Source organism: Mustelus asterias, chromosome 5, assembly GCF_964213995.1.
Source record: "Mustelus asterias chromosome 5, sMusAst1.hap1.1, whole genome shotgun sequence".
NCBI classification, from domain to species: domain Eukaryota; kingdom Metazoa; phylum Chordata; class Chondrichthyes; order Carcharhiniformes; family Triakidae; genus Mustelus; species Mustelus asterias.
In genome coordinates this window covers 99,117,308-99,405,665 of record NC_135805.1, presented here as the reverse complement: position 1 = coordinate 99,405,665, position 288,358 = coordinate 99,117,308, and the positions used below count along the sequence as shown (strand labels likewise).

General features: G+C 42.5%; 1 protein-coding gene across 1 annotated transcript; it reads left to right on the top strand.

Annotated features, from left to right (window-relative positions):
- Positions 1-102,722: 102,722 nt before the first annotated feature.
- LOC144494148 (visinin-like protein 1) lies at positions 102,723-223,785 on the top strand. The gene is made up of 4 exons (XM_078213747.1): positions 102,723-102,924; positions 142,587-142,753; positions 219,161-219,376; positions 222,887-223,785. The coding sequence occupies exons 2-4, from the start codon at positions 142,592-142,594 to the stop codon at positions 223,082-223,084; spliced, it is 576 nt and encodes a 191-aa protein (XP_078069873.1). The 5' UTR covers positions 102,723-102,924; positions 142,587-142,591; the 3' UTR covers positions 223,085-223,785.
- Positions 223,786-288,358: the final 64,573 nt, after the last annotated feature.

The window sequence follows — 288,358 nt, the reverse complement described above, 5'->3', positions numbered from 1 at the left end:
CTGAAGTGTTCCCTGACAGGAAGGGAGCCCGACGATTTAAATGCATTAGCATGCATTTAAATCGACTTAATGAACCGTGCACCCAACTCTACCGCCAAATCCCACTTTACCGTCTTCTGGCCCGTTCCAAATCCGCGCTTTTAGCGACCTGCAGAATAAAAGTCCGAAGCGGATTTCTATTCTGCAGGGGAACCTCCGAAGCCCTCTCTGCCTTTGTGAAGTCACCATCCTCCTCGACCATCCTTCGCCGACCCCCCCGCCAACCGCCCCAGCAGACCCCCCCCCCGGGATCGGACCCCCTTTCTGAGGGCATATCTTAAACTACTGTAAATCATCATCACCTCAACATCACCTGACCATGACTGGTCAGTCTGCAAGCAGCAGTGGTTGAGGTGAGATATGTGTCTCATAGCCTCTCAGTGAATATATCTTCAAATAAAGGATTCAAATTCTTGTTTCACTCATCCTTGTGTATGATTGGTATCTTTGCATCGAACAGAAGATGGACGTAACTGTAATCATTCGGAAGATTTACTGCTGTGCTCATCATAAATTTCAAGCCCGTTTACATCTATTATCATTTCTTACCTCTTGCTGTTGTGGCATTGAAATATAATTTACTATTATACTTAACCCTTTTCCAAATCTTTCTTTGAATGTTTGGTCACCATGGACAGGATCTTGAGCCCACGTTAACAGTCAGCAAGATCAGTGACATGGGTGCAAAATTCCACGAGAATTGGGAAACACGATTGTCACTGGTAAGATCACATTTTCCAATTTTCCACATCTCTCATGCCAGCCAACTCAAGAGCTCGTTCCTCGACTGGGATTAGGATCTTGAGCTCCATCATCACCCCTGCTGTGTCCATTTACATCTGTTGTGTTCGAGTTTGTCCTGCAATGAAACAGATGGGGAGAGTGTAAGCGGGAATCATGCCAGGTCAGATAGTAGTGTTGTGTGGCATGCATGGGGTGGCAGTGAGGATGTGAAGAGCAGAGGCAGTACCGGGGGGATTGGGAGGAAGGGGGTTCGGCAGGGCAAATGTTTAGGCCATGGGTGGTGGGTGGGAGTGAGATGTCCATGGAGGTGTGAAGTGCATTAGGGGTGCTACGAGACACAAAAGAAGGTAGAGGCTGGCTGCATGATGACAATCATTTCGCTCTCTTATAAAGCAAACTGGCTCCCATAGTTGTGACAACTGCCTCCCAGGCAAGGTTGGTGATTTTTCTACTAGACGTCTGCCCAGTTGAGGGCAGAGGGTTTCCAGTCTCTGCTGAACCCCATCCAGAAGCTTGCTGAGGGCTCCCTCCGTGAAGCATGGTACAGTCTTTCTGGCAGCCATACCCCTGAATGGACTATCTGTGTGGAGTTTGCACATTCCCACCATGTCTGCATGAGTTTCCTCCGGGTGCTCCAATTTCCTCCCACAGTCCAAAGATGTGCAGGTTAGGTAGATGGTCATGCTAAATTGTCCCTTGGTGTTCAAAGATGTGTATGTTAGGGGGATTACAGGGTAAATATGTGGGGTTACAGAGATAAGGCAGGAGAGTGGGCCTGGATAAGATGCTTTGTCAGAGAGTTGGTGCAGAATCGATGGGCTGGATGGCCTCATTCTCCACTGTAGAGATTGTATTGTATGACTTGGAACAAGTGCTGGGGAGGCATTTAAATGGTGAGCCTCACTAATTGCAGCCATTAAGTCGTGAGTAGGCGAGTGAATCAAAGGCTGGACACCATAGGCACAACATAAAATTCTTGGACCATAGAATCCCTACAGTGCAGAAGGAGGCCAATCGGCCCATCGAGTCTGCACCGACCACAATCCCACCCAGGCCCTAGCCCCATAACACTATTTATTTACCCTACTAACCCCTGACACTGAAGGGCAATTTAACATGGCCACTCAACCTAACCTACACATCTTTGGACTGTGGGAGGAATCCAGAGCACCCGGAGGAAACCCACGCAGACATGGGGAGAACGTGCAAACTCCATATAGACAGTGACCCGAGGCCGGGAATCGAACTCAGGTCCCAGGCACTGTAAGGCAGCAGTGTTAACCACTGTGCCCACCGTGCTGCCCAGTGGGAAAAAAATGGTTAAAGGGGGTGAATATATGGCAACAGTTCCTGTCGACAGCGTCGGTGGGATTCTCTCTGGTTTTCATGTTGAGACCGACACTTTGAAAAAATATTGGAAAATTCCACCGACAAATTCCATTTGTTCCTTCTTTTTGCCTTTCTGCCTTTGTGTTGGCTCATTCTCACTTTAATTTGTTTATTAATCAATTGTCCTTTGCTGCAAAGAGGGTCAGAAGTTCAGTCATGTTCAATTTCTGATTTATTCTGAATTATGTTGGTTTAGTCTAAACTTTTTTGTTTGGAAATATATTAATTCTGAATCTCAGCATTTAACCTTTCATTTCTTCCACTTGATTTAGTTGATCCCTCACAGTGCCAGGGATACAAGTTCAATTCCAAACTTGGGTGACTATGTGGAATTTGCACGTTCTCCCCGTGTCTGCGTGGGTTTCCTCCGGGTGCTCTGGTTTCCTCCCACTGTCCAAGGATGTGCGGGTTAGGTTAATTGGCTATGCTAAATTGACCCCTAGTGTCAGGGGGATTAGCAGGGTAAATATGTGGGGTTACGGGAATAGAGCCTGGGTGAGATTGTTGTTAGTGTAGACTCAATGGACTGAATGGCCTCCTTCTGTACTGTAGGGTTCTATGATTTTTATTGAGATGGTGCTACAAAGACTGATTCGGGATATTTGGTTTGGCTGTTCCCTCACTTCACTGAAATCGGTCTTTGTAAATTTAAATCCTTGCCTCTTGATCTGAGTTATACATTTAAACTTTAGCAAACTGTGGTTGTTGGTCCGAGGGACTTCTATGCTGTGCTGGGTCTTTTATGAATAACAGATCTGTGAGTGCAGTACTCTTGATTCATTAGATCAAGAGGCGCTCAGGCATTATATCGACCAACTTTAAACCATTCACCCAGTTTATATGGGTTGTTTGAAGTGTCTCATTAAAACAACTTTCCTGTTCTTGCATCCCTTTCCTTGTTCTTCATGATTGAATTCTTGTCCCCTTAAGTTGGCTTGGTGATCTGTAGCATACCGCCAGTGTTAGCTTTGATTTTGTTGTATTATAGATGTGTAATAATTTGAGAAGTGCATTTACCAGTTGGATAACTGGCAGAATAGGCTTAGCCCTGCAAGTAATATTCCAGGGCATTATGCCACAGATGACAAAACGCCATATCTGGTAGAAAAGGAAGATCAGAGTTAATACCCTTGTATTAACATTGGGGATGTGGAGATGCCGGCGTTGGACTGGGGTAAGCACAGTAAGAAGTCTCACAACACCAGGTTAAAGTCCAACAGGTTTATTCGGTAGCGGCTTTTGCTACCAAATAAACCTGTTGGACTTTAACCTGGCGTTGTGAGACTTCTTACTGTGTTTAACATTTGGGAACAGAAGGAGAGAAAACACAATATATATTAAGGATCTTGGTAATCTAAAATGTGGAGAATATTTTCGAAATCGTTGTTTTTATTCTCCATTTTGAATTGCTCTGACAAATTGGTGATGTTATAGTCAACGGTGGAGGCATGGTGGTTAGCACTGCTGCCTCACAGCTCCAGGGACCCGAGTTCAATTCCGGCCTCGGGTGACTGTCCGTGTGGAATTTGCCCGTTCTCCCAGTGTCTGCATGCATTTCCTCCAGGTGTCCCGGTTTCCTCCCATAGAACAAAGATATGCAAATTAGGTAGGTTGGACATGCTAAATTGCCCCTTGATATAGGTTACATGGGATTAATCATGGGAAATGTGTGGGATCACAGGGAGAAGGTCTGGGTAAGATACTCTGTCAGAGAGTTGGTGCAGACTCGATGGGCTGAATGGCCTCTCCTGCACTGTAGGGATTCTATGATTCTATATTCTGATGGGGCTTTCACAAGACATTATGCACATAATTACAAGACTTTGACCCAACACCACTGAAGGAAAGGCCACATATGTCCAATTTTAAATATTGTGCATATTAAGAGTGGATGGTTTTCTCATGATCTTAGTATTCTTGTCTTTCTTGATCGAAGGAGTTACGGCTCATGGAACTTGATCTTGCAAAACCTTGTCAGTGCATTCCTATAAATAGTCTGCAGCTCAGTCACATTTCCCATTGGTGGAAAGGACAGATATTGAAACCAGTGGTGAGGCACCAATCAAGTGGACAGTTTTGACTCTGCCCGATATGGTGTGAGATCGTTGAATGTTATTGCAACTGCACTAATTCAGGCATAGAGTGAGCACATCAAACTCTTAGCTTGAGCCTTGCAAATATTGGGATTTTTTGAGGATTCACGAGGGAATCACTCATTGAACAGTACCCAGCATGTTAGTATGATTGTGCAGGATGTAACGGTCCAGGGCCACTCAAATCCTGACCTCATCGCCGTCTTGGTCCAAAAGAGCTGAACTTGAAAGGTGAGGTGAAAATGACTGCCCTTGACATCAAGGCGGCATTTGATGAGTGTAGCATCAATGAACCCTGGAAAAATTAAAGTCAATGGAAATCTGGAGGGAAATTACCCACTGTTTGGAGCCATACTTAGCACAAAGGAAGATGGTTGTGGTTTTTGGAGGCCTATCATCTTAGTCTCAGGACAATAATTCCTCAGGATAGTGTCTGAGGTCCAACCATCTACAGCTGTTTCATTAATGACCTTCTTTCCATCAAAAGGTCGGGAATGGGGATGTTCACTGATGACTGCGTTCAGGTACCAGATCAGAAACCCCAAGTATATTGTGAAGTCAGAATAGACCCCAACAATTTTCTATTTTGGCATTAGTGTGAGGATAAGATGTTTCACTCCAGGCACAATTCTACTGCCACACTGGGAAGCTTTTACAAAAACAAACTTTATTTAACAACACAGTTTAATTATATCAAATGAATTAGCTTAACCTTTAACAATTGTACACTACATAAACATGACAAGATATAGTTATTAACTGCTAACCTATTACTGAGTTCCAATCAAGTAAAATGTTTCTTATAGACTTAAACCTCTATTTAAGACACACTTGCTTTAACTTAGGTTATCAGGCTTGAAGCTTTCAGAAAACCTTCTGGAGAGAGAGAGAGAGAGACAGAGAGACACTGCTTTCTTCTAGCAGCCCAGGCAGCAACTACTTGTATTTTAAAAATGAAAATGAAACTGGCATTTTCTTGTAAGCTTAACTCCTCTCATTAATCACATGACTTGGCCCCTGTAATTCAACCTAATTGAAAACTCCTAAGACTCTGCATACTCTAAAATCCCAGGAGAACCTAAATAAACAAAAGGTAATTAACTCTGCAAAGTAACATATACCAAGGTAAAATCAGTTATTTGCCTGCATTCTTAGCGTCTGCTGCACGTTTACCCGACAAATCGACTCCTGTAACAAAACACTTCTTCTTAAAGCATTCCCACCTTAAACACAACTTTCTATTGTAGAAAGGATATTATTAGACTAGAAAGAATGCAGAAACGATTTACTAGGATGCTACCTGGACTTGATAGTTTGAGTTTTAAGGAGAGGCTGGATAGACTGGGACTTTTTCCCCCGGAGCATAGAAGACTTAGGGGTGATCTTATAGAGATCTATAAAATAATGAGGGGCATAGATAAGGTAGATAGTCAACATCTTTTCCCAAAGATAGAGGAGCCTAAAACTAGATGGCATAGGTTTAAGGTGAGAGGGGAGAGATACAAAAGGGTCCAGAGGGGCAATTTTTTCACACAGAGGGTGGTGAGTGTCTGGAACAAGCTGCCAGAAGTAGTAGTAGAAGCAGGTACAATTTTTTCTTTTAAAAAGCATTTAGACAGTTACATGGATAAGATGGGTATCGAGGGATATGGGCCAAATGTGGGCAATTGGGACCAGCTTAGTGGTTAAAAAAAAAGAACGGCATGGACAAGTTGGGCCGAAGGGCCTGTTTCCATGCTGTGGACCTCCATGACAAAATATTGCAAAGTAGCACAGTATCACCACATTTACCTGTTCAGCATCATTCACAACTCATCAGACACAGTTTGTGCCCATATGTAGCAAGGCCAGGACAATATTTAAGTTTGGGCTGATAAGTGGCAAGTAGCATTCACACGACACAACTGTTTGGCAATGACTATCTCCAACAAGAAGGAACCTAACCACCTCCCCTTGGAATACACTGGTACCATCATAATCACTGAGCCCCAACTGGCTCTGGGTGAAGAAATTTATCCTCATCTCAGTCCTAAATGGCTTACCCTGTATCCTTAGATTGTGACCCCTGGTTCTGGACTCCCCTATCATCCTTCCTGAATCTACCGTGTCTAGTCCTATTTGAGTTTTTTGGGTTTCTATGAGATCCCCCTCAGTCTTCTAAACTCCAGCGAATATAATCCTAACCGATTTAATCTCTCCTCATACGACAGTCCTGTCATCCCAGGAATCAGTTTGATAAATCTTTGCTGCACTCCCTCTATAGCTAGAACATTCTTCCTCTGATAAGGAGACCAAAACTATATACAATATTCCAGGTATGGTCTCACCAAGGCTCTGTATAACTGCAGCAAGACATCCCTGCTCTTGTACTCAAATCCTCCTGCTATGAAGGCCAAAAAACCATTTGCCTTCTTCATTGCCCACTGCACTGGTGCATTTACTTTAAGCAACCGATGTTCAGTGACACCCAGGTCTCGTTGCATATTCCCCTCTCTCAATCTATCTCAAGCTATTCAGGTAATAATCTGCCTTCCTGTTTTGCTACCAATGTGGATAACCTCACCTTTATCCACATTATACTGTATCTGCCAAGCTTTTGCCCACTCACTCAACTTGTCCAAATCACACTGAAGCATCTGCATTCTCCTCAAATCTCACCCTCCCACCCAGCCAATGTGATGGAATACTCTCCACTTGCCTGGATGATTGCAGCTCCAACACCACTCAAGAAGCTCGACACTATCCAAGACAAAGCAGTCTGCTTGTTTGGTACCCTTTCCACTGACTTAAACATTCTCTCCCTCTCACACTGATGCACAGCAGCAGCAGTCAATATTATCTCCATGGTGCCTTGCAGCAACACACCAAGGCTCATTTGACAGCTCCTTAGCATCACAAGAGAGGCCAAGTCAGTTATTCTGCAAGCTACAATATTATCTGGAGCTAGATTCCTCCAAATGGTTCTTCCACAGCATTGTCACTGGCAAACTCTGGCCAAGGTACCAGTTTATAAGAACATAAAGATGCAGGAAATAGGGAAAGGAATTGGTCATTCAGTCTTTTGAGCCTGATCTGCCATTCAATATGGTCGGGCTGATTGTCCACTCAAACTTCACCTTACTGCACTGTCCCTTTATCCATTAGTATTCATGTCTATCAATCTCTGTCTTGGGGAATATCGTCCAGAACTGAACATCCATAGTTCTCTGAGGTAGAGAATTCCAAAGACTCACAACCCTTCGAGTAAAGAACATTTTCCTAATCTCAGTCCTAAATATCCAACACCTCATTCTGAAACTGTGAATGTATTCTAGCATTTTCCCTATTACTGGTATTAGGCTAACTTCAGGGCCTCTCATTCATTGGTTTCTCCTCCTTTCTTGAAAAGCCTAAGGAAGGAATCACCAAGGAAAATGGTTAGAGCCCAGGCATTATAACTGTCACTGATTCAGAGAACTCTAGCTACATATCTTCAAGTGACCATCCAACTGCACTTTTGGGGTAAGCTGATGTTCTAAACTTTAATTACAATTATTCTCTTTGTTTGATTGTTAAGCATGTGCAGGACTAATCAACTAATCATATCTAATGAATCTCTTGCCTGCCGTCTTGTTCCAGCAAGGCACTTGTACTCCTCCTGTCTTCCCCTTCAATCCCTCTTTATACCAGGAGTGATCTAATGTTCCACTTTCAGTCATTTTCCAATTTCATTCAGGACCACCAAGTCATCTCCTGGTTTTGAGTGGAGAAGAAAAGGAGAAAAACCCTGTTCTTTATAGGGACAGATGGAAGGAGATCTCTGTTATGGTGAGATATGCAACCGGGACTGAGAATTTGACCTCTGGTGTTAGAAATCTAGAAATCATGTGGAACCCAGGTTCTAATTTCTAACAGCCATTTTCTAACCTACAGAAATGCTCCACAACTATAACAGGGAAGATGTCTTTGAAGACGTAGCGAAAGACCTCACTGTCCCCCAAACTACATCATTGACACATTATTTCCCTGACCTTAGTATCTCATTTATTTTCTCAGCTCCCCACATCTATTGATGTGAGATTCCAGCTTTACAAACTCAACCTTATTGATCACCAGATCTGGTCTCATTCCAGAAGAAGTCAATCCTAAAAGAAATCTCCATTGAAAATAAAAATATGAGGTTGCGTAAGGTGCCATGCACATGCAAAGGTGTTTGCTGCATCACTTTGTGTGTCTCAGTACTACTCAGATTGATGTATGACATTTTTCACCCTGGAACAAAACATTTATTGAACTCAATTAAATTCTTCTTAACATTAAGTTCTTGCATCACAGCTTTTCAAAGTATTTTTGTAAAGACAATATAACAACATTCCATGGTAGTGGTTTCCGACTGAAATTTAGCCTGGAGTTCATCTATTGACACCGACTCTGACCTTGACTTGTGGATAGCATTCTCTCAGGCCCCTTTCACTGATCAGAAGTTACTCAGAGGTTAATCAGATCTGTCCACCATTTAACACACTTGGTTGGAGTTTAGACAACAGCTTTGCAAACATGTTCTGATGTGTGTGGGAAACTTGAAACACACCCATCCACACCTAGCGTATGTTTCAAACCATGGTGCATGATTTGAAAATAATTTTGAACATAATTAAATAATCAGAAACCTTACCAACACCCAAAATTTTGATCCATAGGTAATACAGTCATTCTGTGATTAACACAGGGACCAAATATTTTCACTGCGATTTTATTGGGTGGTATTTTAATCCATCAGTGAAAAATAATTCATCTGGTGTCAGCCTGTTTTATTCAACCAACTTGGGTGGTTGTAGTATAACTTTCAATCTTTAAAAGCATTTTTAACATTGTATTAAATAAATTGAGCTTGGAAAAAAAAACTGCAGATAAAATATAAAATGATTAATCGTGCATTAGGAGTTTCCTGGAAGCAATCTGTTAAAGAACTCTATTAGAATTGACAGCAATAACAAAATTTATTTGAAAAGAAAATCTGCTGTTCATTCTCCATATCGTATTTCCTATCTGAAATGTCTAATTTGGAAGTTTAAACAGTGAGGCGCGTCGCTGTTTCGAAAAAGAAACTATAAATAACTTCAGAAACATTTTCTCTCTAACATCTTTATTTTGTTTAATCATGGAGCGCTGATTTATGTCACCAGGGGAGCTTGGTGGACGTGATACTGGCAAACAATGTGTGGGAAATGGATGGAACGTCAGTGAGGGCGCTATAGTAAATCCAGAGCTAATTCATCAAACTGTCAGGGTCATCAACTGAGCCAGGTCCAGTAGTTATACCAACTCAAATAACAATATTCAAAAAAGAAATAGGAAAAATGAAGAGGCTAATTTTAACCTAACTTGCCCAGGGTTCAATACAGTGCCTGTTTAACACTCTGCCTGATTTTACCTCCCAATGAAGTGAATGGAAAGTAATGTTGGGCAGTTGTAAAAGTGATAGCCAATCTGATCTCGCTAATTTTCTGCTGGACAGGTTAAGATAGGATACAATTAAAGTGTCTGCTGTGCTTAATCATAATCATTGCAACAATTTAATGTTTTTTTTAAAGAGTCCTAAGAGCAGCGGTCTCAAAATAAAATAATGGTCAAGTTAAATTAAAATAGGAAATACTGAAATATACATTTCAGTATTTCCTGCCTTCAGACTTTTGAATGGACCTACCTCACATTAAGTTGACCTTTCTCTACACCCTAGCTATGACTGTAAACACTACATTCTGCACTCTTTCCTTTCCTTCTCTATGCTTTGTCTGTATAGCGCGCAAGAAACAATACTTTTCACTGAATGCTAATACATGTGACAATAATTAAATCAAATCAAATGCATGGTCATAAACATGAAATGTGGAGACAGCAATTCTGTGGTGCCCAAGAATACAGCTCCAAGTGACATAGACACTTTGAGGTTGAAATTGGGGCGATTAATTTGCATACCCTCTGACCCTGGGTGTGGAGATCACAATATGCGATAGTCGGTGCTCATTTGAATTAATGAAAGTAGAGCATAAAGTTCATGCCATCTGCTCATTTCTATGATTGTGATTTGCAGTCTACTGCTGAACATGTTGCTGAGTGACTGCCCCACTCAGCAGGGGCCAATCCAGGAGGAGGCTAACACCAATGGCTTGCACTAGTCAAAGCCAGTCCACAACTCTTAAGGGCAAATTGCATTTTGGTTCAGCAGGGGTTGAATCTGATTAGGCAACATTGGAAAAGCTTTCATGTGGGCCTGAAATGACACAGCAAACAAGAAGTTGTGCCCTCAGGATTTCTAATGCCATGCTGGTATTGCTGGTGCAGGAGGTGAATGGAGGAGAGAAACTCTCTTCCTTCAAGGGGCCAAAGGCTCGTCTGTCAACTGTTCAGAAGGCAATGGCAGCAGATGGGTATGGAGGTCAATGCCATTTATCTGGCACCGAGCACCGCTGAGCAAGAAGTGGGAAGACTTCACATGAGTAATCAAGGTTAGTGAATGAAAACAAAAAATTCTGGTCAACCTCAATCAGGTCTGGCAGCATCTGCGGAGAGAGAAAAAAAGTTAACATTTTGAGTTCTTATGACCCTTCCTCAGTCATACAAACGCAAAACATTAACTCTGGCTGAAAGTTTCAGGCCGTTCACACCGATGGAATGTTCCGGGCCTGCCAACGACGCACCCCCATTACAGGCACCATGGTGGTGAGGAGTGCATTAAACGGGAAACCCTGTTCACAATAGTGAGACCAGAAGATACCATAATTGGTGGTAGCAGTAGTTAACAAGCAGGGACCAGTTGCGGCTCATGTGCTGACCTCAGTGGAGGAGACAATGCTGGGAATAACTGGATCAACAAATATTGAGGCTGTGGTGATTAGTTTTAATTAAACTATCAAGGATGATGGTATATTCCCACCTAAGCCATTTTTTTAGATCCTACCTTATTCTACAATATGTTATGATGGTACATGTCGCAGATGGTGTAACCATACTTTCAACCCCATGTCATCTTACTTCATCCCAACCCTCACCGTCTGCATTTATGAACCTCAACATCTAAAAACTGCTGCCTGGCCAGCCAGTGGTTCCTCAGGAGACCTGGGTGTGAGGAAGAAACATTGGTGAGTGCTGGAGGGCTGCTTCAGATCAGTCCAGGCAGCTAAACCATTCAATACACCACACCTATAGTATGCTTGACAATGTTCCTCATTTCAGCATGGATCTCAGTGGCTATGAGCTTAACTACAAATGGCCAGATAGCCCTGGTCACCAAACAGCCATTCTCTGATTTAATATGGAGGCTTGAAGATTGCTGGAATTCTGGACCAGAATGAAAGCATCGTTACTGTTGCTAGGATAATGGGAATTTAATGATATGAATCTCATCAACTGCACATTGAATGGTACCCTTTGTGGTTTCAGTACATATATCCACTGAGATGCTATCCCGGGAAAGCCATATGCCTACTCCTTTGTTTAGTTGGAAGACTCTCACGCTCTATGCCTCCTGGATGCAGCGATAGACAATAAGCTGTGATATGCCAGCAATATCAGTTGTTCCAACCTGTAAAATCCACAGGATTAAAATTCAGGTCAATGGTTACTTTGACAGCCATTGGCAGTGCCATCCTTGCCCTGCTTTGAGATTGCAAGCCAAGTTGCGAAGGATGGTGCAGCCTGTGATCTGCTCCTTGGTGAAACACAGCTGCTGAACAGACTGTTCCTCCCTCAAGTGCAGGTAGATGATGTGCTCGCTGAAAATCCCAGGTGAGTGGGCGGTGCGATGGCACAGTGCTTAGCACTGCTACCTCATAGCGCCAGGGACCCAGGTTCGATTCCTGGCTTGGGTCACTGTCTGTGCGGAGTTTGCACATTCTCCCTGTGTCTGCATGGGTTTCCTCTAGGTGCTCCGGTTTCCTCCCACAGTCTGAAAGATGTGCTGGTTAGGTGCATTGATCTGAACAGGTGCCGGAGTATTGCGACTAGGGGAATTTCACAGTAACTTCATTGCAGTGTTAATGTAAGCCTTACTTGTAACTAATAAATAAACTTTACTTTATTTTACTTTAGAGTATTGCCTCCTGCTAAGAACATTCCTCCTCCACCCTTGTGAACATCTTGGCTTCTTTGCTACCTCTGTTCTATCTCCCTCTGATCCTGCCGTCCAAGGGGAATTGCAACCAAAGCCCTTATGACTGGGAGCAATTGGTGTACTCAAGAGACTTTAGAAACACATAACTCCTTCTCAATGCCCAGTAACACTCCTCGCTGACTTCACCAACTTTTCACAATCCTTCCAATAACACAGCACTTCTAATTCTGCAAAGTTAAGTAGAGAGTCAAAAGAAACTAGCCTGCAAGTTAGATGGTAATGCATTTAAATGTCATTGGTAGGGTGAGGGGCTTTTGTGCACTAGTTGTATACATGTTCAGCTGAGCTTGTTTATGAGAGGGTGTTAAACAGAGCTGCAAGGTCCAAGATGTCTGGTTGGGTGTTAAATCATCTTTAGGCACTAAGTGAACATCACATTTTGCCTTCCCTCCATATTTCCGACATGTGAAAGAAAGCCCCCTGCTATAGTCATCAAAACCATAATGATTGGCAGGAGCATATTGCAAGAGGTTTGGAGCTTTGCACCTCAACCTGCTCCCATAGCTCTGATTCTACTGATGGTTTGGCCCTGACCTGTTGTCCCCATTTTACAGGACTAAGAAATGGTTCGTGCAGGTTGATGTTTGGGGCCCAATATCTTATGCCCCAAAAATGCCTGAAGAACATCTGAACTGAAATTAGGTTGGACATTTTCAGGCTTCCCTGCTAAAACAGCATTTAATCCTAAACATAAGAAAATATTTAAGTTCCCCACACAGACCCTGGGCAGTGATGAATAGGCTGAATTTTACCACAGGTTTCAGGACTGTGAAGCTGGGACAAAGAGCAAATCCTTGGCCTGCCCTTGCCAGCAGTAGGACTGGCTTGGTGGTTTTTACCATAGGCAGCTTCCTAATTGGCTGCCTGCGAGCCAGTTGTCAGTGGGAGCCTGGTACTGCCGGCTCAATTAGAAGGCCTGTGTTGTTGAAGCCTCAGAAGTGCCACTGGGAGAGCTGAGTGCTGCTGGAATAGGCAGAAAACCAATTAAAAAGAAAAGAATGAAAGATTCAGGTGCTGAGGGCCAGCAGGGAAAATCCTCCAAGGAGATTGTTGGGTTTGTCGAGACTGCCTTCCCTCCCGATGGCCCCCACTTTGGGGTGTGGAATATTTGGCTCCAATCCCCTCCTCTCAACTCCCCTCTTAGGCTGCCATAGACTGATTAAGCTCCATTAAGCTGGTGGCCTCTCCATAGGTGGGTGTTACCACCAGCAAAATGCCACCAGCTTCTTTAAATGGGCCTTTAAGTCTGCAAATCAGCTATTTACTTCATTGGAGCAAGCAGCCCGTTCCACGTATAGTCCCATGCACTGCTGGGAAATTGCCTTGACAGTGGGACTGTGTCAGGAAGCCATCCCAACACAGCTTCCTGTTACTTTACTGGTCTCCCACCACCACCCCCCCCCCCCCCACCCGCCCACCCCACAACCACGTATGCCTCCGAGCCCAACACCCTGCAGCCTGTAAAATTCAACTACTCAGGATTCTTCAGAGGCTGCTCAGGCCCAAGGAGCAGTTGTTAACTGGGGGTAAGATATTTTCTAATGAATTTCTAATAACTCTTCCTGGGATGCCAAGAGGGGGCAGCAGTATCGCTCCAATGTTACCCCATTGCTTGGTTATTCATGAAGCCAACTGCTGACAATACAAATGGCCCAAAATGTATCCCACTCAAATGCTCAAGTTGTCAATGGTGGCACAACAGGTTAAAGAGACCCGAGGCCCAATTGCAGCCTCTTCCTGGGTGCACTGTTCTCAGACAATGTTGACAATCCAGGATCCACAAACTGACCCAGATAAATTTCTATCCCGCTGTTGTATGCATTATTTGCTGATCTATCTACTTGTTATAGTGAAATAATGGCCAGCTTATCCTTGACAGGCACCTGGCAAGCTATGATCCCAGCACTTACTCTTCTCCCACCTGCCTAGCAGAGCTGAAAAGTCTCTCATGGGAAGGTGCTCCGAGTTATTGACAGGTCAGTCCTGCTGTGCTGAACTTCGAATAGATTCACCTCCAAAGCAGCTTGTGAAAATGGCATTGACCTGCAATGTCACTCAATCTTTTCAAGCTTTCTGCCCCACATCAATCAGATGACTTCTTCAAATACCAACTGTAGTCCTTGTGACTTCCTATTGCACACAAATTCCTGCCTTCCCATTCATATTCCGACTAACAGCAATGCTCTCATTAGCAGGCACAATCCAGGCTGGGAATTTGCAGTAAATGCACACTAAAATCGATCTCAGGAAAACTTGTAACAATATCAACAAGCACTGAAGTTAATAGAATCACCAATTCAGCACCATGATCAGAATATTTGCACTTAAATATTAGTCAGCTTTTGTTGCGACTATAACGAACAACTGTGCTATGGCTTCTCTAATAATGGATGTATTACTGTCTCACTGAAAAATTAATACCAGCAATCTATGAAGGAAATTAAATAATCTCTAAATCTTCAAATCATGGATGTCTGTTTAAAATATTGCTGCAATTATTTAACATAAAATAACAAATTGACTGTTCATTTGTATTTGATTACAAGATACCCAAAAAGTATAAAGAATGGGTTACTCCAGATTTTATTTCTGGACTGCACTAGATTCTCAATTTCACTTCAGCATTCTTTTGTACTTAGATAATGGAAGTTTTTCACTTTTCTAAGGATCACAAACATTGCGTGCTTTTAACCTGCAATGAATAATGAGGATTAGCTGCAAAGTAATGTTCAGTTACTACAGTCAACAAGACACAGTATAAACAAAACCAGTGTCCCATTCTGTTGGAGAATCCTATCGGATGGATTGAATGATGGTGGGTAATCAAAAATGGTTTCAGAAAACAACAGATGAAAGAAGATTTTTTTTTTAATTTGGCAATTTAGCCAAAGGGTTATTATGTGATGGTAAAATCCAAAAGTTAACACTGCTCTGCCGCATTCCAGCTTGACTTTATACTCATATGGGATGAACTTAGTTTTAGTTTATTTATTTGTGTCACAAGTCCGCTTACATTAACACTGCAATGAAATTACTGTGAAAATCCCCTAGTCGCCACCCTCTGGAACCTGTTCGGACACGCTGAGGGAGAATTTAGCATGGCCAATGCACTTAACTAGCACGCCTTTCAGACTGTGGCAGGAAACCAGGGCACCCGGAGGAAACCCACGCAGACACAGGGAGAACATGCAGACTCCACACACACAGTGATCCAAGCCGGGAATCGAACCCAGGTCCCTGGTACTGTGAGGCAGCAGTGTGCTAACCACTGTGCCACTGAACTTGTCAAAGCTTGACACTCTCAGTACTATAGATTACAATCTTTTCTTGAGGGATTGGAACTTGGAGGAGCATACCTGCTCAGCAACAATGTGTCTACTCTGGTCATTCATTAGTTAGAACCTCAAATAAAAATTTATTAGCAAACTCCGAAGCAAAGCCACCTCCTTGACTGTCTTTGCAGGGAATACTGATGATCATAGCTGGAGAAGAACGAAAGAAGGTGAATAAAAACATGGGTTATTGATGTAATGTAACTGGTTGGAAAAGATGAGGTTATAACACGATATAGCTACATGGCTGTTCTGCAATTACCCCAAAAATCGGAATATAATTATAGGCTACCAAATTAATCTCTATTGTGCCACAGATGTTAGTGCCACGGAAGCCTGGAGTGATGGAAATGGTGGCCAATCTGTTTCTGGTGTGGTCCACTAGGCTAAGGGTATTGGTACCAATGTACTGCCATACATCCACCAAAAACCTGCAGATTGGACAGATTGTGGTGTCACTCAGCATCAAACACTCTTGCTCACATCTTTCAGAGTGGGACAGCACTGTCCGATCAGATGGCAGGTCTGGGTATCTGAAAGCATGAATGAAGTAAGGAACAGTTGGATTGAGGGAAAGGGTTGGAGTGGAAAGTAAGAGGTCCATGCTCACACAAAGTGCAGCTTGCCCTTCAAACCAGACAGTAGGATAAGGATGAAGCGGGATTCGCGAAAGTGAATGAAGGCTCCAAAATATCATCTCGGAGACACCCAATATAAAAACCTTTGTCATTGCTGATCCTAGCACTATCAGGCTTCAATGGATTCAGGCATGCCTGCCAATTGCCAGAAACTGCTACTTCCTTCTGTGATATGTGACCTTGTCCTGCGAGAGAGAGGGTGTGATGTCAGTGATAAATGAGTATGTTGCAGTGTGTTTGGGTGATGTACCTGTCATAACTGAATAAGCTGGAAGTGGAAGTTACGAGATGTGTGAGTGATGCTTTCAGCATAAGTGGGTGAGACTGAATTGGAGCAACTGAATATCAGATTTGATTATTCGAGATTGCTAGTGGGTGACTGATGGGGTTCTAGTACGTTCGAAAATATGAGAGGTGAGTAATGTAGTGGACATCTGCTCTTATTCCATTTGCAGGGTGTGTCTTGAGGGCCTTCTTCCCCATTGCGGAAACATAACCCCTCTCCTCCTCTCGACCTCCAGGACTGAGGCACCCAGTGCTGCATCAGAGAACCTGCACTCCCTCTCTCGGCTTGCTCTTCCAATGGTAATGTTATTGTGTCCCCACATGCATCAGGGCCTCCTGCTGAGCCTGCAACCAGTCAACAGCTTACCTCATACTGGGCTACACAATACAATCATTGCAATGAGCAGACAGAACTAAGTATAGTCTTTCTGCCAAAGTTTAATTATCCCCTCAAGATGGTAGGCTCAGTTTTAACCTACAAGCACGCTCTCCCAACCCCCTAACAACTGGAAACAGTCTGGACATGGTTAAGATGGCAGAAGAGAGGGGCATGCCATGTTCCCAGCATATAGCTGCTTCCCAACATTTTTACTTGACTGGATTTGGGGATGGGAAAGCCGAAAGTGTGGGCTTAATTTAATGATGTGGAGATGCCGGCGTTGGACTGGGGTAAGCACAATAAGAAGTCTCACAACATCAGGTTAAAGTCCAAGAGATTTATTTGGTAGCACAAGCTATAAGCTTTCGGAGAGCTGCCCCTTCATTAGGTGAGTGGGAGTTCTGTTCACAAACAGGGCATATAAACACACATACTCAATTTACAAAATAATGGTTGGAATGCGAACCTTTACAGGTAATCAAGTCTTAAAGGTAAAGACAATGTGAGTGGAGAGAGGGTTAAGCACAGGTTAAAGAGATGTGTATTGTCTCCAGCCAGGACAGTTAGTGAGATTTTGCAAGCCCAGGCAAGTCGTGGGGCTTACAGATAGTGTGACATGAACTCAAGATCCCGGTAGAGGCCGTCCTCATGTGTGCGGAACTTGGCTATCAGTTTCTGCTCAGCAATTCTGCATTGTCGTGTGTCGTGAAGGCTGAATGCCCATGACCGCTGAAGTGTTCCCCAACAGGAAGAGAACACTCTTACCTGGTGATTGTCGAGTGGTGTTCATTCATCCGTTGTCGTAGCGTCTGCATGGTCTCCCCAATGTACCATGCCTCGGGACATCCTTTCCTGCAGCGTATCAGGTAGACAATGTTGGCTGAGTTGCAAGAAAATGTACCGTGTACCTGGTGGATGGTGTTCTCACAAGAGATGATGGCATCTGTGTCGATGATCTGGCACGTCTTGCAGAGGTTGCTGTGGCAGGCTTGTGTGGTGTCGTGGTCACTGTTCTCCTGAAGGCTGGGTAGTTTGCTGCGGACAATGGTCTGTTTGAGGTTGTGCGGTTGTTTGAAGGCAAGAAGTGGGGGTCTGGGGATGGCCTTGGTGAGATATTCGTCTTCATGGATTACACGTTGAAGGCTCCGGAGAAGATGTCGTAGCTTCTCCACTGCTGGGAAGTACTGGACGACGAAGGGTACTCTGTCCACCATGTCCCGTGTTTGTCTTCTGAGGAGGTCAGTGCACTTTGTCGCTGTGGCGCGTCAGAACTGTTGATCGATGAGTCGAGCGCCATATCCTGTTCTTATGAGGGCATCTTTCAGCGTCTGGAGGTGTCTGTTGCGATCCTCCTCATCTGAGCAGATCCTGTGTATACGGAGGGCTTGTGCCTAGGGGATGGTTTCTTTAACGTATTTAGGGTGGAAGCTGGAGAAGTGATGCTCCACTTCTCTAGCTTCCACCCTAAACATGTTAAAGAAGCCATCCCCTAGGGTGCTTTTCTGGTTGGCAGTTGGTGACCAGTGGCGTGCCGCAGGGATCGGTGCTGGGGCCTCAATTGTTTACCATTTACATAGATGATCTGGAGGAGGGGACTGAATGTAGGGTATTCAAGTTTGCTGATGACACGAAGGTGAGTGGGAAAGCGAATTGCGTGGAGGACGCGGAAAGTCTGCAGAGAGATTTGGATAGGCTGAGCGAGTGGGCGAGGAACTGGCAGATGGAATATAACGTTAGCAAATGTGAGGTTATCCACTTTGGAAGAAATAATAGTAAATTGGAATATTATTTAAATGGAGAAAAATTACATCGTGCGACTGTGCAGAGGGACCTGGGGGTCCTTGTGCACGAATCGCAAAAACTCAGTCTGCAGGTGCAGCAGGTGATCAAGAAGGCGAATGGAATGTTGGCCTTTATCGCGAGGGGGATAGAATATAAAAGCAGGGAGATCTTGCTGCAACTGTACAAGGCACTGGTGAGGCCGCAACTGGAGTACTGTGTGCAGTTTTGGTCCCCTTATTTGCGAAAGGATATATTGGCCTTGGAGGGAGTGCAGAGAAGGTTCACCAGGTTGATACCGGAGATGAGGGGTGTGGCTTATGAGGAGAGATTAAACAGATTGGGTCTGTACTCGTTGGAGTTTAGAAGGATGAGGGGTGATCTTATAGAGACATATAAGATAATGAAGGGGCTGGATAGGGTAGAGGTGGAGAGATTCTTTCTACTTAGAAGGGAAACCAGAACTAGAGGGCACAGCCTCAAAATAAGGGGGGGCCGGTTCAGAACAGAGTTGAGGGGGAACTTCTCTCAGAGGGTAGTGAATCTCTGAAATTCTCTGCCCATTGAAGTGGTAGAGGCTTCCTCGTTGAATATGTTTAAATCACGGGTAGATAGTTTTCTGATCGATAAGGGAATTAGGGGTTATGGGGAGCAGGCGGGTAAGTAGAACTGATTCGCTTCAGATCAGCCATGATCTTGTTGAATGGCGGGGCAGGCTCGAAGGGCCGGATGGCCTACTCCTGTTCCTATTTCTTATGTTCTTATGTTCAACATGTAATCCATGAAGATGAACATCTCATCAAGGCCATCCCCACATCCCCACTTCTTGCCTTCAAACAACCACACAACCTCAAACAGACCATGGTCCGCAGCAAACTACCCAGCCTTCAGGAGAACAGTGACCACGCAACCCTGCCACAGCAACCTCTGCAAGATGTGTCGGATCATCGACACGGATGCCATCATCTCACGTGAGAACACCATCCACCAGGTACACGGTACATATTCTTGCAACTCAGCTGAAAAATGGCAAATGGAATTTAACGCAGACAAGTGTGAGATATTGCACTTTGGAAGGACAAACCAAAGAAGAACGTACAGGGTAAATGGTAGGACTCTGAAGAGTGCAGTTGAACAGAGGGATCTGGGAATACAGGTACAGAGTTCCCTAAAAGTGACGTCACAGGTGGATAGGGTCGTAAAGAGTGCCTTTGGTACATTGGCCTTTATAAATCGGAGTATCGAGTATAAAAGTTGGAGTGTTATGGTAAGGTTATATAAGGCATTGGTGAGGCCGAATTTGGAGTATTGTGTACAGTTTTGGTCACCTAGTTACAGGAAGGATGTAAATAAGATTGAAAGAGTGCAGAGAAGGTTCACAAGGATGTTGCCGGGACTTGAGAAGCTGAGTTACAGAGAGAGATTGAATAGGTTGGGACTTTATTCCCTGGAGCATAGAAGATTGAGGGGAGATTTGATAGAGGTGTATAAGATTTTGATGGGTATAGATAGAGTGAATGCAAGCAGGCTTTTTCCGCTGAGGCTAGGTGAGAAAAAAACCAGAGGGCATGGGTTAAGGGTGAAAGGAGAAAAGTTTAAAGGGAATAAAACTCTTCTTCACGCAGACAGTGGTGGGAGTGTGGAATGAGCTGCCGGATAAAGTGGTAAATGCGGGGTCACTTTTAACATTTAAGAAAAACTTGGACGGGTTCATGGATTGGAGGGATATGGTCCAAGTGCAGGTCAGTGGGACTAGGCATAAAATGGTTCGGCACAGACAAGAAGGGCCAAAAGGCCTGTTTCTGAGCTGTAATTTTCTATGGTTCTATGGTTCTAACGTTGTCTGCCTGATACGCTGCAGGAAAGGATGTCCCGAGGCATGGTACATTGGGGAGACCATGCAGACGCTACGACAACGGATGAATGAACACCTCTTGACAATCACCAGGCAAGAGTGTTCTCTTCCTGTTGGGGAACACTTCAGCGGTCATGGGCATTCAGCATCTGATCTTCGGGTAAGCGTTCTCCAAGGCGACCTTCACGACACATGACAATGCAGAATCGCTGAGCAGAAACTGATAGCCAAGTTCAGCACACATGAGGACGGCCTCAACAGGGATCTTGGGTTCATGTCACACTATCTGTAACCCCCATGACTTGCCTGGGCTTGCAAAATCTCACTAACTGTCCTGGCTGGAGACAATACACATCTCTTTAACCTGTGCTAACCCTCTCTCCACTCACATTGTCTGTACCTTTAAGACTTGATTACCTGTAAAGACTCGCATTCCAACCATTATCATGTAAATTGAGTTTGTGTCTTTACACGCCCTATTTGTGAACAGAACTCCCACTCACCTGATGAAGGAGCAGCGCTCTGAAAGCTTGTGGCTTGTGCTACCAAATAAACCTGTTGGACTTTAACCTGGTGTTGTGAGACTTCTTACTGTGCTTAATTTAATGAGCAGAGTTTAGAATAGAATAGAATAGAAACCCTACAGTGCAGAAGGAGGCCATTCGGCCCATCGAGTCTGCACCGACCACAATCCCACCCAGGCCCTACCCCCACATATTTTACCCGCTAATCCCTCTAACCTACACATCCCAGGACTCTAAGGGGCAATTTTTAACCTGGCCAATCAACCTATCCCGCACATCTTTGGACTGTAGGAGGAAACCGGAGCACCCGGAGGAAACCCACGCAGACACGAGGAGAATGTGCAAACTCCACACAGACAGTGACCCGAGCCGGGAATCGAACTCAGGACCCTGGAGCTGTGAAGCAGCAGTGCTAACCACTGTGCTACCGTGCCGTGATAAGTTTAGTTATCATCGAATCCTTACAGTGCAGAAGGAGGCCATTCGGCCCAACGAGTTTGTACCGGCCACAATCCCACCCAGGCTCTATCTCCATAACCCCAGGCATTTACCCTACTAGTCCCCCTGACACTAAGGGTCAATTTAGCATGGCCAATCCACCTAGCACACACATCTTTGGACTGTGGGAGGAAACCGGAGCACCCGGAGGAAACCCACGCAGACACTGGGAGAACGTGCAAACTCCATCAGTCCCACTGGTGTCCCAGTGATGTAATTGAGATTCAAATACTTAATTCTGAGCAGTGTCCAACCTGCCAGTGAAAGTTGGTGCAGCAAGGATTCTGGCCACAGGAGGCTCCAGTAAGTGATTTTCCTTTCAATTTTCAAACTGTGGTCAGAAAGAAGAGGAGCTATCTCCCAGGCTTCACACGGATACTTTAAACCTTTCCTGCACTGGGCTCTTCCCTCCTCCACCAATTGCAGTTTTGTCAAACAACACCCACCTCCCCAGATTGTTACAGTTTCCATGGTCCCTCCCACGGGCAGCCTAACCCTAACTAATTTTAACCATGGAACACATCGACTCAGCCTGCACACTAAAATCTGCTGCAGGAGACACCTTGGGCTGGATATTGTGGAGGCGACAGGAGTCCAGCCGCTGGGGCCATCAGCATTGGGAGGATCGGGGGCAATCCCCGCTTGGCCAGGGCTACATCTCAGCAGTAGTTGCTGTCCCTCTTAAGAACAGAGGCCCTTTGCCAGGAATTGCCAGCCAGTCAAAGCGCTGCCAACTCAGCAGTCTCAGCTGTGCCAGCTCAAGGGTGAGCCAATGCTTGGGCTCCACCTGGACAATGAGGGGACATCGGTGGCCACGCACCCTCCGAGATATGTAACTGGAGTCTGGGGGATGTTGGGGCCAGTCAGACAGACCCCAGTGTGTTGGGGTGGAGGTTGGGCGGGGGGATGTTACTGAGGATAGGCCCTTGCCCTGTGGGCAGCAATTGCTGTTGGGATAAAGAGAGTAGCTGGAAAAGAGGGCCCCTGTCACTGGTAAAACGTCAGCAGAGGTGGGAAGGGACCCTTAATTAGCTACTGAGGACCAAGTCTGGAGGCTTATTATCTGATTCGGCTTCAGCAGGATCATGGCCTCCAACAATCCTCTGAGTCCCAGCTATCTTGGATGTTCCTGCCTCCGCCTGCTCGGGGCCAGATTCTGTGTGTTCTCGCCAGATTGGACCCCAAGGCTACTCTAGAACTAGGTCCCACTAATTGTGTCTCTGTGAGATGGTGGAGGGGGTGTAGGTGAGTACTGTGATGGTTCTCCTATGGTGCTATAGTCTGGTTCCTCATCCAAGGTGACATCGGGGCTGGAGCTGATGCCCTGAGGTGTTTTTCAGAGATGCCTATGAAATAGAGATAATTAGTGTATGGCAGGTGCCTGGAAGACAGGACCAAGCACGCACAGTATGGTTGTCTGAGGGATGAGCTAGTGTAGGGTTCTGGGCTGGAGACCTCACCATCACCACAGGTCCTGATCCTCTTCGGTCAGTGTGATGGCATGCTCTTCATAGAGAGTGAGGGCCTTCATTTCGGTTACTCCACCCCCGGTTAGGGACCTCTCCCTCCTACTGTGTGCAAGCTTGTCCTGAATAAAGATAGATGGAGAATGTGAGCAGGAGATCTGCCAAGGCATATAATAAGGATGCCTGCCTGGTGTGGGGGATTAGTGGAGCCATGCACAGGATGAGGACGTGAACTACATAGGATGTGGCCGCAGATGGAGATGTGAGGATGTGAGAGTCAGAGATGATGTACCTTGATCTGGCAGTGTGTGAGATCCCTGTGAAGTGTTACCCTGCAAACCTTATGGGCTTGTGAACATGACAGTTGAGAGTGGTGAGATGGTTGACCTGGGTGGAACAGATGAGATCGTTCATCCTCTTTCTGCACTGGATGGCTGACCTCCTCTGTGCGGCGTTTGTGCTAAGAGCTGCTGCTACTGCCTGCCAAGCCAGAGTGGTGGCATTGGTGGATCTCCTCTGGCCATGACTGGAATAGAGGGCATTGCAGAGGGCCTCAGCGGTGACCAGCAAGTGGCTCAGTGAGGCATCACTAAATTTCTCTTCCATGGAGCAGTCCTGGGCTTCAGACATTGAGGAGGCTGTGCATGGGTGTCAATTAAATATGATGCCCAGAACAAAGATCTGCTGAGGTCTCAGTGAGGCGGGTAGATCTAAGGCCGCCCGCCCACGATCCAACGTGTTTCTTGCTGATGCATAATTAATGAGGCGGGAAGTAGACAACATGGCGTGAAAATGCCACTGTTCCCGCCCGCCACCACACTGAGTGCACAGATAGCAAAATCCCATCCTTGGTCTCTCATCTGTCTTCTGGTTTCTCTGTTACAACATTTCTATCTTTCTCTGTTTCAGTGTCACTTAAAATCAACTTCAGCCTCTCTTGCTTCCCATCAAGACCTCTCCGGTTTTTCCCTCTCTGTCTCTCTTTCTGCCTGTATGTTTTTCGCACTGTCTAAAAATAAATGCCTGAAAATAATTTTCCTGTCAAAATCCATCAGCTGGATTGCCAAGTTCATACTTAAACTTGTTTTCAAACCTTTGAGAAAAATAAAGAAGCCTGTAATTATTCCAGTGGCTTCTCCGTCCTCACTGAGTGCTGCACAAATTACTTAATCCCATTCAAATCCCACACCATCCTGACTTGGAAATATAATGCTGTTCCTTCACTGCCATTAAGATCCTGGAACTCCCTCCCCAACAGCACTGTAGGTGTACCGACACCACATGGATCAAGAAGGAGGCTCGCCACTACATTCTCACTGGAAATTAGGGATGGACAATAAATGCTGGCCTTTGCCAGCAGTGATGTGGAGATGCCGGCGTTGGACTGGGGTAAACACAGTAAGAAGTCTCACAACACCAGGTTAAAGTCCAACAGGTTTATTTGGTAGCAACCAAATAAAGACCAACCGCAACATTGTCATCAAGCCAGCAGACAAAGGAGGGGCCATCGTCATACTGAACAGAACCGATTACTGCAAAGAAGTGTACCGACAACTGAACAACGAGGAACACTACAGACAGTTACCCACAGATCCGACCAAAGAACACACCCGTCAACTCAACACTCTGATCAAAACCTTTGATCTGGACCTTCAGAGCACCCTCCGTGCTCTCATCCCACGTACTCCACGCAGTGGAGATCTCTACTGCCTCCCGAAGATACACAAGGCAAACACACCCGGCCGTCCCATCGTTTCAGGCAATGGAACCCTGTGCGAGAACCTCTCCGGCTATGTCGAGGGCATCTTGAAACCCATTGTACAAAGAACCCTCAACTTTTGTCGCGACACTACGGACTTCCTACAGAAACTCAGCACACATGGAGCAGTTGAACCAGGAGCACTCCTCGTCACAATGGATGTCTCGGCACTCTATACCAGCATCCCCCACGATGATGGCATTGCTGCAACGGCCTCAGTACTCAACGCCGTCAACTGCCAGTTTCCAGATGCAATTTTACAACTCATCCGCTTCATCCTGGACCACAATGTCTTCACCTTCAACAACCAGTTCTTCATCCAGACACACGGAACAGCCATGGGGACCAAATTCGCACCTCAATATGCCAACATCTTCATGCACAGGTTCGAACAAGACTTCTTCACCGCACAGGACCTTCAACCGATGCTATACACTAGATACATCGATGACATTTTCTTCCTTTGGAGTCATGGTGAGCAATCACTGAAACAACTATATGATGACATCAACAAGTTCCATCCCACCATCAGACTCACCATGGACTACTCTCCGGAATCGGTTGCATTCTTGGACACACGCATCTCCATTAAGGACGGTCACCTCAGCACCTCACTGTACCGCAAGCCAACGGATAACCTCATGATGCTCCACTTCTCCAGCTTCCACCCTAAACACGTTAAAGAAGCCATCCCCTATGGACAAGCCCTCCGAATACACAGGATCTGCTCGGATGAGGAGGATCGCAACAGACACCTCCAGACGCTGAAAGATGCCCTCATAAGAACAGGATATGGCGCTCGACTCATCGATCAACAGTTCCGATGTGCCACAGCGAAAAACCGCACCGACCTCCTCAGAAGACAAACACGGGACACAGTGGACAGAGTACCCTTCGTCGTCCAGTACTTCCCCGGAGCGGAGAAGCTACGGCATCTCCTCCGGAGCCTTCAACATGTCATTGATGAAGACGAACATCTCGCCAAGGCCATCCCCACACCCCCACTTCTTGCCTTCAAACAACCACGCAATCTCAAACAGACCATTGTCCGCAGCAAACTACCCAGCCTTCAGGAGAACAGTGACCAAGACACCACACAACCCTGCCACAGCAACCTCTGCAAGACGTGCCGGATCATCGACACGGATGCCATCATCTCACGTGAGAACACCATCTACCAGGTACACGGTACCTACTCTTGCAACTCGGCCAACATTGTCTACCTGATACGCAACAGGAAAGGATGTCCCGAGGCATGGTACATTGGGGAAGCCATGCAGACGCTACGACAACGGATGAATGAACACCGCTCGACAATCACCAGGCAAGACTGTTCTCTTCCTGTGGGGGAGCACTTCAGCAGTCACGGGCATTCAGCCTTGGATCTTCAGGTAAGCGTTCTCCAAGGCGGCCTTCACGACACACGACAGCGCAGAGTCGCTGAGCAGAAACTGATAGCCAAGTTACGCACGCATGAGAACGGCCTCAACCGGGATGTTGGATTTATGTCACATTATCAGTAACCCCCACAGCTTGCCTCCTGGGCTTGCAGAATCTCACTAGCTGTTCTGTCTGGAGACAATACACATTTCTTTAACCTGTGTTTAATGCTCCCTCCACCCACATTGTCTGTATCTTTAAGACCTGGCTGGCTTTAGGGATTCGCATTCTAATCAGTATTCTGTAACTTGATGTTGTGTCGCTGTGCACTGTTTGAGAGCACATTTCCACTCCATCTGACGAAGGAGCAGCGCTCCGAAAGCTTATGGTATTTGCTACCAAATAAACCTGTTGGACTTTAACCTGGTGTTGTGAGACTTCTTACTGTCTTTGCCAGCAGTGCCAACATCTCATGAACAAACTGAAAAAAAACATACTACAATACGTGGGGCAGCATGGTGGCACAATGGTTAGCACTGCTGCCTCACAGCACCAGGGACCTTGGTTCGATTCCCGGCTTGGGTCACTGTCTGTGTGGAGTTTGCATGTTCTTCTCTTGTCTGCATGGGTTTCCTTTGGGTGCTCTGGTTTCCTCCCACACTCCAAAGATGTGCAGGTTAGGTGGATTGACCATGCTAAATTGCCCATTAGTGTTAGCGGGATTAGTAGGCTAAATAAACAGGGTTACAGGGAATAGGGCCTGGGTAGGGTTATGGTCAGTGCAGACTCGATAGACCAAATGGCCTCTTTCTGCGCTATAGGGATTCCTTGATTCTATGGATGCTAAGAACTTTTCCACAGTACACAACTTACGCATCAGCCTGGTAGAATTGTGGGTGTGTGTGCCTGGAAAAATTATATTCCTTTTCAGTTACCATAACTGCGGGAGAGCACGGCTTTGGCTTCTTGGTGCCTCAAGAAATCAAGTCCATCACAATGCCTAAAGCTCGGCAATTTGCTCACATTTGGCAGCTGCTGATGCAAGATTGGGAGGGAATAAGAGATGTGGTACTAACTGTTTCTCAATAAAGCTGGCTGGACTGGCTAGAATTTAAATCAACCCTTGTTTAGGAAAGCTAAGAATTTTATGTTGCTGCCCCATGAAGTTTATCTGAAACACTATGTACATCAGCCTTAAGAACATCCTGCATGTATCTGCATCGTTCAGTTCATCGGGAACTGGTGGGTGACACAGTGGCGCAGTGGTTAGCACTGCTGCCTCACAGCGTCAGGGACCTGGGTTCAATTCTGGCCTTGGGTGACTGTCTGTCTGGAGTTTGCACGTTCTCCCCGTATCTGTGTGAGTTTTCTCCAGGTGCTCCGGTTTCCTCCCACTGTCCAAAGATGTGCTGGTTAGGTGGATTGGCCAAGCTAAATTGGCCAAGGATAGGGGGAAATTAGCGGGGTAAATATGTGGGGTTATGGGGATCGGACCTGGGTAAGATGCTCTTTTGGAAAGTCAGTGCAGATGGGCCAAATGGCCTCCTTCTTCATTCTATGATTCTATGAATGCTAGATATTGAAATAACCGGAATTCTAACAGTGCACATACCGCCTGTGCTATTACATTGTATTGCATCGTGCTGCAAAAGGGTGAATGGAACTATACACATCCTGCTCCAGCCAGGTGTAGGTGTTTTGGAACAAGGTGCCAGCCTTACCTCATTTCTCACTCCCATTGGTCCACTTTCCCAGCAAGGAAAGTGAGGTCACTTTGGAAAGGATATGAATGAATGTGTTATACTTCACTCAGACCTAAAGATACATAATGGAAAATGCTCTGCAACTTACTTAATCACAGTAAATGATACTGTATAGGTAAGTTTGATCACCTTCTTGGAAATAGTATCCATGGCCTTAGTCAGTAATGTGGTGAATCCTCATCTGCCCTTGTGCTTGATTAAATGCCTCCAAATATCCATTGGGCGGACATTGATTTCCACCCAGTGCATGTTTAAGAAGGTGGCAAACACATTTCAAAGATATTTTCAGCAATTTGAATGGCTTTCCCTCTTTTTTAATGGCACTGTATGCTACAAAGATTTTGGGTCCTGATAATATTTCCAGCAATATTCCAGAAGACATATGCTCCAGAGCTTGCCATCCCCAACTACAACAATGGCATCCACCTAGCAACATAAAAATTTGTCCAGGTACGTCTTATACACAAGAAACAGGACAAATCCAACCCAACCAATTACCGGCCCATCAGTCTACTCTCAACTATCTGTAATGTGATGAAAAGAGCCATCAACAGTGAAATCAAGTGGTACTTGTTTAGCAATAACCTTCTCACTGATGCTCAATTTGGGTTCAGCTAGGGTCACTCAGCTCCTGACCTCATTACAGCCTTGGTTCAAACATGAACAAGAGAGCTGAATTCCAGAGGTGAGGTGAGAGTGACATCAAGGCGGCAGTTTACCCAGTGTGGCATCAAGGAGCCCTAGCAAAATTGGAATCAACAAGAATCGGGGTGAAAACCCTTCGCTAGTTGGAATCATACCTGGCACAAAGGATGACGGTTATGGTAGTTGGAGGGCAATCATCTCAGTTCCAGGACATTACTGCAGGAGGCCCTCAGGGTAGTGTCCTAGGCTCAACCATCTTCAGCTGCGTCATCAATAACCTTCCATCCATCATAAGGTCAGAAGCGGGGATGTTTGTTGATGATTGCATAATGTTCAGCACTACTCCTCAGATGCTGAAGCAGTCAATGTCCAATTGCAGTAAAACCTGAGCAATATCTGGGCTTTGGCTGACAAATGGCAAGAAACATTTACGCAACACAAGTTCCAGACAGTGACCATCTCCAACAAGAGAGGATCTAACCATCGGCCCATGATATTCAATGGCATTACCATCACTGAATCCCCGACTGACAACATTCTGGGGATTACCACTGAACAGAAACTGAATTGCACTAGCCATATAAAGTCTGCAGCTATGAGAACAGTTCAGAGGCTAGGAGTCCTGCGGCAAGTAGCTCACTTCTAATTCCCCAAAGTCTATCCACCATCTACCAGGCTGTGATGGATTAATCTCTCCTTGCCTGGATGAGTGCAGCTCCAACAACACTCAAAAAAGTTTGACACTATCCAGGACAAAGCAGCCCTTCCACAAACATTCACTCCCTCCACTACTGATCAACAATGGCAGCAGTGTGTTCCATCGACAAAATGCATTGTAGGAACTCACCAAGATTCCTTAGGCAGCACCTTCCGAACACTTGACCACTACCATCCAGAAGGGCAAGGGCAGGAGAAACATGGGAACGCCACCACCTGCAAGTTCCTCTCCAAGTCATTCACCACTCTGACTAGAAATGTATTGCAATTCCTTCACTGTCACTTGGTCAAAATCCTGGAATTCCTTCCCTAACAGCACAATGGGTGTACCTACTCTGCAGGGACTGCAATGGTTCAAGAAGACAGCCTTTTGGTTCAGGCATTCACAGGATGTGGATGTCGCTGACTAGGCCAGCATTCATTGCCCATCCCTAATTGCCTTTGAGAATGTGGTGGTGAGCTGCTTTCTTGAACCACTATAATACACGTGGTGTAAGTAAGTAAATCCAGGTGATAGTGTTCCGATGTATCTGCTGCTCTTGTTTATCTGGATGTAGTGGTCTTGGGTTTAGAACGTGCTTTCTAAGGAGCCTTGGTGAGTTCCTGCAGTGTACCTTGTCGATGATACTACTGCCACTTGTGTTGGTGGTGGAGGGAATGAATTCTTGTGGAAGGGATGCCAATCAAGTGAGCTGTTTTGTCCTGGATGTTGTTGAGTTTCTTGCATGTTGTTGGAGCTGCATTCTTCCTAGCAATTAAAGAGCATTCCATCACACTTCTGACTTGCGCTCGGAAGATGGTGGACAGGCTTTGTGGAGTCAGTAGGTGATTTATTTGCTGCAGAATTCCCAGCCTCTGACCTGCTCTTGTAGCCACAGTATTTAAATGGCTGGTATAGTTGAGTTTCTGGTCAATGGTAACCCCAGGATATTGATAGTGGGGGATTCAATGATGGTAATGGCACTGAATGTCAAGGGATGATGGTTAGATTCTCTCCTGTTGGAGATGGCTATTGTTTGGCATTTGTAATGCACAACTGTTACTTGCCACTTCAAAAGGATAACAAGGGGAGGGCAATAAATGATGGTCTAGACAGCGAGGCCCACAACCCATACAAATGAATTAAGAAATGCATTAAAATCTGCCCATTTTGTTGCTGATAGTTTCTGCAATGGTAGATTTCATTGTACTTACTCCTTGCTGATTGGTAAATACATAATTTTTCAGTTCTGATTCTTTTAACTCTTTGATAATATAAAATTTGACCAAATATGTAAATACGCAGCCAAAGTGTGCCAGCAAACGTATAGAAATTCATAGAGCTTTTATTTCATGATAGCCAAAAATATGTAAGAGAACCATACAAGTTAGACAGAAAAAGAAACTAATTTGTTCCTTTTACAGATCACAGTTACAGAAGTAAATAAATCTGGGCATGTAACATATTCCCTTTGTATAAATAAACAACCCCTTGTACAAACTTAATTACATTGTTTTTCGTATCAAAGTTAATTCAGATACAGTGCATAAGTTCATATTTCACTTTGTTTTGATTATTCTAAATAAAATGCAAAAGCACAGCTAACTTTAAAGTACTTACTCATTCTAATAATGGTTTAGATAGTGTAGTGCTTTCAGGCCTTTTCCATCATTTGATAGGATGAAAGAAGCAAACAAACCTGGATGAATGGCAAATCTTATCATCAATGATTAAAAACTTGGGCAAAGCCCAAACTCAAAAATGGGGATTGTGTATTGCTAAAAAAGGACACATGTTGTCAAAATTGTTTGTCTTGCACTCATCAGGACAAATCGCAAGAATACCGCATGTAAAAGGAACAATGTATCAATGCTTGCAAGGTGAGCAAATGGCTCAGGCCCAATTTACAAAGTTGCTGACAAGGACAATTTTACAACACGTGGAACTGTAGAAATCCCAATGTATATATTGACCAGTGAAGTGAGCTTGTGGCAGATGGTGGTGGAGAACCCACTGGCAGATTTCACAAAAAGCACATCAAGGAAAAGAAACTCATTGGAAAGCTTCATTTCAAAGGTGAATTTGAGAGCAGGATGGAGCTCATTAAAGTGTGTAAAGAAATTTTTACATGCAGCTGCAGAATCAAAGATAGCAAATATATCTTTCACATATCGGAAACATGCAAGGGGAAGGAGGTTGGGTGTCATTCCACTAAAGTCGTGTTTATCATGGAACCCAACAAAGATGTTTGTGAGGCATGGACCTAGAGGGGATCCCATGGCAACACCATCTATTTGAGCAAACATGGTGTGGTTAAAACTGACACAATTGCATGAATTGCTAAGTTCATAAGTTCAATAAATACTGATTCACACAGTGGTGGTGGGTCTAGATCATCATGATGTCATGCTTCAGTACAAATGTCTATGGCTTTCTTGATACGTTGGTGAATAGGTTATCAATGTCAAATGAGCACATGGACATGACATCGCTATCGATATGCAAGTCCTGTATGTCCTTCACAAATGTAAAAGAATCCTTCACCATGTATGTGGAAAACATGCTCATTTTTGGGATGTGGACATGATGGCTGAGCCAGCATTTATTGTCCAGCCCTAATTGCCCTTGAACTGAGTAGCTTACGAGACCATTTCAGAGGACAATTAAGAGTCAACCGCATTGCTGTATATCCAGAGTCAATTACAAAGGGGTGTAAACGTAGCCCAGTCCTTCATGCAAACCAGCCTCCCATCCATTGACTCCATCTATACTTCCCACTGCTTCAGAAAAGCAGCCAGCATAGTCAAGAACCCAACACACCCCAGACATACTCTCTTCGATCTTCTTCCATTGGGAAAAAGATATAAAAGTCTGAAAACACATACCAACAGACTGAAGAACAGCTTCTTCCCTGCTGTCATCAGAATTTTGAATGGTCCTATCATATATTAAGCTGATCTTTCTCTTCACCCTATTTGTAACTGCTTTCCTCCTTCCCTATGTACTCTATGGATGGCATGCCTTGACTGTTCAGCATGCAAGAAACAATACTTTTCACTGTATCCCAATACATGTGACAATAATAAATCAAACCACATCAAATATTTACACCAGACCAGGTAAGGATAGTAGATTTCCTTCCCTAGTAGATTTCCTTCCCTGAAGGACATTAGCAAACCAGATGGGTTTTTAACAATTAACAATGATTTCATAGTCATTGTTAGACTTTTCAATTCCAGATTTTTTTATGGAATTCAAAGTTCACCATTGGTTGTGGTGGGATTTGAACCAGGGTTCCCAGAGTATTGCTCTGAGTCTCTGGATAACTAGTTCAGTCACAATACCACTATAACACCGTCTCCCCATTTGGCCAATTCATGTTGTGCAGAACCAGTCATGCATAAGACAGGGACATCATTTTTGTGTGTCTTTGGCAGCCCATACATATGCAGTAGGCTGTGAGGGCAAATCCTAGCATACATATCACCCAGTAGCTCATTGCTCTTACACCAGTCCAACAAACAATTTTTACCTTGCTTTCGAGCAAGGCTGTCTGGTCATGCTGAAAGGCAGGTCCAATGGATATGAATTTGGACCCATCATTAAGAATGGCATGCATTTTGTTGCTATTAAAAATGACTATTGAAGTCCCTTTGTCGAGCTTACAGATGTCTGTGTTGGCCTTGAGGCATCACAATGCTATCAAAAATTCATGTTGCTTGTGAATATTGGCCAAGTCATTTAGAGTCCAATAATATGTGTATGCAGGATCAGCTAAACGCACATTCAAGGATTCAGTGCCTTCACTGGATGCTGGTTTCTGGGGCAATAGCTGGGAGTACAGGAATTCGAACTTCGCAAATATTTCTTCCTATTTGATGTCAGATGAATGCACACCAAAATTGAAACCATGCACAAAAACAAACTCCTCACTTTCAGAGGGTGTTTGATCAGAGTGACTTACTATGATACAGCACAACATACATTTGTAACCCTGTTACCAATCTCTTCAATTTCATCTTGCATAAATGCTCACTCATAGAAGATCATAGAATCCCTGCAGTGCAGAAGGAGGCCATTCGGCCCATTGAGTCTGCACCAATCACAATCCCACCCAGGCCCTATTCCCGTAACCCCACATATTTACCCTGCTAATCCCCTGACACTAGGGGCAATTTACCATGGCCAATCAAACTAACCCACACATCTTTGGACTGTGGGAGGAAACCAGAGCACCCGAAGGAAACCCACGCAGACACAGGGAGAATGTGCAAACTCCACACAGACAGTGACCCAAGGCCAGAATTGAACCCAGGTGAGGCAGCAGTGCTAACCACTGTGCCACCAATTGTGTGACTCACTTTGCATTATCAATACAATTGGAAATGAAAACTGGCACCAACCTTAGGTCTAATACACTCTTAAATAAATTCAATAGACTTTGTGCATTTGCCATGACAATGCCTCTATCAATCAGAGTCCACCTACCATCTCATCATCATTCTCTTCTCATGCAGTATAAATTGCTGTTCCTTTTGTATTTGATATTCTTGCAAATTGTCCTAATGAGTACATGATGAAAAGCTTCAACAAAATATATCTTTTTCCTGAAATTCTCAAATCTGTACCACCTCACAACTATATGGGGATTGTGTTGCTTGATTATTCCATGCCTATTCCTGCAATGCAGGGACTCAAAATCTTCAAACTGCCTGTTTATTATAATGATTAAGGTGCACAGCCAGAGTTAAGGACATTTTTGAGTGTCTGCAGTAATGAATGGGGGTGCAAAAGCTAAAGAGGTTAGCATGAGTTCTAGCTAGTCTGTGTACACCTTCTTATGAAGAACTTGCAGTTGATGAAGTTCTCATTTGTCTACAGCCTTGCTCTTCCAAAGATAGAGATCACAGGTTTGGAAAGTGTTACTGAAAGAGGCATGACAAGTTGCTGCAGTGCATCTTGCAGATGATACACACTGTTGCCACTATCTGCTGCTGCTGGAAGATGTGAATGTTTAACATTGAGTGTCAATCAAGCTGTTTTGTCCTGGATGGTGTTGAGCTTTTTGAGAATTTGTTAGAGCTGCAAACACTCGGCAAAGTGGAAAGTATTTGATTACGAAACTGACTTGTGGTGGACAAGCTTTGGAGAGTCAGGAGGTAACACACTGGTATCACATTTGATCCTGTGATGAACTTCCAACCTCATATTTGTACCACTAATAAGGCTGCCTATTTCCACCTGGTCATTTCTCAGCCACCTTCAACATCCACTCTCTTTCCTATGGCACCTTTCCATGCAAGCACAGAAGATGGGAGATGTGTGCTTTTACTCCCAACCGCAACCCCCCCTCCCACATCCCTCCCCCCCGCCCCCCCCCCCCCCTTCTCACCATTCAAGGCTCAAAATATTCCTTGGAAGTGAAGCAGTGATTTTTTTTCAAGTTGGTGCACGTATTCACTACACGCAATATGGTCTCCTCTACATCGGAGAGACTAAACATAGGCTGCGTTATTGTTTGATGGAACATTTCCATTTAGTCCTCAAGCATAACACAGAACATCCAGTGCTTATCATTTCAATTTTCCACCTTGCTCCCACTCTGTTCTCTCTGTCCTTGAGCTTCAATGATGCAGTGTTCCACTGAAGCTCAATGCAAGCTCAAGGAACAGCACCTCATCTTTTGACTGGTCTCTTTACAACCTTCTGGCCTTCTAGACTTAACACTGAGTTCAACAATTGTAGATCATAACCTTTGTCTCCAATTTGTTTTGTGTTTCATTGCCTACTTTTTTTATTTTTCTCTCTTATCTCCTTTATTTTGTGTTCAGAAATGAGCCTGTAATTCACACCTCCTCTGGACACATTATTTTAGCTGCTTTGTGGTACAAAACTTGAGTATTACTGAAAAAAGAGACGGGATTGTACTGATCAGGACAGATGCAAGAATATCAAATTTCAAATGGAAAAACAATTCATACTGCATGAGACAAGGGTACTGATTGGTTGACAGGTCGGCTCAAATTGGTTGAGACATTGCCTTGGTGAATGGAGTTATTGTACACCATGCTTTTGTTTATTCAAAATAAATGCAATGTCTGGGCATATTCCTTTTGCCTACAGAGAACAGATTCCTGCATATGAATATATGTAACTTCTAGCAAGCATAAATGAGCCTGACTGATCATTTAAAATTGGTTGTCAGCGTAATTCATAGCACACTCAGGATTGTTCAGAAAGTGCAGTCCAATCACACAATCACAACTGATATTAGCCATTACTTCTTGAGTTTTGCATGCATGAGGTGGTTCTGCAGGCAAAAGGAATATGTTCAGACATTGCACCTCCTTTTGAATGAATTTAACATGAAGGACAACAGCTCCCTGGTGCATTCAATATGGCAATGTCTTGACCAATCACAGCTGACTCGCCAAGTTATCAGTGCCCCTTTCCTCACACTGTATAAATTGCTGAAATTTTAAATTTTTGTATCTGTTCTGATTACTGAAAATCCTTGACAGAATGACTCCTTTTTTCAGCAATACACATCTTTTTGTTTCTTTACTTTACCCATTACTCAAGTCCTTTGGCCTTGCACTAGGAAATTTTTCATTTAACCTCTTCTGCCCTCCAGCTTATCATAGACTTCCCCTTTTGTTCTTCTTTCCACTTCCCTCCTTTTCACTTGTTCAAAGCCTATTACTTTTACCAGATCTGATGAAAGATCACTGACCTGAAATGTTAACTCTGTTTCTCAATCCACAGAATCTGCCTGACCTGCTCCTTCAAGGATTTTCTGTTATTATTATTGATGATGAAACACCATCACTCAAAGTCACACACACAGCTATTAGTTCAGATACCCGCACAGCATGTACTTTAGAGAGTACTATAAATGTGGATCTCACCTATGGGTGAGCATGAGGCATGGAGCATGGATGGTCTGCAATCAGGGCAAGGGAAAGAGTTGCGCAGGTACCAACTCCCTAGAGGGTATAATCACATAAGAGTGCTGCTGCAGAGGACTCAGATGAGGACTTTAGGGCAGTGGTGTACAAACAAGTGCTGGTAGACATGCACGGACAGGCCTGCCAGAATGTTCGCTTTCACTGTCAAGGCTGGAGGAGTTCGGTACAAACATAACAGAGCTTTTGTCCAGAGCTTGGAGCCGATCATTTCCACTGTGCCAACTCCCTGAGAACACCTACAGACCCAGCCACAGTAGCTGATGCTGATGGCTAATGTCTCAACTACCACTGCAGCACAAGCAGAAGCCAAGCAACATTTGAGTGCTGGAGTGCAAGCTCTAACTGAGATCAGAACTTTTAGCAGCTGCCATCATAGCCGTGGTTAGAAGTGCTCAAAGGGGCAGTCCAGAAATCTGCCCTCCAGCAGGTTACTTGAGATTATTAAGACACCAATGCCCCTGCTGTACAGCCAGGCAGCCCTGACTGTTGCGTACCATGGTGAGGGGGTGCATTCTGAAGCAGGTCTTCTATGCACAGCGATGCTGAAGGTTATCCTGAAAGAAAATCTGGAATCTCCACAGTGAAAGTCAGCAACCTCTCACCAGTCAAGCTACAGCCACTGGGTAGTACAGCGTAGGAGCATCAGTTCAAGCAAGGGCACAGAGAGGCAGGCAATAATAGAGGTTGATTAGCTGATTTTTGAGATGAATTATGGGGTGGTTTGTTTGATATGGTTGCTTTGTGATGACGTTTATTTCAGCATTATAACCAAGAAGGTGCTGTGACAGAGGGATTGTAAGGAGTGGAACAGATGTTGAATGGGGACTTGGTTTGATGAAAGTCAAAGAATTCCTTCAGTGGTGGCATTAAAAGTAAAGCATCTGAGCTGCTAGGTGTTTTTGCAACAATTCTAAAATGGACTGCGCTTGAAAGCATGGACCCAACAGCACCTGTTTTCTATGGGCAGTGAACAACTGCAATGCCACGTTGGACACTTAATGAGCCTAACAACATGCCAGGTAGACAGACCCTCAATGCCATAGGCAATTCCCGGCAGCATTATGACATGCTGTGTGTACTCAGCAGGCTTCCGGCCACTGCACCTGGCAACACAGGGTGCCTATGCCAAAGTGTATCTGCATTAGAAACAAAAGGCTTGATGCTGACACAGCTGTGTGCTCAGCTCTCTAAATCAACCGAATTAAAATGCCAACTTTGAACCTTCACACATCAGTTCTTATAGAGCTTTCTCCCAGACAGCATCGTCCCTCAGAACCTCCATTTAAGTACAAAATGATGGATCATCTTTAAGAGCCTATGTTATTGGAGCATATTTTAAGAGAAAAACTACCATCTCTTGGCACCCTAGTACAATCTGAATTACTGACACCAACAATCACATTATATAGCCACATATTTTTCCCTTTCGGTCAAAAAGAAATGATTATTTTTAATCTCAAAATTAGAAGGTGCTTCCTATTTTATGTTGGATGATCTAATTCACCCATAACATCAAACTGTCTAGAACGATCAATCCATCAGAATACGTTCATCCATAATACTGATTTCATACTTCAGGAGCAGTTAAATTGGCATGTAAATAGCATAAATACTGAACGTGTTGTCAATTCAGATGTTACATGCACAATGTTTAGTTGGAAGAGCACAACAAACAATTTACAAAGTGTCTTTACAAATCACAATGTAGGGATCTTTACAAACTGAACACAAATGCACAGGACAGGAATTTCTGCTGCACTGTGCTGCTTTCTCCAGTCAATTTGCACAGAATTGGCACAATCAGCACAATTGATCACAAAATGTTGGCCTAGTTTTTCCAATTTTACAGTGGTCGAACTGGCAGTGTTTACCACTGGAGAACATAATGGCCTGTAATTTTGTTTTTGTCATGCGATGATGCGGAGCTGAGGGCAGGAGGAGTGCTTCTCCCAGCTCCACAGCAATACCGTGCATGCCACCAGAACTTAGCTAATGGCCACTGTTGACCAGTTAGTTGGCCCAAATTGGTCCTGCAGGTAGCAGCAGACTGCCTCTGAATCGCAACTGGTCCTGGCAGCTCATCATAATTAATCAGATGAAGCCTACAAACCAATTCTGGAGGCTTTCAGGCTGATCTCTTTGGGTTGGCACTGCTGTCGTGGCAGCCATTTCACACCCGTACATGAGAGGATGCAAGTCTCTACCCCTGCTTATTCCTACATACAATATTTGCTACGGTTTGTAAAAGAGGGATTCGATTAATTAATGCCATGAAATTTGACTTTGAGAAATATGACACCCTTCTGCTCTGGAAGTAACTGCTCCAGCTACCAAAGCTATTTTCCCCATTTTCCCTACCTTCTTTATGTGTCACCTTACCATCCAATGCCTTTTATGGTGTAGGCAACTTATGTTTAAACTTCGCATTTTATCAATGGTGCTTTGTTTTCTTATTTCCTCTTTTTCGCATAATACCTTTGCACAAATATTGATTCTTATTGGGTACAGTTCTAAAGACATGAAAACCTTCCCAGTCCTCCCCCCGCGGTTATTCTTCAGATATTGTCTGGAATTTGGTAGAATGTGATAACATCCAATTGAAAAATAGAAGAGTATGAAAGGTAGATACTGAGACATTGGGTGGAATTTTCCTGTCCCGCCCACCACGGGCATCGTAGCTGGCAGAACACGGACCATGCAAAAGCCCGTTGACCTCGGGTGGGATTTTCCAGACTAGTGAGCACAGCTGGAATATCCCACCCATTGTTTCACCTAGCTGGGAATCTGGAACATGGAGTACAGTGTCATGATAAGAGGCTGAATATTTAGGACTGAGATGAGGAGAAATTTCTCCACACAAAGGGTTGCGAATCTTTGGAAATCTCTACCTGAGCGGTTTGTAAATGCTCTATTGTTGAATATATTTAAGGCTGACATTTGATCTCTCAGGAAATCAAAGAATATGGAGAGCAGACGGGAAAGTAAAGTCGAAGCTGAAGATCAGTCATGACCAAATTGTGAATGGCAGAGCAGGCGGGAGGGACTATATGGTCCACTTCTGTTCCTATTTTCTATGTTCTTATGTGAGCTGAAACAGTGAGTGTCAACAGGTCATTTGATCACAATGAAGCACAATATCGATCAGCAGCTGGAATCTAGTCTGGTTTTCCTCTTGTTAGCTAAATGAATTAACTCAGTTAATACTGTCCACCCAGTTCATTTTAGCTGTAGTTTTATGAGCAAATGTCCCTTGTCAAGACCTGGCGATAAGTCTGGTGGTTTTAACAAAAAACTTCTGCTGTTTGTCTATCTGTTGAAATTTGCAATTTCCACTACCTGCATTGTATTTGGTGGCTTAAAACTGTAGCTGTTTTAAATTAGCATTTGTACCTGTAGCTTCTTGAGTCTGCTCAATCATCTTATAATTTCAGATGCAATCCCTAAAAGAACAGGAGCATGATCTTACCACCCGTTCATGCCACACTCCCACTGCAGCGAAGATGGAGGCTTTGGTGACAAGCCAAATCTCAGTTCACAGCAGCAGGATGGGAAAATCACACTGGTGTGAATGGCCAGAAAATACCAGCCCTGATTCTTATAGAACTGCTTGAGGTACTTTTGATAAGTACCATCTTGGAAATTATGGACAGGATTCTCCAAATTTATCCGCAGCTGGGATTCTCCAGTCCTGCTGCTGTGAATGGGGATTTGTCTGAAGGCCAAATTCTCCATTTTCATTGGCAGCAGTAGCAGGGCAGACAAGACCAAAGAGAATTCTGGCCTATGTTGGCCATGAAGTAGGTAAATTGATGCCTCTGTTAAAACAGTGGGCAGAAAAGTTTAAATCCCAAGTATTAAAGTGCTCTTACAGTAATATCACATGACATAATTCCTAGACTATAATCCCTCATTTCTCTTTGCCAATTAATGAATAACAAAATACCTGAACAACGAGCAATGATCAACACAATTTTGGATCCCAGTCAAAAATGAATTCTCATCCAATGGTTTATACAGTAGTGACTAGCTTTAAAAAGAAACTTTATAAGTCCCCAAGTAATATACAAAACAGGGTGATTTTAAAAGTAGCTGTATGGAACCCATTGTTCCATACATCCTTTGCTTGTCGCAATGAGGGGGAGGCAATGGTCTAGTGATATTATTGCTGGACTATTAATTCAGAAACTCAGCTAATGTTCTGGGATCCCGGGTTCGAATCCTGCCACGGCAGCTGGTAGAATTTGAAATCAATAAAGAATATCAGGAATTAATAATCTACTGATGACCATGAAACCATTGCTTATTGTCAGAAAAACCCATCTGGTTCACTAATGTCCTTAAGGGAAGGAAATCTGATGTCCTTATCTGGCCTACATGTGACTCCAGATCCACAGCAATGTGGTTGACTCTCAACTGCCCTCGGAACAAGGGCAACTAGGAATGGGCAATAAATGCTGGCCAGCCAGTGACGCCCATGTCCCATGAATGAATAAAAATTTGTTCACAATACATAATGTAAATTATTTTGTGCTTTTAAAATATGAGGAATGAAAATCACATTTTTAAATAGATGAAGTGTGAACTATAAGTGTAAATTATTGTGACATTTCTTTGTTCACAAATGCTGAATATATACCACTATTGTAATTATATATGCATGTGTCAAAAGAAAAAGCTTACATTTATTCAGTTATGCTTTTATGCTTATTTTCATTGTAAGGTGGCGCATAGGGAACTAAAGATTTGCGACTCAGTTGAGATGAGAATGAATCATCTAAATATACCCTGCCTAAAATTTTTAATTGTATTTCATATATTTCTGAAGGAGGGAAAGCTACACATGAAGAACTAGCAAGAACTTCAACATGATTTGCAGCAAGCACTGTAAAAAAACTATCAATAAATAACCAAAAAATGCAACAAATCTGTTAAAGGTATGTGATCCACACTGTCTAACTTCCCTTTGAGCGTTCCACCCTGGTGATTGTTTAAGCTCAAATGAGGAAAATCAGACACTTTAGGCACCAATTTATGTCCATGCAAGGGGATGGGTTTGGAATGGGTTAAAAACAGGCCTGATATGCCTCAAAATTATCTTTATAAGATAAAATATGCATACATGACCCATAAAATTCCTTCAGCTGTGTGAAAATTGCTCAGAAGTCATATCTGTCTAGAAACGCACTGTTTGCTGAAAGGCTCAGGTCTCAAGTTTCTGTCATTTTCTGCAGGCAGTGTCCTTCTGCTGGGTTTTCTTTCCTGTTCTTAAACCGGCCTACGTACATTGATGACATTCCAGATATGTGCAATTCAATTGTGATCCATTTTCAGTATTTGATTTTACTTCTTTAAAATGATTTTTTTAACTCTAATTTTAATGCACCTATTTCTTGGCAACTTTTCAAAAATAGGAACATGTGAAGTAAATAGGAACAGCAGTACCACATATAATCCCTCAATTAAATCATGGCTGACCTTTATCTTAACTTCATTTACCCACTTTAGTTCTATAACCCTTAATCCTTAGATATGGAATGTTATGCCAGAGGATGAAGGCTTATCATTGTGACATCTCTGTTCAAAAAAGGAAAAAGGGATATACGATGAAGCTTTATGCCAATTAATTGAATATCAGTGGTGAATAGGTTTACAGGTCATTATGTGGAATAAAATTAATAGTTAACTGGAAGGAGCTTGATGCCAAATTATTGTGCCAGGTTTATCTGATCCTGTACGTTTTTATGCTTTCCTCCCCAAGGACAGGTGGACTGTGTGGAGTTTGCACATTCTCCCCATGTCTGCGTGGGTTTCTTCCGGATGCTTCGGTTTCCTCCCACAGTCCAAAGATGTGTGGGTTAGGTTGATTAGCCATGCTAAATGGATCCTAGTGTCAGAGGATTAGCAGGGTAAGTTTGTGGGGTTACGGGAATAGGGCCTGGGTAGGATTGTGGTCGGTGCAGACTCCTTCTGCACTGCAGGGATTTATGATTCCATGGCATTGCACATTCCTTTTGTGTCTGTTCAAGACAGTTTTGCAATTTTTTTTTTCTCAGCATTCTTGAACTTCTCATGTGTAAACAGACTTTCCTCATGGTCTCCGATGCTTGAAAAAAATATCTCTCCTCTGAGTTAGAGAAACCTTGGCCAGGATTCACTCCCCAGCAAGATTACTATGGCAGAATGTGTCTTTTACCTGCCCCTCTGAGACCACCCATACCCTCGGTTAAGAAATAGCCAGGGAGATCATTTCCTCTGGAGCTAACAAATAGCTTTCATAGTGTATCTGGTATTTCTGCTGACATTATGGTGGCCTCTCGAGAGTATAGCTCTGCAGGGCAATTACTGATTTTCCAGCACCAACGTAAACAGAATCAGTTGATGCCCATACAAAAGATGAACGGTTTGCAACTATGGCTATATCAGATGGATTATGGGTTACAGCTGCGGTTTAAACCATGCCCCACTGCACCCCCTATTGTAATTACTTATTTTCACATGTCACCTATGAGGGCATTGGTTTCACCGGTCTCAGAGAAACAAATTGCATCAGAGCATGTGATCGCAAAACACTAACAAGTATCCTAACACCCAGTGCAATAAAAAACAGATTTTAACTTATTCAGATACCTTGAAGTGGTGACCTTGGCACGAGTCATGATGGAACGCTGTTTTTCAGTTGTACATTGTTTTACAATTTTTGCCAGCTTCTTTTGGCAGCTGTGTCAGCTTTTCTTTTCACCTTTTCTGAGTTTTATAGATTGGTATGTGTGTATTGACAGATTAATACTTATGTTTCTTCCTTAGTGAGGCTTCCAGTGTCAGAGGACATTCTTCAGTTCGGCATCTCGTCAGAAACCATTGCCAACCAGAAAGCAGCTGTATGCGGATGTCGGCTCTCATCAAGTTCAGCTTTGGTTCTGTCCTCAGCTCCAGCTAAAAATTCTCCAGCTGAGATGCCTTCTGATCAGTAGCTAGGCAATGGGTTTTGTTGACGTATGATATTTCCAATGAGCTGCCTCTATTTTAAAATTCGCATCCTTGTTTTCAAATCCCACCATGGCTTCATCCCTCCCTGCCTCTGAAAACTTCTCCAACCCCACAACTTTCCGAAACACCTGCACTAATATCATTCTGGCCTTTTGAGCATCCCCAATTTTAACCCTCTACCATTGTTAGCAATGTCAGTGTGTTAACTGTGGTTCAGTTGATGGAGTACTCACCTCTGGATTACAACGCTATGGGGGGAGCTTTACTATTCCACCCACCACAGGAATCATAGCAGGCGGGGGAATGTACCATGCAAAAGTTTGTTAACCTCAGGGGGGATTTTTCGGTTTTGGGACGAGCATGGCCGGAATATCCCACCCGATGGGTTGAATTGCTCCACTCAGGACTTGAGCACAAAAATCAAGACTGACATTCCAGCACAGTACTTCCTTTCAGGAGTGCTGCACAGTTCAAGGTGCTGTCTTTGGGATGAAACATTAAACCAAGGTTCCATCTGTCCTCTCAGTTGGATATAAAAGATCCCACGGCACCGTTTCAAAGAAGAGCAGGAGAGCTACCAATGGTGGTCTGGCCATTAACATTCCCTCAACCACCATCACAAAAACAGATTGTTTGGTCATTGTCACATTACTGTTTATGGGAGCTTGCTGGGTACAAATCTGCCACATTTCCTATGCTACAATGATGATTTCACTTAATTGGTTATAAAGAACTTCAAGACATCTAGTGGTTGTAAAAGATGTTGTATAAGTGTTTTTCTATTTTACTATTGGTGGCTATGCATTCAGCTAAATAGGTCCTAGGCTCTGGATTCTCATTTTAAGCCTCTCCAGCTTCTTCTCTTTCCTCCTTTAAGATGCTTCTTAAAAGCCACATTTTTGACTAAGCTTTTAACCATCTGTTCTTTTGCTAATCATCTGATATCTGTGTCCTGGTTCCTGATCTTTCTGCTCTGAGAAGCAGTCCCTGTCAAAACACTTACCATCTTTGTCAAATTCCCCTTTACCTAATCTGAAGTATTTCATTCTTCATTCCATCTAGTAAATCTCATCCACGCTTTTTCTAAGGCCTTGCCATTCTTCCTGAAATGTGTTGCCGAGAATTGGCCACAGCAATCTTCCTGGGACCTGACCAATGTTTTGCAAAGGTTTAGCGTAACATTTTGCTTTTGTACTCTGTGCCTTCCTTTATATAGAGCCAGGGATCACATGTATTTTATTCTTGTATAGGATGTGCTCCATATTGCCCATCCCTAATTGCCCTTGAGGAGGCATTTAATAGTCAACCACCTTGCTGTGGGTCTGACGTCATATGTAGACCAGACCAGGTAAGGACGGAGGATTTTCTCTCTGAAGGACGTTCATCAACCCCGGATGGATTATTTCTGACAATCAACAATGCTTTCATAGTCATAATTAGACTTTTAATTCCAGACTTTACCCAATTCAAATTTCACCATCTGCCATGATGGGATTCGAACCTGTGTCCCCAGAGCATCACCCTTGGTCGCTGGATTACTAGCCCAGCGACAATACCACTGTGCCACTTCTTCCTTATATGCCTATTCAACAACCTTCTCAGCTTGTCCTGCCAGCTCCAAAGACAAGGGGCAGAATTTTACATGCCCCCTCCCCCCTTCGGGTTGTGAGTGGTGATGCCCATAATCTTCTCCAGATGGCCTTCCACTGTCCTCCTGCCTGCCCCGACCTTTCTGTAATCTTACAGTGAGATAGACAAGACCTAGGCCATGCCAGACCAAATTGAGGCCCTTAGGTGGAAAACTAATAGCCACTTCAGGGTATTTCCTGCCCAACCTCAACTTTAGGGCCGGTAGGAGGAGTACAGAAGCAGGGTGAAAGTCCTGAAAAATCACCCCGCCCAGGGCTCAGGGAGAAAGGTGGGTTGTGAAGAGCTGGGGGGGGGGTGGGGGGGAGAGGCGGGAGAGAGTGGGGTGGGGGGGGCGGGGGGGAGGCAGGGGTGGGGGTGTCAACTCCTTCAATGGCCTCTTTTCGACATCAAAAATCCTCCCTCCCCCCCCCCCCGCCCCCCACAGCTGCTCCCTCTGGCAATCCATTAAGACCTCCACATGCCTCTCCCCACCCCCAACTCTTCCCTCTCAGTCCTTAGCTCCCCTCCTTGTCATGAGACCACTCGCATTTATTTTGTCCCGGATGTTGAGATTTTGGTTGGGATTTTCTGGCTGCACTCACCCCAAGGCCGTAAATTCCCACCTGAGATCAACGAACATTTGAATGGTCCACCGAACTTTCCGTCCTGCCCGCTACAATTTCTGTGGCGGGTGGGACGGGAAAATTCACTCCTTTGAATCTGGGGACTGTAGGTATTCCCAGTACTGACTACTGTGCCATTGGCACTGCTGGAACTACAAATCTGCCAGCACAATCAGGTTTTCTCTTGGGCAGCCTGTATTGGCTGGGATGCATTTCCCGCTGCCTCTTCAGCTGGGGAAACATGGCCATCTGAAAATCCTGCACATGTGCATGTACCCTCCAGGACTTTATGTTCCTGAACCCACTTTCGAATTATGTTTAGTTTATATAGCCTCTACTTATTCTTCCTACTAAAATGAATCACTTTACACGTCTGAACTTCTAAATACCTGATATTTATTACTAACATCAAAATTCAAGAGAACAATATAGTTTTCTTGGAAGATATGTGTGCCCAGCAATGCTCTTCCTATTTTTCCAAAACCAAAATTCTGTCAAATCATAAACATAGATTAGCTCTTAGAAAATAATACCTGGTGGGACACAAAAGCCTTCATAACTATCAAATTCTGCTCAGCACTGAACAAACAGATCATATTGGACACACATCTGAATTATATATTGCTTGGTTGCATATTAACATGTCCGTGCTACAAGCAGGCATGAAGAAAGATTTTGAAAGAGGAATCATTTTATTCCTCTTCTTACTCGATAAGGTGATTTCAGGTGAAAATTAAATCAATGAGTACATAAAGCACTTATACCAAGTTTCTTTCTGCAATGTTGATAGAAACATTACTACATTTATTATGAAGGGGAAAGTATTAATAGTTGTATAATATGAGCACCAGAGAATGCCTGTAACTGTGAGCTGCAAATGTCTGCCTCTGTGATGTTCTATTACGGCCACTAGCCTATCTGAATGATTAAATCTCTCGCTCTTACATCTTGTAAACAACCCACTATGATTATAGTCTTTGCAGTTAATTATTTCAACTACATGACTCAGATTCCTTTAGTCTATTTCTATGAACTATGGAATACACAATGAACCATAGGACGCTAGAAAGTACAGAGAACCAGAGGGACCTTGGAGTGCATGTCCAAAGATCCCTGAAGGCAGCAGGACAGGTAGGTAAGGTGGTTAAGAAGGCACATGAAATAAAAACAGAAAATGCTGGAAAATCCCAGCAGATCTGACAGCATCTGTGGGAAGAGAATAGAACCAACGTTTCGAGTCTAGATGACCCTTCATCAGAACTGAAAATGGTTTTATCCATTCAATCTTAAGATATTGTCTGCAATCCCATGTGCTTTAACTTTACATAGTAGTCTGTTTTGTGAGACCTTGTCAAAAGCCTTCTGAAAGTCTAAATAAATCACATAAACCAAAGATAGGTCTTTGATGGCTGGCACAGACACAATGGGCCAAAGGGCCTCTTTTTGCGCTGTAACTCTCTGTGACTCTATAATAAACAAACGTTAATACCAAAAGCAATGTAATAGGAGGGCTTGATTGATGTTTTTGCTGTCACCTCCCACTTCTTTTCATTATGGATTATATGTTTCCTTTCGAGTTATTTGCAATAATTTATCTTCATCAGTGCTTATAATCATGGCCGATTATTTACCTAATCAGCCATTAAAGGATAGGGTTAGGACTACAAGCAATTATCAGAGATGGCAGGAATGAGGAATCCAGCAACCCACCAATTAGCAGATTGTTCAACTCATTGCAACTCATGAACAGGCTTTTGAGCAGCAGTTTTAGATTTTCAATCAGGAAGTATGGAGAAAATAGATGGTCTCGACACATTAACGTGCAGTTGTTGTGAACACAGTGGGGAGTTACGAGTGCTAATGGATGCACTAGTCAATGTATTTAAGCAATAGAGATATACAATTAGGTGCTTAACCAGCAGCACAGTATTGCTATCGCAGGTATTGAGAGGTCTGCATTTGTGCTTAAATTTATGACAGGGATATGAAATTGCTGCCATCACTTGGCAGAGCTTGGCAGAAGAAAACAAATGAGGGAACCTGAGGGAGTTCAGATGGGAAGATGCTACGTTGACATTGAAGACAGTAGCAAGGAGGGGCTTCAGCAGATGTAATCTCAATGTTAGGAGGAGGCCCGAGGAACAAAACGAGGGCTCCAGGAGAAGAAGGCACTACCTAAGGGTGTACTACTTGTGCCAAGGGTTGCCAACTCAGACCACACATTCTCCAGGAGACATCAGCAGAAGTGACATCACAGAAAGCTGGCAGCATGGCTCAAGAATTGAATTTCTTCATTGGCCCAATTTCTAATCCATCCCACCATCTCACCCTACTTCCCTTGACAACTCACCCATATTCAGTATTTTGACATTTAATTCTCCTTTTAGTTCATCCTCCTCTTCCCTGCAACAACATCTCGGGGACTTTTAAATGTTTAATTGTGGTTTCTGACACACAAGATGTGTTCCATACCCCAGAATTAGAAGAAAATACATAAAACAATGCTTAGACTGTGCTGACTGAGTTAAATTTTGTAACAACTGCAACTGATGCGATGCTAAGCTTCATAAAAGTGCTGGATCGACCCTTCCTATTCAATGATATGAATAATTAAATCAGTGCCTGTAACTGGCATAGATCTTAGCATGCACATAGAAAGCTTTGCCTTTCTATCACGCCTCTGACATATGTTTCAAATGTCGATATTTGAGCATTTTAATTTCACGGCTATATTTATGGAGTTGCAACAAGAGCATAATTAACGTAAAGTAAACTGACATTAAAGGGTCACATAGCTGTCCTGCAAAGACAGTTTGTAAATTGACAATCATCAGAAATGGGCCAAGTTTTGTTTGCTAGGAACAAATGGGACTTTTAACTGAACTCTCAAAACAAGCTGGAAGCTGAAATGAAACTATTTGCAGAGACATAGACACAGTAAATTGACTTCATGAATATGAAGCTGGAGCAATCAGTATGTGGTTGTTTAAATTTAAGTTTATTTGCCATTGAAACCTGTGGCCAAACTATTAGCAGGACTCACAAAGTGGCAATCATGGTTCTACTGCATCTGGATCAGTCCTTACATCTCTTGGAAATGTTAATCTCAAAACTATTGCAAAAGGTAAAACTCATTCATCAATCTGATGATGCTAATAAGCCCAGAATATTCCCCCAACAAAATACCTTTGTAAATGAATGGGGTATTCACGGACTCAGTCTGTTGTAATTGATTGTCCCTCAATTCAAGGGTGACATCTATTCAGGTCACCAGTTTCTGCCATGGTCTTCAAGTGACTGAACAGGCCGATTCTCGACCCACAGTTCTTTGAGCACATGGGGCAAGATGTTCCATGAGGAAGTAGAGGGATGTGTGTTTTCTTACCCTCAGACGGATTCCAGCAGCAAGCTTTTTGTGAAATAAAGTTAGGAAGATTATTTATTATAACACATTTGCCCTGTAAGTTTAAAATCAACATCTCATTTGCTCGACTCCCCCATGCTGCCACTCACACAAAGATTAAATAGAGATGAGAGGGGCAAAATAAAATACAATTAAAATGAATGATCATCTCAGTTGCTTCTTCATAGCAGGTCGGAAGTTTCTAAGATAAGTTGATGCTTTAGTTAAAGTATAGGTCATGTACAACAGGGAATTTTCAATAAGCTGCAAAGCCTCTTGCAGTTGACTTTCCAGGAGGTTGACTCTTAGGTGAATTTGAAGTTGGAACAAGTTGGAGAGAATTTGTCTCACACCTGCAAGATATGATTACCTCGGCGACTTTACTGATGTGCAGTTGGTTCAAAAATTGAAATCCTGAGAACAGCTTCTTGCTATTTTAAAAGCAAGTAAAAATATGGCTGTCTCACCATGTGACCTATTACAAGTGTCATGTGAGGACCTTTAAGAAAGGTTTTTTAAAAAAAAATCATGCAACTTACAGCTTCAGGGATGTCATTGGGGGTGGAACTAAGCCGTGGCAGTCAAGTGATAGGGCTTTCAGTTTCATTTGTGGCAGTCAGGTGATAGGGGTTCTTTCCTTAGGGCTTTTAGTTTTGTTTTGGGCCGTGTGTTTGGAAGCTAGTTTAGCAGCAAGCTAAGAAGCAGTCTCTCTCCCTGTTCCTTCCTCTTTCTTTGGTTCAGCTTTAAAGAAGCTGTGTTTTGGGAAAACAGATTCGACTACAACCTCTTCTGAGTTTCTTCACAAGCGATTTTCAGCATTCAACCCAGAAGGCGGGATTCCTATAAGAAATGGGCATTAATCTAAGCTGTATTGTGTTTATTTGGGAGGTTTTTTGTATCAGATGTTGGGTTTTGTTACATTATTGTGGTTATTGTGTTTCTTGTTTGTAATTGTGAGAAGGTTTTGCTAATTGTCTTACTATACATGTCAACAATATTCTTAATTAAACTTTATTTTTGATAAAAGCTCCTCGTGGCTCAGTTGAATCACACCTGAAGTGAAACCTCTCATGCTCATCCCAGCCAAATTCAACATAAAACATTACAGGTCAGGTGAGCTTCATAGAAACACCTTAAAGTATCCAACCTGACCTGTAACACAACTCTGAAGTCCTTTTCCAAATAAGGTGGGTGTCTACATTGATTATACATCCTGCGTGATTTTCACATCTTGAGGTTTTTTTCAAAAACTTAATTTATGGGATGTGTGTATTGTTGGCTAGGCCAGCATTTATTACCTACCCCTAATTGTTCTTGAGAATTTGAGACACCTGTCTTTGTATCTGAATGACCCACTCAATTTGAAATTACAATTTTCAAACCGTTTTAGGAAAAGACATTAGTTTGGAAAATTCCTTTTCTTCCCTCTTGAGACAAGGGAGTGTTTCAATCCACAAGAGAATTCAGGTGATCCTTAGATGGCCATATTTTTCATAGCTGTTTGTGTTTTTTTTAATATAAAGAATTGATTGGAAGTTCATCATATACTGGAACATGACATGCCTCCACCACATAATTTTAAATAAAGGAACCTGTGATGAGTTTGTTTTACATAACTTGCTTCTTGAACTTTAACACAGTTACATTCTCTTTTCTTAAAATCCCCAGGAATGTATTATGTAATTACAAAGTTTTGGAACTGGTGACTCAACCAGACATTTGATTCCTAACACAGTAAGCAGCTAAGGAAAGTTCAAAATCAATACTGACTCCTAAGGAGAAGGCAGTTTTCACCAGAATGGACTCTGTTTTGAAGTTTGTAATGCTAAATTACTCTGATTGTTTTTGTGTTGCCTGCAAAGATCCTAACTAATCCTTTCATGGCTGCTTTTGCAATTCATGAGTCCATTAAATTCTGATCCGCTGATTATTTATATTTCTGTGGTTATAGTGTGAAGCGTATTGTTTTTTGACCTGTGAGGTATCTGGGTTCTCCCCATGCATCCTACTGTCCGTGACATTGGAAAACGAATCGATGGATTCAGTTGGATTTAAGCTTCGAGCCTAATCCTGTCATGTTTCTGGTTAATTATATGGCAGCTGCATTTGTTCTTCACTTGTGGCTTTCATAAGTGTGGTTCACCATAAGTGGTATGGCCTTCTCCTCCTTTTCTGTTACCTTGAGCGGGGTTGGTCCCCAATCTGCCCCATGTTCAATTAGTGAATTTTAAGATTGCATCACAAATGCAAGGCAGCTTGGTCAGGGTTCAGTACCTGGAACTGATGCAAATGTTGAGTTCCCAACCCCATATTCAAAATCCAGCCCTTTATCTCTCTTTCTCTCTCCATGTATGGTGCCCAACGTTTTTGAGTATTTCCAGCATTTTCTACTTATAGTTAAAGTTCATTAGTTTGTTGTTGCATCTGGAATTTGCTTGTAGAACAGTAAGACTTCAATGCAATGCTAGAAGTTTGGCCTTTTCAGCAAACATATAGAAATATTCTCACACATTGAAAAATTATGAAATCGATTGAAATAAGATACAATTTTGCGCATTTACATCTAAAGAATTTTCTAGTCATTATTTCCTGACATTTTCAAAAATTATTTTTATGTGCTGATTTAAAAATGTTTTCAGTTACTCATTACTTGCCAAAAAAATGTTTTAAACCTGAATAGATTCTGGTTTGCTTGCCAAAAACTCTGAAGCCCATCAGTAATCACTGAAAATTAATCAAGAATAAAGAAAAGTGCACCATTTTGTAAGCAAAGAACTTGGGCAGTGAGATAAGGAAGAGCTTTTGACAAAGAACCAAATGTAGTGGGAAAGCAGGGAATGAAATAATTAGAATTTGAGATTAAAAATAAATATACTAGCATAACAACAAAGTGGTGACTTGCTTTATCTTTGGCAAAAATGTAAGCCAGAGACCAGTTCATGACTGAATCTTTCTACTATGTATAAGTCAAGGTGCTTTTCCTAGAAATCTGATGGAAATTAGCTGCTGTCGCAAGCTCTAATGGCACCTATGCCCTCCTCTATCTAATAAAAAGTTTTCTATGATGTCCCTTCCAGTGGCAAAACTAGTTATAATAGACAGAAATGGCCGCTAGCACCAGTGAGCACTGTGCCCAAATTTCTGATGTGTACCCGGTGAGCAAAATTTTGTGGGGCAATTTATAAAATTATAATTTGATTCGCTTCTTAACTACTGTTCCTTCTGTTTTATTGTGGTCAAGATCAGGGATGTTCATGATGGAAAATAAATGCATTCACTTTTGGTAAGTAGTTCCACCATCAAGCACTCTGTAGCAGTTACAACAGGTTCAGGTGAAAAATAAAGCCTATCCTCACATCCACATTCTGTGTATTTAAAATCCATGATTACTTCACTTATTGCATTCCCTTAAGTTTGCACGTCATTTTTTTCTTATTGTCAGTTATTAAGTACATGACTTCGTACAGTTCTCAGATCAGCACTTCTGTAGTCCAGCTAATTATTGTCTCTTTATTTTATCCTTTATTAAAGCGATAGTGTAAGAATAAAAAAAATAATCAAAATCATAAGTCTTGGAAAAGCTGAACATATATTTAGTTAGCTGGTGAATAAGGAATATTTCAATTAATTCCAAAGCAACATTGTTTATTTCATATTTATTGAAAATCTACAATTTAGCCAGAACTGAACATTGATTGCCAAAATTAATTTTATATATATGTATATATATAAAGCATGACATACACTATTAGAACTAAATGAAACTGTCCACATTAACTTTAAAATACAACTAACTGTTCATCGCAACATTTTTTAAAATAGCAACATATTGAAAAGACAAGACCTAAATTATTGTTGTAATTACAAGTTAAAGTGAGTGAGAATCACAGGTAAGAGTGACAGTGGTGAAATTTTAGTTCACGCACTCAGAACGTTAAATTCAAATTCCAATTCTGCCTTGCACATACAGTTTCTTGAAGTGGCTTTCTTTTTGATTATATTTCTATATAAACATTTCTCCATGTGTAAACTGAATACTTTGGTTACTTTGTGGCAGAGACAAAATTCAGGATGTATAAATAATGACCTGAATTTTGTAGTCAGTGGCTAATGAATGGCAGTATTCATTCATTACTCTTAGACTTATCAGCTACCAACTGTGGGTTTTTGCACTGTGACTTGAGATAATTAGACTGTCCTCTAAAGGGGATTTGAGATCACTGTGAACAGGACAAGCAATGGCCTCTCTCAATAATTGATCAGGCTGAAAAGTCAAGACTGAAAGAATCTAAGCCAGGAAATTTAAATTAGAATATTTAATGTCAAATTATGTACTGAAAATGAAAGAGGGAAAATAGATGAATTAAAAAGAGATAAAAGAGGCAGAAAGGAAATGTGAAGAAAAAAAGTAATTTAATTTTTAAATATCCAACAATACCTAAAATCTGAAATAACACCTGCCCAGACTTTTAAAAGTTAATTTTCAGTGTGGGAATATATTTGGTAGAAACCAAAACCAATAAAAGTTCACTTGCACTTGAATGGATAAGCCTTAACCTTTTTTGGCATGCTCAGTGGGTACCCATCCCATAATTATTACAAATTCATGCACTTCTGTACATTTGAATTTCAACTTGAGATGAGTTATTGGCTTAGTGTAGCTTCTAGACGAGCAGATCATCTCTAACAGCGACTGCTTTATTTCCATGTTTAACTGCAGAAGTGCAGATGGCAGATGTATCTACACCTTAATAATGGTGAGCCTCCCCATTATATCTATTGCCAAGTCTGGGACATTACCTTTTTTCTTCAATCATGGTAGTAAGGACTCAGTTATGTGTACTGTTAAAATTGTCACTGGTACATGCATGTATTGTCACTCATTATTGCCCATCTTAAATGTATTTCTTTTATAGACTAATATAGATATTTTAACACTTTCAAACCAATTAACAGCACTGTAAAAATAATTACAAATGTCCAAACAAATTGACCTGAGAAAACAGTTTAGAGGAATGTTCCATTCTTTATTTCAGATTTTCTTCCCTTGTCTCCTAAAGGAGCTGATCTCTGCCATACAAATTCTTGACCTGGGAGAATCTAAATGCAATGGGCCACAGACTTCTCCATGAATAACATCAAAACTGGTTTGTGATTGGCTGATAAGGACTGTGGTTCTAGTTAGCCTGAAAATAATCTCTCACACTCAATCGAGACCTATGGATTGATGTAAAAATCAACCTCAAAGATTTCACCATCTTCATAGGAAGCAAATATTCTGCTGTCTGTTATATCATATTAGCATGAGGATGCAATTAGGAAAGACAATCACTTAAGTACGAGTAACACGAATTTATAAATTCTTGCATATTAACAATTTAAATATTTGCAATACTCAATGTTCAACTACACAGTTCTAAACAGCACACTTATGTCATCTTAAATATGGATGTAGATGTTTAGCTTTGATCCTTTTAGACAGACCAATCCTTATGGGACCAGAACATGTTTTAAGTGGTTCAATTCTCAGCAATCCATTTGACAAATATGGCCCTAAACAAGAAATTGGAAACAAGTAATTTAGGGTGTAAAATTCCGTACAATATACACTAAGGCCCATATTTTCTTCCATATTGGCAAAGGCTGATTTTGGGTGGGAAAAGTGGTGTTGAAGCCCCAACGCAATGACAGCTTTCTCTGCCATATGGTGTGGCATTTAGAAAATAAACTTGAAGTCACGGGTTCCACAATGTATTGCTGGTGGGATAGCCTCTGATTCGCCATCTTTGCCAGCAGTTCTGATACCCAGTGAACTGGGCTCCAATTTTAAAGGTCACCCCAGCACACAATAAGCACATTGGGGAGACTAAACGCAGAGTGGGTGATCGCTTTGCAGAATGCTTTTAATCTGTCCGCAAGTTTGACCCCAACCTTGCCATTTTAACTCAGTGGCTAGAACTCTACCACCCCACCTGCCACGGAATTGAAGGGTGAGGTTCCGACAATGGAAATCTCTGACCTCGGGCGGGAATTTCTGGTCTCACCTGAGTGAGGCCGTAAATTCCCATCTATAACCTTGCTCTCATGCGTACATGTCCATCCTTGGCCTACTGCAATGCTCCAGTGAAGCCCAGCACAGGCTGAAGGAGCAGCATCTCATCTTCTGGCTGGGCACATTGCAGCCCTCGGGACTCAAACGTTGAGTTCGGCAGCTTTCGATTGTGATCTTTCTCCTCCCATCTTAAACACCTTTTTTAAAATGACATATATGTATGTTGACCCCATTTTATCTATTTGGTTCTAAGTGCTGGGCGGACTTGAAACTGGGAGTGTTTCAGATCCGACTTTTAGACCTATTCTGAGGTGCCCCCATATGCACTCTGTCTGCAAGTCCTAATTGTGCTGCAGAAACCTGTGGGTGGGGCTTAACGCACCTGAAACCTTGCAGCTCCGATCAGAGCCTCCAACTGCGCATGCACAATGTGGTTAACCACTGTTAGTTAGTATCTGTTATTATCTGTATATGCGGCACATCCCTGCCGGCTCCGCCCAAGACTCCCCCCCCTGGTCCGGGTATAAAGGCGATGGCTCCTCCCCCTAACCTTTAGTACGGACCAGATCTCCGACAGGGATGGCTCCAAGTTCTTGTTAATAAAAGCCTATTTGTTCTTGCATACAAACTAGTCTTTGCTTGATTGATGGTGCATCACACAAATTTTAAAAAATGAATGCTGCTCCCCTGCTACATCCCTCCCGGGCTGGATAATGCCTCCCCCAGCCCTCATTGCAATACTCAATGTTCAACTACACAGTTCTAAATAGCACACTTATGCCCCACCCCATAACATGACTGACCCCCTTATCCCCCCACACCCGCTGCAGAATGGAGTGCTGTAATGATTTAAAACCCTGCCCAATCTCTGAACAGTAGGATTGGCTGGTGGGTTCCCTGAGATGAGTTCATCTGTACCTCTCAGGTAGGTGATTCCCACCTGACAGACGCTGCCAATGCCCTCCTCACCTCCCCCCCCCCCCCCCCACCCTCCTCCAGTGGGAAAGTCTTGTTTTCCCACCACATGGGCATTTAGCCTCAAAATGGGAGAATTGGGCCCACTGTATTTCAATTTAACAATCGGTTTAACAGTTTCAAACATACAAAATGCCTCACTAATGTGCAAGGACACGTATTGTAGTATTAATCACGTGAATTGTTACCTGTTTGACTATGCATACTATCACCCACAGTCTTTTCATAGATTGTTTGGAAATTAAATGCTGATGACCAGGTTTTAGCTTCTTTGCACTCATGGTTTCTGTATTCTGTGAAAATTATGAAGCATGTTTCTCATGAAGAAAACAATGAAAAAAAAATGTAGTTTCATTAAATTTTCTCTGCAACTATTCAAATTAATTGTCAATTATTACATAAGATGCATTATTAAGCTTCATTTGAGGGAAAAGTATTCAAATACTAGTTTCATAGCAGAAAATACCTTGAGGGAAACATTTGAAAATGACAAAATAAAATAGAACCGCCTCACTTATTTGGATTAGATATCAGCAGCACCAAAAAATAATTTGCTTTGGTTTTGTATTCCATTTCAACCCGATTGCAAAAGTCCACGGAGGTTGTTAATTATTGCAGCTATAAACACATTGAAAAGGCCCAGATTATTTCTTCCCAAAATATCTTCTGGGTAAACAGAATAAGAAGTTATAAATGGGTTTGAGGGATATAGATATAGTTTATAGCAGAGCAAAGAGAAGGAATACATGAGATAAATAATTCATTCAGGAGTGATACATATAAAAGGTATTTTAACCCCCAAGAATGGGTGGATTGAGAATGGAGATTAAAATTTTTGATTTTTAGAGCTGGAGCACAATTTTCATCACAATAATGTCCATATCTGGGGTTTAATGGGGCTAAATCTGGATGCCAGCATGAAACCTATTTGCCAGAATCAAGGATTTAATTATTGCATGTGGGTGGAAACTTACTTCCATAATTAATGTCCTTCGCACAGATTAATGAGATCTTTTCAAATTGTTCTTATTTCCAAATGTTCTTTAATAAGCATGGGTTCCCCATGGCTTGGGGAAACCAACCAGGGAAGCAAAGGCTAATTTGAGCAGTCGTTCAGGTGGATATTTAAACTTGTCAGTGTCCCATCTGAATAAAAGCTTACTTATTGCAGCTGGTGCCTCAGTTCCTTCTGACAAAGGTTTAACAGAGACTGCTTGTGCATCTACAGCTGTTTTCAACCTTGCAGGCTTTTAAAGTGATAGCAGGAAAGGAGGTGTCTGGATGTGTCTGACAGCACAACACAAAGACCATCACCATCTGCGCAGCATTGCGTTGTGGCGAAATCAGTACATTGCAGAAGGGAGGTGAATAGGAGAGGTGTACAGCAGGGAGGGAAGGTGAACATGAGGGAGATAAATTGGGAGCTGCACTGTGAGTAAGGGCAGCGGTCATAGGAGATACTACTCTGTTACAGTGTTTACAGATGGGGGCTGTTTCCTTCTCTGAATAGTGCTTCTGCAGGCTGAGATTCAGGTGGTGAGATATCTCTAGTCTCTGAAAGAAACATTTGCTCACTGACTAGACCTGATGGCTGCACATTACAAGTAGCAATGAAAGTGACTACTACTCAATATTTTCATTTCCACATCCTTCCGGGATGCTATTCGAGACATATTCAGGAGGTCGGTTCATTGCACATTAATGCTGAAGGTAGGTCACTAATGGATTGCTTGCCAGGGTCAACAATCATATAACTTTCCTCTGATGACTATAACCAAAATGAGTAAGCATGTACATCTGTGGCTTCATTTCTATCAGTACAAGGTGCTATCTACTACACACACATGCAATCTCAACACCACCACCACAGGAATCAGGATTTTTAAAACAAATATATATGTCTTTGTTGTCACAGCTGGTGAGTAAACATAGATGAAGGTACGTGTCAGTTTCCCTGGGAGTGGTCATGACATCTTCATTCTGAAGGAGTCCAACATTCCAGAGTATTTTCTTTGAAGAAGCAGATTTAAGGGTTGGCTCATTGGGATTGGGATACCCCTTCAAATTTGACACAGGTAAGGAACTCCGGCAATGAGGTGCAGAGGCATCACAATGAGAGCCATATGATCACCAGGTGTGGAATACTGAAGATGTGCTTCAGGTGCCTACCTTTTTCTGGAGCCGCGCTTCAGTACTCGCAAGCTAGGGTGTCCAGTATAACAGCAGTGTACTGCGCCCTGCATAATATTGCAAGTGGAAGAGGATGAAGGGTGCATCAATCATTGCTGATAAAAATCAGAAGGCGGAGCACCCAACACCAGACCAGCCACTTAGTGCTGCATTGGCTTCTAGGAATGCCCCTTATATCCCAAAAGTTCAACTTTGCTGTGTGGTAGCACTCTTATTTCAGATTTATTTAAATCACACTTCAGAGACTTAGGCATGGAATCTTAACTGACACATCAGTACAGTATTGAGGGAATGTTCCACTGCCAAAGGTGCCTTCTTTCAGATGAGATATTAAACAAAGGCCCTATCTAATTTCTAAATTGAATGCAAAGATCCCATTACACTATTTGAAAGTCCAACAGTTTTATTTGGAATCACGAGCTTTCGGAATACTGCTCCTTCATCAGGTGAGTCAAGGAGCATGAAGGAGCAACGTTCCGAAAGTTGGTGTTGAGACTTCTTACTGTGCCCACCCCAGTCCAATGCCAGCATCTTCACATCATCATTTGAAAGAACAGCAGGGGAGTTATCTCGGTATCTAGGGCAGTATTTACCCCGTATCAGTTTGACAAAAACAGATTATCTGCTCATTATTCCACTACTGTGTTTCCTACATTCGAACTGTGACTACACTTCAAAACGTGCTTTATTGGCTGTGAAGTGCATTTGGTGGCCCTGAGGTCATGAAAACTGCTATATAAATGCAAGCTTTTTTTTTATTACTGTGAAGAGAGTCATATTACCAAAGCTTTTCATCGTCCACTCACCAAGACAAAGCCAAGAATACCAATTTTAAATCACAAAAATATATGCCACAGGAGAAAAGGGATGCTGATTGGTTGCTATGTTGACTCTGATTCACCAAGGTATTGCCAAGAAGAAGAAAAGAAGGAACTATAGGCTGTCCAGGCTTCAATGTAATGCAAAAAATTCTTCAAAGTTTTGCAGAAAACAGGTCTCTGCATATGAATGCATGCCATTTACAGCAAGTGTAAATGACCCATACCAAGCTTCACTGGTTGTCTTAAATTGGTTGTCAGTTCAGCTATTAGTACACTCAGGATTGTTCAGTAAGTGCTGCCGAATTGTGAAATTATATTTAACAGCAGACCTTTTTGTGGAGTATTTTGCAAGCTTTCATTCTGGAACTGCCCTTCAGTACTTACCAAGTAGAGTATGATTCGTATTCTGCCTATTAGGAGGAATTTCTTCAGCCAGTGTGGTGAATCTGTGGAACTCTTTGCCGCAAAAGGCTGTGGAGGCCAGGCTATTGAGTGTCTTTAAAACAGATAGATAGGTTCCTGATTGATAAGGGGATCAAGAGTTATGGGATGAGAAAAAAATCAACCATGATTGAATGGTGGAGCACTCGATGGGCCGAGTGACCTCATTCTGCTTCCTATGTCTTCTGGTCTTATTACGTACAGATATATTTTATTTGATTCGATCAACCGATCACTGGGATGAAGGTCTGAGGAACTGGCTTCACAAAAACACAAATTTGTACATGATATTGCTAAACTATGTGATAGGCACAACATCTTTTTGGAATGATGGAAGCATCCTATTGGTGAAAAATACAGCTTGTATTGTCACTACATAGTAGCAGCATGAAATGGTTTGCTAAACCTGTTCAAATTTTTGAGATTTGCCTTTTCGGGGTAATCAGGCACAATCCACTACATGGCATTCCATCCAGTTGCAGAGTCCATAATGCTTTCTCTCCTTCTCCATTTCCCTCCTCACAGAGCATCCCCTCACTACTTTCATTGTTCCTTTTCACGGTCATGCTGCAGTTCAGCAGGCAATGGAAGAACTTACTCCTTACCTGAATCAGGTAATCATTATTCCTCTTTGGCTTTATCCCTAAACTGGCAGAAATACCTCCAGAAACCCCGATGAGAGCACCCACTAGCCATGCTTAAGGAAAAGCCACTGAAAATTTTCACCTATAACTTGTGCTTTATTCAATACAAGTTTGTGTCTCATCTCGCAGCTGCACACCTGAATTTTGCTGATTTATGTACAAATGCATGGGATGAATGTTCAGCAGCCAAGTTTCCAATCCTGACACTGTATCAGTTGGCTGAGATGTGTGACGCCACGATAGCGGGATAGCATTAGCTCAAGCTGATCTGGCACAAGCAGGGGGGTGGGGTGCATATGCCTATTCACTCATGCTGCATGCACCATGCAGGAAGTAGCTATTGGTGTGGTCCACACTCGGTAAGCAGTGCTATGCAAATCAAATTTGTGCCCTTTGTCTCATTCACCAATAAAGCCATGTAAATATTTGGTATAAATTCGTGGATATTACAGTGTGTAGTTTTGAATTGCATGATTAGATCAGACAAGAAGAAGACTGTAAGTCCACACACAAGTTTCTTATACTTATCATCGCCTCTGAACACAGGTAAGAACATAAGAAATAGGAGCAGGAGTAGGCCATCTAGCCCCTCGAGCCTGCCCCGCCATTCAATAAGATCATGGCTGATCTGAAGTGGATCAGTTCAACTTACCCGCCTGATCCCTATAATCCCTAATTCCCTTACCGATCAGGAATCCTTCTATCCGTGATTTAAACATATTCAACGAGGTAGCCTCCACCACTTCAGTGGGCAGAGAATTCCAGAGATTCACCACCCTCTGAGAGAAGAAGTTCCTCCTCAACTCTGTCCTAAACTGATCCCTCTTTATTTTGAGGCTGTGCCCTCTAGTTCTAGTTTCCTTTCTAAGTGGAAAGAATCTCTCCATCTCTACCCTATCCAACTTTATTTTTTCCATATCCTTAACGACAACAAGAAATCTTCGTAGTCCATCCGTCGGGATTGATTTGCTTACATACACCTGTTTTCCATCCTATGTGCTCCCTGCTGTGTTAGTGACCTCCCCTTCCTGTTGTGGTTGAGACCTTGCGTAGATCCCATGTGTTATAAAGAAAATTCCAAACTGGCCTTTAATAAGCTGACAAGGTCCTGACCTGCCTGTTTCCATCCTTGCATTTAAGTATAAAACCCACTCTATATTAAAATAGAGAAAACTTTACTATTGGTGCTAATAAGTACATTTTAATTTTCTAATCATAGTGTAGGATTTCCTTTCTTTATAGGTCATACTGAATATACAGGTATACAAACTTGCTCACCTGAGACTTTACGTGGAGTGTACATTGATTCTTCCCGTTCTGTTTCTGTTACATCAATTTCCATTGGTACCTCTTGTTCTCCTTTAATGACTGATGCCTTCTTGGCAAATACAGGAGATGTATATTGTGAAACATCTTCACCTATCAAGTGGTCATGATCTTTGTGACTTAAAGCAGTTTTCTCATGTGGAAGAATAAAATGCTGTAAGTCATCATGTATTGGACCCAAACTTAAATTGTTCATTTTATCAAGTCTACTTGGCAACTCATTTAAGTCTTTTTTATCATTGGCAATCTCAGTTACATTTTCTTCAATCACACTGTCAGGCCATTCTGATTGTCTGCTGATTTCATGAAACAGACAAAGTTCCTCCAGCACAGCATTAAACTGCTCTTTCATTTCAGAATTTGAAATATCATTTGCATGTACAAACTGTTTCTTTGATTGTCTCACATCAACATTAACTATTGTTGATCCTGTATCAGAATTAATTTCTTCAAAGTTACCATTTTCTCCATGACCAATTGTGTTGCCAGGTTTCCGCATTTGGTGATCAAAAGAGCCTTGTGAGTTTAAGCAAGTAGAGGTTTCACACACTCTGGAATCCTTCATATACGAATCATACATAGTTTCTATCTGACAAGGTAAAGGGTCTTGAGCTGCTGTTGCAATGGAAATATCTTGCTTAAATTCCTGTTTAGAAAGATTAAAATTCTGTTTCTTATCACCTTTGATATTATGTTTACAAACAGCAGGAACATCATTTGTATGGAACGATCGTTGAAAGATTCTTACTGGATCTACACTCAGGCTGACCAATGTACTGGCTTTTTCACTTGTCTTCTGCTTTTGTCCTTTTTGATCCATTTCAACTAGTACTGCATCTGCACAAGATAAACTATCTAACGATGGAATTAATTCCTCCTTCTGCCAAGATGTTGCATCATTCGGAACAATATTAACTATATCACATGGTAATTCCTTATTTTCTTCCTTGTTCTCAAGCATACTGGATTCTGTGTAGACATTCAGCAATTCATCTGCTTCATGTGCCAATTTATAATTTATAACTACAGGCTGAGAAGTTTTAGCATGATCTATATTATTTTCTTCCTTCGTCCTACTTTGTAGCATGTCAGATAATCTTAAATGACAATATTCTTTTCTATCTTTTTCACTGACAATTATACTCTTGGTTTCTTCAGAATTATTTACGTTATTCTGATAACCTTCAGCCAAACTGGATTTGAAGCTTGACCTTCGAGGAAACAAAACCTTATATGACTGACTGCTGACATCATAAATAAACTGTTTTGTTAAGCTCTCATTCTTATTATACATTTCCTTGTTTCTACAGTTAACCTCTCTATTAAGTGTAACAGTTTCTAGTTCTTCAGTTTCAGTATTGAGGGTAACTTTCTCAAAACTGTCAAAAGCAGATCCATTGGATGAAGTTATTTCAGAAAAGCTATTAATCGCTATCCCTGGATGTTTGCTTTCTTCTTTTTCTTTCACTATCATATCTGCTTTTTCACTCTCCTCAATTTCTAACACAGTAACCACAGACCTTTCTTTTACTGCAGTGTCAGTGCTAAATGTAACAGCAGCTGTTTTATTGCTAGTGCATCCTGCCAGCGTTTCTTTCAGTTCACAGTATGGTGAAATATTAATGGCCCTATTCAAGCCTGAGCAATCTTTCAGCAAATTACAAATATTGGAATAATGTACTGTTTTATCAGTACACTTAATCTGAGCCAGATGCCTATTGCCAGCCTCAGACACAGGAGCTTCATGAAATACATTGACTAAATGTATAGGCACATCATCGCTGCCATTTATAAGACAACTCGGGCCATTTGCCTGTTCATCATAATTTTCTGAAGAAGCATTTGCTGTAGTATCTTCAATCATCTCATTACAAGTGACAGATGTTTGAATATTTCCATACTTTAAAGCACAAATTGTGTTTTCTTCAATGTTATCTTCTTCATCTAATACAGTGGCACCCTCATGTACTTCCAATATTTCATTCTCATGACCAAAGGATGAAGTAGTTACAGGGTTACTCAATGGCACAGCATCTCTGCTTGAATTGCCAAAAGATGAAGATGTTGCTGGTTTATGTGAATAATCAGACTGAGGTGCATGCTCATTTTCAGTATCACAGTGAGGCAATGCAGATAAAGTATTTATTTTTGCATAAAAATCATTATCTGAGTGTCTAATATCACCGCTATTTGTACATTTCTGCAAAATCTCTATTTCCCTTTTGGAAATGTAATTTATTCCAGTCCTTATATAACTCAACAAAGATATATTTTGACTGGCTAAATTTTCTGTAAAAATAATCTTAGTCTCTTCTGAACTATTTTCAACACTAAGCACATCAGTAGGAGAGACACAAGGTTCATCCAGCAGCTTATTTTGATGATAAAGTAATATATGAGAAGTGCACATCAATGATGCATTATCTTTCATCAAATTGCAAACACTAGAGAATTGCACTGCTTCAGTCAGATGCCTAATTTCAGTTTCTTTCCCACTGTCATTCTCTAACCAACAGACTGGAGGTAATACATTAACTGGTACACTATCCATATTATTGTTCGTGATTTTGGGCTGCTCAGGGATAAATAGACATTTATTTGCTTTATTTTCTGAACAATTATTTGCTTGAGCATCCTCAGTCACATTACAAACAACTGATGTTTGAACACTTCCATTTTCTGAAACGCCAGTTGTGATCTCATCAATACTATTCTCTGTAGCAACTCTCATACTGAATATTTTATTACAGTGCTGCTCATTCAATGCTTCTTTCCACTGGTTGAAATGTGGAGCATTTTGAGGTAAATCCAATGCTGCCAGCATTTTTGTTGACACACCCAAAATGGAAGATTGTGCTAATTTACCTGACCATTCAGACTGAAATCCACTTCTATTGTCATTATCAAAATGAGGAATTCCATGTAACATACTTAGTTCTTTGTGAACTTCGCTATCTGTATGTTTCACATAGCTTGACTGACTCTCATATTTTTGCTGGCACACTCCTTCTCTTATAGAAATATTATTCATTTCAATCTTTTTGGAACCTTCCAAAGACATTTGTTTGCCTACATTCTCTGAAAACACAATGGCCTCTTCTGTACCATTCTCATTCGTGTTAGGAGTAGCTTGTTGTTCACTTAGTGCCTTGTTTTTATGACGAAGTGGCACATTGGTAGTACAATTCAATGAGTTATCATCTGTAAAACTGCAAACTTTGCTTACACATCCAGTTTCAGATCTCTGTCCTTTGTCACCCTGTAAACACAGGGCTGTTTGTAATTCATTGACTGCTACCCTGTGCATATCACTGTCAGTATCTCTGAGGTAATTAGGACTAGTTACATATTTAAGTTGATATTCTGCTTTTTGTATTGAAAAGTCATTTGCTTCAGAGTTCTTAATCAAATTACAAGCAAATGATGTTTGAATGCTTCCGTTTTCTGAAACAAATATTGTGATCTTTTCTTTACTGCTCTTCTCTGTGTCATATGTAGTCCCTGTCAATCTACTAGTATGATGTTCCCTTAATATTCCTGGTTTCTGACTAGGTAGCAAAGTATTTACATTGGTACTCGGTCCATCATCGCTCACTGAACTATTGGAAGTAGAAAACTGTCCTAATTGATTTGTACAATCACTCTGCATCCTATATGTACTGTCAGTATCCAAGTAATGGATAATATGTCCATTGTGAAAGTTGCTATCTTTTACAAAATGAGGATTGCTCTGATATTTCATCTGGCATTCTGCTTCATTTTCCGAAATATCTATTTCATTTACTGGAGGCCATGCCACACTAGAATCTGGTTGTTGTCTGCCTGTATTCTCTGAAGTTATCCTGGCTGCTCCAGAACAATTCACTATACTGTTCTTATCACCAAATGCAGAAACAGGAACTTGTGTTACATAACTGCCTTCAAGCGCCTCATTTTCATGGGAGGTTAGTGCTACATTATTGATGCCACTCAAATCCACACTATCCAGTATTGACCTGGCAAAAGTGGAAGATTGTTCTACTTTGCCTGCACATTCAATTTGCACCACACTCTCATAATGATCTGCAGAATGGGATACTGTATCATTGCTTTTCAGAAGGGTAAAATCAGGTCCAGGTAAACACATTAGTTCATGTTCTTCCTTATTTTCTGATGTGCCATTCCTTTCACTATCTACACAAAGGGCCTCCAATTTTTCAGATTGTTTATATACTGAAATTACCTCTGACTTTTTTTCAAATGCTTCACTAGGATTGATCAGGAGATACCTAGATTGACATTCATGGCTGTTTGAATATATTGCATCCTGAGAGGTCAGATCTACTCTTGGTGCTGCTGAGAAGTCATCAGTCTCAGTATTACTATGACTACACAAATTTTGTAGGATGTCACAAACTGACTCACTACCTTCAGTCAATGAAGTAGCTTCCAATATTTTTAATTTTATCTCTGCTTGAAAATTGCCATGGTTTTCATTTTCATTTGAACTGATAATCTCACAGGTCTGTCTGTTTTTACTGTTAGAAATTTCTGGTACCTTTCGAATCAATTCTGACTTTTCTTTCTCTGATAACTGCAACTGAATTATCGAAGCAGCTTTTTCAACTGACTTGTCATTTATAAATTGGCTATTTTTATGAGGACTTTTAGAAACATCTTCATAATTCAGTTGCATTAGTTCTTTAGAGGGATGTATGATGCCACAATTGACATTTAAAATTCCACTTGTTCCAATATATTTGTTGACATGCACTCGTTTGTCTAACTCCTGTATCTCAACAGCATCTATACAAGAACCTTCAATTTTATAAATTTGGTTTCCAGTGGATTCGTCATTAACAGCAATATCACTATCTCCATGGCAATACATGTTGACTGTTATAGCACTTTCATTCTTGTTTATTGCTGGAATCTTTTCAGTGAAAAGCCCAGAGCTATTTTCAGGAGGGGCATATTCCAACGGTACAACTATCATTTTCTGAGTGTCTGTTTCGTGAGCAGTTTCATTTAAGGTAGAACAATTAAGTGAACATGAACTTTGTACAACATTGACTGGTTTTATATCACGACCCAAATCAAAAACAGGTGAGTCTGCCTGATTAAACATCCTTGTGACCTTTTGTATCTCATTGTCCTTTGTTGTAAGTGGAACTCCTAAAACTGACTCTGTATGATCCGCACTTGCATTTCTAGTGGTTGTAATTGATATGGAATTAAATTGTGTTGTTTTTTGTTTGCATTCTAGCTCCTCATTGGATATGTCACTTATTTTGCTCCTTTCATCCTGTGTCTCACATGCTTTTACAGATTCAATACAGATCTCACTTGCCTCATTTTCTTCTGATTTAACAGATTCACAAGTCAGTAAATTGTTAATCTTGTATTCATGGCACACAGATTTGTTGTCAATGTCTTTTTGAATTTTCGCATCTTTGGCAGCAATAGTGTCACTTGAAATTATTATTTTATCCAAAGCCTGTTTATCTTCTATTGTTGTACTATGTAGTGTTTCAGTATCCTGGACATCAACTTTATGGCCAAGCAACAGCACGTCAGTCTTAGAAAGATTATTTTCAATACCTGGAATTAGCACACCCTGACATCTTTTATGTCTCAGATTTTCTATATGTTTTTCCATTTGTAAAAGGACAGCTATGTCTGTTATCCCTATATTCTGATCTTCACAATTTATTGAATAGTTTTCAGATCCATATTCAAAAACTCCAAATCGCTCCTGTTCGATGCCACTACTTATGATATTGTTTTTCCCATCCTGCGCCTTTATCTCTGTGTTTGACTCAATGTAACACGCTTCTTGCCGTGTAAATTCATTTCTATGCTTTAAGAAAGCCTTATTATTTGTACTAATTAGATTATTCTCAACTGGTTCTTCGACTGTATAGCACGGTTCACTAAAAAGTTTTGGTCGTTTTGAAGCTGGACGTTCCATGTCATTCTCAGAAGCTTTGTTTATAGAAAATAATTGTTCTATAATAATATTCTCCATCTGTAGACCGTTCAATAAAAATCATCTGGTTTATGGAGGAAGCTAAACCAAAAAACAGAATACAAAGTTCAGCATTATCAATTTGAACTTTTTCAGTTAAAAATAATCTATACTGGCTCTTTAAGTTATGTAAATATCAACAAAAACAACAGCATATAGTTATGTTACAAATCCAGTCCCCAACATTTACAATTCCCATTTATCCTGCACTACCTCAATAGAGCAACATTATGACTCCTGACGCTGATAAACACATACCAGGAATAATTGCGTGCACACATCTGGCTTGCAATAGTCCACAGGTTCTTGCACTCTTCCTGCCACCACTAATGTAATTTGAGTGCACTCATTAGTACTCTTCTGTGCGTGCGCAATGCTGATGTCACTTGTTCAATCGCACTCTTCACTGTGCCCTGACCGTCGCTGGCCTGCTCCCTCCAGCACCTCAAGTCCCTACTCTTCTTCTCTTGAGTACGCAGTGACCCTTTCCCAAGTCCTCACTGCACAATGTTCTGATCTGTGGCCTTTCCGAGCTGTTGTCTACCAAGCTCCATCTTGCTCCCCCAGTTGTTGCTATTTATGCCAATCTATAAGAAACTCATACATACCATCCTATTTAGTTATTATTTCTTCTGCAGACAATATTCATCATTGCTCCTGTCCTGACTGGTTTCTAATAGGGCTAACAGGGCACTCGAATCCAGAGAGTATTCCATAAATCTGCTTCAGCTGTTTGAGATTTGCTGTATTTTAATTACCACAGCTCTTCAGTCATTGGTTTTGGTGTCACAGGCAGTGCAACTACATCATGAAATTCAAGCTATAGGACCTAATTGTAGTAGGACATAGTAATTCTTCCACAATGCTGTTTGGATTTCAGCTCACAATGATTACTGCCAATAAAACACTATGAAAGCCAATTTGCAAGGTTCTGCTCTGGGAAGGACATAGGCAGAATTTTATGTAACGCATCTCACTCCACCTGCCGCTGGGTTTAAGGCAGAAAGAGCACAAAACTGCATGGAGGAGAATTGTGTCCCGACCCAGATGTGATCTTACAGAGGGATGGCAGGGCCTTGGACAAGAAGCTCACCCATGCCCCCTTTCCCAGCCTGCCTCAATTTTTGGTTTCCGGGCACCAGTAGGGTCAGAGTGCCAAACAAAACAATCTTCACCCTCGATCTTGGGCGGGAAGAGGTTGGGTAAGTGCCTCAATCCAAAGGCCCTTTCAGATTTGGGGTACCCTCCCCTTAAAGATTTTGGACCACAAGCCCTCCCTATCCTCCCCCATACCCCACTCTCACCCACCCCACCCTCAGCCTACCTCCCGAAACCAAGATCGCCTCACTCTGGGGCCCCTTGCTCTTGTCTGAAGTGTGGACCCCAGACTTCGGCTCAGGCACAGTGCTGCAATACCTCTTACAACCATTGCAATGCTGTACCTATGGCCTGGAAAGCTGTTGGTCACTTTCCAAGGCGGGACTTGCCTGCTGCAGATCAATACTTAATTGGGCATAAAATGACAAAGGGCTTGTCAAAGTTAGCAGGGATGTGTTCAGCCCATAGTCTATTTTGAGCTGCTCCAACATCCTTTTACTTGCTCACTTCCCTAATCCTCACTGCATATACCTGAAATTGATTATTCCACATTGTGCAAGCTATTAGCTCTCCTTGAAATCATTGTCTTGAAGGTGTGCAGTTAAACTTATTTTTGCCTTCCTGTAGATTCTTCCTAAAATGAGGTCTAAGCAAGTATTGCTGCAGATCGTAGTGCATCACCTATCTCCCCATCGGTGAGTTGGGATTTGCCTATCCTTGCATGCAAAGTCTTCATGTGGAACTCTTCTACTCACTCTGAAGAAGGACAACGAAGCAAAGTGCGTAGAGACCTAACAATGTAGGCAGTCAAAGTACCAAGGTCATCCACTATATTCAGAATCATCCCTAACTGCTTCAACCTTTTCCTGCTTCTGAACTGAGGTTGACACAGCATAACTCTCCCTTCACTATAATCTATTTCACATGTAAGTCATAACATCGCCCAATTCATTTATCAAGTCTTTAAGTCCTCTGGTATGGGGAGTGACAAAGCAATAGGCAACTTTTCACTGGAAACTGAAGTTTCAACCCTATACACAAGCAGTTGAGAACATGCAGTCATCTTTCACCAGACTGGAGGGGTGCTGGATTTCAGCAGCTCCCAAACGGCTGGGCAACTCTTTTCAGGACCACACTGTCCACCTACATGGCATGAGGAAAGGGCTATAAAAGGTGCAATAAATATTGTCTGCCTCACCAACCATAGTCAGTTCACTGTGACTAAGGGGGAGTGATGGCAGAGTGGTAATGTCACTGGACTAGTAACCCACAGCATTACACTGAGTTCCTGGGTTCAAATCCCACCATGGCAGATGGTGAAATTTTGAATTCAATAAAAATCTGGAATTAAAAGTCTAATGATGACCATGATGCCATTGTCAATTGTTGTAAAAACGCATCCAATGACCTTTAGGGAAAAGACTCTGCCATCCTTATCTGGTCTGGCCTACATGTGACTCCAGACCCACAGCAATGTGATTGACTCTTAAATGCCTCTGAAATAGTCTAGCAAGCTACTCAGTTCAAGGGCAATTAAGGATGGGTAATAAATGCTGGCCCAGCTAATGATGCCCACATTCCAGGAATGATTTTTTTTTTAAATTACAGTCTCAAGCAGCAAGTCTAAAGAAGACAAAGATAACACTGCTTACTATCAGCATGTGAAACTTTTGAACACTCATGGACTATAACAGAGCAGACAAACCAGAAGCAAAGAGTCCTGGTTGGGAGAGAACTTGTCAAATACAACAGATATGCAGCAGCATTAAGCAAGACTTATCTAGCAAATAAAGGGTAAATTACTGAAGCTAGAGCACACCTTATTTTGTGGTAGCCACAGTAATAAAGACCATCTTGAAGCAGGATTGGCTTAGTCTTCAAACATGTCAGCCTTCAATCAGGCACAAATGACCACCACATATTTCAATTTTCCTTCACATGGAACAATCGTGTCACCTTTGTCTCTGCTTATGCACCTAGCGTGATAATGGTAAAAAGCTTGAAGTAGTCAAAATATTTACCTACCTCGACAGAACCCTCTCCAGAGTGGAAGATGACATCAATACCAGAATAATTAAGGCCTGTGTTGTCTTTGGTAAACTACGAAAAATTGTCTGGAATTCAAGTGGAATTAGTCTCTCAACAAAAGTGAAGGCATGCAAAACAATTGTTCTTTCCTCTCTCTTGCATCCTCGTGAGATATAGACAGTTTCATCCAGGCATGCAGACAAGCTACACCACTTTCACATGACTTAAAATTCCTGTAGGGACCAATAACCTCTAATAAAAGATAAGGGGTGGGATTCTCCCAAAAAATTTCTAATTGTCGAATTTGCGTAAAAACTAGAGTAAATCACGCTGTTTCTTTTAGCGGGAGTTTAAAAATGAATCTCCCACACTGTGCACTGCTGAGTGCACTAACGGAAATCATATTAAAAATCAGTGGTTGGCGCCTATTCCCACTGGAGAGGCCGGCAGCAGAGCGCTGAGCAGCTCACAGTGCATTTGCAGATCTGTCAGAGCCGAGATCGGCGCATGCGCAGTGGCCCTTGTCTGCTGCCCACGCGATTGCTGGCCCGCTCGATCACTGGCCAGCCCCACGATTCCCACAATGCCAGTCATGCAACACCTCCCCCACCCCCATCGTCAGTCCCAAGCCCTCCCTCCATCCCGCAGTGCCAAGCCCCCCCCCAATGCAGTCCCAATCTCCTCCCCCCCAATCTGGATGGCTAGCCCCGATCGCTGGCCTCCCTCCCTCCCTCCTCACCAAGCCTCACTGCAGAGTTGCAGCAGGACCCCCCCCGCCCACCCCATCAGGCCTACTCCCATTAGGCCCCGCACCCTTAGCACTGCCCTATGCCTGGTGGGCAGTGCCAAGGTGCCCCCTGGGCATTGGCACTTTGGTCCTTGGGCAGTGACGGGGGGCCCAGGCTGGCACTGCCAATGTGGCAATGATGTGGAGGTGGCAATGCCCAGGGTGCACCCCTCCCTGACCCTCTGGGGTGTGTCGATTGCCCCCCCCGTTCACTCCAGTGGGGTCAAGCCGCCAGCTCCCACATGTGGGGAGCTTTACTAAACCCCACTGGAGTGAAATACTACTGGCATGGGGGAGGTAGAGGCCAGCGGGCCCGCTAATGAGGTGGGCGGCATGGTGGCACAGTGGTTAGCACTGCTGCCTCACAGCATCAGGTTCGATTCCCGGCTTGGCTCACTGTATGGAGTCTGCATGTTCTCCCCGTGTCTGTGTGGGTTTCCTCCGGGTGCTCTGGTTTCTTCCCACAGTCCAAAAGATGTGCTAGTTCGGTATATAGGCCATGCTTCCTCAGTGTACCTGAACAGGCACCGGAGTGTGGCAACTAGGGGATTTTCACAATAACTTCATTGCAGTGTTAATGTAAGCCTACTTGTGACACTCATAATAAATAAAATTTAAAAATTCCAATTGTAGGGAAATGAGGGCCTGCATAAATTAAGCAACTCCGTGCCGATTTCTGGTGCGGAGCTGACAACGCCAGAAATCCGGCACTGAGAAATGCGCTCAGGCCTGGGCACCCAGTGGGGAGCCCACAAAATGGCTCCTTCTGGGGTCTCCCGGCCCGCTGCACTAAAAGAACAGCACAGCGGAATGGAAGAACCGCTCCCAAGAATTTCTCAACTGATGTAATGAATCACATGCCAAAATTTTCACATTTTAAGATTTTTACTGTAACAATCTAAGATCAACATTGAATAAAGATTACCTCGTAGGCATCTAACACACTAAACTGCAGAAAATGACCTCCCCATTAACTTATAAACACAACCAAAAACCAACTCTGTTTGTACATTAAACCGCATCCACAGCAGGGATGCAGGACAGGATTTTCCGGCCCTTCCCATCAGTGGGATCTTACAGTCCCACTGAAGGCTACCCTGCGCTGAGTTCCTCGAAAGTGGGATGGGCGAGACGTAAAACACCATAAAAATCGGCGGGACCAGAATATCCCACTTGTGGCCAGTGGCAAGCCACCTCCTCTGGCAGTCAATACACCAAGGGAGTGCTAGAATATCCCATCTGCAGTCTTGTTTATAAGATCTCCAGCTTCAACAGAATCTCTTCTCCCTGATCCACCAGAGGGATCTTTCAGTATCTGTATAAAAGAAAGTCCCTTCATGAACTCAATCTTCTCAGCGTAATTAAATGTAGTTCCTGTATGAAGGCACTCTCTGGCAACTGCTTGGTCTTTAACTCTCCACAAGCCTGGGCTCTTTCAACAGGGAATTTTTCCTCACCAGCACTCTATTTTGATTTGATTTGATTTATTGTCACATATATTAGTATACAGTGAAAAGTATTGTTTCCTGCCTGCTATACAGACAAAGCATACCACTCATAAAGAATGAAATTAGAGAATGCAGAATGTAGTGTTACAGTCATAGCTAGAGTGTAGAGAAAGATCAACTTAATGCAAGGTAAGTCCATTCAAAAGTCTGACAGCAGCAGGGAAGATGCTGTTCTTGAGTCGGTTGGTACATGACCTCAGACTTTTGTATCTTTTTCCCGATGGAAGAAGATGGAAGAGAGAATGTCCAGGGTGCGTGGCGTCCTTAATTATGCTGGCTGCTTTGGCTGAGGCAGTGGGAAGTGTAGACAGAGTCAATGGATAAGAGGCTAGTTTGAGTGATGGATTGGGCTACATTCACGACCTTTTGTAGTTTCTTGCAGTCATGGGCAGAGCAGGAGCCATACCAAGCTGTGATACAACCAGAGAAAATGCTTTCTATGGTGCATCTGGTAAGAGTTGTAGCTGACATGCCAAATTTCCTTGGTCTTCTGAGATAGTAGAGGCATTGGTGGGCTTTCTTAACTATAGCGTCAGCGTGGGGACCAGGACAGGTTGTTGATGATCTGGACACCTAAAAACCTGAAGCTCTCGACCCTTTCTACTTCATCCCCATTGATGTAGACAGGGGCATGTTCTCCACCACTTCCTGAAGTCGATGACAATCTCCTTCATTTTGTTGACATTGAGGGAGAGATTATTGTCACTGCACCAGTTCACCAGATTCTCCATCTCATTCCTGTACTCTGTCTTGTCGCTATTTGAGATCCGACCCACTACGGTGGTGTCGTCAGCAAACTTGAAAATCGAGTTGGAAGAGAATTTGGCCACACAGTCATAAGTGTATAAGGAGTATAGTAGGGGGCTGAGGATACAGCATTGTGGGGCACCGGTGTTGAGGATGATCGTGGAGGCAGTGTTGTTGCCTATCCTTACTGACTGTGGTCTGTGGGTTAAGATGTTCAGGATCCAGTCGCAGAGGGAGGAGCCGAGGCCCAGGCCACGGAGTTTGGAGACGAGTTTTGGAGGAATAATGGTGTTGAAGGCTGAACTGTAGTCAATAAATAGGAGTCTGATATAGGTGTCTTTGTTATCTAGGTGTTCCAGGGTTGAGTGCACGGCCAGGGTGATGGCGTCTGCTGTGGACCTGTTGCAGTGATAGGCAAACTGTAGTGGACTCAGACAGTCTGGGAGGCTGGAATTGATTTGTGTCATGACTAACCTTTCAAAGCACTTCATAATGATGGATGTCAGAGCCACTGGACAATAGTCATTAAGTCAAGCTGCTTGGCTTTTCTTTGGTCCTAGAATGATGGTTGTCTTCTTGAAGCAGATAGGGACATCAGATTGTTGTAAAGAGAGGTTGAAGATGTCTGCGAATGCCCCCGCCAGCTGATCCGTGCAGGATCTGAGTGCTCGTCCGGGTACCTCATCCAGCCAGTCGCTTTCCATGGGTTGACCTTTAAGAAAGCTGCTCTGAATTATGCAATGGGGACCTCAGGTACAGGTTCATCCGAGGCTTCCAGGGGAAAGGGCGTGCTCTAGCTGACCTCGTGCTCAAAATGGGTGTAAAATGCATTAAGCTCATCAGGGAGGGGTGCGTTAGAGCCGGCAATTTTACCTGCCTTCATCTTGTAGCCTGTTATGTCTTGCAGACCTTACCATAGTCGGTGGGGGTCCGTGTGGCTAGCCTGGGACTCCAGCTTGGTATGGTACTGTCTTTTGGCATCTTTGATAGATCTCCTTAGATCGTATCTGGCTTTCTTGTATAGGTCAGGGCCGCCTGACTTGAACACTTCAGACCTAGACTTCAGCAAGCAGTGGATATCCCTGTTCATCCATGGTTTCGGGTTGGGAAACATGTGGATTTGCTTCTTTGGTACACGGTCTTCTACACACTTACTAATGAAATCAGTTACTGTAGTGGTGTACTCATTCAGGCTGGTCGCAGAGTTTTTAAATACTGATGAGTCCTTGACTCTAAGCAGTCCCGTAGGAGATCATCCAATTCCTCAGACCAACATTGCACGACTTTGACAGATTGTCCCGCTTCAGTTTTTGCTTGAAAGCCGGGAACAGGAGCACAGCTTTGTGATCTGAATTGCCAAAGTGTGGGCAGGCGGTCAGCACGTTTGATATTTGTGTAGCAATGGTCTAGGATGTTTGGGCCTCTGGTGGAACAGGAGACGTGTTGGTGGTATCTTGGTAGTACACTCAAGCTTAGCCTGATTGAAGTCCCCGGCCATGGTGAACAAGGCCTCCGGATGTTTCATCTCAAGGCTATTTGTAGTGGTGTATATTTTGTCTGCATGGGGTGGGATGTAAACTGCCATCAGGATAATGGAGGTGAACTCCCACAGAAGGTACGGGTGGCATTTTAGTGTCAGGTATTCTAGGTCCGGGGAGCAGAAGCTCGCCAATGTTGCTACGTCTAGGCACCACCAGGTTTTGATTAGGAAACAGACCCCACCTCCCCTGGCCTTGCCTGAGGCCACTGTACGGTCCATTTGATGGATTGAGAAGCCCTCTGGTTGTAGGGCAGTCCAGTGAAGCAGGAGTGAACCATGTCTCTGTGAAACAAACACACAGCAGTCCCTCAGTTCTCTTTGGAAAGTGAGTCTGGTTTTAAGTTCGTCTAGCTTGTTTTCCAGAGATTGGACATTTGCAAGGAACAAGATGGGGAGAAGGGCCTTGGGACCACGTTGTTTCACTCTCACCTGCATTGGTGATTATTCAAAAACAGTTCCTTTCTTCTTCAGCACCTGATGTTAGTCTTCTCCGAATCTTTCTGCTTGACTGACCCTGAGGCTGGTGCATTCCCCTCACACCAGCAGGATCTTCTCAAGCTGACGATGTGAATTATGATTTCAACAGCTTGCGGCTCCTTTGCAGGGAAATCCACCGTGGGAAGGTTGGAAAATTCCAGCCTGAGTGTCTGAGTCTGGGCACAGCAAGAATAACTGCCTCCTCCTTTGAGTCCAGATGTGAAAGTGTGCAAGTGACCTGGTTTTCTTCCTAAAGAATGGTGTTATTGGGCCAGATTCTCTGACCTTGCTTGTAGCTGGGATTCTGCAGTACCCCTGCAGTGAACGGAGATTTGGCTGAGTGATAAATTCTTCGTTTTCGCTGGCAGCGGCGGCGGGTCGTGAGTGGCCGGAGAATTCCAGCCATTGTCAGAGCTGAATGGAATTTTCCATTTATGCTTCTCGATCAAGACTAGGCAGAAGCAATCATGATTCATAAGAAGTTACTGTTGGGAGTATTGAAAAACTTTTATCTTTTTTCTAAGATGTGGTTCAAACTCTGACTCTCCATCTTTTATTTTTATGATTATTTTGCTTCCTGGAATGTGTCCCACTTACTACAAAAAATCAACAATGTTATTAAGAGGTTGGTCAATGCTCAGTTTGGGTCCCACCAAGACCATTTAGCTCTTCACCTCGTTACAGCCTTGGTCCAACCATAGATAAAAGAGCTAAATTCCAATGGTGATTACCCTTGACATTAACACAGTATTAGACTGAGTGTGATAACAAAAAGCCCTCATAAAATTGAAGTAAATAAAAATCAGAAGGAAAGCTCTCCACTGGCTGAAGTCATAGCCCACACAAAAGAAGATGGTTGTGGTTTGTTGAAGATCAAACATTTCAGCCCCACAACATGCTGTAACGGTTCCTCAGAGCAGTATTCAGCTGCTTCACCAATGACCTTCCTCCATTATAAAGTACAAAGTCAGGATGTTCACTGATGATTGCAGAGTGCTCAATCCCATTTTCAACTTCTCAGACACTGCAACAGTCCGTGCAGCAAGGCATGGCCAACATTCAAGCTTAGACTGATAAGTGCCAAGTCGCATTCATGCCACATAAATGCCAAGTAATGACCAGTTCCAACAAGAGAAAATCTAACCACTTCACTTTGAAATTCAACAGCACTATCATCACTGTATTCCCCTCCATCAGCCTCCTGGAGGCAACTATTAACCAGAGACTTAACTGAACAAGCCATTTTGTTATGTTCTGGTTAGGACCAGTGACTGTTTAGAGCAGATGAAATTTGTAATCCCAGTTAGTTACTCAGAGAATAAAGCCACGAGATTCTAAGATTTCAAACAAACATTGAAAAAATTACTAGTCAACAAAACCAATGGTCAATACCTTATACTCTAAAATCTAGAATTAACATGAGGTAAACATGACTCAATAGAGTTGAACAAATTACAAACTGCACATTAATTTGCAGACACAACCAAGATAGGTCCCTGATTTTTTTCAGCAACCCAACCAGAAGTCCATCATCACTGTGAATCACATAATTCTGTCCTCCTCACGAGAACTTTCAGTTCCTCTCCTTCAAAGAGTTAGATTGATCTCCAGCTGACAGCAGCTCTACTCCACCAGAGTCTCAGGGATACAATCCTCACCCAAAAAGCGCACTATTCACTCTCAGATCTGCTCCTAGGTCCAGCCTTCTTGGGTTTCTTTTCCAGCTGAAACGATCTGGTTACAGTACTACCATGTTAGCCAAGCTATACTTGAGTGTCTAAACACAATCACTATCAGCCATCCTGCTGCAAACAACTGTTTCTGGTCTTCCTGGAGCCCCAACTACCCCATCTACATCGAGGAATTATTGCTCCTGGAGCTCATTGAACCTCAGCTGCAAGAAGCTTATCATAACACTACAGCTGCACTGAACAGCTATTTCACCTAGGCCCCCCGAGTCCCAACCTTCAAATGCACCAAGATATCAATGGTGCCTGGGGCTTCTCTGAGCCCCAGCCCTCTCAGCAGCCCAAAGCTAGTTACCTTTTCCAACTTATACGGCTCTCCACATGCATCTAAGTTGCAGCTGCACAAAGTTAACAACAGTACTTCAGCTGTCAACTTCTGTCTCCTGGGCTAACCAAAAAACACAAATCTGTGCTTCAGTTTTCGCACCCTTTCCAAGTACGTTGTCCTTGCATATGTGCAGCCTGTCCCCCTTTGTTGCTTTCTGCGTTTACGCCAGAACTCCTGGACATATCGGTAGCTGTACTCCTACAACAACATAACGGAGAGCAGCAGGCATAAATATTGTGAGTACAAGTGAAGATCAGAAGGTGGGAATTCTGCAGAGAGTAACACACATCCTGACTCTCCAAGTTTGTCCACCATCTACAAGGTACTGGTGTTACGGAATATTCTCCAGCTGCCTGATTGAGTACAGCTCCAACACTCAAGGCCTGACACCATCCAGGACAAAAAAGCCCACTTGTTTGGCATCCCATTCATCACCTTAAACATTCACTCATTCTACCACCGATGCACTGCAGCAGCAATGTGTACCACATATAAGATGAACTGTGGCAACTCATCAAGGCTCTTTCAAAATTACCTTCCAAACCCATGACCTCCACCACCTAGAAGAATAAGGGCAGGAGGTGCATGGGAGCACCGTGAACTGCAAGTTCCCCTCTATTAAATTCCTTAATACCGAGGGATCCCCTCACGAACTACTCCACAGCCAGGCGTCAGGGAACACAGATATTTATTGCAGTCTACTAGCTCCACACTCCAAACGACAACTGCCCTCTCAGGGTGGTTTCTGGCCAGCTCACCCCACACCTCAGGTCCACAATCAGCAGCAATTTTGGTGCAAAGTGCCCTTCCTATACCGTACACAACTCTTGAAATGGCTTCTCCATTGGTTTACCGGCTGCAGTAGGCTTCTCAGGATGCCAAAAGTTTTACTTCCCATCGTGCTCAAAAAGACCGGCACAATGAGGTCATCCATCAACCTATTCGCGGTGACAAAAGTACTGAACCATTCAATGTAGGCTGTCCACGACTCAGCTTCTTCATTGAACACCCATATTGTACCAAATTTTCTCGCCATTCCTCTTTGCTGGCGGCAGAGATTTTCCTTCCCCTGAACTAGGCCCAAAGCCTGTTTCTCCTGCACTCACCTCTCCCCAAGTGCTCGGTATTGCAATCACCCGACAACTAAGTCTTCCTCCGATAGTCTGCAACCCGATGCCAGCGACGGTTGTTGGCATTTGCAACTGACTTGCAACCATTGACAGCACTCAGGTCCATCCAATTCAGTGTTTCCCATGATACCCTTTTATCCCCGTGATCCTACCTGTCCTCCGAGGGTTTCCTTTTTTTACTGTGCATTGTGGATCTCCAGACGGTCCATGTGTCCCTATCCTTTACCTTCCGAGCCGTCAAACACTCCAACCTTCATTGCCAGTGTTAAATTCCTTCGCACCAAGAGGTCCCAAACGATAACTGCCCTCTCAGGGCGATTCCCGGCCAGCTCACCCCACACCCTGGGTCACATGACCCTTAAACGGGCTATGCCCCAAAATACATACACCCTCCAAACCACACACCATCCTGACTTGTAACTGAAGCTGAACCTTCATTGTTGTTGGGCCAAAATCTTGGAAATCCCTTCCTAACAGCTCTCTAACATAAATATAGCGCATTTCCACACAGCATTGCTCGACACATGTCTGGATATGAAAGAGCTTGGTCTCCAATCCGTAGTAAATCACTGTTTCTGTCATACCATCATGCAGGAGTCACAGGAAAGTAGAATTTTTTGCTGGACATTAAAGTCTCTGGAGCAATTTCCAAAAGACTTCACAGTTGAGGCCTTTGACAGATTAAGACAAGCCATTTAAAGCTCCTTGCATTATCAAGACACTTTCTTGAATTTGTCAAGCAACAAAGATCATGTCTGTGGTTCCCTGGATGTCTGCAAACAACAATAGGTCTCTGGAAGAATGTATTGGTTGACAAGTAGGCAGTGGTTCAAGAGGATTTGTGTGATAATCCTCCTCACAGTAGACAGAAGGGATTTGACTCTATTGCTACTAAATAGTGTGATGCCAACTCTCTTCACTATCTCAGCCTGGTTATGAAACTCGTTTGTGGCCAACTTCCAACAGGGGCCATGATTGAGGTTCAACTCAAGGGGAGGCTTTTCAACCTGACCAGGCAGAGAGTGAAGACGAAGGTGGCCAACACCCGACCCCCCCCCCCAGCATATCCATGACTTTCAATATGTCGAAGACTGTGCAGTTGTGGCTCACACTTCGAGTTACACTCAGGCCACCCTCAACCTCTTCAACACTGTATACATATGGGTTGGTCGCTCACTCAACATCAGCAAAGTCAAAATCCTTCACCAGCCCTCCCACCCAACACCTCCAACGATTGTAATGATGAGACATTAGAAGTCACTGAACGCTTCCCATATCTCAGCAACAACTTTTCTCAAAAGATGAGATTATATCAGCTGTGTCAGTGCAGTCTTCCAAAAAGTGCACAACCAGGTCTTGAATAACAGACATCTCCATAACAGGACTAAAGCTTTCGTCTACAGTGCTGTTGCTGTCACCAGCGGCAGTGGGAGTTGCATCAGCTACCAAAAGCACTTCCAAGCACTGGAGAATTTCCACCAGTGATGGTTCTGCAGGATACTTGAAATCAAGTTGGAAAAAGGGAGAACAAACTCCAACATCCTCATTGAAGCTAATTCCTCCAGCCATCATGATTATTTGAAATCAAATCTGCTGGTCTGAACACTGCATCCACCTGCCAAATAATCAGCTTCTAAAACAATTCCTCTTTTCACAATTTCAGGATGGCCCCAATCTCAAGGAAGACAGAGAAAAATTTTGAAGAACACTCTAAGGCCTCATTCAAAAGGAGACAAATTGATATTGGTGCATGGAAGGAACTTGTCACAAAGCATACAATGTGACAGCACCTCATCCAACAAGTCGCAGCACAGTTGGAAACTAACCGCATAAACTCTAGTTCAGAGACGCAATGAAAGTGGAGGGAGAACACTGCCCTGGCTTGAGAATTCCCCTTCCTCAGGGCAACTCTTATGCTCAGTGTCCAAAGACCTATGGCTCCAGGATTGGCCTGCTAAGCCACCTGAGAACACACAAATTATGAAACCTGGCAAACATCATTCTTGTTTCGCAGGACTGACAAATGATGACGACCACATGGATTGCAGTGGGCCAAAAAATTGGCTCACCATCAAGGGCAATTGGTGATGGGCAATAAATGTTGCCTTGTCATCAACTCCCTCACTCCATTAGTGAATAAAGAAAGCCGAAGGTGTCCAAGGTTATGTTATTCCTTACACCTCCAAATAAGGCTGTTGGTTCTCAGTAGCATCTGAAAGTTTAAAATTTACACATGAATTGAGGTGGGATATATGTCAGATGCCTTTAGGAGTTACCATCAATTTATTTGGTTCCATTCTGATGTCATTCAAAATACAGGATTGCCCCTAAGGCTATTCACAATAGAAATCATTTTGATCTACCAAATTCCCCTTTGTACATCTGGAGGAGGAGTGACTAAAATCAAAAGTGGAAAAATTTCTTCAGGGCATCTGGAATTGACCCTTTTTAAAGCATTTGGATGATATTGCTGGTTCTATTTCAATTTCTGACATTTCTACCATACACCCACCTCTTTCAAAAAAACTGCAAAGAACCCAGGGGTGGGTGTGGTGGTAAGTAAAAAATCAATCACTCTGGATCCATCTCTTCATTCTGATTCAGTCCTTCATGTTAAATTCTTGTGCACTTTGGCTTTATCTGTTACACATTGGTGTTATAAGGCCAGATGGTTTTTAAATGCTGTGTGTTCTTTGGAAGACATCGCTTCAACTTCTCCCTTGGCAGTGGCACTTGGCTTTCCAGCAAGTGTTTTTCCGTTCTGATGAATAGTGCCTCAGCCTTTCCTTGGAGGATCTGTTAATGCGTGCTCAGTTTTGATCTTTTGTAGAAGCAATGAAACTGCATTACTCTTTTTTGACTTGTTCAGGAAAATCAACAGGGGAAGAGGTGGAGTGGTGGCTGGTCTGTGTCAAAACCTAACTGGGCATATAGGTAATGTCCAGGTGGGACAGTTGAAAATGTACCCCATTTCTTTCTGGTGGCTATTGCAGAAATATGTTTCCATATGTTTGATAGGTGCATTTTAAAAGCAAATCGCTATTCCATTTCAAATGGGATGATGTACAAGTCACCAAATGGTAAATTTTTCCCTTGCACCGGCTCCTATCTGGAAAGCAACTAATCTATTCCTGCTCCTCCCTCACCCCTGGGGAAGACAGGGACTGACCCTCACCCCTGGGGAAGACAGGGACTGACCCTCACCCCTGGGGAACACAGGGACTGACCCTCACCCCTGGGGAACACAGGGACTGACCCTCACCCCTGGAAGGCGGGAACTGACCCCCTCCTCACCCAACCATGGTGGCAGGAACTGATTTCCCCTGAACCAAGTTCCACAGCCTGGGCAGGCAGCATCTATCTCCTACAGTCCCCCCTCAGGCAGGGCCTGATCCCCAATACTTTGACCCAGGAAAGATCTTCCTTTTCACACCGGACAGCGGCAGACCCATTGCCCCCTCCCCTCCCCTCCCGCCGGGCAGACTCATTGCGCCTCCCCGGGCAGGCTCCCTCCCGGGACGCTGTGACTCACCGCCGCACCGCTCTCCTCTCCTCGTGCCCTGCCCGCGAGCGGCGGCAGTTTGTCATTTGCCTCATGTCCCACCGCGCGCGCTTCAGCCGCACGCGCTCGTCTTTCCCGCCACTTCCTAACTGCGCACAAACCCCACCCCACGCGGGACGGGGACAGTGAGGCAGCTCCTGGGGGCGGGGTCATTGAGGCAGTTCCGGGGGCGTGGCCATTTTGGTAGCTCCGGGGGGCGGGGTCATTGAGGCAACTCCTGTCTGCTGAGCACTCAGCCCTGTTGGAATTGCTGCAGACGTGGGTTGCCAAATTTCTCAACTCTACAGAGACATTCATACCTATATAAGCCAAACTTATCTAGTGCTAACAGCAGTACATATGTGTGCATGTATCCGCAAAGTTATCAGAAACCTTTTATCCAAATTGTCACTTATTGTTCAAGAGCCAGAAAAGTTGCTGAAAGCAGTAGGCTGAAGCCAGAGCATCCAAATGGTTCCACCACATCCTAGAATTGAACTTTGTTAAGCAAACTTCCATTAAATATATTGTCCATAGAATCCCTACAATACAGAAGGAGGCCATTTGGTCCATTGAGTCTCCCAAAGAGCATCTTATCCACACCCACAACCCCCACCCCACACATTTCCCATGACTAATCCACCTAACTTGCACACATGCCTGGACGCTAAGAGCCAATTTAACGTAGCAAATCCACCCAACCTACACATCTATAGACTGGGAGAGAGAAAATGGAGCACCCAGAGTAAGCCCACACAGATGTGGGAGAACTCCACAGTCACCCAAGGCTAGAATCAAACTCAGGCCTATGGCACTCTGAGGCAGCAGTGCTAACCACTGTGCCGGCCTTCCTAACAAATTATTCCCTGCTTTTTTCTTTATCGTCATGGTAAACATTCTAATTTTTCAATAGTGTGAGTTAGTAATGCTATCCCTGCCTCCCCTTCTTGTGGAGAGAGATGTTTCCCTTTTTCCTGATCTTCAGAATACAGCAGACAAATGAAGATGAATCTGGGGACCACAACCACACAAAGCATGGTTCTGCATCTCACAGTTGAGTTGTGACTTGTCAACGTTGACTGAAGGTAAGATCATCAGTCAATTTGGTCCAATCAACTCAATTGATTCACTGTTGGGAGGAGACACCATTTGGTTCTCAATATCCTTTCTTCACAAATGGCCAATCTCAGACCTATGGAAAAAATGTCAACTAATAAATTTTACAGCTTCAAATGGAAAATATTCCTTAACAGGTGTACTTGTATCAGCTGAGGCCTCTTATCTTTCAGAGATCTGAAACAATTATGCTTTCATCTTTCAATGCATTTTAATTTATAGCTGAAACACTGTATCATCTACGATGTAGCATGAGTTTTTTCAGTCTTCTCTCAACCAGCTCCTAAAGATTTTATAGCTGAACAACCCTCATTTCTTATTTTATTTCACTGCCCACCTTTGGGAGGAAGAACTATCAGCTAAGCTGGATCTCAGAGGTCAAAAAAGCTCCCAGATAACAAAGCTGTCACTGAAGTTCAGAACAGAGTCAATTTGCTTCAAAAACCTCCAGTCTAATATCTGAATCAGGCAGATCCCTAAGTACTTCAAGGCACTGGCTTTGGCTGACCAGCCAGTTGTTCTTACTAATACTTTGCTCGTTAATTAGCCTTATTTACTCTAGCATACAAACCTTCTTACAACCCTTGATTCTCTGCTGAAGATAGTTTCATGTTTTTTCTTTAATTTGAAAATCATTGCTTCCCTTTTCCGTCAACCCATAACTTTTCTTTAACTATAATCCAGAAATTACTATCCCTTTTTATCAGCTGCCTCATATATCAGAATTGCTGTATTGTACCTATTATATTAATATTCTTAAGGCTTTAGCACACCATAGTGATTATCCTCAATCTTTTTCCATTCCAGCAGTTGTTTGTTTTATATCGCCGAAAAGCTCTGTGAAACCAGCATCAAAGCAGTATCTATCCAAGTAAACATTCAATGCAAAATGCACTAATTTCTCTTTTCAGGTAGAAAAATAAATGAATTGGAAGAGATTGCTTATTGTAATATAACATTTGCTAATTATACCAAACTACAGGAATAAATAAGATGAGGGAGATAAACACCATTCAAAGAGTTTTGAACTAATAATACGGTAGGCCTAATGAATAGCAGGTGTTTGTCAATGCAAATAATTTGAAGGATATTGAATACTTGATGAAGTAACATGAAAGTGCACTTAATGAGGGGCTGTCCATTAGCAACCAAGGAGAAGATATGACTATTAATCATTGAATAAAATTTCCAGACATTGAAATGGTAACAACAAAAATATGATCAAATTAAATATGTATATAAAGGAGACTTGACTGTAAATAAAAATGAATTATTTGAACATGGTGTGTGAATCCTTGGTAAGATCGCCTTTGGAACATTGCCTGGACTTTTAGGAATTTCATTTAGGTGAGAAACAGTACCCTTAAGATTACAGGGAAGCAAAGGGACACATTCCTCAGCAATGGTACCTTTTTTCTTCTTGCGTTCTCTACCCAAATTTAGATCTGACCCACAGCACCACAACCTCCACCATGAGTAGGGCCAGAAGTTCCAAATCCACCCAGCTGGAACAGAGATTAAACTCCCCCAAAGGATTCTGAGTTGCTGTGGCAACATACACTTTTGTATGCATGTTGTAGCATGGAACTATGGACAGTGATGCCAGAGGCTCCAATTTTTTTCCATCACAAGGTTGATCAGGAATCTCATCCTGCCATTACTGCCTGCTGTTGTTGTATGTTTGAAGGATTCACAAGTTGCTGCGCAACCTCTTTGGCCATGATATAAATGCACATTCCTTGGTCATCAAGTCCTGGCCTAGAACTTCTTGCTCAGAGGCAGGAAAACAACCCACTGCACTACACAATCTCCTGCAATGGAATAGACAGGCAGAACAAATTCTATACTTCTTTAAATATTTTTAATCGTATATTTAGGTTTGACATATTTAGAAGAAATAAATAATTGATCTCTTATAATGGAGAAAATGTAAGCAAAACAGAGCACTACAGGATCTTGTGAAGAGAGATACGTAAGTCATAAGAACATAGGAAATAGAAACAAGAGTAGACCATACAGCCCAGTGAGCCTACTCCACCATTCAGTAAGGTCATGGTTGAACTTTTACATCAATTTCATTTTTCACCCCACCTGATACCCCTTGATTCCCTTAGTGTCCAAAGATCTATGATCTGTCTTGAATGTGCTAACCAACTAAGCATCCACAGGCCTCTGGGATAGCAATCTCCAAAGGTTCACCCTCTGAATTAATAAATGTCTGCTCATTTTAACGGGCAATCCTTTATCGTCAGAATATGATCCTTATAGTTCAAACTCTTCAAGCATGGGAAAGAACGTTTTTACTCAGATGGTCTGGAATACACCACCTGGAAGGGTGGTAGGGGCAGGATGCTTCACATCCTTTAAAAAGTACCTGGATGAGTACTTGGCACGCCATAACATTCAAGGCTATGGGCCAAGTGCTGGCAAGTGGGATTAGATGAGCAGGGCAGGGCATTTCATGCATTGGTGCAGACTCGATGGGCCGAAGGGCCTTTTCTGCACTGTAGTATTCTGTGAACAGCCTCTCAGCATCCACCCTGCCAAGCTCCCTAAGAATTTCATAGATTTCAATGAGAGATCATGGCCGGAAATTTCCCGTCCCACCCTTCACGGGAATCATAGTGGGTGGAACAGAAAATTTGGTGGACCATTTAAAGGTTCACCAGGAATTTCCGGAGTTGGGGTGCATGCGGCCGGAAAATCCCACCCAACATCTCAACCTAAATTCCAGTCTACTCAATCTTTCTTCACAGAACAGCCCTCTCAACTCAGGAATCAATCTTGCGAACCTTTGTTGCACTCCTTCCCTAAGAGAAATATATTCTTCCTTAGATAAGTAAAGCCAAACTGAATGCAAGTCAATAAAATAGGCGAATCCAGAGACAATTTCCTGGTTTATTGATTTGGAAATATGAACCATCCAGCTAACAAGAAGAACTGTGATTAAGAAAAAGAAAAAAAATTACATTATGAATGTAATATGACAAAGAACAAGATGTGTGCCATACATCTATCTGGCAATTATTTCCTTGTCTACCGAATTCTCCAATTTTAAATTACAGATATATGTTACCTGCCTTTTAATTCAGTCAGGATGCGAACTTAATTTGTAATTTCACATCCCTGTTTTCTAATAATTTTAAGCTTTTCTCTGAAATAACAGTTACTTTTCATGTTTTCTTTCTGAAAAGCCATACACCTTGTCTCCCTTTAGTTTTCTTCTTTCATACTTTCCCTCACATTCAGCAGTTATTACCACAAGATAAATAGAAAAGACAGAAGATCAATAATAACAGTTTGTCCTTTTATTACAGTATCTACTTTAGTTTCAATGTCAATGAGCTATGATAATTGTCCCGTCACATATATCTACATTGATCACCACCCTTCAATAAAAACCCATGTCAAAAATATAAAAAGCCTTCATATCACCATTTGCATTTTCCTTCCTGCCACCATACTGCCATTTTTATCAATTGCTACAACTCCTAAAATATTTTTTTCGAGCACCGTCTACACGACCATGGCAAATTAATGCTTTCTTTATCATAGTGATTTTTTAAAAATCACTTCATTTTTATCTAATGCATCTGTCTCCTTTCTCAATTCTTGTTTTACTTATTATAACATTTGTCATTCACTTCTCTCTTTAATCGTAACAGAGTTAGGTTCTCTGTAATTTAGCGATTAATTTAAAATGACAGTATAATTATACATTTCTCCCCTGTTACTCCGCAATTAATTACAGTTCATTCCTTTCTCAATGTTGACCTCTTCAAAATGATGGCTTACTCCTTTTTCAAAGATTCTAAATTGTAAAGGGTGTCAAATTAAAAGAAAAATTACCATATAATCTGTTGCAAAGGTACCAACTTCATGCATTTTTTGTTTCATGCAAGAAATCCAATTTAGAACTGTCACAGCTCATGCTTTGCCATCTGTCATTAATATCTTTGCTGGACAATGGCATTTTGAAATGGAAGTATCAACTGGGATCAACTGAGAAAGTGCCACATGTATGAATTTCTTGAAAGCAAATTGCCATGTAATCAGAAATAGTTAATTTGTGTACCAGCAACTTCCACCCATCCTCCACCTACTCTGAGTATAGAACTGAAAGTTGTGTTGCCATCTCTGGGTGAACTCCTAGAGCTTACATTACCTCTTCCCACCTTGTTGCTCAGTGAAATAAACCTTCCCCCTCCACTTCTCCAATATTTTTATAACTAATAAGTTGAATTGTTAAAAAAAATTATTTTAGTGACCCTATTATTTTTCTCTCGGATTTCGCACAATATTTTGAAGATGTTAATATTAATTCCTAGAGACTTAGAGAAAATCCGGAAAGGTTGATGGTATAAAATTGGAAAGGAATGCTGAACTCTACTGTTTTCCTAGCTACTTTCAGATTTCTCACCAGTATTATATTCAGTAAGAATAAATGCTACTAGTAACAACTAAATTTTATTCTAAAGACCATCGAGACTAGTGTTGGGCAACATGCAGCCCGCGGGCCACATGCGGACCATCACGGTTATGAGTGTAGTCTGCGAGACATTTTGTTGACCATTACATGAATGCAGATTTTACTGGCTTCTGCTTGTGTAGTTTTCTTCCTACCAGTATTACCAAAGTGATATGCATCTAAAGCAATTGTACGTGAAGTGAGGTATATGCTGATTGCACACCATGACTGTGAGAGCCGCGCACTCCCTCTGCATCCAATCAAAGCATTGCTATGGTTCAATCATGCCCCGCAAATTCTAGGTACGTGCAAGTGCAGTTAGCAAAATTAGCCTATCCCAGGAGGCCATCTTGGTTATGACACCTCAATGCTGAATTGCAAAGCCTCTGCACATCCCTGAGTCCTAATCTGAAAAAGCTTGTGGAAAACAGATCTGACCAAAGTCGTATTATGATGTAAGTATGGTAAGCACAATTATTTTGTTTGTTTTTTACATTTGAAGTTGATGACAGTTCTATTAATGTATGAATGATTAAGCATTTTCTATAACTCGTTATGAAATATTCAACATGTATTTAATATATTTAATGTTATCATGGGGTCATGGTTAGTGCATATACCCGATTTCAATTTTACGGCCGATTGAGGGCCCCCACTGCTCTACACCAGTCTTGTCAAAGGATAACAAAACCAATACATGAAAGTATATTTGCTGTCATTTTATTATGCCCATTAAGAGGCATCTAATGCTCAGTTAACCATGTGCAAGCACCATACAAATCACTTTCTCCCCTCAGAATTACCAGGTGGAAATAAAAATTTCTAAGAACTAGCCTGGTTATGAACTAAAATGCATTAAGAAGTTCAGGAAATTATATCTCTCAATAGTGTGATTAAATGAAAAACTTGCAGTAATATACAGAAAAGATGGGAACACAGAACCATAATGAAAACCAACACATATATATCTGACTGCAAGTCCAAATGATTTAGAGGTTTCCTGACCCATATCTACAAGTAGGCTAGATAATAGATTAATAAAAGCATTAAGGTGGTATCTTTGCAGTTTTGGTTTCAACTTCACGGTTTTCTTGAGTGACCACCCTTGGACGTTCACACAAGAATCAGGAACAGCACCCCAGAATGTTCTTGGCTTATCATGCATGAAACATTTGAAGCTTTCTGAGAAGCTGAAACAGATTTTGCCGTGGATGGAATAGACATTGGAAATAGGTCACATTATAATTAATAAAAGCAAAATATTGTGGATGCTGGAAATCTGAAATAAAAACAGAAAATGCTGCATAAACTCAACAAGTCTGACAACATCTGTGGAGAGAGAAACAGAGGTAATGTTTTAAATCCATATGACTCTTCTTCACAACTGAAGAGGGATAGAAATCAGGGGATGGAGGAAGCAACACAGAATAGAAGGTCAAGGATTGGTCAGAGTTAAGGGGAAATTGACAAAGATGTTGTCCTGACCCCGCCCACTCAGGCCCCCCTTCCATCCAAACCCCCACTCCTCCACTCAACTCTCCTTCCCCCCCCCAGACCATGAACTCAGCCCCCTTCCCCTTCAGTTCCCCACTCAGTTCCCCTTCCCCCAGACCCTCATTCAGCCCCTCTTCCCCCCAGACCACACACTCAGTCCCCTTCCCCCCCAGACTCCTATAGCTCCCCTTCCCCCAAGACCATCCCACTCAGCCCCCCCCCTCACCCCCAGAACCCACAATCAGTGGCCTTTCCGCCCAAGACCTATCATTCAGCCCTGCTTCCTCACCACATCACCGACTCAGGCCCCCTTCCCCCTCATACCCCTCACTCAGCCTCCCTTTAGGCCACACACCTTGGCAGTGCCAACAGTGCACTACCCCGACACCCTGGCACTGAGACCCTGACCGCGTGCCTTGGGCCCCAACTGGGATCAACGAGGTAGGTCCAGTGGCCGTTTGCCTCTCTGCTGATGCCAAGCTGCAGAGGACAGTTCCCTCAAGGGTCCTGGGTGTTGGCTGGGCTTGGGCTGGGGGCAAGGGGTTGACCTCGCCTCTCTCCGCCATGATGGGGGTGTCGTGGCTAGACTACCCCTTCTAGCCCTGGCAGACCTGCAGATTACCCCTGGCATGGTGATTTCAGACAGACCTTGTGATCAATAGTTGCATTCCTGCCTGTCAGCTGTGAAAATTCTGCAGTGGCCAGATCACTTTAATCTCCGTAGCCCCCCACCCACCCCGGTCATCTGGCACAAATGTAAATCATTGCAGCACTCCATTCTGCAGCAGAGATTTTCCTTTTTACCTGTCAGAAGCTGCAAGTGAGAGGAGACCTCTTTGAAGTCCACTGACAGAGAGATGTCAATTTCACCCGAGTCAGAGGGGTTTCCAGTCTGCCCGGCTGTGCACTCAGCCCCAATTTATGCACACAGCTTTGATTTGAAGTTTTTGAGGCTTCCAGCAAGATGAAATCTTTGAACCCTCTCCATTGCACTTGAAGCCTTTGATCTGTAACAAATTCATCATGCAGTGTCTTGTAAGAGATTCAACTGCCAGCTCAATGGATTTCTGTCATCCTCCAGCCACCTGTGTTTATTTTCATTTCTTTTCACGATTGAATGCACCTCCAAATGATCCTGACCGAAATGTTGACAGAATCTAAACCTGATTGCCAGTTTGTGGTTTAATTGACAAAGATGTTGTGGACATAAGACAAAGGGGATGTTAATTATAGCATTAAGGACTGAAGAAGAGCTAATAGTGGCATAAAAGGTAAGATAGCAGACCATGTTAATAGGCGAACAAAATTCATTGCTCCTGACACTGTATTTTATTATATTGGTGAGGGCCTTGGGCAGAGGACATCCACAAACATCCAAACTACCGTTCACACCTATTCAATCATCATCATAAATTCATAGTTCCACCACCAGATTTAATTACAAGCACTATAAGGTTTACCATGTCACTATGGTCCATTCCTCACATAATCTATTTCCATTGATATCCATGACAAAAATGAAAACTTGGTGGGTAGTGGCCAAACTCCAACTTCGCCATGTTGACACGTGCAAAACAATGAGACTAAGTGGTGTAAGTATACTTTAACTTCAGAACTTTTGGTCATATTCTTATGTATGCGTTTGCTATATTAAATTGTATATCAGCATTTGTAGTTGCAACATGCCTTTATAAATTGACCTCTATAAATCAATGGAGAGGTAGATTTTCAGCTGAATTAACTGTGAACAGCATGAGGGAGTTGTGATTCTCTCTACACCGGGAGTTACAGAGTAAGGCATTCAAAGAAAAATATCATCTCCGGTCTGCTGAGAAGAAGCCAGGCAATTTTTTAAGTGTTGGTACCTGCAGTTTCCAGTAAGGAAAGGTGCCTATACTCTCCCAGCATCTGCTCTACCTATCGCGTCCATCTATGAAGGAAAACCCCAACTCAAACACTGCACAAGCCATCGCAGCTGCTAACTGAGCTTCAAGTTTTAACCCCTGCACTTCAGAAAGAAGGGATTCAAGCAACCAACCCACCAAAATAACTCACAGAAACTGATTTGAAATCTCGGGTGGAATTTTGACAGGTGAGACAGAAAATTCGGTGGACCATGTAGAGGCCTGTTGACCTTGGATGGAAATTTCTGGTCGTGGGAGGCGCGCGGTTTGAAAATCCCACCCCTAATCTTTCAGTACCTTTTTCTCTTTCTGTGCATTTTAGGCCATGATTCTCCCAAATTGAGACTAGGTGCCCACACTGGCGGCAAACAGGAAGTGTTATCCACTGGTGATGGCAACACCCAACTAAAAGATGTTAATAGGCCCATTTCGAGCCACCCACCAGCTAATCCCACTGTTCAGAGATCGGACCGCCATTTCTAAAGGACGCCCTGATCTCCGCACTCAGAGAAACAAAAAGTTAAATGGTGGCCCTACACTGACTCGGGGAGCACCACCAAACCCTCACCAAAGTGGCATGGTAGCACAGTGATTAGCACTGCTGCTTCACGGCGCCAAGGACCTGGGTCCGGCTTGGCTCACTGTCTGTGTGGAGTCTGCACATTCTCCCCATGTCTGCGTGAGCTTCCTCCAGGTGCTCTGGTTTCCTCCCACAATCTGAAAGACATGCTGGTTAGGTGAATTGGCCCAAACAGGCGCCGGACTGTGGCAACTAGGGAAATATCACAGTAACTTCATTGCAGTGTTAATGTAAGCCTTACTTGTGACTAATAAATAAATTTTATATTTACTTTGCTTTACAAAGAGGAGCATCCTCTCCCACAAATAATGTTTAACCACCCTGCCACACCAGGCAGCCATGAGGGTGACCTGACCCCCTCGCCCACTCAGGCCCCCTTCCACCCAAACCCCCATTCAACTCTCCTTTAAACTAAAGAGTTTTGATACATCATAAGCGTGTGATACAACTAGGGAAATCTAACAATACGGTGAGGACTGTTGTTTTCTCTAACTTATGTGCACTATTGAACATTGAGTTGACATGTTACAACTAGGTGGAAACGTATTGCGAAATTATTTGAAATACACTCTGTGAAAAAGTCATGCATGAGTACTTTTAGTTAATATTACATCCAGTGTCCGTGTAAAATGTATAACTAAAAATATCAACTACCATTTAAAGTAAAGGCTTTCAAATTTTTTGTGTTATAATAGAGACCATTTCCTTCCCTCTCACTCACTTGAGTAAACAGACTGATTGGATGATCCATCTTTGTGGAACAACTCCTACCATTTCACTATTTATCAGCCTGGGAACTAAACTGGAGATCAAAACCCCCAATCCACCAAATTGCCAGTTATCAGTGACAGCATTATTTTCATAAATTACCTGGAAAATGCAGTCATTAATTCACACGGTTGTTCATTCAAGCATTATTTGCATCTCTTTAATTATAAGATTGTTGTAAAGTTAAAAGTAATGGGTTTGACCTGATTGATCCCAAAATTGATCATTTCTGATGAAAGCACTGGAGTGAGCCAGACCCCCATGATAACAAATTACAATGGAAACGTCTTTGGCTGGTTATATTGTAGCTATTGATCTCAGATAACATCCTTAATTGTATTGTCTGCTAAAAATCAACTCTTCTAACTAAGAGAGAATTTAATATATATATAAAAACACAAACATATATATTATCCTGGCTGAGGAGATTATAGCTTTTCATTGGTAGTTTCTATTATAAACATGGATATCGAAATTTCCACTTAAAATATAAAAATGACGGCAGAATATGTGACTATATAATAGGGACCAAATTAGATCTGCATGCCCTGGTCCAATAATTCTCAGCTGTCTAATGCCACATTGCCTGTTCTTGATTCCGTGGCTTGAACTCTATCCTCTGGACTCCCTCTCCCTTCATCATAGAATTGCATGGGCGAGGCTCCCTCCCATTGACGGACAGTAGTCCTGCCTTCTACCAATTAACATTGGTTGGACCCTGAAGTAGCATTGGAGCTGCTGGACTCAGTGGGGATGCTGAGCACCCGCCATCCTGAAAATTCTGGCCAATGTGTGCAACAATATGGGGGACTGAACCATTTCTTTAAAACTGTTCCTACAGTTTCTAAGTGAAGGGGAGGAAGTTACTTTATTCATTAAAGATACTATTACAACATTACTGAGAATGGATATAGGTAAGGGAAAGATAAGAGAACAGGGACTTGTTAGAATTGAGGAATTACAGGGACTTAAAACTGGAATGGGAGTTGTCTGTACACTTCCAGATAACAGCATTGAAATGACTCAATGTATTCATTCAGAGATTCAATAACTCATAACAAAAGGAAAGTTATTGAGAGACCACAATTTTCATATAGATTAGAAAGAGCAAAGCACCCCCAAGCCAGTGAATTTGGTGAATGCATTCAAGATAGCTTTTCCAGAGCAACGTGTTCTAGAACCAACATGAGCAGGCTTTACCAATTAGTTTTTTTATAAATCTATTGCTGTGGCTCTAGATCACATGTAGACCAGACCAGGTAAGGATAGCAGATCCATAGAAACCCTACAGTACAGAAAGAGGCCATTCGGCCCATCGAGTCTGCACCGACCACAATCCCACCCAGGCCCTACCCCCATACCACCCACTAATCCCTCTAACCTATGCATCTCAGGACACTAAGGGCAATTTTTAGCATGGCCAATCAACCTAACCCGCACATCTTTGGACTGTGGGAGGAAACCGGAGCACCCGGAGGAAACCCATGCAGACACGAGGAGAATGTGCAAACTCCACACAGATTTCCTTCATAAATGAAATTAGTGAACCAGATAGGCATTATTGCCCAAGCCATATGCAAATTGGCATTGAAACTGACAGGAGATTTAACACATGACTAAAGGGTTGATGTGTGAAGAGGGGTTCATTTTCATGGGACAGTAGTGCCAGTTCTAGAACAGAAAGGAGCTGTATCCACTGGGATGAGTCCTGTGTACCAGCAAAAAGGGCATATAGGTGGTGACAAAGGCTTTACACGAGTAAGACAGGGGATGGGTGGAGATTTTACAAGAAATGTACAAGAAATGTAAGCAAACAAAGAAGGTAGGGCAGCATAGGAAATAATAAAGTAAGGGAAAATATTGATGGCAAAGGAAGAACTAAAATTATAGAACAAAAGTCTATAAAGATCGTTAAACATAATGTGAGAGGAAATCCTATTAAAATGAGTTAAAATGTCTGGACAGCAATGCACTCGGTATCTATAATAAAATCAAAATTTTATTTGACTGTATGTCAAGTGAGCACTGAGATGAATGGGGAGTAAGATCTGCTGCAAAGTAAGACACGGGCAGTGGAGGTTTGAATAATCTCAGGTTTATGGAGGGTAGAATATGGGAAACCAGCCAAGTGTACATTGGAATGGTGGAATTTGGAGGTAATGAAGGCAAGAACGATGGAAAGATTAAAAGATAATAGGTGGAATTTTCACATAATTTGTCAGTGTAAAGTGCTGACTGAAAACCAGAGATGGCCTGCCGAGTTTTCAGACCAGATCTTGAGCCTCTCTGACAGAAATAAAATCAGGTGGCATGGTTTATGCCATCAATCTGGCAGGGCGGGGCCTGATAGAGCTGGCAAGGCCAGCTCCATAGAGATCAGGGTGCCATCTTTAAATGGCGTCCTGATCAGAATTGATGTGCCCCACTCCCCCCCACCACCGCACTCCTTCCCCCCCGCCCAGCACCATGTAGGTAACAGGAGCTCTCCGTCCTCCAATGGCACAATTATCGGGGGCTGTACCCCCCACCATACAATTACTGGGGGCTCCCCTACCCCACCACAACCAACCCAGCAGTATCACCACCATACCCCTTCAATGCAATGTCCTCCTACTCACTGCCAAGTTTCCCCCTCAATGCCCACTCCCCCCTCAGTGCAAGTTCCCTCCCCTAGTGCAAGGCCCTGCCCTCGATGCTAGGTTCCCCCCTCACTGCCCACTCCTCCGTCAATGCTAGTCCCTCCCCCACCCATCAAAGGCATCAGCGCTCTCCTTCCCCCTCCCTCCCAGTTGGGCGCCCCAGTGGGCCCACCCCGGCACTGTCCCCTGGCACAGTTGGCACATGTTGACACTGCCAGATTGGCAGCAACCTGGCAGTGCTGACCTGTGTCAGTGGGCTGTGCTCAGGTATATCCCTCTGCCCCCAGGAGCTATGCCTGCCTTGGCGCCCCTGGTGGATCCCCTCGACTGCTTCATGTTCTTAAATAGCTGTTGTGAATATCATCAACATGATGTCATGTCAGCAAGGTATGAATATATAGTGAGAAGAAAACATATGGCTTGGTACCCTTTAATCATAATTAGATTTTAGGGTGTGGACCTCATTACGTCAACAGCATGGCGAGGAAAATCAAAAAATGAGATCTCGCCGGCGAGAATCTCTTTTCCTCATTTTTGTGATAGTTTGGGCCCACATCACCATTCTCGCTGATGGCGATTGCGGGCGCAAAATCACCCCGATGAAGGCTTAATCTAAATAATAGGTGTACTTTACAGACCACCTAATGGTGGAAAGAAGATGGAGTAAAAAATATGCAGGCAAATTAGAGAATTGAGTAAAGACATAGCGCGGGATCTTTCAGTCCCGCCGCAGTCAATGGGGTTTTCTGTTGTTTGCACACTTCACTAAGGAACCAGACATGGGGGTCGCCGTCAGCAGGACCAGAAGATCCAGCCGCCTGGAACAGCCAGAGAATCCACTCATAATCATCATGCGGAATTTCAACTACCCTGACATTAACTGGACAAAGAAGATAGGTACAGTGGATAAGGGAATGCAGTCCCTTCAATGTGTAATGGACTCCTTTCTAACCCAATATGTAATAAAGCTCAACCAGGGGTGATTCGCTATTGGATGTAATAGATCAGATAAGCAAAGTAAAAGTAGGAAAACATCTAAGCAAGAGTGAACATGGTATTATATCCTTTAAAGTAATGTTGGAGAAGGGCATAAATATGATGAAAACCTGATTAATAGATTGGAAAAATGTATACTTTGGGACAAGAGCTTGAAAAAATAAAATACGCAAAACTGAAAAACAATGATGTAGAGCCACAATGGGAAACATTTAAAATGTTGTTCAGCAGGATGCAGGAAAAATATATGTAAAGTAAAGCTTATTTATTAGTCACAAGTAGGCTTACATTAACACTACAATGAAGTTACTGTGAAAATCCCCTAGTCGCCACACTCTGGTGCTTGTTCGGGTACACTGAGGGAGAATTTAGAATGGCCATTGCACCTAACCAGCATGTCTTTTGGCTTGTGGGAGAAAACCGGAGCACCCGGAGGAAAGCCACCCTGACACTGAGAGAATGTGCAGACTCCACACAGACAGTGACCCAAGCCAGGAATCAAACTTGGGTCCCTGGCGCTGTGAGGCAGCAGTGCTAACCACTATGCCACTGTGCCGCCCCACTGAAAGGGGCTGAAAGGAAAGAACAAATTAAACACTAGTAGGACTCCATGGATGAATAAAACCATAAGAAAACATGAGGGTTAGGAAAGAGGTATACTCTAAATACATAGACACAGAGGAGTGCATAATTAGAGAAAATCTGAAGAGATTAGAACAGAACATAGAACATAGAACAGTACAGCACAGAACAGGCCCTTCGGCCCACGATGTTGTGCCGAGCTTTATCTGAAACCAAGATCAAGCTATCCCACTCCCTATCATCCTGGTGTGCTCCATGTGCCTATCCAATAACCGCTTAAATGTTTCTAAAGTGTCTGACTCCACTATCACTGCAGGCAGTCCATTCCACACCCCAACCACTCTCTGCGTAAAGAACCTACCTCTGATATCCGTCCTGTATCTCCCACCACGAACCCTATAGTTATGCCCCCTTGTAATAGCTCCATCTACCCGAGGAAACAGAAGAATTTCTAGGTATTAGAAATATGAATATGAATTTAAAAAATGAATAGTATGGATTAAAAAAGGGAAAGTGTTGCTTGACCAACCTTATTATGAAAAACTCACCATATTATGAAAAAGATGGACACTGGAGAGGCACAGAGAAGATTTGGAAGGATGATACTAAAATTTGTGTCCAGAAACATGTCAGGAAATGATTGAAAGGCTGGCTCTCTTTCCCTTGAAAAAAGAAAGCTGCAGGATGATGTAATAGAGGTCTTTAAAATAATGAAAGATTTTGATGGAGTGGATGCAGAGAGAATGTTGCCTCTTGTGAGGAAAAGCATAACTAAAGTCCATCAATATTAGAGAGTCACCATAAATCCATCAATGTAAGATATCCACCAGGAGTTTCAATAGGGTATTCAGAAAAAAAAACTTCTTCACCCAAAGAGTGGTGAGAATGTAGAAATTGCTACCACAGGAAGAGGTTGAAGCAAATAGAATAGATGCATTTAAGGGAAAGTTAGACAAGCACATGATGGAGAAGGGAATAAAGGGTGATAATAGTAGATTTAGATGAGGTAAGATGGGAGGAGGCTTAAATGGAGTATAAACATACACATGGATTGCTTTGGTTGAGTGATTTGTTTCTGTGCGATTTATCTCATGTAATCCTAAGTAATCTATATATTTCCAACTCTAATAGAATGAATAGAGATCGACAACAGCAAACTGGTAAAAACTGTTATTGGCTAAAGCTACAGCTGAACAATGGGAGGTGTTTGAAAGTAATTTAATTTAGTACAGGGCCAAAAAATACTCCTAAGGGAAAAAGCTTTATTTCCCAAATAAAACAGCCATGGTTGGCAAAAAGGACGAGAGTTAACATAATAATATCATAGATCTCGGAGACCGGCAGAGATAAAAGGTTAGATTTTGTCATTGGAGATGAAACAACTGCACTTGTGATTGACTTTGAAGAAAGCTGTCTACTGAAGTTTACGGTTTCTGTGGTGAGGGATTCCCTTTTCCAATGGTAATTTAAATCTGGTGCTAGATCAAAGGGAGCTCTAGGCATCCAACAGCAGTGGTGTCAGCAAGTAGGGCAAGCTGTCAATCACATTACAGCATTTTCACAGACAGCAAACCAGGAAGTTAAAAGCACTGAATTCCTCTACTTTTAATTTAAAATTTTCAGACAGCAAAATAATTATGATTGGATTGAGATTGAAGGTAAAATAAGGATAAACAGACTTTTCAGGAACTAAAAATATATAGATTATTTTATCATAATGGAGAAACCCATAAATATAAAATTAGTATTTTAGGGCCAGTGAGGGTGCTTAGCAGTAATTATGAAGTTAGTGCACCATTAAAAACTCAGTTATAATGCAATCAACAATGGTTTTTAACGGTGAGACAAAGGCATCAAAGTGGAAGTTTCTGTCAATTCCCTATCTGGGGAGAATCTCAACAGCACATTCTCTGGAGGAGAGTAGAATCACAAACAGCAGCTTCTTAATTTCCATATTTTGTACATGTGCAAATTCCCAAAGTTGCTGTCAGTTTCAGTTGGACAATAAGAACAAACACTAACAATTTTGCCATCATTATGATTGCAAATTCTGGGCCATAAAGAGCAGCAAAGAAGACAAAAAGAAGAAAGGACTACAACAAGGAACACAATTTTTTTTTAAATTGAGAAGGATCTCAAGATTGACGCACAGGTGATTGCAATTATTTTAGAAGAAAAACGAAAGTCAAGGGTAATGTAAGCCCTTTAAAAACAGGTGGGGATAATGCTGAAAATGAAAAAAAAATGACAAACATGTTGAATAATTACTTTATGTGAGACTTCACAGTAGAAGGAGAGTAATGTATCTGGCATTCCAAGTAAATAAATAATGCATCAAGGACTGGCATTCACTGTGGTTAGCATAGCAAAAAAAATAGTATTAGAAATATTATGCCACCAGAGACTGACAAGTCCCAAGCATCTAATGGTTTCCATCCAGGGTTTGAAAGGAAGTAAGTGAGTAAATTGCAGATGTTTTTTTAAGACTAGATAATTACAATTGTAAATCTAGTACTTAAGAAAGGTGAGAGAGAAAAACCAGGAATTTATATACCTATTAGTTTCATATCGTTGTGGGGAAGTTATTGAAATTGATAATGAAAGCCACTTAAGAGAAATTTGAACTGGATTTGTCTAACCAAATGATTTTTTGATGGTGTATTTTAGATTAGGGGCGGCACGGTAGCACAGTGGTTAGCACTGCTGTTTCACAGCTCCAGGGACCTGGTTCGATTCCCGGCTTGGGTCACTGTCTGTGTGGAGTTTGCACATTCTCCTCGTGTCTGCGTGGGTTTCCTCCGGGTGCTCCGGTTTCCTCCCACAGTCCAAAGATGTGCGGGTTAGGTTGATTGGCCATGCTAAAAATTGCCCTTAGTGTCCTGGGATGCATAGGTTAGAGGGATTAGTGGGTAAATATATGGGGGTAGGGCCTGGTTGGGATTGTGGTCGGTGCAGACTCGATGGGCCGAATGGCCTCTTTCTGTACTGTAGGGTTTCTATGATTCTATGATTAGCTCCATAAAGGGTTAACTGTAATAGTCTGTGATTTTATAAAAAGGAGTGTCATATACTCATGTGCTGTGAAATGCGAAAACACCCAGAAAGATTCCACACCCATTACTGTGAAAGGTACAGAAAGAGATTGACTCAATGGTAAGACAAGGAGCCATTTCATCTGTAAAAGTGCCAACGAGTTGATGCTCAGGCATGGTTCTGGTGCCAGATACAAATGGTTCCATAAGAATGTCTATTGATCTCACACAAAATCAATATAGTTGTTAAAAAGAGCATCCAATGGTATCAGTGGATAAAAGTTTAGCAAAATTAGGGAAAAGCTCAATATTCTCTGAATGAGGTGCTAATGACAGATTCTGGCAAATATCACTAGACGAGGGGTCCATGTTTCTCACCACTTTCTTTGACTTAATTTGATTTCATAACTTAATTTGGAAGATTTTGTTTTAGCAACACCAAGGATCTTTCAATAACTATGGCAAATCTTTGAGAGGGCTCACGTGGCATTATTTGCCACAAGGATGGTGTGTTGATACATGGATCCACTTAAACTAAGCTCTGGGGTTGGGGCATTTGTGTAACACCACAAAGTGTAAACCCTCTTCTTAACTACTCAGAGGTGGGGATTCTTATTCAACTCAATGTGTTCTACGCCTGTCTGATTTGAGCATTGGCAAAACTTTGGAAGCGGGTCCTCAAGGAATAATAAAAGCAAATTACTGCGGATGCTGGAATCTGAAACCAAAAGAGAAAATGCTGGAAAATCTCAGCAGGCCTGGCAGCATCTGTAAGGAGAGAAAAGAGCTGATGTTTTAAGTCCAGATGACCCTTTGTCAAAGCTGGCCATAGAAGACAGAGGGTAGCGGTGGAAGGGTGTTTTTCTGAATGGAGGCCTGTAACTAGTGGTGTTCTGCAGGGATCAGTATTGGGACCTCTGCTGTTTGTAATATATATAAATGACTTCGAAGAAAGTATAGCTGGTCTGATTAGCAAGTTTGTGGATGATACGAAGATTGGCAGAGTTGCGAATAGTGATGAAGATTGCCATGAAAGACAGAGGATAGTAGTGGAAGGGTGTTTTTCTGAATGGAGGTCTGTAACTAGTGGTGTTCTGGGGGAATTAGTGCTGGGACTAATTTGCTTTGGCAAAGGGTTATCTGGACTCGAAATGTCAGCTCTTTTCTCTCCTTACAGATGCTGTCAGACCTGCTGAGATTTTCCAGCATTTTCTCCTCAACCAATAATGATTGATATGGACCAGAGTTAACGAGATGAAGGAAATATTAAGTGCATCCAAAGATCACATTTCCTGCGAGAACATTTGTTCTGATTGGTAAATGTGTTTTGGTTAACTTTTCATAGAAAACTGATGCTTGAAACCCTTGAGAAATGTCTTCTCAGAATGCCCTTCTAATTGCATACTAGCTTTATGTTGTCAAGGACAATAGAGTCCAACAGAAAAACACAAATGAATACGTTTTGAGGTCGCTTGTGAAGAGTCATCAGAATATATTTTTAAAGAAATTGATGAAAATACAAACAACTCAATTTTTCTCATGTTGTTTACATACAACATCCATTTTCTGCCATCTACTGTGATAGATCTGAAAAGAAAACACCACTAGCCATTCTTAATTGCAATGCGTTACTGCAAAATATATTTTAAGGGCCCCATAAACTAGCTATTGGTGCCCATATGCCGATTTGGAAACATGATGTAGAAATCGAAAGGTACAGATCAACAAACCGATGTGTCAACACCATGTGGAAGAGAATGAAGAGCTCTTTCGCTGCATTCGTGAATATTGCTGTAAACGTGATGTTGCAGATGCCTAATTTTCTAAAGAGCGATTTGAAAGCTAAATGATTTGGATTTTGGAAATTAAATACCTTAATTCCACTACCTTCGTCTTGTATTAATTTTGCGACGGTACACAGACTTGCGTTGAGGATATATATATATATAAATATATTTCTATAAACCAGAAAATTAACATGGGAGAATTTGAGTGTAATATTTTCCATTATAATAACAAAACAAACCTGCCTTACAGCATTGGCACCGAAAGCAGCAGGGTATACGTGATCAGAATATTGCATTATTATGCAACATGCCAACAGACTGGTGACTTTGAATGAACACTTTCCCATTGTGCAATTGAGCCGTGTAACCCAAAATGATTTGGACCTCTAAATTATATATAAAAGGAAAATATAGTATTTTTAGTATGGGAAAGAGAATGCCCTCTTCCAAAGTCGGTTGAAATGAAATAAAAAAAGTCATGTTTTGCTGACATTTCCCGCCTTGGCATTATTGTGAGAGCAAAAAAAAGAAATCGCCTGTAAGTGTTTTGATTTAATAGGGGGGGATACTTGGAAGCTTAAGGTCAAGAAATGAACATCGCTGTCAAAATTGAGTGCAATCGCACACGAATGGAGTGGCTCAATCCGAGATGTGGGATTTTGGAATGCATTTTTCAATAAAGGAGGCTGTTGTGATATCAGAATTGCGAACATGTTTTCTTGCAAGCTGGCAGCGAGCATTGACTGTCACACCGGCAGCACGACTCAGACTGACCATCTCCGGCAGATCCTGCACGGTAGGCGGACTGCTTCTGGCCGCGCAGACTCAGACCATATGACATCAACTAACCACGTTACTACTTCTAAAAAGAAAGCGAATATATGGAGTGTATGATGCACGGGGACTGACGCTAATACTCCTTCCTGCCTTAGCAGCACCCCACAACACTGAGCTGACGCCAGCCTTGGTGCACATCCATCCATACACACACACACACCCCGACTGGACCTGCATCAAACACTTGTGATCTACCCGCTCTCAATTGCTTTTTAACTCGAATGGTAGGACGCAGCTAATTACGGATCTAGCAAAGAAAACTAATTGCAGATTTTTTTTTAAAAAACCACAGTTTCACCTACAAAGGTAAGCGGATGATGCATTAGATATGGAGGGGGATAATATATTGCACCATGCGCATGCCGATTGAGACTGCCTGTTTAAGTTCGCGTTTTTGAAAATCTCCCTAAGCTGTGCAGTGTTGCCTAAAGCTACCATCAGTAAATCTGGCATGCTCGCGTAATATGAAATGACATTTGTGCTGGTATCGATTGAAACAGGAATCATCTGAGGTTTTCACTTTAAAATTGAGCACGATACTGGCTTCTTGGGAGTGAATGAATTAACTACAGTTCGCAGCATGGGGGAAAACCAAGTTGGATGGCATCTGCATGTTTGTTTGCCCTTTCTGGTTCTGAAGGTGCACCTTGGTGATCAGTGAGGAACGATTAGCGGGAAAGCAATTAATCGGTGCAAGGTGCATGTCATTTTCATTCAGCCGTAGATTGTGATTCGCAGTTGCGTGGCTGCAATTGTTTTTTTTAAAAAGCATGAGCAAGAACTCTGGAGTAAATAAGCAGCACTGTTTGTTAGGTTGCTAAACCCTGGGTGAAACAATTAGAAGCACGGTATCCGGGGGAGGAGAAGCTTAGCGATGCACCAGATAAGAAAGCATCGTGATGGTCAGAAATAGTTTCCTTCATCTCTTATGGCGAAAATAGCAGAGCAAAGGTTTGTGCTAACAAAGGCTGAAGTGTTCATTTAAAGGGACACCTCAAGTGGATCTCGTGGCTCAGGAGTCAAAGCGTGCTCCAATAGTATCACCCCAGCAGGTTTGCTGCATTTTTAGAAAAACATTTATTTCGTCTTTTAATTAAAACCCACAAAGATTCATTGAAAAAAGCCACACAGATTCATTGTTTCAAAGCCAAGACGTTGCAGCGGAATGCTTTTTATACAGACAAGGATGATAATGATATTGCTTAGATTTCAATTTGATGCGTGTTCATGTTTTGAATCGACACTAAAAGTCACTATTATTTCCGATGTGCACTGTGTAAGATATGAGGGATTAAAACAAACACCACTGTCTTCAAAACATGAATTGGTCAAGTCCCATAATATAAGTACTTGGGTGACAAGAAGTTAAAGCACCAGCTATTGGAGTGGGGAAAGACATGTGCAGCTGCGAACACTACACTGTAGGTGCAAGCATCTTTCCCGTTAATATTGAGAGAGGTTTGCTTTTGCAGGGCAAAGATTTAGGAGCAAATTTGAGGATGACTGTCACGTTACTGGTCTTCTGATGCTGATGCTAAACTCTCGGCAGCTTTTGCGATGATATATATTTTAAGTTATTCGAGCAATGCATGTTATGACTGGCGAGATTTGCTGTCTCACAAAACGTGAAGTTTTTCAGGTGACATTAGTGGCCCGTCACGATCGCGGAATACTTCCTGCAAATCTGATCACTGACAAGCAACCTGAAAGATGCAATTTTGTGTTTGTGCATTGATGTGTGGACATATTAATAACCGGGAACGCTCTCAGAATTCCCATGGCTTTATATTAAAGTGCAACTCCTACAACAATGCCAGGATTATTATTTTTCCTGAACTTGGTGTGAAATATAATCCAATCGTGTCCTTAAAACTGTATTGCAACATTGTTAGTATTGAAATCCAAATCAATACAGCTCTCCGAATACAACGTCAGGTATCGATGTCGCCCTAAAATTGCAACCCAGTGTGAAACAGAATAATTTGAGTGGGACTGGCTGGTCCAAACCAGACAAAATCATTGCTGTAACATTTGGTAATATCCGCAATTCTCTATTGCTCAAATGAATTAAGTGCTCTTTCCATAGATCTTTATTGATTTGGGTACAGTAATAAAGATGCCAAATGCAATAGTAGATTTGGAGTGGTAATGATATTTGCACAGTATGGCCACTGGGTATTTTACTTGCTGCATCAAACGCCCAGAGGAATTTTCAAAGTGAGGTATGAAAGCATTCACCGTGAAATTTAGAATTGACAGCACTGCGCGCAAGAGGTTGATGGTTTCCCCAATGAAGAGAATTGCGATACAAGAGAGAATTAGGGGCGCACTACAAACGGAATTTGAAGATTTAGGGGAAAAAATGCTGAACTCCGTTAGCGCTCTTTCTACCCTTTCTCTTCACACGGGGTTTTCGGTAAAATGCAAATCAACTGCTTGCAGGGAGGTTTTGGGAGAACTGATTTGCAGTTTTATCAGTGATTGCTTGAAACTTTCCAGTTGGAATGCCCACGCTGCAGGAAATGGCATCTGATGTAAATAAGGTTCACAGACAGGCTTCGGAGAAGCCTTTGTAATTTGTGTTGGAAAGGATGCTATCACTTTAGGGAATACTGACGCCTTATTTCATTCTGCTGTAAAAAAAATCATCAAATCTTTTATATTGCTGTGATGTGAGATGATGCATTTTGTGATGAAGATAATTTTTTTTCAAACTGATTAAATGGAATAATACACGCGATTTTTAAATCCTTCCCAGGTGGCGTTAAAATATTAGCTTAGCAATATTCATGCAGATTTTCTGTCCAAAATTTTTAGCAATGGTGTATTTATAACCCAGTTACTCACAATTCGAGTAATTTCAGTCCATAACAAGCAAAAAAAACTTGTTTTATAGCAGAGTAGCCATGTCGTTTTTTGATAACTTGTTTAAAGTCACATCTTGAAACATTTGTCCACGCCTGTGCGATAAACCGGTTCTTTGTTTATTATAGGATTTGTTTTGTTACGATTGTGTTTAAATATTTGGCTGTGTTCAATTTTATTGCACTCTCGACTTGTCATCTTAAAAATATCTGCCTGTACCTCGAGGAATCAACGTTAGATATTCATTGTAACAATCGACGTTAGATATTCAATTGTACCAGCAGAGCTGCTGCATTTCAGAGCCCAGCAGTTGACGTGCTCCCTGCTTGTTTGCTTTATTTTTATTGCAGCAGTGACGATTATTTCCAGAATATTCGTGTGTGTGTATATATATATAGACTAGAAATGTGAAGTGAAAATAATATGTTTGTATTATCGTCAGGTTTTAACCAGAGGGCGCTACTGGTTGTTAGAGTCAGAGAGGGAGACAGCACAGAAAAAGGCCCTTCGGCCCATCGCGTCTGTGCTGGTCACCAATGATAAGCAGTAAATGGTCAACAAGTGATTGTTGTTCTCCTCCCAAAACAATTAACCAAGTTGATGTGACATCAATTTTTTTGTTGCACTATGAATGAAGTGCAATGATAATTAGAGTTTTAAAATAATTTAATGTATCTCTCATGTAAAGTAATTTTGCACAGCCATCCCTCAACTAACTGCACAAGCATCAGTCCTCAGCAACTATTATTACTAACCTCTTATTCACGGGCCTCTCCTGAGTCTTGAGATAACACAGGAACAGGAGTAGGCCATTTAGCCCCTCGAGCTTGTTCCGCCATTCAATGAGATCATGGTTGATTAGTGGCCTAACTCCATGTACCTGTCTTAATACCTTTTGTTTAACAAGTTATCTAAAATTTTAAATTAACAACTGATCTAGCATCAATTGCCATTTGTGGAAGAGTCAAGATTCACTTCAGGCGCTAACTCGCACGGTTGTCAAAAAGACCTTCTGGCTTCCATAATTCTATTAAGGTATATATAGCACTTTTAATATCCCCACGATGTTAGTGCCTGTTGTCCAGGAGCCAAATGCTACATTTCAGGATGGAATAAGACCACTGATCATTGGCTAATGAGCTAATCTTGCCTAAAAGAGGTTTTATCCTCAATACACCTTGCCTTAGTAGGGGATGGGGGAGGAGTGGGGAGTGTAACACAGGTTGACTGGATCGAATCCTGGGAGGAGAGGATAGACCTATGAAAAGAGATTGTGTAGAATGGATACGTACTCTAGAGTTCTAGAGAATGAGTGGTGGTCCCATTGAAACATGTAGGATTCTGACAGGTCTTGACAGGGTAGGTGTCAAGAGGTTTCCCTTAGCTACTTCCCTTAGCTATTATCTCAGAATAAGGGGATTTCCATTTAGGACTGAGATGGGGAGAACTTGTTTCACTCTAAGGGTTAGGAATCTTTGGAATTCTCTACACTAGTGAGCTGTAATTGCTCAGTTGTTGAGTCTATTGAAGGTTGAAATTGATAGGTTTTTCAACTTTAAGGGAATTGGGCGATGGCAGACAAGCTTGAAGGGCTGTATTATATACTCCCGCTTCTACTTATGTTTTTAACCCAGGTGAGAAAAATAGTTTGCATTTATGTAGCACCATTCATGGCATCAGATGTCCCAAAGCATTTTACAGCCAATGAAGAACTTTTAAAATGTTTTGTTGTAGGAAACATGACAGCCATTTTATACACAAGTTCTCACAAATAGCAACAAAATACAAATACAGATACTCTGGTCATTTAAGTGTTGGTTGAGGGATAAATGTTGGTCAGAATACCAGGAGCACGAACACCCTTGTATTAAAGCAAAATTCTGCAGATGCTAGAGATCTGATTTTAAAACATAAAGGGGTTGGAAAGCGCAGGTCTGGCCTGCATCTGTAGAGCGAGAAACAGAATTTTTATTTTGAGACCAATATGACAACTTTGGTTACAAAAAAGAGTCAGATATGACTCGAGACATACTGTTTCTCTCTGCACAGAGCTGCTGAAGTTTTCCAGCACTTCCTATTTTTATTAGGAGAACACCCTTACTCTTGAAATAGTGTTGTGAGATATTTGAATCTGAGAAGCCGGACATAGCCTTGACTTAACCTCTCATGCAAATGACAGCATCATCAAAACTCCTTTGCAAAAGTTTGCCAGATTTTCTCATGATTAATCTTTAACAAGGTATTCACAGAACTTAACAAACCCTTAACAAGCAATATTTCCACTATTTCCCTTACCCCTACTTCAGGCTGCAAGCAGTACTCAGTAACAGTTGACACTTTTATTATTTTCTACTGGTGTTCTTTGCTTCTTGTTCATTTTTTGTGGAAATTAACATTGAGGGGGCAATATAATCCGAGGGTAATAAATAAAAGGGGAAACATTAGTTCTTTGCTGTAGAGGTAATGAAATTGTAAATGCACTTTAAAAAATATTTGTTATGAATTCCTTACAAATAGCACACAGGTAGAAAATGTGTTCATTGCGTATTATAGTTAGAAAACAACTGTAAAAGAAATGCTTAAAGTTAATATTGTCAAATTATATAAAGCAAATATCGACTGAAGTTTTCAGACTGTTATCCTTGAGACTACATGTAATGATTTCAGTCTTTGGATTTGGCCTATTAAAACACATATATCGTCAGTTGCTTATGTAACTTTGGCCTTTACATCAAGGCTGAGAGATATATCAGTGATAACTACCTAACACTATACTTTCTCTGCTTTTTCAGTGACAGTGTCCAGTTTGTAGATAAGCCATAAGGAATTGGAAAATAGAAGGTTTATTCTCCAGTCTGTCTTGAACTAATTGGAGACTGTATATTTGGCATCAGTGTACCTGGGATAGGAAATGGGGAAAATAGCCATTTTTCTATGCAATGATTCCCAGTTTAAATGGATAGCTGTAGACCACATAATTAGACTTGAGTCTCGCGTTTTAATCCAAGACAGGAGCCAAGAATGATGTACAGAACACCATGGCTATGAAGATAGAACAATGACTTTGTGATTTCTTTTCTAAAGAGATATGGACATTATCTTTACAGTAGAACAATCCCATTGTTTCTGAACAAACAAATTCAAATAATCTTTTGTTTTACTTGTAAGTGAAAGACTTGGAATGTTCTTTGTCAAAAGAATGAACGCAGCTTTTTTGTACAAAACCTAATGTTAATGTCAATAATTAGATTATTTCAATTAGTTTCCTGAAAACTTGATTATGAATTGTCATACATATGGTCACACAAAGTTTTATGTTTAAAACCTACATTTAAGAGGGAAAGAGTGTAATTTACAACATTTTTAGTTATACGGTTTATTCCTAATGTCATCACTTTTTGGATTTTAACACCCTCAACAGAAAAGCAAACCTTTTAACTTATCAGGAAATTGGTGACATGGTTCAAAGGTTCCCATTTAATGAAAAAAATCCCAAGACTGGTAATTTGATATTCTAATCAATGAGACCAGTCACTCAAATCAAAGATGCCAAATTCAAGGGCAGTAATCAACCATTGGTTAGTAAATGATCTGAAACAAGAACTGAGCAAATTCCCCTGTGAATTGCGCAGAGTTTTAGTCGAGGAGGGGAGACCTTGCCAAAAGGAATTACAATTTATAACCAAATCCAGAGAGAGAAAAACACACTTGTATACTTTGTACTATGCTGGTTTTTGGAATAAAAGCTTCTCATACTATCAGGTCGACTGTAAAATACACAATTAATTCTGCTCTAAAAGGGGAATATGCCACATTTAGATAGCAGACAAGAACAGTGTTTATTTCAGATACGATTGACTTTAAAGTGAACTTTCAAACAGGAAAAACAATCCGATGTGACGTTTTGGATAACAGTAGTAAATAGTTTGCTTTCTATTTTAAAGCTTTTGCACTAAATGACTTACTTAGATTATACAGTTCTTTTCTTTACCTATCTGTCTTGGTGTATTGAATTCTGACACTGCTCTTTATCAATGGAAATAGAAGAAGATATTGGCTACTAAGCTGTAATTACACAACTGAAACCATAGCAGATTTATTGCTGCAATTTTATCATGAAAAATAAAGCATTATTTTAAAAATTCCAGCACAACATAGACAATCCCTTTCCTATTGTGTCAATAGTCAGATTACAAGCACTGTGTAATCTTACTGTTTTATAGCATGCAATGTAATATTTTTTTAATAAACAAGAGAATGCGACAATTATTGGTAATGCAAAAGATAGTCACTCTTGCTTAGAACTGAATTCTATCATGATTTGTGTAGTAAAAATGGTTTTGGTGCACTTAAGCCAGAATGTCAAGTTTGTAATTTTATTTGATCAAATCTGGCAGCTGTATTGTATATTAGGCATTAAATCGTATTTTTACAGTAATTTGAGCAGGATCACCATTGTGAAATTAAATCCAGATTGCATTGTTTGTTGTTTGATTCACATTACTTTAGACTAATTCCATATTCCAGGGATACACAAAACAATTCCAAGACCATAAGACTGTGCAGCCCCTTGAGCCTGCTCCTCCATTCAATACCATCATGGCTGATCTTCTGCTTCACTCCACTTTTCTGCCCACTTCCTTAAAAGATCAAAAATCTGGTCTACTGAACTGCCATTTTGCTGAATATATCTTTAATGGCATCATAGATAACAATCCAAAATGGTTCGATACAGGAGAAGTAGCGCAAGTGCTGAATAATTTGCCACTTTGGCTACACACACTCGCAATCATCAGACAAGTTGTGAGGATTTATGTGACGGACGGTATATTCAGTGAATGAGTTTTACTTGATTGTTACGTATTCTGCCACAACTAGTGATTGTGGGGTTTTTGTTCCAAGCTCCTTTGCATTCTTCTTCAGTCATTTGGCAAGTTAGACCTTTTTCCCATTCCTTTTTAGACTTCTTTTTGGTAATTTTTGCCAATGTACAGAATCCTTACTCCATTTCAGATAAGTGAATTGGACACCTGTGGAGTGCATACGCCAGCAGAATGCGAGATGTATGAATTATGTCTCAAACAGAAAATATCTAGAAGTCTGACCTTCATTCTGAAAACAACAGATCACCCGTCACATATTTCATAAAATACGCTTGGTCCTAAGTTATAGAAGAAATGATTCAACTCAAAGCACACCAGTATTGGATTGGGTGGGATAATCTGTCTATTTGTGTTGCTGTCAACACACATACATCTTAGACCTGGACTATATTAAACCGCTGCAAGTGTGCACAACTGGACTGACAATGTGCAGTAGTGTCAATGGTCTGATAATAACATTTGCAATTACATTAAGGTGAAAATTAGTACTTTTTTCTTCTTTAAAAATTAAAATTTTACAGTTAAAGAAATAAACCTGTTAAATCCTCATTTCAGCTTGTAATCTGTTTGGATTCTTGAAGTAACATGAAGAAAAAAAGGCATTTATGTAACTAAATTCAAATTAAATAGTTTCCCTTTACTTAAGGACAGAGAAATTCAGATAGAGCAGATTAAATTTTCTCCTGCCAACTTGTACTGCTCAAATGCAGATTTTAGTTTCAAAGCAGAATGGACACTATGATGGCAATGATTTTTTTAAATATATTGCAAGTTGAAGGAATAAATTAAGTAGTTTCTATTAAACAACTGACATCTATAAGCGTGAATATTCATCACACTCGTATGTTGGATTTTTTACAATGAATATTTGGCAAAGGACAGCATTTGTTTTAACTTTACTATTCTCAAGGTCAGAAATTTAGTTGCGATAAGCAAAGCAAGTGTCTAGAATAAGTTGAAATATTTGAATTTCAGTAAATTGTAGTTTTAAGAGTGAAATCTATGAAATTCTCCCAATTCCCCCGAGATTCTAAAACAATTATATGCAATGTGAGACCCAATTTTCTGAGGCTCGGAGGCCTGCTGGGGATAAGCACAGATGGAAAATTGCATGTCTGACTTCACATAACCGATTTTAAGGGTGCTCATTTTCTTGAAGGACAAAATGGACACAAAAGGTGCAACTTTGTAGCTGGTGCATGACCTCAATTAAATTACCATTCAAAATGTACCGCACTGAATCTCCAGAGTGTAAAGGGGGATGCAGAAGAGGAATTTGTGAGGGACCAACAAATGTAAATGCAAGGACACCAGAGATGCTTCAGTTTAGTCCCACCTATTGCTGCTATAGGACCTGGATTTAGACCGCTTCACACGTAATTGGATTTGTCGGAGAAGATTGGCCCTTGGGTTCACAAGACATGTTACCACAGAGTTGTGCCACCTGCTACAAAATGACTTGAACGCAATATCCAAATAATGTTACTGGATCTGCCAAGCCAGAAAGAAGACATCTACCATTAGACAGTCTGCAGTGAACACAGAGTAAGTGATGATGCTATGTTTTCAAGGAAGCACAGACTTTTCCTTTTGGAAGGGAAATATCAGCTGGACAGACCATATCGATTTCACAGGATGGCACGTTCACTTCATTGCGAAGCATTGGGCATGTACCCAGTGTTCTTCAAATCAATCCCCGACCTTTGAGTACAGACAGACCTTTTCTGTTTATAATTACAGATATGATCTTGTCATGGAATAACATCATGCACATCAGTGATGGTTATCCAGGAAGCAGCTGTGATGTGATCATTGTTCAGTATTCCACAGTGTCTGCATTATTTGAAGAAAAACAACTGGTGGATGGCTTTTAAAAGAATTGGGATAACTTCTGCATCCATACTGCATGCAGGTTTGCTCATACATTGTAAATCTGGTGGGACTACATCAAGCACTAATTGCCCTGTTCTCCTCTTCCAAAATAATTCCCAACATTCCGCATTATCCAAGAATTCAAAGGTAACTCTGGCTTCTTTTCTCATATATTAGCCATCACCTTTCCTCAGGCCCCCTCTTCCCTCTCCTTCAACAAAGGTGGGAGGATCTTATGTAATTCTTTGTGATTAAAATTGAGACTTTAGGCAGAATTTTACACACCCCTTCTGGCGGATTTGCAAATGCGTAAAATTCTGCGGGTGTCCTTACCACCACCTCCCTGCTCACCCCCATCCTGGCAGCAATTCAATGGGGAGGTGGTAGGTGAGGCCTAGGTTGGCCCATCCATCCTCGCTCAGATTGAGGCCAAGTGGACAGATATTGACTGCTTCAGGGCCGCTTCTGACTGACTGAAATGTTTAGATTGGCGGGAGGAAGTCAGGAATGGGGCGATGCCCGACAGATCAGCCTGCTTGAGCCATGAGAGGGTGGGGGGCACTTCAGGTTCCCTTTGCCAATTGTGGCCCCCACAAGGTCTGCCCCTCCCTTTTAGCCCTCAGCCCCTTTGCCACACCCCACCCCATTCAGGGCCTTCCTCTCCTAACATGGCTGATAGAGTCCCTGAACGTATCTACATCCTGAGCTCCCCGTACTTTGTTTTGTTAGACTAAGTGTAATCCCATCATTGCCCACTGTTCACTGGGCCGCTGCTGGGGCTAGAGAGCTGCCAGTCAATCAGGTTAGCTGGCAGTTCTGTGAGACAGGATTTCCTCCCCAGATGGGGCAAAAGGGCCCACCTTCAGCCTAAAAACCCTCCATTGAGCAGAACATGGTTGTGGGACAGCTATCAGGAGTGATGGTTCCCACCATCTGAAACATTCTGCTCTATCTGCTTCTGTAGCAGCGCAGCCCACCACCCCACCATTCCACCGTAGCCACACACACATTTTATCCATCATGCCAAACTTCCACAAAGGTTTCCCCCATCCCAACCTCAAACACTCAATTTCTCTCTAGTTTCATGTCAGCTACGACTCTCACCAACCTTTACAGATGCACCATAGAAAGCATTCTTTCTGGTTGTATCACAGCTTGGTATGGCTCCTGCTCTGTCCAAGACCGCAAGGAACTATAAAAGGTCGTGAATGTAGCCCAATCCATCACGCAAACCAGCCTCCCATCCATTGACACTGTCTACACTTCCCACTGCCTCAGAAAAGCAGCCAGCATAATTAAGGACCCCACGCACTTCGGACGTTCTCTCTTCTATCTTCTTCCTGCGGGAAAAAGCCTGAGGTCACGTACCAAATGATTCAAGAACAGCTTCTTCCCTGCTGCTGTCAGACTTTTGAATGGACTTACCTTGCATTAAGTTGATCTTTCTCTACACCCTAGCTATGACTGTATAACACTTCATTCTGCACTCTCTCCTTTCTCTATGAACGGTATGCTTTGTCTGTATAGTGTGCAAGAAACAATACTTTTCACTGTTATGTTAATACATGTGACAATAATAAATCAAATCAAAATCATGCCCTCTCCATCTTCCTGCAACGGCTCCATTCCATTGTCCAGTTAAATGGAATTGCCCTCATCTGCTTCAATGTCTACTTATCTAACCATAATTGGAGAGTTTTCTACAATGATTCCTCTTCCTGGCCTTGTGTTGTTTCTCTCCCTCACCTCTGTCTCAGGTTGAACTCTCCTCTTCGTGATTTCATCTTCCTATTTCATTCTGAGCTGAGCTTGGCTTCCATCACAAAGATTTGATTTTGATTTGATTTACTATTGTCACATGTATTAGCATACAGTGAAAAGTATTGTTTCTTGTGCTATACAGACATAGCATACCGTTCATAGAGAAGATAACGAAAGAGTGCAGAATGTAGTGTTACAGTCATAGCTAGGGTGTAGAGATAGATCAATTTAATGCAAAGTAGGTCCATTCAAAAGTCTGATGGCAGCAGCGAAGAAACTGTTCTTGAGTCGGTTGGTACGTGACCTCAGACTTTTGTATCTTTTCCCAAAGGAAGAAGGTGGAAGAGAGAATGTCCGGAGTGTGTGGGATCCTTAATTTTGCTGACTGCTTTGCCAAGGCAGTGGGAAGTGTAGACAGAGTCAACGGATAGAAGTGCCTATTTTCACCTCTATAACATGACCCATCTACAGCCCCGCTTCAACTCATCTGACGCTGCGACTCTCATAAATGTTCTTATTACCTTCAGAACCAATAATTTCAGTGTTATCCTAGCCAGCCTCAAAACTTTGCTGCCTGTATCCTGACTTGCACCAAGTTCCTGTTCACCATCACCCTTGTGCTTAATAACCTCTTCCCAGACTGGCAAAGCTTAAAATTTAAATTTCTCATCTTTGTTTTCAGATCCCTCTATGACCTTACTCCTGTCTCTGAATCTTCCTCCATCCATACAACCCTCTGAGATCTCTGTACTCCTCCAGTTCAAAATGGGAATATAGTTATGGCAGTCTCAGAAGCTAGGCTGGGAAAGATGTGCAATTATGTTAAAATCATGCAACCTGTTCCTTTTTGTATCATTTAAGCTGAGGAACAATGATAAATAATGATGATTTTAAAAACCAGATTGATACATTCCACAACACACATAGGGTATACAGATTTCTGGAAAACTGTTCTAGAACTACACACAGATGAAGCAAAGAATATTTATTATCACTATGGATATATAAATACTCCCCAAAACTGCATATATAAATACTCCCAAATCTTGTAGGTATAGCTCAACTCTTTCAGCCTAATCTCTGGTTTGGCCAATCTCATTTCTCACTGTTATTTAATATTTGACCTTAGTAGTACTGGTAAGGCTATATTGTTATCTATCGCTCATTGTCCTGAGAAGATAGTAGTCTGCTTTTTCTTGAACCCTTGCCGTTGTTGTGATGACGTTTCCATGAAACTGTTCAATAGGATTTTAATGATGAAGGTTTGCTGATGAGATTATAGAGGTACCTCTCACAGCTAGTAGCATATGACATATTCCACATGACACATTTGCTGTTGCCTTTAGCTTCTTCCCAGCTATTTTTTAACAATAACATTGTCCTTTTCTCTCATTTCTGACAGCAGAACTTCAACATTAGCCTATGGGAAAAAAGTTTGTATTTTTCATCCTTTGATAATTGTCATTGAATTCGCTCTTTTAATGGCCTGTGCAGCTCCTTCAAATGAGCACTCATTTCTGAAATTTCCACTGTCCCCTCACTTAGTCTATCTGACCTGCTGCTGGTGGGACAAATGGCCTTGTCCTGTATATCTGTATTATGACATTTAACAGATGTTGGGATTTATTATCAACACCTTGAATTTAAAAGGACACAGAAATTTTGGATGACTTTGATTAATGCGATTACGGTAATAACATTAAATTACAAAAAGGCAAACCAGTGGTAAAAAACAAGAGACCAAATACATACGATTGCTAAATTTGCTGATGACACAAAGATAGGGAGGAAAGTATGTTGTGAAGTGAACATTTGGAGTTTGCAAAAAGAGACATAGGTTAAGTGAGTGGGCAAAAAACTAGCAGATGGAGTATAATGTGGGAAAATGTGAACTTGACCCCTTTGGCAGGAAGAATAGAAAAGCAGCATATTATTTAACTGGGGAGAGATTGCAAAATGCTGAGGTACAGGGAGATCTGGTGTCCTGCGACTTCAATCTGGAAAAGTTAGTATGCAGGTACAGCAACTGATTTGGAAGGCAAATGGAATGTTGTCACTTATTGCGAGGGGGAATGGAATATTAAGGTAAAGATGTTTTGCTGCAGTTGGTGAGACCACAACTGTGTACAGTACAGTTTTGTTCTCATTTAAGAAATGCATTAGAAGTATTTCAGAGACGGTTCACTTGACTCATGCCTGGGATGGAGACGTTATCTTATGTGGAAAGGTTGCACAGGATGGATCTGTATCCATTGGAGTTTAGAGCATTGAGAGGTAATCCTATTGAAACACATAATATCTTGAGTGGGATGGACGCAGAAAGGATGTTTCCCCTTGTGGGAGAGACCAGAACTGGGAAAACAGTTTCAAAAATAAGGGGTCTCCCATTTAAGATGAAGATGAGAAGAATTTTTTTCTCTCAGAAGGTTGTAAATCTTTGGAACTCTCTTCCCCAGAAGCTACTTCATATTTTTAAGGTACAAGTAGATAGATTCCTGACTAACTAGATTGTCGGAAGTCATTGTGGATAGGCAGAATGTGGAGTTGAGGCCACAATCAGCCATGATTTTATTGAATGGTGGAACAGGCTCAAGGGGCCGAATGGCCTATTTCTGCTCCTGAATCGTATGTTCGTAAATAGGTGGAGAATCTGGTAGAAAAATAACAACAATATGGACCAAAAATTATTAAATCAATTTTCATCATTAACAACTCCAGTGTTTTGGGAAAAAGGATATGCAACTAGTAATAGAATATTTTAATTCCATGCAGCAGGTTACAGAGAACACCAAGGGAGCGATTCTCCCCAAAAAATTCTAAGTGTCGAATTCACATGGAACTGGAGTAAATCACGCTGTTTTTTCTGACGGTGACGGAAATTCATCACCGTCAGAATTGGCCACCGCTAAAGTCTCCCGGCCCACTGCGCTATAAAAGCAGCGCAGCGGGATGGGAGAATCGCCCCTCCAATTGCCTACTCCAGGTGTCAGTACAGTTAATAACATTCGAAACTAGTGAAATTGATGAAGTCAGCTAACTCTGTGGTAGTTTCTCCTTTTTCTTCAATCAAAGAAATATGGTTGCTCTGTCAGTCGTGTATGAATTGTGACTGGAGCAACACTATCGTTTTATTATATGTACCAGGAATGCAAGAGCTGCTGTCACAATCTGAATCAATTCAAAAAGCCTCCACAGGCTGTCTGTGAAGCTTCAGTCTCTGCTACTGCTGCCCTTGGATATTGTGTTTTTATCTCGCTTTCTGTCCCTTGTATAGAGAAAACATTAATGCAGAGATAATCATCATTTTCTAAACGAGTTGCTGGATAAACTAGATTGGCCATTGGAATATCTGTTGCCTGTTGATAACAGGAATTGTGCTCCCAGTCACTGCAGCGTCAGTTTTGCTGATTTCCAGTGGCATTGCTCACAGTAAGTCAGAGGACATGTCACTTCATAACATGGGGCCCTTGAGCTCCAATACCGAATGTCCCTTCTAATCTCATTATAACAAGAAATGCTTTCTCTCTCTGCAATATCTCTACTCTAAAATTAAAAGGTCTTCTACTGCCAACAGCATTTTTCATATCTGTTTTCAATGAATCATAGAATCGTACAGCACAGAAATAAACTATTTGGTCCATCATGCTTGTGTTGGCTCATTTGAACCCACGCATCATTGGACTGTGGGAGGAAACCGGAGCACCCGGAGGAAACCCATGCAGACACGAGGAGAATGTGCAAACTCCACACACACAGTCACAGAAGGCCGGAGTCAAACCCAGGTCTCTGGTGCTGTGAGGCACCGTGCCGCCTTTTCAATTACACTTACTTTTTGAAAGTTCCTATGGTATCTGTGTCCAGTACATTTCAGATAGTGCATTCAAGGTATTAACAATTTTGTGTGCAAGTTTCACCTCTTGTTCCTCTGGCTCTTTTGTCAATCATTTTAAATCTGTGACTTCACCGGCCTTCTTGCCTGACAAAACAGTTTCTCCCCACTTGCTCAATCAAAACCTCTCATAATTTTGATTAGCTCCAATAGGTCGCCCCCTTAACTTTTTCTGTTCTAAGGAGAATGATCACTGCATCTCCAATCTCTCCACACAACTCTCATCACTGATAGCACTCTGTAAACCTCCTTTGGACCCCCTCCCCCACAAGGTCTTGTCATCCTTCCCAAAGTATAGTGACCAGAATTGTACTTCACACTCTAACTAAGGCCTAATTTGCAAAGCAAGTATTAAGTATTCTTAACTGCCTTATCAACTTGCCCTCTCTGTAACTTCAGCAACTTTATGGCTTCTTGCAATCTCTTTTTTGCGATCATCTCAACCAGATCCCTGAGGATTATTCTTCCACTCCCTTTGACTCCTTAACAGTGTTTATTTGCATGCCTTTTTACTCTTACCCTGCAGTTAAAATGACATTAGGGTCCTATTGACAACTTAGAACTCAAATTATCATTTATGCATGAAGTACCCCCCTGCAGGGACCTCATCCACTGAACCAAATAAAGTCAGGAGATTGCTTATCTGATAGACTTCTAAACATGGGCACATGATGGTCTTGGCTGGATTTATTTTCTGAATTTCTGTAGGCTACAGGCACCATAAATTGCAATAACTGCTCGCTTTTCTCTTAATGAAAAATACTATTAACTTGTGAAACTGGAACAACAAACTAAAACCCTCTTGTCCTTCTGTTTCTCTGTCCTTCTTGACATGTTTTTCTACAGCTGTATTTATTTCTTCACAGGCAGCAGTCTTGAGATGCTCAAGATAAATCAGAGGCCAGACATACTGCACAAAACAGAGTGGTCAATATAGTCTGCTATGTAGATGAAGTTCTGCATATAATCCAGAGTAGATTTTGGGCAGGCAATGAGTGAGGTGAATGCAAAAGGAACTCGGTGGCTTGAAATCCAGGCATTTTAAACTCCTGACCTCATTTCAAATGGCACAGGTCCTCTTTCTGCTTGATACCCACGGGAAGAGGATGCAGTGTGTCTTTCAGTGGAAGCACCTTTCAGCTCGCAAGTAGGCGGTGGAGGGGAGATTTTAAGAGGGTTCCTCTGGAGGCGGTTGTGAGACGGGTGCTCCACAACTATGGAGGCTGTGACCTCCTATGAGGACTCTGCAGATCAATCCTGCTTTCTCTAGCTCGAGAAAGAAAATGGTTTCACTTAGCTGGAGGCAAGGAGACCTCTCATTCTCCCTCACCCAGCTGCGAAGCTGCTTCAGCCTGTTGGAGAAGAGGCTGTAGTCAAAATGCCATTATGGCCGTATTGATACATTAGGACTCAAGGCTCCTGCCTTAGTTCAGCAGGACCTCATTACCCCCAAAAGCAGCAATGTTGGATATTCAGTGGGAAATAGAAACTCGTTGCTCTGTTTTTCTCCAGATTAAAATCCTCAATGTCTCATCATATCCCCTCCCAATTTCTGCAAATTGGTATATGTTATTGCATCGTACTCAGGGATTTTGTTTACTGCTCTTCCAGGGATCAAATTTAGTGACAAATTATTTTTTGTGAAAATCATAAATGAGTGCCTTTATTATAATATTTTCCCTCTTTCTTTCTATTGTAAATTTTAATTTCCTGTTTCTGCCATCCGTATTTGTTACTTAGCTAGAAATTTTCCTGCGACGTCAATCATAATAAATCAAAGTGTATTTCATGTTAATTTCTCACTTCCTTTGAGCCTGGGATTTGTTGTATGGTGGCTGACATTAGAGGAAGAATGTGATTATTTGTTTTTGTTCTTTCCTAGGATGTGAATGTCATTGGTAAGGCCAGCGTTTGTTTTCTATCCCTAATTGCCCTTGAGAAGGTGTGGGTGAGCTGCCTTCTTGAACCATTAAAGTCTATCTGCTGTAGGTAAACCCACAGCACTGTTAGGGAAGGGGGTCCAGGATTTTAACCCAGTGACAGTGAAGGAACAGTGATGTAGTTCCAAAACATGATGGTTTGTAGTTTGAAATTGCAAGTGGTTGTGTTCCCATGCGTCTGTCACCTTTGTCCTAGGTAGGAGAGGTTGTGGGTTTGGAAGGCGCTGTCAAAAGAGGGTTGCTGGTGAGTTGTAGAAATTCATCTTTATATGGTACTGTAGTACACAGTGTTGCCACTGTGCATCATTGACAGACAACGCCAATATGTGAGGTGGTAGATGGGGTGATGATCAAGCCAGCTGCTTTGACCTGAGTGTTGTCAAGCTCCTTGAGCGTTGCTGGTGTTACACTCATCTATGCAAGTGGAGAATATTTCATCACCATTCTTGGCTGTACTTTGTAGATATTGGATAGACTGTAAATTCAGGAAATAAATCACACTCTACAGAATTCTCAGTTTTTGACCTGTTCTTGTTGCCACAATCTTCTAGATTGTGCTGCTTTGCAGCAGTTTTGGGACCACTGAGCTTTGATAATTTTAGGGAGTGGGTTTAGCATGTGACAGTATAACGGTTCAGAAAAAAGGGGGTTGTTAGCATTGCAGAGTGGGATTTGATATATAGTTTAGCCATTGGTTCCCAGGGCCGGAATTTATTTATGTGGAGGCAAGTGAATTGGCAACAAAAGAGCAAACTATTCAGAAATATTGCAGCATTACTGGGGTAATCCTATTGTCTGGCAGAATTAGGGTAGTACTGGAGCTTGAAAGACCCAGGAGATAACAGGAATGGGGAGTGTGCTAAGATCTAAAGCACTAAGAGAGAATCCTGTATATTTCCAGAACTGTGGGAATCCCAGTATCTGTACATTGGTAAACCAACAGATGTCCATTTGTGTTGCTCATTGTAAATATAAGTACAGGAACATTTACCATATGATACACAATAAATAATTCTGGTCAGATGGCAGCTACTTTTAAGGTGAGTAGTCAGTTTAAGGTCACAGACTCAGTGCTGTATATCTTCGGGTGAGTCTGAGGTTAATTGCTGTTGTTGTAGGAGGTTTGAAGATTATCAACTGCTTGTAAATTTCTGGTTTCAAATCACAAGAAAACAGCACTAAATCACTGTTTTTTTCCATTCACATTTTGAAGTGACATCTGAAGTGTGACAGATCTGCAGTGCAAAATAGATTTATGACTTATCTTGTCTCTCCCATTATTTTTATCTATCTCTTGTGGTATTTAATTCTCTTGACACTTTCTCTCCCTTTTTTTTTCTGTTTGAGGCAGAGCATCTTATTGTGCGTCGGTGTTTGGATTGTCTGAACACAATGCACAGAGAAAAACATAGCAACAACTGCACGCCAGAAGGGAGTCCAACCAGTCCTCCGTGTGCTGTGTCCAGGTAATCCAACATGCTCGGGCACAACAGGAAACTCTTTCTTTCTCTCCTCCTTAGTGTTGTTTATTTTCCCATTAATATTTCTCTCCCTCTTCCCTTTGCAGATTTAATTCTGTCTCGGTATATCTTCCTCATTTCTCCATTTACCTTTTGCTGTTGCGTCAGCTTCTTCACGCCTTGAGGAAATGTTGCTGAGGGATGCTTTTATATTCCCCCTGAAACTAAATGAAATGAGTGACGTGCGCAAACTTCCCTTTCCCTCACTTCCATCCTCTGCATGCGCTGTAATTATTGATCAGCAAATAATGCATCAGTCGCAAGATTTTTGGGGAGCAGCTAGGAACTGTAGCGTTTTGCAGGGGCTCCTGTGCATGTGCATTTTATTCATTTTATGTCACTGCTTTGACATTGAGACCCAGTGGGGAGTCAGCGGGCAAGGTTATAATTGTGATATTAGCAGCTGGTGTATAGAAGACCAAATGTCGTTAGGACTGTGATTAAAGTTCTGGGGTTCCGTGATTCTGATTGGAATCTAGGTGGTGTCGTTTGGATGACCTCCAAATTCTGCCCCGTGTTTTCCATCCAATTCTTTTCCAGAGGGGGTCATGAATGAATCTCCCATCTATTCTCCTTCAGTGCCAAAGAGGTTATGTTTGGAGAGTTCTCAGGTTTCTGCAGGTATTCTGCCAGCTGAGACTCAAGGGGCACAGAGCTTTATTGGGGAAAGGTAATAATCACAGAAGGGTCAAAATTCTCCAATGGAGAATAAACAGTAGAAAAACTATTCCTTCAGAGCCTTCTGTTTGTTGTCGTACATGCAGCACTGCTCTGACATTCCACAGTGTTTAAAGTTTATTTATTATTGTCACAAGTAGGCTTACATTAACACTGCAATGAAGTTATTGTGAGAATCCCTAGGTGCCACACTCCGGCCCCTGTTCAGGTACACTGAGGAAGAATTTAGCATGGCCAGCGCACCTAACCAGCACTTCTTTCAGACTGTGGGAGGAAACCGGAGCACCCGGAGGAAATCCACACAGACACGGGGAGAACCTTCATACTCCGTGCAGTCAGTGACCCAAGCCGGGAATCGAACCTGGGTCCCTGACGCTGTGAGGCAGCGGTGGTAACCACTGTGTCATCGTGCCGCCATGTGGTTGAAGTAAACGACACTGATGTAAGTCCTTTACTTGGGCCAGAGAAGCAGATCATTCCTCCTCAACCCCCCCCCCCCCCCCCCACCACCACCACCACCCCCCACAAACAACCAGCCCCTGATGCCCCTCCTGCTGAGGAATTTCAGGGCCTGGCAATTTAAGGAGAGGGTTTACAACCAACAGTGATGCTTTTTGCTGAGGGTAGGGAAAACGTGCAACAACATTGCACTGAGAAGATCTATTTTATTCAATGTCTTGCTAAACTGAACAAAACATTAGGAACAGAATATTCCACTGTAAAATATGTATGTGGCACATTGCTGCTGTTTTGTGTCGAGAGAAATGGCATTGTTAAAATGGCCGCTCCCAGATTTCACAGCTTCTTGCAGAATAAAGCTTAAACAGCAGAAGCATCATCCCGATGGTGAACTGATAAGGACAGAGCTGTTATGTGAACTCGTGTTGTGCACTTGACAATGGCACTATTCTGTTAAATCGCAGCTGCCATAATTGAAGCAGCTTGAGTGATGTGCAGTGGCCTATATATGTGCGAAATATTTAACAAAAACATATTTTTTAAAACCTTATTTTTAACTCTCATCCCTTTAGTTCTCAGATGGAGAATGAGTCGCCCAGCTTGTTGCTTATAATTTTGCTGATGCAGTTCTACTGCCACATGAATTGGAACTTGTGAGTCAATGGCTGCTTAGCATGGAAATGCTGCAAAATAATTACTCATGTTACTTTATTTGCTTAGCATTAAATAGATACAGGACCACACACTGGCTGGGAATTTCCTCGGCACTGTGCCACACTAACCTTGCAGGATGTGGCTGAAACAACGTTTTGATTGTGATCAAGTTGAATTGTAGCTTCAATGTTTCTTCCGTTGACTACATATAGATTAATACTTAAAGGATTTTCCATACCTATCACAAATTCTCAAACAATGCATTCTGTTGACTGAGCCACTGTTTATATTGTTTTAATTGCCACTTACACGTCAAAAGCATTAAAGGTAAATGCAGTACTAGATTTTTTTTAAAAATTAGATTCAGGTAGAGTCCTAAATTAACACAAGTTAAAATTTCTGCAAAGGATTTCCTGATCTCCCTATGAAAATCTTATGATGGAGGTAAGCATAAACAACTAATTATACCATTGCTCCAGGATTTTCCACACAGTTACGGGAAAAAAACCTGCAGAAAATCCATCCTATATTTCACTCTTTCCTCAATCTCATGTTTGAGGAAGTTTCATTTTATTTAGAAGCCCAATTTCTCAGTCAATCAGGTAAAATTCCTTCTGTTTTTTAGTGGAAAACATCAGTGTGATTCACAGAAGAAATGTTGTGTTTTGTACTGATAAGCCTCACGTCATCAATAGGAAGAATGCCCTTGCCAAGAAGTTGAATGGTTACTTAATGCCAAAGGTTACCATGTAAATACCTGAAAGAAGTACAAAAGTAATGCCTGATTGCATCTGATATTTAATTGTTACCATCCAATTGAAAAAAAACCTTTAATTGATTCATTGCTCCGTACACCTCCACTCAGAATGCAGATTGACAAAATGAGAAAAAAAGGTAAAGCCCCATGTTGTATAATTCCGTGTGATAAATTATAATTGTATAATAGTTCACTGCATTACCAGGCTATGAGGATCTAATTTTTGGCACATGTAATGATGTTTACAGAAAACTGAACTCAGTTGTGCTCTTAAAAACATTAGTAACATATTGAAAAACTTCCTGTACTTTGTCCTTGGCCATTCCTACTTCTAATGGGAAACGATCTTTTGAAAATCTGGCCTAAGGGGCCTTTTAAGCACAAGGACACATTGATTGTTTTAGATTGATACCAGTATGCTACATTCGAGGTCAGTACTCATATTTTGGTTTACCCTTGTGAAAGTTTATTTGTTTGTTTGTATTATACATACACTGAATCGTCCATAACCATATCAGCTCTGATGCTCATCTATTTATTCCCAATCTCTTAACCTCTTCGTAACTTTGCAGCACTATGTTGTTGGCTATTTGCCTGCTGCTCCCCCATAGAGTTTTGTATTTGGTAAATCACATGCAGAACCCCCACATTTCACAATGTCATGATGCAGCAAAACAACATGCTTACGCACAGCATCCTCTACCTTTTTTCAAGGAAAATGAATGGAAAGGATTGTCTAAACTGGACTAAATATCGTTGCCGATTTTAATCTGAAATGATGTGGACACTGATGGCTCTGGCAACATTGGATAATGTAAACTGTGGGCTAAACCTCCCAGGACCTTGCACGACCAATAAGATTTTACATGTAACACTTGGTTTATCATTTTAACAAATGGCAAACTTTATATTCTCCATGCGCTTCTGAGGTCACCGTGTGAGCTAGCATGGCTCTTTCTGCAAAAAAATGATACTGACTGCTTAGCCCTCTGCGTTTGACAAGCCGGCTTCATCCTTGGGGAGAGAAAGAGAGAGAGAGCAAGCCCTGTGGGGAATTTGACTGAGCTTTATCTGCATCAAAACCTTTTCTTGGCCACCTCCTGCTCTCTGAACAGTTCTCTGGTCAGTTGTCTTTTTGATCTAGGCTAGGGCGAGCTCAGAATAATTGATGTGAAAGTTGAAACTACTTTGATGATAGGCATCTTTATCAGCTTAAAACATGGTGTATGATGGCAGTTTTTCATTGCTCCTACTAATTACTTAACAAAGAATATACCTTCCTGGATCTTTTCTCCAGGTCATCCAATTTCTTCTCATTCCCACAGTTACTTCTTAAGTGTCTCTTCTTCCAAATGCCACAGCTTCTTTCTGTGCCAGGCAAAGCTCGACACTATCTCATTTCATTTATTGAACCCTAGTTGTTTAAATTTTTGCTACATCGTTTCTTGATATTTATATTTAGTATCCCCGTTCACCCTAGTATATGGAGATCTGTAGACAACATACCAGAATCTTTCATTCTTTACTATTTCTTTGTTCTACCCATGTCCATTCACCCCACTGAAACCTTTTGTTTTCTACTGCTGTTTACAGTGCCCTATCAATATTACTATTCCTTCTTTCTCAACTTGCCTTGAACAAATCTGTGTTAGATACCCTTAATTGATAACATATTTTTATAAGTGAAATTACTCTTTTTTTTTCCAGGTTATGGTCTCTAAACGTTTTCCACACTGACAGTAATTGTCTAGCCATTTTGCTTCTGCAACATATTATTGCTTCTAACTTGCGTTCAAGCTGTAACTCTGAGCCAGGTGACGCAAGACATCAGCATTTTACACAGGCCTGGTCAATGACAGTCTCATTGTGTACCAATATCATTCTGCACTCCCAACACTTCTGTTATTCATTCAAGGGATATGGGCCCCCTAGTAATTGACTCTTCCACCCTGGAAAAAAGCTTCTGACTATCCACTCTGTCCATGCCCCTCATAATCTTGTAGACTTCTATCGGGTCACCCCTCAACCTCCGTCATTCCAGTGAGAACAAACCAAGTTTGTCCAATCTCTCCTCATAGCTAATGCCCTCCATGTCAGGCACCTTCCTGGTAAATCTTTTCTGTACCCTCTCCAAAGCCTCCACATCCTTTTGGTGGTGTGGTGACCAGAATTGAATACTATATTCCAAGTGCGGCCTAACTAAGGTTCTATAAAGCTGCAACATGACTTGCCAAATTTAAACTCAGTGCCTTGGCCGATGAAGGCAAGCATGCTGTATGCCTTCTTGACTACCTTCTCCACCTGCGTTGCCACTTTCAGTGACCCGTGTACCTGTACACCCAAATCCCTGTGCCTGTCAATACTCTTAAGGGTTCTGCCATTTACTGCCCATTAAACATAGAAACCCTACAGTATAGAAAGAGGCCATTCGGCCCATCAAGTCTGCACCGACCACAATCCCACCCAGGCCTTATCCCCATATCTTTGCATATTTTACCCACTAATCCCTCTAACCTACGCATCTCAGGACACTAAGGGGCAATTTTTTAGCATGGCCAATCAACCTAACCCGCACATCTTTGGACTGTGGGAGGAAACCGGAGCACCCGGAGGAAACCCACGCAGACACGAGGAGAATGTGCAAACTCCACACAGACAGTGGCCCAAGCCAGGAATCGAACCCAGGTCCCTGGAGCTGTGAAGCAGCAGTGCTAACCACTGTGCTACCGTGCTGCCCTGACTACCCTGAATTAAGCCTGCACTGACTCTCTGAAAGAGCACCTTACCCAGGTGCCCCCAACACACCCCCCTCCCCCCAGCCTAGCCCCATAACTCCATGCATTTACCATGGATAATCCACCTAACCTACACATCTTTGGACACTAAAGGGCAATTTAGCATGGCCAGTCGAGCTAACCTGCACACCTTCGGATTGTGGGAAGGTACTGGAGCACCTGGAGGAAATACATGCAGACACGGGAAGAATGTGCAAACTACCCACTGACAGTCACCTAAAGCTGGAATCGAACCTTGGTCCGTGGTGCTGTGAGACAGCAGTGCTAACCACTGTGCCACGGTGCTGCCCATGTGGTGTAGATATGCCAACTATGCTGTTAGCAAGGGAGTTCCAAGATTTTGATTCAGTGAAGGAACGGTAATCCAAGTCAGGATGGTGAGTGACATGGAGGGGAACTTCTAGTTGGTGGTGTTCCCATGTGTCCGTTACCCTTGTTGTTCTAGATTGTAGTGGTCATGTGTTTGGAAAGTGCTGTCACTATCTGTTCTGTGTCTATTTATTGTAGAGCGAGTATAAATTTATTTCCAGTGTTGGTTGATTCACCTTTTAATGTTTATTGCAGTCATCAAGGTAGATTTAATTTGAATTCATTTAGCGACTTTTATTGTTCAGTTTATTTGACCTATTTTGCCAAAGAAAGAAGAATGACTCGCATTTATTTGCGCCTTTCACAACCTCAGTCAATGAAATACTTTTGAAGTGTACTCTTTGTTGTAATACTGCAAGTGTGGCAGCCAAGCTGAACACAACAAGCTGCCGTCAACAGCAATATGATAATGAACAGATTATCTGTTTTTGTGGTATTGTTTGAGGGATAAATATTGACCAGCACACTGGGAATAACTGGCTGACTTCTCTTTGATATAGAGTGATAGGATCTTTTATGTCCATCTAAAAGACACCACCTCCAACAATGCCACGCTGCCTCAGTCCTGTACTTGAGTGTCAGCCTAGCTTTTTGCACCAGTGTCCTGTTGTGGGGCCCACAACCTTGTGACTCAGATGTGAGTGCTACCAACTGAGACATTTTTACCTCAGTTTTTGTTTAGCTACTTAAAACCTCCAGTTAGGATTTTGCTCTTCCCTGCTGCAAAATGCCTTTAAGGGAAAGCAGCATGGCATCACTGGAGGGGACACGTGTCATACGATGCAGCCTCAGTTTCACTTTGGCCTGTGAGTTGAACGTAGCAGATACAATTGTATTCAAGCTTTCGACCTTTGTATAAATGTTCTTGTGTGCATAGTCCAAATAAATGAACAAACAAGGTGTTTATCCAATCCCTTATGAGTGATTGGTGATTGTACACCATTATAAAAACACAACATGGTGTGCAGCAGTAGTGAAACGGGTACATACCGGTACAACAGTCTTAGATCATGTTACATGGCGTAAGTTGACCCTTGATGTTTTGGCCAGACCACAGCAAAGCCACAGCATTAGAAAGTGTTGAAGTCGCAGTATGGTGGCTGCACAGAAAAGCCTTGAAGACGCAGGACGGTTAGTGCTTAGACGAAGAGCTGGTAAGCAGATGGATCCTTCATTATGAGATTGCAGCACATAGTCTGTAAGTTCCGAGAGTGGGACATTGCATCGAGAGGACCAGCATAGAATTAGCTTCGTTGAGAAAGACGGATGACCAGATCAGTAACAAGTGAGGGAGAGTCAAACAAAAAGAAAAGCACACAAAACTGTCAGATGATCCAGAGCTAGAGAAGGTTGTGATTATCATGGGTGGCTTCAAGAGTTGCTGAACAATAAATTGAATCAATCAAGGTGAAAGCTCAAAGGGATATTGCCAGAGGGACGAATTTTCGCGTCCCGCCCCCCCCACGGCAGGTACATATTGTGATTTTTCAAATGCAGAGCTAGCAGACAGAGTTGTTGAGTTTGGTGATCACATCCACTTCCATGGAAACATCCCGGAAAGATTGGCTGGACAAGCCCAAAATGTATAGCATCGAAGAGCTACTCAAGAATGCACATAACTATGAAGTGAACCTTGCAAGTCAACAAAGCTTACAGGCCTTAAGTACAACCCCAATTGTTGATGCACTTACTAGAATGCCTAAACTTGGCAAGCGTTCTGCATGCTCCAAGAAATGCCCAAATTTCCAGCAATTCTATGAGGGGGAAAAAAAGCCATTGGCAGCTGTAGTGCACTGGAGCAAAGACTGATGCAGCTAGAAAGAGCTGCGCACTGATCCAAACAGATCATACACATCGTAAAGCAATAAAAATGATATTCTCGCATCCTGAAAGAAACACATATATAAGATGATTGTGCACATCATTGTCATTTTTTGGTTTATCAATGAGACAAAGAGCGGTGAACACTGGTTTCACACAACCAACCTCATGGAAAGCAAAGCTATCATCAGACCACACAAAGTATTTGCCAAGATTCAAATTCTGTCCCAAGAAAATTGGTAACTATTCATTACTGGCCGAGATTGACATGGGGACGTGCCAACATAGTACCACTGCAAATTTTAAAAGATTATCCACAGAAAGGGAAGGCAGTGGCGAAATCAACTCCTGCACAAGTTTCAGTGCACAATGGTTCACTAATTCCATGGGATGGTTTTATTGTCCTGGAGTGCAACTATAATCAATCCCCCTGGGTGTCATAGATGTTCTACATTGTGAAGACTAAAGATCCAGTGATTATTGGTGCAGCAAATCAGTTAAACCTCATATGGCAGATCAACCTCAAAAATTAGTCCTATCACTCATTTCTTTACTAACATCAAAAAAGCCCTCTTTACAACAATCTGAGGTCCCTTTCTGCTTCAAGAAGACGACTATCATCCCGGTACCTAAGAAAAACCAAGCGGCGTACCTTAATGACTATCGGCCGGTGGCTCTGACATCCATCATTATGAAGTGCTTCGAAAAGCTAGTCATGGCACAAATCAATCCCAGCCTCCCGGACTACCTGGATCCACTACAGTTTGCCTATCGCAGCAACAGATCCACAGCAGGTGCCATCTCACTGGCTCTGCACTAAACCCTGGGACACCTATGTCAGACTCCTATTTATTGACTACAGCTCAGCCTTCAACACCATTATTCCTCCAAAACGCATCTCCAAACTCCGTGGCTTGGGCCTCGACACCTCCCTCTGCGACTGGATCCTGAACTTCCTAATCCACAGACCACAATCAGTAAGGATAGGCAACAACGCCTCCTCCATGATCATCCTCAACATCAGTGCCCCACAAGGCTGTGTTCTCAGCCCCTTGCTATACTCCTTTTACACCTATGACTGTGTGGCCAAATTCCCCTCCAATTCAATTTTCAAGTTTGCTGACAACACCACCGTAGTGGGTCGGATCTCAAACAATGACGAGACAGGGTACAGGAATGAGATAGAGAATCTGGTGAACTGGTGTGGCAACAATAATCTCTCCCTCAATGTTAACAAAATGAAGGAGATTGCCATCAACCCCAGGAAGCGTAGAGGAGAACATGCCCCTGTCTACATTAATGGGGACATAGTAGAAAGAGTTGGAAGCTTCAGGTTTTTAGGTGTCCAGATCACCAGCAACCTGTCCTGTTCCCCCCATGCCGACACTATAGTTAAGAAAGCCCACCAATGCCTCTACTTTCTCAGAAATTTGGTATGTCAGCTACGACTCTCACCAACTTTTACAGATAGAAAGCATTCTTTCTGATTGTATCACAGCTTGGTATGGCTTCTGCTCTGCCCAAGACCGCAAGGAAGTACTAAAGGTCGTGAATGTAGCTCAATCCATCACGCAAACCAGCCTCCCATCCATTGACTCAGTCTACACTTCCCGCTGCCTCGGCAAAGCAGCCAGCATCATTAAGGATCCCACGCACCCCGGACATTCTCTCTTCCACCTTCTTCCGTCGGGAAAAAGATACAAAAGTCTGAGGTCACGTACCAACCGACTCAAGAACAGCTTCTTCCCTGCTGCTGTCAGACTTTTGAATGGACTTGCCTTGCATTAAGTTGATCTTTCTCTACATCCTAGCTATGACTGTAACATTACATTCTGCACTCTCATTTCCTTCTCTATGAACGGTATGTTTTGCCTGCACGCAAGAAACAATACTTTTCACTGTATGTTAATACATGTGACAATAATAAATCAAATCAAATGAGAATATTTTGACAAAATGGACAGTTCCAAGGGAGCTGCGAGGTTACACTGCAGAAGAATTTAAGTCCGTCAATTGATCTGGTATATTGTGTTCAACATGAATGCCAGTAGCTGCAAGAAGAAGTGGCAAAAAATTCTTTATAGAAACTGTGGGAAACCATAATTGAAGGGTTGCCTGATATAATTCTTCTCTTCATTAATCTAGATCTAACAGCCTAGCTAAACGAATGATTTGCATGGTGAAATCTCTAATTCTTAAATATAGACAGACCAAGCAAGATACACAAATTACAATGCTACATCTGAGAGTGACACCTTTAAATGCAACTATTCCATCATCGGCAAAGCTCATGTTTGACAGGCTAGTGCGTACCGGTTTACCTATTCTTACACATTCTTCTCTCTCAGAAGCTAGAGGGCAACTTTTAAATCTGCAAAAGAGAATGACCAAAGTGCATGCTAAAAACGTAGGTATAGAATTGCCAAGCTTAGAGTTGGGATATGCATTCAAAATCCCATAGGAGATATGTGGCAACCAGCCGAGGTGACAGGAATGATCTTGGAACCAAGGTCCTGTGATGTCATTACACACAAACGCATGGTGGTGACGTGTAACCAGGAAACATCAAATCCATTCAAGCTTTGCAAATGCCATACAGTACTATAGCACCGAGGACTAGATCCAAACTGCAACCAAGAATAGCATCCAAGACTGGCAATCCCACAAACCGCTGTGAACTATTAAAGACACCTTCAGAAAAGGTTACCATTACAAGATCTGGGCAATCTGGACAGATTACCTTCGCACTTTAGAGACTCATAGATTCATCAGTGTTTTACGCTTATGTCAGCCCTGCTGCTGATGTCTTCAAGCTTTTAGCTTTCTATAAATGTTTCTATATGTTGATTCTAAATAAACAAACCCCTAACGTGTTTACACAATAGCATATGAGCGGTGCTTTTATATTGTTCTTAAAAAAAAACCGACACTGCCAATTAATTACCTTTAAAAGCTTACCAACTTCTTAATCTGCTGTATGATTTAGTAATAAAATGTAGATTAATAACTGAACACTTAATTAGTCTTTTAATTTACCTGGCATCTACTTCCTCTACTGCACCTTCTTCCCAGTATCACCCAATCCCTATTTTAGTACCAGTCACCCTATTCCCAGCTCTTTCCACTGTTCTCTTGGTGTAAAATCATTGTGCCATGTGTGGAAAATAAACATGAAGCCCTATTACATCCTATTTAGGAATATTACAGCTTTGCAAGATTTTTCTCTGGAATGTTAAATGATAGCGCATGAGTAGTATGCTCACTAATTAAATTGTGGTAGATGTAACAATGTAATTGTTTTATGTACTGGATTGGCCACCTCAGAAGTCCTCATTGTGGTAGAGCACAAAATTGAATTGAATAACTGGGAATGTGTGGTCTTGTATAAAAATGACGATTTCTGGATTGCCATACAGGCTGAACAGGTTCAGTTTTACCAGTTCACACAATAAGGTTGACTCTAAAAACAACATAGTAACTCAATTAAACAAAATCCACAACTCAATTCAAGGCAAGTTGAGGTGGGCAATAATTGCATTGCACAAATCCTGCAAAGTAATTTTTAAAACTAAGCAGTTAAACTTCATAAAATAAATCCAATGAAAGATGAAACTTTGGATTAATTCCTTAAGTCTGAAAATATAGTGCCTACCATTTTCGATGATAATACTTTCATTTGCTCCACACTCTTCAATTTGGAGGACATTCATTTTGAATAATTCTTTAAGAAATTCACTTTTATAGCCTGTCTTTGACAATGACATTCTTCAGAAGAACCTTGCACTTAATAATCTTCTATTTTAATGTAAAGTAATCATTGGGAAAATCATTAAACTGCTCACATTTTTGGACTGTTCACAGTTGATGTCTTTTAAAATATTCAGGCATTAATTTGTACAGTTTTGACTGCAAAAATGGTAATTGCATAAAACAAATGTTATAATGTTAAAATGTAAGGTGCTTAATGTATTTTATTGTATTTACTGTAATTCTGCACCCATTTGTCAGGCAGCAATGAATAATGGTAAGCAATATTAGTTTTTTAATGCGCTTATACTCTGTTTAGTGCCTAAACCACTCCACTTATGCATTAGTCATCATGAGTAATGTTCTGATCTTTCTATTAATTATTGTCATTAATAATGCCATGGATCATTCAATGTTAGTTAATAACATTTTCTGATAATATGTCATATATAATCATTAGTGCACAAACTGCCAGGTAATTACAGTGATAATGATCACTAAAAGTACCAAATAATTTGATTTGAAATAATTCTCCAACTTCCAAAGCTCCAGAAAGGGATGTCAGTGTGACTATATTTTAGCCTCTGGCCCTGTATGTATAGGCCTGTGTTGATTTATTGGATTTCCTATCCATTCAGTCATATTATCTTCACCCTCGCAAGCTGAACTCAAAAATTAGCATTGATGAATTGTACCAAGCTTAAAATCTTCAGTCCAAGAATCTTCTGTAACAGAATTATGCTGAACTATTTCTGCAGTTAGGCACAGTGGTTAGCACAGCTGCCTCACAGCGCCAGGGACCCAGGTTCGATTCCAGCCTCGAGTGATTGGCTGTGTGCAAGAACAAAGAACAAAGAACAAAGAACAATACAGCACAGGAACAGGCCCTTCGGCCCTCCAAGCCCGCGCCGCTCCCCGGTCCAGGATTGAATCCTGAATCCAGGATCCCCACCCAATTTTCCAGCCTATCTACATACCAATATCCTATCCACCGAGCTGTCCCTCACAGCTACGATGCTTTGTTCATTACAACCTATTAACTTACCCCCACCCCCCCATTCCAGACCATGTGATCTCCAGGGAGAGGCGAAAACCCAGAGTGAAAAACCCCAGGGCCAATATGGGGAAAAAAAAATCTGGGAAATTCCTCTCCGACCCCCTGAGGCGATCGAAACGAGTCCAGGAGATCACAATGGCCCCGATCGGAAAATGCTTCCCAACCCTAGTCATTTACACATTCTCCCCATGTCTGTGTGGGTTTCCTCCGGGTGCTCCGGTTTCCTTCCATAGTCCAAACATGTGCAGGTTAGGTTGATTGGCCATGATAAATTGCCCCGTAGTGTCAGGGGGACTCGGAGGGTAAATATGTGAGGTTATGGGGATAGGACCTGGGTGGGATTGTTGTTGGTGCAGGCTCGATGGGCCAAATGGCGTCCTTCTGCACTGTAGATCCTATGATTAGCTCTCAAGTTCCAGACTGGGGAAAGGACGCTGATAACTGCTGTTACTCACCTACATGAGATACGAAACTCTCAGTTAATTTTATCCATGGGGTTGCCAACTGTCTGAACATACTGATTGGCTGGCGCGCAAATAGCTCAAATACGATAGTACGGGTACGAGACCTGGTACATTTTGAACCTTATTAATGAGCTGTTGGTGCGGTGTGAGCACTAGGCTGCTGCTCACCATCTTTGAGCTGATATAATATTGTATGTTCCAAAGGTAGGTTCAGAAGGCAGTCCCATGAGTGGTGGCTCCAGGACCAAAGCTCTTCTGCATCAAGTGGGATCAGAATGTTAAAAAGGCCAAGTTAAGGGCACTTCATCAGAATGCGCAAAGCATTTTCAACAAGGTAGATGATTTGAAGGCACAATTAGGGCTATATGGGTATGATTTATTTCTGATGTGGCGATGCCGGCGTTGGACTGGGGTAAATACAGTAAGAAGTCTCACAACACCAGGGTTAAAGTCCAACAGGTTTATTTGGTAGCAAAGGCCACTAGCTTTCGGAGCGCTGCTCCTTCGTCAGGTGAGTGGGAGTTCTATTCACAAACAGGGCATATAAAGACACAAACTCAATTTACAGAACAATGATAATAATAGTAGCTCGGATCAGGGGAATTTTCAGATTCAATAGACGAATCTTGGTTTGAATAATCCTGTCACATCAATTCTCATCTGAGGAGATGGGTGTGGGATGGTGTTGGGCCTAAATGCAATTCTTGGGAGGCCGAAGGGGCTGGAGAGCTCAGAGGTAAGCAGGTTAGAAGGCAATGATTTGGTTCTATAATACAAGTAGTTAGGCCCTTTAGCCCTCAAATCTTCTCCACGCCCCCCCCCCCATGCCACCGATATGCCAATTCAGACCCAATGTATTGCCCCCAACCACCCTCATGTCCCTTCTCTCCCTCCATGCCAAATCAATGCCGACCCACCAAATGCTCCATGTCAACTCAATGCCAGCTCACCTCGTATCCACCAAGGCAGATCTCAGGAGCCATGTGGAGACTAAATAAAATAAACTTAAATCTAAAGAGAGCTCTCACTCTGCATACATGATGGTGAAAAAACTCTCTTGTGATTCTCAAGTGGTTAATCTCTTGTCGAAACAAACAAACTTCTATTCATGCCCCACATCAAAAACAGCTCATTATTTAATACTTTCTAAGCTGCCAATCAAACCATGAACTCAGAACTCCCTTAGAGATAATTATAGGTTTTGAAACTCAGCCAAGCTTGTTTAATGACATAATAATGAACGTTATGGAAATGTCACCAAATACTGCGGGAATAGATGTTACATCAGCTGGCCTGTCAATCAAAGTAGTCCAGCATAGGCTTCTTTTAAACATTCATTGGCAAGGTCAGCCAGGTTTTTTTTTCTAAAGATTAAATGGCAGTAGATTTAAAAAAGACTTGCAATCATGACAATTAAAAAATCTTATTCACCCTTCAAAAGCATTCAAAACAACTCCTTGACTTTGTGACTCCCACATTGTGGTTAATGTCCTTGCAACACCTAAAATGGAATCTGCTTGAACTCAGCACTGAGGATAAATGGCCATGCTGAGCACAGGTTTCCCTTCTGTGTGAACAATGCCCCATGCTTTTCCTACACTGGCAAAAGTGGGATCTGTCAGAAATGGGGTAGGACTTTCACATCTGAGTCCTGTCCAGCATTTTTCAAAGAAGATTTCATGAAAATAAAACCCTAACCTTCTCTTTGAGGAAAAAAGTCCCATTGTTCACTGGAACCAACTGTGGGACTTTGTGAAATAAATATTAAACCATCCAACCGTATTTTTAATTACGGTATTGATAAATACTTCTTGTGAAGACCTGATTATAAAGCATTACATAATAGCCTATTCCAAGCTCTTTTCAGTCCAAACTTATTGACAGAACCATAAAAAGAGCAATTTACTTAATGTAGCAAGCAGTTGAAATACTGACTTCAATCAATTGAGTAAAAGTGCAATTTAGTGGTAAACAGCAACTGAGTCGTCCTGGGTTTCCCTTCATTACAGAAGATTGCTGCTTCTGTGTGTGGAGTCACCAGTTGTGCATTCCAAATTGACTGTGGAGTTTGATTCCAGACGTGCATGGGTTTCCACAGCGCTGGCAAAGCTAAACTGTCTGATTTTTTTGTTGTGAACGCAGTCTTTCTAATGTAGTTACCTACATTCTGCACTGTTTGAAGCAACCAGCTCCACTACTTTGGTTTGCTCTGCAGGCATTTCTTGTGCATTTCTCTTCCAGTCTAGGGCGGACCACAGGTTCGGCTTCATGGGGACCTTGAACGTTAAGCTCAGCCTATCCCACTGGCGGTGTCCAAATTCAAGTTGTGAATACTTGACTGCTTCATGGACTTTATTGTCAGTCATACATACTATATTTATTCTTTTTTAAATTCATTTGTGAGACATGGGCATCGCTGGCTGGCCAGCATTTATTGCCCATCCGTCGTTGTCCTTGAGAAGGTGGTGGTGAGCTGCCTTCTTGAATCACTGCAGTCCATGTGCTGTGGGTTGACCCACAATGCCATTAGGGAGGGATTTCTAGGATTTTGACCCAGCCACTGTGAAGGGAACGGCGATATATTTCCAAGTCAGGGTGGTGAGTGGCTTGGAGGGGAATTTGCAGGTGGTGGTGTTCCCATGTATCTGCTGCCTTTGTCCTTCTAGATGGAAGTGGTTGTGGGTTTGGAAGGTGCTGTCTAAGGATCTTTGGTGAATTGCTGCAGTGTATCTTGTTGATAGTACACACTGCTGCTACTGAGCGTCGGTGGTGGAGGGAGTGGATGTTTGTAGATGTGGTGCCAATTAAGCGGGCTGCTTTGCCCTGGATGGTGTCAAGTTTTTGAGTTGGAGCTGCACCCATCCAGGCAAGTGGGGAATGTTCCATCACACTCTTGACTTGTGCCTTGTGGATAGGTTTTGGGGAGTCAGAAGGTGAGTTACTCGCTACAGTATTCCTAGTCTCTGACCTGCTCTTGTAGCCACTATGTTAATGCGGTGAGTCCAGTTGAGCTTCTGGCCAATGGTAACCCCAAGGATGTTGACAGTGTGGGATTCAGTGATGGTAACACTATTGAATGTCAAGGTGCGATGGTTAGAGTGTCTCTTATTGATGATGGTCATTGCCTGGCACTTGTGTGCTGCGAATGTTACTTGCCACTTGTCAGCCCAAGCCTGAATATTGTCCAGATCTTATTTTATTTGAACATAGCTGCTTCAGTATCTGAGGAGTCGCGAATGGTGCTGAATATTCCATTATATCTCAGTTCGACAGTTCTTCAATTTCAGTTCTTTGAAATACTTCAGAATTTGACACGTTATCCTCTCGTCTGATGTTCTGAATGTGTCCCATGTTAGAATCATAGAAACCCTACAGTGCAGAAAGAGGCCATTTGGCCCATCGAGTCTGCACCGACCACAATCCCACCCAGGCCCTACCCCCATATCCCTACATATTTACCCGCTAATCCCTCTAACCTACACATCTCAGGACACTAAGGGGCAATTTTAACATAACCAATCAACCTAACCCGCACATCTTTGGACTGTGGGAGGAAACCGGAGCACCCGGAGGAAACCCACGCAGACAAGAAGAGAATGTGCAAACTCTACACAGACAGTGACCCAAGCCGGGAATCGAACCCAGGTCCTTGGAGCTGTGAAGCAGCAGTGCTAACCACTGTGCTACCGTGCCGCCCAACTTGAACTTGTCCAACTGCTTCATATGTCTGGAGTAGGTAGACCATGTCTTACAGGCAGGTAGTAGGTTAGGTATTACCCAAGCTTAAAGGTTCTTCATTCTAATTATGTTTCATTTTTTAAAAAAGTTGAATTTTGAAAGCAAAAGAGCATCCTTGAGTGAAACGTAAAAAAGCCAAGTAGGGATGGAAACGTATTGTCGATGTGTGTGCCCCTGTCTTTTCACCATCTATTTTAGAGCATGTGGGAGTATATGAAGTGGATAGAGGACTAAGGACAAGGTGATAACAGCAGAACATGGGGGAAGGGAGAACGGAGGAGTATGTGGGTGGTTCAAAGGGGAATGAATGATGGGAGTATGAGTCTCATGGCAATCAGGAAGTCTAGTGGGAAGGTGGAAAGATATGCACACAACGGGAGAGAGATCATGAAGGAAGTACATTGTTTTTCTTCCCCACAATCACAATGAGAAAGAATTTTGCAAAAGATTTTGGGCTGAATGTTCATGTCAGAAGTGGGAATCGGGAGGCGGGGCTGATCCTGCTATCACAATCCTGTTTCCACCTTCAGAATCCTAGCAGGCAAGTGCTGAAAATCTCTGTCCTTGTTCGCGGCTGGTATTTTATGGTGCTGCTGAAAGTGAATGGAGTTTTGGCTGGAACGCCAAATTTTCCATCCTAACTTTCAGAGCGGTGGCCATGGCTGAGATCGGAGTATGCCGCCCAAGATATTCCAGGAGTGTAGGCCCTTAGCATTCTGAAGGTGGGCAGGTAAAAAGACTTACCTCCCTTCCTAAAACTCCCAGCTTGGTGCTTCTGAGGAAATAAGCAGCTCACCTATATAAAGTTCTGACCATTTTAAACCTACCACTCAACCTTCTCATCCTCTCACATGCCTCATCCTCACTCCCTAATCTTCACCCATTATCCACTTTATGAACAGAACTCATAAACTCTATTGTTGGAAGCCATTGACTAAAACTCTCTGAGTAAACAAGCAGAAATTTCAAAGCAGCTGTACAAGCAATGTGAAGCATTTGTAAAAGGATTAGGCAGTTGCTTGATGGCCAGGAGTCCATAAAACACTCTGAGTAAGCAAATAGACATCAGAACAAGCGCCACAACAGAGATCTAGACTGCATACATAAAATGAATGGGAAAAGATAAAACAATTACACCTGGTCATCATACTAGATACCCTTTCAATAGTGAGAGATGTACACCACCTTTTTATCCATTAAATGAACTTTTTCAACTTATCTTTTCTAAATTTACAAGGTTGATCTTCTAATTGGCAGCTTGCCAGTTGGCAGAAGTAACAATCTCGCCAACACATTGGACAATGTAACTACCCCTTAAATAATTAAAATGTTTTCATAACTCTTTTGTCTAACACAGATACAACTCATACTACAGCATTTAATGATGAGCTGTAAAGGAAACAAAACCGCTCCATTTATCTTTCAAACTCTTTCTCCCCTCCAATCGATGGTTCACATTTCTTTACAGCTCATGTAAAAACTGACAGCTGCCAAAGATCATTTGATGAAAATTTTAAAAACTATCTCCAGGCCTTTCGGCAACCCAGCAACACTGACAGCTTCATCCTTCATAGGTACAGGCAGGTTCTTGTGCCTGCTCTCAACTCCATCTTCATGAAAATAGCCAAGGGTAGAAAGAGAGGTGGGAATTCTGACCGTCTTGCTCGGCAGCCATTTTTTTCAGACCCACATCCATCTGGCGCTGGAGCCAAGACCATGAACATCCGTCTCATGTTTTCCAGTGGAGGCATTGCAGTGTCTCCACTGTCAGGAGTGTGTCATTACAGCATAACAGGTTTCCAGCATTTTCATTATACCTATAGACAAATGATGACGATCTATAAGGTCAAATTGTATGACTTCAAAATGGAGCCTCAGTTACATCTGGCAAGTACCACATCCAGTGCTTGACATATCCTCATTTGAAAGTTGAACAAATTTTTATGTTTTAAAACTGAACCCAAAAGGCTGCAAAAGTTGGCCACACAAGGGTCAGCTGTCTTGAAACCATTCCCTTATCTCAAGGGAACACTAGGAACATTGTAGACTGTTGTTGAATCAATGCCCTTTCTTGGAACTAATCCAAAAAAGTATTATCCAATCGAAAAGCTCTTTCAAACACAAAGTCACTGGCTGTCTCAAATTCTCAACGTATCAAACAACAATGCAGAATGATTGGAATCAATCACCTCCTTTTGTTTGTAGAAAGGACCTTGAACTTTTGGCTGTCACATGATGAGAGAACCATTTTTATCTGCTTTTACATCAGCTAGAAGCTGCTTGCAGACAAAGAGTTCACTAAACTACTTCAAGTCTTCCAAACAGTCAAGGTAAGAAACAGCAATACCTCAAAAGTGTAATATCATAATAGAGAGTATAACCCTCCCCGACCTGTTGCAACTTCGAGTTCACCTGAGAACCAACCTCCTGGAAATTTGACTCCAATAAACCTCTCAGCCTCCTGAATCCTTTGCTTTACCAGACTTTCATGTCAACTGTAACGCTTCACATTCATCTAAGAAAGTGCAGGCTTGCCGTGAAAGAGACTGAGATCGTTATTAGCTGTAACCGTATATTTTTTAACCTTCATCTGTATCTAGTCTTTGTGTGTGTAAGACGAGTGAGTGAGACGTCGGGCGCACCTTACTGGTTGTAAGCGAGGACGGAGAATTTGACACCCAGAGCCAAATCTCCGTTCACTGCAGTAGGACCAGAAAATCCCGTAAGATTTCACCCGTCACATTTTAAAATCCGGGCTATGTGGGAAAATAAATAACTGTCTTTATTTATAAACAGAAAAGTCTGCTATTGGAATTATTTAATTGGGGCACTCACCCTGAGGGTAAGAAAGCACACACATCTTACATACAAACTAATTACGAGCAGTAGATAGGAACACAAAAATTCTATCCGTGACACTAGTTATCTCTTGCTTCTATGCTCTCTACAACTGAAAACTGCAGTTGATTTCTGACTACCCATGAGAGATTGGGCAGTTTTACAGACAACTTAATGTTGAAATACCATGTGCAGAGTTAGCTTAAAATACCCTAGACATTCATAGTAACTGCAATATCATTTGTCAAGCAGCCCATTTATGCCACCTGAATTATTCGAATACCATTTCTTTGCATTTGTTTCCAAATTTTGGCAACCATTTTCCTTCAAATGTTTTTGTTGCACTGTGTGGAATCATGGAATCATTGCACTGAACATAATAAAGCTTCAAGATTTACATTTCTGAATGATCATTTTTAAATTCTTACTTTGTACGTGCCCGAATAGTTATTTTTAATATAATGACTGCCAAACAATGTTATAAATGGCTAGCTTATTTTCTGAGAAAGGGGAGCATTTCACCAACCTGTTTTGCAACATGCTGGTTGACAGTGCACTGCAATGAGTAAACTACAACTGACAACAATTCGATTTTGTTCCATTAAACTGGAGTTAAGATACTCTGCAGTGAATCTAAGGCTGCTTTCAGCCAGAGTCTGTGCAACAGTAATCGAGATCAATCACAGTTATGGACGTGCAGCAGAGCATGATGCAGTTTGTTTCGCTGCCCTCTGTAATTATTGAAAATAAACTCTTGTATGGCAGTGCGAATAAGGCTAGATTCACTCGAAATTTTCTGGGAATTAAGTTGGATCAGGCACATTGGTGAAATCTGGCTATGCATTTCCCAATCTACTTTGTTGGAAATCAAAGTAGATTAAGTTAATTTAGGATCTGTTGCTCCCAAGCTCAATGGTCTCCAATGAACAGTTACAAGATGCTTCTGATTTGTGGATCATTTATATTGGTAATGTGATATCGTGTGTTGCTTTCCACATTTGCTTGTTAATAACCAGCTATTCTCTCTTAATAACCAGCTATTCTCTCTTGTGCATGCAACCTTACGGGTCAACATGTTGGTAGGGACCCTTGAGCAGTCTCCCTCAGAGCACTGCTCTCTTCCCTCTTCAGTACAAGTGAAACACGACTTGCAAAGCAGAATGTATTATATTCCCATTCAACCTATGATCTGTTATTCAACCTTTTGATGTTTAGATTTATTAAAACCAATAAAAAATATTGTTTACATTGTGTAAGCAAATACATTTTCATCAGGCTAAGGTAAAAAAAAACCTTGCATCACATTCTTATCGCATATTTTAATTTAATTTTTTGGAATAAATAATTTAATTGTTGAAATATTGCATCTTAGACGTGAACATGTAAAATAAATCATTTCATGAAATTTTTACAATCCAAGTCAATTCTGAGATAAAATCGTATACAGTGTTCAGCATACTCAGCTTGGTTTAGATACGTGTAAAGTTCTATTTTCAGAAGCTTCCCCTGGAACCCTCACCTAACCAGTAACTATCAAGGTGACTATTTATTGTCAGACACGAAGCATTAGAAAGTCAAGCCATAAATTAAATGAGTGAAAATAGCTTTTATTCTTGGTGCGCTATCATTCCTTGTATCCTGAAGATGTCAGGTATTCAATATATTTGCACATCCTTTTGTCCCCCGGTCACTTCACTCGTTATCATTTACATCATGTTAATGAACAAAATGAATCATTCGCCATTGCAAAATTGAAACTGTAAAATTAAATTGCATCTGCTACTGTGTTTTCACACTTTGAATCCGGTTCTTGAAAATCATGAATTAGAATGATGATTAATGCTCTGCCATATCTTTTTAGGGACAATGGGGAAACAGAACAGCAAACTTGCCCCTGAGGTCATGGAAGATCTGGTGAAGAACACAGAATTTAATGAACACGAACTCAAACAGTGGTACAAAGGATTTCTTAAAGACTGTCCTAGTGGCAGACTGAACCTGGATGAATTCCAGCAGCTCTATGTAAAGGTAGACGTATTTTTCACTATAAATTAATTTTGCTCAGTGACATTATTCTGAGGATTAAAACAAAGTAGCTGATTATGCATAAAATTCCAGTCAGTAGAACATGTCAGGGGAAGATTCAATATATTTGCCACTTGATAATGATTCATTAGACAGTTCTTTATTGGTTTGACACCAACAATTTTGCTACGCATTGCAAACTGTCAATCTGACCCAGGGTTGTTGTTTAAATTCATTTTTAAAATTAAGACTCGTACAAGTCAGTTTATTGGGAGGTATGAAAAGACAGGTGCGTAAACAAACATTTTGAACGACTGGGCTAAAAATTATTCTGGGATTCCAGTAATTTTTTGCTGTAATTCCACCAGTCTCCCAGTGAAGTTGGGGACTGATGGAATATCAATGCTATTAAATATTCAGTGCTTTTTTAAATCAGATATGCTATTTTTGATGGCTGCTGAATGGAGTTGTTGTGCATCATAGTTGTTGATTGAAAATTGTTATGTGTGCAACCTCTTTTCAAAGGAATATGCAAATATATTGCACTCCTGGAGCTCACGCTGAGGCTGCCCGGTTGATTTTTGTGCATAAGCATTATCCTGCTATTTCCCCAAGAAATTTGCGAAAATGCTGTGTTTCAGGGAGAATTCTCCTTTCGACGTAAGCTGCGTGCCTCAAGGTGTTACTGAATTCTACCGTAATGAACTGAATTTTGGAACAAAAATGTTTAGTCATACTTTATGTTGTAAGGCATAGAATAAAAACATAAAGAGGCACTGTTGAACATGGGCATGATCTGAGGCTGCAGTTGGAATATTGTCTGCTGGTTTGGGAATCCCATTCCAGGAAGTACTTAAAAGCAATGCAAATGTACAATGCACATTCAACATTATCTTCCCATGGATTAGGATTCAAACAGTTATGAAGAAAAGGTTTTAGCATTTTGGCTTCTCTTACTCAGGATGATAGGTTTAGAGGGTAGTTTGATAGAAACTTTGAACATTTATAGGGGGCTGTGATGTGGGATAAACCTATGGTTGGTGTGACAGTAACAAGAACCCAAATATTTAAGGCAGCCACATAAATAATAAAGGGGAATGTTAAAAATATATATCATGTACAAAGAGTGTTTCAGAATCTGGAATTTTCTGCCACAAACCGTTGTTGAAGCAGAGTTTAAAAAGCGGAATATTGACAGTATATGGGAACTAAATAGGCTTTGATTTGGTGACAAATGTAGAGAAATACACAGACACAGTCTTGATCAGGACAGTGGCCTGTTTCTATGCTGTGACGTTCTGTGATTCTATAGGGTGGGATTTCATGAGTATTTGTGCAATTAGCAACGTAAACAAATCCTCAATGTAAAACATTTTGGAAACTTGGGTGTAGGTGCGTTATGCACATACTTTTGTTATGCCCAAGTTTCATTGCTCTTTTTACTGATCTGTTAATCCCTATGCCATGGTGCATCTCAGCTCATTGTTATGGCTCCACCCCCAGGCTAAGATGCCACACAAATGAAGATCTTGCAATGATGCTGGTTCATAATGGGTGGAAATGGAGGCCAGAACTCAGGGTGCAGCAGATGTTTTATTTCTTGGTGTAGTTATATCGTGATTTGCTTGCATTTTTGAAAATATCTATGGTGCCTGAGATGTTTCTGTGCTGTATATCTCTATCTGTGCTGTGTTTTTTAAAATATATATCTGCATTTTTATGGAATTTGTTTTAATTGCTTGAAAAAATAGAAAGGTTTCATGATTGCACATTCCAAAAACTGCTAGGGTAGATCTTGACTTTGTTTCATGGTATAAAATATTTTGCATCTCTTTGAAATGTTATTTCTACTGAAGTCACTGTGAGCAGTACAATCACTGTTTGATCAGGAAGCCTGGATGGCCGTTCTGCTGCTAACTCCTCTATTTTATTACCTGTGTGTGTGTTTGGGCTTTGAAATGAAAAGGTTCAACATATCCAATCTGGCTGCAGTAGCCAAGTAAATCGGTCACGAGGGAAGCACTGAAGGCTGCAATTTCTGATCGGTTCAGTAAAGCCTCTCACTGAGACAGATATTGAAGAAGACTATTGTCCTTGCGTATGAAACAAGGAGCGGGATTTTACAGCCTCGCTCGAGCAAGACCAGAAATTCCTGCCCGACGTCAGCGGATGTTTCTGCTGTCCGCCCCTTGCTTGCTCCGATTCTGTAGTGGGCGGGGCGCCAGAATTCCAGCGATGGTGTCAGGAGTCGGGATAAAACAGACTTTTGAATCCTGAAAATGCAGCAGAGAAGACACTAAGAACCCAGGCACACAAAGGTTTGAATCTGCAAAATAGCTGCTGAAATGAAGACAAAGGAAGAGTACACAATGGCTGCAAATAAACCACCAGCTACAGAGAACTCACAGCTAAGAAACACAGAAAAGTTCAAATCTGCAGAAAGCTACAAAAAATGGACAAAGGAAAGTAAACACATCCTGAATCTGCAATACTGAGTGAGTAAAATGGCTGCAGTAAATTTTCCAATTCCAGCTCTGGTAAACATGAATGTGGAACTTGGCAAAATTGGCAGTTTTTTCACTTACAGTGGCAAAACTATGAGATTGTAACAGACTTACATTAACAAGTTTGAACCAACAAGAATAGCCACGTTTCTAACACTGCTGGGAGAGAATGCTACAAAATGAATAGCACCCTGTGCTGATGACCAAAGCACCCTAACTGATGACCAAAGAGAAATGATGACATACATTTTGAAATCCTTGAACAAATGTTTTGAACCCTGAGTGAATGTTATGTATGAACGCTATTTCTTCAACGTTAAAGCACAAAGTGCACAAGTAACCATTGAACAGTGTATGATGGCAGTAATGCAGCTTGCAGAATCATATGAATTTCTACAGCTAAAAAATGATTTGAATAAAGATAGATTAATGTCAGGTGCCCAGGAACCCTTGCTGAACGCAAGGCTACTGAACGATGAGAAACTAATGCTGAAAAAAAACAATAGATGTGTTAAAATGCGAAGGTTGTGAAATGTCAGCTCGGGCACACACATGGCAGAGCAGACCAGGAGATACATTATGCGGAGTCATCTAAGGGTGAAAGAGCAAAGCAATTGCAGCCAAAGGGCAATGCTCAAATACTGTGGAGGACAGCATACAAAGCAAATTCATTGCCTGTAATGAGGAAAGCAATGTTTTAATTGCAAAATCCTAATCGTTTGCATGTAAGTCTTTGGTAAGAGAAAAACAACATAGGCCTACACAGCTGGAGAGATTTCAGCAGCAGAGTCCAACGAAATCCTCGAAAGTGAAGTGGAGGCGACATGATGGCGCATTACTCATAACGAAGGGAAAAATATGCCTGAGAGAGCCCAATGTAAAGGCAAGAAGGACAATCTAGAGATCCAGATCGTGGATGGGACACCATGACCACTCACTAAAATCAAACAGCTAGTGACGACACTGCCAGTGTTGTGATGTCAATGATGAAATCACTTTGCACTGTGACGCCAGTGAGACTGGTCTGGGAGCAACTCTGATGCAGCAAAGCAACCATTTACATTTGCAACCAGGGCAGTAATGCAAGCAGAGCAAAGTAGGGGGCAATTCTCCCAGCCTGCTGTGCTGCTTTTGCAGCGCAACAAGCCTGGAGACTCAAGCGGAAGCCATTTTGCACGGCCTCCTCGAGTCTCCGGCTGGTTGATGTCTGGCGCCATAAATTATTTAAATCGCAATTTCAATATAATTAGTGGGGCCGGGACTGAAGTCTCTGGCACGCTAGAGCCTTCCCCCCCCCCACCCCCCCCACCCCCACCAGGAGTGTTGCACTCCAGAGGGGTTTACAATAGCTCCCCACCTGCGGGGAGCTGGAGGCTCAATCCCGCTGGAGTGAAGGGGGGCCATGGAGGCCTCCCAGGAGATCAGGGTAAGTGGGGAGGTGCTACCTGGGTATTCCCAGCTTGGCAGTGCCAGCCTGGCCCACGGCACTTCCCAAGGGGCAAATTGGCAATGCCCAAGGGAACACCTTGGCAATGCCCATGGGGCATTGGGCTGTGTTAAGGGGGTGGGGTCTGAAGGAGGCAGGACCTCTGGGGGAGATCGGTAGGGGGTCCCATTGCCACTCTGGACTCGGTAGTGACAGGGGGAGGGAGACCAGAGATCAGGGTGGGGAGGGTGGCGGCCTGCGATAGGAGGGGTTGGGACTGCGCGCAGGCTGGGGGGTCAGGAGCTTGGGGCTGTGGGGAGGGGTTGGGGGTCGAAGCTGGCCCGGACATGTCCAGAGTGTCACTCTGCACTCGGTGACAGGGAGGGAGGCTAGCATTCGGGGGGAGGGGTCCATTTTCATCAGGACCTGTTTGGGAGTGACAAAGTCACATTTTGTTTTTAGAAACTGTTGCTATCTGCTTCAAAGCATCTGCAAAGAATGTTGCTTTGTTTACAAGGATATCATCTGGACATGACCTACAAGCAAGGAAAACGTGTACAATGCAGTCATGTTGTTGAGAGCAGCACTACCCATGAGGAAAGCTGATTATGCTACAAAATGTGAAATCTTCCAAATAAATGTGACGCAGCAGTTCGACATGATCTGGACATCATCAACCTAGCAGAAATATTGAATCTGACAGACAAGCACCTTGCTCAAATTAAGCAAACTATCCAACACGATGCAACTTTACAAGTGCTGCAGAAAGCAGTGATGAAAGGATGGTCTGAGAGCATTAAGGACACATCTGTGATCACAAGAGGCTACTGAGATGAATCTTCAGCCTAAGATGGACCTTGTACAAGGGAAATAGAGTCATCATCCTGACGGAGATGAGAAGAGAGATGCTGATACTATTTGGGATTTAAATGACCAGAGCATGCGGACTAGCCAAAGACGATCTTCAAAAGCAAGTATTTATTTACTTCCCTGGGGCCGAGGAGAAGCAGGAATACTCCTTCAGGATTCACAAAAATAACTTGGGTCACTGCTGTGCTGGGTTAGTTTCAGACTGGCTGGATTTGTAATAATGGGGCAGCCAAAAGGCATTCATTGTCTGCAGCCCACCAGCCCTACTTTGATGAGGCCTAACCTCAAATGGACCAACTGCATTACCAGTTGGCCAACTACGCACTGAATTGGCCAACCGCTCAGAGGTTGTTCAAACTGTTCTGTGAGTTGGTTGATTTTAGACAGGGAAGGCAATCGGTCACTGCAATTAAAATCGGTGGCCTTGGGCTGATTGCTATCCAATGACACATGCCATATGGGGAATTGGAAACTGCCGGTGCAAATAAAACTTCCGATGCGCATTTAACAAAAAGCTATCAAGGTATATTTTAACTTGCGGTCAGTCACCCATCCACTATTTTGAACATTTCATCCACACCTGCTTAGTTGGAGAGGCTGTCTTCTTTGTCCTGTCCATAGGAGAGCTCACTCCACTGTAGCTCCTCAGATTCCACAGCAGGACCTCAAGGGAAGAGCGAGAGACCCGGGGAGCAGCAGGGGCGGCACGGTGGCTCAACGATTAGCACTGCTGCCTCAACGATCAGCACTGCTGCCTCACAATGCTAGGGACCTGGGTTCAATTCCAGCCTTGGGTGAATGTGTGGAGTTTTCATGGTCTCCCCGTGTCTGCGTGGGTTTCCTCCGGGTGCTCCGGTTTCCTCCCACAGCAGGTTCGGTGGATCGGCCATGATAAATTGCCCCTTATGTCACAACACGTGTAGGTTAGGGGGATTAGCGGGGTAAGTATGTGGGGTTATGGCAACAGGGCCTGGGTGGGATGCTCTGCCACCGAGTCAGTGCAGAATTGATGGGCCGAATGGCCTCATTCTGCATTGTAGTGATTATATGATCTCCCAGGTCTTTTCCCCATTCCCATGGTTGCTGCAGCCTCAAATAAAACTCAGGTGCCGGTGGGCTCCATGTGGGGATCCCCTTCATTGGAAATCTTTCCTTTGACAGAATGGACAGGTCATCCTTACTGCCCTCCAGGGGAATCTGGAGGCAAGACATCATTTGGGGATCACTACATAAGTGTTTTAAACAGACTGCACAATCCAGCAAGATTGCATTTGTTTTTGTATTGACACCTACCTACTTTGTAATTATTAACCTCACATAAACAGAAGTGTCTGAAAAATAAAGCTGATGTAAGATGCTTAGCAGGATAGGCATAATTAAAGAGTGATCATGAGTAGCTTTAAATAGCTCGGACTTGGTTTTCAAAGACTGGATGATGATGATAAGTGAAAACTGACTGCGTGAGGGAGCAAACAGAATCCCTTCAATCTGTTCTACAATGGAATGGAAAACTACTGTCACAATTACAGAAAGGCTGTGTTATTTAAAATGTCAGTCACTTTGTAAATGCCAGCTTAGTGATCCATCCATAATCGGAGTTAATTGAGGCCTTCATGCTTAGTACCAGCTGGCTGGTGGACTTTTGTGCTTTCCTTTGAGTGTAAACACTATTTGATGAGTATCTCTGCAAAAGCGATTGTTCTCACACATGGGTGCAATGGACACCTTCTCCTTGGAGTGAATTGAGAATGAGTAAAGGCCTCACGGAGCAAGAAAAGCTGCTGGAAACAACGGGATCTGGGTGTGGGTGGGGAGATGGATTGAGGAGGGGCAGGAGGGCTCTCAGCGGGAGGCTTCATCAATCCAGGGTATTCGGGGAGCTGTTATCTTACCTGAACCTCAGTGAGGAATAATAGGTGAGATTTGCTTCATCAAGGACATCCTCACTGAAAACAGCCACAATTCACCTGAAGATCAAGATGGTGAATACATTGCCAGTGGCTGTGAAGCTGTCGTGAGCATAGGGCTTCAATGAGTCTGGCTCCTTCCAGGCATTTCACAGTTTACCATCTACTGTTGCATAAGGAAGTCGCTGACTTCTCTATTCATAGAGAGATAAATACATTTTATTTTCCACAGTCAGAGACAAGGAGGCAGATCGAGCACTTAGCATCCCTAGGATTGCAAGATTTCCCACTGTTGACTGCAGATATTGAACTGAAAGGGATTTCATTCCTTCAGAGAGAGACTGTGTGCGTGTGCATGTCCAGTGTCTCATCATGTACAAGACCTAAGGTTATGGCAAGGGATGGGGGGTTAAGTAAAGGTGCATACTTATACTATTTTCAGCTTGTAAGTCAGAAGTGATTGCACAATGAGGAAGAATGGAAAATGAGAAGGAGGTTTAGGTACGAGGATAGTGTCATCTTCAGTCCATGGCCATTCCAGCAATGGCAAGCCAACTTAGGACATGTAGACATGGCTGCTCCTTTCTAGTTAGTTCCTACTACATACTGTTGTGCGCCACCTTCAAGACAGAGAGAAGCGTGTTGGTGAGTTCTGTACAATCTGTTTGGGTGAATTTCTGGCAGTGTGTGACAACAATGCTTGCAACAGTGCAACGTGTGTGAAGATGTGCTGATGCGCATTGAATGTCAGATACGAGTCCTGGCTAGTAGAGATTGCTGAAAGGTAAATAGTAGGGGTGCGGTGATTTGAGTGGCTGAGACAAGTGGTGTATTGGGTAGGAGATGGCATTTGAAGATTTAGTCATGGAATTTCATCACGGATGTGAAGTCATTGAACCAATTGCAACACTGCATCCAGCTTCTCAACTCATAACTTCCAGAAACTGCGACAACCACAATGTACTGACCCTTTTACAAGATAAAAGCTTGCTTTAAAGCAATTTTAAGCTGTCTGGCTCCACATGAATAATCAGCAGTGCATTTAACACAGAAGTCATTGAAATGAGGCAGCAATGTGAAGGTGGTGTACTGCCTGCATTTCAAACAACACCATAGATTCATCGCGCATTGCAGTCGACACACCCAATTTTAGTGTCCAACCAACTTCGCCCTCGGTGAGTTTAAATATCACGTGCTAGCTTGAAAATTTGAATTTGGTTTCCGAAATAAAAAGCTGGTGTCAATGAAAGTGATCATTAAGCTGTTGAATTGTCGTTAAAACCCAACTAATGCACTTGCGACCAAAAGAGAAAATGCTGGAAAATCTCAGCAGGTCTGGCAGCATCTGTAAGGAGAGAAAAGAGCTGACGTTTCGAGTCCAGATGACCCTTTGTCAAAACTATTGCACTTGGGTGTTTTTGAGGGAAAGAAATGTGACTTCCTAACTTGGTCTGGCCTGCATGTTACCTCCCAGATCAAAGTGTTTAGTTCTTAACTGGCTTAGAGAGCTACCCAGTTGTCCCAGTCACTTTATCAGGTCATTTCGGGATGGGCAAAAAATGTCAGCCTTGTAAATATGCCCACACCCCAGAATGACTAATACTGTTTTTCGAAAACCTTGCTGCCATCCACCTTGGATAGAATCATAGAATCTCTACAGTGCAGAAGGAGACCATTTGACCCATCAAGTCTGCACCAATTCTCTGTCAGAGCATCATACCCAGGCCTATCCCTGTAACCCAAGTATTTACCCCCTAACTTTGGGACACTAAGGGGCCATTTAGCATGGCCAATCCACCTAACCTGCACATCTTTACACTGTGGGAGGAATCTGGAGCACCTGGAGGAAACCCACGCAGACACGGGGAGAACATGCAAACTCCACACATAGTCACCCTGGTCCCTGACGCTGTGAGGCAGCAATGCTAACCACTGTGCCACCTGATATAAATCAATTGTCCTGAGATTCCCTCTGGAGTTCTTTTGATTGGCCAATGTGCTTTTGCCAGAAATCTCAGAGACACCATGTAAATGGGCCCAAAGTCATGGTGGTCGCTCACCCAAGGAAATTGCTCCTCGTAATCTATCTCTATGCACCATCCTTTATGTTATTTCAATATTTGATTTCCCCAGACAGAGAGAACCTCTTTTTCAAAACACAGCGAAGGTCACTTTCACTTGCAGCGTGGGAAGAAAGCTAAGGTTACATTTGGCTGCCTGTTAGACACCAAGTCCATTTTTTCCTGCCAAAACTGTTTATTACTCTCAAACTTTCTTTAAAAGGTTATCTCAATAGCTTTAAATATTGAGAAAAAGCAGTCAGATCACACGTCTCGATGCATGAATGCTGAGGTACTTAAGAATTTACTCGATAAACGCGTATCATTATCCAAGTTTCAATTTCCTTTAAGTTCAGAGATATTTAAATGAACTTCAGATAGCTCACAAATGCGATGACTCATTTTCACAGGAACATAATTTTGGCAGAGGATGTAATATATAATCTGAAATATGACGTGCAGGGATAAACATGGTAATGATGCTGCAGAAAGACTTGATATTAATTTGCCAGAAACAACATACTAATTTCTTTTGTCATAGAAGTTGGACTTGTTCATCATCCTAAATGTGACGCACAATGGTCCATGTGCAGAGACAAAGGGCTCTCTGCTTCCAAAAGGTTATTTATTTTAGTCCACGAAGGTTAAATTAGATAACATCCGAAAAGGGGCATGGAATTTGCAATACACAATAAACCCACACCAGTTTGTAATGCTGTGGATAGCAGGTTCACTTTGGGTTGCTTGCTATTTCTCATGTTTGCTGCATGCAGCCAGTGCTGCCCACACTGTGTTCAGTTACACTATACATTAGCACAGAGCCTGATATTACAGATCGCCAGATATGGATACTTAAAGATATTGCACCTTTTAAAAGGAAGATGCAAGGAATGGTGGGGAGTTCTTTGTGTGGTTAAAGTGTGCTATAAATTTTTGAAGAATGGCTGAAAATGCAAGAGAGCCAAGTATGAAAAACCTTCAAAAATCAGGCAATCACACCAGCAGCCAAATATATCATCCTTTACAGTTCACCAGCTTCAACGCAATATTGTTTGACTGTAATGACACATCAGCCCACAGGTAGGTCCTGGAAGGGGGCAGATGGTGGGGTTTCTTGTACACCCAAGCCAACAATCGTCAACAATAGTTTCGTGGAGCTATGTAAAAGGTAAAGTCGCCATAGTCCCGGACAGCCATTGGCTACTCTCCCTTTTGAGGGAAGAGAGCAGACTGATGGTGATTTAAACTGAGCATCACCACACCTCAGGCCAGGAGCAAGTCTGAGAAGGCAGGGCCTTCATGAATAACCTGAGCCAGTACAGGAATTGAACCCGCACTGTTGGTGTCACTCTGCGTCATGAACCAGGTGTCCAGCCAAGGAGCAATGAGGAGCTCGCTGGCTTCTATTGGCTCCACAAAAAGATAACTTGTGTAACAATCACTGTGGAGACCAATAGCTTTTAAAAAGATATTCACACTTCCAGTCACTAGCTGAAAGAATGACATGACAAGATTTCACATTCTAAAACATATATGATTTAATATGATTTTAAATGATTTAAAAACACACTATTGACTGAGTGCTATTTTCTTTTTATAGGCACTTTAAACTACAGAATGGAATATTCCTGTTGTATACTTGTCATGTAATACACTCCGCAGATTTATAGTCCTTATAGCAAACAGTCCACAGTCACTCAGCTTCCAGTGGATTCCCATATCGCTGTTTTGCCAAGTAGTAACTTCAAGTGACAATCTCTACATGCTATCCTCAGTTTTCGGAGAACTTCTAAAATCCATGACCAGTAGTAAAGCCCATTCTGATGATTCTTTCCCTTGTCAGGGGAAGAAGACCATGTCATGTCAGGATGAATCTCCTGGAATCATTCAGTAGGCTGCAGGATGTCCCTCTCTTTAATGAGAGGCCACCTTCCTCCCACATCCGGCCATGGTAGCTCACAAAACTATGCAACTTCTTCTGTCTGCTGACCTCACAGCATTGCTGTCTGTCTATGATATTCTGTGACTTGTACGGAAGCCTGTAACATGATCTAGGCAGGAATGTTAATTAGCTATTCTTGACCCCAAATCCCTTTCATCTTAGCAGTAAATGGACAGTTTACAGTATAACGTTTTTCAATCCGATACCTGCAACACCTGTCTGGGACTTTGGGAGACTCGAGTCTACTCATTGTAAACTCAGCTTTCTGTCATTGTCTCCAAGTGTAAATGCTTCCCACCTTATCCTTAGCGAAACAACTTAAGCCTTCCCTTGAGCTCTATTAAAGTTTAAGTTTATTTATTAGTCACAAGTAAGGCTTACATTAACACTGCAACGAAGTTACTGTGAAAATCCCCTAGTCGCCACACTATGGCACATGTTCGGGTCAATGCACCTAACCAGCATGTCTTTCAGACTGTGGGAGGAAACCGGAGCACCGGAGGAAACCCATGCAGACACGGGGAGAACGTGCAAACTCCACACAGTGACCCAAGCCGGGAATCAAACCCGGGTCCCTGGCGCTATAAGGCACTGTGCAACCATGCCACCCCAATCAAACAAATCAAACCTAACAATCAAATCTCCCGGGATTACTGTCAGCGAGATTACAGAAGAGGACACATGGCCCCGTTTGTACCCTAAATTAGAAGCTACAGTCCCAAAAATTGTAACACTTGGATAAGGATTGGAGTTTTTTTTTAAGTAGTTCTTTTAAGAACAGCAAGGTAGGCCATTCAGCACCTGGACACATGCACTGTATACAGTGGATGTTCTCTGTGTGTTTCTTGAAATTGGAATTGGGGTGTTAAATATGTGAGAGGTCATTGATTTGCACAATAAAGGGGCCAAGCACCTGAAACAAACAGGAGGTTTGGCTATAATGTGATGATTGTTAGGAAAACAAAGGTAGTTTTAAAGGATTTATATTTGTATTGATAAACAATAGAAAAAAGGTACAGTTTTAAGTGGGTTTAATTTAATGTTTCTGTGCATGGAAGGACCCAAAGTTAGATTCATGCTGGACGAAGGTGTTCGTATGTGTGGGGCTTGGTTAAGTTCCAACTGTGTGTCTGTTGTGCTCATAGAGAGTTGTGGTGTGAAGAATAAATATAGCAGATGGGGCATTGCTAAGCAACTGGAGGCCCACTTCCCAGAGGAGAGGGCTTTCCTTTGTTCTTAGTTGTAACTGGAAGACAGAGCAATTGAAGACAGGTCACTGAGGAATGAACAGCTCTCAACTCTGCCAGGATAAGCTAGACAGGACAAGGGAGTTGCAAAGATGCAAGCCTCCTAAGGAAAAGGTACATTCCAGCTAACCAGGGAATTGGAACAGAAAGACTGTTTCAAGGTATTGTCCAGAAAAATTGAGTAAATAAAGTATTCTGAGTTAAAAGACAATTGCAGTAACTAAATTTAAAGTGGGACAGCAGATTTCAGAGGTAGATGAAACATTTTGATGTCAGTTTAATAAGAGTCTGGGACTTGAGAGTTAAAGCAATGTGAACTATTTGGACAGCAGTCAAGAAATCCTCAAGGGGTAGGTGTATAATCTTGAACTGGATTTGCTGTTAGGAGTGGAGCGGAAGCTTTGCTTAAAAGTGTCATTTGAAAGTCCTGGACTGAATTTGGAAATGCAAACCGCTAAATGGGAGTATTACAGCCAACCTGGGTGTTTTTAAAAAAGGACTTTCAGTGTTGAGGAGGGGTGCAAGGAAATATTGTATTATAATCCAATTTTCCTAACAAAATAAATGTTTATTTCTTATTGCTGAAACTAATTAATGAGCTTGTGACTCTGTTCCTCCATTTTTGATTTTAAAAAAGTTAAAACTATCGTCTTTAGAACCAGGATTCCATTCTGCGATCATCCCATCCATTTATAACATCAACTGGGTTCGTAACAAGACTTGCTTAAGAATGGTGCTGGCCGTAGTGTTATTGATGCGTTAAGTCTATTGATCCCATTTTGAGGCAGTACCACCTTGTTAATGTCTATTTTGGTTAATTAAATTCACCCTCATAATGTTAATAAAATTCTAAGAGCTCAAATGAATCTTCTAAGTTATTCCCATTATACAAAATTGCACCTAGCTGAAGTTATCCTCCAATCAGCATGAGACAAGTTATAAGAGAATTTCTGTTTCTAAGGCATGAGACAAATACCTTGCTGTATTTATAATAATTCTTATTTGATACTACTTTACAATGACTGTTACCAACAGGGATGAGAGAGGATTGAAATCCCTGTTCCTTCCCCTTATTATTTGTATTCGGTGTGTGTTTTGAGAAGGAAGAGGTGTATGTTTCTTAATCCCCGAGTGTGCGGACAGTTTGAATACCCAGCGGCAAGCTTTTTGTGAATTTAAATAAAGAGGATTATTTATTCATGCGTTCACCCCAAGTACCTAAACCTAAGTCATTCACACACCCAGTCGTTCACACAGACATATATTCGAACAAAATACAGTTAAAGAGAATAGTGCACTTTTACAAGTTACAACAAAAGAATAATTCATAATTGATGTGATTGGCTCATCTTGGAAAACACACAGTGTAGGCCTGGTGAAGAAGAGATTTTTTTTCACATCCTGGGCTTCACATCCTACACTCTGGAAGTGTAGCTAAATGAATTCAGTAGCCAAAGTCGAATACCAGAGACATTGTCAGATTTGCTCAAGAGATGGACTTTATCCACTCAAAGCGATGGTCTTTCTGAAGGTCATGAAATTTATTACTTATAGTCTTGTTACCAGGAGATCGGGTTTCTGTTTTGGCGGACTTTAAAATGAATTTCCCAAGCTTGAAAACCTCACAATATTGCAGCTCCAGATCTTGAGGCATAGGCTGGAATTCTCCGGCTGTTCATGCTGCCAGAATTCTCTGGTCCCGCCTGCAGTGCAGCCCCGCCCATAGATTTCCCGCCGGCATGGGGTGGCTTCAATGGGAAATCCCATTGACAGCAGCGGGATTAGAGAATCTCACCACCACTGAACGGCACACCGCTTCCTGCTGCCGCCAAAAAACACATGGCTGGGAGGCAGGAGAATCCCGCTCCTGGATGTTGTTGTCCTCTCTGCTGCATCTGTTTCTACAATTGCTGTGTCTTGCAGATAGCACTTAAAGATTAAAAGGAAGAGTGATATGGCTGTCTCTCTTAGTTCCCATTTCCAAATATGGTGTTGTATTTCCATGGATTAACCACACAGGGTTATCATTTGCGGACATTTACCCTGAGTTTTGAGACAGTCAGCATTTTGGGTTCAGAATTATCCATTTAAGGTAGAAAATACCTTTTTGGATGGTTTCAGCTGATGAGTAATGACACTTCTTAGTCTTGAAGGCATCCTGTTGTCATATTGGAACAGTGTGGTCATTTGAATCTACCTTTGAAAGCAATGTCAGTTCCAGAAGACTCCACACTGATTAAAGTTCATGGTTGAAATTTTACGGCCTTTCATGCCAGTGGGATCTTCTGGTCCTGCCAATGGTGTACCCCCACTGTGGGTTTCCTGGCAGCGAGGAATGCACTCAATGGGAAACCCTGTTGACAGCAGTAGGCATGATGTGGATATGCCGGCGTTGGACTGGGGTAAACACAGTAAGAAGTTTAACAACACCAGGTTAAAGTCCAACAGGTTTATTTGGTAGCAAAAGCCACACAAGCTTTCGGAGCTGCAAGCCCCTTCTTCAGGTGAGTGGGAATTCTGTTCACAAACAGCATATAAAGACACAGACTTAATTTACATGAATAATGGTTAGAATGCGAATACTTACAACTAATCAAGTCTTTAAGAAACAAAACAATGTGAGTGGAGAGAGCATCAAGACAGGCTAAAAAGATGTGTATTGTCTCCAGACAAGACAGCCAGTGAAACTCTGTGGGGGTTACAAATAGTGTGACATGAACCCAATATCCCGGTTGAGGCCGTCCTCGTGTGTGCGGACCAGTGGGACCAGAAGATCCCACCGCCAGCCTATGGTGGGCCACCTCCACTACCGCGAAACACGCAGCAGGTTGCATGGAAAATCCCGTCCATGTTTTTAAAATCTATGAGTAGGACATACCTTTACTGGGCTTGAAAAAAAAATGAAAGTATGGTGGTTGGCTAATAAAGTAATGCTCAACTTAATGCATCCACAGAGTATATTGCTTTAAACTGGAGTAATACATGCTGTTTTTTCAGAACACAAGTACAATGCAACAATCTACCCTGCAGTTATTGGATTGATTTTCTATATTTTGTTATGTTTCCATAATTGAGGCTTAATATATAATTAATGGGTGATAAAGTAACAATTGAATAATGGTCAGGGTCAAAAAACAGCAAGAGTATCCCTGCGCCACTATTTATTTCAAAGCCATTTCTTTCAATAAAAATTATAAATCTTTTGTGACTTTGTAGTTTGGAAGAGAATCAAACAAACCTATCTGATCTGCAATTGTTTCCGCTGTGAAAAGCAGTTTATATCACCAAAGATCTGGAACGACAAAGTTAAAACTACAAAGCGGCTCCAAACTATGATTTTCTGGCATTACCCTAACTGGAACCATATAAGACACTCCTGGGAGCATCTTTATAACCATGGCAATAACAACTTGCATTAAGTTCATATTAACCTCCAGCTCATTGTGCTGGGGGCAATAAAGGGGAAAAACAGCCGGATCTAAACAGAAACTTGTATCTCTGGGTCAGCAGCTTCTGAAAACTCTGCAGTATTTGGATTTATTCACTGACAATGCAAACTGTTCCCCCAGCACAGAGATCCAATCAAACTCTGCAAGACATTTGTTGCTGGAGGGATTTGCTTTGTTTAAATGTTCCCACTCTCACAAGTTTTTTTTATATATGTATATATAGAGTCTTATTAGCTATTCAATTCTCATGTGTGCAATTAGGCACTACAGTTTGTTATTTCATTATTCATTCTGTGGCAGATTTACAGTACACATGATATTATGAAAAAATGAAAGAAAAACCTTAAGTCATCTTGTCATTTATACTTAGAGGCAAATGTATTCTGTAACATTGCAAAAGATAATACAAAATAGTGAAAATAAGATTGGCTAACAAAAACACACACGTACATCGAAAGCTGATGACTTGGTTGCATGGCCATAAGGTGAGTCACATTTGATTGCAGGATCCTTGCTAGCAACAAATTGCTGTTCCATCTGTGCACTGTGAAATGACAAACAGGTGAAATCGTCTGACTACCACATGGATTTTTGAATAAAAATAAATTGAATTCAGTTTGCGATAGCAAATTGAGCTTCCCCCTCACCAGAACATGTTTTTGACATGCTTCCCAAAGTTAATATTATAGAGAGGTGACATTGTTACATATGTTTTTAACGACGTGCTTTTCTAACTTTTATTCCTCAGTCTCACCCTCCGCAGATTGCATCATCCTTTTGAGGAAAGTTGTATTAGGTACTTGTGTATATTTCAAAAACTGAAGTGTTCAAACATAAAATAAATATTCTCATGTTTTCTGGATTGTCCAGATGGACTCCAATCCATCTGCCAAGATGGCTCACTCGCACTTTGATCTGGTGTGCAATTAAGAAGTTGGGGGCAACATGAAATTATGTTTAATGTGAGTGACAACACTGAATGTATTTGGCTGCAGGCCGCTGCAGCTGAAAAGACAAATGGAAATCCCTGCCAAAATTCCATGTCATCTCTTTACAGTGGATATTTTGGTTTGCAAGTTGATTTCAAAGCAGAGAAGGTGAAGTGTTCCGTAATGTAAAGAGGAATGAATATGCCAATAGGGAATATGATGAGCTTTGCACAGAGATAAACAAGACAATTAGGAAGACAAAGAGGAAATATTAAATTATAAAGTATCAAAAATATCAAATGAAATGAACTACTCTAATAGGTGCGCAAGCATCAAAAGAATTAAGATAGGGATAAGACCATAAAGAGGTTGTTGGTCTCAATGAAGAAGCTACCAAAGAAGAAATTGTAATAGTCAAGAGGGATACTACAATAGTTCAGACGGAAAGAGAGGACATACTGAACAAACTAGATAAACATAAAGACTGTTATGATGGCCATGAAGGCCACGGGGGATTGTCGAAAGATCTACTTGTGGGCTTTGTGGAGTATGAGCTCCCTTAATTGAGCAGGCAAAGGCTTGCCCAATGGGAAGCGTTTAGCAAGGACTTTTGAACCTGTTACTTCACCCGGACCAGTGTTGTAGGTCTTGAGTTGTTGCACAACGAGCTACTGGAACAGTCTCTCTCTTGGTACACAACAAAGGGTGCTTGGTGATGGGAAACTAGTGTTTAACTGAATTATTACATTGGCGACGAGGATTTTTCTTTCCCATCTCCTTCCTCCAGACAAGATCCGTAAGTCAAGAATCTACTCTGGTAAGAAAAAGCCATTATGCCTCTTTTCGGGAAACTTGAACCCTATAATTTGGGATGACTTGGCTCCGGAGACAGAACGCACACATTACTTCTTCCAGCAAATAACATTGAAGGAGACAAAAAACAAAAGGTGATATTGTTGATGGCATGCGGGGCCCCGACTTTCAGCGTTATAAAAAGTCTGATCTATTCAGATGCCCTGACTCAAAAACTTTTAATGAACTGATAGACCTAGTAAAAAACCACTACAACCCGAAGTCCTATGTAATCCTCCAGAGATACTACTTCAACATGGCTGGGAGAACTTCTGGGGAACCTGTCACTGAGTTCTTGACTAGGTTACGGAAATTGGCCGAATATTGTAAATTTGGACCACCTCTCTGTTGCAAGTCAGATTAATATGTGGCATAAATGATCTAACCATGCAAAAGAAGCTGTTGATAGAACCTGATCTGGGTTTAAAGAGAGCCATTAAAGTAGACATGTTATTTGAGAATGCAGAAAAAAGGGGCACAGGCAGCAATGTTTCCCAACTAGGGGGAGGAACGTTGTCTAAGCAGTCCTCAATGGTTTGTGCAAATCCGGTGTTAAAGGGTCCCTGTCGATATAGGAATCATAATGTCCACCTCGCCTCAGTCAAGGAAAAGCAGTGATGACCTCAAGAGTATTAAAGAACATACTCCAGAAAGCTGCAATTGCCAGCTGATGAATTATCGCACTGTCGAAGGACGCAACTGAGACCAAATTTCAGAAACAAGCAAAATACGTGCTGTCTAGGGAAAAAGCAGAGGCCAGTACCTGCCCGTATGATGCAGGTATCCCCTCCTCCAGAGACAGGGACACTACAACTGAATTGAATCATCACAACAAAGGCTGTCCCAAACAAATAAGTATCTTCAATATGGCATGCAACTCCTGAGGTTGGAAGAGACGAAGGCCAGATTAGCCATCTACGCGTGAGAACCTTTACAGATAAAAGGTATCACAGTGGCCCCAGTAACTTACAGGCACCAATCGGCTTGCCTCCCACTCATTGTTGTACGGAGCCAGGGGCCAAGCCTTATGGGAGAGATTGGCTCCAGCAGAACCGGCTGAACTGGTTGGAGATCTTCAGGCTAGGCGTGAGGGGACTGTACAAAGTTATTAGTTGATACCCAAGAGTTTTCCAAGAAGGCTTGAGGAAAATAAAAGGAGCCAAGATCAAGATCTACGTTGACCTTGACGCTGCACCTAGATATTTCAGAGCAAAACCCATACTCTAAGCTGGAGAAGGTGGAAACCGATTAGGGTACCTTGAATGTCTAGATATAATAAAGCTCATGCAATTTGCAGAATGGGTTGCCCCTGTAGTCCCTGTTCTTAAGCCCAACAAATCAGTTCCTCTCTATGGGGACTATACTAAGAGTCAATCAGACCTCCAAAACCCGATAGGTATCCCATACCCAGAATCAAAAGACTTGTATGCTAAGTTAGCAGATGGCAAGATGTTCTCCAAGTTGGACATGAGTCACACCTATTTTCAGCTTGAATTGGATGAGTCCTCCTGGAAATATGCAACGATCAATGCACATAAGGGGCTCCATGAGTATACTTGCTTGTCTTAGGGGTCTCATCAGCGTGTGCAGTTTTCCAAAGAGTTATGGAGAACATCCTCTAAGGGCTACCCAAGGTTGCAGTATACTTAGGTGACATCTCTGTCATGGTGGCTTTAGTCATGATGTGGAGATGCCGGCGTTGGACTGGGGTAAACACAGTAAGAGTTTTGACAACACCAGGTTAAAGTCCAACAGGTTTATTTGGTAGCAAATACCATTAGCTTTCGGAGCACTGCTCCTTCGTCAGATAGAGTGGAAATCTGCTCTCAAACAGGGCACAGAGACACAAAATCAAGTTACAGAATACTGATTAGAATGCAAATCTCTACAGCCAACCAGGTCTTAAAGATACAGACAATGTGAGTGGAGGGAGCATTAAGCACAAGTTAAAGAGATGTGTATTGTCTCCAGACAGGACAGCCAGCAAGTCCAGGAGGCAAGCTGTGGGGGTTACTGATAGTGTGACATAAACCCAACATCCCGGTTTAGGCCGTCCTCATGTGTGCGGAACTTGGCTATCATGTGCCAAGTTCCGCACACATGAGGACGGCCTAAACCGGGATGTTGGGTTTATGTCACACTATCAGTAACCCCCACAGCTTGCCTCCTGGACTTGCTGACTGTCCTGTCTGGAGACAATACACATCTCTTTAACCTGCGCTTAATGCTCCCTCCACTCACATTGTCTGTATCTTTAAGACCTGGTTGGTTGTAGGGATTCGCATTCTAATCAGTATTCTGTAATTTGATTTTGTGTCTCTGTGCCCTGTTTGAGAGCACATTTCCACTCCATCTGACGAAGGAGCAGCGCTCCAAAAGCTAATGGTATTTGCTACCAAATAAACCTGTTGGACTTTAACCTGGTGTTGTTAAAACCCTTACTATGGTGGCTTTAGAACAGGAACATCTGGCCAACTTCGAAGAAGTCTTCCAGAGATTTTCCAGAACAGGAGTTTGGTTGAAGAGGGAGAAATGCGTTTTACAAGCAGCTGAATTAATCTATTTAGGCTATGAGTAAATGGCAAGGGGTTACATTCAGTGGATGATAAGGTAAAGGCCATTGAGGAAGAACCAACCCACAGAAACACCATGAAGTTGAAATCCTTCTTATGGTTAGTCAACTATTATCGTGGGTGGCATGGTGGCACAGTGGTTAGCACTGCTGCCTCACAGTGCCAGGGACCCAGGTTCGATTCCCGGCTCGGGTCACTGTCTGTGTGGAGTTTGTATATTCTTCTCGTGTCTGTGTGGGTTTCCTCCGGGTGCTCCGGTTTCCTCCCACAGTCCAAAGATGTGTGGGTTAGTTGGATTGGCCATGCTAAATTGACCCTAGTGTCAGGGAAACTAGCAGGGTAAATAAGTGGGGCTACGGGGATAGGGGCTGGATGGGATTGTGGTCGGTGTAGATTTGATGGGCCGAACAGCATCCTTCTGCACTGTAGGTTTTCTATGATTTTATGATTATGGAATATTTATTCCAAACTTGGCTTCCATGCTGGCCCCCCCTGCAAGCCCTATCGTGAAAGTACCAGAGATAGTCCTGGGAAGCTGCACAAGCAAAGGCTTTTGCTAAAGTTAAACTTCAGCTGCTGTCAACTAACCTACTGGCCCATTTTAACCCTAAGAAGGGACTTGTATTGACTTGTGATGCTTTCCAATTTGGGGTTGGGCAGTGCTGTCATGTCATTGGAAAGATGGGACAGCAAAGCTCATTTCATATGCCTTCAGGACCCTTTCGAACATGGAACGATGGTATTCTCAGATTGACAACGAAGGGTTGAGTCCTATTTGGTGTGGCAAGAATTCCATCAATACGTCTATGGCAGACACTTTTTTATAGTTACTGACCATAAAAAACTTACTGGGCCTTTTTAAAGAGGACAAGGCAATCTCTCCTATCGCCTCCACTCGGATCCAGCGTTGGGCCTTATTATTGGCGGCCTATGAATATCTTCTGGAATACTGCCTTGGAACCTGGATAGCTAATGCTGATTCACTAAATCATCTTCCGTTGCCCACAAGCCTGACTCCTTTACCAGCATTGGGAAAGGTCGTGATGACCCTGAATGTTTTGGAAACGTTGCCAGTGTCAGCAAGGTAGATTTGAAGTCTGGACCCAAAAAGATCCAACCCGATCTCAAATTGTGCAAATGATCCTGCATTGGGGATTCCAAGGACAACCCTCAGAAATGAAAACCGATCTCAGTAAGAAAGATGACCTCAGTGTTGAGGACAGGATCTTTAATTGGGAGTCCCAAGTAATTGCTCCACCCCCAGGGCAACGTCCAGTATTAACGGAACTACATGCTGACCACCTGGGAGTATCAAAAATGAAGATGCTGGCTAGGAGTTACAGCCTGGTCTTGACTCTGACATCACAGACTTGGTAAAGCAGATGTGACCTATGCCAAGAAAGTCAAAAACTCCCACTCTTAGCCTCATTACACCCATGGCAGTGCAGTGGTCTGGCAGGTCTTGTGTGAATGTACACGTGGACTTTGCAGGGCTGTTTGTGGGTTCCATGTTTTTAATCATAGTGAAGAAAACAGGACCAGTATCATATAAAGTCAAAGATCAGGGTAAAACCTTGAGGACCAACTTGAGCCATCTCACATGGACCATCTCATACCCAGGGAGTCCATGCCTGAGCATACTCCACTACCAGCCAAGGAGATGGCCACTGCCAGTGCCAGTCCTCTGCTTTAAGCTGATTCTGCGTTGGCCCCTCCAGATTATAAAGGGACAGATTCAGAGATGGAAACTGAAGAAGTAGGCCCCCATGCAAATGTAAAACCTGAGGACAAACCCACTTGGTAAACCTTTGACGCTCCCTCCACAAACAAAGGTCCCCTGTCCGGTTTATGCCGCCTGACCTAGCCCCGACTTTGACAAACTTCTGACTTATCACTAAACGTTGCAAAGGACTTGCTCACAATGGGGGTGCTGGGAGAGACTTGAACCTAAGGGGGAGGAATGTTATGGAGTACAAGCTCCCTTATTGAGCAGGTGGAGGCTTGCTGGGGTTAATCTCTGGAAAATATATTGGCAGGGAAGTAATGTTAGGTTTCTATAACTCCTTGGTGAGGTCATACAAGCATTACTTGTCACTCTACTACCAACAGGATAGTAAAACACTTGAGAAAAATATTAGCAAGGATGTTACACGAGTTGAGAGGATGCAGCAATCGGAAGATGAGGAAGCTGTCTGGAAAACAACACTAAGAGGAGACCTGATAGAGCTCTGTAAAATGCTTAAGGGCCATGATAGGAGTGGAAAACGTGTTTCTGCTTGAGTTCAGAATGAAAGGACATAAACGTAAACTAGCCACTAACAGATAAAGAAATTAGGAGAACTTTTTTTACCTCGAGAATGATTGAGAATGTGGAACACACTACCACATAGAGTGGTTGAGGCAATAGCATTTAAGAGGTGGGCTCAATGTAATCATGAAGCTGGGAATAGAGGGAGATGGAAGCATGTTGGGAAGCAGTAATTAGAATGCAAGGAGGGTCGTGTGGAGTATAAACACCAACATAGATTAGTTGGGCCGCAAGGCCTGATTCTGTGCTGTTGATTCTGTGTAAGCTGGTACTGCATTGATAATGACAAACTGCCTCAATAAACCTGTAGAACCTGTTTCAGTGGACTGTGTTTTAATTTTTCTGCAGGGTTTGTGGATGCTCGTCTGTGGCAGGGGTCAAGTAACTCCTTGGGTGTTTAAATAATTGTGCAACACCAGCTCAGGAATACCCAAGACAAATCATTAAATTACTTTCTCTGCTATTATTAAGATTTTCAAGCCATTTAATTGAATTTTTTGAAATAAACAGGTGGGCACCTTGACCACGCTTCAAAAAATATGTCATTAGCTATAAAACACTGTAATGTCCTGAGGTCTTGAAAGATGCTCCATAAATGCAAGTCCATTCCTTTTCCTTTTTCTGTTAAAAACAATTCTGTATAATTACTGTTCATAAATTTTAGTGCTTCATTCTTTAATGTGTTACTAGATACCCTTATTCATTTCAACAGGTACAGTGTTGGTTTTGTATTTGATATATTCATCTTTCCAACTAAAGAAAACTTGCAGAGAAAAATGGTTCTGTAATGTCGTAGCCCTACTTCTGACAGTGACAACATCTGGGGCAGGTAGGAAAGTTAGGGTCTACCCTCTCCTATTAGTACTTGGATGTGGTTGGTGGGGAAGGTAGCCAGGTGCAGATATGGTATGGGTGACAGGAGGAAAGTTGGAAATCGAGGCTGTAGGCTCTCTTTGCCACTGTCCTACTTCTTTTAAGGTGAAACCAGGTGGAAATCCAGACCCTGAATTAAAACAATCTTAAATATCCAATAACAAGTGAAAATACTTCATTGCAAAATATAAGTAAGTTTTAAATTCTGTTAATGGGACTCCTACTCACAGATGGCCTAAGTCCAAGAGTCATGATTGGGAATCACACATTGAATTAGTTCCCCTTTGCTCGATCAGAGAAAGGTTAAATGTTCCTTCAAAAAAGGAAGGCGCAACTCAATATTTTCTCCAGTATGAAGTTGAATAAGGATTTTTGGCCACCTGTTTGTCAAAGTACAATTCTCTGAGGTTAGCCTCATCAGGATAATTTTTGATTTGATTCATTATTGTCACACAAATCCTCATACAACTTTATACTGGACAAAATATTGAGTTGCGTCTCCCTTTTTTTGAAGAAACATTTAACCATCCTCTGATCCAGCAAAGGGGAACTAATTCAATGTGTAATTTCCAACCATGACACTCTTGGACTTAGGCCATCTGTGAGAAGGAGCCCATTAACAGAATTTAAAACTTACTTATATTTTGCAATGAAGTACTTTCACTTGTTATTGGATATTTAAGATTGTTTTAATTCAGGGTCTGGATTTCTACGTGGTCTCACTTTAAAAGAGTATACAGTGAAAAGTATTGTTTCTTACACGCTATACAGACAAAGAATACCGTTCATAGAGAAGGAAAGGAGAGAGTGCAAAATGTAATTATGTTACAGTCATAGCTGGGGTATAGAGAAAGATCAACTTAGTGTGAGATAGGTTCATTCAAAAGTCTGATGGCAGCAGGGAAGAAGCTGTTCTTGAGTCGGTTGGTACATGATCTCAGACTTTTGTATCTTCTGGTGGGCTCCTAGGATGACTTCCGCCTGTATGATGAATGGATGTCAGCAGGGAAATGGAGGATAGTTTCTGCTACATTGAGGATCTGTAAGTTTGCAAGAGTAGATCATGGTCATTTGCTAGTGGAACAGCTGGAAAAAAAACCTTAAGTCATAAATTTCAAAATCCTGGGGTCAAAAGAGTGCTTTACAATTGATTATCTTCCCTTGCGTCAAGTGTTGCTATGGTAGGAATGATGAAAGTCTAAGGACATAAGAACATAGGAGTAGACCATATGGTCCCTCATGCTTGCTCTGCCTTCAATATGAATATGGCAGTTATTTGGTTTCAACTGGGCTTTCTCACTTGTTCTCCATATCCTAGATTCCCTGAGAAACCAAAAAACCTGCCTTAAATTTGTTCAATGATGAAGCACCCACAACTCCCTGGGGTAGTTGAGAATACACATCTTCCATTGTCAGCCAATTCTTTATCTACCTCAAAGCTTTACCTGTCCGAGCTTGTCCAGTAACCTCGCATGTAGAATTTTGTAGAAAACTTCCTAGAAGTCCAATGTCTTCTCATGTCCACCAGGGGTACTGCATCAAAAAAGTTCAAAAAAGTTCATTATGCAGGATTTTCCTTTTCTGATACCTTATTGAATACCATTTGTGAGGTGGTTTTCATACAGGTCATTTTCAAGTTTAAGCTAACTGGCTTCCTTTTACTTTAAAAAAATATATATAAGTACAGCCTCAGTATGTTCAAATCATGTTGTGTTAGAATTTTTAATCAATTGTGAGGTTTGCAAGATTATGATGTTTTGGGATGGTATTTTCAAAATGACGGTAAATAAAGGGGGTCATGTGACCTGTTCTGAAATCTGCATGACAGTAAGCCTGGATGGTTTGAATGTTAGAGACTAAAGGAAGGCTGAGATTGTTTTACAATCTAGGTAAAAGGTACAAGGTATTTACACTTGAGGAAATTGGCAACAGTTCTCCAAGTTTACACTGAGTATGCTCCGAGTCTCCCAAAATCCCAGAAAGATGTTGTTGGTATTACATAATAAACAGTTGTGCCATAAACTGTCCATTTACTTCTAAGATGAAAAGGAGCTGGGATCAAGAATAGCTAATTAGCATTTGTACCTAGATACAAGGTTAATGTATTTCACATGCCTTGGGGAAAAGGTTAGGAGGATCTATTTTTGAGATCGGGTTATAGGCTTCCCAACATATCAGTGATTATCACAAAGAGAGCAGAGTTCCTGTGTGTTCAGCAGAGAACACACTTGGCTTTGCAAGCTGCCATAGTCAGATGCGGGCGGGAGATGGTGTCTAGTCAAAGATATGCATCCTGCTGTCAATCTAAGAACACTAAAAGATTCATCCTGACATGACCAGGAGAAGAAGAATCTTCAGAACAGGCTTTACTACTAGCATTGGATTTAAGAAACTCTGAAAACTGAGAAAAGACACCAGGAAATGGTGACTTGAAGTTGCCACTCCGTGAAACAGAGATATGGGAACCCATTGGAAGCTAGGACTGTGGACTGGTCACAGTAAGTATTGTAATTGTGTGGGAAATGTGATGTGTTATATGAATAACAGTGGAATGTTAATTTCTGTAGTTTAAATATATGTTGCCTGCAAAAAAAATATTTAGTCAGCTGTGATTTCTTTTTAAGTCATTCGTTACAGTGAAGGTTTTAAAAATCTGTTATCTTGCTGTGTCATTTTTATGGCTAGTGAGTGGAAGTTTAAATCTCTTAGGTCTTTAGAGAGGTTGTAACAGTAGCCATTGACTCCCTCGTGATTGTCAACACTTTCTAGATTTTGTGCCTGATCTCACTTTGTATCCTTGGTAATATGCAATTTGTCTCTCAAAGTTTATAGCTTTTGTGCTTTTTGAACCTGGCCAGAAACTCCCAGAGAATGTAGCAAGACTAGTAAGTTCAGACGTTGAACCTCGGTGATGGATGGCTTACTGCTAAGGGCTAATATACAAGCATTCACTGCTAGTAATGAGATTTGTCCTCTGAAAATGGACATTAGGAACTTAAGCATGTATTCTCCATAATTTTCCATTCACTAATATTAATCAATGAAGATTGCAAAATTACCTATTGCAGTGGCTTCTCCAATTAATTCTTCCAGGAATCAGTTGTTCAGTAAGCGAACCATTTTTCACGAAGGACAGTCCTGCTTAGGTCAAACTGCAACAGTCACTTTGGCACAAATAGTATTTTGTTGTACATGTGGTACTCACAGAACATAAACGGTGACAACAGTGCAAAGTTAGGGGAAAGAGTAGAACTGGGATTTGAAAGTGTTTGTTTAAAGATAATTACAATTCGCCAAGCATTTCGCAGAAACTGCTTTCATAGAATTTGAGCTTAAACCAAGTATTGAATAATGCAGCAAAACACACGTCCAGGATTTTTACTGCAACATAACTTTGTCTGCCACAATAATGCGACCAGTATTTAAAAGCACAATAAAGTCATCAATGTTGTCTCTTTTTTATTTTGTCATGACTGCCTTATCAGTTCCAAGGTTATAACTATTTACATAATCTACATTATCACAATACTCGATGAGTCCACAGCAATTAAGTCCATTTAAGAAGTAGGTAAGATTGTACGGATTTGATATTGGATTATTCACACATCTAATCCCTGCCTGAAAGAATATCTTAATGTATCATCCACCACTGCATTTTTTAAAACTCTACAAATCATTGTCTGAAAACATCCCCAAACACAGTAATTAAGATGTTGACTAACCTAGCAACAGATAACTAGAAACAAACGTTGACATTCACGGCTTCTGGTAGACATAAAGTGCATTCGTGAGTCAATTCTTTTTCAATCTCTTTAACAAACATGTGGTTGTTGATGTTCTATCTGTAAACTGTTCCCATTGGATAATGATGTAGAATAGTCAAAGTGGCTGTAACCATACTTATACACTCATTATCATTACAGCAGCTGATGGAGTGATTTGCCCGATATAGTTGGAGGGTTTTTATGTGCTCCCACAATTAATGCCATAAAGGGATGTCATCTGCACCCACTAGACACAAGTATGTTGTTGGATGTTAACCCAGCATACAGAGCTGGAGCTCTGGAGCAGGATTTCTATCCCCATATTGTTTGACAGCAATATCCTGAACCTCAGGCTATTTTTCCAAAGGCAGGATTGGCAGCTGAGGGTCCAAGCGCTGGGTGGCCTACTAAAGATAAATTCTATTCCCAGTGCCTGTCAGGAGTGGAAGAGAGTTTGAAACTACTGGTCTCTGACCCAGAGGCAGGAATGCTATCAATAAAGGAAAAGGCTTGCTCCGTACTTGGTGAAGTAATGTGGGAGAAAATGGCTTCACTTAAATAACAACACAAGTTGTAAGTTTTACCAGCACATGGTGGGTTACATTGGTGTGCTCTAGAAACATGGCAAAGATTGAGACTACAGGTTCCTGGGAAGAATATACCAATACAAAAGGATGCAAGGGCAAGGGTCTGTTAGAATCACTATACTGAGACTGTTCATTTCCTCATGATGCATATTTTTGCTTCCTCTCTTCATACCGCTCTGGATATCCATCAGTGTATACCAGGCTGGGAGATCAACTCTGGTTCAATGTAGAATGTATAAGAGCATGCCAAGAGCAGCACGAGGTAAACCAAAAAATGAAGTGTCAATCTGGTGAAGCTACAGCACAGGATGAATTGTGTGTCAAACAGGGGATGCAGCATGAGATAGACAGAGCTAAGTAATTTCATAATAAACAGATCTATTCAAAGCTCTGCAGTCCTGTCATATTCAGTCATGAATGATGATGGATAACTTAAACAACTAAAAATTATTCCCCTCCTCAATGATTTGGGAGTCCAGTATGTCAGTACAATCGGAAGTGCCAAATTGATAAATTTGATTCACTTCAAATGATATCAAGAAATAAATGTGGATGCTGAATACTGCAAAGGCTATGGGCCCTGACAACATTTCAGCAATAGCATTGAAGATTTGTGCTCCAGAGACAGTCTTACCCCTAGCCAAGCTGTTCCAGTACAGCTACAACACTGGCATCTACCTGACAATGTGGAACATTGCCCAGGTTTGTCCTATCCACAAAATGCTGGACAAATCCAACCCAGCCAATTGTCACTCAATCAGTCTACTCCCAATCTGATGTTCAGTTTGAGTTCTGCCAGGACCACTCGGCTCCTGACCTAATTATAACCCTTATCCAAACATTGAAAAAAAAACTGAATTCAAGAGGTAAAGTGAGGAAGATTGTCCTTGACATCAAAGTAGAATTTGACTGAATGTGGTCCCAAGGATCCCTAGAAAAAGTCAGTAGGAATCAGGGGGGAAACTGTCCACTGGTTAGAGTAATTCCAAGCACAAAGAAAGGTGGATGTGTTTGTTGGAGATCAGTCACCTCAGTTCCAGGATTATTGCAGCAGTTTCCCAGGGTAGTGTCCTCGACCCAACCATCTTCAGTTACTTCATCAATGACCATCCTTTCCTCATAAGGTCAGAAGTATATATATATTGATAACACAATGTTTACTACTATTCACAACTCTTCAGATGCTGAAGCAGTCCTCATCTGTCAAGACCTGGACCACATTGGGAATGGGCTAATAAGTGACAAGTAACATTCGCACCACACAAATACTAGGCAATGACCATCTCCAACAAGAGAGAATATAACCATCACCACATGACATCCAATGGCATTACCTTCACTGAATCCCACACTATCAACATCCTGGAAGTTACCATGGACCAGAAACTGAACTGGACCAACCATATAAATACTGTGGCTATTAGAGCAGGTCAGAGGCTGGGAATACTGCGGCAAGAACTCACCTCCTGACACCCCAAAAAATGTGTACCATATGCAAGGCATAAGTCAGGAGTGTGATGGAATACGATCCACTCGCCTGGATGGGTGCAGCTCCAATAATACTCAAGAAGCTTGACACCATCAAGAACTAAGCATCCGCTTGATTGGCAACCAGTCCACCACCTTCAGCATTCACTCTCTCCACTATTGACGCACAGTGACAGCACTGTGTACAATGTGAACGATGCACTGCAGCAACTCACCAAAGCTCCTTCTCAGCACTTTCCAAACCTGTGACCTCAACTACCTAGAAGGACAAGGTCATGGGAACACCACCTGCCAGTTCCCCTCCAAGTTGCACACCATCCTGTCTTGGAAATTTATCACCATTCCTTCACTGTTGCTGGGTCAAAATTCTTGGAACTCCCTTCCTAACAGCACTGTGGGTGTACATACACCACATGGACTGCAGCAGTTCAAGAAGGCAGCTCACCACCACCTTCTCAAGGGCAATTAGGGATGGGCAATAGATGTTGGCCTAACAAGTGATACCGATATCACATAAAATAATTTTTAAAATAGTCAAGAAGATAACTGATCTTGGGTCTTTATCAATGTTCTCAGGATCCAATTGCAAATAATGTTCAGACCCATCTTGCTCAGAGATTCTTAATGAGTGGAGAGGTTCAGAATATGTTATGAAGTGTGGTCCTATCATGCATCTCTGTAATGCCTCATGAGATAACTTATAAAACTGTGATAATGATGCCAAAGATTCTTGTTAAATGCCAAAATTAGAATACAGCAGGAGCCATTTTTGCTAAAACGTAAGTTCTAAAGAACTCCCAAAGTAGCCAAGATGGGATGTTAAGCTGAAATGCAGGTTAGGTCCACATTTAATGCAATTCTGGGAGTTAAAACTAGCAGTTGGATCAATTGCCTAGAGGCTTATTAAAAAGCTGATTGTTGGTTAAAAAGCCTTTTTAATTGGCGCTAGTAGGCAATGTGACATTTGGTGGTCAGTACATCGAGGAACACCCTCATTATACAGCCAGCAGCTGTTTGGAAATAACCATTGCACTGAAGTTGATTTCACATGCTGATTAAAGGGATGCTCACCAATTCATGTTCATTGCTGCTCGAACTCTGCGCAGGATCTCGGGAATATATCGAGAGGCTCTTGGGGATACTTTGCCAAGATTTCCACAATAGTCTAACAACATTTGTTCTCGAAATTCTCTGAGGACATCACCTAAAAAGACTAAAGTGCTAGGTTACTCTATCTTATTGGACACCTTATGGGAGTCGCCGGGGAAAGGGAGTGCGTCTTGTACCCCTTGGTCTGGACAAGAAAAGGGAGGAAGACATGGGGCTTGGTGGAGCAGTACCTGCTGCTGATAGAGGTAAGGGTAGGAGGGTGAACTGGCATCCTTCCGCCCTCACCCTTTGTGGGTACAGGACACAGTCCTCCTCTCATCTCTTCCACTAGCACCTTCAGTGCTGCATCTGGAAACCGTGTGCCTTCTTTGCCAGTTAGATGTCCTGCAATGGACCACTTTATCCAGCCAGAGCAGTCCACACCTTCAGTAGATGTGAGTGTGAGAAGCCCACGTGTGCTGCTAATGAAAATTGCATCTAATTAACATGAGTACTAAACCTGAATGTTTCTCAGTTCCTGGTTTAGCACCTCCATATTCAGTTCAGATTATGATACTGAACCATTAGGACCAACATTGTGTGCTAAATCTAGGCTTTCAAACAGGCCAGTCTTATTGGTACTGATTCAGCACATGATTTCATCCTTTGGCTAAAATAACATGGCGTCTCAAAAGCAACCTCATTGTATCTGTGTCTCTAAAGGGTGGCACAGTGGTTAGCACTGCTGCCTCGCAGCGCTAGGGACCCAGGTTCAATTACAACTGTGGGTGACTGTCTGTGTGGAGTTTGCATATTCTCCCTGTGTCTGCGTGGGTTTCTTCCAGGTGCTCCGGTTTCCTTCCACAGTCCAAAGATGTGCGGGTTAGGTTGATTGGCCATGCTAAATTGACCCTAGTGTCAGGGGGATTAGCAGGGTAAATAAGTGGGTCTGTGTGGGACTGTTGTCAGTGTTGGCTCGATGGGCTGAATGGCCTCCTTCTGCACTGTAGGGATTCTATGATGATCCCTTCATGGAAATGTGCCAAATATCACCTTGCTAAATATTATCAGTGCCCACTTTCTCTTATGTAATCCCATATGGCAAGAGCTAGCTAATAATTAGATAAGGGAGATCCAGCTGCCTTTATATTTAGTACCTCATTTTTGAAAAATCATAATTTTAAATATTTTTTCCTTGCACTATTTCTTGTAGGTGGGACATAATATGCTTCAACTGCTTAAGAAATTCTCGGACTCAACCAACAGATGGTGCAGTGCTAAAGATCCCTTTGGCTTCCACTCAACCAAATGCTTGAAATTCTCTGTGTGTTTCCTTCCTCAGTGAGCTATATTAGTAGATAACCACAGGAAATATGTCCAGAGAGATTATTAGATTTTATTCCAGTACCAATTGCCAGATTGTCATGATGAGATTGCAGCCCACATGGGTATTGTTCTTCATCTGGAGTATTCTACCTCACAGAGTTCTTTTTTATCTTCATGGTGGTCGCGTTGTCAAAGCTTAAAATAAGCTTTTCATTTTTTGTGTTCAGCATGTTAGTACTGGTATCGTTAAAATGATTTGTACCATGCTGTAGACGTTTATGTCAAGAAACCTTGAGCGAACATACTGGGAGCTGAGCATTGCAAAGTTTCTTTTGATGTTTCAGTCAATGCATTTCAGGAAACACAAGGTATGATGTCTGTCACTGTTAGCTAAGTTGGTCTTCCAGTTCTGTAATAACACATTCTTTTAGAAACCCAGTAAACTCAGTCTTTCATAAACAATGTCTGCCTTTGGGAACAGCTTCTGACAGGATCTCCCTGAGTCTGTCACAAGGAATAATAGATTGCATTGAACTATGAAGTTGGGGCACAAGGGACTCACATTAATCTCTTTGATGGACTTTCTGGTGTTACAGTTAAATAAAAGTCTTAACGTCATTTTGATGTGTCTGATATCCTGGGTTTCCATAGTACAGAAGAAAATATTGTAGAGTAGAAATAAAACACAGGTACAAGTCTAGATTAAATGGAAGTCCAGAACTGAGGGATAGGAAGGCAGGAATCCATTTATGATTAGTACAAGAGGGTCTAAGTGGGTTAAATTTAAGTATTGAAGTGTCTAACATTAGTTCTCATTTTTCATTGTACACTCATTAGAGACTGAGGTTGCAGACATAACAACAGAAAGTATTTAACTGCAGAAGTAATATTGCTTAAAGTGATAAGCTTAAACTACTAAAAATTTACTAACTAGAGAGCAATATATTTGTTTTAGTTTACAACAGGTGGTTATAGCATTGGCATTAAATAGTACTATTCTTATATTATCTCTTTAGTTTTAGTGAACATGTGTAAATTTATCATGACTACATAGATGATTTGGAGCTGGGGACCAAATGTAGTGTGTCAAAGTTCGCAGATGACACTAAGATGAGTGGTAGGGCAAATTGCACAGAGGACACTGAAAGTCTGCAGAGAGATATAGATAGTTTAAGTGAGTGGGCAAGGGTCTGGCAGATGGAGTATAATGTTGGTAAATGTGAGGTCATCTATTTTAATAGGAGTAATATCAAAATGGACTGTTATTTAAATGATAAAGAATTGCAACATGCTGCTGTGCAGAGGGACCTGGGTGTCCTTGTGCATGAGTCGCAAAACATTGGTTTGCAAGTGCAGCAGGTAATTAAGAAGGCAAATGGAATTTTGTCCTTCATTGCTAGAGGGATGGAGTTTAAAAATGGAGGTTATGTTGCAGCTGTATAAGGTGCTGATGAGGCCACACCTGGAGTACTGTGTACAGTTTTGGTCTCCTTACTTGAGAGAGGATATACTGGCACTGAAGGGGGTGCAGAAGAAATTCACGAGGTTGATTCTGGAGTTGAGAGGGTTGGCTTATGAGGAGAGACTGAGTAGACTGGGACTATATTTATTGGAATTCCGAAGAATGAGGGGAGATCTTAAAGAAACATATAAAATTATGAAGGGAATAGATAAGATAGAAGCAGCGAAGTGAAACCAGAACTAGGGGGCATAGTCTCAAAATAAAGGTGAGCAGACTTAGGACGGAGTTGAGGAGGAATTTCTTCACCCAGACGGTTGTGGATTTGTGGAATTCCCTGCCCAGTGAAGCAGTTAAGGCTACCTCATTGAATGTTTTTAAGGCAAAGATAGGTAGATTTTTGAACAGTAAAGGCATTAAAGGTTATGGTGAGCGGGCGGGTAAGTGGAGCTGAGTCCACAAAAACATCAGCCATGATCTTATTGATGACAGAGCAGGTTCGGGGGGCCAGATGGCCTACTCCTAGTTCTTGTTCTAACATGATCACTTGAGTTTTGCGAATTATTTTGGTAAGTTTATTTTACATTTTCTCTTCTACCTTCAGGTCTGCAAAACTGTACTTCTGGCAAAACCTAAAGGCAGGTGTCTTGTTTTCAGACTTATGCCAATTGGCAATAAGTCATTTGTGCAAAAATGTCCTGAATGACTTGTTGCATTAATTTCCCCTTCTCTTTGGGGAGAAATTGCGTCATTTTACTCAATGCTATCTTTATTTTTTCCCAAACCTAATTTTAAAAAAAAAGAAAGATTCTCACTGCCTAAAAAGAATTCCATGCACTGAAGGATAAGAAGTTATTTTTAGCTCTGTTTTGAATTAATACATCTTCCACATCCTCATGCATCGCCATATAGAACAATCAGCTGTTTACATTAAGTGGTTCTGTGCAACACGGTTTGTTCCGAATTCAATGTTGTAATAAAGTGCACTGCTGTGATTAATTTAGCACTCACAGGAAGCACCTGGTGCAGTACAGCAATTGCAGCATCCTGAATGTGTTGATTATGATCTCTTTTTATAACAATCGCAGACAGCGAGGGGAGTGGAGACAAGTGCAAAAGCTTTCCAGCGGTTTTATCAAGTTCAAAAAATAAATAAACCCCTCTGAAGAGAACTTTACAGTGGTCTTCATGGATTAATAATACAAAAAAAAATCCTTATTTTTCAGGTGAAATAGAAAACTGCTGTTTTTATTTGGTTTCAGAATTTTTTTTGTCAATCTCTCTATGTAAATTAATTAGTGTCTTCCACGTTACTTACCTTGTGACATGAAGGCATTTTTGGTGGGTAACAGGTTGTTATCCCTTCTCCTTTATTGTTCAAATACTAATATCGCATATTAATTGCTGCTCAGTTCACTGTGATCAGTGAAGCCATCCAATAGGAAGTAAAGTTTATTTATTGGTGTCACAAGTAGGCTTGCATTAACACTACAATGAAGTTACTGTGAACAGCCACACATAGACGCTACACTCCAGCGCCTGTTCAGTTACACTGAGGGAGAATTTGACATGGCCAATGCACCTAACCGGCGTGTCTTTCGGACTGTGGGAGGAATCCCACGCAGACACAGGGAGACTCCTCACAGACAGTGACCCACGCCAGGAATCGAACCCAGATTCCTGGCGCTGTGAGGCAGCATCTAACCGCTGTGCCACCATAATTCAAGCTGGAGTAGAAATCAACCACTTGTAAGTGAATGGACCCATAGAATTCTGGCGGTAGAGAATTGAAAATAGTCATTTAAGAAAAGAATTGACAAGGTTTGGTTACATTTCACAAGAATCATATAATCCCTGCAATGCAGAAGGAGGCCATTTGGCCCGTCAAGTCTGCACCAACTCTCTAACAGTATCTTATTCAGCACCCCACCCCATCCCACCATCCCCATAACCCTTTTTTACATTTACCATGGCTAATCCCATCTAACCTACACATCTTGGGACACTAAGGGGCAATTTATCATCACCAATCCACTTAGCCTGCACATCTTTGGGCTGTAGGAGGAAACCGGAGTACTCAAAGGAAACCCACGCAGACACGGGGAGAACATGCACACATACAGTCACCCAAGGCCGGAGTTGAACCCGGGTCCCTAGTGCTGTGAGGCAGCAGTGCCAACCACTGTGCCACCGTGGAGTGCTGCATGGATCAGCTGGAGCTACTGCTATTTACAATCTATTTGATGCCTTAAACCAGAAGACCAACAGTAATATATCTAAATTTTAGAGGCTAACATAATTACAAAACAAAGGTAAATAATGTTTTCAAATCTTATAGGAATGCAAGAAAGTATGTTAATTATCGGATATGATCTGACCTGGCAGTATGTATACTTGTTACCACAGCACTCTTTGGTCTGCAGTTCGAAAAGTGGATGGTGGGGGCGGGGGGAATTGGCCGGGGCTCCTGAGCACGATTCAACAACACCTCCCAAGTGAGTGTATACTTAGAACTGGGTGAGCACGAATCAGGCTCTACTGTGATCCCATATGGTGGAATAAGATGCTGGCACTATCAAGATTCACACATGAGGAAAAAACACTTGGGCAATGTATCAGAGGGCACCAGAAGCCTGTGGAATTGAGAATGTTTTTGGGGGGGGAGGAGATAAATTTGATATAAATACTCAAATTAATACAGAAAAGACAAGGAAAACATGAGCAGATTATTTCCATTGGCAAGTCAAAAAAACTTGGATAGCTAAAGAATGTGAAATTCTTTGTCACAAATAATGATGAAAGATAAATGAGTTGCACCATGCAAAAAGGTCACGGAATATTAAATTGACGGATATGAAATGGTGAGAATAAAGGAAAATGGGATTAGCTTGGAAGAAAGTGGAAATGAGTTTCGGTGTAAAAGGAAGAGCGGACTGATCTGTGTTTATATAAAGTAACTAATGCAGTTCCAGGTTGCAGTGGAGACTTTGTACCACTCTGATCGCCTTCCATTTAATCCAGTATTGCATCTCGGTTCAGTCATGGCTGCAACTGTGCAGTGAGGAGAGTTCTGCTGTGAAAAGTCTGCCTGTCACATCTGGGGTTTGATTATTCTGAACCGCCCGAAACCATCTTTATCTCAACTCCGAATTTTTGTAAATGAATCCATTATTCGAACTGATAAGCATTATTTTACTCCATACCTAGCCCAGGGCAGCAAAGGCTAATATGTCATGGCAGTCATTTTCCTTTGCCGTATTTTCCTCCCTTAGCTCAAATCTCAGGGATGTTAGTAAATACCACCCGTTTCATTGTTGAATTCTGGTTGATAATTAGTAAGAGTGGGAGTTTACATCCAACGGGCAGGTACCTGGGTGGAAACAGGAGTGTGTTTATTTTCTGCCTGATCCTGAGGCCCTGCAATCAATTGGGGCATTAATTACCTTAAGTAGAGTTTATTTATTAGTCACAAGTAAGGCTTGCATTAATACTGCAATGAAGTTACTGTGAAATTCCCTGAGTCGCCACACCTTCGGCCCCTGTTCAGGTCAATGCATCTAACCAGCGCGTCTTTCAGAATGTGGGAGGAAACCGGAGCACCTGGAGGAAACCCATGCAGACACGGGCAGAACGTGCAAACTCCACACTGACAGTGACCCAAGCCGGGAATTGAACCCAGGTCCCTGGCACTGTGAGGCAGCAATGCTAACCACTGTGCCACCATGCCGCCCCAGTTAGCCCCCTCCCTCCCACAAACACCATGTTCCCCCAGGATATGCCCCAGAAGGGGTGTAAGGCGAGATAGCCAGCCATTGGCTACAGCTGGGACTAAATCTAGTCCCCAACAATGCGACTGGATGCAATGATGGGTTTATCATTTGCCCCAGTGAAGGTGACAAAGGGGATCTGGGGTCTAGGTGACCAGGGCAGGGAGTGGGGCGGGGGGGGAGGAATACGGGTGTGTGGAGATTAAGGGTGGCCTCCGATTGAAACATGGGTTCCATAAAGGAGGCATCCCTTCCTTGACCCATCCCACTGAGGTGTGAGTATCTGCGCTGGTGCCAGATGTGTGTGACAGATATGATGCCTCTTAAACAGTGGGGTTGGAGAAGTCATCCTCTGACCTGCTGGAGTTCAGTGGGTCCAGGGGGCGCGAGGATGGTCTGGCCTGTTCTGCTAGTCAGCCTGCAAGAGAAGGGAGATTGCATCAGTGCATAACAGGGGATATGGAGGAAACATTGATCACTCACTTGAGGAATGACTGCAGATGTGTTGAGGAATCTCACGTTTTTTCTGCTGCCCTCACTTCAGTAACGGCCAGTTCGAGGGCTCGCTCCTCAATCTTGTGAACACCTTGGGCCTGGCTCCAGCTGGCTGCGCTCGTTCACACCTGTTGTGCTTTAGTTTGTCCTGCAATGACACAGAGAGGGAGAGTGTAGGTGGGCGTGTTGACATTTAAGATGATGAGGTGTGGCAGGCATGGGGCTTGCGTGGGAGCTGGAGTGTGAGGAGCAGAGCACCTACTGGGGAACACGGTGTTTGTGGTAGGGAGGGGGAACCTGATACCTGGTTTGGCAAAGGCCAAGGTGGCTGAGTGAGAGGAAGGGTTGGAGGTGCGAGGGGTGTGTGAGGGTGTCCAGTGGGAGACTGGGGGGTGGCTCACTTACCCTGCCTGAATGATGAAGATAACTTGTCTTCTTCCAACATTGTTTCCCCATCCTCTTCTGGAGTGCACTTGCACTGACCAGGGCTGCTGCTGTATCCCAGGCAGGGGTGGTAACCCTGCTGGAATGCCGTCTCCTGGAGCAAGGGTTGGAGGGCATCCTGCCTCTGTCCACTCCATCCAGCATCCTGGTGTGGGCCCCTTCCAAAAAGCGCTGTGCTGCCTTCTTAGCTGTCATCCCCTGCAGTCATCATGGAACAAGTGCTGGGGAGCCATTTATATGGAGCTCCCCAGTGCTTGCAGCAGTTAAGTCACTGAAGGGCGGGTGTATCAGAAGGAACACGCTGCAGGAGTGGTGTGAAACTTGTGGGCATAAAAATTATTGCTAATGAGGCATAAGATTTGACCTGAAAACACACCAGCGTCGTAGGCAGGAATCACTCCATTTTTCACACCGGAACCAACCCTCTGCCATTCTTTAGTAAGATTTCGCCCTCTCTATTTCAGATACTTTTTGAATCATTAATTATGCATAGGCGAGCCGATTTGTCCACCCACCGTCAGCTCATGGGGTCAAAATTTCGGATACCATATTTAAAAGCCACCCAAACACACACATGACTCTGGAGCCCAGCTGTGTGATCAGGGCTCCTGGAGATGGGACCAAGGAACAAAATGGCTGCAACAAGTTTTAGCTATGTCTTCCTAGAGGCTTTAGTTAGAGATGCCTGCCAGCACTGGGAGGAATTTTTCCAAAGAATGGATCCATGAGGTCCATCAACCTCACCGGCCTGGGAGGCGGTCACGAAGGAGATTAATTCCATGGGCAACCACCAGAGAAACGCCATCCAATGCAGGAAGAGGATGAATGATCTTGCCTGCACTGCCAGGCTAAGTCAACCTTCAGCTCACTCTAAACTTGCACTCTCATCATGCCATTGTGCAGTCAAAGCGTCACATAGTGGGGCGTAACAACCGCATTGAAAGCCTATTCTCCAGCATCTCATCTATCATCCCGAACAAACAACATCTTCAGCCCTTTCTGGGGTGGCTCAGCACTCACAGTTGGCATGCACGCTTCCCAACCTCTGTTCCATCTCTTCTCATCACGTTACATCCATTTTTCTTCTTGCAGACCAAGCTTGCCTACAGCAAGGGGGAGTGATCCCAGACTGGAGGAGAGCCGGCTGACATCCTAAAGCTCTCCTCAGTTGGGAGACAGTCATCAAGAAGGTACATTGAATGCCGGCTTTTTTATTCTTTCCTCCTTCCTGTGACAGATAGATGCAACTGATCGATGAATGATGGGCAACAATATTTTCCCAATTGCTACCAGAAAGCCACTGTCATGCCCTAAAACTGGACTGCACTACTCGCCTTTCCCTGATCGAGCATTCCAGCTGAGGCACAGATACCAGGCGATCAAGATGCCACCCCAGCCACTTGACATCTTAATCCCAGAGACGGTGGAAGAGACTTCAGAGCATTCAGCTTATGTACAACCTTACCAAAGGTGTTCCCCTGTGTCTGCTCCAGTTACTGATTATGCCTAACCTGCATTTTTGGAATGACTGGCTAACCGGCCAAAGGACATCCAATGTCATTTGGAGAAAACACCTCAGAGGCTTTGATCATTCTGCAGATATCCAGCAGCTCACATTGCTGTCTGTTTACACTCAAATTGATCAACTTCATTGTGAACCCAATGACTCCTGCAGTCTCAATGTTAAAGAGCTCCAAATGTCAATGGCTCCAATTGCACCTTCTCAATAAACTCTTCCTGAGTTCTATCAGCTCAGACGCCATTTCCATGTAATTTGAAGCAGAGTGAGGGTGTCCCCTGTTAGGGTGCCTGAGTCCAGCTATGGATTCCTCCCACATTGCCCTTTCCTTGCAGATTCTTTTCCAGTTTCTATTTTAAATTGCGTCTTAACTTCAGGGTTTCAAGATGGTGTTGCTGCATTTTTACTTCAAGACAAGCTGCATATCCGAATTTGGATATCCCTCCTCCCTGACCTTCTAGAACCCCACAGAGTGTGCAAGTACACCTCTCTCTGGTAATTCTCCAGCCTGCCCCAATAATTCTGGATCCCACTGTCACTGTTTGGGACATTCCTGCCCTCCCCCATGAGTCTACAACTGTTCCCATGCCTCATGTGGATCTCAGTCCTCCCCATCTTGGGGCTGTGTGCACGGTGGCATACAGAGGTGACTCCCCTTCCTCTTCCTGCTGCCCCACCCCGCCCCCCCCCACCCCCAAGAGTACACCCACCCTCCCCATTTATTATGTTTTTGCCATCTATAGGCTGCAGATGCCTCCCCTGACATTGACCATCCCATCTGCAGCCTGGTACTGAGGCAGACAGCCCCATCACACGAAGTGTGAGACTATGACAATGTCCTGTATATTGAACTGTGTCTGATCCCCATTGAACACTTAGGCCTTGCCCCTCCCTGGACAGGGAATGATGTCTGTGCCATGCATAGCCCTGTAGCACGGCCCACAGAGCCCAGGACTGCCTTTAATCTCTCACTGTAAGTGGTCTCTCAACCAGACCGCTTTGCTCCAGTCCGGAGACTTATGATTGCTTTTCAGTCAGCTCTCTGGTTCCTTCAGGCCTGGCCACAAGATCTTTGCCCTCCATAAGTATCTGTGAAACCCACCCGTCTTGTGCAAGGCTTCCGCACCAAAAGCATGAATGAGTCTATGTTCAAACACATAGATACATAAACACACAGGGTGGCACAGTGGTTATCACTGCTGCCTCACAGCATCAGGGACCCAAGTTTGATTTCCGGCTTGGATCACTGTCTATGTGGAGTCTGCACGTTCTCCCCATGTCTGCGCGGGTTTCCTCTGGGTGCTCCGGTTTCCTCCCACAGTCTGAGGGACGTGCTGGTTAGGCACGCTGGCCATGCTAAATTCTCTCTCTCTACCCGAACAGGCACCAGAGTGTGGCGACGAGGGTATTTTCACAGTAACTTCAATGCAGTAAATGTAAGCCTACTTGTGACTAATAAATAAACTTCTGACTTTCAAACCTTCCCTCGCCTGCCGCATCCAAACATCACCATACCCCATTCACCGTCATGTCTCAGTCTCCTTCTCTGCCACATCACACTTCTTGCTTTTTTTCCATTAATGCATCCTATTCTTTTTTTTTGGATCATTGCCCTCATCTATAACCACATCTATCCACACTTTCTATATTGATCTGACCAAATTCTGGTAGTATACGCTGCCTCCTGCCCTCTTACTGTTCAATAGCTGTATTCCTGTGCCCTTAGGCACGGTGGTACAGTGGTTAGCACTGCTGCCTCACAGCACCAGGGACCCGGGTTTGATTCCCGGCTTGGGTCACTGTCTGTGTGGAGTTTGCACATTCGCCTCGTGTCTGCATGGGTTTCCTCCGCATGCTCCGGTTTCCTCCCACAGTCTAAAGATGTGCAGGTTAGGTGGATTAGCCACGCTAAATTGTCCCTTAGTATCAGAGGGATTAGCTAGAGTGGACACATGGGGTTGTGGGGATGGGGCCTGGGTAGGATTGTGGTCGGTGCAGACTCGATAGGCCAAATGGCTTCCTTCTGCACTGTAGGATTCTATGTCTATGTCTTATTTCCTTCATGCAAATAGTGCTTCAATAGAACACTGCAAAATAGATCAGGATCTCAATGCAGCTTAGATTGGAGAAAGTCTTTGTCCTTCAGCAGCTTATTCCAACATGAAATGATTTAGATCTAATGCTGCTTTCGGCTTAACACTCCAGAATGCAGGAAAGAGCAGGAATAATTTTACACAGTTTTTGGGAGATTGTTGTAAGTAAAAGGTAATGTCAGCTTTTCCCTTCTTTAGATACCCCCAACTACTATTATTGGATGATTTCTACAGGGAGTTACTTAATGACTCTCAGACAACCAATATAATCAAGGCTCTTCTAGATCCAATTAAAATAATATTTCCAATGGTTAAAATATGAAAAGAGCATTGGCACAAAAATGTGGGGCAATTAATGCGCAAGTGTCAGGGGACTGCAAAATCATTTTGCTTTTCCATTAATGTTAATAGTTGATGCACCTCAATGAGCACCCGGAAACAAGGCTTTAGAACTGAAGGCTTTAATACATTAACAATGAAACTACTAACACAAATTCACCCGTTCAGACTGAAGGGGTCCTGCCGGAGCAGGGGGTCTTATACCCTGCCACCGGAGGCGGGACCCCACTGGAGTGTGCCATGATAACACTTAGGACAGGTAAACACCCTATCCCAACAACATAGTACAACCCCCATAACAACAACACCCTAGCCCAACAGTAACACAATAACAACCCCAGTGGTGAACCAACGATGGTTCACCACATTCACCCCTCCTTTAGGAACCAAAGGTGGCGGGGTGGATGAAAACAGACAATGACAAAAAAAATAACAGGATTCACAAGTCCAGACGGTCTGGAGGACCACACCGACGCTGCGATCTTCTCAACACCGGTTGCGAAACCGGAGCAGGTGCTTGCGGTGGCTCTCTCAAAACAACATCTGGCTGTCCCCTCAAAGACTCCCGGGCCGGCCGGCCCTGATGAGGCGATGGTGTAGGGGATCCTGGAACGTTTGGTGGTGGTGGTGGTGGTGATGATGGTGGCGCCGATCTCCGAGTCTCAGGCAAGCTGTACCTGGGAGTAAAAGTGTTATGCACTGGTCCCGGTGCTGACCGCGCCACGTCTGGGGAAGTAATGAGGAGTAGTGGATCTGTGACTGGGGGAATAGGAGCGACAGGAGTTGCTACGTCCCCTGCGGGCGCCAGGTCTCTAATGGAGACAGTGTCCTCTCGCCCGTCAGGATATGCCACATAGGCATACTGAGGGTTGGCGTGGAGGAGTTGGACCGGTTCGACCAAGGGGTCGGACTTGCGAGCCCTCACATGGCGCCGCAGAAGGACGGGTCCTGGGTACGTCAACCAGGCTGGCAATGAGGTCCCCGAGGACGACTTCCGAGGGAATGAGAACATCCTCTCGTGGGGAGTAGCATTGGTTGCCGTACACAGGAGGGAGTGGATAGAATGGAGCGCAGTTGGAAGGACCTCCTGCCACCGGGAGACTGGAAGGCCCTTGGATTTCAGTGCCAGTAGGACAGCCTTCCAGACTGTAGCATTCTCCCTTTCCACCTGTCCGTTACCCCTAGGGTTGTAGCTCGTGGTTCTACTAGAGGCAATCCCGAATGAGAGCAGGAATTGCCTCAAGTCGTTGCTCATGAACGACGAGCCCCTGTCGCTATGAATATAGCAGGGGTACCCGAACAGGGTAAAAAGCTCACTGAATGCCTTGATGACGGTGGCAGTCGACGTGTCCGCACAGGGGAAAACAAACGGAAACCGGGAAAATTCGTCTATTATGTTAAGAAAATAGACATTCCGATCCGTTGAGGGAAGGGGGCCCTTAAAATCTACACTCAGCCTCTCAAAAGGGCGAGTGGCCTTGACCAAATGTGCCCGGTCTGGTCGATAAAAGTGTGGTTTGCATTCTGCGCAAATCCGACAACTTCTAGTAACTGACCTGACCTCCTCCACCGAGTAGGGTAGGTTGCGGGCTTTTATGAAGTGGTAGAGTCTGGTGACTCCAGGATGACACAGATCATTGTGGAGAGCCTTCAAGCGGTCCTCCTGCATGATGGCGCATGTTCCGCGCGAGAGGGCATCCGAGGGCTCATTGAGCTTCCCTGGACGATACATAATATCGTAATTATAGGTGGAGAGCTCAATTCTCCACCGCAAGATCTTATCGTTCTTGATCTTGCCCCTCTGCGTGTTACTGAACATAAACGCCACGGATCGTTGATCCGTGATCAGGGTGAACCGCTTACCTGCCAGGTAATGGCGCCAGTGTCTGACTGCCTCCACAATGGCCTGAGCCTCCTTTTCCACCGCTGAGTGCCGAATCGCTGGGCCTTGAAGGGTGCGGGAAAAAAACGCGACGGGCCTGCCTGCCTGGTTTAGTGTGGCGGCTAGGGCGAAGTCCGATGCATCACTCTCCACCTGGAAAGGGATGGATTCATCCACCGCGTGCATCGTGGCTTTCGAGATGTCGCTTTTCAAAACCTTGAAGGCCAATTGGGCCTCCGGCGTAAGTGGGAAGGTCGTGGACTTAATGAGCGGACGAGCTTTGTCCGCGTAGTTGGGGACCCACTGTGCATAATACGAAAAGAACCCGAGGCATCTCCTCAGTGCTTTCGTGCTAGCGGGCAAGGGAAGTTCAGTGAGTGGGCGCATACGGTCTGGATCAGGGCCAATGACCCCGTTTTCCACCACGTATCCAAGGATGGCTAACCTATGCGTACGGAATACGCACTTCTCCCTGTTATAGGTCAGATTCAGGCGAGATGCAGTGCGTAGAAAGTGTTGGAGATTCGTGTCGTGGTCCTGCTGGTCATGGCCGCAGATGGTGACGTTATCCAGGTACGGGAAGGTAGCCCGCAACCCGTTCTGGTCCACCATTCGGTCCATAGCACGCTGGAAGACCGAGACCCCATTGGTGACACCAAATGGAACCCTGAGGAATTGGTATAGACGACCATCCGCCTCAAAAGCCGTATATTGTCGGTCCTCTGGGCGGATGGGGAGTTGATGGTAGGCGGACTTAAGGTCTATGGTAGAAAACACTCGGTACTGCGCAATCTGATTGACCATATCAGAAATGCGCGGGAGAGGATACGCATCCAGCTGCGTGTATCTATTAATGGTCTGACTATAGTCGATGACCATCCGAGGTTTGTTCCCGCTTTTGACTACCACGACCTGCGCTCTCCACGGACTAGCACTGGCCTGTATGATCCCTTCCTTGAGGAGCCGCTGAACCTCAGATCTAATAAAGATCCGGTCCTCAGCGCTGTAACGCCTACTTTTAGTAGCGATGGGCTTGCAGCCAGGTACCAGATTTTTAAAAAGGGATGGTGTCGTGATCTTCAGGGTGGATAGATTGCACGCGGGGCGCTTTGGGCAATTTGGAGGCTGCGGCTGGTTCCCTACTGCCAGTGAAGGGAGTGGCCCACCGTACTGTAGGATCACACTCCTCATGTGGGCCATAAAGTTTAGTCCGAGGAGAATTGGCGCGCAAAGGTGAGGTAGCACAAGGAGCCTGTATTGCTCGTAAACTGTGCCCTGTACCTCAAGAGTTACCATACATCGTCCTTGGATCGGTACAGACCGGGACTGTGATGCCATGGAAATTGTCTGTTTGGCAGGGAGAACCCGGAGTCCACACCTTTTAGCAGTTTCAGGGTGTATGAAACTTTCGGTGCTCCCACTGTCAAACAGACAATTCACAGTTCTGCCACTAACCTTTACCTCCATCATGGAATGTTCCAGTCTGTAATGCCTGGTTTGATCCAGAGAGATCGACGCCACCGTTGGCCCCTGGGCGTCACTGCATGCTGCCGATGTGGATGCTGAGGACCCCTGCTGGTCGCTGCTGCATGCTGCCGAAGTGGATGCTGAGGACCCCTGCTGGTCGCTGCTGCATGCTGCCGATGTGGATGCTGAGGACCCCTGCTGGTCGCTGCTGCATGCTGCCGATGTGGATGCTGAGGACCCCTGCTGGTCGCTCCTAGTCGTCGTGGACCATGATGGCCGCCCCCATGAATCGCATGTGGCCGAGGGCTCCAAGCGCAGCGACTCCTGGTGGTCTTCCTCCTCCTCTGTCTGCCACGATGGCGCCGTCCTGAGATCGCACGTGGTCGGACCTCGTGGGTACTGCAGCGCCGAAAGAGATGGTCTCCGTTCTGGAGGGTTACAAGCTGCACTGCCGTTTTTAGGTTTGGACCTGCAGACTTTGCCGTAGTGGCCTTTTTTACCGCACTGGCTGCAGATTGCCGTTCTTGCCGGACACTGTTGCCGTGGATGCTTGGCCCCACCGCAAAAATAGCATCGCTGGCCACCTGGAGCTGCCGCCGTCGTCGAATCGATCTGGGAGCGCGGGTTCGCGGGGCGAGGAGGGAGCAGAGCTTGCTCCAACCACGTTGACTGCACGTGGTCCTCGGGGTACAGCGCCAAGCTCTTCGACGCCGCCTCCAACCTCACGGCCATCCCCATTGCCTGGGTCAAGTTGAGTTTCCCCTTTTCTAATAATTTAAGTCTGATGTACGAGGACCCTACCCCTGCTACGAACGGGTCTCGGGCGAGGTCTTGCATGTACTGCTCGGCGGAGACATCCTTACAGTCACAACCCCTGGCAAGCTGCAGGAGTTCATTGGCGTAGTCTTCTATGGTCTCGCCCGACTGCCGACGTCGTGTAGCGAGGAGATAACGAGCGTGAATCTCGTTGGGTGGCGTAATGTACCTATTCTTTAGGAGCTCGACGGCACCCTGGTAAGTGGAAGCTGCACGAATGGCTAGGTAAATCGTGTCGCTTACCCTTGCGTGGAGGACCTGGAGTCTATCACTGTCTGTAGTGATAGCTACCGAGGCTGCCAGGTAGTCCTCGAAGCACTTCCACCAATGTTCGAACGTGTTAGCTGCACCGACCGCACGTGGGTCCAGTGTCAGACGATCCGGTTTTAGGATCTGTTCCATATTCTCAGTTAATGTATTAAATTGATGCACCTCAATGAGCACCCGGAAACAAGGCTTTAGAACTGAAGGCTTTAATACATTAACAATGAAACTACTAACACAAATTCACCCATTCAGACTGAAGGGGTCCTGCCGGAGCAGGGGGTCTTATACCCTGCCACCGGAGGCGGGACCCCACTGGAGTGTGCCATGATAACACTTAGGACAGGTAAACACCCTATCCCAACAACATAGTACAACCCCCATAACAACAACACCCTAGCCCAACAGTAACACAATAACAACCCCAGTGGTGAACCAACGATGGTTCACCACAATAGTATAATTAACATTTCTTGGAACTATTAAAGTAATTGTTGGTAACTCTACAATCACAATTCAACTGAGCTGTGGCGAAACCACTGCAAAACCAATGTGGTTAAGTAGATACAGCAGAAAGCTTTTAAAATGTACATGGTTATGATTAGAAATTAATGATGTTGATTAGTTTGTTTTAGGAAAATACCATAGACACAAGAGTTGAGCATAAAAAGGAGCGTCAGTCAGAACTTTCTTGTGTAAACTTCAATACACCAGTTTTTTACATGAATTGCCAGAAAAGGATTCATGAAACAAATGTTAAAAATAGATTAAAGATGCAAAGAGGTGTCTTTCTGAAAAGGGAAGGAATTGAGGAATATTTTGAGAATGGTGTTGAGATCAAATGGGGGAGGCGATGGTCTAGTGGTATTATCGCTAGACTATTAATCTAGGAAACTCAACTAATGTTCTGGGGACCCGGGTTCGAATCCCGCCATGGCAGATGGTGGAATTTGAATTCAGTAAAGAAAATCTGAAATTAAGAATCTTCTGATGACTATGAAACCATTGTGGATTGTCAGAAAAACCCATCTGGTTCACTAATGTCCTTTAGGGAAGGAAATCTGTCATCCTGACCATGTCTGGTCTACATGTAACTCCAGAGCCACAGCAGTGTGGTTGACTCTCAGCTGTCCTCTTGAAATGGCCTAGCAAGTCACTCAATTCGAGGGCAACTAGTGATGGGCAATAAATGCTGACCCAGCCAGTGATGCCATTGTCCCACAAATGAAAAGGAATAAATAAATGAAAAGGATGGCCTAACAAGCCTTCTCCTGTTCATGAAATCATGTATGCTATAAACTCCTTCCAAATGGATGTAATATCCTAGTATTGGCTAAAAGTTGTACAGAACTTTGGTGAGGCCACAGCTAGAGTATTGTGTGCAGTTCTGGTTGCCACATTATAGGAAGGATATGATTACACTGGAGATGGTGCAGAAGAGATTCACCAGGATGCTGCCTGGGATGGAACATTTAAGTTATGAAGAGAGGCTGGATAGACTTAGATTGTTTTCATTGGAGCAGACAAGACTGAGGGGCGACCTGATCAAGGTATACAAGATTGAGGGATATGGACAGAGTGGATAAGGAACAGCTGTTCCCCTTAGTTGAAAGGTCAGTCATGAGGGGACATAGGTTCAAGATGAGGGGCAGGAGATTTATGGGGGATGTGAGGAAAACCTTTTATAGCCAGACGGTGGTGACGGTCTGGAATGCGCTGCCTGGAAGGGTGGTAGAGGCGGGTTGCCTCACAAACTTTAAAAAGTATCTGGATGAACACTTGGCACATCATAACATTCATTGCTATGGGCCAAGTGCTGGCAGATGGGATTAGGTGGGAGTTCAGGTGTTTCTAATGTGCCGGTGCAGACCTGATGGGCCAGAGGACCTCTTCTACACTGTGTGACCCTATGATTAGTGGCCCAAAAGCAACATTAAATCAAATTGGGATCCTGTGACATGCGTAGGACCCAGACTCCAATGCTGAGGCTGAAATGTGCATTAGTCAGCCCATTTCACCCCCCACCCTCCATTTTTTTTCCCATGCTGAATATCAGCCCCGATGAATTCTTCTTACTTGGAAGCTTGGAAAAAGTGCCTCAATATCTGATCTAAAAATCCAACAGTTGCAAAACTTACCCTTTCAGTTTCACAGTGAGCACTGGTGACAGAATTGGAGAAATGACATGTATGAATAACTGAGCTCAAGCGTGAGAATGTTGATTCAGTCAACAACACAAATGATTTAGATTTGACTTGCGTGTTCATTTACATCCTCCCACCATCGTCACCACACTGTCAGGCCCAACACGTTTTCCTTCTAACCACTTTCCTTGCCTCAGTGTTAAACTTCAAATATTACAAAACCAAAACAGCAAAGAACACAGAAACATTACTTTAATCATAATTCTACAGATGATGCTCAACCTTTCATCTGAATTGTTCCTTTGAAAAAACATCTGCAAAGTCGACGATTCTACATTAGCACATTGATAAGGTGTAATGTACTGATTTCACACAGAATTTGCATTGCAAGCATCAGGTATCCATTTTGTTACTGCATGTCATGAATAGATTCATCGCTTATGGTGAGAGTTAGCGACAGGACCTCATCCTTAGCTCCCTATTGTGTCCATTAGTGATGTTGAAATTTTACTGTAATGTTAGGATTGATGAATGCATATATATGCAATTATTGTCAATATCCAATATATTACAAATATTCTACGAAGCAATGTTAATGCCAGCATCATTTCTTGCTCAGTTGTAACAAAGTGGGTAGTAAAACCATTACTTAATGTAGTTTTTCCACTTTATTTTTTAAAAGGCCAAGGTGTGTAACAGGGGTTCATTTTAACCCTGTCAACCTGACAGATGTCCAGTTAACAAGTGAGGTACATTTCACTCAGATCTCTAGGTCATTTTCAACTGGCCATGATGTGAGCCTGGAGGCTTTTGATGAGGGTGCCAGCTAAAGCAAGAGCTCAGGGTCTGAGTGGAGAAATGACCAATGCTTTTTGACTGGGCAAAAATCTGTTAAGTCCAAAGCTTTCTTTTGTGGAGATTGGAAGAGTAGACGTATTCCTCTGAACTGCACAAGGAAAATTGTGGCATCTCTTGCCTCTGAATTCCTCCTCGCCACACCCCCGCCTAAAGATCATACCCACCAGTTAGCCAGCAGCCGGGGTGGGGGGCAGCCACTTAAAACCTCCTTCACGTTCGCAGAACAGGCTTAAATTTGCCAAAGCCTCATGATGCCCATGATGAGCAGAAAATCAACTTGCTGTCAAAATACACCCCACTTTTTAAATTAGTATGGACCAGATTTTGTTAAGCTTATATAATTAGGATCACTTTAAGAGTAATTGAGATATTTTATGATGAAGTACTCCCAGTTTGAAGTAGCACGCATGAAGTATAGGTTAGGCAGTCATAGATACATGACTAATGATTTCCCACTTGCGCCACCTCTGAGAGTCAGTCTTATTATTTAGAATTCACTGAAAATGAATATGTAACAAGTGATCGTCCAACATAAATTTTCATGTACAAAGAGCAAACAATTATATCCTGATCTTTATCGTGTGAATGCAACACTTCATACTGACATTTTATTAATAGTGTTGACTCATTAACAGTAAAGAGAATAAGATGGGACCTTTACACTGAAACATATATTTATAGACAAGTTATTTAATAATCTTGTAAATGACAGGAATGCAACATGAAATCACTGGAGCTTGTTTGCAAATATAATTATCGATATGTGGCGTACTCAGAAGCCTATGGTTACTGTTAACTATTTACAGAGATGTGAAGTATACAGGGTTGGCAACTGATAACTTGTGGAAAATAGAAAGCTAAGTAATGCTGACCACATAATTCACAAGCTATACCATTTTATCAGCTACATAGTAAGTGGATTTCTCTTCAAACCACCACTATAAATTATATATTCCATCCATCTAAGAAAGATCAATTGGTTGAAAATAAACGTGTTAAATCTTCATCTCGTTTTCACTTTTTTCATTCATTTCAGCTCAAATGGTCAGGATTGATTAGTTAGAGGCTTTGGGAAGACTTGGCTGGTGTGAAAATATATACAGTTCCTGGAATTGAAGGGCTCTCCCTTTTATAGAGTTCAAGTCAATCACATCTAAAGTGGATTGTTTTTTAAAACAGAATACTCTTTAAAGAAGGGATGTCTCAATGCAACAGTTCCTTTATTGCAGTCATCTGCAGGCAGAATCAAAGATGAATCGTGTGAAGGTTTAACTTATTATAAAATTTCAAGTTTATTTATTAGTGTCACAAGTAGGCTTACATAAACACTGCAATGAAGTTACTGTGAAAATCCCCTAGAAACCACACTCCAGCGCCTGTTCGGATACATTGAGGGAGAATTTAGCATGGCCAATGCACCAAAGCAGCACATCCTTTGAGTTTTGAAATTCTGAGAGTAATAATTCATTTTATGACCTTGCAACCTTTTATATGTAAACCTTTTCATAAACAGCCATAAAATTAACACACTGCGTGTATAATCCTGAATATTCCAGATAGATTTTAACAAAGCATTAAAACATAAAAATAAAAGCAAAATACTGCAGATGCTGGAATCTGAAACAAAAACAGAAAATGCTGGAAAATCTCAGCAAGTCTGAGAGCATCTGTGGAGAGAGAATAGAGCCCCTCAACAGATGCTGTCAAATTTGCTGAGATTTTCCAGTATTTTCTGTTTTCAATTAAAATATGATTGTCATAATTCTTGATATTATATAAATGAGCAGCACTCTATTTTTAAAAAACAATCTTTTTTATATTGCTTCATTGTAACAGCAGTTCTTAAGTAGTTTAATGCTTGTAATTGTTTGTGAAAAGCTACCTTCAGATAAAAATAAACCAATTTATAGTTTTATTTTAATCTCAGTATTTCACATATGCTGTATGCAAGTCCACAGAACACAGACTTAGCAAGGAATAAAAGATCAGAGAAGAAAATAAAATCATTCATTCTTGTTGACCAAGTGCAATACTCATAAGATACGGCAATATTTTATATGTTCCTTTTTTCTCTCTCCTTTACAGCCATTACTGTCTAAATATGTTTAGATCTGTGTTTATTTAACCCAGAATAGGTAATAAATGTATTACTGTGATTGCATTTATATCAGCTGCCAGAAATTGCATCTTTTCCTTAATTGAGTCATTGTGAGTCGGCAGTAACTTTAATCAGATGTTGTGTTGTACCCAGAATTTGTAGCATTGGCGTAGATTTTTCCAACTGAGCAGAGATTGGGGTGTGCGTCAGCGGACTGTTCTGTTGACCACCTAATAGTTCCCCTGGGACACTCGGTCCATTTTGAGGACCAAGCCTCAGTCTGTAACCGGGAAATAAATGTCCTGCGCCAATTTCTGGCTCAGGCCCATGCACCCATTTCCATTGGGTGGGCAGCTTTGGTATCTGTCCCATTATGTAGGTCTGTTGATCATCAACTTAAAAAAGACACACAGATGTATTCCTGCATGGATGCAAAATTAGTCTTGGGAATCATTCACCAACAAGAGACATTGCCGGATTTTTATTTTGATTGAAATGACTGAATGAAAATGTGGCAGCTTCTATGGCAGCCGGCTGTTACCCAATATCTCTTTTACCCCCCAGGCGGTAAATCTAATAGCACAAATAAAACTTACATCCTAGGAAAGGGAGCTTATTTAATTACTTAAATATGTGAAACTACAGTACATTGGTTTATCCAGATAGACTTTACAATATGACAGAGTTAGAAGTTTTTTTCTGTTAAAAATCCAATTTGTGTGCAGAGATCTTTATAGAATCCTAGAATGATAGCATGATGCAACGCATTTGACTCATTGTGCTAGTTATTTGAAAGAGCCATCCTATTTGTTCCACTCCTTGGCTCTATTCCCAAAGCCCTGTAAATGTGTTCCCTTAAGGTACTTATCAAATTCCCTTTGAAAATGACTATTGAATCTTATTCCACCACCCTTTAGGCAGCGTGTTCCAAACCACAACAAACTCACTGTGTTAAAAAAAGCAAATCAAAATGTACTCATGTCACCTGCAGTTCTTTTGCCCGTCACCCTGTGGTCACTGAGCTTTCAGCCACTGGGAACAGTTTCTTCTTATTTACTCCATCAAAACCATTCATAATCCTTCCTTTATTCATCGTAACTTGTCGAACCAAAGCTGAAATACCTGCTTTTTTCATAAGAATCTAAGAGATTTTGGTTCACAAAAAGGCCACTTGCTCTATTGAATTCATGTATTCCAAAGTCACAATCATAGAATGATACACTAGAAGAGGAGGTCATTAAGCCAATCACGCATGTACGATCAGTATAGCCTCTCCTATCCAGAATCTCTATACACTTTTTTCCTCGATATCACTACAACCCTCAATACTTTCTCTCAACACCTAGTTATACAATTGATTTTTAAAGTCCAAAATTGACCCAAAATTAATTACTTTTATTTTGCTGTAGGCAAAAAATATCATATCATTAGTTATAGAAATACAGAATCCCTACAGTGCAGAAGAAAGCCATTCAGCCCATCAAGCCTACACTGACAATGCCACCCAGGCCCCATCCCTGCTAATCCCCCTGACACTAAGATCCAATTTACCTTTGCCAATCCATCTAATCTGCACAACTTTGGACTGTGGGAGGAAACCGGAGCACCCGGAAGAAACCCACGCAGACATGGGGAGAATGTGCAAACTCCACACAGACAGTGACCCAAGCCGGGAATTGAACCCGGGTCCCTGGCGCTGTGAGGCAGCAGTGCTAACCACTGTGTCACCATGCCGCCCGTAGTTTATCCAAGGCTTGTGAATTTTCACCTGTAATCTGAGTTTGTTGCTCAGTCTATAACCTAAACTGCTCATCTGCATAACCTGCATCTTTGATCATTTTTTCAAAATTCACTGTTGAATGGCACATTCAGTCTGGCTGAAACTTACCGAGAGTGTGTTGGATTATTGGAGATGAGATTTCAAACTGCCTGATCAGAATGTAGAAGATCCAATGACAGGACAATATAGAAGATCTAATGTTAGAAACATTCAGCCAGGTAGTATCTGCGCAGGAAGGAAGTGTGAACATTCATAAAATCCCTACAGTGCTGAGGGAGGCCATTCGGCCCATCTGGTTCATGCCATCTCTTTGACAGAGTATCTTACCCAGGCTCTCCCACTTGCCCTATCCCCATAACCCCACCTATTTACAATGGCGAATCCATCGAACCTATACATCTTGGGACATGAAGAGACAATTTAGCATGGCCAATCCACCTAACCTGCATATCTTTGGAGTGTGGGAGGAAACTGGAGTACCTAGAGGAAGCTCACACAGACACGGGGAACGTGTGCAGTCCACACAGACAGTCACCCATGGCCGGAATTGAACCTGGGTCCCTGGCGCTGTGAGGCAGCAGTGCTAACCACAGTGCCTATTCTAGTCTATGACCTCTCATCAGAATCACTGGTCGAGTGTGATAGTCCTGTTTGTGGATCTTGAGGAGGAGATAGCAGTGGGCTGTGCGTGGTTGGGGTCTATGAATGGAAGGTCAGTCATTGGGATATTCGATTCCAGAGGAGGTTAGATCAGTGATAGTCTAGGAGATGATGACTTGGTGTTTGTTCATAATGTCAATGTTCCAGGAAGAGGAAAGACAAGTTGCCAGAGTGTCGGTGTTCAGCCTCCACAAGGGACAGGCCTTTCCATAGATCAACAGTTCATCCCTTGTCGATAGGTTTATGAATGATCTCGGGATAGAACCTGAGCGAACAAAGTGCTGTAAGTTCAGAGATGTCACACCAGCGGTTCTGCATAAACAAGAGAGAGTAAGAGACTAGGGGAAGGTTCCAAGAGGGACTGGAACTCTGAAGGAAGGAGGAAGGGTCCACTGTGCAGCTAGAAACCCCCAAACAATGGGTGCGATAGAAGAGGAGTTCAGCTTTGCACTCAAGGATGCCTAAAAGACATCTGAGCAAAATGGATCGGGCCATGTTCCAGGCATCCCAGGCAGCCAGTTAAAACATATTATTTCCTCACACATGCTCAGAGGGCTAAGCTATTTTTGGGACCCGTCTGAGAAATTGAGTTAACCTAAACAGTGCAACATTGCCCCTGCGGCACTCGGGTTTTCACGAGCAAGGATGTGGACCCAGTGGGTCACTGCCATTGAAAATCTAAGTTGTAAAATAAAATGGTATGTTTAATTTTGAACTTGGCCCAGCATGTGTGTTCCTCCCAGCTCCACAGCATCCCAATGCTGTCTGCGCGAATGCTGCCTCTACTGCTGTTTTCCACTCCCTCACCCCCAGAACTTGCCCAAGGCAGCGCAGAATTTGCTCCTGCAGCAGGGTGAGCTTTGTTTTAAATTGATTACGAATAATGTGTAGTTTAAGACATCATTTTTGATTTCACGCTCTTGGCAGTGAGGGTCATAGCTGGAATGCACCTTTGTATAATTACCCTACAGACGCTCAACTTCGATCAGCTCACAAAGGGCCTCTGGGAAATTCTTAAATCAGCTTCAAGGACCAGCATAAAGTAATGGGGAGGGGATGGCCTCATGGTGTTATCACTGGACTATTAATCCAGAAACTCAGCTAATGTTTTGGGGACCCAGGTTCGAATCCTGCCATGGCAGATGGTGGAATTTGAATTCAATTTTAAAAATCTGGAATGAAGAATCTAATGATGACCTTGAAATCATTGTCGACTGTCGGAAAATCCCATCTGGTTCACTAATAGGGAAGGAAGGAAATCTGCCGTGACTCCAGACATGTGACTCCAGACCCGCAGCAATGTGGTTGACTCTCAACACTCTTCTGAAATGGCCGAGCAAGCTACTCAGTTCAAGGGCAACTAGGGATGGGCAGCCAGCGACGCTGATGTCACACAAATGAATAAAAAGAAAATCATTTTTCAAAATTGAGTCCAACATAACTCCCACTGAGCCACAGCTCTGCTGAGTGTATAGTCAATTTGTGATCCACGGGCTTGTAATACAGAGATGAGGTTACTTGATGTCTCAAAATTAGAGCAGCAGTCCTCAATATTTCCAGATGCCATTGTCTGTCAGAAGCTTAAGAAACATTGAAGCTCCTTAAATCAGGCTGGTGCTGAGCTTTTCAATTAGTTCAGAAGATGCAAACTGCAAACCAAAACTGATAAATGCATATTCATTACTTTAGCATAATAATGACACTAAAGTTTGTTAATGATTCATATTGTAGTGTTCATCATCAAAAGTTATTTTTTATCTGCTTGCTAATGGAATAATTCTCACTACTGGGTCCCTCTGTCTCTGCTAATGCCGACTGAGTGCCTTCCTGCTGAAAAACTAATTTCTAAGCTGCGAGAGTCTAACAGCGAGTTGAAATGAATTAAGACACCTGGGAGCTGTTAGAATTCAAATATGACTAGAGATAGAAAGAGAAGGCAATATTGTAAAGCACTGCTCTTTCCTCAACCAAATGCACCTGGGTGCACATAGGCACACATACACATAATATAACCTAACATACACGTAACATAATAATATGTTTGTTCACCCAAAACGTAGTTACTAAACTTGAATGATAGATGTTGAATGTCCTAAATATCAAACTATGTCTAACCAAACTTTAAAGACAACCATTTGGAACACATGAGAACATAAGAAATCGGAGCAGGAGTAGGCCCTTTGAGCCTGCGCTGCCATTCAATAAGATCATGCCTGATTTTCTCCCTTAACACCACCTTCTCACACTATGCCCATGTCCCTTAATTCCCTTAGTATCCAAATATCTAGAGACCTCTTTTATTTATTTATTAGCGTCACAAGTAGACTTACATTATCGCAGCAATGAAGTTACTGTGAAAATCCCCTGCCTTGAATATTCTTGATGTGGAGATGCCGGCGTTGGACTGGGGTAAACACAGTAAGAAGTTTAACAACACCAGGTTAAAGTCCAACAGGTTTATTTGGTAGCAAAAGCCACACAAGCTTTCGAGGCTCTGAGCCCCTTCTTCAGGTGAGTGGGAATTCTGTTCACAAACAGAGCTTATAAGACACAGACTCAATTTACATGAATAATGGTTGGAATGCGAATACTTACAACTAATCCAGTCTTTAAGAAACAAAACAATGGGAGTGGAGAGAGCATCAAGACAGGCTAAAAAGATGTGTATTGTCTCCAGACAAGACAGCCAGTGAAACTCTGCAGGTCCACGCAACTGTGGGAGTTACAAATAGTGTGACATAAATTCTGATTCTAGGATCGCATGATAAAGACTCAGGAGGAAAAAAGCAGAAATATTTATGTGAAATAGTGTGACATAAACCCAATATCCCGGTTGAGGCCGTCCTTGTGTGCCAGGTTCCGCACACACAAGGACGGCCTCAACCGGGATATTGGGTTTATGTCACACTATTTCACATAAATATTTCTGCTTTTTTCCTCCTGAGTCTTTATCATGCGATCCTAGAATCAGAATTTATGTCACACTATTTGTAACTCCCACAGTTGCGTGGACCTGCAGAGTTTCACTGGCTGTCTTGTCTGGAGACAATACACATCTTTTTAGCCTGTCTTGATGCTCTCTCCACTCCCATTGTTTTGTTTCTTAAAGACTGGATTAGTTGTAAGTATTCGCATTCCAACCATTATTCATGTAAATTGAGTCTGTGTCTTATAAGCTCTGTTTGTGAACAGAATTCCCACTCACCTGAAGAAGGGGCTCAGAGCCTCGAAAGCTTGTGTGGCTTTTGCTACCAAATAAACCTGTTGGACTTTAACCTGGTGTTGTTAAACTTCTTATTGAATATTCTTAACAACTGAGTATCCATAACTCTCTGCAGTAATGCCAAAGATTCACAACCTGTTGAGTAATGAAATGTAATGAAGAATCCCTTATTCTGAGTGCTCCAGTTATTCTAGCCAAAGGAAACTTTTTCTCGGCAACCATCCTGTCTAGCCCTTATGAATTTTTATGTTTCAAATAGATCAACCCTCATCCTTCTAAACTTCAGTCTACTCAATCTCTCGTCATAGGGCAATCCCCTCATCCCAGGAACCAGTCTAATGAAACTTCACCGCACTACCGCAAGAACGAGTATGTCCTTCCTTAGATAAGGCGATAAAAACTATGCACAACTCCCTATACGATCACATTGGAACTTCTTTACCTTAATATTCCAATTCCTTCGTAATAAAAGCTAACGTACTGTAGTAACTAGACACCACATATACCATTGTGCTTGCTGTACCTGCATGTTAACTTCATGGACAAGGACACCCAGGTTCCTCTTAATTCATGCATTTCTAGTCTCCCAGAAATCAGTAGTCTGTTTTTTAATTTTTCCTACCAAAGTTACCAGCTTCACAGTTTGCCACGTTCGATTTCATCTGCTCTGTTCTTACTCACTCATGATGTGGAGATGCCGGCGTTGGACTGGGGTATCCAGGTTGGACAGGACTTGTTAAAAATCTTACTGTGCTTACTCACTCATCCAACCTGCCAATAAATCTCTCAACCTCTTTGTATCGTCCTTTTACTTTCCCACCTAACTTTGTATAATTGGCAAATGTGGATACGTTACACTCAGTCCCCTCATCCAAGGCATCAATATAAATTGTGAATAATTGAGACCAAAATACTTATCCTTCCAGTACTCCTTTAGTTGCAGTTTGCCACCCTGAAGTGCCTTGTCTATTCCTACTCTGTTTTGTGTCCTTTAGGCGAGCCTCAATCCATGCTGATATATCAGTGGGGGAATATTTAGTGGACAGCGATCCTTGTATCGTAAGGTTTAGGAAGACAGTAGAAAAGGACAAGAGGCAATCCACAGTAAGAATGATTAACTGGGCGAGAACTGACTTTAATTGGGCAAGAATGGCGCTGGGCCGGTTAGACTGGAATGAAAGGTTGGTGGGAGAAATTGTAGCTGAGCAATGGGCTGCATTCAGAAAATAAATGGTTCGGGCGCAGTCAGGGAAAAGTCAAGCAAACAAACCCAGGGCTCTCTGGATTTAAAAAAAGATCGAAATTAAGATAAATAAGAAAAGTGTACATATGACAGGTGTCAGGTAGAAAATACAGTTGAGAACCAAGAGGAATATAGAAGTTTTGGGGGGAAGAGTGGGGGTGAGGTTGAAAAAGCACATTAGAAAAGCAAAGAGGGATTATGAAAAAAGACTGGCAACCAACATAGAGGAAATCCCAAAGTCTTTTATAGGCACATAAATAGCAAAAGGATGGTAAAAGAAGGATAGGGCCGATTTGGACCTAAAAGTGAATTTACACATGGAGGCCGGGGACATAGCTGAGGTATTAAATGAATACTTTGCATTGTCTTTGTCAAGGAAGCAGGTGCTATCCAGGCCATAGTGACAGAGAAGGAAACTCTGTTACTAGAAAGGTTCAAAATTGATAAGGAGGAAGTGTTGGGTAAACTGTTGGTACTTAAAGTTTGATTTGATTTATTATTGTCATGTATTGGGATACAGTGAAAATTATTGTTTCTTGCACGTTATACAGACAAAGCATACTGTTCATAGAGTACATAGGAGAGAAGGAAAGGAAAGGGTGAAGAATATAGTGTTGCAGTCACAGGATGTAGAGAAAGATCAGCTTAATGTAAGGTAGGTCTATTCAAAAGTCTGATGGCTGCAGAGAAAAAGTTGTTCTTGGTACGAGTTCTCAGACTTTTGTATCTTTTTCCTGACGGACGAAAGTGGAAGAGGGTATGTCCAGGATACGTGGGGTCCTTAATTATGCTGGCTGCGGGAAGTGTAGACTGAACCAATGGGTTGACAAGGCACTGGGACCAGATGAGGTGCATCCAAGGATGTTGAAGGTGTATCAGACTGGAAATTGCTGGCCATAATCTCCCAGCCTTTTCTAAACTCAGAGGTTGTGCTAGAAGACTGGAGAATTGCAAACACTATGCTCTTGTTCAACAAAGGTTGTAAGGATAACCCCAGGAATTACAGACCAGTTTAAGTTCAGTGATGGGGAAGCTTCTAGAAACAATTATTCTGGATACAATTAGCAGTCACATGGAAAATTGCAGGTTGATTAGGAAGAGCCAGCAAACACCAGGGAAATGGTATTTAACTAACTTGGAGTTTTTTGAAGCGTTAACATATGGGGTCAATGAGAGCAATGCTGTTGATGTGTTGTACATGGACTTTTAAAAGGCATTTGTTACAGCGCCACACAACAGACTTGTGAGAAAAATTATAGCTCATAGAATAAAATGGACAGTGGCAATGTGGATAACAAATTGGCTGAATAATAGGAAGCAGAGAGTAATGGTCAATGGATATTTTTGGGCTGGAGGAAGGTTTTTAATGGTATATCCTAGGGGTCAGTATTGGGACCCTTGCTTTTCTTGATATATATTAATAATCCAGATCTTGTTGTGTGGGGGACAATTCCAACGTTTGCAGATGAATGAAACTTGGAAGCATTGTAAATTGTGACGAGGACAATGTAGAACTTCAAAAAGACAGACAAGTTTGTGGAGTGGGCAGATTTGTGGCAGGTGAAGTTCAATGCGGAGAAGCATGAAGTTTTGCATTTTGGTAGGAAGGACATGAGGACTCAATATAAAATGAGTAAAATTCTTAAGAGACTTCAGGTGCAGAGGGACATCGGTGTGCATAGTTCAATGGCAGGACAGCAGGATAGAGCAGTTAATAAAGCATACAATTACCTGGACATTATTAATAGTGGCATAGAAAACAAGAGCAAGGAGGCTGTGCTGAACTTGTATAAGATACTAATTAGATCTCAGCTGAAATATTGTGTACAGTTCCGGGTGCCACACTAGGAAGGATGTGAACATATTGGAGAGAGTACAGAGGAGGTTTACAAGAATGATTCCAGGGATGAGAAGCTTCAATTACAAAGATAGATTGGAGAAATTGGGACTGTTCTCCTTGCAGAGGAGAAGACTGAGAGGAGATTTGGTAGAGGTATTCAAAATCAATTTGATTTAGAGGGGGCTGGGTGGGGTGGATAGGGAGAAACTGTTCCTGCTCGTAAAAGAATCGAGAGGAAAGGGCACAGATTTAAAGCGATTTGCAAAAAAGCAAATGTGATATGAGAAAAACCTTTTCGCAAAGTGAGTGGTTTGGGTCTGGAATGCACTGCCTGGAAGTGTGGTAAAGGCAGGTTCAGTCAAGGCACTCAAGGGCATTAGATGATTATTTGAATAGAAACAATGTGCAGGGTTGCAGGGAAACAGCAGGAGAATAGGCACTAAGTCATAATGTTCATTTGGAGAGCTGGTGCAGACACAATGGGTTGAATGGCCTCCTTCTGCACCATAAGAACTCTGTGATACTACCTCCAATCCTACCAACCCTAATATTGTGCAATAATATCTTGACATGATACTAAATGGGCGGCATGGTGGCACAGGGTTTAGCACTGCAGTCTCACAGCGCCAAGGATCCGGGTTCAATTCCTGGCTTGGGTCACCTTCTGTGCAGAATCTGCATGATCTCTCCGTGTCTACGTGGGTTTCTTCTGGGAGCTCCCGTTTCCTCCCACAATCTGAAACACTTGCTGGTTAGGTGCATTGGCCCTCAGTGTGGCGACTCAGGGATTTTCACAGTAACTTCATTGCAGTGTTAATGTAAGTCTACTTGTGACATTAATACATTTTTAAAAATAAAAAATACCTTTTAAAAATCAAAGTATACTATATCCACTGTTGTCCCCTTAGCAACCTTAGTTACATCCTCAAAAAACTCTGAACAGATTGACATGAACATGATTTCCCTTTCTGACTGGGGATTCTCCCTCACTGCCATTCCTTTTGAAATTCACTGGGCTTCTTTCTTGATGCTCTGTGCTGACTCTTCAATGATCGGAAATGCACTCATCTTGGCAACCTGGAAATATTGTGGGAAAGGAGTGAAACAGGTTACAGCTGAGGACTCCCCCTGAAAAAATGGGATGTATGATTCCCCTATTTTAAATTTGTTCAAGATTAAATTTACTAGTGTATCATGCCACTCCTCCAGGTCAGCATAATGAGTTTCCACTAATTGCACTGCCTAAACTACAAGCATAGCAATTATACTTAGTCTCTTTTTTCCATTCAAAAAGGTACTATTATCACCGTTTTTAAGCTCCAGGCTACTTACACCCAACCATTGCAAAATGCATTGTTTTTCTCAGAGCAATGTAAATACAACACTTGGACCAATGGAGTTTTTTTTTCATTCATGGGATGTAGGTGTGACTGACAAGGCTAGTAATTATTGCTCATCCGTAATTCTCCTTGAGGTGAAGGTGAGCCTCTGTCTTGAACCACTGCAGTCCACATCGTGGAGCTACCCCCGCCTCCCCTCCTCCACTATGCTATTACGCAGGGGGTTCCAGGATTCGGACCCAGCGACAGTGAAAGAACAGCTATGTGACTTGGAAACACCACCTAAAAGTTGCTCTCCATGTGCCTGTTACCCTTATCCTTCTAGATGGATTTGGGAGGTGCTGTTGAAAAAGCCTTGGTGAGTTGCTGAGGTGCATTGCGTAGATGGTACACACTACAGTTATGATGCACCAGTGGAGGAGGGAGTGAATATCCCAGGTAGTGAATGGGGCACCAGTCAAGCAGACAGCTTTGCCCCGGATGGTATTCAGCTTCTTGAGTGTTGTTGGAGCTACACTCATTCACCCAGGCAAGAAAAGAGTGCTCCACTAATTCCTGACTTGTGCTTTTTAGATAGTGGGCAAGCAAAGGGAGTCAGGAGGTGAGTCACTCCCCACAGAATACACAACCTCTGACCAGCTTTCGTAATGTGGAGATGCCGGCGTTGGACCGGGGTAAGCACAGTAAGAAATCTCACAACATCAGGTTAAAGTCCAACATGTTTATTTGGTAGCACACGCCACAAGCTTTCGCTGCCCCTTCATCAGGTGAATGGGAGTTGTGTTCACAAACAGGGCATATAAAGACACAAACTCAATTTACAAGATAATGGTTGGAATGCGAGTCTTTACAGGTAAGCAAGTCTTAAAGGTACAGACAATGTGCGTGGAGAGAGGGTTAAGCACAGGTTAAAGAGATGCATATTGTCTCCAGCCAGGACGGTTAGTGTGATTTTGTAAGCCCAGGCAAGTCGTGGGGGTTACAGATAGTATGACATGAACCCAAGATCCCGTTTGAGGCCGTCCTCATGTGTGCGGAACTTGGCTATCAGTTTCTGCTCAGCGATTCTGCGTTGTCGTGTGTCGTGAAGGCCACCTTGGAGAACGCTTACCCGAAGATCAGAGGTGGAATGCCCGTGACTGCTGAAATATTCGCCAACAGGAAGAGAACACTTTTGCCTGGTGATTGTCGAGCGGTGTTCATTCATCCGTTGTCGTAGCGTCTGCATGGTCTCCCCAATGTACCATGCCTCGGGACATCCTTTCCTGCAGCGTATCAGGTAGACAACATTGGCCGAATTGCAAGAGTATGTACCGTGTACCTGGTTGATGGTGTTCTCATGTGAGATGATGGCATCCGTGTGGATGATCCAGCATGTCTTGCAGAGGTTGCTGTGGCAGGGTTGTGTGGTGTCGTGGTCACTGTTCTCCTGAAGGCTGGGAAGTTTGCTGCGGACAATAGTCTGTTTGAGGTTGTACGGTTGTTTGAAGGCAAGAAGTGGGGGTGTGGGGATGGCCTTGGTGAGATGTTCGTCTTCATCGATGACATGTTGAAGGCTCTGGAGAAGATGTCGGAGCTTCTCCACTCCAGGGAAGTACTGGACGATGAAGGGTACTCTGTCCGCTGTGTCCCGCGTTTGTCTTCTGAGGAGGTTGGTGCGGTTTTTCGCTGTGGCGCGTCGGAACTGTCGATCAATGAGTTGAGCGCCATATCCTGTTCTTATGAGGGCATCTTTCAGCGTCTGGAGGTGTCTGTTGCGATCCTCCTCATCTGAGCAGATCCTCTGTATACAGAGGGATTGTCCGTAGGGGATGGCTTCTTTAACGTGTTTAGGGTGGAAGCTGGAGAAGTGGAGCATTGTGAGGTTATCCATGGGCTTGCAGTACAGTGAAGTGCTGAGGTGACCGTCCTTGATGGAGATGCGTGTGTCCAAGAATGCAACCGATTCCGGAGAGTAGTCCATGGTGAGACTGATGGTGGGATGGAACTTGTTGATGTCATCATATAGTTGTTTCAGTGATTGTTCGCCATGAGTCCAAAGGAAGAAAATGTCATTGATGCATCTAGTGTATAGCATCGGTTGAAGGTCCTGTGCAGTGAAGAGGTCTTGTTCGAACCTGTGCATGAAGATGTTGGCATATTGAGGTTCGAATTTTGTCCCCATGGCTGTTCTGTGTGTCTGGATGAAGAACTGGTTGTTGAAGGTGAAGACGTTGTGGTCCAGAATGAAGCAGATGAGTTGTAAAATTGCATCTGGAGATTGGCAGTCGTCGGCGTTGAGTACTGAGGCAGTTGCAGCAATGCCATCGTCGTGGGGGATGCTGGTGTAGAGTGCCGAGACATCCATTGTCACGAGGAGTGCTCCTGGTTCAATTGCTCCATGTGTGCTGAGTTTCTGTAGGAAGTCCTTTCGTAGCCACAGCATTTATATAGCTGGTCCAGTTAAATGTGTGGACAATAGTGCCCCGGGATGTTGATGGTGTGGGATTCAGCCATGGTAATGCTGTTAAATGTTGAAGGGAGGTGATTAGTTTCTCTTTTGTTGGAGATAGTAATTGCTTGGCACCTATGTGGCATGAATGTTCCTTACCATTAATCAGTCCAAGTTTGGATGTTGTCCAGGTCTGACAGTATACAGATATTTTTGGGGGGGTTGGGCGTGGATTCTCCGGCCACACTTGCCTCAAAACCGGAAAATCCTGCCCGAGGTCAATGGAGCTTTGCATGGTCCGCACCCCGCCCGCTGCAATTCCCGTGGTGAGGAGGAAGGGGAGAATTCCGGCCATGGACCGCTTCAGTATCTGAGGAAAAAGCTCAGCTCTTTTAACTTCTTTATTTCATATTAGCAACACAATCACAGAAAAATCTGAACCAGCACAAAAGATTGGGAAATTTAAAATCCAAAACACCGACATTCAAGTTTACCAATGTTTTATGCAGGGTGACCATATTTTCGAAACTGAATGTAGGGACATACAGTTTGATACTCACCCATTTAAAACCATGGAGTGTATTCTGATTTGGCTCCTGGTTTATCCACACCACCTGGATAAGTTCAGTTACCCACGGTAGCTGTTACTCAAACATATTTTCTTCTGCACTGTTTTCTGTTCAACCATGTTTCACTGGAAAACTATTCGCTGTTGTGGAATTGGTGGTGAGATGTGGAACAAGCAGACTGCAACCACTGAGCGCCACTCAAGTCCACCCTTCTACTTGAAAACAGGAAATTGACATATTTTCCACCCATCAGATCCTGCCTTGCCTACCTTATTGACCAATCCATATAGCAATTTTGGATCATGATGCCCTTGATTTGAACTTGCATGGACCCAGTGGTTAGGGTATTCATTCAGCAATGGGTTTTCTGATCCATTAATTCTTTCAGGCACATTGTTTGCCTGGAGACATTATATGTCCTCTGGAAAACAGGGACACGTGGTCACACTATTTTACATTGGTTCATGATTCAGTTCACATTTCTGGCCATGGTCCCAGATCAACATTGTCAATTTACACTGGCACTAAATTACTCTTAATACTAATTGTAAATTTTCTGTATTTATTACTGGAAGGTGTATATCTAAAAATAATGCATTGCTTTCACTGAACACTTCCTCTGCATTTTCCATGAAGTTCTGGTCATTTTCCCAATGCATGTTCCATTATGTACATGATTATTAATTCATCAAGTAAAATTGTTCATTTGATTCTCAGAAGTGCCTTGGGATATTTCTCTTGGTTCGAAGTTGTTTAGAAATGCCTGGCCACTGAACAATATCAGCTAATGGGAGCAATATAGCAGGAAATCCAAAATGCGTAACTATTTTGAGCGTGGAATTTTATGTTGTGAGCTACTTCATTACCGGTTGATAATTCAGTACAGTAATAGGATGGCCAAGCACCCCCCAGAAATAAGCTTCCTGCCTTCTCAATGAGAGCCATTGCAATGTTTACATCCATTATGTTAGACCAGAGTTTTCTTCTCCCATCATAACAATCTCCACAACTGAAATCAGATGAATAGTCTTTGACTGCTTCTCTGCAAGGAGTATATTTACACTGAATTCATAAAACTTTGTTATTAAGAGTGCTGGTGCCTGAAATCTGGAAAGAAATGTCTTGTACAAGTTATCAGAAAACGTAGCCATGCAGTGTGTGATATGTTTTGCACATGGTGGACAGTCCCTTCTCATCCTTATCAACCTTTCTGCACCTTTGTTACTGTCAATTGCACCATTCTCCACCCCCCTTGTTGAGCTCAATTGCACAGCCCTCATTTAGTTGAACTTCTAACTATCCAGTCATAACTAGAGCATCTCCTGCGACAGCCTCTTTTTCCTATGCCCTCACTATTACCTCTACAACTTCCGAAGAATATATCCTTACGGCCCTCCTCCTGCTCATCAATACTCTGACATCACATGAAGGCATGGGGCCAAGTGTCACATGCATGTTGATGATGCCTGTTATATGTATGAATAAACATTTGAATCAGCATGGTTAAAAGCTAATTGCTTTAAACTTTTCAGACCTCCGAGAATTTTCTGTGAGAGAATATCATAGAAAGGGGCTGCAAGGTAGCACACTGCTGCCTCACAGCGCCAGGGGCCCGGGTTCAATTCCGGCCTTGGGTGACTGTGTGGAGTCTACACGTTCTCCCCATGCATTAGCCATGGGAAATGTGTGGGATTATGGGGAGAGGGCCTGGGTAAAATACTCTGTCAGAGAGTCAGTGCAGACTCGATGGGCTGAATTACCTCTTTTGCACTGTAGGAATTCTATGCAATGTTCAAGAAATGTAATTCATAGAAATCATAGAAACCCTACAGTACAGAAAGAGGCCATTCGGCCCATCGAGTCTGCACCGACCACAATCCCACCCAGCCCCTACCCCCATATCCCTACATATTTTACCCACTAATCCCTCTAATCTATGCATCCCAGGACACTAAGGGGCAATTTTAACACGGCCAATCAACCTAACCCGCACATCTTTGGACTGTGGGAGGAAACCGGAGCACCCGGAGGAAACCCACGCAGACACGAGGAGAATGTGCAAACTCCACACAGACAGTGACCCAAGCCGGGAATCGAACCCAGGTCCCTGGAGCTGTGAAGCAGCAGTGCTAACCACTGTGCTACCGTGCCGCCCAATCTAAAGCAATTGATGTATATTGGAATAGAGCTTCTGGCCTGAGTGCAATCAGCTATTCCATCACAATTTCACCCAAAGTTGTGTCAGTTTTGAAACGCTTTTCCAGTTGAAATTTCACAAACTCATTTACATGTTGCTGAATGCGTAATCCGCCGTCAACCAGCGCAATCGAGCAGTGTTTGAGAACAGTTTAAAAAAACGTTTGCTGTAAAAGATACTCCTAGATGTTATTAAGAATGGTAGCTTGATAAAGTTTGACTGATACAGCTGAAAATATATTTATCACAAAAAAAAAGCCTTTTTTAATAATCAGTGTCAATCCACCACCTGAGTGTCCTGATTTTTAAGTGACCTTTAGGAAAAAATAAAATAAAATAATTTTCTAATTATGTTGGTGTGCAGTAGTCAATTCCTTAGTATTTTTTAAAAGTACATTCTAAACATTTTAAAGTGTAGTTATTTGTGTCCTTGTACACAAAACAGTCAGCACCATTTCTAGAGCTCGCCCACAGGCCTTGCAAACAAGCAGATTGGCAGAAATTCCCAATAGTGATTAATTCACACTGGAGTGAGGCTTGTTTCTCACTCAACGGAAAAGATAATGGAAATTCGACCAGCCCTGAGTGCAATAGGTGCTTCACATTCTGCAACCTTTTGTGTTGGAAACACCATTTGCAGGGGATTGCATTGAAAAAAAATAGCAGCATAATTCAAACCGAACCCCTGTGCTCACACATTTCAGGCACCATCTAGTGTTCAGTTAATATGATGCATGTAAACAGATATCACTTTCATCCCTCAGAATTACAAGGCGAAAATAATCATCTCGAAGAATGAGGCTGATTAACAGCTGAAAAGCATTAAGGAAATAAATTTCAGCAGCTACATCTTACAAGAAGGTCATCAGAGAAATAATAATCTTAGCACTCTTCCTGTAGCCCACAGGAGAACTCAACGCTAGAATCATAATGAAAATCCCTACATTTGTAGCAATCTGCAAGTGCAAATACTTGCGAGTTCCTTGAACGTTGCAGATATTTTCAAGTAAGATTAACAGTGAATAATCTGAAACTAATAACGGGATGGTAACTATTCAGATTCAGTTTTAATATTGTCAGTGTTCCCAAGTAGTTTGATTATAAGAGTTTGATTTGAGTTTGTCATTTTTAAATATGTAAGTCTTAATAAATAAAGCAACACAAGTAACAGCTGAAATTTATGTAGAACCTTTAACATGTACAAAAGGTAGTCCATTATCTGTGCAACCTTAGACTCTTCTAACAAAAGCTATCAAAGGAATACGTTAAAAAAATCATTGCTACTTTGTGCTCATTCTCATCATAGGGCATAGGGTTCACTTAACAATATTTGGTTGAGCTAAGTTTGTAACCTCAGCGTCCTTGTTTGACCCCACATTGAAATTCTTATTTCATATCCTCTCCATCACAATCGTAGAATCCCTACAGTGCAGAAGGAGGCCATTCGGCCCACTGAGTCTGCATCAACTCTCCAAAAGAACATCTTACCCAGGTACACCCCTCTGCCCTATCCCCATAACCCTGCGTATTTACCAAGGCCAATTTACCAACCCTCACCTCTTTGGAAAACGATCACCTTATTCCACATAACGTAACATTGCCACCTCTGCCTCTACCTCATCCCATCTTCTGCTTCACATAATCTCCATTTCATCCAAGAGTCTACGGACAGTATCCTATCTCACATCCATTACCTCACTGTGTGCTATATTGTCCCTCAGTCCCCCAAATGCTGCCAATTTCAAATCACATGCTTTCATGGCCTCACCCCTATCCCAGGAATCTCCCAGTTTATCAGTGCTCCGGGAATTCTGACTGTGAAATCTGGCTCCTTAACCTAAAAGTCAAAAGAAAATTGACTGGAATGCTTTGTGCATGGCTGATATGGCACACTGACTGTAAAGATTGTGGCAAGGAGGTCAGATGAGTCAGAAGGCCTGTCAGGAGAAATTCTGCTTTAGTGATGGGGGCTATCGTTGCAGTTCCTGTTGGCTTACAGCATGAGAGACATGGAGCATGGTCACGGGCATTCCGCCTCTGATCGTCGGGTAAGCGTTCTCCAAGGCGGCCTTCACGACACACGACAACGCAAAGTCGCTGAGCAGAGACTGATAGCCAAGTTCCACACACATGAGGACGGCCTCAACCGGGATCTTGGGTTCATGTCACACTATCTGTAACCCCCACAATTTGCCTGGGCTTGCAAAATCTCACTAACTGTCCTGTCTGGAGACAATACACATCTCTTTAACCTGTGCTTAACGCTCTCTCCACTCACATTGTCTGTACCTTTAAGACTTGATTACCTGTAAAGACTCGCATTCCAACCATTATTTTGTAAATTGAGTTAGTGTCTTTATATACCCTGTTTGTGAACAGAACTCCCACTCACCTGACGAAGGGGCAGCGCCACGAAAGCTAGTGGCTTTTGCTACCAAATAAACCTGTTGGACTTTAACCTGGTGTTGTGAGACTTCTTACTGTGTTCACCAAGCAGATGCAGTGATTGAGCAATGGCGCCACCTCCTACAGCTGGATCTGCAGCTGCACTGCAGGTTGAAAACAGTGCTGCCAATGACCAGCAAGGACACTGTAGCCCTCAATTTCTATGCAGGTGAATATTTCCAGGTGGGAGCAGGGGAAATCAGAAACATTTCACAAGTTGTTGTCCATTGCTGTATCAGTGAGGTGACAAAGGTCTCCATTCAGTGGGCAGCCGATCCACATCCCAATCGGACTTTGAAAGCCTTTCTGGCAGCAGGAATGCATCCGGGATCCATCTTGATGTGGCTGCCCCTTATTTTCCCACTCAGTGCAGTCCCCAAGTCCACCATTCAGGAGCCAGGAAGGCTCAGCCCATTGTTCCTAGAAACGATTGATGTATAGAAAGCGCTTAAAGAGTCACAGGGATAGTTCTAGGCTTCATAGTTGTCTACTTTATGATGACAAGCTCAATTAACTGAAATTGATTCCATAGTTGAGAAAAAGATTGAGAGAAATATGGTCAAGACCTTTGCAGTGAAAAGGAAGCTTACAAGTTACTTCATTCATACAGTGGGCGGGATTTTCCGGCTGCGCTCACCCCAGGACCGGAAAATCCTGCCTGAGGTCAATGGACCTTTGCATGGTCCGTGTCCCGCCTGCTAGGATTCCCGTGGCAGGCAGGACAGGAAAATTCCGCCCAATGAGTGAATACAAAATTAGCGCAGCTCCAGTAAATCCAGTATTAATATTCAATAAGACAGGGCGGCACAGTGGTTAGCACTGCTGCCTCACAGCGCCAGGGACCCAGGTTCAACTCCCGGCTTGGGTCACTGTTTGCGAAGTCTGCATGTTCTCCCCGTGTCTGCGTGGGTTTCCTCCGGGTGTCCAATTTCCTCCAACGTGCTGGTTAGGTGCATTGGCCATGCTAAATTCTCCCTCAGTGTACCCGAACAGGCACCAGAGTGTGGCGACGAGGGGGTTTTCACACCAACTTCATTGCAGTGTTAATGTAAGTCTATTTGTGACTAATAAAATAAACTTTAATTCTAAAATTAAAGGCCACAAGATTGCTCTTCCCACTATGTTCTGACATACTCTTGGATTCTCAGCTTTTCAATTACAATCTTTATGCACAGGTATATAGCAAATTAATTTTTTTAATGTTTATTTATTAGTCACAAGTAAGGCTTACATTAACACTGCAATGAAGTTACTGTGAAATTTCCCTAGTTGCCACAGTCCGGCGCCTGTTCGGGCCAATGCTCCTAACCGGCGCATCTTTCAAAATGTGGGAGGAAACCGGAGCACCCGGAGGAAACCCACGCAGGCACTGGGTGAACGTGCAAACTCCACACAGACAGTGACCCAAGCCGGGAATCGAACCGGGGTCCCTGGTGCTGTGAAGCAGCAGTGCTAACCACTGTGCCACCCCAATATTTAATATTAATTTTAATATTCAATAAAACTGAAGGCTTTAAGAATCAGTGTTCTGCAGAAAACAATAGTTCATGTGTTAATGTGACTCAAGGCTTGCCATCTGTGGAATGTTGTCAGAACTGACTAATACAAGCTGTAAAAGTTGAAACTGGCATGTTATCTTACATGCAACATTAACACATTGACTTGAAAAATTTCTAACTGTTGTGCTAGAACAGGTGTTAACTCGTCTCTGTTAGGGAAATGTTTTGAATGAATGCCCTATAGATTCACGTGCGTTAGCATACTGTGATTTTGAAACCTGAGAACCTGTGGATTTGAGACTAATCTTTTGGGATTAAACAAAGCATGTAATTTCCTGGAGAATGGAGAGTGCCGCAAGCACTGTCAATGTTTGTCGCGTGAGTATGCTCAGCTGATAAAACTTGGATAGCAGTGAGATCAGTGAAGGTTAAGCATGGCAGGTGTCTTGCCTTCTGTATGTCAGTCTCCAAGGAAAAGCCTTGTTTTGGAACATCATGATTCATCATCCAGGACTCAAAAAGGACCATGTCTAGTTTAATGTTTTTTCTTCTTTTCCTGATGTTCAAAAAGACATCCCAAATGACATAATTTATTTTCACAAGTACAGCCTTCTTTAAAAAAAAAGAGGCTAAAGGGGTGGAATTCTCCACCATCCCCGCCGGTGGGTTCAATGGCACCATGGGGGGTGGGGGGGGGAATTGGGCAGGGTCCTAATATCAGTTTCACACCGGTGAGAAATTCCTGCAGGATCTTGTGCTGTGCCTGGCATGGCAGATCGGGAATCCTGCTAGAGGCTGTCGTGTAACCAATTTGCATCCTGGTTTGCAGGACCAGGATGCAAATTGGTCAAGTACTGGTCTAGAATAACGTGGCATGTGGGAGTCAGGACTCAACTGAACAATGCCAGGTGCTGCCTTCAGAGTTCGGGATGGAGTGTGTCAGCAACCCTGGAGCCCGGAACTCCACAGCAATGGGTGGGGAGCATCTACAGGTGGATCGTCCAGATTCAATGCCATCGAAGAGGCCCATCTTCCAGCCTGCGAGCGCTCCTGGAGGCCATCTTCTTTCTTTCTTTGGTAGGTCAGTGATGTTAGTCGTCTTGTCAATATGGTACCCAGATATGATGGCAAGACTCTCGCTATTATGCCTGCCCCCCGCCCCTCCAACAGATTACAGCACTAAACCCCCAGGTCCATAATTAACGAGTTCAGGGTCAGAAGATATGGCATGAGGCATGATTTCTCCCCCCCCCCGCCCCCCCACTCCCCGCCACTCCGCCACTCCCCCGTCATGGGACCTAGTGCCAGTTGGGAGAATATTTATTGGTTGAATAATAAATGAGTTTGCAAAATAATAATTATTAAGTTTCTTAGTATCTGAATATTTGATATAATGGAAAGAGTTCAGTCTTGAGGTGTTTTGTTCTTGCAAAGGTCCTACACGGATCCAAATGTGCCAACCTTACATTACCTTTTCTTTAAAGAGGTTAACTTACCTGCAGAATAATTAATTCTGTGACTAAGATTGTAGGGGAGACTTTGGCCATGTGTGGTTTATCACTAGACTATTAAACTCAGCTAATGTTCTGGGGGAGCCGGGTTCGAATCCCACCATGGCAGATGGTGGAATTTGAATTCAATAAAAAATATCTGGAATTAAGAATCTACTGATGACCATGAAACCATTGTCGATTGTCGGAAAATGTTCTTTAGGGAAGGAAATCTGCCATCCTTACCTGGTCTGGCCTACATGTGACTCCAGAGTCACAGCAATGTGGTTGACCCTCAACTGCCCTTGGGCAACTAGGGATGGGCAATAAATGCTGGCCAGCCAGCGACGCCCATGTCCCATGACTGAATTTAAAAAATGAATTCCGCATTGTTATGTCTGTAACGAATTCTGTGCTTAGGTCTGTAATAATGTCTGTGTTTAGGATTGTAATGAATTCTGGGGTTGGGTTTGTAATGAATTCTAGAGTTAAGACTGTAATGTATTCCATGGTGAGTGCTTCTATTTTTATTATTTCGTGGGATGTGAGTGTCACTGGCAAGGCCAGCATTTGCTGCTGATCCCTCTTTGCCTGTGAAAAGGTGGTGTGAACCATTGCAGTCCATCTGGTGTAGGTGCACCCACTGTGCTGCATTCCATGCTTAACATTATAATGCCTTCCATGGTTGAATTACGTGGTTGCAACAAATTTTTTCATTGGTTTGTAATGAATTAGTTGATCTTGGGAGGAGAATGAACTTGGTAATGTAATTTTTCTAATGTATTTCAATTCTTTCCACATAACTATCAGTGTCCAAAGAGAGTATCCTAGAAACACGTTGGCATAAGCTAATTTCTTGGTCAATCACTTGCTAAGGCACTGTTATTGGAAAATGCTTCCAGCTCGCAAGGAGGGAAATTTTAACTCCGGATAACAGACAGGTTTGGGTGGATGGGAGGTTAATGTATTAAAAATCCGAATCTTGATCCGAATCCACCCACTTCCAATGACAAGGCAACCAACTCATTCCCACAACACAGATTGGCACTTCAAATGTTATAATGAAGCTTCAGATATTTTTCTGCATCATTTTGAATTTAACTCTGGTTTCTCTAGGTCTTGGAAAATGTGGTGGCTAAACCCTAGCAATGACTGTCAGACCCAGGAGGGTCTGTGTTCCCAGCTACTATTTGGATCCAGTTTGTCAGCTTGGATCTTACCTAAAATTGGACAAAGCTCATGGCCCAGCTGATGTCCCCAGACCTACAATTGCTCTCCCCCCCCCCCCCCCCCCCCGCAGTTCCCAGCATGCAGACTTGCTTAATCTTGAGACCTCCTCTGGGTTGCTCTCTAACTGGAAGCGAAGCTTGTCCATCAGGCTGGCTCTGGGCAGGGAAGCTGTTGAAACCCCATAACATGCAGGAATCTATGTATTCCGAGTTTACTATGCTTTACTGACTGCTACTCCCTGAAGTCACCGCCCTAGCAGGTCAAATGAGCAAAAATCCAGCCCATGCCTTTTTGGTACCACAGTCTAATTTCGCACCCTTTTGAGCTTGATTATATGCTCCCCTGCTGGTTGATTTGAAGGCGATGCTCTCAAAATCCCATTGTTCACCCACACTCGGGCGTATTGAAATCTTCATGTGACCATCAATTGGCCACTTAAGGGGTATGTTACCCCTGGCAGGGAGAGGCCCACATCATGTGGGAAGCAATTGATAACTGGTGTTAAATTGCTGTGGGGCAGCTTTTGGGATCGCAGCCGGATTTCCCCCATTTGCTGTACTTTTTAGCCTGGGCATTGGAGACTGTGGCACTTTGTGAAATCCAGTCCTTTGTGATCCAAGAGACTATGCACAATTCTTATCACTCAGCCTCTTCATTTTCTTTACAGACCTGTCTCATTCTGCAATCTAATAATAGAAAATCAAGTGAGTGCTCGTTTGACAAGTTCTTTATATGGATTCTGACTAATTGTTGCGACTGAGTTACTGAGAATTGTTGGATTTTTTGAAGACGGTTTTAGGTTTTTGAAGGGTAATAGGCCTTTATATAAAGAAAGTCTTTGCTAAAACACTTGAGCAAATGGCCTGAAATAGAACAGAAGCCATAAGGAGCACTAAGGTCAATTCTCACTTCCTTCCTCTGGTGTTAACGGGATGGTAAACAGCCTCAAAATGACCATTTGATTACTCTGCAGACTCTGAAATGCATATTTTGCTCATCTTCAGTCTCCCTTTCTTTTTTTTATATAGCTGTGATCCAAATTACATTTGAGTCATCTGTCGCTGCAGAAAAATTCTAACCTTTTTTCCAATAGTTTATTTCTATTATCAATGAGAAAGAAAGAAAATGTTATTGGAAATAATTTATATTTGCATAATTGGAAGACTAGACAGTTGGCCAGGGCGGGGGATGGGGGGGGGGTGGAATGGTGGGGAGGTAATTGTAACCCACCAAACACAATGCGGGGCGGGGGAGGAGGGAAACGGTAACTGTAACCCACCAAACACACTGCTTTTGGGGTTGGGTTAAAATGTTTAAAGCAATTTTGTCAGGAATTCAACTCACCTTGAACTTCCAATTGTACCAAAAGCAGTTTGAGGGGCAGGTGACAATTCATTCAGAGGAGGCATATCAGTCATTCAAATATGCATAGCTTCATTTTAAAATGGTTTCTACTTTCAACCAATGTTGTCCAAAACCAAGGCTGATAAAGGTCCCTTCTCATAAAATTGCTGCATTTAGGACATCACTCAGAACGATTCCTGCTGAATTCACTTTAAATTGCTAATTAATATCCATAGGGCTAGCATGTGATCCAGAATGGTGCGAACACTTTGGTTTCAATTCCTGCTCCAAGTGAGGTAGACTTGCCCTGTCCCTGAGAGTGGAAAGCAATGGCAAACCACCACTGACAAAAACTGCCAAGAAAATAGCTCAGGATGAAGCATCAGTAGACAATGACCTGCCTTCGGGTAGAGAACACATGAATGAATGGATTAATTACTATATGTTAGCGGCACGTGGGCGGCATGGTGGCATAGTGGTTAGCACTGTTGCCTCACAGCACCAGGGACCCAGGTTCGATCCCCGTGTTGGCTCACTATCTATGCAGAGTCTGCACATTCTCCTTGTGTCTGCGTGGGTTTCCTTCGGGTGCTCCGGTTTCCTCCCACAGTCTGAAAGAGGTGCTGGTTAGGTGCATTGGCCATGCTTCGTCCTCCCTCAGTGTACCCAAACAGGCACTGGAGTGTGGCGACTAGGGGATTTTCACAGTAACTTCATTGCAGTGATAATGTAAGCCTGCTTGTGACACTAATAAATACCTGCCTCAAATGGATTTAGTGAATAATAACAGAGTGGTACACATTGTCCAGCTATTTGTGGAGAATCAGAACTCACCTGTCTCTCTGCCATTCTGCAAATTGCACTTTTTTTAATGAATTGATATTTGTGAGTGCTATATAACCCTAACGATTTCAGATATGAAATGAACAGCATTTCTGGAATTTTACCTGAATTTTTTCCCCACAAAAAATTTATTTTGACATCACAGAAAACCTGCATTGGTGAAATAGCTTTTTTAAACAATCATAATTCTAAATTAAATAAAACTATCTTATAATGATCACTGCTAACCACGTTTCTTCAGTCTTACTGAATTCCTACATGATACAAAAATAGAATGCATATCTGATCCATATAATTCTTATCCTGATGTTCAAACTATCGAGTGCATCCCTATTATTCAGGAGAGTTTGTGCTGAACATTTACTTCAGGTCCTACCAATGCGCAGAAGTTTGAACTGACGTGTGGGCGTGTAATATGACTGTGGAAGGGCAAACAAAAGTGTCAGTTCTGGAGACATAAAGGTTACAAATTTTAGAACCTTACCATGTGGGAGAGATATTGGAAAAAGGTGAACAATCGTGCCATCACCTCGATCACTTCATCACTGCAGTTTTACAACTTGAGAATATGTATCCTGAGGAGATTGTATTTTAAACTATGTGGTTGTGGGGTTAAGACGGAATCTATCTGCTTAGTATTAAGGAACAGTAGAGGAGTTATTATGCTACTGTGTGTATTCTGTAGTTCACCAAAGAGTGGGAAGCGATAGAGAACATTTCAGAAAATTTACAGAAAAATGCAAGGATTAGGATAGTACGAGAACAAAGAGTGGGAGAAATTGCTGAAAGGTGTCCAAGAGGAGTTTCTTGATGAATGTGTCTCCAGCATGAGGAAGGAAGTGGTGCTAGATAGATCCAGTTCCGGGGATCTAAGTGGGGCAAGTGGAAGTCTGGGAGCATCTGGGAAACGATGATCATAATTTCATCAGATCCATAATAGCTTTGGAAACAGACTAAGAACAATTAAACATATAATAGAGCTAACTTCGGTGAGTTGTAAAGGGAACTGGCTAAGTATTACAATATATTATAATGACCTAGACTTTGATTTGATTTATTATTGTCACATGTTTACAGTGAAAAATATTGTTTCTTGCGTGCTATACAGACAAAGCATACCGTTTGTAGAGAAGGAGAGTGTAGACTTGGGTATACATGGCATAATTTCAAAGTTTGCAGATGACACCTAACTTGGAAATCTAGTAGACAGTGAGTATAGTAGCTGATTCCAGGTGGACATAGAAATGGCAGATGAAATTTAATGCAGAAAAGTGAGAAGCGATATACTTTGGTAGGAAGAATGAGAAAAGGCAATATAAATTAAATGATACAATTATAAATGGGGTGCAGGAGCAGAGAGTTTTGAGGGTGTACTTAAAATGAAATAGAATTCTGGTTTGAAATTTTAACTTAATGCATGCATTCTTTTTCTCTGCAGTTTTTCCCTTATGGAGATGCATCCAAGTTCGCCCAGCATGCCTTTAGAACCTTTGACAAAAACGGTGATGGGACAATCGACTTCAGAGAGTTTATTTGCGCTCTCTCTATTACTTCAAGAGGCAGCTTTGAACAGAAGCTAAATTGGGCCTTCAATATGTATGATTTAGATGGTGATGGTAAAATTACAAGAGTGGAAATGTTGGAGATCATAGAGGTAAGGAAATATGTCACTAATTTCTGCTCTTTATATTCACTGACCTGTACAATCACAGCCCTGTCTGACGTCAAATGCAAAGCCATGAGGGATGCCATCTTACCTTGCGATTTAAATAGAAATCTACCAGTGTTAAACACATGGAACAGAAAAATGATCGTTTTTCAATATTTTGGTGTTCAGAAAATATTTTTTTAAAAGGAAAACCGCACGAGTGATCTGTTTATAATATCAATTGCTTCATCAATCCACAGTGGAAAAATGGGAAAATAAACTATCAACTGCATGGCAGTAATAACATTGATATCACAATGTATTTTGATTCCTTTATGAATTCTGAGCCACTATTATTGAGGTAAAGTTTTGGCTTGGGAGCCTGCCCACCAGTCCATATCCTGGAAATTCAGTGAGGTACTGTGGATGATTTTCAAGCCATATGATCAGAAAGGTATGTACTATTTTGCCTGAAGCTCATATAGAGTTTATAGCAGAAAAGGATTCCCACCTACAACATAAAAGTTGGCAAATTCCTTACAGTTATATAAAATGTTGGTTAGGCCGCATTTGGAATACTGTGTCCAATTCTGATCACCACACTACCAGAAGGGCGTGGAGGCTTTGGACAGAGTATTGAAAAGGTTTACCAGGATGTTGCCTGGTATGGAGGGTATTAGCTACGAGGAAAGATTGAATAAACTGGGATTGTTCTCCCTGGAAAGACGGAGACTGAGGGAAGTTTATAAAATTATATGGGGCATATAGGGTGAACAGTTGGAAGCTTTTTCCCTGGGCAGAAATGACAATTACAAGGAGGCACAAGTTCAAGGTAAGGGGGGAAAGGTTCAGTAGAGATGTGGGGGGTGAGTTTTTTGCACAGAAGCTGATGGTGGCCTGGAATGCACTGCCAAGTGAGGTGGTTGAGGCAGATATGTTAGCGACAATTAAGACTTATCTGGATAAACACCTGAACAAATGGGGAATAGAAGGATACAGGTGGTTGGTCTAGATAGGACAATGTGATCGGCAGGCTTGGAGGGCCAAAGGGCCTGTTCCTGTGCTGTGCTGTTCTTTGTTCGCACTCCAAGAGCCTCAAATCAGAAAACTATCCTGTTATAGAATTAGGAACATGGGTCAAAGAAGCTGCCCATTATGCCTCCTTTCATTTAGTCCTTTTCACAAGAAAATCTGCTGGCCAATGTGAGACATCTGATTTCTGTGCAAATTAAACCTGGCTTGTATGTATTTTGTGACACCTTGTTTCCCATACCCATATAAATGCATGGCTGTTTGGACTTGATGTGGAAATGCCGGCATTGGACTGGGGTAAACACAGTAAGAAGTCTCACAACACCAGGTTAAAGTCCAGCAGGTTTATTTGGCAGCAAAAGCCACTAGCTTTCGGAGCGCCGCCCCTTCGTCAGGCAAGTGGGAGTTCTGTTCACAAACAGAATATATGCCCTGTTTGGGAACAGAACTCCCACTTACCTGATGAAGGAGCAGCGCTCCGAAAGCTAGTGGCTTTTGCTACCAAATAAACCTGTTGGACTTTAACCTGGTGTTGTGAGACTTCTTACTGTGTTTGGACTTGCCCAGCCTTTAAGAATTGGATTTTTTCCACTATTGATTGGAAAATGAGATAATAGTTTCATCTGTATGTTTCGAGATGCATTGTATCCTTTTCTTGTTAGTGCATTACATTTTCACAAAATAATTACACATGAAGAAGGATACACTGGACCTTCATTCATCCAAAATAGCTGTCAGGTCCCCCAGTTAGTATGCAACAGCTTTCAATTAGTTCCTAAGTGATTTGAGTTTTCAAATCCACTTTTCAATTCCATTTCATATGTTGGATTATTCCTGGGGTGAAGAGAAAGTCCCTGCTAGCAGTCTTAAATTTGCCTGTAGCATCTTGTGCTGCTCCCTTGAAATTATTTAAAGCAGTTTTTCAAATTTAACCTTGTAAATTTGAAAAACCTTTAACCTAGATCATCCCTTGGGTAGAATTTAGACAGAGCCTAAAATTGGGTGAGATTCAAAGAATGCAGTGATAGTGAACCTGATCAGAGAGACCCATAGAGCTTCATCAGTTGGCGCTGAGGCCTCATCATCATAAATCTAATGAGCTGCGGGTGCCAATCAGACACTGTGGCTCAGTTTGCTGGGCAAGAATTGGCAACTTTGGTTAGTGTCAAGGTCCACAGGTAGGTCCAGGCAGCAAGGGGTAGGGGTGGGGAGGTGAGTGGGATGGAATGGGTGTGAGGAGCAGGCATGAAAGGCAACTGATTGATTGAGATTGATTGTTATGATTAGTCAACAACTCAACCATTATCCTGTGACTACCAGGATTGTGAACTAGATAGACTGTAGTCATTTTAGTCATCTAGCAAAGCCCATGTTCCTATGTTAGATCATTACTTGCCCTAGGGCCCTGCATTGTACCTCCACATTGGATTTACTTTTAACCGACACTTTAGGGTGATTTTCAAGCTGTGGCTTAAATAAGAATGAAGTTAGTCGCTGTGCTGCCTTCCTGTTGGTGCTGGGGTAAGGCCTCAGGCATTTGAATAAAATTGGCCTTGCTCCATCATGAGAAAAGTTCAGTTGAGTGAAGAACACAAGCTTATTTTTAATCCCTTCATAGAAAACAAAACTTTATTAGCATCATTACAGCATTGAGCAATTATATTTCTCTGATTATACACAGCCTATTGAAGACAAATAAGCATATGATTTATGTCAATGGAATTCTAAGTTCACCTGCTGAGAGATGCAAAAGAGTGACTCATCCTCTATCTGCTCTCCCTCCTAGTGGGAAAGTGACTGGCTTCCACTTAGCCTTTGCCTTTTCAGAAAGAGAACTTTATGTGTTAAGGGAAAGCAGGTGTGAACTTAAATTCCACTGGTCTGTGTCACAAAAAATGAACGCTCCACTATGCAGGCTCTATATAGAATTATAGTGCGAAACTATAATGCAATTCTATCTCAATATCCTGTTGAAATTCAGAAACAAATCAACTTTTGCTGTCAGAAATCAAGTGTTAAACATTAATAACTCCCTTGCTAGCATCTGTTATTCTATTCTTAAATTCACTTAATACCTCAAGCTTGGTAAGGGTTGAAATCTGATTCATTGCATACAATTACATAAAACGTACAGCACAGAAACAGGCCGTTCCACTCAGCAGGTTAGTGATGGTGGTTATGCTCCACACAAACCTCCTCCCATCCTATTTCACCTGACCCTCTCAACAGAACTTTTTCCTCCGGGTGCTCCGGTTTCCTCCCACAGTCGAAAGATGTGCAGGTTAGGTTAATTGACCATGCTAAATTGACCCTTAGTGTTAGGGAGTCTAGCAGGGTACATGGGTTATGGGGATAGGGCCTGGGTGGGATTGTTGTCGGTGCAGGCTTGATGGTCCGAATGGCCTCCTTATGCACTGTAGGGATTCTATAATTCTTTATGATTTTCGCTTTCAATTAAATCTTTTTTTTTTGCTTTCCATGAAGGCTATTTATAAAATGGTGGGAACTGTCATAATGATGAAAATGAACGAAGATGGTTTGACGCCAGAACAGCGAGTTGACAAGATTTTCAGTAAGATGGATAAGAACAATGATGACCAGATCACACTGGATGAATTCAAAGAAGCGGCAAAGAGTGACCCTTCGATTGTGTTACTCCTGCAATGTGACATTCAGAAATGAGCCATCAATAATGCATATAATGGACTGCACAAAATTCAAATGTTTCATTCAGTTTGCAGCTACATCCACACACACACAAAAACAAAGTGCTTGGACTACCTTTAAATGGACTTGCTTCTTGTGTTGAAACACTTGTGTGCATGAGAATGTCATATGCAAAAAAAAAGTTTAAATTAATATAAAAACTGCCAAAAGTGAAGTGTGCGCAATTTCATTACCATCTTAAATTCATTCCTCGGAGGCCTGTGCATCAGTATCGTGTTGCATTAAAATAAGCTATTATTGTTCATGTTCCACTGGAGCTTGCAATGTGTTTCACTTACTGGGAATGAAATGGAAATCCCATGTCAAAGTATCTGTTTATAATAAATCATTTCTCTTTCCTCTAACCATGGTAGCAGATCTGAGACATAAATTTTTGAAAATATTGGCAATGGATTATTTAATCAGAAAACAGCATGCATTACACAGATCTGGTTTGCTTAACATAAATGAATGGAATCTGTGTCCAGTTAAGTTTTTCCCCTCAATTCTTGGAACCCTGAAAAATCATAAGATACAGGACTACATACCTCAGAACACTGCAGCAATATTTAGCAGAAAATGGATTCAGCATTTATAATTAGCATCTTACTCAAACATGGCGCTCAAGAAATTTTTCAACAGACAAGAAGATTTCGTAGGAACAGTGAACATTTAAGAATACCCATTGGTAAGTGTTTCTGACCTTAGTTTAGATTTTTCCTGCAATACCCAAAGTAGCAACTCCACATTACAAATTGTCACCAGCTACAAGGAAATACGATAGCAAATTTTTAAACTGTTTTTACAGCTTTTCCACATGCACCTTATTGGCAATTGAGATTTATATTCATAGAAATCCTATAAGCATTTTGATTGATGTCATTACAGAGAGAAGAAAAATGTCCGACTGTATTAGTAAGTTTTAAGACACGAAACACACTATCCTTTTTAAAAAGGGAGAAATAGACAAAATGAAGGCCAAGTTTTGTTTACTACTTATATGTGCGAGTTAAGAAGTTCTGCTTGTGATCTAATGTCAATTCTAGGACTACTGTACCATAATTTGTGACTCACTCGGAAACAATTGGATTCGTTCTTGACAATACAGTTTCCCAACATTCTCCCTTGCATTGCTAAACCGATCTAAAGGGGAAGTATACTCTACACAAGTGTCCCATAAACATCTGTCATAAAAGGGAAAGATCTAGCGCTTCATATTATCTCAGACATCCTGGTCACTACTGTTTTAGGCTTTTGGACAATTACCATAGGTAATTGTGACTTCCTCCACAATGTATGAAGTGTTCAGATGAAAACCTCCATTCATATTGTTATTGTAGCAAAACACAAAGTTACTATTTATATTTTAAATTTCCACCTCTGTAACACCACCAACTCTGCTCCTACCTCAGTTCATCTGCTGTTGAAACCCTCATCCATGCCTTTGTTACCTCTAGACTTGACCATCTTGTTGGATACCTGGCTGACCTCCCATGTTCTGGCCTCCATAAACTCAATAAGCAGCAGGTCAGCTACTTGTGACCTTACTTATACCATGTCCTGTTCATTCATCACGCCTATGCTTGATGATTTACATTGTCTCCCAGTTAAGCAACAGCACAATTTTAAAATTCTAATCTTACTTTTATTTCACCCATGGCCTCCCCTCTCTATCTCTGTAACCTCCCCACAACTCTGGGTTATTTGCACTCCTCCAATTCTGGCCTCTTGTGCATCCCCAATGTAATTGTTCCATCACTGGTGGCTGTATCTTCAGTTGCTGAGGTCCAAAGCTCTGGAAGTTCGAGGGAGAACTCTCTGGCTTCCTATTTTTCTATCCTCCTTTAAGACACTCCTTTAAAACTCTTTTTCCACACTTCAGCCATTGTTCCTAACATCCCATTACATGACTTGCTCTAACACCCCCTAAAGCACTTTGGGACATTTTGCTCTATATATGCAAGTAGTTGTGTAACTCGGGGGTTGACATTCTGCTTCTATGTGCCATTGCCATAAAGAAATGCTGAGGGCAAGGACCTTGTGCTACAACGTGCTCTGTATGTGTTGCAATTCGAGAGACGCAAGAGATTTATACTGATGTGTGACACGAGCCTCAGTAAAGTGTGGATAAAATGTAAATGGAGGCACACTTTGCAGTTTTGACTCTTCCACTGGTTTGAGCTGGGGATTCACAGTCCGGGGCTACATCTTTGAAAGATGACACATTGGAGTTGTCAGCTGTTATAAAAGCGTGCAAAAAATTCCTGCTAACTTTCTCAAAGCTGCGCGTTCAACTGGTGAGTTTTTGTTTGTGACCTCTCAGTTTTTCTTTGTTATATTTGTTGTTTTATGGTGTACTTTAATCTAGATTTTTAAAAACTTTTTTTGTCCCCTTTTACCATTGACTACACAAGGGAGTTTTACTATAATAGTTCACAGTTAATGCTCGTGTGACAACCAGTTCTTTAAAAATTCCTCTTGCCCTCACAAACTAGAGGATAACAAGCATTTTCAGAGCCTTCATATAAATTGTCCAGACCAGTGTAGCCTTAGCACCTTGGGAAAGTCAGCAGAGATGTGCATTTGACCTGTGTCTTTGGCCAGACAGGCATTTCTGCACCCAAAGGATTACATTGTCCAGGTAGTGTCTGATCACATTAGTTGCCGTGAGTTATTGGAGCCCACACACAATGATAAACTGGTGCACAACTTGCATGCCAGTTTGGTGTCAGTAAATTACCATGAAAGCAGTTTGGTTTATTCTAAACTTAAAAAGATATCTGGCTTTAACAATTCAGAGGCTTACAAAGTTTTGGATTCTATCAAAGAGATATGTTTTTACAGAAACATAGAAGATAGGAGCAGGATGAGGCCATTTGGCCCTTCGAGCCTGCTCTGCCATTCATTATGATCATGGCTCATCATCCAACTCAATAGCCTAATCCTGCTTTTTCCCCATAACCTTTGATCCCATTTGCCCCAAGTTCTATATCCAGCTGCCTCTTGAATACATTCAATGTTTTGGCACCAACTACTTCCTGTGGTAATGAATTCCACACTTTGGGTGAAGAAATGTCTCCTCACCTCCGACCTAAATGGTCTACGCTGAATCCTCAGACTGTGACCCCTGGCTCTGGACTCCCCCACCATTGGGAACATGCTCCCTGCATCTGTCCTGTCCAGACCTGTTAGAATTTTATAAGTCTCTATGAGATCCTCCCTCATTCATCTGAACTCCTGTGAAAACAATCCTAACCTGGTCAACCTCTCCCCATAAATCAGTCCCGCCATTCTCGGAATCAGCTTGGTAAACCTTCACTGCACTCCCTCGAGAGCAAGAACATCCTCCCTCAGAAAAGGAGACCAAAACTGCACACAATACTCTAGCTGTGGCCTCACCAAGGCCCTGTATAATTGCAACAACACATCCCTGCTCCTGTACTCAAAACCTCTCACAATGAAGGCCAATGTGCCATTTGCTGCCTTTACCGCCTGCTGCACCTGCATGTTTACCTTCAGTGACTGTTGCACAAGGACACCCAGGACCACTGCAAACTCCCCTTTCCCAATTTACAGCCGTTCAGATAGTAATCTGCTTTCTTGTTTTTGCTTCCAAACTGAATAACCTCACACTTATCCAAATTATACTGCATCTGCCATTGATTTGCCCACTCACCCAACCTGTCCAGATCATTCTCAAGGATCTCTGCATCCTCGTCACAGTTCACCCTCCCACCCAACTTGGAATCATCTGCAAACTTTGAGATGTTACATTTTGTTCCCTCATCCAAATCATTCATATATATTGTGAATAGCTGGGGTCCCAGCACTGATCCCTGTGGCACCCCACTAGTTACTGCCTGCCAATTTGAAAAGCACTCATTAATTCCTACTCTTTGTTTCCTCTCTGCCAACCAGTTTTCTATCCATCTCAATACACTTCTTCCAATCCCATGCGCTTTTCCTAAATTAAACATATGCATGAGATGCAAAAAAAAAAGACTTGTAAAGGTATTTGAGAGGTTTGGTATGAGTGAGTTCATGTGAAAATGCACAACCTGCAAGGAGTCTTTGGGCCATGCAGAGGATACATGGTACTGCTGGGTCATGCTTCCTTGTTGAACTTTGTTAATTGAAATCTCTTCTATTGTGTACATGATGTTGGGCATGCTTATCACCTACAGACAAAAAACTGTATATTGCCGTTCTCTGGGAATGGTGCCTTTCAGTGTAAAATTTGGCAATTCACATTATGAAACCACACACCCAGTTAGACAGGAGATCAAGTGCTGTAACACTGTGTCCACAGAATCTTACTTGTAACATTGAACTTCTCTTTATTTCATTTCTGCCTAATGATTCTTTTTCCTTTAGTCATGACGAGGCTTGAAAAATATCTTAATTTCATTTTGAAACTTGACGAACACCAAAATAAATATTTGTCCCACTCTGCAGGCAGTCCCTTTAAGAGTGCACATCCCTTTAATATGGAGCTGCTGGTTGCAATGCCCATTGGCTCCATTGATTTGGCTCCGGGCAGGAGGTTAAGCTATCTTGGCAGCTGTGAAAATAAACCAGTGGAAAATTCAGAGCAGTATACCTGCCTGCTGCATTGGTATGTGTTGATCCAGTAATTAACTGTGCTGGAACTTCAGCCTAATTAAGACAAGTTCAACACAACATGCTCACTTCCAGATTGTCTAATAGAAATTCTAAATCAAGTTTAAAAAAAGGTTTAATGCAAAAACATGATTTCATGTCACATCTTTAGAATATACTTCCCTTTAAAGACTGTTTATTGATTGGTAATTAAGAGCTTTGAATGCAAAAACATGACCACATTAAACTAAATGCTCAAAAGTTATAGCTTTAAAACTAACAAGTCATCTTTAAAACAATGGAGCGCACAACAGAAATGTGAGATTGTTCTGCACAAAGTTTCGATATGGGGCTCGCAGCAGGTAAGACTGCTAGTGGTAGTGAGAAATCGGAAAATTTGAAACTTTAAAAAAATCTATTTTTTACTTAACCACAGGACAATGATTTATCTATTCTGGCAAAAAGGTTAATGAATAAAGCTTACCAAACCTTACTTACCCTGTTATGTATGCAATGTAAACAAAATGTTGGTAAAAGTGTTCGGTGCAGTACCTAAATGTTTGTTATGGCTTTTATAAATGTCATGAATCGATACATAAATCATTAATATATCTTCGAAATGAAATTGTGCAGAAAACAAAACCCAGAACTGTTAAAATGAAATTGTGCTACTACGTGAAACAAATAAAACAGTGGCATGGACATACTTTACCATGAAAATTATATTTGTCATTTCTTCTTGTTAATTTACTCAGATTTAAAACACGTAAAGATCCAGCCCTATAATTAAAAATCTTGCATCATGTGCAGTCAGTGTCACACCTCTCAAAGGTATTATACCTGCAGGACATTACATGACAAAGATTGGTTCAAATAACTAGTATGTTAAATAACCAATTAAGTATCCGTACATGAATTAGGAGTAAATATATATTTGTCATATAGATAACAAAAATGAGGAATGAGTAAGCAGGAAAACATCGAGCAATTGGTTTTTCTATCTTCTCCAAGTATCAGCCATGACCTAGCAAATACCACAGAGCTGATCAATGAAAATACCTAAGTATTTTGTCCAATGTCTTGACTACATCGAGATGGACAACTTCACAGTTGGGAAGTGGTGGAATGAGATAGCTTCCCACTGATGTGACATGATCCATACTTGGTTAGTAGGGTAAGATCCTGGAGACTAAAAGGATGTCATCACCGTGCCCCCGCTGCCCTCCCCCCCCCCCCCCCCCCCCCCCCCCCCCCCCCCCCCCCCACCCCCCCATGTCCCCCCCAACCCATTGTAGAACAGGAAAATCCAGGCAGTGATTGCTGTAGCATTCAAGACCAAAGGTTCGAGAGTACTTATTCACAGCCATTATGGATCGAGAGGAGGCAACTATTACATATGCAGGGATTTTGAGACTTGCCTTCTATTGCCTTCAGGTCCACTGCCACCTTTCCCTTCATAGTCGCGATAGAAGGCAGAGGCAACACAGTGAGGAGGGATTTGGGTAAAGAGCTATAAACAGTCCTACCACTTGCGCAGTTGATGAGGGAGAGGTGGCTGGCAGTCTTTCCAATACCAGCAGGGGAGTGGAGAACACAGGTTCCATCACTCCATTTTGCCCCCTTTATCCACCGCTATCTCACTGTGAAGTAAAATCCACCCCATTGTTTCCTCAGCCAGTTGACCATACACCAGTAAAACCTTACATTTCTAGCAAACTCGGAAACTGTAATATACAGTAATGTACATCTATAAATATGTAAGTGCCATGAGGTTTGAGGCACTTTGAGGGAAATATTCTGACTTAGTCTGGTGGCAGGGAATGTTGCCCATCTCGGGCACATTTCACAATTTACAAGTGTGCTGCTTCTATGATGGCGAGTCATAAAATCACCCCCTCTGACTGCCCAGTATTAACGTCCATTTTCTACAGATAGCATTTGTGACTCTTTATTCTTCTATTATTTGTGTGTCTCTATATCCCAAATGATCACAGGATTCCACCAATATAGTTACAAACAATTCCTATCCTATCAAAGTGATTTCACAAGCCACAATGCTACAATCATGTCAACAGACTGCGTGGAATGACAATTTTTCAACAAAATAAAAGTGAGAAAAAGATCAAATAATTTGCCTTGCAATTCATCCCACACTTCCTGCATGTTATAGACACAAAATAAAATTGTCCTGAACAATGTGATTACAAGTTGCATTAACTTCCAGAATAAAAGAATAATCTAGATATTACTGACAATCACTAAATAAACAGATCACAACATTTTTCTGTATTCATTCGTGGAACATGGGCGACACTGGCTGGCCAGAATTTATTGCCCATCCCCAGTTGCCCTTGAACTGAGTGAGTGATTGCTAGGCCATTTCAGAGAGCAATTGAGAGTCAACCACATTGCTGTGGCTCTGGAGTCACACGTAGGCCAGGTGTCACATGTAGGCATGTGACACCTGTAGATGACAAATTTTCTTTCCAAAAGGACGTTAGCGGACCAGATGGGTTTTTCCAACAATCGACAATGGTTTCATGGTCAGCAGTAGATTCTTAATTCCAGATATTTTTTATTGAATTCAAATTCCACCATCTGATGTGGCGGGATTCGAATCCAGGTCCCCAGAAAATTAGCTGAGTTCTTGGATTAGTTGTCTAGCAATAATACCACTCGGCCACCGCCTCCCCTTCATATTTAATTAGTTCTGTACTAAAGAATTGCTAAGACAGAAGAAAACATACTTGTCTCTTACTGCGATGTGCCCCCCACCACCCTGGTCTCTGCCAGTATCCTCGAACATCTATTTACCCCACTTTAAAAAACTTTAAAATTCCGTGAATAAATATCTGTTTATTTAATCATCTGAGTCTTCTGGTTCATCTTGAGAAGCAAAGGATAACGTAATCTGTCCTTTTTCAGGGTCCTGCATCCAAAGGATTCTGATAAGGCAACCATCAGGCAAAAAAAAGAATAATTCGAAAGCACTTCTCCAAATCAAACACAAGTCCAAGCTATTTTTTTTAATCTGAAGCAATTTCAGGATTCAAATGATTTCACTGATCTGGCGCAGCAGGCAGGAATTGTCATTTATCTGAAGTGGGTGCTTGTCACCTGGCTTCACTCTGCATCTCATCAACAGCACAAATTTAAATTTGGAGCGGGCAAGGAAATTGATTCTACCACTTTTGCAGTGCACTACATAATTAATTCCCAATACCTAAATCCGAACATCTTACCATTGACTGCTGTTTATGGAACCTAGCTATATGCTACATTACAACAGTGATCAGAGTTCAAAAATACTTCGCTAGCTGTAAGTGCTTTGGGATGTCGTGAAAGGCAACAGGAAATGTGGGACACTTGAATAAATATCCCATGCATTGTTCTAATTAGTTTTGGCGTAGCTTTGCTGACCATGGAAAAGGCTGAACCACTACAGTGGGTGGTAGTGAATGCATGATTACTGCCTGCCATCTTGGACTCTTATACTGGTCTAGCACCTGAAAATGGAGGCAGAATAACGGAATTTCTTGGGCTTTAATTTCCTATGGCATAATACTCCCAATTCCTGCAGCTTCACTTCCCAAACTCTCTGCACCGGAATACATGAACTTTCTTTTATTCAAAGTATTGTTCATTTCCCACTCTAAATTCTCTGTTGATTTATAGCCTAAATCTTTCCTTGATAGAGAATATATTAAACCAAAAGAGAAAACGCTGGAAAATCTCAGCAGGTCTGGCAGCATCAATAAGGAGAGAAAAGAGCTGATGTTTCGAGTCCAGATGACCCTTTGTCAAAACTTGGGAACCTATGTAGCCAGGTAAACATATTGCAACTGACACTTCTTTCCTACTTTATATTGCCAGGGAGGTTCAGAATCCAGCCCGAAACATAAATAAGGGCAAACTTGAGATTAGGAAATGTAATATTGGATTAGTAACGTATTTAACGCATACATTCATTTAATACAAGGGTGTAAGCCAATTCATTATTTCATTCAAGTGTTACAGGTCAGGTTGGTCAAGGTGTTCTATGAAGTTCACCTGCCCTGTAATGTCTTACGTTGAATTTGGCTAGGATGAGCATGAGAGGTTTCACTTCAAGTGTGATTCAACTGAAACACGAGGGGCTTTTTATCAAAAAACAAGTTTAATTAAGAATATTTTTGACATGTATAGTAAGATACTTAGTAAACCTTATAACAATTACAAACAAGAAACACAACCACGATGATGTATGACTCTTAAGGAAATATCTCTAATGTGTTCCAACCACAGCCATCATTCAATACACAAAACCTTCCAAATAAACATAGTCCAGCTTAGGTTAATGCCCACTTGTTACAGGAACCCTGCCTCCTGGGTTGAATACTGAAAATCCCTTTTGAAGAAACTCAGAAGAGATTGTAGTCAAATCTATTTCCCAAAACACAGCTTCTTTAAGGCAGAACCAAGCAAAGAAGAAAAAAACGGAGAGAAAAAGATTGCTTCTTAGCTTGCTGCTAAACTGCTTCCCAAAACACTGCCCAAAACGAAACTAAAAGCCCAAAACAAAAAAAAGCCTATCACCTGACTACCACAGCTTAGCTCCAACCCCAATGACATCGCTGAAGCTGTAAACTGCATGGTTTTTAAAAAAAACTTTCTTAAAGGTACAATCACATGACACCTCCCCCCCTTAAGAAGAAAATGAACCATCGACATTCAAAGATGGTTCCATTTTTCAAACCCTTTCAGTTTGATGTATATCATACTCTCCAATATAAATACATTTTACAAAAAATCAAAATATGCAAATATAACAGTAACATAGTGCATTTTAGTCCTTGTCTTCTATCATTGAACCTTCCTTCACTCTATCATATTTGTGACAAAGCATTGGCAATCACATTTTCTCTTCCTGTCACATGTAGAATTTTTAAATTAAATGGCTACAATAATAGACTCCATCGAAACAGTCTGGCATTTTTAATCTTAAATTTCTCCAAAAACGTCAATTGATTATGATCAGTATACACCAGTGTCTCTGACAAATTACTGGCAACATAAATGTTAAAATTTTGCAAAGCCAGCACTTCTAATCATTGAATATTTCTTCCGGTGATCATTCAATTTTTTGGAAAAATACCCAATAGGCCGCTCTATTCCTTTGTTGTCTTCTTGCAGGAGCACGGCACCTATACCCACATCACTCGCATCGATAGCCACCTTGAATGGTTTTGTGTAATTCGATGTAGCCAACACAAGAGCAGGAGCTAACACAGCCTTCAGGCCGTCAAATGCCTGTTGACACTTCGCCGTCCACTGAACTTTGCTACGCTTCTTCAGCAAGTCAGTCAGTGGAGTAACCATGCTGCTGAGATTCGGCACAAATTTACGGTAAAAACCACTCAGGCCCAAAAATCTCATTATTTCCCTTCGAGTTGATGGTATTGGGAACTCCCCAGTAACTTTCATTTTACATCCCATGGGGCCAACTGTCCATGTCCAATGGTATGACCAAGGAACATAACTTGGGCTTTTCCAAACTCACACTTAGCCAGATTTACCACCAAACCTGCCTCCTGAAGTTGATTGAGTAGTTCCGCCAGATGCTTCAAGTGATCTTTCCATGTCTGACTAAAAATCATGATGTGGAGATGTCAGCGTTGGACTGGGGTAAACACAGTAAGAGGTCTAACAACACCAAGTTAAAGTCCAACAGGTTTATTTGGTAGCAAATACCATTAGCTTTCAGAGCGCTGCCCCTCCATCAGGTGGAGTGGGAGATGTGCTCACAAACAGGGCATACAGAGACACAAACTCAATTTACAGAATAATAATTGGAATGCTAATCAAGCTAATCAATGCTAATACAGCTAATCAAGTCTTAAAGGTACAGACAATGTGAGTGGAGAGAGCATTAAGCACAGGTTAAAGAGATGTGTATTGTCTCCAGACAGGACAGCTAGTGAGAATTTGCAAGTCCAGGCAAGTTGTGGGGGTTACAGATAGTGTGACATGAACCCAAGATCCCGGTTGAGGCCGTCCTTATGTGTGCGGAACGTGGCTATGAGTTTCTGCTCAGCGACCCTACGGTGTCGTATGCCGTGAAGGCCGCCTTGGAGAACGCTTACCCGAAGATCAGAGGCTGAATGCCCGTGACCGCTGAAGTGCTCCCCAACGGAGCTATCTGTAGCATCACTCCCACCTGCGATCCAGCTATATCGTTACCCAAGATAAACTGTATTCCTGGACAAGATAATTTTTCCATCACTCCTACTACCACTTCACCACTCTTTACTGGACTCTCCAACCTCACTTTGTATAATGGAACACTATTCTTCTCACCCTAAATTCCACATATTACCGCCTTTTCTGGCAAAACTCATCCCAAACTACGCAACTCCTCATCTCTTACCATCAAATATTGACTTGCTCCCGTATCTCTTAAAATGTTAACCTCTTTACCTACTCCTCCTGGTACACATGAATAAATTTTACCACACAAGTAAGTTCTTTAAAGAGATTGGCACCTTATCAATCAACTCCTCATCAGGCTGTACCTGCTTTTGCACCTCCTTAGCTTCAATTGGACTTTCCTTTACTACTTTAACAAACCCCACTGGATTATCCTGTTTTACCATGTCAGTCTTCCTAGTGCTTTTCCTAAACTCCCAACACTTTACATGGCCTAATTTATTACAGTAAAAGCATCTGAAGCTTTTCATTTCTCTTCCACCCTCCTGGATTTCTTTTTTAACCTGAGGTTCACTATCTTTATTATCTCACAAAATCTCCTTTACCTTTAGCACCTGAGTATTTCTCTTTTGCCAAGTTTCTATCCCTCACCAGCTGAAACTGTTGTCGGAAACCAAACTTTGATTTATGAACTAATTCATAATCATCTGCCATTTCTGCTGCTAATCTCGCAGTTTTAACCTCTGCTCTCCCAAATGAGTTCTCACTACATCAGGAAGCGAATTTTTAAACTCCTCCAAAATAACCATTTCTCTAAGAGCTTCATATGCCTGGTCTATTTTCAAAGCCCTTATCCATCTATCAAAACTATTCTGTTTGATCCTTTCAAACAGGTTTTCTTTAGATTTCTAAACCGTTGTCTGGAAACTTCTGGCATTAATTCATATGCACCTAAGATGGATTTCTTCACCTCCTTATATGTACCAGATACCTCCTCTGATAGTGATGCAAACACTTCAGTAGCTCTACCGACCAACTTTGTTTGAATCAGTAATATCCACATATCCTGTGGCCATTTCATTTGTTCAGCCACTTTCTCAAATGAAATGAAAAACCTTGGCAATGCTTGGTCATATTTAAATAGATCCCCACCAAGCCTTTGACTATGATGCTCTTGCTCCTTCTCACTATCCTCATCACAACCTCAGATTGTACTTTGCCCTTTACCTCCGCCAATCGTACCTGACGTTCACTTTTCAAGGCCAGTTTCTGAAGTTCAAAGTCTCGCTCTTTTTCTTTTTCCCTTTCCCTTGCTTTTTCTTTTTCTCTTGCCTGCACTTCAAATAATTTTAATTCTTTTGCTTGCTGTTCCTCCCTTCTTTCTTTGCCTACAATTCAAGTAGTTTTAATTCTTTTTGGTATTCAAGCTGTTTCATTTGTAATTGAATTCTCGCCATTTCCAATGAGTCTGACTGTGTTTCTGGCAATTTCAAATGCTATATTATTGCCTCCATTATCTCTCCTTTCTGTACTCTGTCAGGCAATGTCAACTACAATGTGTTAGCCAATTCCAGAAGCTTTGCTTTAGTCACCTTTTTTAAGGTATTTTGCATGACTTCCTTCACCCCCAGAAACATCTGAGCCTCTGAAAGAGCCATTAGTCCACAGGACACTCTCTATTTAAACTTGAATACAACACCTGAAAAGAAAACACAAATATGCTCACCTCTCACTGTCTTTGAGTTCACTAATCCCAAATCAATCAAGAAATACAGATTTCAATCCCACGAGCTACAAGCCAGGTTGGATACTTCAAGGTGTTCTATGAAGCTCACCTGACCTGTAACGTTTTACGTTGAATTTGGCTAGGATGAGCATGAGAGGTTTCATTTCAGGTGTGATTCAACTGACCCACGAGGAACTTTTATCAAAAACGTTTATCAAAAACAGAATATTGTTGACATGTATAGTAAGACACTTAGCAAGAACTTTTAACAATTACAAACAAGAAACCCAACGACCATAATAATGTGTAACTCTTAAGGAAATATCTCTAATGTGTTCCAACCAAAGTCAACATCCAATACACAAAACCCTCCATATAAACACAATACAGCATAGGTTTTTGCCCACTTGTTACAGGAACCCCGCCTCCTGGGTTGAATGTGAAAACCCCTTGTGAAGAAACTCAGAAGAGGTTGTAATCAAATCTATTTCCCAAAACACAGCTTCTTTAAGGCTGAACCAAAAAAAGAGAAAAAAACAGGGAGAGAAAAAGACTGCTTCTTAGCTTGCTGCTAAACTGCTTCCTAAAACATACTGCCCAAAATGAAATTAAAAGTCCGAAGGAAAAAAAACCCGATCACCTGACTGCCACAGCTTAGCTCCACCACCAATGACATCACTGAAGCTGTAAGCGGCATGATTTTTATAAAAAACTTTGCTTAAAAGTACTCACATGACACAAGGAAATGGTCTGTTACGCTACCTCTTATTTAGTGAAAAAGAAAAAGAATTGATGACAACTTTCATGTTCGGCCGCCTGCAACATTAGGTCAATGGAAATCCTACAAATAAACATATCCTAAGATTGAACAAAAATAAAGGCAAAATATTGCGGGTACTGGAAATCTGAAACAAAAACAGAAGATACTGGAAAAACTCAGAGCAGGTCTAGCAGCAGAAACAGAGTAGTCATATTGGACTCAGAAGGGTAACTCTGTCTCTCTCTAAACAGATGCTGCCAGATCCACTGAGATTTTCCAGCATTTTCTGTTCTGAACATAAATACAAATGGATGTCCATGAAAGCAAAATTTACAGTCTTATCAAGCCTGTTCCAACATTTGTGTCCTTTTGCATTCCTTCATTTCCTTTAATACACTTGCTTTCCAATTTCAAATCCTTTCAAAACATTTTAATTCCCTTTGCATCCACACCTTCTGGAGTGAAGAAATCTTAGATTTGCACTCACCCACTCACCTTGACTTCTTAAGTTTTGCATTTAGCTATTTTGATTCACAAGAGAACCAAGTGTCTCAGCAGAAAAGCTGTGAGTTGTTTAACAAGTGGAAATAAATTATACACTGAAGGAAGAGAACTGAGATTCTCTCTTTGATTTCCTCTCTTGGAATACATCACTCAAAAGTCAAAATGTTGGCCTCAACATATAAAATGTGATACGTATTGACCTGTCTGTGATTCCCTTTTCAGCTTGAAGTGTGAAGACTTTCCTGAAGGTTAACTATGTTTACTGTTCAACATAATGAGTTTTAAAATTAAGTCATTCTCCACTCAAGATAATGCAGCCTTTCAACCAAAGAAAATACAAATCAGAAGTTTGACTTTCTAACCTTTGCAGCTAACTCCCATGTAGCCTGTACCTTGACAATTGCTATTTACAGCTTGTCCTGCATTTCAGCACCAATTAACATACCAATTTCTGCTTAGGCATTAAAAATTAAGATGTGGAGATCCCGGCGTTGGACTGGGGTAAACACAGCAAGACGCCTCACAACACCAGGTTAAAGTCCAACAGGTTTATTTGGTAGCACAAGCCACTAGCTTTCGAAGCGCTGCCCCTTCATCAGGTGAGTGGGAGTTCTGTTCACAAACAGGGCATATAAAGACACAAACTCAATTTACAAAATAATGGTTGGAATGCAAGTCTTTACAGGTAATCAAGTCTTAAAGTACAAACAATGTGAGTGGAGAGAGGGTTAAGCACTGGTTTAAGAGATGTGTATTGTCTCCAGCCAGGACAGTTAGTGAGATTTTGCAAGCCCAGGCAAGTCGTGAGGGTTACAGATAGTGTGACATGAACCCAAGATCCCGGTTGAGGCCGTCCTCATGTGTGCGGAACTTGGCTATCAGTCTCTGCTCAGCGATTCTGCGTTGTCATGTGTTGTGAAGGCCGCCTTGGAGAACGCTTACCCGAAGATCAGAGGCCGAATGCCCGTGACCTCTGAAGTGTTCCCCAACAGGAAGAGAACACTCTTGCCTGGCGATTGTCGAGCGGTGTTCATTCATCTGTTGTTGTAGCAGCATCTGCATGGTCTCCCCAATGTACTATGCCTCGGGACATCCTTTCCTGCAGCGTATCAGGTAGACAACGTTGGTCAAGTACCTGGTGGATGGTGTTCTCACAAGAGAGGATGGCACCCGTGTCGATGATCCGGCACATCTTGCAGAGGTTGCTGTGGCAGGGTTGTGTGGTGCCATGATCACTGTTCTCTTGAAGGCTGGGTAGTTTGCTGCAGACAATAGTCTTTTTGAGGTTGTGCGGTTGTTTGAAGGCAAGAAGTGGGGGTGTGGGGATGGCCTTGGCAAGATGTTCGTCTTCATCAATGACATGTTGAAGGCTCCAGAGAAGATGTCGTAGCTTTTCCGCTCCGGGGAAGAGCTGGACGGCAAAGTGTACTCTATCTGCCGTGTCCCGTGTTTGTCTTCTGAGGAGGTCGGTGCGGTGTTTCGCTGTGGCACGTCGGAACTGTCGATCGATGAGTCGAGTGTCATATCCTGCTCTTATGAGGGCATCTTTCAGCGTCTGGAGGTGTCTGTTGCGATCCTCCTCATCCGAGCAGATCCTGTGTATACGGAGGGCTTGTCCGTAAGGGATGGCTTCTTTAACGTGTTTAGGGTGGAAGCTGGAGAAGAGGAGCATCATGAGGTTATCCGTGGGCTTGCGGTACAGTGAAGTGCTGAGGTGACCGTCCTTGATGGAGATGCGTGTGTCCAAGAATGCAACCGATTCTGGGGAGTAGTCCATGGTGAGTCTGATGGTGGGATGGAACTTGTTGATGTCATCATATAGTTGTTTCAGTGATTGTTCACCATGAGTCCAAAGGAAGAAAATGTCATCGATGTATCCAATGTATAGCATCGGTTGAAGGCCCTGTCCTGTGTGGTGCGGATCTTGGGTTCATGTCATACTATCTGTAACCCCCATGACTTGCCTGGGCTTGCAAAATCTCACTAACTGTCCTGGCTGGAGACAATACACATCTCTTTAACCTGTGCTTAACCCTCTCTCCACTCACATTGTCTGTACCTTTAAGACTTGATTACCTGTAAAGACTCGCATTCCAACCATTATTTTGTAAATTGAGTTTGTGTCTTTATATGCCCTGTTTGTGAACTGAAATCCCATTCACCTGATGAAGGGGCAGCGCTCTGAAAACTAGTGGCTTGTGCTACCAAATAAACCTGTTGGACTTTAACCTGGTGTTGTGAGACTTCTTACTATTAAAAATTAATGCAGGAAGGATGTTCCCGATGGTGGGCGTTTCCTGAACCAGGGCCACAGTCTGAGGATACAGGGTAGACCATTTAGGACAGAGATGAGTAGACATTTCTTCATCCAAAGAGTGGTGAGCCTGTGGAATACATTACCACAGGAAGTAGTTGATGCCAAAACGTTGGATGTATTCACGAGGCAGCCAGATATAGCACTTGGGATCAAATGTTATGGGGAGAAAGCAGGATTAGGCTATTGAGCTGGACGGTCATAAGAACATGATTGTTCTTATGTTCTTATGATTGCGATGAATGGTGGAACAGGCTCAAAGGGCCGAATAGCCTCCTCCTGATCCTATCTTCTATGTTTCTATCATCCAACTAGAAACCATCCAACTGACGTCCAACTGATGGGCATAGGTGGGTGGAGGACTGTGAGGACTCCCAGAATGGATATTTTCATACCACCCCCCCCACTCCCAACCCCCCCCCCCCCCCCGCCCCCCCCCCCCCCCCCCCCGCTCCCTCCAACCCCCACACCTGCCAAAGCAGGTTGGCCTCTTAAGTGAAGTAATGCATGCTGAAAAACTGAATTGTGTAGGTGGGGCCCATTTATTGTTCCAGGAATGGGATCGTGGCCTGGACCTTTGAAGCATGGGGGACAGATCTATATTTTTCTTGGGTGGGGAAGGAGGAAATATGGAACTCATTTGCCCTCCAGATCAGGGTCACTTGCAGGGACCTCTAGCTTCCTTTGGCAATTGCTTAATATACACCCCTAGTAATGTGTGATCATCTGGCTGGGGTACATGAATTAAGGGAGCACCCCTAACTATACAAATGATGATGAAGACATTCTTTAACTTCCAAGGGCTTTTGCCCAGGAAGTTTAGAAGGCACAACTAATAATCTGTATCAAAAACAGAAAATGCTGGAAAAACTCAGCAGGTCTGACAGCATCTATGGAAAGAGAATAGAGCCAACTTAATATAATGGCATAATTCTAGTTCTGGTGAAAATGCTGCCTAGAAATTGTCTGGCTCAAAGATACCTAACAATCCATGATTCTGCACAAGTTAAAAATAATAAACATTGCTGCTTTTAAATTTATCAACTGGAACATGAACTGAGTTAAGATATAAGCTTACCACATGAATATCAAACTCATCCTGACAACGGAAAGGAGAATCCATGATGTCCTATACTGAAAGAATGGAACACATAGTTGAGAATGAGTGTTCAGCTCCAGAGAGGGATCGCAAATCACCTAGTGCTGTCTTGATTCCTTCTTCATGTTAAACCTTCAATAAAGAAAAGATTTCCAATAGTTTGAAACGAAAAGAAAGACTTGTATTTATATTCCGTATTTCATAACCACCATACCCCTCAAAGTGTTTTTCATCCAGTGAAATATTTCTGAAATGTAGTCACTGTTCTAATATAGAAAAGGCAGAAGCCATTTTTCACACAGCAAGTTCCCATAAACAGCAATATGATCACGAGCACATCATCTACTTTTGTGATGTTGGTTGCAGGATCAACATTAGCCAGGGCATCAGGTATAACTCCCTTGCTGTTCTTCGAAGTAGTGTCCTGAGATCTTTTACATCTACCTGCAAGGAGAGGTGGAACCACAATTTAACATCTCATTCAAACGCAGCGTGCGTGATCTTATTGGCCATGCATACCACGCTCCTGCTGCAGTAAGGTTGGAGAATTTGGCGCATAGACAAATCTCTGCTCACTGCAGCGGGATGGAAAAATCCCACCGGCATGAATGGCGATAACATTCTGGCCAGCATCTCTGACAATGCATCCCCTCAGTATTGCACTGGAGTGTCAGCCACGATTTTTATGCTGAAGTCCTGGGGTGGGACTTAAATCCACACCTTCTGATTTAGAGGCTCCAGTGTTACCAACTGAGCCACAGCTGACACCAAGAAAGAGAAACAGCAAAAGTAAGTGTATCAAAAAGTGGCACAAGAAAAAACTGAATAATGTAAAAATACACTGGTTCTTATGTTCTTCTAAAAAGTTCAAATCTGACAAAATCTTCTTGGTCATACAATCCTTACAGAGAGAAAAATATCTTATGTGAAAACTACATAACTTTTCAATACTTGTTGTATCTTCACATTAATTGTTAAATTTGCTACATAAAGCTTAGTTTGCTAATTAACAATGAAAGTATCCTTTTAATGATGTGATAATTGTTAATTTGATTTGATTTATTATTGTCACGTGTATTAGTATACAGTGAAAAGTATTGTTTCTTGCACACTATGAAGACAAAACATGTCGCACATAGAGAAAGAAAGGAGAGGGTGCGGAATGTAGTGTTACAGTCATAGCTAGGGAGTTGAGAAAGATCAACTTAATGCGAGGTAGATCCATTCAAAAGTCTGATGCAGGAAAGAAGCTGCTCTTGAGTCGGTTGGGTACGTGACCTCAGACATTAGTATCTTTTTCCCAACGGAAGACAGAGGAAGAGAATATGTCCAGGGTGCGTGGGGTCCTTGATTATGCTGGCTGTTTTTCTGAGGCAGTGGGAAGTGTAGACAGTGTCAATGGATGGGAGGCTGGTTTGCGTGATGGATTGGGCTACATTGAATACCCTTTGTAATTTCCTGCGGTCTTGGACAGAGCAGGAGTCAAACCAAGCTGTGATACAACCTGAAAGAATGCTTTCTATGGTGCATCTGTAAAGGTTGGAGAGAGTCGTAGTGAACATGCCAAATTTCCCTAGCCTCCTAAGAAAGTAGGGAAGTTGGTGGGCTTTCATAACTATAGCATCAGCATAGAGGGACCAGGACAGGTTGTTGCTGATCTGGACACCTAGAAACTTGAAGCTCTCGACCATTTCCACTTCATCCCCGTTGATGCAGACAAGGGTATGTCCTCCACTACACTTCCTGAAGTGGATGATTATCTCCTTCATTTGTTGACATTGAGGGAGTGATTCTCTATCTCTTTCCTGTACTCCATCTCATCATTGTTTGAGATCTGACCCACCACAGTGGTGTCATCAGCAAACTTGAAACTCAAGTTGGAGGGGAATTTGGCTGCACAGTCGTAGATGTCCAATGCCCATCATCTCTCTGGCCAGAATAATTATAATTTAAAGGTTTAATCTCATTCATGTATGTAACCATTCGTTAATACAGACTTAAAAATATCAATTTTTAAAAAAATCTTACTTTTCTTTATCTTTTTTCTCCCAATCTGTACTTCTCTTGTTAGACCTAAGTTGATTCTAATTCACCCTATTATCCATCTTCCTCACTTCTTAAGTTTCATTGGTTATGGAGACAGACTGTTTCTCCCACTATTCACTGAGGTTCCAGATGCCCTGTTGCCCTCACCTCACAGTTTCTGCTCGCAGTTCTCACAAATTAAAGTACAAAATGTTTTTCTGCTGAAATGTGCAGAGAAAAGTCTAATTAAAGGAGCACCATGCAAAACGTCCAGCTCCAGCAAGGTGCTGCCAATTATATTTTTAAAATCTTGTGTATACTTGCACTTCCTCTTCCCAAATGCTCTTTCCTGTTCTCTCTATTGTTATTCATGATTTTATGTGACCTTTTAACATTTAAAACCCCCAGTTACAAATGGATATCCAATTTAAACAGGGCCTGATCCAAATATAATTGTAGGGTGTGAGCATGCAGTCACTATCTGTGGCCAAGATTTCTGCCCTTCCTGCCCAGTGGAACATTATGGTGTGGCCGAACTGAATGGATATTTAAATGGCTTGCTGGATTTGCCAGGGGGAGACATGCCACCGAGGAGCAGTAAATTCCTGGCTTGTGTTTTGTTTTGCTATCATTTTTGAAATTGTGTACCATAGAAACATGGAAACTAGAAGCAGGAGTAGGCGACTCGGCCCTTCGAGCCTACTCCGCCATTCATTATGATCATGGCTGATCATCGACTTCAATATCCTGATTCCTGCCCCCCCCCCCCTCCCCCCCGATATCCCTTGATCCCTTTAGCCCCAAGAGCTATATCTAATTTCTTCTTTTAAACCACAAAACATTTTGGCCTCAACTACTTTCTGTGGTAGTGAACTCCACAGACTCACCACACTCTAGGTGAAGAAATTTTTCCTCACCTCAGTTCTAAAAGGTTTATCCTCAAACTATGACCCCAAGGTCTGGACTCCCCCACCATCCTGTTAGAATTTTATAAGTTTCTATGAGATCCCCTCTCACTCTTCTAAACTCCAGTGAATATAATCCTAGCCGATTTAGTTTCTCCTCATATGACAGTCCTGCCATCCCAGGAATCAACCTGGTAAACCTTGTTAACTATTGTTTGTTTGTTAGTCAATTCAGTGTCAAATTTGTTTGGCCTGAGTTTGTTGGTTTTGGAAATATCCAGTATATTTCTTTAAGGGTGTTCCATTAGTTTTCTAATGAAATGTTGAAGACAATTGCTTGATACATTTGCCTTATTTGCTCTCATTTAATTAAATTTAACCCTTCTAAAGTTGTATAGCTGGCATGTAGTTCACAACTTCCATTTCATGCATAGTTTTGTGTTCATACCAGACTCCAAATTATTTTCTACTGAGGCTTCTGACTCTGCAAATTTTCAGCATATAAGATTTGCGAGAAAGACCACTGATGGCATAAAAATGTTTGAACTTCAAATAAAGACAGATTGCTTTGCAAGACAGAATGAAATCCCAATAGAGATAAGAATAAGAAGCAAGATATAGATGCAGACTAGGTTATGGATTTCACAGTGGTGCACAGTCAAATGGTATGTATTCATTCAAGCCTAAACTTTAATCAAAAAAGAGTCGTGTAAAGAATACGGGGATAAGAAGGAGAACAAAGATTTACCCTACGTAATAATGAGGGGTTTTCAGATATGCTGCAAAATTGTTTGCTCATGTTAAAAGCAGAAAAAATAATTTTAAAAAATTACCACAGACGAAAAAGTTTCCAAGGTAATGAAAGACTGGAGAAGCAGAGGTGGCAAAAAATCAAAACATTCATTGACAAAATCAAGAAAAAGAATCAGTCAAGGTTTCAAAAATAAAGGAAGAATTGAGTGGTATGAATTTGACTACACAAGACAATCAAAAGAAAATTGGAGATTATAAGCATTAATAAAGAGTTAGAAACCATGGAGGGTTACATATAAGTTAGGCCTACTTTGTTTTCTCTCACTCTAGAGATATGTGACTGTGTGTATACCAATATGTCTGTTCATGTACTCTTACAGTTCCAAGATCTCTAGGACACCATTGCCGGAATTTTACCACCTCGCCCACCCGCCTAAGGCTCATAAAATTCCGCCCGAGGCCAATGGAGAATGCCATTCTGCAAGCCTCACCCGCCCCGGAATCGGGGCAGGCATGCCGTTAGAATTCCAGCACATCTCTTCGGTTTTGCAGGATCTCATTAGAGTTACGATCGAGCTCTGATCATCATGAACTGTCAGTAATAAAACTCAGTCCCAATGGAATGACGGAACTCCATTGCTGTTCCTTGACCTGACATCACCTGCCTGTGTTTTTTCCAGATCCTTCACATGCCTTCACAAATGAATAAAAGAAAACAGACCCAGACTGTCAATGAAGCCCCAAGAGCCCCTACTAGGGTAGTATGGCCTTCTTTTGTATATTTATCCTTTAGATGGGGTAATACAGCAAACAAGATGTATGGACATGATGGCACAGTGGTTAGCACTGCTGCCTCACAGCGCCCGGGATCCAGGTTCGATTCCGGCCTGGGTCACTGTCTGTGTGGAGTTTGCACGTTCTCCCCATGTCTGCATGGGTTTCCTCCAGGTGCTCTGGTTTCCTCCCACTCTCCAAAGAAGTGCAGGTTCGGTGGATTGGTCATGCTAAATTGCCACTTAGTGCCAGGGGGATTAGCAGTATAAGTACGTGAGGCTCTGGGGATAGGGACTGGGTGGGATTGTGGTCGGTGCAGACTCGATGGGCCAAATGGCCTCCTTCTGCACTGTAGGGATTCTATGATGGACAAGACAGGCGTGCAAAGTATCAATAATGGGGAATAATTTAAATTAACAGTGATTGCCCTGTAGCACGAACTGAGCTATTGTTTGGAGGAGATTATTTTCTCATGTACATGATTAAAAAATGAAGTATAAAACACAATTTTAAAATGCTGGTAAATGGAGGCAAGGACAAAGAGGCTGATGAATATTGCAAAAGGAAACTTATATGGAGGATGCAATAAAAGCGCTGAGATGATTTCCTGGATTATCTTACTCCTGATATCTTTGGCAGACATGATGTGGAGATGCCGGCGTTGGACTGGGGTAAACACAGTAAGAAGTCTCACAACACCAGGTTAAAGTCTAACAGGTTTATTTGGTAGCAAATTATTTGCTGCCAAATAAACCTGTTGGACTTTAACCTGGTGTTGTGAGACTTCTTGCTATCTTTGGCAGACACAGCAGGTTGTTCTATGATATCCTCTCCCAGTTCCTCCACCTCTCCTTGAACCTCTGCTGATCTTCCGTTCTCCTTCAAGATTTCCATTGGGAGTCATTGCTGTAGGAAAAATTGTAAAGCACACAGATCGCTACCACAAATAGATGGATGCAGATTGTTGACTATTTTAATTTCCACTGAAGTAATTGAGAAAGGAAATTATGCAAGAATATAAATAGGGGCATTGATTTGCTATCTGCAACTTTATGCTGCTTTGCAAGATCAATTTTTGTCCCTAATTCTCCAATAGATATAATCCCAAGTAACACTGATCTCTTCAGTAGGCAGACCTGCTACCCTCTTATCAGGGTCTTGCTTTCTGCCCAATATTAAATCAATAGCAGGACAGGGAGGTTGCAACAACATTCTTCATTATTTAAACTGGGTGCAATATTCTTGTGCATTTGTTTTCTTATCTATCAGTAAGACAAAACCAATTGTAAACCAAACAAGCAAGGTTATCCTACCTATAATGTGTGAATGAACTGCATAGTATTTATAGCAAATTTCAAAATATTTCACAATATTCACAGTACAAAGTAGTAAGCACTATTTGTTCACAGATTTAATCTCACTTTATTAACTAGTAATATTCTGTAACGAGTTAGTGCTAAACTTAAAACTGGATATTTTATCCAGTATCTGCACCACCAAAACTGTGGTTACAGTATGTACTAGCTGAAGATACAACTGACTATACCAAGTTCAATTGTATTGCATAGCCCCAGTAACAATATTAATGGAATGTCATCACTTTAACGTTCCCCAGCAAAAACATCATTTAGGCTTACAAACATATGTACAAACATATGTGTTAGGAGCAGGAGTAGGCCACTCAGACTCTTGAGCCTGTTCCAACATTCAATAAGGTCATGGCTGACCTGATTGTTTAAAAATTCATTTATATATGTGAGCATTGCTGGCTAGGTCAGCATTTATTGCCCATCCCTAGTTACCTTTCAGAAGATGGTAGTGAGCTGCCTTCTTGAACCACAGTAAGAAGTTTAACAACACCAGATTAAAGTCCAACAGGTTTATTTGGTAGCAAAAGCCACACAAGCTTTGGGCTTGGGGCTCCGAAAGCTTGTGTGGCTTTTGCTACCAAATAAACCTGTTGGACTTTAATCTGGTGTTGTTAAACTTCTTACTGTGTTTACCCCAGTCCATCGCCACTTCTTGAACCACTGCAGTCGCTGAGGTATAGATACACCCACAGTACTATTAGGGAGGAAATTCCAGGATTTTGACCCAGCAACAGTGAAGGATCGATGATGTATTTTCAAGTCAGGATGCTGAGTGGCTTGGAGGGAACCCAGGTATCTGCTGCTCTTGTCCTTCTACATGGTTGTGGTCATGAGTTTGGAAGGTGCTGCCGAAGGAACTTTGGTGAGTCCCTGCAGTGCATCTTATAGATGGTGTTAATGGCTGCCACTGTTCTTCTGTAGTGGAGGGAGTGAATGTTTGTGGAAGGGGTAGCAATCAAATGGGCTGCTTTGTCCTGGATGGTATTGAGCTTTTTGAGTGTTGTTGGAGCTGCACTCATCAGGCAAGTGGAGAGTATTCCATTACACTCCTGGCTTGTATCTTGAAGATGGTGGACAGGCTTTGGGGGGGTCAAGAGGTGAGATACTTGTAGCAGGATTCCTAACCTGTTCTGGGAGCTGCAGCATTTATATGGTTAGTCCAGTTCAGTTTCAGATCAATGGTATCCCCAGGATGTTGCTGGTGGGGGATTCAGCGATGGTAATGCCATTGAATGTCAAGGGGCAATGGTTAGATCCTTTCTTGTTGGAAGTGGTCATTATCTGACACCTGTGTGGACTGAATGTTATTTGCCTCTTGTCAGCCCAAGCTGGATATTGTCCAAGTCATGTTGCATTTGGATATGAACTGCTTCAATGTCTGAGGACTTGCGAATGGTGCTGAACATTGTGCAGTCATCTGTGTGCATCCCCACGTCTGACCTTATGATGGAAGGAAGATCACTGAAGAAGCAGCCAAAAATGGTTGGGTCTAGGACACTTCCCAGAGGAACTCCTGCTGTGATGTCCTGCAGCTGAGATGATTAACCTTCAACAACCACAATCATCTTCCTTTGTGCTAGGTATGACTCCAACCAGTGGAGGATTTTCCTCTGATTCCCATTGACTCTAGTTTTGCTCGGATGGTAACTTTAATTCCACATTCCTGCCTACCCCTGATAACCTTTCACTCCCTTGTTAGTCAAGAATCTAACGAGAGCTGTCTTTAAAAAATTCAAAGATTCTGCTTCCACTGCCTTAAGAGGAAGAGAGTTCCAGAGACTCACAACCTTCTGAGAGAAAATATCTATCCTCATCTCTGTCTTAAATGAGTGACAATGACCCCTGGTTCTAGATTCTCTGACAAGAGGAAGCAAGAGACTTGGACATATATGGCTATTCTTTCATTGCTAATACAAAGAATAAAGAACAAAGAAAATTACAGCACAGGAACAGGCCCTTTGCCCTCCAAGCCTGCACCAACCATGCTGCCTGACTGAACTAAAACCCCTTACCCTTCCAGGGACCATATCCCTCTATTCCCATCCTATTCATGTATTTGTCAAGACGCTCCTTAAAAGTCACTAGCGTATCTGCTTCCACGACCTCCCCCGGCAGCGGGTTCCAGGCACCCACCATCCTCTGTGTAAAAAAACTTGCCTCGTACATCTCTTTAAACCTTGTCTCTTGCACTTTAAACCTATGCCCCCTAGTAATGGGTACAAATCTTGGATTTCCTTACTTAATACTGTAAGAAAGTTTATAAATGTCCTCCTGTAATTTTTTCAGTCTCCTCAGTATTGACTAATCCCCTCAGTCTGGTGTCACCTGCAAATTTAGGAATTGTGCTTTTGATTCCAAAGCCCAAGTCGTTAATATAAATTGTGAATAGCTGTGATTCCAGCACTGATGTTTGTGAAATATCATTCCCACCTTCTGCCACTCTGAATAACAACCCAACCAGTAGTTAGAACTAGTCCAACTCTGTTTTCTTTCTTGAAGTGGGGATGCTGGCGTTGGACTGGGGTAAACACAGTAAGAAGTTTAACAACACCAGGTTAAAGTCCAACAGATTTATTTGGTAGCAAAAGCCAAAAGCTTTCGGAGCTCCAAGCCCCTTCTTCAGGTGAAGACCTGAAGAAGGGGCTTGGAGCTCCGAAAGCTTGTGGCTTTTGCTACCAGGGCATTCAAGAGCCAGGTGAAGACCTGAAGAAGGGGCTTGGAGCTCCGAAAGCTTGTGGCTTTTGCTACCAAATAAACCTGTTGGACTTTAACCTGGTGTTGTTAAACTTCTTACGGTTCTTTCTTGAAGCCAGATAGCAATCCATTCTGCCACTTGTCCCCTGACTCCACATTCATTAGTCTGTTAAGGGGCACATTATAGCAGGTCTTTTGAAAATAAATTACATCTACTGATATCTCTTGTTACCTGCTCAAAACATTCAATAAAGTTGGTCAAGCATTATTTTCATTTTGAAATGGTTGCAATGTCGCTTTAAGAGTGATTTCCCTTTAAGAAGCTCAACATGCAGATGAACCAAGTACCTGGATGTGATCATGTGACCAGGAGCCACACTCTCTCTCTCTCTGCATTCCATCACACTCCTAACTGTTTTGTAGGTGTAGAGGGGCTTTGGGGAAGTCTGGACTTGAGTTAATAACTGCGGAATTCCTAGCCTCTGACCCACACTAGTAACCGTATTATCTATATAGCGTGTCTAGTTAATTTTCTGGTCAGCGGCAACCCCTGGATGTTGATAGTGGGGAATTCAGCAATAGCTACGCTATTGAGTGTCAAGGGGAGATGGTTAGATCCTCCCTTGTTGGAGATTGTCATGCCTGGCTGTTGTATGCCCTGACTGTTACCTACCACCATCAGCCTCAGCCTGAATGTTGTAAAGGGCTTGTTGCATGCAGGCAACCTAGACAATAGGATGTGTCTGGAGATTGCCATCCTGCTGGAACTGATTTAGCTGTAAATAAACCCTGCCAGAGTACCAGGACTTAAAAATAATAAGACCAAAAGACATAGGAGCAGAATTAGGCCACTCGGCCCATCAAGTCTGCTCCACCATTCAATCATGGCTGATATTTTTCTTATCCCCATTCTCCTGCCTTTTCCCCATAACCCCTGATCCCCTTATTATCAAGAACCTATCTATCTCTGTCTTAATGTCTCTGTCACTTCTAGGACTAGAAGTGTTCATCATGCAAGAAGGCAAACGAATTGTGTTTAGATCCTGTGGTGAACCATAGATGGTTACCACTATGGGTACTTGTACATATGTTACTCTTGTTACTGTTGGGGTTCGGGTTTGGGTGTTCCACCTGTTATTATTGTTTATGTGGTACACGCCGTTCGGCTCCGCCTTCTTACAGGAGTATAAAGGTCACTGCGACTTCCTAGTAGCCCTTAGTCTGGGATAGTATTGTTAAGTAGTGTGCTCCAATCTTGTTGTGAATAAAAGCCTTTATTCCCGGGTACGTCATAGCCTCCCATGTGAATCAATCGCGCATCAGATCCAAAGACCTATCTCAAGCAAAATCCAACTACACCAACACAGAGTGAGACACTTGCTCTGGTATTCAAGATTCCACACTTAATTATTCAATCCGTAGTTCACTGTAAAACCTGATCACAAGCCACTGGAGATGATCTGGTACAAACTACTGACGAGTGCACCACTTCAACTACAACAACTTCTCATAAACATGCAAGTGTGCGACTTCGACATCTGCTATAAACTTAATACCAGAATAGTTATCTTAGATATGTTGAGCAGATTGTTGAAAATGAACAAGGATTGTGGCATTCCACTGTATCTACAAGTAGACAGCATGCACATCGAGCTGGAAGATGTGCTCATATGCAATTCCATTTTGATCAGCACAACCTGTGACCAACTTCAATCGGAAACAGCTGATGGCCCACAGCTGAAGGCACTGTGGAAAGTTGTCCCGAAAGGATGTGGCCCAACATGATAAAAGAGATGCCAGCCATCCTGAGATGTTTCTGGCTCTACAGGAATAAACCTGGTGTATCAAGATGCATAAATTTTGAGGGGAAGCTATTTGGGCAGGATTTTATGGCCTCGTTTGAGCGAGACCGGAAATTCCTGCCCGAGGTCAATGGACATTTCCATTGTCCGCCCCTCGCCTGCTCCAAATCTGTAGCGGGCAAGTCAAAGTAGATCCAACCATTTTCAGATGACTGATTTAAGATCTTCCATCAAAAGATCAGAAGTTCTGTTCAGAAGGCTGTTCACTGATGACTGGACAGATTTCAGTTCCTTTCATGGCTCATTGGATAATGAAGCAAAAGTTGCCTGTATGCAACAACCCCTTTACAACATTCAGGCTGAGGCTGATGGTGGTAGGTAACAGTCAGGGCATTCAAGAGCCAGGCATGACAATCTCCAACAAGGGAGGATCTAACCATCTCCCCTTGACACTCAATAGCGCAGCTATTAGGTAGCTGAATTCCCCACTATTAATATCCAGGGGTTGCCGCTGACCAGAAAATTAACTGGACTCGCTATATATCTTAGAATCCCTACAGCACTGAAAGAGGCCATTCGGCCCATCGAGTCTGCACCGACCACAATCCCACCCAGGCCCTACCCCCATACCTCTACATATTTACCCACTAATCCCTCTAACCTACGCATCCCTGGACACTAAGGGCAATTTTTTTTTTAGCTTGGCCAATCAACCTAACCCGCACATCTTTGGACTGTGGGAGGAAACCGGAGCACCTGGAGGAAACCCACGCAGACACGAGGAGAATGTGCAAACTCCACACAGACAGTGACCCAAGCCAGGAATCGAACCCAGGTCCCTGGAGCTGTGAAGCAGCAGTGCTAACCACTGTGCTACCGTGCCACCCCGGTAGCACAGTGCTTAATAGATAATACGGTTACTAGTGTGGGTCAGAGGCTAGGAATTCCTCAGTGAATAACTCAAGTCCAGACTTCCCCAAAGCCCCTCTACATCTGCAAAACAGTTAGGAGTGTGATGGAATGCTTTCCACTTGACATCATCCAGGACAAAGTAGCCTGCACCACTTAAACAGTAATTCCCTCCATCACTCGGCCACTGTGGCTACAGTGTGTACCATCAACAAGATAGACTGCAATAACTCGCCAAGGCTCCTTTGACCACACCTCCCAAATCCATGACCTGCGTCATCTAGAAGGTCAAGGGGAGCAGATGAATGGGAACACCACTGCCTGCAAGTTTCCTTTAAAGGCACACAACACTCCTACTTAGAAATATCACCATTTCTTCATCAATGCTCAGTTAAAGTCCTTGCATTCCCCACCTAACAGCCTAGTGGGCATACACTTTCAACATACAGACTGCAGTAGTTCAAGAAAGCAGCTCACCGTCATCTTCCTAAGCGCAATGAGGGAAGGCAAATAGATAATAGATAGAGTCATAGAGGTTTATAGCATGAAAACAGACCCTTCGGCCCAACTTGTCCATGCTGCCCTTTTTTTTAAACCCCTAAGCTAGTCCCAATTGCCCGCATTTGGCCCATATCCCTCTATACCCATCTTACCCATGTAAATAGAGGGATATGGGCCAAATGTGGGCAATTGGGACGACCTGATGCTGGCAGATTGAGAAGGAAATGTGTAAAATCCCTATTGTCCTGTCATTCTTACAGGCCTGATTCACACTTGCAACTCAGAGACTGACAATCAAAAGCACTAGCTGAATATGTCAGTCATTCAGGATATTTAAAAAATTGAATGAGATGATTTAGTTCATTGGTCTATGCTAAATACTTTGAAAGATATCCCAGAGAGAGCCACATTCAGGTAAAATGAGATCAAACAAACCATGCGTAGGAAGCCCTGACAGAATAACACATGTCTCTGCCATGCCAGTGGTGTGAATATTAGTCACATTCTGACATCAGCCCTACGTCTTGCAGATGACAGCTAGAAATAGCAGACTGTAACCCATAACCCCGTGTGTGCACTGCAGTTAGCAACACAAAATCTAACGAATAATCAAAGATAATAATGCAGCATTTTCATCACAGACATCAAACAGAACCATCCAAACACCTGCAGGTAGACTAACAAACCAGTCCCAGGATAGGGACATCTCAGCCAGTTACTGTAAAGGATACCCACTGCGTTATTGCTATCAAAGCCTAGAAGTAGCTTTCATCAAGTTCTTTGATTGGATGTGCATGGGAAGATTCTTCAGATGGTGAAAGATATGTGAAGGGAAGAGGATAGGTATAGACAGGATTGTTAACTCACATGGCCAAATGTGGATGTCAAAGAAGTGTTTCTTCTATGAAAGTAGCATGAAAGCTCTTTGCAACCATCAATACCATCTACTCCATGTCTCTTTCAATAATTACTGCCGTCTTTGAGTGCCTTCCGCCTCCGAGGCCTACATGATGAGGCGCATCTGCAATCCTGTACAATATTACAGAGCAGCCCCAGAGTGTTCCAGGCACCAGACACACATCTTCAACCTTCCAAAAGTGTGCAGTCAACCTCATGGTAGCAGGGCTGAGCACACAGGTGTCATCAGTCAGCACTGTGGAAAGCAGCCTTCATCTCCTGGGATTCACCTGAAGAGACCTTTTAAGGATTAAATATTGTTGCCTTACAACAAAAACGTTTGAGCCCAGAATGAAAATTAGTGGGGAAGGTAGTGATTTGTTGAGCAAGCGTGAGGGGAAGTGATGAGGGATTTGGGAAATGGGGGGGGGGGTATTGGATAATTATTGAGCAGGAGGCGGGAGATGTTTTGAGTGAGATGGGTAGAAGGAAGGGGTTAAGTGGGGGGGGGGGTAGAAGTTGTTGAGCAGGGGGGAGGGAGTTATTGTGTTGGGGAGGGAGTTATTGAGTGGAGGGGAGTTGTTGAGTGGGGAAGTTGTTGAGTGGAGGGGGGAGTTGTTGATCGGGAATAGGGAGTTATTGAAGGGAAGGGAGTTATTGAGGGCGGAGGGAGTTATTGAGGGGGGAGGGAGTTCAGGGAGGAGGGAGTTATTGAGTGGGGGGAGGAACTGGAGACCTCCAATGCTCCTCCTGTGGTCCCACTGGGGATCGCAAGCCACTGTTTGAAAGCCCTGTTGTAGGTGGTAGGACTGATGAAGGGAGTGTGTATGGCCAAGTGGTTGCAATCTATCACTGCTTGGTCCTTCAGGAATTGTGCCACAGTATAAAATTGCAGTGCTTAGTCATGCTGCTGCCGCTGTTTATTGTGCTAAAATGGATAAAATGGCTTAGTCTGGCAAACAATATATCAATGATATACTTAATATATCTCTGCATAGCTGCATGGCTAATGTTATGGATGCCTAAAATGGAGATGGGCTGTTGGTCGGCTGTTAATGTACAGTGCACATCATTGATAGTTTTCTTTATGAAGTCCAGCATCCAGAACATCTTGGGAGCATTTTAGTATGAGTTCTCAGGATGTATTCCACTCCCTCATTATCTCTTTAGAATGATGGGGAAAAAGATGCCAAAAGATGCAAAGGTAGGTGGTAAGCAGGTACCAACAGCTGACAAAGATAAATCACCAACTGTAACCGACGCCCCCATGTCTATCTCCATATTCAGTGGCTGGCTGTTCACTATCAATGCTACTATAATGGGGGCGTTGGTTACTTTTGTGAGTGAGTGGAGCTACCGGTATCTTAAAGAAGGAGTTCAACCCCTGAAGTTGATTAACACTGCAGCAAACTAGCTATGTATACTAGAGAAGCCATAAAGATAGCGATAACAACTACAACTCCTGTGAGTTACATACAGCAGTCAGCACAGCTATCACTGATGGTGATATGGGGCATGTATTGTGTAATAAGGGACTTAAAGATAGAGGGATGTAGTAGTTGGCCTATTTAAGGGGTGGACATCAGGAGGCGGACATTAGGAAGCGAGGAGGTCGCCGATTGTTCAGTGGACAACAAGCATGAGGATCTTGGTGCAGAGCGTGGACTTTTGCAGCCAGAACAGATCCTAGGACTGGAAGTGTTAGCATCATAGAACAGTACAGCACAGAACAGGCCCTTCGGCCCACGATGTTGTGCCGAGCTTTATCTGAAACCAAGATCAAGCTATCCCACTGCCTATCATCCTGGTGTGCTCCATGTGCCTATCCAATAACCGCTTAAATGTTCCTAAAGTGTCTGACTCCACTATCACTGCAGGCAGTCCATTCCACACCCCAACCACTCTCTGCGTAAAGAACCTACCTCGGATATCCTCCCTGTATCTCCCACCGCGAACCCTATAGTTATGCCCCCTTGTAATAGCTCCATCCACCCGAGGAAATAGTCTTTGAACGTTCACTCTATCTATCCTCTTCATCATTTTATAAACCTCTATTAAGTCTCCCCTCAGCCTCCTCCGCTCCAGAGAGAACAGCCCTAGCTCCCTCAACCTTTCCTCATAAGACCTACCCTCCAAACCAGGCAGCATCCTGGTAAATCTCCTCTGCACTCTTTCCAGCGCTTCCACATCCTTCTTATAGTGAGGTGACCAGAACTGCACACAATATTCCAAATGTGGTCTCACCAAGGTCCTGTACAGTTGCAGCATAACCCCACGGCTCTTAAACTCCAAGCCCCTGTTAATAAAAGCTAACACACTATAGGCCTTCTTCACAGCTCTATCCACTTGACTGGCAACCTTTAGAGATCTGTGGATATGAACCCCAAGATCTCTCTGTTCCTCCACAGTCTTCAGAACCCTACCTTTGACCCTGTAATCCACATTTAAATTAGTCCTACCAAAATGAATCACCTCACATTTATCAGGGTTAAACTCCATTTGCCATTTTTCAGCCCAGCTTTGCATCCTATCTATGTCTCTTTGCAGCCTACAACAGCCCTCCACCTCATCCACTACTCCACCAATCTTGGTGTCATCAGCAAATTTACTGATCCACCCTTCAGCCCCCTCCTCTAAGTCATTAATAAAAATCACAAATAGCAGAGGACCAAGCACTGATCCCTGTGACACTCCGCTAGCAACCTGCCTCCAATCCGAAAATTTTCCATCCACCACCACCCTCTGTCTTCGATCAGACAGCCAGTTACCTATCCAATCGGCCAACTTTCCCTCTATCCCACACCTCCTCACTTTCATCATAAGCCGACCATCACCACACTTAGTTACCTCCTCAAAAAATTCTATCAAATTTGTGAGGCACGACTTGCCCTTCACGAATCTGTGCTGACTATCCCGGATTAATCCGCATCTTTCTAAATGGTCGTAAATCCCATCTCTAAGGACCTTTTCCATCAATTTACCAACCACCAAAGTACTCTGCAAATGTTTATCTGCATGTAAATAAACTGTTATCGTTTGTTATACTAACTGGTGGTGGCTAATCCTTGCCATTACTACAGTATTATTACATCTCTATATCATCCCTACAGTACCTCATTTCATTGACCATTTTGGGTTGGGATCATATATTGTCCATTCAAAATGATTGGGGAAAATTGGAGAAACTGGCCATGATTCAAATGCAGATATTTCAACAGAAAGTCCGTGACGCTATCCGTCAGCAGCATTCCCAGTAGTTCATTGTTCCCACCAGTAATGTGCACCAATGAATTTTCAACCTATAAAAGTTGGTGGCTACAATTCAAAGTTTATTGCCTCAAATGTTTTGAAAATTTTCAATGTGAGAGCACATTATCAATCATAGAGTCATAGAGGTTTACAGCATGGAAACAGGCCCTTCAGCCCAACTTGTCCATGCCGCCCCTTTTTTTTTAAACCCCTAAGCTAATCCCAATTGCCCACATTTGGCCCATATCCCTCTATACCCATTGTACCCATGTAACTAACTAAATGCTTTTTAAAAGATAAAATTGTACCCGCCTCTATAGAGTCATAGAGGTTTAATCAACTGTATTAAATTAAAAACCTCCATTATATTTCACAACACAGTAATTGCACTTTTACTAGACAATTGCTTTGATCGCTGCTTTAAGGTAAAACATCAGGCCTACGTAGAGAAATCTGTGCATACCTCCAAAATGTTTTCTTTGGTCTCCAACCCCTTCTTTACTTTATCTATCCTATTCAAATGTCTATTTCTTTCCACTCCAGAATGTCTTCTATAGTGATAATATTTTCCGACCTCTGTTTCCATCTTGCTTCATTCTTCCTGTTGGGACAATACATACCATTAATCATTTTCATGAAACATCCAGGAGCTGATAGCAGTTTGTAAAACATTGCATAATTAGTTTGCACCTTATTGAATCAGCTTCTTGCGTGAATGAATGTTCTTTCCCCTTCATCTCTTTGTACTTCTGTTCAGCCGCATCCATTATCTTCAGTTGACATATGATGTTGCGGCTGTATAGAACGTTGGTTAGGCCACATTTGGAATACTGCGTCCAGTTCTGGTCGCCACACTACCAGAGGACGTGGAGGCTTTGGAGAGAGTACAGAAAAGGTTTGCCAGGATGTTGCCTGGTATGGAGGGTCTTAGCTATGAGGAGAGATTGGGTAAACTGGGGCTGTTCTCCCTGGAAAGACGGAGGATGAGGGGTGACCTAATAGAGGTGTATAAAATTATGAAGGGCATAGATAGGGTGAACAGTGGGAAGCTTTTTCCCAGGTCGGAGGTGACGAACACAAGGGGTCACAGGTTCAAGGTGAGGGGGGCAAGGTTCAACACAGATGTCAGGGGGACATATTTTACACAGAGGGTGGTGGGGGCCTGGAATGCACTCCCAAGCAAGGTGATTGAGGCGGACATGCTGGGGTCATTTAAGACTTATCTAGATAGCCACATGAACAGACTGGGAATAGAGGGATACAAACGAATGGTCTAGTTGGGCACATGAGCGGCGCAGGCTTGGAGGGCCGAAGGGCCTGTTCCTGTGCTGTCTTGTTCTTTGTTCTTCCAGTGCTCACCCTTTTCCTTTCTTGCCTGCTCCATCTTATTGTTGGCAGACACAATTCTGTGCCAGGTATCAAGGGCTTCTTCTTTCGTGTTAAAAGTAAGAATCTTGCATTAATAATAGAAAGGAGTCAGTTGTACCCGATTTTATATAAACTGATTTATTTTCATGAATCGGGCTCAGGTCTCCCTCTGAAAGCATTCAGCAATAAATGAACAAAAAAATTATTAATAAATTAATAACTATTCGGTGCAATATTTAGAACATGGCATGTGCAAATTTGATATTAAAAGACAAGTAATTCATAACTGATTAAGACACTTAGCAGTGTGGGAATATCGATTGACTATGGATCCTCAAAGCTTTCTAAATTTGCAATTTCTCGCATAATTTTGGTTATTCAATTTGATTTGATTTATTATAGTCACATGTATTAGTATACAGTGAAAAGTATTGTTTCTTGCATGCTGTACAAAGCATACCGTTCATAGAGAAGGAAATGAGAGAATGCAGAATGCAGTGTTACAGTCATAGCTAGGGTGTAGAAAAAGATCAACTTAATGCAAAGTAAGTCCATTCAAAAGTCTGATGGCAGCAGGGAAGAAGCTGTTCTTGAGTCAGTTGCTACGTGACCTCAGACTTTTATACCTTTTTCCTGACGGAAGGAGGTGGAAGAGAGAGTGTCTGCGTGCGTGGGTTCCTTAATTATGTTGGCTGCTTTTCCAAGGCAGCGTGAAGTGTAGACAGAGTCAATGGATGGGAGGCTGGCTTGCGTGATGGATTGGGTTATATTCACGACCTTTTGTAGTTTCTTGCGGTCTTGGGCAGAGCAGGAGCCATACCAAGCTGTGATACAACCAGAAAGAATGCTTTCTATGATGCATCTGTAAAAGTTGGTGAGTGTCGTAGCTGACATGCCAAATTTCCTTAGTCTTCTGAGAAAGTAGAGGCATTGGTGGGCTTTCTTAACTATAGTGTCGGCATGGGGGAACCAGGGCAGGTTGATGATGATCTGGACAACTAAAAACTTGAAGCTTTCGACCATTTCTACTTCGTCCCAGTTGATGTAGACGGGGGAATGTTCTCCACTATGCTTCCTGAAGTTGATGACAATCTCTTTTGTTGACATTGAGGGAGAGATTATTGTCGTCACACCAATTCACCAGATTCTCTATCTCATTCCTGTACTCATCCTGAACACATCTGTCTTGTCATTGTTTGAGATCCGATCGACTACAGTGGTGTCATCAGCAAACTTGAAAATCGAGTTTGAGGGGAATTTGGTCAATCAGTCATAGGTGTATAAGGAGTATAGTAGGAGGCTGAGAACACAGCCTTGTTATTCTTTTCTGAAATAAACAGAAATCAAAATGTATGAAATTATTCTTGGGTTTAATTCTTTGTGAAGAAGCATGGACGACTAAAACATAAAAGAAAACATAATCAGTCATATATCCTTTTGGCTTTTAATGACTGACTTGGATTTGTCTCCGTTGCATTGGTGCATTGTTGATATGATTATGATCTATTTGGGTTCCTTTCTCTATTGATTCCAATTGCTGTTGATAGAACAACATCTAAGCCATATTCTCATTCACTTCCACTTCCAGCTGAGTGTAACACAAAAAATCTTGGTGACAAAAGCTACTTTTGTTTTGGAATATAACAATATTGACTTTAATACAATTTAGTTCTTCAGCACTAATAATTCTTTGAAGAGCTAACACAATAGTCTCTCAAATGCATTGGCCCTAACCTTGCAGTGAGTGGTGAAGTAGCAGCATTCGCTGATGACTGCACAAAGAAAGAGGATTTTATCTGGTTCATGAGCTGCCATGAGACATTGCAATTCTTGCTGCAGCATGATCCAACATCGATAGCATCGGTGAGGCCTAACAGTGTGATGCATTGCTAGTGAACCACACCTTCCAGTGAGATCATGGGTTACACAATGCAGAAGGAAGCCATTCTGCCCATAGAGCCTGCGCCAATTCTCCAAAAGAGCTTCTCAGCAACTCCCACCCTATCCCCGTAACCCTACGCATTTTACCATGGTTCATCCACCTATCCTGCACATCTTTGGACTGTGGGAGGAAACTGGAGCACCCAGAGGAAACCTGCGCAGACACAGGGAAAACATGCAAACTTCACACTGACAGTCATCCAAAGCCAGAACCGAACCTGGGTCGCTGGCGCTGTGAGGCAGCAGTGCTGGGATTTTCACAGTAACTTCATTGCGGTGTTAATGTAAGTCTACTTGTGACACTAAACAATAAACTTTAAAACTTTAACCATTGTGCCACTGGACTGCCCAATGAAGACATGTGCTTTCTGGTCAGCCTTCAGCTCAATGGCAGGCATCTTAACAAAGCATGATTCACCAGGTGAAAGGAATGCCTGAACTAACATTGCTTTTCAAAGAAGGAAGTTTAATTTATAATGTTCATGTTTGTGACAATGCAACTGATCATTTGAGGTGTGGAAAAACATAAAAGAGGCTCAGAGGCATATGGCACACTGCAATTGTAAAGCGCAACAGAAACATAATATGAGCGATTAAAGGGAAAGAGTTTTGTAGAGCACTCCCTGGTGTCGGTCCTCCCAACATGGGCAAAGAGGCATAATGAGATTGATGAATGAGCACCATGGTTTAGAAACTGTGAAATGGAACACGAAGGGGGGGGCACCAATACTGTTGGGCTTTCTGACTAGCTCGCTAACCTCAGCAACAAGCTTTGCAATGCAAATTCATTCTGGCAATAAACTTTAATAATTGTGACAAACATTCCCCAAAACGTTCTTTGTACAAACTCCAAAGATTTGAAGGTTAGGTTGATTGACGATGCTAAATTGCCCCTTAATGTCAGGGGGATTAGCAGAGTTATGGGGATTATGGAGACAGGGCCTGGCTGGAATTGTTGTGGTGCAGGCTCGATGGGCTCCTTCTCCACTGTAGGGATTCTATGATACTATAAACTGCTTTTGGCCTAAGTCGCTCTCTGGCTTTGGTAGATGCATCAGGGTTTGGAAGTTTCTGTGTTATGACAGGTTTAATGGTATTAACTAATCTCCAGCAAAGCACTGATCTATGATATGTGGATTCCTGACAACTCTAAGCCTTTATTTGTAACATTGAAGTAGTTCGTATTTTGCAATTGAACTCCTCTGATATGCCGCAGCTTATTCCTTTGATTGAAAACCAACAAAAGTCCTGGTGAGCACAACGGCTATTTCTGATAACAGTTTACTTATTAAAATCTTTGGAAAAAATATTTAGAAGTTTCAAAATATATGGATTAAAGAAATATTTGTAATTTATGCTTGAGAAAACATAACAGAAAGCTGCAAAAAATCATTTTTGTGTAAAGTATCATTTTTTAGATTTGTTTGGTGTTTAAATTGGCCCAAAAGTCAAGAGTAAGGAGCTGTTTCCAATATATTTAGCAGGACCTCAAATGAATTGCAAATCTACAGTTTGTCTATGGGCGAGCCCTCGAGCACACTTTTCCACCTGCTGATACCTGCTGTAAATAAGTTTACACGAACACCAATGTGATGGATCAGGCCAAATTCACTGAATCACAGGATCACAGAATCTCTACAGTGCAAAAAGAGACCATTCAGTCCATCAAGTCTTCACCGACTTTCTGAAGAGCATCTTATCCAGGCCCACACCCTCACCTTATCCCCGTAACTCCATGCATTTACCATGGCTAGTCCACCTAACCTACACTTCTTTGGACACTAAGGGGCAATTTAACATGGCCAACCCACCTCATCTGCACAATTTTGGACTGTGGGAGGAAACCAGAGCACCTGGAGGAAACCCACACAGACATGGGGAGAATATATAAACTCCACACAGTCACCCAAGGCTGGACTTGAACCTGTGTCCCCAGCACTGTGAAGCAGCAGTGCTAAACACTGTGTTGCTGTACAACCCTAATTCCCAAATTACTGATCTCTGACCATCAGTGTGCACTCCTCTGGTGACCAATGAGGCACACTGTAACTTCCTAGTTTTCAGCACAAGGGCAACCACTGAAGTTGCAGAGTCGTTGCGCCCACAGTAAGTGAATATTTCAGCATCCACTGCTAGTGAAACCTCAAAATCTGAGTCAGTATCGGTTAATAAAATCAGGTTGTAAATTTAGTGAAATGTGCAGAGGAAACCATTGTTGAAATCAATACCAGGTTATATCCTTTGTGTGGTGAATGCAAGATGTTAGGCAAATCAGTCGCATTATTATATTTAACTTCCATTAATGTGGTCTCAGTAATTTTTAGGGTAATCTCATTACTAAAGAATACAAGAGGAGAAGACACAAGAAGTCATCACCTGGGGATTTTTAAAAGCATTGAAGCACTTAAAAGGGATTCTATAAGTTTGAATTTTCAGCATAATACAGGCCATCGCATTTAGACTGGCATATTGCAAGATAACTTCAATATGAAGGCAGCAAATCAGGTTGCAGGTTATTTGCATTATATGGGTATACATCAGCTACATTTGTGCCGGTCACAAGGAACAATCCGATTTGGTGGGGATGAGGAATTTTGGAGCTGCTGCAGTAGATAAAGAACAGCACAGTTGAGAATGACAAAGCCCTCAGTCATTTAAGTGCACTGCGAAGCAACCTATCACCAGTGAAGACGACAGACGTTGTTGGGTTACATGGAAGTTAATCAGCGTGTACCAAAATGAATGTAAGATTGCACTGGGCATGGAGATGTAGCTGACATCCTGCAGTATAAAATATGAACACAACGGAGGTTCTCCTCCCCTGCTATGGTCATATGACTTACGATTTGGGCAGAAGATAGGAGGTAAAGGATAGATTGAATAAGCCACCCTGGACCAGAGGATTTGGGTTCAGAGAAGGAAGAACTCCAATGACCTCGCGCAGAAGAGCAGGGGATTCTTCACTTCATTACCAGCATCATTCTATTCCTCTTACTCATTCCCTTTCTTTTTCCTCCTCTGTGTCAATATTCCCTTTAAAATTTAGTTGTTCTGCACGGCCAGTTTTTTTGGTACGTGATCCTTTTAAATGTTTTCATGCAGGTGGGTGCAGGCACGTGCTTTATTTCTCACACAACAAGGTTTAGTTGGAATAAAAACATAAAATGTTGGATAAACTCAGCAGATCCTGTAGCATCTGTGGAGAGAGAAACAGAGTTAATGGGGAAGATTCTCTGGCCTCCCAGCCATGAGGTTCCCACCGGCGGGAGGTGGTGCATTGTTTGCGAGCGGCGGGATTCTCTGGTCCCGCCTCTGTCAATGGGAATTCCCATTGATGTCACCCCACAGGCGGGGGTGCACTGCCTGTGGGACTGGAGAATCCTGCCGATGTGAATGGCCGGAGAATGCCAGCGTATATTCCAAGTCCATATGACCGTTCTACAGAACTGTTAACTTAGCAGGATCGTTGCCCTTAGTCATGACTGCCCATGAAGTTCCACTAAGCTCCTCTCTTGATCTTGCTGAAAGCTAAAAAGAAATATCATCAAAGCATATAAAATTCTGGTGGGTGGAGTTTGACAGGTTAGACAGACACTAAGATGTTGTTTCAATTGTGTAGGTAATCTAGAACATGGGACATAGTTTCAGGATAAAGAGTCCTTCATTTACAACTGAGATAAGGAGAAATCTCTTCAACTGAAGAGTTGCAAATCTTTGAAAATCTCTACCCCAGAGATTTATGAATGCATTGTGATTGAATATATTAAAGACTGGGATTGATAGATTTTTGGTCCTCAGGGTACCCAAGGGATATGGGGAGCAGGCAGGAAAGTGGATTTGAAGCCTAAAATCGGCCATGATCATATTGAATGACCATGTTTGAGACAGCCTACAGTCTACTCCTGCTTCTATCGCTTGTATTATTGTATTAACCTGCACAGTAGGTCGCATAATGCTGATTTTTTTAGGAAATAGGGACAAAAATGAGTGCTGACAATGAGGCCTTGTCCACCAGCTACAGAATCGGTGTGGGTTGTGTCACCTCCCTTGGGGAAGGCCAGCTGAAGGAATATCTCCATTGAGCAATTGACAGGTCAATGTCGGGCTTTTCCTGGGATTTAGGATGCCAGGGGTGGAAACCCTGCATCCTGAGAACTGCCGGACAATCAGCTGACTATTACCCATCAGTGCCACCAGGAGCAGCCCACCTGAGGTCTACGACTGACAAGGGCCACAAGTGAGTGGGGGTGGTCTGCAACTCGTGGTGAGGGGTTCACTGGTTGGAGATGGAGGGAGGTTACAAGGAAGGTCAGGGAGGTAGTTTTCAATGATAGACCTCTTCCCAATGCCGGGACCCTTGACCAGCTACTGAGTGCCTTTGAAGTTGGATACCAGCAGGATGCAAACCTTAACTGGGCATAAATTGCCTGCTTAAAGGCATCAATTAGTATCCAGACTAAAGGCCATTATGAGCATTCCCACCCCAGATTTAACTGGGTGGAGGCAGAAAGCTGTGGGGTTCCCCAATCTGCACCTTCACTCACAACTAAATGCCTCCAAAGTCGCCAGGAGAAGGAATGGGGCTGGGGGGGGGGGGGGGGGGTTAAATTCAGCCCAAGCTATACTGTGCACACTTAGACAGCAGAATTCTAATTCAGCTCATAGCATCACACTTTAGCTTTCAGCAGAAGCTAAGATCTTTAAGCAAAAACTTTAATGGAGGCATTAAAGACACAAAAGGCAACTCAATAGATATAGTAATCATAGTGTTGTGAAGTAGCTGAACATATTGTTTTGTTTGCATTTCCATTTCAGATAGTAAACACTCCAGTTACTCAGGAAAAAAATGGCAGAACAAAAATTTACCAGGTTAAGAAAAATGCAAACGTTTTGAGTGATGTCTGGGAGAAAAGCCACCTTGTGGCCAAATTGAACAATTACACAAGTGAACACAAGCAATTGCCATCTGAAATAGAGTCATAGAGGTAAGTTTATGGTAATGTGACTGATAACATTATTAATAAAAAGGTTAACACTAAAGTGTGATGAAGCAAGTTGTGAGCAACAGGAAATAGAGATTGACAAGCAGTGTATGCAAATGTAAATTTTCTTACCGATATAAAATAGTATCAAATATCAGCATGTTTATCACCTCAAAATTCTGAACCATAGTTGAACATATGCCAAGCCAAAGGGAAGATTTGGGGCAGTATGGAGGAGGGGAAAGAACAGGACTGAACTCCCAGGGTATCTTTAAAGACCATTAGCTCCAGCCTGCATATTTTTAAGAGGTTGCAATGCCAAGATCATTGATAGAAAAACTTATAAATCTTATTTCTGATTCCACAACATCACCCAAGTATCTTGCCCTGTCCGTTTCTGAGGAGTAGCAGCAGTTGCTAAAGACCTGGTCACCTGCTGCAGTAAAAGCTTCTCTACAGTTCACGGGTGGTTTTTGCTGCTGTGTAATTTCACAAGCTTTGCTGTTGCTCTGGAAAGGAGAATTGATACTTCAGAGCTTGCTCAAGAAAAACGACAGCCAGTTTAATATAGGACACATAAATGGCAAAATAAAATGGGAAAAACAAATTGAAGAAAGCCATAGAAAGGTTATGGTGCAGAAAGAAGCCATTCTGCCCATTGTGTCTGTGCTGGCTCGGTATAGGGGTGTGTGTGTGGGGGTGTGTGTGTGTGGCGAGATCTCAAGCCAAGATCTTGTTGGAAATGTTCTAAAAGTACTGTTACCTGTGTGTAGATATTCTTGTGTTTTAAGTGTTTTTTTAATTCTTTACTTTCATAAATGTTTAACTTTAATATAAAATCATCACTGTTGGTCTAAGAAGTTACTTCCTAATTTCAGAAAATCTCATAATATACAACTTGCAAAAATGTTCTGGCAGCTGTTTCAAGCTTCCCTTTGGGTTTTGGGGAGTTCAGCACTTATCAGCCACTCTACCATAATAAAGGGAAGAAAATAAAGGAAATAGGATGGCTTTAATGCCATTAGACCACTGATAAGAGAGGGTGAGCTATAAGAGTGAAGGACAAAATTTATTTCATTAGAGCTAAGAATTAATAGAGACACCATTACACCATTGGGTGCATTCTATAGGCTTCCAACTAATAGGAAAGATATGGAAGAACAAATTTGCACAGACATTACATTGAAGGTGCAAAAACTATAGCATAGAGGTCGTAGGGGACTTTCATTATTGTGATGTAGACTGGGATAATAGTGTAAAGGGCAAAGAGGAGGTTAAGCTTCCAAAGTGTGTTCAGGAGAATTTTCTAGATCATTATATTTCCAGCCAGCAATGAAGTGGTTAAGTGGGTCAAGTGACTTTTGGGGAACATTAAGTGAACAATGATCATAGTGGGAAAGGACAAGGAGCAATCTCTTTCAGTGAGATGGCTCCCGTGTGGTGTACAAGCCTGGCCCGGGGAAAATTAGATTCAAAGATTGGCAAGTAAAACTGTAATAGTAAAATGGGCTGCCTTTAAAGAAGCGATAGATCGGGTACAGTTAAACTATATGCTTAAGATCAAGAAAGGTAGAACAAACAAAGACAGATCTCCCTGGATGACAATAGAGAGAGTAAGATGAAACAGAAAAAGGCTCCAGTTGTCTGATGTCAGGTTATCAGAACAAGTGAGAATTTCAGAGGAGGAGTGAAAATAGAAGGTGCAGCAAAGAGAAAGCATGAGAGGAGGCTGACAGCTAACATAAAAGAGAATCAAAAATTGTCTATCAGCATATAAATAGTTAATGATTAATAATCAGAGTGTCAGGCTAATTAGGGATCATAGATCGTAGAATCCTACAGTGCAGAAGGAGGCCATTTGGCCCATTGAGTCTGCACCAACCACAATCCCACTGGGCCCTATCCCCACAACTCCATGCATTTACCCTAACTAGCCACCCTGACACTAAGGGGCAATTTAGCACGGCCAATCCACCCAGCCAAAAAAGGGGATCTAGGTACTAAATGAAAATTTTTAATCTATCTTTACAAAGGAAGGAGATGCTATCCAGGAGGCGGTTGAGACAGTGAATGGAGGTAACAATTGAGGAACAGGAGGCATTAGAAAGATTGGCTGCACTGAAAGTTGAAAGGTCACCAGTACTAAATCGAATGCATCTCAGGTTACTGAGGTAAACATAATTGGAAATTGCAGAGGCATTGGCAATAATCTTCTAATTTAAAAATTAAGAGTCAAAGCTTATGGAGTAAAATGAGAAAATGGAGCTGAGATCACAAAACATCAGCCACAATCCTTTGAATGAGGGATAGGCTGAAGGGCTATATGGCTTGCTCCTGTTCCTAAGTTCTATATTCCTACTCCTTAGGTACAGAGGGCAGGATTTAATGGGCAAGATTAAAGTCTCACACACCAGTTGGAGAACTGATGGGCTCCTATCAGTTCTATAGGGGAGACCTGACAGGCACTTAACTGATCCCATTAGGCCTTCACCAAGGTTGAGAATCTCAGGGCACAAATACCACCACCGAAAGTTACCAACCTCTCCTTATTGCTGCCAGCATTATCGGGAGTGGTGGTAGCTGCCAGTAATGTACCCATCAGAGACCAGGATCAACGAAGGACAAGGCCAAAAGTATCGATGTAGGGAGGAAGTGCAATGGAGTCAGAGGAAGGATGGGGTGGGTGCGGCAGGAGCTGAGGTGGGTGTGTGGAGTTGCCCTTTCTGAGGGCCTGAGGGCCCCCCCAGTGAGGGCGTAGGCAAACCCAAGAGAGTTTACTAGAAGGCTTTTGGGACACAATAATTTAGTTGATGCAGAACCAGTGTTTAAAGTTCACTATAAATTCTTTGATTTTGTACTCTATGTTGCTATTTACAAAGCACGGGATCCCTTAAGCCTCATCAGCCAGTTTCTCAACTGGCCCTGCCACCTTTAATGATTTGGTACACATATACCCATAGATCTCTCTATTCCTGCAGCCCCTTCAGAATTGTATCCTTTTCTTCACATTCTTCCTGTAGAATAACTGTCAAGACTCAAGACCATCTGAATGTATAAAATCAGAGAGTGAGGATGGGGGGAGCAGGGATAGGAGGTAAAAATTGTATTGTAATACTCTGTTACAAAAGAGGAAAGTTTTTTTTTTAACAGAAGAAAGGGGGATGTTGTGAAATCTGCCTACAAGCCATTGTAATGTCAAGGTGCTCGACAGAGCAAGTGATAAAGTGGGACTGGAGATTAGCACCAGCTATGGCATGATGTATAGAGTCACATGGTAAAAGATTCTGAGACAACAGCCCAGAGGGAACATCTGTAAATAAACAGCCTACCTGCATGGAGACCATGCACGACCATACCTTGGATCTGTGAATAGCTAAAGACTGGTAATAAATTATTCATTTTTAAAATACAAGTTTCAAGATCTCCTCATTGAGATATCTGAAGAACCAATAATACAACATATAGTGACAGCAAAGAGAACCATAGTATAGTTGTGGCGGTAGTTATTGTTCGTGCAGACTCGATGGGCCAAAGGGCCTTTTCTCCATAACACACCCTCCGCATTCTTCCTCCCAAATTGTGTCACTTCACAATTTTCTGCATTCAATTTTGTTTGCTACGTATCTGCACATTCCACTCACCTGTCTATGTCTATCTAAAGTCTATCAATAAAGTCTAGTCAGAGCTAACAGTACTTGCAAGTTTTGTGTCATCCGATTATTTTGAAATTATGTCCTGCATTCCCAAATCTAGGTCATTAATACCGATCAAGAAAATATACAAAATTTAACATTGAGAAGTGTGAAGTAATAAAATTCTGGAGGAAGAATAAGGAGAGAAAGTATGAAACGAAGGATACAATTCTGAAGGAACATTAAAGGTGGCAGACAAGGTGGAGAAAATGACTAATAAGGCATAAGGGATCCTGAGCTTTACAAATAGCAGCATAGAATACAAAACCAAGGACACAATGGTGAATTTGAATTAAACATTGGTCTGTGTCAATTAGATTAAGGTGTCCAATCTGGGCACCACACTTTAGGAATGATGTGAAGACATTAGAGAGGATGTAGAAAAGAGAACAAAGTCAGGTATGAATGATTTTGGTTACTTGAATAGATTGGAGAAGGAGTGATTGTCCTCCTCAGATAAGAGAAGGTAGGTGTTTGATAGAGATGTTTGAAATCATGAGGGGCTCTGACAGAGGAGGGTAAAACTGTTCTTTTAGATGAACAGATTGAGAAGCAGAGGACCTGATTGAAGGTGATTGGGAAAAGAACCAACATAGACATAAAGGAAAACTATTTTACACCGTGAGTGATTAGCATCTGCAATGCACTGCCTGAGTGTGTCGTGGAGGCACATTCAATCATGGATATCAAAAGGGAATTGGATAATTAGCTGATGAGAAAAATCTTGCAAGTCCACGGGGAAAGATCATGGGTCTGGGACTAGCAAGATTGCTCTTGCAGAGAGATACAACTGGCTGAATGGCTTTGTTCTGTGTTATATTGACAAGAAAACATTTAAGTGATCAGTTTAATGTTGCCCTGAACAATATGACTCCAATTATAAAGTGTAATTAAACAATTTGGATATTCACTTTGCTCTAAGCTTGTTCTATCGTGTCAGCTGTGGTTCAGTGGGTAGCCCCTCACCTCTGAATCAGAAGTGTGAGAGAATTTGTATATTTAAATTTAACTTGTATGTTTTTGAGGCAGACCCTACCTTAAAACAAAAACTGAACTGAAAATGAAACTAAAAGGGAAGCAGAAAAAGTAACCTTTAAATGAAATGAGAATACGAGAGTGGGCTTGCAGAAAACATAAAAACTAACTGCAAAAGCTTCTATAGATATGTGAAGAGAAAAAGACTGGTGAAGACAAATTTGGGGCCCTTCAAGTTAGAATCAGATGAAGTCATAATGGGCAACAAAGAGATGGCAGATCAGCTGAACAAATACTTTGGATCTGTCTTCACTAAGGAGGACACAAATAACCTTCCAGAAATACTAGGGGACAGAGGGTCTAGCATGAAGGAGGAACTGAAGGAAATCCTTCTTAGTCAGGAAATTGTGCTGGGGAAATTGCTGGGATTAAAACCTGAAAAGTCCCCAGGGCCTGATGCTCTGCATCACAGGGTACTCAAGGAAGTGGCCCTAGAAATAGTGGATGCTTTGGTGATCATTTTCCAGCATTCTGTAGACCTCTGGAAGAGTTCCAGTGGATTGAAGGGTAGCTAATGTAACCCCACTTTTTAAAGAAGGAGGGAGAGAGAAAATGGGGAATTATAGACCGGTCAGCCTGGCATTGGTGGTAGGGAAAATGCTGGAGTCAATTATTAAGGATGTAATAACTGAGCATTTGAAAAGTGGTGACAAATCGGTCCAAGTCAGTATGGATTCACTAAAGGGAAATAGTGCTTGACAAATCTTCTGGAATTTTTTGAGGATTTGACCAGTAGACTGGACAAGGGTGGACCAGTAGATGTGTATCTGGACTTTCAAAAGGCTTTTGACAAGGTCCCACACAAGAGACTAGTGAGCAAAATTAAAGTTCACGGTATTGGGGGTAATGTATTGACATGAATAGAGAACTAGTTGGCAGACAGGAAGCAGAGAGTGGGAACAAATGGGTCCTTTTCTGAGTGGCATGCAGTGACTAGAGGGGTACTGCTGTGGTGAACCATAGTTGGTTACCACTATGAGTGCTGAGCCATGAATGGTCAGCACTATGGGTGTTTGTAGATATGTTACTGTTGGTGTTAGTGTTGGGCTGTTCTACCTGTTGATATTGTTCTGTGGTACACTCCAGTTGGCTCCGCCTACCTGGGGAAGTATAAAGGTCACTGCACTGCCTGGTGACCCTTTAGTCTGGGATTGTATTGTATATAGTGTGCTCCATTCTTGTTAGTAATAAAAGCCTTTATTTCCCGGGTACAATCTAGCCTCCCGAGTGATTTAATCGCGCATCAACTGCAGAGTTCAGAGCTGGGACCCCAGCTATTCACAATATACATTATTGATTTGGATGAAAGAATTAAATGTAATCTCTCCAAATTTGCAGATGACACTAAGCTGGGTGGCAGTGTCTGCTGTGAGGAGGATGCTAAGAGGCTGCATGGTGACTTGGACAGGGTGGATGCGTGGGAAAATACTTGGCAAATGCAAATGTGTGGAAAAATGTGAGGTTATCCACTTTGGTGGCAGTTTAGGAAAAGGGGAAGTGCAACATGACCTGGGTGTCATGGTGGAACAGTCGCTGAAGGTTGACATGCAGATACAGCAGGCAGTGAGGAAAGCTAGTGGCATGCTAGCCTTCATAGCAAGAGGATTTAAGTATAGGAGTAAGGATGTCTTGCTGCAGTTATACAGGGCTTTGGTGAGGCTGTGCCTTGAGTATTGTATGCAGCTTTGGTCTCCTAGTTTGAGGAAGGACATTCCTGCTATTGAAGGAGTCCAGCAAAGGTTCACCAGGCTGATTCCTGGAATGGCAGGACTGAAATATGAAGAGAGACTGGATCGACTGGGCTTGTACTCACTGGAATTTAGACAAACGAGAGGGGATCTCATAGAAACATATAAAATCCCGATGGGACTGGACAGACGAGATGCGGGAAGAATGATCCCAATGTTGGGGAAGTCCAGAACTAGCAGTCACAGTCTAAGAGTAAGGGGTAAGCCATTCAGGACTGAGGTGAGGAAGAATTTCTTCACTCAGAGAGTTGTGATCCTGTGGAATTTTCTACCACAGGAAGCTGTTGGGACCAGTTCATTAGATATGTTCAAGAGGGAGCTGGACATGGCTCTTGTGGCTTAAGGGATCAAGGGGTATGGAGAGAAAGCAGGAGTGGGATAGCCATGACCATATTGAATGATGGTGCAGGCTTGAAGGGCTGAAGGGCCAAATGGCCTACTCCTGCACCTATTTTCTATGTTTCTACATTTCTATGAAACAATCTCTAAGGAAATCAGGAACTAGTTGAGCTTGGGAAGTCAAAAATGGAACCTTGCTGAAAGATGTAAAAGGACACAATTTGCAGTAGCAATTGTTGAGTTCACTAGAGCAGAACATGCAAGCTGAAGAAAATTCAAGAAGACTGTGCTAGATCCAGACACTTAGAATAAGCAAAGAGAAGTTGCTGTAGCTGTTTTGTTATTTAAAGATAACAGTGGAGGGAATCAACACCACCCAGACCCAGTTGAGAGGGTTCAGCAGACATGTGCTATTTGTGGTGAAGACTGTGCTGAGAGATCTTGAGTTGGCTGTGCGTTGCTGTCAGCTGGGGATCAGACTAGCTCCAAGAAGGAGAATTTGAAATTCCTGGTGAGGAAGACAATGCCTTTGTGATGGAGTACAATCCTTACAATCCGAGTGGACTGCTGAGCCTATTCATAAGATCTGTCTTAGCTGTATCTGTCATTGACTATTCAATTTATAGTTTATATTCGAACACAAGTTATCTGTTAATTCATATTCATCCTAAATGTTAGAGTATTGGATAGATAGTATTTAGGGTTTGCTTTAATGGCTCTTATATAGTAAAAATTCTGCTCTTTTAAGTCTTGAAATATTGTGGTTTCATTCTCTGAGTAAATAACTGGGATTTCAAATATTGTCTTCTTTAAAAGAATGTTACTAGTCTCTCCCGAGATTGTAACTAAAGATTGTGATTTTAAGTCCTGCTCCAGGATTTCATTGTCCAATCTATGCTGACATTTTAGTTGCAGTACTGAGCGACCACTGCACTACTTTGGATGAGACATTAAAATCGAAGCCCTGTCTGACCTGTCAGGTGGACGTAAAAGATCCCATGACACCATTTGAAAGAAGAGCAGGAGAGTTATTGTGTTGCTGTTTGTGAGAGTTTCTGCATGCACGGGAATACAAAATAGGAGAAGTAGGCCATTTGGCCCTTTGAGCCTGCCCTGGCATTTAATAAGGTGATGACAGATCTGCTTGTGTTGAGTAACCTTTGATTCCCTTGCCCAAGAATCTGTTTACCTCTGCCTTAAAAATATTCATTCCATTTCACCAGTCTTCTGAGGCAAAGAATTCCAAAATTATATAATCCTCTGAGAGAAGAAAATTCTCCTCCTCTCCGTCCTATTGGGGCGACCCCTACTTTTAAAACAGTATTCCCTAGTTCTGGACTCACCCACAACAGGGTACATCATTTCCACATCTACCTTGTCAATACCTTCCCAAGATCTTATATACTTCAGTCAAATCACCTCTCACTCTTCTCAACTACAGTGGAAACAAGCCTAGCCTTTCTAATCTATCCTCATGAGACAACCCACTCATAAGAGTATAAGGACATAAGACCTAGGAGCAGGAGTGGACCATCTGGCCCCCTTGAGCCTGCTCCACCATTCAATAAGATCATGGCTGATCTTTTCAGGGACTCAGCTCTACTTACCCATCCGCTCACCATAACCCTTAATTCCTTTACTGTTCAAAAATTTATCTATCCTTGCCTTAAAAACATTCAATGAGGTAGCCTCAATTGCTTCACTGGGCAGGAACTTCCACAGATTCACAACCCTTTGTGTGAAGAAGTTCCTCCTCAACTCAGTCCTAAATCTGCTTCCCCTTATTTTGAGGCTGGGCCCCCTAGTTCTAGTTTCACCCGTCAGTGGAAACAACTTCCCCGCTTCTATCTTATCTATTCCCTTCATAATCTTATATGTTTCTATAAGATCTCACCTCATTCTTCTGAATTCCAATGAGCATAGTCCCAGTCTACTCAGTCTCTCCTCATAAGCCAACCCTCTCAATTCTGGAATCAACCTAGTGAATCTCCTCTGCATCCCCACCAGTGCCAGCATATCCTTTCTCAAGTAAGGGGACCAAAACTGTACACGGTACTCCAGGTGTGGCCTCACCAGCACCTTATACAGCTGCAACATAACCTTCCTGTTTTCAAACTCCATTCCTCTGGCAAGCAACGAAGGACAAAATTCCATTTGCCTTCTTAAATACCTGCTGCATCTGCAAACCAACTTTTTGTGATTCATGCACAAGGACACCCAGGTCCCTCTGCACAGCAGCATGCTGCAATTATTTACCATTTAAATAATAGTCCATTTTGCTGTTATTCCTACCAAAATGGATGACCTCACATTTACCAACATTGTACTCCATCTGCCAGACCCTTGCCCACTCACTTTGACTATCTATATCCCTCTGCAGACTTCCAGTGTCCTCTGCACACTTTGCTCTGCCACTCTTCTTAGTGTCATCTGTGAATTTTAAATCTGCGAATCATTCCAGGTATCAATCTAGTAAGCCTCCTTTGAGCAGCCCCCAACACATTTACATCCTTCCTTAAATAAGGAGACCAAAACTACACGCAGTATTCGAACGGTGGTCTCGCCTTTCTTACCCTGTGTAACTGAAGCATGACATCCTTACTTTTATGTTCAATTTCCCTCATAATAAGGATAGCATTCAATTAACCCTCTTGATTACAAGCTGTACCTGCATATTAACTTTTTGTGAATCATGTAAATTAGCTGTCCGTCTCCTGTATTATATCAGTATTTCAATAGTACTTAATTGGCTATAAAGTACTTTGGGATCTCCAATGGTCATGAAACATGCTATCCAAATACAAGTCTTTATTTTTTACACATTACCTACGACAAATTCATCTATTCCATCCATGTTTGGTAACTCAGCTACCATTTTATACATATAAAATACTACGACAGAAATAAAATTTAGTAGATCACATCTTGGATTGCAACAAAATTAACACCAACAATGAACAGAAATATGCAACATTTAATATTTAAGAGATAATTTTCCTCTTAAACGCTGTGTGAAACATAGCGTGGGAAAACAACAAAAGGAGGATCATTTGCCGATAACACAGCCCACCTATTTTTTTATCCATTGGGTCAGTGGAAAAATAATCGCTTAAAACAGCAAAACTTTTTCACTTCATTTTTTTCTCATGTCTCTATAATTTAAATTAAAGCAATTTAATTGCTTTTTAATTCATTTTCAATTAATACAGTTGTTAAAAATTGCAATCCAGTATTCATCTAGGCCTGATTGGATGTAAATATTATCAGAAGTCCCAGTGATTATCACATCTCCGCAGTGAAGCAATAGAGAAGTGGGTGCCCCTTGGAACTGTTAAACATCTTGTGGGTGAAATTGGGCAATTGTATAAAATGCATGAGAAAAACTTTTGCACAAGCTCATTAAATGAAATAAAGTACAGAGGGTGTAAAGTAACAACATGAAGCAATTCCAATTCAGGGAGAAAGCATCTTTTAAACATCAAAATTTAAATGACTGCTATAATGCAGCTTTATTTGCAGAACTGGTTTTATATCTACCACTTGTAATAGAATGTAATGCTCCAGTTCCCCATTCTAACATCTGCCCACATTATTTGTGGCTAAAGTGTGTACACTTCAGGAAAAGACTTCATTAACCACACAAAATAATAAGTACTCAGATGTTTTAAAGAACATCATCCGGCAGGTCACCAATTTATTTCCACTAAATAAGGGGATAAATTTTACAAACTTAATTCCCCATCGCATCCCATGGTCGACTGCTCATTGTTCCAGTATGTCCACGCTGTAAATGTATCATTGTCTTCTGTGGGTTCTCTCATGACTGAAGAGTTCGACATGGGGTTGGCATGGATGTCCACAGAACTGGATGTTCATGTTGTCATTGTTGGTGCTTTGGGGAGAAACCTCCGCAGTGCTAACACCTCTGCCCAGAGGGAAAAACAGTAAAAACAGGGAAATAAAAATACTAGTCCAATATGTTTTTTCCTATTAGGTGGCTTTCCTCTGGGGACGTCAGAGGTTGAAGGTTTGTTGTGGGTAGCCCTCGAAACACATTGAGCAATCTAAGTTGCATTTTCTGAAAGGTGAAATCAAGGTCCTTATTGTTTGTGTGCTGCCATTGAATTCTCAAGATGGGCCTCTGGTGTCTTTGACTAACTGTCTTGGCAGGAGACAGTTATTAAAAATTAACTAACTGTCCTGGCTGGAGACAATACACACCTCTTTAATCTGTGCTTGGCCCTCTCTCCACTCACATTGTCTGTACCTTTAAGACTTGATTACCTGTAGACTCGCATTCCAACCATTATCTTGTAAATTGAGTTTGTGTCTTTTTTTGCCCTGTTTGTGAACACAAGTCCTCACTCACCTGAAGAAGGAGCCTGAGACTCCGAAAGCTAGTGCTGCCAAATAAACCTGTTGGACTTCAACCTGGTGTTGTGAGACTTCTTACTGTGCTTACCCCAGTCCAACGCCGGCATCTCCATATCATGTCTTTGATGAAAGCATTCCAGAGCTTTGATGGACACTGATGCCAGACCCAGGATTCAGAGCCATACTGCAGTGTGATATGGACAATGGGAGCATTTGATTTTTAAAAAATTATTTACAGGATGTGGGCATCACTGGCTAAGCCAACATTTATTGCCCATCCCTCGTTGCCCTTGAGAACATGATGGTGAGCTGTCTTCTTGAATCACTGCAGTCCCTGAGGTGTAAGTATACCTACACTGCTGTTAGGGAGGGAGTTCCAGGATTTTGACCCAGCAACAGTGAAGGAGCAGTGATATATTTACAATTCAGGCTGGTGAGTGACTTGGAGGGAAACCTCCAGGTGGTAGTGTTCCCAGGTGTCTGTTTCTTTGTCCTTGATAGTAGCAGTTGTGGGTTTGGAAGGTGCTGCCTAAGGAGCCTTGGTGAGTTCCTGCAATGCATCTTGTAGATGGGACACACTGCTGCCACTGTTCATCAGTGGTGGTGAGAGTGAAAGTTTATGGAAGGGGTAACAATCAAGTGAGTTGCTTTGCCTTGGATGGTGTTGAGTTTCTTGAGTGTTGTAAGAGCTGCACTCATCCAGGAAAGTGGAGAGTATTCCATCACACTCCCGACTTGTGTCTTCTAGATGGTTGACAGGCTTTGGGGAGTCAGGAGGTGAGTTACTACCTCAGGATTCACAGCTTCTGACCTGCTCTTCTAACCACAGTATTTATATGGCTGGTGCAATTCAGGTTCTGGTCAGTGGTAACTTCCAGGATGTTGATAGTGGGGGATTCAGCGATGGTAATGCCTATTGAATGTCAAGGGATGATGGCCAGCTTCTCTCTTGCTGGAGATGGTCATTGCTTGGCACTTGTGTGGTGCAAAGCCTGGATATTGTCCAGGTCTTGCTGTATGGAGATGGACTGCTTCACCGTCATTTAACAAATACACACAAATTTTAAGATTAACATGGATTACAACATTCATTTTAGCTACAATAGTCTCGTTAACACACAAAGTCCCTTTTAAGCATACAAGATGATTATGGTCAAATATGCACTCTGCCCTGAACCCAAGTCAGCGTCTAAGGATTTCTCCTCAGAATCCCCCAGATGATTGTCAGGTGAGAGTTTCCCAACATCCAAGAACATGCTTTAAAATCTGCTCTCCCAACAATGCTTTCCCTTAGCGGTTTGCCTCGTCCAGTTTCAACAAATGATGCTTTTAAACAAAAGCACTGCGAAAGGGGAGTGTGCAGTGGGACCTGGGTGTCCTTGTGCACGAGGCACTGAAGGTAAGCATGCAGGTGCAGCAGGCAGTAAAGAAGACAAATGGCATGTTGGCCTTCATCACGCAGATAGATGTAAACGGGTACGATATAATTGGGATTACAGAGACATGGCTGCAGGGTGACCAGGGGTGGGAATTGAATGCCCCAGGGTATTCAGTATTTAGGAAGGACAGGCATAAAGGAAAAGGTGATGGAGTGGAACAGCTGATTAAAGAGGAAATTAACACAATGGTGAGAAAGGATATTAGCTCTGACAATGTGGAGTCTGTATGTGTAGAATTGAGAAATACCAAGGGGCAAAAAACATTAGTGGGTGTCATATATAGACCCCCAAACTGCAGTCGTGATGTTGGGAATGGCATTAAACATGAAACTAGAGATGCATGTGATAAGGGAATATCAGTGATCATGGGTGATTTTAATCTGCACATAGATTGGACAAATCAAATTAGCCACAATGCCGGAGAGGAGGAATTCCTGGAGTGTATACAGGATGGTTTTCTTGACCAATATGTGGAGGAACCAACCAGAGAGCAAGCCATCTTAGACTGGGTCCTGTGTAATGAGAAGGGAATCATTGCCAATTTAGCTGTATCAGAATCCTTGGGGATGCGCGACCATAACATGATAGAAATTTTTATCAAGATGGAGAGTGAAGTAGTTGATTCAGAAACTAGGGTGCTGAATCTTAATAAAGGAAACCATGAGGATATGAGGCGTAAGTTGGCCTTGATAGATTGGGGAGAGTTACTTAAAGCGATGACAGTGGATAGGCAATGACAAACATTCAAGGAACGCATGGGGCAACTGCAGCAATTGTTTTTTTCCTGTCTGACACAAAAGCAAAAAGGGTAAGAGGGCCAATCTATGGCTTACAAAGGAAATTAGAGAGAATATATGATCTAAGGAAGAAGCATACAGATTGGCCAAGAAAAATAATAGGTCTGAGGATTGGGAGCAGTTTAGAATTCAGCATTAAGAAGGGGAAAATACAGTGCAAAAGTAACCATGAAGGGAACATAAAGACTGACATTAAGAGTTTCTATGTATACGTGAAGAAAAAGAGGTTGGTGAAAACAAACGTAGGTCCCCTACGGACAGAAACAGGTACATGTATAATAGGGGACAAAGAAGTGGCTGAGCAACTGAATGCATACTTTGGTTCTGTCTTCACAAAAGAGGATACAAAGCAGATGCCAGAAATGTTGGAGAATGCAAGATTTAGTGAGAGGGAAGAACTGAGGGAGATCAATATTAGTAGACAACTGGTGCTGGGAAAATTGATGGCATTGAAGGCGGATAAATCCCCAGGGCATGATGATCTACATCCCAGGGTACTTAAGAAAATGGCTCAAGGAATAGTGGATGCATTGGTGGTCATCTTCCAGGATTCTATAGACTCTGGAACAGTCCCTGCAGATTGGAGGGTAGCTAATGTCACTCCAATATTCAAAAAGGGAGGTAGAAAGAAAACAGGGAATTATAGACCAGTAAGCTTAACATTGGTAGTGGGGAAAATTCTCAAATCCATTATCAAGGACTTTATAGCAGAGCATTTAGAAAGCAGTGGCAGGATCAGACAGAGTTTATGAAGCGGAAATCATACTTGACAAATTTGTTGGAATTCTTTGAAAATGTAACTAGTAGAGTTGACAACGAGGAGCCAGTCGATGTGGTAAATTTGGACTTTCAGTAAACATTTGACGAAGTCCCACATAAGAGATTATCGTGAAAGATTAAAACGCATGGGATTGGGGGAAGTGTATTGAGATGGATGGAAAACTGGTTGGCAGAGAGGAAACAAAGAGCAGGAATTAATGGGTGTCTTTCAAATTGGCAGGCAGTAACTAGCGGCGTGCCACAGGGATCAGTGCTGGGACCCCAGCTATTCACAATATATATTAATGATTTGGATGAGAGAACAAATGTAACATCTCAAAGTTTGCAGATGATACCAAGTTGGGTGGGAGGGTGAACTGTGACAAGGATGCAGAGATCCTTCAGAATGATCTGGACAGGTTGGGTGAGTGGGCAAATCAATGGCAGATGTAGTATAATTTGGATAAATGTGAGGTTATTCACTTTGGAAGTAAAAATAAGGAGGCAGATTACTACCTGAAATGGCTGTAAATTGGGAGAGGGGAGTGTGCAGCGGGACCTGGGTGTCCTTGTGCACCAGTCACTGAAGGTAAGTATGCAGGTGCAGCAGGCAGTAAAGAAGGCAAATGGCATGTTGGCCTTCATCGCGAGAGGTTTCGAATAGAGGAGCAAAGATGTGTTGTTGCAATTATACAGGGCCTTGATAAGACCACATCTAGAGTATTGTGTGCAGTTTTGGTCTCCTTTTCTGAGGAAGGATGTTTTTGCTCTCAAGAGAGTGCAGCGAAGGTTTACCAAGCTGATTCCGGGGATGGTGGGACTGATGTATGAGGAGAAATTGATTAGGTTAGGATTGTTTCTAATGGAGTTCAGATGAATGAGGGGGGATCTCATAGAGACTTTTAAAGTTCTAACAGGACTAGACAAAGTAGATGCAGGGAGGTTATTCCAGAGATGGTGAGGGAGTCCAGAACCAGGAGTCACAGTCTGAGGATTCAGGGTAGACCATTTAGGACGGAGGTGAGGAGACATTTCTTCACCCAAAGAGTAGTGAGCCTATGGAATTCATTATCACAGGAAGTAGTTGATGGAAAACATTGAATGTATTCAAGAGGCGGCTGGATATAACACTTGGGGCGAATGGGATCAAAGGTTATGGGGAGAAAGCAGGATTAGGCTATTGAGTTGGATGATCAGCCATGATCTTAATGAATGGCGGAGCAGGCATGAAGGGCCAAATGGCTTCCTCATGCTCCTATCTTCTATGTTTCTTTATTTCTAAAATGAAAACAGCAGTCCTTTCAAACAACTTTCAACTGCCAAAGCCAGTTCAGGACATTTCAGTCTGAAGCAAGTACCTAAACAAAAATAATGTCTTAATATTACAATTTACACTGCTCAATATTTCTGTAGTCACATTACATAATATATGCTTTAAGTCAACGTTACCGTAAATGCATGACACTAAGCAAACTCCTGCCACTCCTGTGACAAATCACTTATACAAATAAAAACAGAAGCCATCACACCACACATCTGAAGGCGTGCCATGATTCACCGCCTGGCAATCGAAATTCCACTGATCTGTAGTTGTTCTATTCTGTCTCCAGCCTTCCCTCTGTGATAATGTCCCTTTTCATACAAAGAGCCTTCATTTTCCTGAGTCACAATCACATTTCAGACCATGGTGCCGAGAGGAACACCGTTACCCTGCTGCAATATGTTCAAAATGCTGCTTTTGAGTAAAGCTGATCCTTCAATGGGTTAAATTCACAGGATAGCATGGTTGGGCCTTTTAGATTTGGATTCAAATATTGCTTCACAGAATAAAAGTTAGTCCGACTGTTCAGTTATCATTTGCTCCTATTCTCGTCGCTTGTTTTATTCGTTCATGGGATGTGGGTGTCGTTGGCAAAGCCAAGCATTTGCTGCTCATCCCTAATTGCCCTTGAGAAGGGGTGACTTACCTTTTTGTAGTCTATCTGGTGTGGCACATCTTTCTGTGCTGTTGACCTAATTTCTCTGAAAGCAGCAGGGATCAAAACTGGGGGAAGAAGGGAGAGATTGCCTCTGATCGGGTTTCACTTTGTCATATCACAATTAACAAACGCACGGGTGGGGGAGAGAAACACACCCAGGGACAATGAATTTCCACAAACTTGGATGGGTCTGGGTCTGAGCTTGGAGTTAAGATTTAACAGAATCAATTGGAAACATTGGATTGATAGCTCAGGCAACATGGAAAAAAGGGAAAAACGTGCATGAACATGGCACTTTTCATGGTCACTTTAAAGCACTTTACAGCCAATCAAGTATTTTCAAAATATGCAACCCCTTCCTGTAATGTCTGGAGAAAACAAAACACACTTAATGTTTCAGGCCAATGATGTTTCACCTGACCGATCATTCGGCTGAAACAGCAACTCTGGAGAGGATTTTCAGCCGATGTTCGTCATGGGTGAAAATGGCAACACCGGCAGAAAATCCTGCCAGACTGAGATCTCATTCTGGGATTTGCCCCACCCCTCACCATGACACAACAAGGTTTCCGCTCCACCTTTAAATGCAGTTAAATAAACCTGGGTGCATTTAAATGCCTTTCCTGCCATATGATTCCCCCAGCCGTATCGGTGAGGTTTACCACAGCTTCTGCAAAACTTGAAGCTGTTAAGGGGGACCTGCTAGGGGCACAGAGGTCATTATAGTCCCCGGGGAGAGAGGATCATGCCCAGGCAATGCCCACTGGGTACCCCGGCACTGTCACAACAGAGTGGGAATGCCATGGGCAGGCCCTTTGAGGAATCCCACGAGGAATAATGCATCACTTCTTGCTTAATTGGCAGCAGTGATCAACAACATTTTAAGAAATGCATCTCATATCACAACAAAAGCCTTCTAATCATCCTTGTGTATCCTCTTGTCTTGCGGTGCCTTTGTATGGCCTAATACTCCATTCAGCGCTCCCCAGTGGCTGCAACATGACTGGCGGAAGGCTGCTGGCTTTTAGTCGGGAGAGATTATGGATGGTCTGAAGCCAGTTCTTCAAGGTCAGAAAGGGCACTAATTGAATAGACGTAGTAGAAGGATGAATGCTATCATCCTGAGAAAGGATAGGAAGTTCTTAGCCCATGGAGATATTATCACTGTCCAACAGAAGTGCCTCATTAATTTTAATAATCTGTTCAAGGACAAGATTTATGGACTGCTGTGATTCCCTGAAAGAATACTTGAGCATTGGTATCTATGAAACAGTAATATCCTGCTGCACTCAGTAAGAAACAGAAATGCTGCCCATGCTGTTAAAACATGAATCTTTTAAAATTTCTTTTCACTCCCTCTTCAGGAATGTGGGATGATAACCTCCAGTGGATAAAATGCACAATTCAATTTTCAATACAGTACAGTGCCTGTAACCATGAAGGTAGCAGTCCTTCTTCAGGAAGCTGAGATGGCATAATTTCAGTCTGAGGATGCGATCTTACAACCTTGTTCAGCCCAACTTTTGGTGAGGTAAGGTAGTAAGATTAAGAGGGAGGCGAAAAAACAGGTGCACACCCAAATTTTCAGTTCCCCCGATTGTACTGGCACTGTTTGCCGATGAAATCAGCTTCGTACCCAGTTCCTTGTTCCAGTCCTACTCCGGTCCCCTCCCACAAATCTTTTATCGGTACATCGATGACTATTTCGGTGCCACTTCAGGTTCTTGTCTGGACCAGGAAACAATTATCCATTTCACTTACAATTTCCACCTCCCTATCACCTTCACATAGTCCATCTCTGACACTTCTCTTCCCTTCCTTGACCTCTCTATCTCCATTTCTGCTGATAGACTGTCCACTAGTATCCATTACAAGCTCAGCGACTCCCACAACTGCCTCGACTACAGCTCTTACACCCCACATCCTTTAATGACTCCATCCCATTTTCTCTGTTCCTTTGCCCCCGTCGCATCTGTTCTGATGTCGCCACTTTCCAAACTAGCTGATATGTCTTTCTTCCTCCTTAATCGTGGTTTGCCACACATTCTGTTTGACACGGCTCTCAACTGTGTCCGACCATCTCCCATGCCACTGCTCTAACACCTTCCCCTCCCTCCCAGAACCAGAATAGGGTCCCTCTTGTCCTCATTTTTCCCCCTACTAATCTCCGCATTAAAATAATCATCCTCTGTGATTTCTACCAACTCCAGCATAATGCCACCATCAAATACATCTTCCCCTCACTCCCCCTGTCAGGATTCCATCAGGGCCATCCCTTTGGGACACCCTAGTCCACTCCACAATCACACCCAACACCTCATTCCCTTCCCATGCAACTGCAGAATGTGTAACACCTGCCCCTTTACCTCCTTCCTGCTCACCATCCCAGGGCCCAAACGCTCTTTCTAGATGAAGCAGCGCTTCACGTGCACCTCCTTTAATCTGGTCTATTGCATTCACTGCTCCCAATGCAGTCTACTTTACATACTCAATTCACCTGACGAAGGAAGAGCGCTCCGAAAGTTTGTGATTTCATAGAAACCTGTTCGACTATAACCTGGTGTCATGCGACCTCTCATCTACTCTACATCAGAGAGACCAAACACAGACTGGGTGGTTGTTTTGCAGAGCACCTTTGGTCGGTCTGCAAGTATGATCCAGACCTTTCTGACATTTTGACACACCATCCTGCTCTCACGTCCATATGTCCATCATTGGCCTCTTGCAATGTTCTAGGGAAGCCCAACGTAAACTGGAGGAACAGCACCTCATCCTCTGATTAGGCATGTTACAGCCTTCTGGACTTAACACTGAGTTCAACAACTTCAGACCATAAACTTGCTCCTCCATCTTCACCTCATTTCCATGATGGCATGCAACGTGCACCCTTGATTTTTGTTTTGGCAAAGTGTCGTAAGATCCGGAGAGGAAACCAATTGGTTTCTCTGGAGAGAAATATGTCGATTTTCTCGCTGAAAACAACACTGCCATTTTTGGCGAGGATTCGCCAGTGTGTCTGATTTATATATTTATTTTGGAAAACATTTTAATAAAATGGCTGTTATAGATTTTGGACCTACTGTAGTTACTTTCACAAGTTAGTAACATCGGAAACACTGAGCAGGTCCCACAGTGCACGGTGAGTGCTGCCTGACTGAGAGGAGTGCTTTTGGAGTTGGGTGAAAACAGGGAGTTCAACGTTGTAAGCTATAAGGAGGTAAGTCGTCATTAAACTTGCCTTCAGGGTGAACTAAATTAGTTGTTATTTGGGAAGTTAAAAGCTGCACTTTAGTGCATTCCTGCAACAGGAATCAGCTGAGTCAGCTCTCAACTGAACTTGGCTGGTTGTTTGTACAAACAGTTAAAACCAGTTCCAGGGCTTTGTAAGTTGTGCCTATAAAAACAGAGGCCCTCAGAGTGCTGCCCTGACTGCATGGGGAGTGCTGCCTGGCTGTGAGGAGTGATTTTGGAGTTGGGTGAACACAGGTAGTTAGGTGAAATAGGTAGCAGAGGCTACAAGGGAGAGTGCTGATTGGTCAGTAAGTGTTATTTTATTTTTTTGCTCTTGGTATTGTAGTAGTTGTTGTTGTACACTACAATAGTGTTTCTGTGTAATTTCTGTGGTTTATAGTTTGAAAAGGTTATAGTCGGTAGTAACAAGGAGCAGGAAAAAAGGATATAATCTGAAACAAAACATCTTTCAAAAGTTTAATTTAAAGGGGTAAGACATGACAGGAGAGCTCCAAGCTGTGGTTTGCTCCTCTTGCTCCATGTGGCAGGCTGGGAACAGTTCCAGTCCCCGGGTCAGAATGTGTGCAGGAAGTGTCTCCAGCTTCAGCTCCTGGAAGCTCGAGTTTCAGAGCTGGAGCAGCGGCTGGAGACACTGTGGAGCATCTGCAAGTCAGAGTATTGTGGATAGCACGTATAGAGAGGTGGTCACACTGCAGAATCAGACTCCGCAGGCAGGAAGGGAATGGATGACCACCAGACAAGCAAGAGAGATAGGCAGGTAGTGCAGGAATCTCCTGTGGCCATTCCCCTGCAAAAGAGATATACGGCTTTGGATACTATTGAGGGGAATGACCTCTCTAGGGAAAGCAGCAGCAGCCAAACTCGTTGCACCATGGTTGGTTCTGCTGCCAAGGGGAGGGGTAAAAAGTGTGCCAGTGCAATAGTTATAGGAGATTCAATTGTAAGGGGAATAGACAGGCATTTCTGTGGCTGCAAACGAGACTCCAGGATGGTATGTTCCCTCCCTGGTGCTAGGGTCAAGGATGTCTTGGAGTGGCGCAGGACATTCTGAAGGGGGAGGGCGAACAGCCAGTGGTGGTAGTACACGTTGGTACAAACTACATAGGTAAAAAAAGGGATGAGGTCCTAAAAGCAGAAGACCGGGAGCTAGGAAGAAAGTTAAGAAATCAGACCTCAAAGGTAGTGATCTCAAGATTACTACCGGTGCCACATGCAAGTCAGAGTAGAAATGACAGGATATATCAGATAAATACGTGGCTGAAGAAATTATGTCGGGGGAGGGTTTCAGATTCCTGGGTCATTGGGACTAGTTCTGGGGAGGTGGGACTTGTACAAATTGGATGGGTTACACCTGAGCAGGACTGGGACTGATGCCCTAAGGGGAGTGTTTGCTAGAGCAGTTGGGGAGGGTTTAAACTAATATGCCAGAGGGATGGGAACCTATGTAAGGAGTCCGAAAAGGAGGGCGCAAGGACAAAATGTGGGGAGAAGGTTCCAACTACATCAAAAATAGGGGAAAAGAGTTAAAAGGAAGGAGAACTCAGGAGATGTTATTAATGGAAGTGTTAAAATTCAAAAAGAAGGTACAAAAACTAGCATAAGGACACTTTATCTGAATGATCGTAGCATTTGAAACAAGGTAAATGAGTTGACGGCACAAATCCTTGCGAACGGGTATGATTTGGTGGCCATTACAGAGACTTGGTTGCAGGATGGTCACGACTGGGAGTTAAACATCCAGGGGCATCAGACGGTTCAGAGGAACCAACAGGAAGGCAAAGGAGGTGGTGTAGCTCTTGTGATGATATAAACAGGGCCTAGTTTTAAGGCTGATAAAATTGGATATACTAAATTAAAGAATTGGGCATTTTGAAATCAAACACATTCACACCTCAGGCAGGCCAATTGTACAATACACAAATGTGTCTGGGCCTGACCCATCAACCACCCATCAAAGGTCGTTACACTCTACTTGAGACTTAGCAGGAGATCATGGCACCTCATTGAAATGCATCGGTCTATTGTTAGAAGCCCAGATCGGGCCAGACTTTCTGTCACCAAGAGATCCTGTAGAAAGCTTACCTGATAACAAGTTCAACAACATGGAGATGGACACCTGGGGGGCGGACCCTGGTGTCCTGTCAGGCAGACATCAAGAAACCCACAGGGTATTGGAACCCCGTCCTAGGACCTCATTGGCCAGAAGCCAGAGAAGTTTCTGGAAAGGCAAGCAGGCTGGGGATAAAGGGACACACTCAGAGGCACACTGCAGCGAAGACTCGACAGGGGAGACGGCCGTGACCATTCGTAAGACTGACCAGAGAAGGAAGGAAGGAAGAAGCTGCCATCGAGAATCACCTTCGTGACGACAGACCAGAGGGACTCAGAGAATCGGGCCTGCAGTTTAACCAAACCATCTTTACGGGTAGTATACTTGAATCTGGGGTATCCTCTTGTTTTATGTGGGTAATTTAAGGGTTAATAGTGTCATTATTAATAAACTTGTTGAACCTTTACTTGTGTTTGTCCTTTGTCCACCTTGCAAATAAGGGCACCGGGGTAAAACCTTGGAGTAAGTAAACTGGTTGAAAGTATCTGAGAATTAACAGGTACAACACTCTGATATTTAAGAATGACATCAGGGCAGTCGTGAGCGATGATATAGGTTCTATGGAAAAAAAGGTTGAATCCATTTGGGTGGAAATTAGAAATAGTAATCGCCGTTTGGGGACTGTAGAAAAAGAGATGCCTCTGCATCATATTCAGCAGATCCCCAAACGGCGATTCTTCTGGATTATCAAAAGCTAGTAGGGCCAGGGTAGTCTATAGGCCACCAAATAATGACATCATGGTGGGGCAAGAAATAAACAAAGAAAAAACTGATGCATGTAAAAATGGTACAGCAATTATCATGGGGGATTTTAATCTACATATCAATTGGTCAAACCAGGTCCGTCAAGGTAGGCTTGAGGAGGTGCTCATAGAATGTATCCACGATAGCTTCCTTGAATAATATGTAATGGAGCCGACAAGGGAGCAAGCTATCCTAGATCTGGTCCTGTGTAATGAGACAGGAATAATTAATGATCTTACATTAAGGGATCCTTTCAGAAGAAGCGGTCACAGTATGGTTGAATTTAAAATACAGATGGAGCGTGAGAAGGTAAAATCCAATACCAGTGTCTTGTGCTTAAACAAAGGAGACTACAAAGGGATGAGGGAGGCATTGGCTAAGGTAGACTGGAAGCAAAAACTTTATGGTGGGGACAATTGAATAACAGTGGAGGACTTTCAAAGTGATCTTTCACAGTGCTCAGCAAAAGTATACACCAGTGATAAGGAACGACTGTAGAAAAAGAGATGATCAGCCATGGATATCTAAGGAAATAAAGGAGGGTATCAAATTGAAAGAAAATGCAAACAAAGTGTCAAAGATTAGTGGGAAACTAGAGGATTGGGAAATCTTTAAAGGTCAACAGAAAGCCACGAAAAAAGCTATAAAGAAAAGTAAGATGGATTATGAGAGTAAACTAGCTCAGAATATAAAAACAGATAGCAAAAGTTTCTACAAATATATAAAATGAAAAAGAGTGGCTAAAGTAAACATTGGTCCTTTAGAGGATGAGAAGGGGCATGTAATAACCGGAAATGAGAAAATGGCTGAGGCATTGAACGGGTATTTTGTGTCAGTCTTCACAGTGGAAGACACAAATAACATGCCAAAAATTGATGACAGGAAGGCTGTGGCAGGTGAGAACCTAGAAACTATCATTATGTGAGGGGTGTGTCGAGCTGCGGTTCCTGAGGGACCGTGTTAGGGAGCTGGAACTGCAGCTCGAGGATCTTAGGCTGATGAGGGAGAATGAGGAGGTGATAGACAAGAGCTATCATCAGGTGGTCACACCAGGGCAACGGGAGGAGGCCAAGTGGGTGATGGCCAGGAAGGGTAAGGCTAGGGTGGTTGAGAGCACCCCAGTGGATTTGCCTCTGCACAACAAGTACTCCTGCTTGAGTACTGCTGGGGGGGACAGCCCGCCTGGGGGAAGCAGCAGTGGCCGTGTCTCCGCAGTGGAGTCCAGCCCTGTAACTCAGAGGGCTAAGGAAAAGAGGAGGAAGGCGGTATTAATCGGGGACTCGATGGTGAAGGGGACAGACAGGCGTTTCTGCGGAGGTAGGCGGGATTCTCGCATGGTGGTCTGCCTCCCTGGGGCCGGGATCCAGGATGTCGCTAGTCGCGTCCCGGAAATCCTGAGGTGGGAGGGAGAGGAGCCTGAGGTAGCGGTACATATTGGTACCGCTGATGTGGGTAGGAAGGGAGAAGGGGTCATGAAAAGGGAGTACAGGGAATTAGGGAGACAGCTGAGAAAGAGGAAAGCAAAGGTAGTAATCTCAGGATTACTACCTGTGCCACGGGAAGGTGAGGGCAGGAATGGAGTGAGGTGGAAGATGAATGTGTGGCTGAGGGACTGGTGCAGGGG

Bases quoted from the DNA above. Each gene is read 5' to 3' on its own strand.
- LOC144494148 (XM_078213747.1), top strand. From the start codon at position 142,592: ATGGGGAAACAGAACAGCAAACTTGCCCCTGAGGTCATGGAAGATCTG. The intron at 142,754-219,160 runs GTAGACGTATTT...TTTTCTCTGCAG, and splicing joins TCCAGCAGCTCTATGTAAAG to TTTTTCCCTTATGGAGATGC. The intron at 219,377-222,886 runs GTAAGGAAATAT...CTTTCCATGAAG, and splicing joins AAATGTTGGAGATCATAGAG to GCTATTTATAAAATGGTGGG.